General features: G+C 41.2%; 13 protein-coding genes across 21 annotated transcripts; 12 read left to right on the top strand and 1 right to left on the bottom strand.

The window, feature by feature from the left end:
* Nucleotides 1-9,792: 9,792 nt before the first annotated feature.
* Nucleotides 9,793-19,932, bottom strand: LOC311042242 (apoptosis regulator BAX). The gene is made up of 6 exons (XM_084052865.1): nucleotides 19,665-19,932; nucleotides 15,928-15,976; nucleotides 14,440-14,601; nucleotides 13,307-13,442; nucleotides 11,502-11,606; nucleotides 9,793-10,669 (listed from the first exon to the last, which is right to left on the bottom strand). Exons 1-6 carry the CDS (start codon nucleotides 19,741-19,743, stop codon nucleotides 10,571-10,573), a joined length of 630 nt encoding a protein of 209 aa, XP_083908991.1. The 5' UTR covers nucleotides 19,744-19,932; the 3' UTR covers nucleotides 9,793-10,570.
* A 13,449-nt stretch (nucleotides 19,933-33,381) lies between these two features.
* Nucleotides 33,382-150,377, top strand: ano1a (anoctamin 1, calcium activated chloride channel a). Of its 5 annotated transcripts, none has more exons than XM_084056164.1 (27): nucleotides 33,489-33,511; nucleotides 33,643-33,659; nucleotides 41,887-42,068; nucleotides 61,701-62,030; nucleotides 72,471-72,569; nucleotides 73,885-74,042; nucleotides 86,711-86,765; nucleotides 89,245-89,296; nucleotides 90,773-90,828; nucleotides 91,652-91,693; nucleotides 95,350-95,414; nucleotides 97,905-98,039; nucleotides 101,787-101,947; nucleotides 107,054-107,136; nucleotides 109,951-109,962; nucleotides 116,232-116,306; nucleotides 122,088-122,162; nucleotides 125,147-125,348; nucleotides 126,687-126,798; nucleotides 130,450-130,507; nucleotides 133,001-133,101; nucleotides 133,680-133,822; nucleotides 140,168-140,320; nucleotides 141,770-141,822; nucleotides 143,248-143,432; nucleotides 143,727-143,832; nucleotides 146,596-150,377. In XM_084056164.1, exons 3-27 carry the CDS (start codon nucleotides 41,940-41,942, stop codon nucleotides 146,848-146,850), a joined length of 2,895 nt encoding a protein of 964 aa, XP_083912290.1. In that variant the 5' UTR covers nucleotides 33,489-33,511; nucleotides 33,643-33,659; nucleotides 41,887-41,939; the 3' UTR covers nucleotides 146,851-150,377. The 5 variants fall into 5 exon arrangements, 4 of the variants coding, with proteins under 4 accessions (XP_083912289.1, XP_083912290.1, XP_083912287.1 ...); XR_014600704.1 differs by lacking the exons at nucleotides 33,489-33,511; nucleotides 33,643-33,659 and adding an exon at nucleotides 36,460-36,668 and having other exon boundaries at nucleotides 146,596-149,199; nucleotides 149,301-150,377; XM_084056163.1 differs by lacking the exon at nucleotides 33,643-33,659 and having other exon boundaries at nucleotides 33,382-33,511.
* LOC311047380 (alpha-aminoadipic semialdehyde synthase, mitochondrial-like) lies at nucleotides 118,006-120,798 on the top strand (the record flags this gene model as incomplete). Its single annotated transcript, XM_084060078.1, has 1 exon — nucleotides 118,006-120,798. The coding sequence occupies one exon, from the start codon at nucleotides 118,006-118,008 to the stop codon at nucleotides 120,796-120,798; it is 2,793 nt and encodes a 930-aa protein (XP_083916204.1).
* Nucleotides 150,378-152,973: 2,596 nt separating the features above from the next.
* LOC311044353 (kelch domain-containing protein 3-like) lies at nucleotides 152,974-154,176 on the top strand (the record flags this gene model as incomplete). The annotated part of the gene is made up of 1 exon (XM_084055853.1): nucleotides 152,974-154,176. One exon carries the CDS (start codon nucleotides 152,974-152,976, stop codon nucleotides 154,174-154,176), a length of 1,203 nt encoding a protein of 400 aa, XP_083911979.1.
* Nucleotides 154,177-156,744: 2,568 nt separating this feature from the next.
* LOC311063700 (E3 ubiquitin-protein ligase TRIM35-like) lies at nucleotides 156,745-160,711 on the top strand. Its single transcript, XM_084083246.1, has 2 exons — nucleotides 156,745-156,826; nucleotides 158,989-160,711. The coding sequence occupies exon 2, from the start codon at nucleotides 159,134-159,136 to the stop codon at nucleotides 160,526-160,528; it is 1,395 nt and encodes a 464-aa protein (XP_083939372.1). The 5' UTR covers nucleotides 156,745-156,826; nucleotides 158,989-159,133; the 3' UTR covers nucleotides 160,529-160,711.
* Nucleotides 160,712-167,871: 7,160 nt separating this feature from the next.
* LOC311044361 (E3 ubiquitin-protein ligase TRIM35-like) lies at nucleotides 167,872-174,824 on the top strand (the record flags this gene model as incomplete). Its single annotated transcript, XM_084055864.1, has 2 exons — nucleotides 167,872-169,031; nucleotides 174,771-174,824. Exons 1-2 carry the CDS (start codon nucleotides 167,958-167,960, stop codon nucleotides 174,822-174,824), a joined length of 1,128 nt encoding a protein of 375 aa, XP_083911990.1. The 5' UTR covers nucleotides 167,872-167,957.
* A 13,768-nt stretch (nucleotides 174,825-188,592) lies between these two features.
* Nucleotides 188,593-196,095, top strand: LOC311044366 (E3 ubiquitin-protein ligase TRIM35-like; the record flags this gene model as incomplete). Its single annotated transcript, XM_084055878.1, has 2 exons — nucleotides 188,593-189,665; nucleotides 196,069-196,095. The coding sequence occupies exons 1-2, from the start codon at nucleotides 188,598-188,600 to the stop codon at nucleotides 196,093-196,095; spliced, it is 1,095 nt and encodes a 364-aa protein (XP_083912004.1). The 5' UTR covers nucleotides 188,593-188,597.
* On the top strand, nucleotides 194,407-200,673 carry LOC311044374 (E3 ubiquitin-protein ligase TRIM35-like; the record flags this gene model as incomplete). Its single annotated transcript, XM_084055895.1, has 3 exons — nucleotides 194,407-194,521; nucleotides 196,069-197,329; nucleotides 200,641-200,673. The coding sequence occupies exons 2-3, from the start codon at nucleotides 196,208-196,210 to the stop codon at nucleotides 200,671-200,673; spliced, it is 1,155 nt and encodes a 384-aa protein (XP_083912021.1). The 5' UTR covers nucleotides 194,407-194,521; nucleotides 196,069-196,207.
* LOC311045181 (E3 ubiquitin-protein ligase TRIM35-like) lies at nucleotides 199,081-225,794 on the top strand. Of its 3 annotated transcripts, XR_014600750.1 has the most exons (3): nucleotides 199,109-199,193; nucleotides 200,641-202,465; nucleotides 225,767-225,794. XR_014600750.1 is itself a non-coding variant. In XM_084056992.1 (2 exons), the coding sequence occupies exon 2, from the start codon at nucleotides 212,838-212,840 to the stop codon at nucleotides 214,209-214,211; it is 1,374 nt and encodes a 457-aa protein (XP_083913118.1). In that variant the 5' UTR covers nucleotides 199,081-199,193; nucleotides 212,703-212,837; the 3' UTR covers nucleotides 214,212-214,388. The 3 variants fall into 3 exon arrangements, 2 of the variants coding, with proteins under 2 accessions (XP_083913118.1, XP_083913119.1); XM_084056992.1 differs by lacking the exons at nucleotides 200,641-202,465; nucleotides 225,767-225,794 and adding an exon at nucleotides 212,703-214,388 and having other exon boundaries at nucleotides 199,081-199,193; XM_084056993.1 differs by lacking the exon at nucleotides 225,767-225,794 and having other exon boundaries at nucleotides 200,641-202,626.
* On the top strand, nucleotides 209,917-220,465 carry LOC311045164 (E3 ubiquitin-protein ligase TRIM39-like). 2 transcript variants are annotated; one of them, XM_084056975.1, is made up of 2 exons: nucleotides 209,917-210,023; nucleotides 218,653-220,465. In XM_084056975.1, the coding sequence occupies exon 2, from the start codon at nucleotides 218,791-218,793 to the stop codon at nucleotides 220,183-220,185; it is 1,395 nt and encodes a 464-aa protein (XP_083913101.1). In that variant the 5' UTR covers nucleotides 209,917-210,023; nucleotides 218,653-218,790; the 3' UTR covers nucleotides 220,186-220,465. The 2 variants fall into 2 exon arrangements, with proteins under 2 accessions (XP_083913101.1, XP_083913100.1); XM_084056974.1 differs by lacking the exon at nucleotides 209,917-210,023 and adding an exon at nucleotides 216,545-216,652.
* LOC311045203 (E3 ubiquitin-protein ligase TRIM35-like) lies at nucleotides 222,455-226,006 on the top strand. The gene is made up of 2 exons (XM_084057003.1): nucleotides 222,455-222,550; nucleotides 223,971-226,006. The coding sequence occupies exon 2, from the start codon at nucleotides 224,110-224,112 to the stop codon at nucleotides 225,478-225,480; it is 1,371 nt and encodes a 456-aa protein (XP_083913129.1). The 5' UTR covers nucleotides 222,455-222,550; nucleotides 223,971-224,109; the 3' UTR covers nucleotides 225,481-226,006.
* Nucleotides 226,007-239,565: 13,559 nt separating this feature from the next.
* cgref1 (cell growth regulator with EF-hand domain 1) lies at nucleotides 239,566-251,054 on the top strand. Of its 2 annotated transcripts, none has more exons than XM_084056641.1 (7): nucleotides 239,566-239,680; nucleotides 241,611-241,731; nucleotides 241,897-241,971; nucleotides 243,832-243,905; nucleotides 244,937-245,061; nucleotides 247,061-247,162; nucleotides 249,429-251,054. In XM_084056641.1, the coding sequence occupies exons 1-7, from the start codon at nucleotides 239,602-239,604 to the stop codon at nucleotides 249,618-249,620; spliced, it is 768 nt and encodes a 255-aa protein (XP_083912767.1). In that variant the 5' UTR covers nucleotides 239,566-239,601; the 3' UTR covers nucleotides 249,621-251,054. The 2 variants fall into 2 exon arrangements, with proteins under 2 accessions (XP_083912767.1, XP_083912768.1); XM_084056642.1 differs by having other exon boundaries at nucleotides 247,091-247,162.
* A 1,510-nt stretch (nucleotides 251,055-252,564) lies between these two features.
* On the top strand, nucleotides 252,565-283,589 carry cog4 (component of oligomeric golgi complex 4). The gene is made up of 19 exons (XM_084056899.1): nucleotides 252,565-252,783; nucleotides 254,536-254,618; nucleotides 255,069-255,183; nucleotides 255,874-256,048; nucleotides 257,496-257,689; nucleotides 260,474-260,579; nucleotides 263,286-263,443; nucleotides 264,295-264,353; nucleotides 266,932-267,056; nucleotides 267,931-268,049; nucleotides 268,742-268,908; nucleotides 271,377-271,542; nucleotides 272,226-272,288; nucleotides 272,983-273,096; nucleotides 274,046-274,138; nucleotides 275,670-275,753; nucleotides 277,361-277,462; nucleotides 281,405-281,533; nucleotides 283,085-283,589. The coding sequence occupies exons 1-19, from the start codon at nucleotides 252,634-252,636 to the stop codon at nucleotides 283,217-283,219; spliced, it is 2,337 nt and encodes a 778-aa protein (XP_083913025.1). The 5' UTR covers nucleotides 252,565-252,633; the 3' UTR covers nucleotides 283,220-283,589.
* The last annotated feature ends 4,769 nt before the right edge of the window (nucleotides 283,590-288,358 follow it).

Genomic DNA, 288,358 nt, shown 5'->3' on the forward strand with positions numbered 1-288,358 from the left:
TTAAGGTGCCGTGTAGACGAGCCCTTTTAGGGACCAGCGTGGGGTGACAGAGTTTGGCAGAGTGGGAGGTTGGGGTCACAGGAGGGTGGATGGAGGTGAGGATTAGAGGGCACACAATGAACCCCCACCCCACCCGTGGCGATAATTTGCGCATGCACGCACGCACACACACTCGCAGACAGTGTGTGTGTGTGTGTGTGTGTGTGTGTGTGTGTGTGTGTGTGTGTGTGTGTGTGTGTGTGTGTGTGTGTGTGTGTGTGGTGCATGTAGCTTGCTGTAGGTCCAGAGTGAAGGAGCTCTCCAGAGCAAGTTGGAGGACCCTCGCTGTCAGCCAGGAATCTGAGGGGACCTCCATCCCTCCCTCCCTCCTCTACACAAACCCTGTAGAGTAGACCCTCACCCGGTCAGAGCCCTCACCCACTCAGCCAGGGGGGGGGGGGGGGGGGGGGGGGCCTCCCTCACCCCACTCAGACAGGGTAGGTATAGAGGATTAAATCAGTGATTCTCAAACTTTTACATTTCACAGACCCCCAGTTTGATATTATGCACTATTAGGCCACAGACCACCTTCTGATAGGATTTTTTGTATAGGCCTACATATTTTTTTTTATCCCTGGGACCACAATCAACACTGTGAATCTCAGTGTTATTTTAACTCCGAAAAGTGTTATTATGCCTCTTATATGAAAGTAATATCAAGCATTTCAGCTGCTACAGTGCATAATGCCAACTATATGGTAAAATGTAGCTATTTATTTCCACTATATGTCACGTGTAATTTCACTTCTGAAAGCGCTGACAAGTAGCAGTGTTGACTGAAGCAGTGATTTGACTGAATAATGTCAGAGTTTTGCTCCATGAATGCTCATGGTCATGATGTTGACTGCTTAGCTCTGACTGGCGCTACAGAGAAGTCACAAATGACAGTACACTGCCATCTAGTGGACCGGAAGGACGTGGAGCGCATGGAGACCAGAGGAGTAGGCCTATCCTGATATCCATTCTGTGTGGGATCCACTGATCACTTTTGAGGAGAGATACATCCATTCATCCATTGATGTAGAACTATAATTGGTGCTGTTTTTGATTAAAATAAAATCAACTTTAAAAATGTGCAATCAAATGACTTTTTGCATGCCTGAAATGAAATGCTTGTGTGTCAAGCTTGCCACACAAGCTTGGGTGGGTACACACACCCACCCACACACACACACACACAGACACACACGTGCGAGTGCACGCACGCACACACATGAAATATTTGTAATACCTGCCTCTGTGTGTGTGTGTGTGTGTGTGTGTGTGTGTGTGTGTGTGTGTGTGTGTGTGTGTGTGTGTGTGTGTGTGTGTGTGTGTGTGTGTGTGTGTGTGTGTGTGTGTGTGTGTGTGTGTGTGTGGAGGCGTGGCAGCAGTAGGCAGGCCCTACAGGTCCATCAGCAGCACAGTGAGTAAACAGAGTTATCACGAGAACTCAGTAACCTATGGTTCTCCTCAGAACATACAGCAGACATGGTAAACATGAGTATAGAACCTTCACCCTGGCTCACCACAAGCATCTGTTTATTGGAAAGATTTAACCCTGAGTGTTACTAATGGATTCATTACAGCGGTGTTTCTCCCCAGGGGGGTCCCCAAATGATTTTGGGGGGGTCCCCAAAAGATTACCTTAATGTGCGACATAGTTTTCTCACTCAACAAACCAACATACAGTATAAGTGTATACAGGGTATCTGCACATTTCTAAAGTGACAATTTAAGGACTTTTAAGACCTTTTTAATACCAAATTGTCAAATATTACTTAAGAAAGAGGCAAACATTGTGAACATTTCAGATTCTCCGTTTGGCTATTTTCACAACATTTATCTGTGGAACCGAGTCAAACTAAATGTAATGCCTCAACTCCTACAATTCGAAGTGCTTGTCAGGGTGGGTTCAAATATGATTATTTTGGGGGTCGCAGCCTGAAAGGTTTGGGAACCACTGAATTACAGGACCACTTCTCCAACCTATCTTCAAGTCACTCTGCATTGGTAGGCAGGACCCCATCTGAAACAAGCCGTTAGTTTTTCATGGGCTTTTTAATCTTATTTAGTTGACCTTTAAACTGTACTTTCATGGACTTTTTCTATGCAAACTTCTAAATAAAGTATTCAATCAATCAATCAATCAATCAAAGGTTTCTGAACTGTTCACAGCCCTCCAATGAGACGCACAGTGAATAGACGGAAACAGTGACATCTTACAGTGAGCATCAGTGGTGATCACCAATTCTATGAAGACATGGTTGAAGAAATGGGTGAAGTGCTCCTTTAACACGGCGGATTGCCATGACACACACACACGCACACGCACACGCACACGCACACACACACACACACACACACACACACACACACACACACACTGTCTGTAGTTGATGACGAGACCTGCTCCTTTTGAAGTGGTGCGTTTGCTTTGTGCTATCACGTCTTCGATAACCTCTGACCCTCTATGACATAGGCAGCAGGTTAAGGTGGTTCAACGTGGACATGGGCATGTAAGGATATCATATCCAGCCCTGTTTGCACGTATGACCTACATCAGGGGTCTTCAACAGGGGGTCCGGGACCCCTAGGGGGTCCTCAGAGTTACTACAGGGGGTCCGCCAAATCTTTGTGTGATATGATTTTTTTTTTTTTTACATTAACCACTTGAACCCTAGCATCCCTTTTCTGAGGAGAACTTTAGCCAAAAATATCAGATCTACAAGCTCACAACGCCAAGCTTGTAGATCGGCTACATACATGACCTACACTACATACAACGCCCACGTTGTATGTTTGTATAATGCAGGAGGTTACGTGTAAGAACATAAAAATATGATGTAGTAAAGGTCTTTAATGCTTTGTTTGTGGATTAATCGTACCATTATGCCAAAATTATGCCATTTGATTGTGACTTTGGAGAGAAAATACATGCATACATACATGAAGTATGCAGCATAAATGTATTTTAAAAGTTCTGCAATGCCTATGTTTCTTTACAAATTACCTTCTGAATTGGGAATTTTCACATTGTGCTTTGATCCAGAATGAATGCATCAAATTGAACAGGGACAGGATATTATGAGAAGTAGAACTAATAGAGACAGAACAGACAGACAGACAGACAGACAGACAGACAGACAGACAGACAGACAGACAGACAGAACAGACAGACAGACAGACGGTTGTTTCATCACAGCCTGCAGTAACCATTTAACACAGTAAGAATGTTGAGATGCAGCTAAGCTTAATAACAAAAGAAGCAGAACATTTAATAAAGATTGAAAAAAATAAGACTAAATATAGCTTCAAGCCGCAATACCGGTGGCCAAGCAATATGCCATAGCGAAAGCATGCTGTCAGTCGGCTTTATATTCCTACAGTGGTCGTTGGGGTTGACCTTCTACCACTTTCTTTGAGAAAACATTGGCATGGCCGTGAGACCTAAAATATGGAATTAGCTATAGCATTGCCGTTTTGTTTTCACAGGTCAGTAATGGCCGGGGCCAAGCCTCTGCTTATGTCTGCTGATGATAAGCATACAACGTGTTGTGGTGTTACATGAAAGCATTCGTGTTAGTCACCCTTTTGTGAAAAGCCAACAACATTCATTAGCTAACCACTATATAAATAAAACGTAATGTTTCATGGCTGTAGGTCAAATGGGGCGTGAGTTCAAAGCCTGTTCAAATGTGCATTTTCAATTTGGCTAATTGGAGTACAATTTACAATTTAGGCATTTATCAGACGCTCTTAATAAGCAAGGTAAACATGAGGTAATACATCAAATGCATAGAGATGTAAATCTAGGATCATAGGTAAACCAAGAACCTATCATCAGTCTAAAAAGTATAATATCAAAAAATAAATAATATGTACATTGAAACTATACACACTATAGGATGCCAGGTCTACGAATGAATCTGGCATCTGTCTACATAACATGGTATCTAAATTACATTTTAGCCTTTGCATAAGCCTGCAAGGTCGTCAAGGCTACGGAAAGTGCTAAGGGCTACTACGGTGGAGTCTGAAGAGGTGAGTCTTCAGTTCTAACTGCAATGGGGAGTTCGTTCCACAGTTTGGGAGCCAGAAGGGAGAAGAGTCTCTAGGACGTGTGGTGGAGCGTTGTCCTGGATGTTTTAGGGAAGGTTCTGACAGCTTCCCTGTGTTGCCCATTTCGCATGACACTACCATTCTGTAAAGTTACTTAAAAAGAAATTGGACGGTTATGTCAGACCTTCAAAAAGTGGCAGAATAATAATAATAAAACCAACAGATACAATAGGATGTCACGCACTTACATATACTCATACTCATATAGGCGTAATGTACGATCTAGCCCCAGTAATATGAACCGAGATGACGGTTGTTATTGCAGCTCCTTTGACAGTAGACATCTGTTACAGTAGAAGTCATCTGGGTCAAACTCTATCTATAGAGAAGTGTGCTATCTATCTACACGGGCTGAAGAACATGTTCCTAGAAGTCTTGTTTACGTTAGCACATGTAGATGGTGGGCTGCACCTGCCACTACCGACAGAGGGCACTAGAGTGGGTATTGATCACAGATTTTTTAAATATAATAATAATCTTATGGATTTTGAGGAAGACAGGTAGTTAACCACTATTACAGCTCTATTTTATACTTTGTCGTATGATGGTGTTGCAGGGGGGAAAAAGACGTTTTTCAGGCCTTGGCCTTGGTGTGAATTGGAGCAAAGGTGCGCCATGTGGCCTGACACAGTAAGCTGTGTTGTATAACACAGTGCTTCTCAAACTTTTTCATGTCAAAGACCCCCACATTGATATGTATTTGGCTGCGGACCCCCATCTGAAAAGAATTTGTGGCAGGGACTGATGCGCTGTGAGCTTGTAAATCTGTTGTTTTTGAATAGCCAACACATAAAAGCATACAGTGGTTAAAAATGATTGTGATGCTATATTAACTACATTCGCTGGGGACCCCCAAGAACAGAAAAGGTTTGGGAACCCCTGGAGTATCACACACACACACACACACACACACACACACACACACACACACACACACACACACACACACACACACACACACACACACACACACACACACACACACACACACACACACACACACAGGCAGTGCCACAACATGTCCACACACTCCTGTACACGTAAGCAGTGCAGTGCAGGTGTCATTTGCACAGCTGTGTTGTGTGACTTCAGAGCGCGGTGTGTGTGCTTGTTGGTGAGTACACAGCTGTGTTGATGTTGGTGCTGGGTCCTCACATGCTCATACACACACACACACACACAAACACACACACACACACACACACACACACACACACACACACACACACACACACACACACACAGACAACAGAACACACCCACACACAGCACCGTGACAGCCAGTGACACCTGATTCAAGGTTATTATAGTTTTGCCTTTAGGTTTTTGTTTTCAATTTCAGTTTGTTTTTTGGTTTTTAAAGCGGGTTTAGCTTAGATATTTTAGTTTTTTACAAAAGGCTTAGTTTTAGTTTAGTTTTTATTCGTTTTAGTGTTACATTCATTATTTGTAACAGTCAGAGGCAAAAATAGCCGATCTACGAGCTCATCTACGAGCGTTGTACTCACCTGCTGGGACGGAAGAGAGCTCCCTGTGGTGATTGAAAGAGCTGAGCCCACCTCAGCTCTTTCAATATAGTCTCTGTCGGGTGTCCAAAGCTCTAACTTTTCAGGATTCAAATTCAAAAACAGCAAGAGTAGTAGATCTACAAGCTCAAAACGCGTCGCTTCGCGTCGAGTTTCGAGCTTGCAGATCTGCTACTTAAAAAAAAAAAAATTTACCCCCTTTTTTTCTCCCCAATTTAGTCGTTATGCCAATAATAATAATAATAAAGTGGTTAATGTATGTTTTGTAATAATACTCAAAATCTACAAAGTAATTTTAACTAAAGTTTTCAAATAATTGTTGTGGAGTAAAAGTACAATATTTGCCTTTGAGATGTAGTGGAGTAGAAGCAAAAGTATTGGAAATTGGAAATACTCAAGTAAAGTACAAATACCTCAAAATTGTACTTAAATACACTACTTAAGTAAGTGTACTTAGTTACTTTACACCACTGGAGAGCTAATAGGCCCACGCACCGTAGGAATGCTTTATAGTTTAAGCCTACTTGTTGAAGGCCATCACAGGGGGCCACATAATTCAGGTTTTTGTGTGTTCAGGTCAGGCGGGGCGGCAGTCCTCCTGCGATGCACCACCACTTCCAACCCATCAACCATTCTCAAACATAGCAAGAATAGCAGATCTGCAACCTCGCATAGCTTCGCATCGTAATGCGTTGTAGATCTGCGTGTGACACCATCATATGACGGCGTACAGGGCTTACAGTAGTAAGATGTGAGATTAACTATACATTATGGATATTCAACAGTGGGTCCAGGACCCCTAGGGGGTCCTCAGAGTTACTACAGGGGAGGCTGCCAAATCTGTGTATGATTGGATTTATTTTATTTTATTATTATTATTATTATTATTATTATTATTATTATTATTATTACATTACATTACAGTCATTTAGCAGACGCTTTTATCCAAAGCGACTTACAATAAGTGCATTCAACATAGGTAGGTATAGGTATTATCACTTAGCATCCCTATTCTGGTGTGAACATTTGCCAAAAATAGCAGATCTACAAGCTCACAATGCGCCACAGCGCTAACATTGTGAGCTTGTAGATCTGCTATTGGCAAAGAGGTTTGGAGGGAAAAAAGAGTAGATCAAGTACAGAGGCAAAGGTCAAGTTTTGAAGGTTTAAGTGGTTAAATGTCTGTAAATACACATTAACATGAATAACATATAAATAGAAAATATAATGTGGAAACAAACAAACAAACAAACAAACAGCTGTCAGACCGGTCTATGAAGCTATCTATGAAATCTATGAAAAACTTTGAAGACCCCTGCTCTAGATTATGAACTCTGACAGACAACACCAGCACCCAATGAGAACACTGCTGTCGCTCATAACACAATGACCTAAAGAAACATGGCTTCAGGGATAATATGCAGCGAAAATAGCAGATCTACAAGCTCACGACATGTCCCGTTACGAAGCATTGCGAACTTTTAGATCTGCTATTCTCGAAAAATGTTGCCCAAAGAAATAGGACATTCTGTTATTTAGTATAGGCCTACTTTAAGGATATTTTGATGCCAATACTTTTGTGCGTATACTCACTTTTAATCCAGTGTCTTACTACTGTTTTTCTACATTAGTGGTATGCTATTTTACTTAAGTAAGTAAAGTAAGTAAGAAAGTTCTTCTTCCACTGCATGTGAGCCTGTGGGCAGATGCCATTGGCCACCCGTTTGTCACGTTTTGGCATACAGGTCTGGTCTGAGACCCTTTGTCACCCTGGCCTGCCAGGCAGGCAGCACTGTGCCTGGTGGCCCATGCAGGAGAAAACACTTTACTCGACAGCCAGGGAGTTCAATGACACCACACACACACCCCCCACCCCCTTACCCTGCCACCACACTTTCCTGGTAACATCAATATTTACAGTAACACAAGCAAGGACGTTATAGAATATCTGTCTAGGCCAGTGCTTCTCAAACGTTTTCATTGCAACGACCCCCCAAATTAACATGAATTTGGCCGCAGACCCCTATCTGAAAATATTTTGTTCCAGCCCCCCCAATACAAGATTTGTGTTGTTAAAATGTTTCAAACATATTCCAAAATGTTCAAAAATGTTCAGTATTTTTGGAAAATAGCAGATCTACAAGCTCACAATGCTTCGCTTTGTGACGTGTTGTGAGCTTGGAGATCGGGGTATTTTCCAATAGCCAATGAGTATAGGGGTTAAAGTGGTTGAGCTGATTTGAATGTGTTATTGACACATTTTGCTGAGGACCCTCCGGACCAGCCATCCTATCATGTACCACCAACCATTTAAAAACCTGTTGTTTTTCCTGGCTTCTTTGCAGTCATTTTACGATGCAGAGATTCCTTTTCTGCTGATAGGATTGGTGCTCTAACTAGATTGACAAGAAGTTGAATCCCTGCCATGGTTCCATATATACAGTACCTTATGTGTGCTGACTGAGCTGTGAGCTGTATTTAGTCATAACTAAATATATACTCACCACCCTGTCCTCATGGGGACCTAAATGTCTGAAATGTTTGGACCTCTGACTGTATACAAACAGTTTGGACACTATCGTCGAAGTACAAACACATACAAATTGATTATTTCAAAACAAAAAAACATGTACACTTCAAACATATATCCAATGCATTTGATAAAGTACTAATAATGCTAAAATGTTAAATCATACTGCAACGGTATCACAAAATGAGTTGTATCATCGCGGCCACATGCATTTATCTTGTGAGGTCATTCTGACATCTTGTGGCTGAAGTGTAGAACTGCACCTTGCCAATGACCACGCAGAAAAGGGAATATCTAGGCTTACTGTAACATAGCTGTGACTCTGTACTAATGTAATGAGTCTGACTCTGATGTAGAACCAATTATCAATAGGACGCAGTATGCATGTTAGGTTATTCACTATATTTCTCAAAACAATATTAGGTCGGTAGACATTTTCCTAACTGTGAACCATGGAACCCATGGTGTCACAGTTAGGAAAGTGTCTACCGACCTGCTATTGTTTTCCATTTCAGTCTGAGCTTGTATTGCAAAGCAAGTCTTCTTCCAACACTCTCTCTGCCATCATAGCTAATGTGCAATAAATACACAAAGGTTTTAGAAACTAGAGCAGTGGTTCTCACAACCTTTTTGAGGACCACAAGCATATTTCAAACAATCCTTGAGGACCACCTCACCCCACAACAATATGTAGGCCTAAATATGTATTAAGAAGGTATATCATCATGTCATTTCTATTATTTAAATTTGTATTCATATTTCACATGTACTATCTTAAAGCTGGATTTCTACATAGCTGCGGTGTGGTGTTGTGCATCGAAAATAGCCGATCCACAAGTTCAAAACGTGCCACGCTTCGAGCTTGTAGATATGCTACTTTTGATGCTTTTGTGATATTGTAGTGTGATCAAGAAGGGCGTTATTTTACAAAAAAATATATATATATAGAATATGGAGATAAGGTTTCTGCCCAACAGCAACGATTTATACACACACACACACACACACACACACACACACACACACACACACACACACACACACACACACACACACAGTATATATATAGTACCTTTGTGAAATGTATCAAAAATGCACCACTGGTTGTGAAACAGTGATCTAGAATCTAGATCAATGGACAGAGGTTTGCATCATTGAGCTGCATGGATCATCATTTGGGGCGTCTGGTAGTGTTTAAATGTCTGAAGGTCAAAACACAAATGATCCTACGTAGCGATATGAAATGTAATGCAGGTCAAGTGAAATGGCCCATTAAGACCTGGAATGCATCTGTGTCACTTTAGATTTCTTTGGCTATTCAAAAATAGCAGATATACAAGCTCATAGCGCGGCACCGAGTGCCGAGCTATGAGCTTGTAGATCTGCTATTTTTGAAAAATCTTGATTTTTTTTTTTTTTCAAAAAGCTGTTAGAATTTAGAAAACATTTTTAAGAATCGGACTCATGCCTTAATGGGTTAAGATTTCATGGCCTTGTGTTGTGATTTGATGACTGGTCTTTGCAGACAGAGTGACGTACTGTACAGTTCTACAGATTTCTCTAAACCACAAAGGGAAAAAGAATGCCTGCTTTGATTGGAACAACATCTTTATTGTTGAGAGACACGTCCTCCAATAAAAATATTAAATACATAAAAGGCATTTTGGTCAAATCTGCATGATCATACAGTACAAGTTGACGACAATTAAAGACGGTGTCGTCGCTCTTATAATTTACTCAATATAAACACGGTCCAATCAAATTCCTTTACAACATTAAAATAAAAAATAAACCGTGGGAAAAACAGAAGATCTAAATTGGTGCTAATAAATACTTGAGCAATTATCTGAAATGTCACTTGAGTGGTTAAAAAAAACCTGCATAGTATTTTATTTCACAGCCAACACCGTCTTCCCAAAGAGATAGAAAAAGTTTTTTTTTCCCCTGCAATTCCAAAAGTCTACCCTCCCCCTCAAGTGTACAGTCTCTTACACTCCATGTTAAACTACTTTCCCCACAAATAAAGACTATTACAGTTTGATCACAAATCAGTGTTATTCCGCGGAAGGCACTGATTGACGCGTAGCTGTCTAAGTGGAAGACCGGAGTGTGACGATGGCCTTTTTGTCCTTCCGATACCTGAGAAGTTTGGCAGCCAACTGGCCCACTCAGAACCACCCGTCCCCCCGCCCACCCATAAGCAGGTTCTGAACAAGATGGATGGTTGAGGACTGGAAGACATTAAATCAATGAACCATCTCTTTTTTTCAGCCCAGGTTTTATTCTCCCACCCGGGAGAGAGAGGTGACGTCCCGTCCCCACCGGCCCCAGCCTTTTTAGAGGTGAGGTCGGTGGACACCGTGAACGTGTGACGTCAGCGCGTCTTCCTGTAGAGCGCGAAGGCGGCCACCAGCGCCACCAATGACACTACGGCCACCGTCTGCCACTGAGAGATGCCTCTGATCACGCCCGCCTGAAGGGGACACAGACGGACAAGGGACACAGTCAGCTTTAAACTTTAGTATATTACTAGTCTATTTAATGCCAGGTGGAAAGGGGGCTATTATTATTATTATTATTATTATCATCTCTTCTCCACCTGTTGGTTCATGACAGCATAAAGTCTTCCATCAACACTCCAGCAGCTTGTGTAGAATCTAACCTCTGTAGAGTATGTTAATACTGTTCATTACGCGGCTTGGTTGAATGCTGGATTCTGATTGGTCAACCACTGAATTCATTGGTGTGTTATTTATGAATAATGAGCGCTGAAGTCAATAACAGACCGCTCGCTGTCTGATCTGTCTGTTGTTACCAGCGACGACATTCTTAACTTTCTGTGTGCGGTGCATGCACTCACACTTTATTGTTGATCTTGCGTGACATGATGAAAGTCTTTGTTTTCACATTGGCAGGGTGATTTAGACCCCTCTGCTATCGCAGGGTTTATTTCTCAATAATGACCCGCTCCCCGTTGATTATCCCTAGGGCTGTCGCGATTACAGATTCAAGCTGACGATTAATTGTCACAAAATAATTGCGATTAATGATTTAATTGTGTTTTTGGTCTTATTTCGGTTTGCCTTTAAGGCTTCGTAATAAAAAAAAGTGCACAGGGCAGATATGACAAATTGGTTTAGTTGCTCTACCTGCTCCTTCTATTGAGAACCACTATATCTATCCTCCGCCCAAAACAGGCTTTCTGTCTTAGGTCAGCAATAGAAATGTCAGCACTCATGGGTTAGGGACATGAAAGTTACGGATTGCATCTTTAAGCACTGAAAGGTCATGAGGACTCAACTCACCCATCCTCCCTGCTGGATGAGCCAGGAGTACAGCTTCTCCCTGATGAACTGCAGCACCCAGCTGATGACGATCCTGATGTTCTCCACATGGTTGGAGGTCAGCGCCTTGTGGAAGCAGAGCACCACGTGGGTCACTAACAGTGTTGGGTAACGGTGCTTTTAAAAAGTAACTCGTTACGTTACAGGATTACTGCCGTTAACCCATTAAGACCGGGAACACATCTGTGTAATTCTTTAGATTTCTTTGGCTATTAAAAAATAGCAGATATACAAGCTCGTAGTGTGGAGAAATCGTGAAAATGACTGCAAATCTTTGAATATATATTTGTTTCAAGCAAACATTTCTAACTCAACTTCTTCTGGTGGTCCCTGGAACAACATATTTTGAGATGGGGATCCGCGGCCAAATACATATCATTTTGGGAGGTCCTTGACATGAAAAAGTTTGAGAACCACTGATATAGAAACATAGGTTTTTCAGAAAACTGTCAGGATTTAGAAGACATGTGTAGAATCGGCCTCAGGTCTTGGGTTAAAAAGTATTCCGTTATGTAACAGGATTACCTTCTGAGAGGAGTAACTTGTTAGATTATTTTTGCATTACAGACGATTAAAACTACGATCAACCAGGCAGCAAGGAAGATTGGTATAAACATAAAATCAAGAGTGCAGCCTACCGGAGTGACCCACAGAGTTGTGGAGCTGAGCTGGGCTTCACCAAGGCTAATTTGCATTGACGTTCTCCTCTCACCATTTAATCCAAAAATAGTATGAATACTTCCACGACTGTGCTAAAGGGCAACCTTCTCTCGATCTCTGCCATGTCGTACAGGTTCGACAAATTAATGTAAGACAAACAAGACCAGTAATACCGCCAGCCGTGTGTCACACCAAAAGTGGCGACCCGTTGAATAGAACGATTATGCATTCACCACAGACTGCAAGGCATCGGTCACCGATTTTCGTGTGACATCCGTGCAAGTCTCCGTTGACAGAGACAAGCGCGTCCATTTATCAGGAAACAGTGCAAATGTGTCTGATGGATTTTCCTTTTCCTTTGTGGCAACATGGAAAAAACAGGGAAATATAGGTCTTAAATGTAAGAAAGTAACGCCATTATTTCAGAAAATGTAACTAAGTAACCTAGAACGCTAATTGCAAAACTAACGCGTTGGGTTACTCCATTACCCAAAAACGTTTGCCGTTACCCCCAACACTGGTCACTAACAACTTTAGCAATCAAGTAAATCCTTAAAAACAGGGTCTACAGCCATTCATGTCGGGTTCTATTGTATCACATTGCTGTTAAATATCGTCTCTGTCGGGTGAAAACTGTGTATGTTGTGGACTAAATCACATTATGTTATCATGACTGGTTTTATGTAACCTTATTGTCAGTACATTATGTTGTTCATCTTCTGTTATTCATCTTTGTGCCCTATGATACATTATCGCCAAGATGTCTCTCCTAGGCCTGATAGCTATTGTTTATGGTACAGCTTGTCCTTGTAACATGACAGTATAACCATGGTCTGATTCCTTGTGCTCCTGGCAGAACGATTGTACCACAGGCCTGTGCGTACTCAATGTGCATCTCCCTTGTCCGCTTATGTATTAAAGCACCAACACCACCACCTGACTGACTCTGACCCCTTTATTTCCTAGTACCATTTGCCCGTGAATTCCACCACAATGTCCAAAACTGTTACTTTTCAGGATTCATTCGTTACTTACTTTCCAGGAAATGGAAAAAAAAGAAGTTTAATGGTGAGCGCTGCTTCACAGCATAGCATTATTACACATACCTTGTAGATGAGCCTGTAGGCCAGGTGGAACAGAGCGACCACGCGACCCCAGCTAATGCCATCAGTGAAGAAGTCTCTTGCCACAGACATGAAGACGTCCTGGGCACAGTTGCCCTGTAGTGCCTGGCTGATCAGCCTGCAGGGACATGGTAAGACACACGTCATCTTTATCAGCAACAACCAACATTATCATCCTCATCAGAGTGCTAAGCATCATGACAGATTTAAGGTATTGAGAAGCAATGAGTAAGGTAATAGATGACATTAGATTAGGGCTGATTTAAAAAGAAAATTTAAGCAACAAGTGTGATGCAAGCCTGAACAGGAAACCCCACATTTCACACTATGGATTGGTTAGAACACTGCAGGCTAGGCCCCTCACACTCACACACCTACATCAATATTAAAACACTGGCACGCACCCTGGCATGACACTTTGCATATCGTTGCTGTCGGGCAGAAACCTCTTATCTCCAGATTTTAACTTTTCAGGTTTTTTTGTCAATTAACTATCTACTTTTAAAAATAGAAGATCTAAAAGCTCATAGCGCGGCGCTTGTAAATCTGCTATTTATGAAAAATCGTGAACATGTGTGCAAATCTTTGAATATATATTATTTTAAAGCAAACATTTTTAACTCAAATCTTTGCTTCTGGGGGTCCCTGGAACAAAATATTTTGAGATGGGGGTCCGCGGTCAAATATATAACATTTTGGGGGTCCTTGACATGAAAAAGTTTGAGCACCACTGATATAGAAACATACGTTTTTTCAGAATACTGTTGGGATTCAGAAGACATTTGTAGAATCAGGTCTTAAAGGGTTAATATACTCAAATTGATTAGAACATTTTTATCTATTTTTGACAAAACACGGGTCGAAGCGTGCGTGGTCTAGGACTCTCCAAAATGGGAATCAGACCCAGTCTGACACGGGTCAGGCTCTAGTCTAGTAGACCCAGTCTGACACGGGTCAGGCTCTAGTCTAGTAGACCCAGTCTGACACGGATCAGGCTCTAGTCTAGTAGACCCAGTCTGACACTGGTCAGGCTCTAGTCTAGTAAGTCCAAACACACTGGGTCAATAGGAGTCACTCTCCCTCTGATCAGGACATGAGAAGCAGCACATCTTTACCGTTCCAGCTGAGTGTTCCTGTTCATCTCGTCAGCGATCTTCAGCAGCTGTTCCACCACCTCTTTGATGTGGGGGTCCTGCTGCTCGTCAGGTCTTCCCCCCAGGTCCTCAGAGGAAACCTGTCTGCCCGGGTCGTCGGCAGCTAGACGTTCTATCACGTATCTACAGCACAGTGAGAGGGAAGGGAAGGGAAGGGCCAAACAGTTAGGGCTGTCACCATTACAACATTTAACTTGACGATTAATTGTCACAAATTATAGCGATTTAATTGTGTTTCTGTTATTGAACATTGGAACATTATGAATACAAATTTAATTTCCGTTTGCCTTTTAGGCTTCAAAATCAGAATCGACACAGGGCGGAAATGACAAACACCGTTTTTTTTTTTGCGGAAATAGCTGATCTACAAGCTTACAACAAGTCGTAAGCTTGTAGATCTGGTATTTCTGCTATTTTTGGAAAATGTATGAATATGTATGAAGATTTTTCAACATGGAAACGTATATGACGATTATGCTAAATAATATCGATTATCACAAATAATTGGGATTAGGGGACTATGTAATAATTGTGGCTGGTCTACAAATAGTGACCGAGGTAAGAAACTGTTGGACCCGAAGCCTAAAAAAGTCACCTAAAGAAGTATTAAGGACGATTCGTACTTGACGGTCCAGAGCTCAAAAACAAAAGGTTGAGAACTACTGGTCTAGGTTGTATTGGCTGTAGCGTACTCCAACCGATGCCAAACTTTGTTCGGCTTTGTCCTTGGACGCTGGCTCGTGAGACTACTGTAGTACCGCCTAACTATCAGCTAATGTCTCTTCAAAACTATCGCTGCTTTCATCAAGCTGTGTTTGTGTTCGGCTAGATGGAAAATCTTGGAGTTGCAAGAACTACCAAACAAAGCTCTGGAAGGCACAGACGAAGTTCTTATGACGTAATTTTGTTCTTATTGACCTGCTCTAGAACCAGTGGCACCCCCACCCCCATCGTTGGGGGTGGGGGCCCACCCCCAACGATGGGGGCTTCGGTGGGGGCTTCGGTGGCTATAGCCACCAATGTTTTATCCAAAGCCACCAATAAAAAAATTGGGGAAAAAAAAGTTTTTTTTATTTTATTTTTTAATTTGTTTAATTATATATCTATCACCCTAACCTAACCCTACCCCTAACCCTAAAACTGAAATAAAGTAACAAAAAACGGGGGGGAAAGTACCCTGCGCGCGTGCATGTGCCCGTTGCCTGCGGGGCTAAGTCCCCAACCTAGTAGAGACCTAGCGACGCGTCTGTCTAGAACGATGTGTTCAGTTGGAGTATGCTGTAGTCTTTAGACGGCTGTGAGGAGCACTGCCTGAGTTTCATGAAGCTTAATGCTCAAAGAACCGATGACATTTCTATCATGCATGATGGCAACAACTAGGAAAATGTTGAAAAGGAAAAAACAGACCCTTTCAGTGGTGATGATGAGAAAATGTCTAAACGGACTTACCCTCTGAGTATAACGGCTCCTTGCTCCATGATCGGGTCATCAACAACATCTGGAACATGGAGAGGAGATACCGTTAGTGGTGGGTGATCTAACTTAAGTCATTTTCATTATATTGAGACACCAAACATCAACGCAATTCGACACAGACAAACTCCTTGGTATATCTTTACTTACTGAAAACAAGACATGAAGCTTTGGTGAAAGTTCAATGAGGAGGATCTTTTCTCTCATGCTTTTATTTCAGGTTTATTTTCCATTTATAGGGAAATCCACCGTGTCTCTTTACTTCCCCCTGCTGTCAAAACCTTTCAATCACAATTCTAAGCAGGAACACTCCTAGCCAATCAGACCAGTGGTTCATAAACATTATCATGGCAAGAACCCCCAAATTAATGTGTATTTGTCCACAGATCTGTCCCCCATCTGAAAATATGTTGTGCCAGGGACCCCCATACAAGATTTGTGTTGTTAAAATGTTTGCATCGCGACACGTTTGTAGATTGTAGATCTGCTATTTTCAAATAGCCGTCGCCTAGTCGCTTCTTTTGGGCTTGTAGGCCTGGTTGCTCATTTCTCTTGCAAAATCTGACAAGTGGCAACACTGCTCTGTCTAATAGTCTTTCAGACCGAGCGCTGTGCAACCCACCTCCTACCCCATCATCACCACCATGTGGTGGAGGTCTGCATTGTACAGAAGTTATACAAGGAGGAGGTTTTGTCTTCACCACCACCAGTGTCTAGCTCTGGGGGGTCCTCTCCCCGTCATCATCGGCTCATCATCCTATGCATTAGTTTTTATGGATTCTAATTTCTAAATGCCCAAACTTGTAACTCAATAAATCTTTTAAACATTTATCCTCACAAAAGATAGATCACTTAGACCACCTTTAATGTTACATTACTTTTGGGGGTATAGGCTACTAGACTCTACTGCTCTTTAGTTTGAAAGCATTTTAATGTATTTGTGAAGTAACAAGTAGATTGACCACCTAAACTCTATAACACTTCGTAGACCGGGGTGCCTCAGGGCACTTGGTCTGCTCCTTTTTTCCCTCCACACACTAAAGCTTGCAGATTTGCTAGTATTTTCGCTGAATGTTCACCCCAGAATAGGGATGCTAGGGTTTACGTGGCTGCAGGCTGATGGCCAACACATGTACCACTGTGGTAATATTAACACTTTAATACATTACAAAGACAAGAACCTATATTTCTCAGTCCTCACTGTATTGATATTTCTTCTCTTGCTTTAATATATTATTTGAATAATTCATGTTTAGCACAATCGATGGCGGAATAAGTCCCAACAACATTTCGCTGCTTGTACTTAAGTTAGGGACGAATAAAACCTTCTTTTTGTTGATTGTTGATTAACACAGTACAATGCATTAGACCAGTGGTTCTCAAAGTGGGGTCCGGGGACCCCCAGGGGGGGGTTTCCAGGGGGTCCCCAGTGAAGTTTGTTAATACAGCATCGCAATCATTTAAACCACTTTATCCATGTATACGTTGGCTGTTCAAAAATAGCAGATATACAAGCTCACAGCGCATCACTTTGTGCCGCTCTGCAAGCTTGTACATCTCTTATTTTTTCTTACTTGAAAATGTTTGGAAACTTTCCTTTTTTTAAACATAAATCTTCTCTTCTGGCGGTCCCGGGCACAAAACATTTTCATATCGGGGTCCATGGCACAAAAAAGTTTGAGAACCACTGACCTAGTTGATCTTATTGCTCAGATAGTTTAGAGACAGAGCACTAAAATTACTTCCCAACAGTAATTACAGGCTGTCTGAAATTAGAATGAGCCAGTAAGAACTTAGGGGAATAAGCATGTTTGGAAAAAACAAACACATGTAACTGTAAATCTGTCAAAGAGGTAAACCTGTGAAATCGTTGAGACAAGGAATTAAAATGTGTAGATCACTTTGCAAAAAATAGATACAACTAAACTGATAATTGAGTATGAAAGAAACTTTTGTTTTTTGCTTCTGTTAGTGGTGAAAGGGTTGCCCATTAGAATGTATATGTAAATGCATATTCCCTGTTGCTACTATCCTGTTTTCTTATTTCTCGTTTTTAATTTATTTCATACAGTACTGTATTATTATTGTGCGTGTGCGTGTGCGTGTGTGCGTGTGTGTGTACCAATATTTCACTGCCTGTACCTGTATGAGTGACAAATTAACTACTCTTGATTATTGAGCTTTTATGACAATTGAATTGAAAGTGTTTTCCTTTTAATTGAATTGCTTATTGGTATTTATTTAATTCTATGTGCATTCGACAATGAAAATTGTTAATAGGGACTGAAATAAATTACTACAGTTACTACCACTACTTGATTACTATAATAAACTGATTGTAAACATTAAACAAAAGAGAAACTAGTCCCATGCAAAGTACCAGACTGGGAACACTGCCAGACTGACGGGATTCCTGTAAACAACTCATGACATCATCGTCACCTCACCTGGGAGGCTTTCCAGTTTAAACCTTTCTGCTAGTTGACATCCCATAGCCGGTAAGGAAGGGCAGTACAGACTGTTTCATCTCGGTTAATGTAGCTCATGGGTCCTCAGAGATACTACAGGGCTAAACATTAACCACTGAACCCTAAGTTAACCCTGACATTAACCTTAAAATGAGTAGTTCACGCAATAAATGGAGACTCAAATGCTACAAAACAAAAAAAAACATCTCCAAGAATTCAAGGCTTCATGTGTGTGTAATTGATAGAAAGTATTTTTGGGGTAAACTACACCTTTAAACCCTAAGTAAATATATATAGTAAATATGAATAGAAAAGATAATGCGTCAACAAACAAACAAAAAACTTTCATTTACACAACACTGATGATAGTGCTGTCAAACAAGTATGAAGCCATCTATGAAAGCTATGAAAAAGTTTAATCTGCAACACTGTATTCCATTTTTAAATCCAAACTGAAGACCCACCCTTTTTACTCTTGCTTTTAACATAGTTTGAAGTCATTGTCTGTTGATTGTTTTTTACTGCTTTGTTGTTCTGTTATTGTTGCTACTGCTTTTTTTATATGCATTTACTTTGCCTTGTAAATAGACTAAGGTCTATTTGTTCTGGCTATTCGTTTGGAAAGCACTTTGGGTCAACTGCTGTTGTTTTTAAAAGTGCTACATAAATACATTTGACTTGACTTGACTGTATACAATACGTAGTGGGGGTCCCTGCTTCATCTCTCTCTCTCAGCTAAGGGGTCCTTGGCCTGGAAGTTGAAGACCCCTGAGGTATAACTGGATGTGTAATGACATCCCAAACTGGTTTCCTTGGTATCTATTCTATTCTATTCCACATTCCACACAGTTAGGATCCCAAAGTACCAGAAACCCCCCGCTGTGAATGTGAAAGGTAGGGGGATGACGTCATTGGGCATTCCTACGGTGTTCTGTCTTTCAGTTTCAATGAGTTATGATCAGATCTAATATTAATATTTAAATCTAAAGTAACATATCTCACCGTCTACATCCCCAGCATTGTCTGCATGCTACAGTGCGTCTCAGTGTAGTTCGTCAATAAACTATAAAGCTCATATTAGCCAGGCTTCACCACTAGGCCTTCAGTTTTAACTTTAAAACACAAGTCTATCAGTGTTTTAAAGCAGAGATCAGGTGTTGTTAACACATCCTGCACAGCCTCCAGCATACATACAACTCTCACATTTACTTATTTAGTAGATTATAACAAACTAGGTCACTTTACCCTGAGCTCCTCCACAGGCTCCGAGACATTCTTCACCTCCTCCTCCTGTTTTCTCCTCTCCTCCTCCGGCGTCTGCCATGGCTCCGATCAACCTCCTCTAGCCAGCAGCGCAAGGACCTCCTCAACTAATCTACAAACTTATAAGTTATTAAGTAAGACAGATCAATGATGTTTTAGTCTTCTGGATCTACAGTGAGATCGTCCATGGAAGAAGAAGAAGGCCGCACAGACAGACAAACAGACAGACAGACAGGATCGGCTAAAAGTTGTGTCTGAACTGAAGAACGAGGAAGTGGAACATGGAGGAGACACCGCCTCCAGGCAGGCAGGGTTGCCAGATCTGCTTTTTATAATATATTTCCCCGCAAGATTTTATTTGAAAATAGCCGCTCTACAAGCTCACAACGTGTCGCATCGCGACGCGTTGTGAGCTTGTAGATCTGCTATTTCCAAATAGCGGATGTATTATGTTAAAGTGCTCATGTGGGTGGCCCATAGTCGCTTCTTTTGGGATGGTTTTCCTAGACCTAGTTGCTTGTTTCTCTCACGGAATCTGGCAACACTACAGGCAGGGTGCTGCACTGATTTAAAACGACCACGAGATGTCGCTGCCGTTCTAGCCAGAGGTATTAGAAGAGTTACGACACTAGCGTTGACGCCCATCGTAAGAATGGAATGCGGAAGTGCTCTGTCTCAATGAGATAGTTCTAATGTTTGGAACTGTTCCATGCTCCCATGCCCGCAACAAGTAGTGGGAAAAGTATTCACATTTACTTTACTTTACTTAAAGTATTAAGACACACATTAGATATACACCAGTCCACGTAATCTGCTAATTTCTAGGACTGAAGTGGGGAATGTATGTTTGATAATAATCACGATCTACAAAGTAACTAGTAACTAAAGTCTGAGATGTAGTGGAGTAGAAATCAAAGTAGGCTACTGAAAATTGGAAATACTGTGTCCAGTAAAGTAAAAAAAATCTCAAAATTGTACTTAAGTACAGTACTTAAGTAAATGTAGCCTACTAGTTAGTTACTTTTCACCTCGCCTCCAGGCTTTTATTGTTTAGTTTTGCTAAAAAATAAAACTATACTATATATAGTATAGTTATATATATAACTATATAATATATAACTATATAATATTATATGTTATATATATAACTATATAATGAATATATATACTATATATAGTATAGTATAAAACTATACTATATATATATATATATATACTTTTCACCACTGCCCGCAACAAGGGTGCTGCTGCAGTTGGCCCAAATAACCACGAGATGTCACCGTTGTACTCTTTGCGTTTAAGCTACATAGTAGTAAATGATCTCATAGCATAATCTTACTTTTATTTAAATCTTACTTAGGCTATGTTGTGATGTTATGATGAACCCCCCAAACATACATGTTGCGGTTGTTCCTATAATAATTCCTTTTCCAATTATTTTACAATATCATGACCAACCCAGCCTGTTTTACAGCAGTGTGTCATAATTGATGACTCCTATATCACCCCAGAGCAATCATACAATCTATGATCATTGTACATTACAATACAGCAGAAATTGAGTTTTACACACTTTACTTTATGTGAGTCCAGTCCCTTCCTTTATTTTGAGCTCTAATTCTTTTGAAAATTCTTTTGAAAATAGCTGATCTACAAGATCATAACTCGTCACGACACATTGTGAGCTTGTAGATCTGCTATTTTCAAAAGAAATGTATACATTTTGAAAACTCGAAATAGGATATTCTGAAATACATCTGCAATTGTTAAAGATAACATGAAATACTTAATTGAGTGTTTTTTACATACCTCATTGTGAAAATAGCTGATCTACAATCTCACAACTTTTCAGATAGCAATGAGAGTATGTTTTTTCAATGTATAACATACTTCATTGTGAAAATAGCCGATGTACAATCTGACAACTTTTAATGGTTTGTGAGCTTGTAGATCGGCTACTTTCACTAGTTTTGCTTCTGAGGAGATGTACAATTTCTTCATTGGTAAATGGTTTGTGAACGAGTGATCTTAGTGTTAGTGAAACAGGGGCTTGGGTCATGACAGAAGGCAAGAGTTTGTGATCCTCAACAGACGATATCAGCCTGGACAAAGCTATAGCACTATAGGTAGTGTTGCAGCTACCTAAGAGTGCCTCACGACCGCAAGGTTGCCGGTTCAAGCCTCACTTGATGCAGACTCATTTAAGTTGAATTGCAAAAAAACATGACTCAATCTATTCCGTTTCCATGGCTCTCTCTCTCTCTCTTCAATCTATTCCGTTTCCATGTCTTTCTCTTCAATCTATTCCGTTTCCATGTCTCTCTCTCTCTGTCTCTTCAATCTATTCCGTTTCTATTCCGTTTCCATCTCTCTCTCTCTCTCTCTCTCTCTCTCTCTCTCTCTCTCTCTCTCTCTCTCTCTCTCTCTCTCTCTCTCTCTCTCTCTCTCTCTCTCTCTCTCTCTCTCTCTCTCTCTCTCTCTCTCTCTGAGGGGCGGCCATAGCTGAGTGGTTAGTGAGCCCGCCTAGGGAGCCAGAGGCTCTGGTTGCCCCAGGTACGATTCCAGGCCAGGTCAGCAAATGTGTCGATGAAATGAAATTTGTCCCTGAGCAAGACTCTTAACCCCTAATTGCTCACAGGCCATCATTGGAAACAAGACCGCAAGGACTTTCATGAACTGACCTGTTAAAGGAATTATCCTTTCTCTCTCCTGGCCCTGTTTTATCGCTGCTTGCAGCTATATTTTTACTTGTATTTCTACATTGTGGTACTGATACTTTTACTCAAAAATGTGAGTACTTCTTCCACCACTGATTGGGCCATTAACTCTCTGTTTCCCTGGTGGAGTCTCTCAAACACCCAGGGGAGACAAAGAGCTACAGGCTGTTATTTGCAGCACAGTGGAAACTGGAAGACAGAGTCATATCTATTGTATTTTGAAAGACCACTCCCAAGCGTGCGCCCACACACACACACACACACACACACACACACACACACACACACACACACACACACACACACACACACACACACACACACACACACACACACACACACACACCTCACTCCAACTTGCTCATCAGGTTATTCTACATTGGGGGACAGTGAATGGACTGGACAGCAAAGGCCCTGGGGTCCTGTGTGTGTGTGTGTGTGTGTGTGTGTGTGTGTGTGTGTGTGTGTGTGTGCCAAATTACAAGTTGTCATTTAGATTTTTACCAATGACCTGACATTGTCTCCCCACCCTGAGCAAGCCTCCTCCTAGACTCCGATAACTGGAAGAAAAGTCAGGTATAGAACCAGGCTCTGGGGTGGGCGTCCATCTGCCTTGACCGTATCAGGAGAGAGGCAGAGAGACAAAAGCTGCTAATTATCCCAAAAGTGACTGGAAAATCTTGAAAGATTTCTGCTATTTATTTCATAAAATGACCTGCGAAACCGTCTATACTTGCACAATAAGGACAACTTTAACTTTCATATGTATACAATGTACATACTCTCCCCATTTTTTTTGACACTTGCTTTGGCAATGTATAGCCAGCCAAATGGGTGATATGCACTATATCTGTTCACAAGGTAATTGTTTATCCCCCAATATCATGAAGACTGATTTGACCTTTGAAAGACAAATAAATAAGTCAGTGTGTTGCTACATTTTATTTGTAGGACAGTATAGTAGAGTATAGTAGAGTAGAGTAGATTAGAGTAGATTAGAGTAGATTAGATTAGAGTAGAGTAGAGTAGAGTAGAGTAGAGTAGAGTAGAGTAGAGTAGAGTAGAGTAGAGTAGAGTAGTGTAGAGTAGAGTAGAGTAGAGTAGAGTAGCGTAGCGTAGAGTAGAGTAGTGTAGAGTAGAGTAGAGTAGAGTAGAGTAGAGTAGCGTAGCGTAGAGTAGAGTAGAGTAGAGTAGAGTAGAGTAGAGTAGAGTAGAGTTGAGTAAAGTAGAGTAGAGTGGTGTAGAGTAGAGTAGAGTAAAGTAGATTAGAGTAGAGTAGAGTAGAGTAGAGTAGAGTAGAGTAGAGTATAGTAGTGTAGAGTAGAGTAGAGTAGAGTAGAGTAGAGTAGAGTAGTGTAGAGTAGAGTAGAGTAGAGTAGAGTAGAGTAGAGTAGAGTAGAGTAGAGTAGAGTAGAGTAGAGTAGAGTAAAGTAGATTAGAGTAGAGTAGAGTAGAGTAGAGTAGAGTAGTGTAGAGTAGAGTAGTGTAGAGTAGAGTAGAGTAGAGTAGAGTAGAGTAGAGTAGAGTAGAGTAGAGTAGTGTAGTGTAGAGTAGAGTAGAATAGCGTAGCGTAGCGTAGCGTAGCGTAGCGTAGCGTAGCGTAGAGCAGTCCAAAGTCATGTTAAATGGAAACCCCTGATCTGTAGCCGTTGGTCCACAAGTATAGTCTGGGAGGCATTGCCTCGGAGTTTGGACGGCGGGGGCGCGGCCACTGCGTTGTGATTCAAATCAACAGCCAATGAAGAAAAGGGGGCGGGATCCACATGCAGTGGTGTTGGTGTCTAAATAGGATCGACGGGAAGCAATTTCCCCTTGAGAAATTTCGGCCGCCATTGTTGTGTACTGCTGTTTGCCTCTCGTCGGACTTTTTAGACGAGTTGCACAGCTCTCAGACCGGTAAGAGGCGTGTCCGCTCAGATTCAGAGCGTAAATAACATCCGGCCCACAAATCCCAGGGCTCTGGCCCAGAAGTTCCTCGCCGAGCCGGCGAAAACTTCTGGGAACTCAGATTACCACAAGTATGATCCAGCTTTGATCAAATCTCCGACACACACAAGCAACGGGACACAAATTTTGTCCCCAATTTGACATGCAGACCCCAATCAACTGGTTTCATGTCCAACATTCGTCCCCAAACGTGGCCCTTTTCAGGAACACGCACATCAAACTGAAACCACCTATCATAGCGGTTTATAATAATCCCTTATGATCTCCAGGGGATGATTTATTTGAGCTGTCACAGACAAACAATTTGTCCTTTAGTAGCTAAGATCTATTCTTAATCTATTCTTAATCCACATGGACGCTAGCGTCCATGTTGACGCTAGCGTCCATGTGGGTGAAAGAATATTGTGTTCCTGTGAAATCCCTCTCACTTACACAAACAGGCCCACACAAACACACACGCACGCACGCACACACACGCACACACACATGCACACACAGGCGCACGCACGCACACACACGCACACACGCGCGCGCGCGTGCACACTTTGTCAAGCTGGGCTGTATCATTTGTGACGGCCTCTGTCTTCATGGCTGTGACTGTGAGAACATGTCCCTTGCTCCCAGAGACCGTCAAGGGGCCCAAACTGACAGCCTGGTTTAATTTCAGCCTTGTCATGACAGGAAGTGTCTGTCTACTGAGTGTGTAGGCACATGCAAATGTGTGTTTGTGTGTGTGTGTGTGTGTGTGTGTGTGTGTGTGTGTGTGTGTGTGTGTGTGTGTGTGTGTGTAAGCATGCGGGCTAGGGGGTGGACGACAGGAAGAGGAGAACGCAGTGCATGGGAAACAGTTAAGGGAGTTATTTTGGCGAAGGACTCTGGTGTGAGGACTGTTTGACCCACGGCCCTGTTCACACTGGAGCTACATATGGCTCCTGAGTCTAATATTAGAGTTGCATATATATATTATACTGTATACTGTAGCATATTGTGAAAACAATTTAGAAAATAAATAATCTACAAGCTCACAATGTGTTGAATCTGTTATTCTCAAAGAATTTATGCAAATGTGTTAAATTGTTTCAAAATAGGATTTCAGTAAATAATCTGAATTTCTATATGGAAAGGAAATATAAAATAACAATAGCGTGCCTCTGTGTGTGGAGGGGGGTCATCAAGACACTAACATTCACCTCCACAACATGAACCCTTTCCCTTCACATACAAAAATCATTCAGTGTTTAACTTGCTGCAACTGCTACGCAAAGTTAGAGTTAAATTAACAATGATATTTTTGCCATGCTCCTTTGTCCTAATAGGTCGCTGACTTGTGGATTGTAACATGCCTTGGGCAACAGCAAGATATAAGCCTGAAACCAGCATCATCTTTGTTAACATTTCCTGCTCAAGAGCACAAAGAGAATGTGTGTGTGTGTGTGTGTGTGTGTGTGTGTGTGTGTGTGTGTGTGTGTGTGTGTGTGTGTGTGTGTGTGTGTGTGTGTGTGTGTGTGTGTGTGTGCGTGTGCGCGCGCGTGCGCGCGCGTGCGTGGCTGCGTGCGTGCGGTTTTGGTGTTTTGGTGTTTTGGTGTGGTGTTTGTGTCCACTTGTATTATTTTGTGAACCCAACAAGTGTAGTATAATTTGAATAATAGACATTGTGAAGACAATTCTCGTGATCCTCACAAGAGAAATAGTTGTTTTCTGGAATAAAACAATATTTTTAGTGTTACTGTATAAGCTTACAATTAGGAAAAGATTCAGGTTGGGGTTAGGTTTAGGAATAGTAATTTAGAGGTTAGATATAGGCGTTAAGTGTGGAGTTATGCCTGAGTTATGCAGCTTTGTTTAGCTGCGTGGCGGTGTCACACACTAAACATAGCAACACTGGTGTGCAGCTAACTCAAGGTTTACGGTTAGGCTTAAAAATGACCACAAAAAAAAAAGAATACAATTTAGAAAATTGGCGTCCTAAAGTTTGGATGTCCTCACAAGTATAGTAATACGAACGTGTGTGTGTGTGTGTGTGTGTGTGTGTGTGTGTGTGCTTGCGTGCGTGCGTGCGTGCGTGCGTGCGTGTGTGTGTGTGTGTGTGTTTTTGTGGTTTTTGCAGAGTCACAGTTGATGTGTTTGGTATCAGCTGTCAGAAATACAGAACAGTGGAAGCCCACAGCTGTCAGATTATGTTCAACTCTTCTCCTTTAACAAACTAGAATACATAGAAGTATCAGTGTATGGGCATGTGTGTATGAGCGTGCTTACTGTACGTGTGCGTGCACGTGTGCGTGCGCTTGTGCGTGTCTGTGTGTGTGTGTGTGTGTGTGTGTGTGTGTGTGTGTGTGTGTGTGTGTGTGTGTGTGTGTGTGTGTGTGTGTGTGTGTGTGTGTGTGTGTGTGTGTGTGTGTGTGTGTGTGTGTGTGTGTGTGTGTGTGTTTGCAGATGAAGAGGTCAGGCTACGCATACGGATGTTGAGTTTGTCCATTGGTGTGTTCAGTATTCTCATGAGAATTGGGGGGGGGGGGTCTTAAGTCAAAACAGCTTCTCTCAATATTGTCTTCCTCCTGTTCCTCATCCTCTCTCCCTCACTCCTTCAGACAAACACAAACTCCAACATGCTGAGCTGGGGCTTAATTTGCATTGTTTATATTTGGTGGAAAAAGTAGCAGCAAGTGAAAACTTTAAATTGGAATAAACCTGGAATAGACAGTAGTCTACTGTCTACAGGTGACACTTGACAGTTCCTCATAAATCTGCTGGAATGTCTACAGTATTATTGACTGTATAATACCCATGTAGAGTTGACATATTTACCCCGAGTCAGTGTATCATTGAAGTATCTGCAGCCATCAAGATGTCAAGACATTCACATGTTTACCATTATGCATTTTCCTATCCATAGCCAACTGTATTTCAGCTCGAAGCAGTAAAATACAATAACGGGTGAAATCTCTCGTATCAAAATAAAAGCAAGCACAGGATATAGCCAACAACATGCACCCAATATCCTCAGTAATGGACACTGTATAGCCTGTCTAATTACATGATGAAGTCTAAAACGGCTGTTTGAAATCACTGATCCTAAATCCAACAAATGTGGATTTGCCCCTAACGTCTAACTGTCACTCCTTTTATCTCCTTTATTATATTATTAGACCAGGGGTCTTCAATGTTTTTCAGGCCAAGTACCCCTTAGCTGAGAGAGAGAGAGAGAGAGAGAGCGAGAGACGAAGCAGGGACCTCAACAATGTTGTATAACATTTGTGTTGCATATTAAACTTTATTTTTTTCCATGCAACTTGATAAGAGGCTTTCAAAGCTAGCTCACCATATTTAGCTGATTGTCTCATCCATTTCTGTTGGCTGTTGACAGAGATTATAGCTTGGAAATATTCCACAGGTTTTAATGTAAGTGTCTATGGGTTGTCTCTAAGTGTTGCTGCAGCTTTAATGGCTTCATAGATTCATTCGTCAGCACTATAATCAGTGTTGTGCAAATTAAATATTTGTTTGTGTTTCTTTGTTTACACATTACCTTTGCTAATAATATGTTGGATTATGTTGTTTATTGTCAGACATCTAATTTAATTAAACAAATGTAAAGAAAAAAAGACAGAAGGAAATACATTTATAATACCACTTCTTGGCTCTGTATGGGTCTCTCATCTCTCTCTCTGCTGCGGTTCTGTCTTGTGAATGATCAATTTTCAATTAACCTTGGCACTGCTCTTGTGAGTCACTCCCCCTGTCTGCACCCAAGGCGGTCTGAATTGAGGTAGAGTTCACAAAAATGCTAATACATTTCTGAAAGATGGAAAATGAGGTTCCTCACTGCCTACATAGCGTAAGTAAGCCAATGTCCATGTACAAGTTCAGATCAGACCGATTGACCTGCCCACTGAGGAGAAAAATGGATGAGAACAGACTGATAGACCGTTTTCTATTCCGTTTAAGTGTTGTGAAGATGTGCATTTTGTGCAAGAGAAAACCTTCTTCCCGCAGGGTTCACAACAGGAAATGATAGCTAGATCATCAGGAGGGGAGGGTTAAGTTACGGGGGGGTCTCTCTCTCTCTCTCTATCTATCTATCTATCTATCTATCTATCTATCTATCTATCTATCTATCTATCTATCTATCTATCTATCTATCTATCTATCTATCTGTTTATCATGTTATCATGCTCTTAGATGAAAGCTGCTGTTTCCCAAGCACTCTGGATGCGTTGGCTGATGTTGTTGTTTTCAGTCACGCTTTGTGAGAGGCCAACAAGCGTCCAGACGCTCCTGTATTTGTAGTTACAGTGTTAGAACAATCCTATAGCTTCATTAATTTAGCTTTGTCTGCCCCGCAACACGCAACATGCTTCGAGCGCTCATTGATATGCATTTTCATATGGGCCAACGTCTTCAGGGAATGAACACATTCCAAGAGATGCAGACTGTTTTCAGGGGCCCCCCAGCTAAATGACTTATAGTTAGGGAACAAATGGACCCTTAGGTCAGGTCATATCAAATGAGGGTCCCTGGCCTATATGCAAATAAAACTTGGGGTCCTTGAAATTATGTAAGATTCAGAGTCTAGAGAATCTACTGATTAGTCATATGGTATTTTTTGTGTGTGTGTGTGTGTGTGTGTGTGTGTGTGTGTGTGTGTGTGTGTGTGTGTGTGTGTGTGTGTGTGTGCGCGTGCGTGCGTGCGTGCGTGCGTGCGTGCGTGCGTGCGTGCGTGCGTGCGTGCGTGCGTGCGTGCGTGCGTGTGTGTGTGAGAGACAGTGAGAAGGAGAGAGGGCTAGAGAGAGAGATTTAGCAGTTGGATCAGCCTGACATCACCGGCTAGCTTCCTACCTGACTGGCCTGAGGCAGCTGGACCACTACCCTTCCGTCCTGATCCGCACATTCCCTGAACCTGCCTGTCTTGACGCTGTACCCCCTGAACACTTTGAGCTTCCACTGGACCAAATGTGTGTGGACCCAGATGTCCAGCAGTCGCCCTTTGACCTGGCCATTGTCAGGGGGAGCCAGTTGGGTTTGACAATAAAGGATGTAACACTGGTTTATTTCAAAATTGGCCTGAAAAAAGAAAACCACAAGGGAGGTAAATGTAAATTTCCCATCTCTTTTGTACATATAGTGTTTGTATTTGTTGACATGCATGTCATTAGTCATAAATGCCCACTGGCATACCTGAATAATATTAGCATTAAATAACATAGTATTATGTACAGGGCAAGGTTGGAGCCAGAAACATTCATGAGTGAGCAACACATGCCGGGGGTGGCCATAGATAGCTGAGTGGTTAGTGAACCTGCCTGGGGAGCTAGAGGCCCTAGTTGTCCCAGGTGCGATTCCAGGCAAGACCAGCAATGTGTCGATGTGTGTCCCTGAGCAAGACTCTTAACCCCTAATTGCTCCCCACGCGCCGCACAATGGTTGCTCACTGTCCCTAGTTGTTATAGGATGGGTAAAATGCAGAGGACAAATTTCACGTATGTGCACTGTGACAAATAAATCCCCAAGGCGTGGGGCCTATATTGTATGGCCACATTTCCTAATAATGACACTTTCCCTTCTTGAGATTCCAACTCTTTTCTGTGGAATTTCTTGACCTCAGACTTCCCAGTAACAGATTGCATTGACTTGTTCCTGTTGATCAGATTTCATTGACTTGTTCCTGTTGATAGATGCTGTTTCTTCCTTCATCTGAGAAATCCACTGGTAATTACAGTGTGATTAATATTTATGCGCTTAAACCCTTTATGCTTAGTTGCCCGGAGCACTCCAGGGCTCTATACTAGGCCCCCTCCTTTTTTCACTCTACACTAAATATGTTCGCCAAAAATCGTCGATATTGTGACGTGCTGTGAGCTTGTAAATCAACTATTTCCGCCAGATGTTAGTCTCAGTATAAAGGGACGCTGATGTTCATGTTGATGTATGGAAAACATATCAGCAGGAAGGAGGGGTCATCACTCAAAACGTTGTAGTAGTCCAGCTACACAGCCCAGAATAAAACTATATAAATCTTCACTTAAAGCTATTTGGGGCCTGTCATGTTGTGTCATGCCTTCGGCCCTCTATGAGGCTACGGGAAACTTTTCAAAAACAATGACATGATCCACACTCAGCAAAAATGTTCAGCTCTCGCGTTTTTATTATTTATACATCTTTTAGAACATAATTTTTGTGTGCAGCGAAACGTTCCGGCTAATGCCTTCCTCCTCGGCAGCTGCAAACGCAACTACGGCATAAGTCATCAACATTTGGCTGCACAATGGACATCATAAAAGATGTATAAATAATAAGAGATAAGTGGTTCATAAAACTTTGCAACTTACAATAACAAAACATATTTCTACTGTAAGTGTGACACCAAATGAACAGTCCAAAACATTAATTCTGTCAACTTTTAGTTAACATTAGTTTCTATTACAGACACATTAATTAACAATAAAGTTTCCCAAAAGCATGTTATTGTTTATTTGTTTTGGGTAAGACATTAAAATGTAAATAAATAGAAAAATGAAAGGGGGAGGGGTGGCTTCCTACTACTCCTCATAATGTAGACCACTTTCCTTGTAGGTGAAAGTGTTTCTCCACTGCATGGTGACCATTGTTTGAAACATTCCACCAGGTTCTACGCAGCACGTTTAGGCGTGGCGTGTAAAACGACACCCAGGGCTACGTTGGCAGGGAAGCAGTGGACCAAACAAAGGTGATATCACGCACAAACAATGACAGAGAGAGCTGGTTCATCCAACAATCCCCATCATGCATCGCTGTGAGACTGCCACGCCCTAGCCCACACCTGACCTGCATGTGTGTGGGAAGTGTGTTTGGATTTAAGGCGACATCGTTCCTACCACACACTGGGCTGACTAACCCGACGTGAACAAGATGTTTCGCAAACACATGTCTGCCACAGTGGGTGAAGAAGCAAGTCAGCCAAACCAATTACAAAATAGGACTTAAGCTCTGGGCTCAGAACTCACTTTACTGTCAGGAAAAAAACAACAACAGGGACATAAAGAGAAAAATATATTTTTAGACTGAATTGATTAATCTGATTACACCCTTAAAGGACCACTTCTGCTATTTTCAACCTATGTCAAATCGGTCCTTACTAATACTCTTTTATAAGTTGGGACAATTTCTGTCTGCTCACTCTGTCTCAGAGGAGGGCATTTCAGAAACCCGCCTACTAGTGACATATATGCAGCTTTGATCATTTCAAACTAGATTTTGTGAGTTTTCGGCTATGGAGGGGGCCTAGAATAGAGCCCTGGGGGACACCAGTTCAACTATTCAAACTGGTTAAGCATATGGGTTTAAGTGGTTAAACCTAAGTAACCAAAACCATAAGCCTAACCCCTAACCTCTGCAAAGCTCTGCAAGGACTCTGAAATACCCTGAGCCAAATTAGGACATATGGATCCAAAGAAATGATAGATTCTTTAATACAGGTGGTGTGTTCATGGATGGATTATGGCACTGGCACAATGGGGCCAGTGCCTAGGGGCCCTTGACTGCCAGGGGCCCTTGGGTTGGGCCCTGGACTGCGAGACTAATTTAGATCTAAATCTAAAATGTAATCAATACTGAATTCACTCAAATACTGTCAGCCTACATATATACAGTATCCCCTATATCAATCTGGAGGGAACCCATCAGCAAAACAATGAGCTCTGAATCTGTTTTGAGAGATTAGATTACCTATAACCATCTGATAGGCTAATGTAATTCCTTATGATAAAATGGCTACAGGTTCTTTCTTGACCCACATCATGCCTTAACTACATCCTGAGTAGGCCTAGCGTCAGTGTGTTTGCCTTTCCAGGGTGTGTTCATTGTTATAAATGTGTGTGTATGATGAGTATTACTGAAGCTCTATAGGTTACATCTGCAGTTTGTTCTGTTCACTGCATGAGGACAGAGCAACCAGGTTTTGAATAATATGTAAATGTACTCATATTGTGAAAACATTTGGCATGGAAAAAACAGGAGCCATTTGAATGTTTGCGCAAAAGCCCTGCAGCCAATCAATTATTATTGGTATCATCATTTATTTACGATGTCATCATTGTCACATTAAACATTAGATTGTAGATTGTTGCATTTGCCTTTCTTCTACCCTGTTTTGAGACTGAATAGACACCAGCTTCTTTGGAGACAAGTCTTCTCTACAGGACGAGTCCATACACGTCTGGATCTGATCGGAATGTCTCTCCTCCATGTAGCCCGGACGGCTGTGCTCCAGTGATGTTGTTGTCCCAGCCCAATCCTTACAGCCTGCAGTGGTGGAAAAAGTACTCACATGTTTTACTCAAGTAAAAGTATGAATACTGCAATGTAGTACAAGTAATTCAAGTACTTTTACTCAAGTTCCTTGAGTAAAAGTAACAAAATATCGGTATGAAAATGTACTTAAAGTACCAAAAGTAGAAAGCACTCATTAAGCAGAATGTCCCATTTCACAAGTTTTCAAATGTATAAAATGTATTAAAAAATCGTTTGAAAATAGCAGACCTACAAGCTCACAAATTGTGAGCTTGTAGATCGGCTATTTTCAAATGGCCGAAATGTATCGGGCTGAAGTATGTTTTGTAATAATAATCAAAATCTACAAAGTAACTAAAGTGGCCAAATGATTATAGTGGAGTAAAATAACAATATTTGCCTCTGAGATGTAGTGGAGTAGAAGTAAAAGTACTGAAAATTAGAGATACTCAAGTAAAGTAAAAGTACCTAAAAAATGTACTGTCCTTTAATAAATGTACTAGTTACTTTCTACCACTGCAGCCCAGACTGCTGTGATCATGATGTTGTTGTCCCAGCCCATTCCTTATAAACCTATAGTGTCTCGGATCCTGGCCAATCCACAGTGTCCACAGTGTCCTCACTGTGGGTGCGTGTGTTTTGCAACAGCACGGCGCTCCTCCACTAGTGCGCTCCTCACTGAGAGCCATAAACAAGTCACTCCTCCGTGGGCGATCGAGGAGGCTTTTCCTACACGAGTGGAGGAGGAGGAGGAGGAGGAGGAGGAGGAGGAGGAAGAAGAAGAAGAGAGGCGAGAGAGCGCGATCCACCTGAGTGGGTGACGAAAGTATTTCCTCATTTATTCGCCTCCTTCTTGAGAAGGGAGTCGCTAGATCCCAGGGAAGGCATCTTGGCAGACAGGTGAGTCTGGTAGTAGTGGTGTGTGTGTGTGTGTGTGTGTGTGTGTGTGTGTGTGTGTGTATGTGTGTATGTATGTGTGAGTGTGTGCTCTAAAACTGCGGAATTAATACCTGGATGCAAACCGGTCTCAGAGGAGTTTAAAAAACAGGTAATTATATAATCTAAACCGCATTATTCATTCATACATTCGTGATTTTTGTCGTTTCATTCATTCATTCATTCAAATTAGGTCAACACCCAGTTGTGTTGCAGTTGATCATTCAGTGTGTGTGTGTCTATCTATGTTTCATGTTCTATGTGACTAATTCACCGGCCGGTCCGGCCGTCTGTATTCTCTGCCAAATTGTAGTAGGCCTATCTATAGATTCTATAGCCTGATCTACAGGCTACTTTTGTAAAGTAAAGGATCTGTATTTTGAAAGCATTGGGTCAGGTTGCGAATACCAAAATCCATTGTTGTATTCATTTTCAACCTGACGTCGAAATGTTTGGGAGTTTCTTTTTAGATGTTTAGCCCCCGAGGACTCATTTATACCCATCTCACAGAGTCCCATGGCAAAAGAACAGATTGTAGATCATCAGATCTGTTCCTTTTGGCTAGTATCGACACCGTCGTACACTACGGGGTATAAATGAGGCTGTCTACAGGCTGTCACCTGTCTGTGGGACGCGTCGGCGTCGCGTCTTTGGGCACGACAGCGTTCCCAAGGCGCTCCTAGCGGCGGAGCAGCGCCCTCACAGGAGGAGGCATGTCTCTGGTGCGCTTTGGATTCCTCTTGCAGCTACAGCAGTGGTTTTCAACCCTTTTTTATGCCAAAAGGACCCCTAATACATTTGGCTGCGGACCCCCGTCTGAAAATGTTTTGTGCCAGGGACCCCCAGAAGCAAAGATTTTAGTTAAAAATGTTCGCTTTAAAATTATATAGATATTCAAAGTCATGCACACATTTTCAAGATTGAGAAAAATAAATAAATAGCAGATCTACAAGCTCACCTATGAGCTTGTATATCTGCTATTTCTGAATAGCCAAAGCTAAGTGGTTAAAATGATTATGACGCTATGTTAACTCATTTAGCTGGGGACTCCCTGGTAACCCCCCAAGGACCACTGGGTGAGAACCACTGAGCTACAACCGTTTTAAATGTCAATTTAAAGCACGTCCTTCAACACAATTGCTCTCTGTGCTGATTAAAAAAGCATGTCCATTTTTTCGCTATATTAATATTCGCAAGATTTTGTGCATCATGGGGCGCCAGGCCAAAGAAGGTGTCCAAAATGTCCACAATACTGTATAGCACTGGTTCCCAAAGAGTGGGTCGGGACCCACATGTGGGTCGTGGACCAATTTCTATGGGTCGCGAGTAAATATCCCTTTCCACAATTTGTGTTTTGTTTTTTATTTTCAAAATATTTTCAAGTAATTCCCCCCAAAACACAAATTTTCATCAGTTAAAAACTAATTCAAACGTTTTTTTCAAAAGAATGCATACAAACAATCCATTAATTTGAGGGGGGAAAATAATTGTATTAAGTAGGCTAGTGAAAATAGCAGATCTACAAGCTCACAACGTGGCAAAGCGACACACCTTGTGAGCTTGTAGATCTGCTATTTTCACTACTTTGGGTCCTGGGCTAAACGTCTAATTTCTCTTTTCGGACTTGTCTTGAGCTAAGAAGTTTGGGAACCACTACTGTGGTTGGATTGAGCTGTCCAGCTTTTATCCCCATCCGTCTGTGGAAATATGTTCTGTCTGTCACCTGCATTCCAAAGACACTGTAATGTACATCAGACTCGTACATTACAGACACCTCGGCTGAACCCGCATCTCTCTTAAAGAGACTGAAGTGGTTTCATGTGGCTGTGGATGCTGATGCTCCTATAGCCTATATAGTGTCTGTAGCAACACTTGTTCTCACTCGGGGTGTAAAAGCGCACATCAGAGTGGGTAGGTAGGCGTAAACTACAGAACACTGCTCAGTGGTGGAACAAGTATTCACATTTGTTTTACTTAAGTAAAAGTATCAATACTGCAATGTAGAAATACTCTGTTACAAGTCAAAATGTACTTTATTTAGCACCAAAATTATGCTGATGGGACTTTATGCAGAAAGTCCCATCACAAGGTATTATGTATAAAATGTATTAGGCCTACAATCTTTTTAAAATAGCAGATCTACAAGCTCACAATGCAACATTATGAGCTCATGTAGATCGGCTATTTTCAAATGGCCAAAATGTATAGGGCTGAAGTGGTTAATGTATGTTTTATAATAATAATCTAAATCTACAAAGTAACTAATAACTTAAGTTGTCAAATTATTGTAGTGGAGTAAAAGTAGCCTATAAAAAGTAGCCTATATAACATTTGTATCTGAGATGTAGTGGAGTAAGTAGGCTATAAGTAAATGTACACACAATTGGAAATAGCCATACTCAAGTAAATACACCAAAATTGTAGGCTACTTTAGTACAGTACCCGAGTAAATGTACTTAGTTACTGTACACCACTATATAACCACGGTCTGCATGCAGCAACACTTGTTCTCATTCGGAGCGTAAAAGTGCACATCAGAGAGTAGGTAGGCGTATATAAACAACAACAGAACAAACTCTCATACCATGTCAATCACATTGAACAAATCACGTTTTGGAGTGACCAGTGCTAAGATGATCAGCCTGCTGGAACACGCAGCCCCAGCCACGATCCACCCAACAAACACGCGCGTGGGAGGCGACAAGGCGCTCCTCCACGCACCGCGTCACGGCACGGCCAGTGATTGAGCCGTGAAATAAGGACGGATTTAGGCATGAGACTGTGATCTGTGGGAGGGTTTTGGGGACATGCCCATGAATGCATGTTGTATCACGTCTCTCTTTCTCTGTGTGTCGTGGATTAGTGTGTGATAGCCAGACTCAGAGACACATCATCCACGGAGGTTTCCGCCGCGGGGCGCTCAGCTCAGCTGAAGAGGCTCCATCCATTCGTTTCCACGCAGCAGCAGTGCATTTAAATGGTTTAAGGACAGGCTCTCCAGTGTGATTGGTCTAGGGCAGCCAGCGCCTTCTTAATAAACGCGTTTCAATGGAGGGAAAACATGAGGATAGAGAAGGATCAACTGGAAATGCAGATTATAGCGAGAATAATAGAGAGTCTGGTAAGATTTGATTCTCTTTTTTTCTACCACTAATTGCATTTGAAAGCGTTATAGCTATGTCGAGACCTTTGTCACCTACAGGCTATAGGCTGCATGCGCAATTGTTGAGCTTCAGGTGGAGTGTGATGCTGTTGTTTGGCCAAGAAGGCTGTGTATTAAATCAACTGTGCAGGGGAATATAACACATGATCACGAATGTCCTCATAAACACCAGAGGCAGTTATCATTAATATGTTTTTTTGATGCATGCCTTATCCTCATTCCTCCTGATTAGTTAAATTATAAGGTGATTACCTTAATGATGACTGCAGGTATAGTATGAAATATAGATGGAAATGCAGGTGTCATAACACAGAGGTATAAGGGTCATGAACCAAACCAAGATACATAAGAATAAAAACAAAAGTAAAGATAAAATAAAATACTGAGCTGCTGCTGGCAGATAGATTTCTGCTCTGGATCTCTGAATGAGTGAACATAATAATAAATGATCATGACAATTAAGCAATCAACCAATCTGCTCTTATTATAGTATTATGAGAACATTATGAGAAAGGTCACTGATGGTTGAAAAGGCATTATTCCAAACAACTCCCTTTGCTCTATTGAATGCAGCAAGAGTGAATACACACATATCTCCACCAATGACTACTATATCCCTTTTCTGTGTAACCCTGCATGGCTGCATGCCCCTGCTCATCCTTTCACCTCATACAGGTCAAGTCTGTTTCTGAGGAGAGGGAGATGGGTCTACCAGGGTTTAATAACCAGTCACTTGAAGGTCACTGTTGTCTCTCAATATACTGTACACCAGGGGTCTTCAACGTCTTCAGACCAAGGACCCCCTAGCTGAGAGAGAGATGAAGCAGGGACCCCTGCTTCATCTCTGAGCTTGTAGATCGGTTATTTTTGGCTAAAGTTCTCCTCAGGAAAAGGGATGCTAGGGTTCAAGTGGTTAAGGTAAAACATAAAAATCATATCACACAAAGATTTGGCGGACCCCCTGTAGTAACTCTGAGATCTAATTTAACTCCAAGAGTGTACAAATAGAACCAAACGGACCCGTAAGGTATTGTGAAAGACACAACCTCAAGTGTAATGATTCAGGTTGACTTGCAATGCTTTATGCTAAATAAGATTCTAGTTTTTTATTGTTACATTATACTGTATTTGGTTCTTCTTTGGCTCTTTAGTTTTGGTTCCTCAACATGTAGCAGGAATAACAAAGAGACTATACATAATAGTAACAACAGAACAAAATTGAATAAATGAAAAGATAGAAAAGTGCGCTCCTCTGAGCACAGATCTCCACCAGGCCGGGTTGCCTACCCAGGGCTGTGTCAGTCATGGGGTGCCGCCATCAGGACATGAGGAAGCTGTGGGGGGGAATAGAGTTTGTACGACAGAGTGTTCACCTTTGTGGTGCCCCCTACGGGAAGAAGAGAAAGCGTTTTTTGGACGTGCGCGCTATACAGTTCCCTCAACATGCGATTGCAATTTGGGTATGATTGGATGTTGTGTGCAAGACATATGGTGTTGTTTGTAAGAAATGGGCCCTGCTCACAAATTTGTGAATCTAATTACCGGTCTAATTTACGCGTTGTTGCATATTTAGCTAAAAGGACCCCGCCCACAAACTTTGGAAGCCTATCTTAGCCAATCGGAAAGGGATATGAAGAATCTGACGCATGCATCTTAATCACATAACTCCAGATATAATGTGTACTGATTTGAGTTTGAGTCTGAGTTTTTCACAATACAGACTCTGGTAATACATTGAAGAAATCTTGTCAGGCGGAAATGGGCTTGGCCTGTATGGGGAGTCGCGCAATGCGCCATGATCTAAGGAATCCAGGGGCGAAAGATTTTTATTGTACGACCAGCTGTTCAGGAGTTATATGCCAAAACGTGAAACGGTCTATTATAGCACCATCATGAGGCCGAAAAAATGTTGTGGTTCTCCTATGGCTTACTGAAAGTTTGCGTGCAAAGTTTCATGCCGATCGGTCCAGCGGTGCCTGCAGATGAGCTGCTCACAGACAGACAGACTCACAGAATTATCCCCGCCTCCGGCCGTTCCGGAGGCGGAGCCAAACAACAAGTCATGCATGTACATTAGTCATAGTACACGTTGAGGTGTTGGAAGGTGTACTACACTGTAGCAGCAATAACAACAATGACACTACTACTTTGAAACCACATACCATACATACAGTGTATAATGCGCGCTGCCTTAGTCATCACTACATTACCTGTCAACACCAGATCGGGGCTGAATACACATCAGGTATTTGAATCCATTGAAAACAAGAACATTCGTATTGTCGCGGTATGTCATGGTGCAGAAGAGGGGTGAAAGGTTAAAGGTGTTGTAAGTCATATCTCTATGTAAAAAAATGCCTTTTTTAAATCAAAGCTCTATAATTCAGTAATTATTGCTATACACTGTTTGTTCTGTAACAGGGGTCTCCCCATCTCTCCAGCTCCTAAAGAGAAGAGTTTAATAACAATCAGTTTGAATTTCATATTGTTCCAGTTCCAATTATGTCTGCTCGTTTGTTTTGTTTCATCACTTCCATTTTCACTTGTTTTTTACTGTGTCCTGTTCTCTCTTGATTGGATACATTTGATATTTCTGTTCACTAAAGAGCTGGAGGGACAGGCGACCCCTTTTACTGAACAAACACTCTAGTCTATAGCAATGATTACTATCACAATATTAACGCTTATTAACAACAACAACAACAGAAAAGTGTTATCAGACATAGCCCGTGTACAAGCTCAACATTTCTTTACATTTCTTTGAAAATCTTTGAAATTCTTTGAAAATCTTTGAATCGGCCTATAATGACATGCTTAAGTAGGCACCCCAGGTTGAAACTAGTTAAGTAAATTCCAACGGCACTGGGCTGATAAGGAGCCTCCATGTCGTTTAGGGATGTTTCAGAATAGTTGACTGGTTGGTTAATGAGGGTTTTTGTTTCTTAGAGATATCCTGTACATATTTTCGTTTTAGCTTCCAGTAATGTCTTGGATGAGTCTAATAACGTATAGTCTTAGTTTAAGGTAACTACATACAGTAGATCAGCCAGATGTGTTCATACTGTATATTGCCAAATACTTTATGTACACATTCCTGAACTGTGTTTGGCAGACATTGCCCTAAGCCTAGATCAGCGCAGCTATATTATACAGAGTTTCCTTGAGACTGAATGGTTGACTAATTGTTCACACAAATAAATCCACCAACTAGCCGACTTTAAAGAAATGCTCTTTTCTTCAAAAGAGCATCCCAGAAAAGGGATGCGAGGGTCTTTTTGCACATTTGTGTGTTATGTTGGTTATTGGTTAATAGTGAGAGATGTTATCATAGAGCCCACATTTCAGGGAGTTCCTATGATTCTCATACTGTTCACTGCTCAGCAGTAAAATATGGAATGTTAATTTAATTCTGAGAGCATAAAAATGGACCTATACGGGTCCCTCCAATCTAACGCTGAACCAGTACTTCCAGTAAAGGTCCCTCCAGTAATGTTACAAACATTGTTACAAACTCTCTTTATGGAGCCACATTTTCTCAACATTTCCCTTTTTCATGAACAGATTTGGTTGTCTCTAGTCTGTTTAAACATCGTGTAGTTGGTAGACTTACTGTAATTGTTAACACAGGTGCGTCTCCCTTTATTAAGGCGTGTGATTTTGTAAGTTGGCTACATCAGTTAGTTGTTGTGCTAACCTGTTGGTCACACTCTCTTGAGAAAGACCATGTTGTAAGTCTGTTCCCACAAAATAGTACTTTATAGGCTTTTAACCAATGAACTATATTTGAGCACAATGTTGTGTATTAAATTAACATTCCAGATTTTATTGCTGAGCAGTGAACAGTATTAGAATCATAGGAACTGCCTGGAAATGTGGGCTCTATGATAACATCTCTCGATAACCAACATAACACACATATGTCTTTGATATGACATACGTTTCTATGTTTATGTATTTATATTATGAACATACTGCATCAGGCTGTTGTTTTTTTGGTGTGTGGATTCAAATATTGTTATCTTGTCTTCACAATGAAGGAAAGATACCATTGCAATCTGAGTGGTTTTGGAATCTAATACTGTGTCATACAGGAGCACATGACACCACCATGACAGTAGAAAATGATTTGCAGTTGTGCTGTATATTTTAGGGATGCACAATGCACAATATTGACATTTTGGCCAATGGTAACCGGTTAATTGCATGGTCAAATGAATCAATACCGATATTGCAATAAAAGTTTCCAGTAAGGTTTACACCTGTTATAGTAACTATGATTCTGGGCGCAGATACAGACTAAAGAACTGTGCATTCTTATCAGCTGATTTATTAGGTCTACTGAGGCACAAATTAGTTGTAACAACTAGTATGACGTAAAGATATAACATTATATTTTCCAAACTCTTTCCAATTTGTTTGCTTTTATTTATTCCACAGTTAGGACTACCCTTTTGAAAGCTGATTGAATCTGCAGCCTTCAATCATCATATAAGGCCTTACCGATACCGATACGATGAACAATCATGCATGAATGAATCAATCGTGCATCTCTCTAGTATATTCACCACATGACATGAATATGTACAGAAGGCATGCAGAGAACCTATCTGTTGTTGGCAGGAGCGCTTGTTCTCCACTTACAGTTACATAACAGCAACAGGTCAATGTAAATAGTCTCCCACCACTACCTCATATTCTCTGTGCTGTGTCTCTACACCTCCAGACAGGATACGTGTGGCTCCTAAGCCATATATACAAACAAATAACTGACTGTAGGTTAATCGAATACTCGAGAAGCACCTTTTCTTTCTAAATGATATATTTAAAAATGTCTTATACAGTATATCAATGAATCAACACAAAGATTATTTTATAGACTAATTTGATTAGTCGGATTAACCCCTCAACCCTGTCTTATACTTGATTGTACAATGGTGGCATACAAAAATAGCAGCCACGTTGCGAACTTGTAGATCTGCTATTTTCACTATTAAAAAAGTGAACTTTGAGTACAGAGAAAAACGCTATATAAATTAGATGTATCGTATTAAAAAGAAACGGAATCCTTCACTAATCATAATCGAGGCGAAAGTTTGAAATAATCATGATGGTGATTTGAAGTCATATCGCCCATGCAGCCCTGGTCTCATCCCCTGTTCTCTCTGTCCACCTCCAGACAGGACCCGTGAGGTCGCTGAGCGTCCAGGCAGCCTGCAGGAGGAGCAGGCGATGCAGTCAGCCGTCATGTGGATGAACGACAACTACCTGCCCGTTCCCGGAGAGGAGAAGAACCCTGACGTGGACTTCAGCTCCCCCAAGGCTGCAGCCAGGTCGCCGCCCAAACAATATGAGGCCATAGTAAGTCTAATACAAAAAACACTTTGCTGTTGTAGTCAATGCTGGTCACCATGGTTACCAGCGTGACACCTTCCACACGGCTTGACCTCCAACCCCATCTGTGATCTATATACCCTTCCACTGTATAGCTCTGGGACTTGGTCACAAATGGTTAAGATCTGGCTGAGGGGGGGGCGGCGAGTGCAAATGGTCAATTTCTTTACCTTTTTCTGAACATCATATAAAAAATGTAAAGGTGGCTCCGGTATCCTACAGATGTCTGTAGTTCCGACGGTCTGGGAGAATGTATCAATGGGTTGAAACAACCTTTTAAACCATTAAGACTCTACAAATGCCTTCTACAGTAAATCAGTTTCTCACACTTTCAAGATTTGTCTTTATTTTTTCCAAAAATAGCAGATGTACAAGGCAAGCTCGACGCTGTGTGAGCTTGTACATCTGCCATTTTTGAACAGCCAACGCTGAAATCTAAAATGACAGAGATGCTTTCCCCGTTTTAATGGTTCAAAAACCAGGTTGTTTTTGCCAGCCTGTGCCAGATTTAACACGATCAATATCCGTGCCTCCACATTAAGAGTGTGTGCACGTTCCCAATCAGGAATGTGCATGATACGCTGTTCAGAAAAAGGTAAGAATGTGACTGTTTCGCCGGTCACCCCCCTCTGTCGGATCTTAACCAAGCGTGAATGAGTGCTGGAGCTACAGCAGAAGGGGAAGGTCACAGTCGGACGGTGTCTATGTGGCCTTATCCATTCTGACAGCTCACGGCGCTCGCGATTAACCACTGAAACACAGTAATATCGTTGCTGTCGGGCAGAAACCTCTTATCTCCATATTCTAACTTTTGGATTTTTTTCGTAAATGAACGCCCTACTTGATCATACTACATCGGCACACAAAAGCATCAAAAGTAGCAGATCTACAAGCTCAAAAAGCGACACATTTTGAGCTTGTAGATCTGCTACTTTCTTTTGCTGTTTTTTTTATTTGAATCCTGAAAAGTAACAGTTTTTCCACCCGACAGAGACGATATACTTCATTGTAAATCAAATAGCAAAAATAGCAGCTCTACAAGCTCACAACGTGTCGCGTTGCGATCTGAATATTCATTTGGGAACCGTTAGCTTATACCATGGATGCCAGACTGTTGCAAAATGTCAAAAAAACACTTGCTACAAATAGTTGCACAACCACAGATCTGTCTTTCTAGAAACAGGTCACACCCTGCCTGAGCTATTTAGACAAACTCTGAGATAACTACTTCCATAAGTAGACAGTTAAGAGTCCTTATCACATGACAGACACACGCTGATAGAACACACCATCACCACAGACTTGTGGTGTTCCAGTGGATCCATCCACTGCATTTATTATTATTCAGTCACAAGCCCTTGTTAATACTTTTCATTGGTTCAGTATTTTTTTAAACCCAACAACAGACTTTAAAACTGGCCTCCCTATTTTGTCTTGTCATTATTTAAAAAAAATAGCCGATCTACAAGTAGAGTGGCTATTTTTGCTGAGCTTTTGCCTATTTTTGCAGAATGGGAATGTCGTGACAATGCTGAGAATGTCGTGACTGTTGTAGATGTTTTGCTTGCCTGCAGGTCTCATAATGATGTGTACCGAATCAGTCGGTCCAGGGGTGTGCTGTGGATTTTTTAGCTAGTGGAGCTCTTTAATATGTAGGCCTATTTATTAACCCACAATATGCTGTATATCAAATGTTATTCTATTTACTTGCATAATGGGGAAACTTTAGTGTTGTCATAATCATGCGTTTACCTTGCAGACGTCACCTCTGTAATTTAATGAGTTCATGAATCCATCAGCCACTGTCATCCAACTCTTTTGACTGCTTCAGACAGAACATCTGACAGTATGCCTACACCTACAGTAGGCTACTTAGCAGGTCACACAATGGACAATTGGTATGCAAATGCATCCAACCAGGTCGGTCATTCTTGTTCATTCAAGCCGTGACACTCAGCGTCGATCGGAAGGTTTTGTTAGCGAGGTGCGGAAACTGCGAATGGTGCATGTGATGTGCGGGCGTGCGTGCAGCTTCAAAGCTAGTGGAGCTGCGCGCCACTAGGCTCCACCGGCAGCCCACCCCTGTTTCGGTCCACATATAATCAAACTGGTTTAAGCCTGTCCATCGGACCGGGCCGGGCAAACCGCAACTCGGTCCAAGCCAAGCAAGTTGTTTTGGTTAAGGTTAGGGTAAGTTGTTTTGGTTAAGGTTAGGGTAAGTTCTTTTGGTTAAGGTTAGGGTAAGTTGTTTTGGTTAAGGTTAGGGTAAGTTGTTTTGGTTAAGGTTAGGGCAGGTTGTTTTGGTTAAGGTTAGGGTGAGCTTGTGGTCTTGGTTAAGGTTAAGGTTAGGGTTTTCATCATAATATACTACCTGCTTGAGCTCACATGGTCCACATTTAATTTGTACAATGTCGTACTAATTACGGTGGGTTACCTTTAAAGGTACTTAAAACTAAACATTTACAGCGAGAACAAAGTCACATGCTGAGCATAGTGGTCTGAGCCACAAGGGCGCCAACCTGGAGAGATTCCACTGTTCCAGTGTATGCGTCCATTGTCTTTGCTTTATCAGCTGATCAATGAGGTATAGCTGGTACGGTGTGTGTGTGTAAGAGAACTGTCGAACGGCTAGGGGAAATGTTGGTTTGGAGTTCTTCATTTATGTAACAAGGTCTAATTGTTCTGCAGGGAAGATATTCTTTATTAAAAAGGTTTCACATACACACACTTTGCACGCATGCACATCATGCAAACACACAGTGCTTTGTATGTAATTATGGCCAATGAGCTGACACCACATTCAGCGAGCTGTTCTCTCGTGCGTTCCCTGCGCTCTCCTGAGACAGCCTTTGAAGTCAGCAATAGAAATATATAGATTTTCTAAAGAAAAGTCTCCATTGATGACTCGCTCTTCCAATGTTCCACGGGCTAATTTGTCCCAACATTCTGTGCGCTGTGTCTCGCTGCAGCCTTTCTATTGTCTTCCATCGACTGATGCTAGGTCAGGCCTGCACAGGGTCAGGAATCAAATGATGACCATGTTGTGCTAATGACTACCGTGGGTCCGATTCCATACAAGCAGGGTTACATTAGCTGGCGGAGATGGGAGGGGGAAAAGGGGGGGGGTCCATGCCTCCACTTTTGATATCCCCCCAGGTCATGCATTTGCATGTCCGGTCTTGATATGTTTTATTCCTGCATCTGGTCAGACGGAATAAAATCCACACATTTCACATTCTGATTTGATTTATGTTTTACTGCATGTTTGATATCAAATCACAATGTAACAATAAAAAAAGCACATGAGACAAACTAGAATTGTCAAAATGTGCCAAAAATGTAAACCTTTTCAAATAAGCTCAACGTGTCGTGATGCGACACGTTGTGAGCTTGTAGATTGACATTTTCTTTATTTGTCGTATGCAAAGTACACAGGGCTTACGTTGTTAAGAAAATGCCCCACCCCCTGTTAATTACAAATCCCAACCTGCACACAAGCACGGCACTGGAGGAAGTGAGGGATTCCAAGCCCTCTCGCCATGACAGCTCTATTGGCCAGAACTCTCCACTGCATCAATGAGATATTGGTCCAATATTAGATATGAGATTGCTTATTAGAGGCAGAGGCACAGCTCATCCATCCAGCCAACAAAAAACCAATCGGCTAATGGCACACAATGGTTTTGTAATTACGTGCCACGAGGCAAGGTACACAACACTGCAGTTTGCATTCATTACCCAATACACAGTAGAATCCTTAATATTAATTTAACACAGAGTCATTTGTTTACACTTTCAGATTTAAATGAACACAAATGAACACACTGTTGTGCTGTGTGGTTGTTTCCTCATCGCAGGGGCGCCATTCACTGTGCGTACGACGCGACACCCTCACTCTCACATAATTAAATAACCTAGCCCTAACCCTAACCCTAACCCTAAAACCGAAATAAAGTAACCAAAACACAAAAAAAAAAAAAATCCACCCAAAAAAGCGTTTTTTTTTTTTAAATAAAAAATTGGTTTACATTTGGCAGTTACAAATGTTCGCTTGAAAAAAATGATATGCAAAGATTTGCAAAAAATAGCAGATCTATCTTTTCAAAATTAGCAGATCTACAAGCTCATAGCGCGGCACTCGGTGCCGCGCTATGAGCTTGTATATCTGCTATTTTCATAGCCAAAGTATAAAATAAGGGGTATAGTCCACCGAAAGTCCATCCCCCCCACCTTCTGAGAGCCTGTGACGTCCCTGCCTCATTGTATTCATGACATGAGATAATTGTTCAGTTGCTAAGTAAAGACAGGTGTTGATTTGTTTTAGTTGTTCAGTGTATAAATACATATGTACACAGGCACGGAACCACAGTGATTTACATTGATTGAGATCGAACCTTTGTTATTATCATTTGTCGTATGTGACAGTTAACAGGAGTATATATCGTTATTCACATCTAGGCTGTCACAATGCCCACTTGTTGGTTGTCTGTATGAATGAGCTCAGATGATATCTGGTCTAGTTGTTCTAAACCAATACACTAGTTATTTTTACAGAGGCGTCTATGACCAGAACGGCATGTGGTTTGATTGTAAATTAAGCCAAATGTGTAGTTTAGCTCCTAAAAGAACATTAATATTTCTTAATACCAAATCTCTAAACATTCATTTGCCATATGGATGGGAATTGATAAGGTTTTCTTGATGCTAACTAGCAATTCTGCATATCGGTCCAATTCTTTATCAGCTCCCAAATATAAATCACCATGCGCTCCTGTGTAGACAAATAACGTCATTGTTTTGCAACGAGTTAACTATCAGAAAAACATGGCAACATTGATAAAAGGAATTGATAAGCTCCCAGGCAAACAATGTTGATTCTGTGAGTTAATAACGATTACTGTTCTGTAACGATTGCGGTTCTCGACTCCCATCACTAGTTGGGGACGTGTTCATTTATTTTACCATATGTGGCAAAACACACCAGCAGAGCAGCTCTGGCAGAGAGAGTGCTGTAGTACAGCCGGCAGGAGAGAAGAACCACAACCATGCCTGCTACCATGTAATGCTGTTGCTGCAGCTTCATATGGCATAGATTGTGTTTACGTTTTTGATGTGTGTGTGTGTGTGTGTGTGTGTGTGTGTGTGTGTGTGTGTGTGTGTGTGTGTGTGTGTGTGTGTGTGTGTGTGTGTGTGTGTGTGTGTGTGTGTGTGTGCGTCACAGCGCGTGTATGTGTGAGGTGGTGGGGGGTGTGCAGGATTCAATCTGTTAACAAACACAGGCAGGGGACATTTTCTTAACCACTTAAGCCCTATACACATCATTGTACGATAATAAATAGCGAAAATAGCCAATCCACAAGCTCTGCCAAGTTGTGATATAATCAAACATAAATATCAAACAGAATATCAGTTTACATTTCCCAAAAGGATAATGCATAGTGTATTTAATTCAGTCGGACCAGAGGCAGGGATAAAACACATATATCCCCACCGGACATGAACAATTAATGACCTGAGGGGGGATATCAGAAGCAGAGGCATGGATTTACCCAACATCCCCCAGAGCAAATCCAACCCTGCATGTATAGTGTATGTGCTTGTTCATGTGGTTGTGTGTGTAGAGGGGGAGGGTGGTGTTCCTAGGGGGGATTGGTGAGAACTGTGTTCCTATATTGGTGGGATGATGATGATGATGATGATGATGATGTCACAGCCGTACATCCTCATTTGCCCTCAGAGGGGTGAACCCGCGCGGACCTCCTGGCTCTGCTACCGCTGCTACTTCCTGCTCTGACACTACTGACCATGGAGATCCCACAGGGACCACACACACACATGCACACACGGTACATACATTTACACACACACACACACACACACACACACGCACGCACGCACGCACGCACACACACACACACACACACACACACACACACACACACACACACACACACACACACACACACACACACACACACACACACACACATATAGTCAGTGGTGGAAAAAGTACTCACATTTTTTACTTAAGTAAAAGTATCAATACTGCAATGTAGAAGTATACTCTGTTACAAGTAAAAGTCGGAATTCAAAATGTACTTGAGTAAAAGTACAAAAGTATTGGCATCAAAATGTACTTAATGTACCAAAAGTAAAAGTACTAAATATTTGAAAATAGCAGAACTACAAGCTCACAACGCGTCGCGATGCGACGCGTTGTGAGCTTGTAGATCTGCTATTTTCAAATAGCCTAGGTATAAAATAGGGCTAAAGTGGTTAATGAATGTTTCATTGTATCATAATTTATATCTGAAAAGTAACTAGTAACTAAAGTTTTAAAATAATTGTAGTGGAGTAAAAGTACAATATTTGCCTCTGAGGTGTAGTGGAGTAGAAGTAAAAGTATAGACAATTGGAAATACTCCAGTAAAGTAAAAGTACCTCAAAATTGTACTTAAGTACAGTACTTGTAGTAAGTAGTTACTTTACACCACTGCATATAGCACACTCACACACATGCACTCACACAGTAGTGTTTGTTGGCTTTCAGAAGGCTGTGCTGCAGGACTCTTGAGACGAGTTGCTTTTTTTTCGGCCAGCCACTCGACTGCTGAGCAAATATTTGCTCTGGGCTGCTGAGTGTTGCTTTGTTTGATACGTCCAGAGGCAAGCAGAGGACATTTATCCCTCGTTTATAATTGAACGTGGACTTTCAAATGGTGAAAGATAACACTGTTGTTTCTTTTTCTTCAACAATTGGCTACGGAGATGATCCCATCATTGTCAAAGCAACTCCCCCCCAACTCCCACTTTCAACCAAACCGAACAATTACCACACTTTTAGGCCCGAAAAACCCAAGAAGGTGCTTACTGTCCTCAAAGTCACGCATCCAACAAGCTTTAAACTGAGCAGATTGGACCTTCCGTTCTAGAGAAAATGGCCAAAACATCTTGGAAACGGCCACATTCGCCGATTTTCAATTGAGTTTTTGGCCATTGTCCGTTTTTCTTTAATAACACGGGTTAGGAAGGTCGGACGTCGACAAACGAGATACCTGAGTAAAGTTCACTTGAGCTGCATCCAACACATCCACTGAAAACCCTGTGCTATATATTCTTACTTAGTAGTCCCCCAGGGCTCTATTCTAGGGCTGCTCCTTTTTTCCACTCTACACAAAATATCCAATCAGGAGAAAGAACCCATTTATCAGCCCCAGTTTTATAGTGTTCCAATTCCAGTCTGCTCTTTTTTTGTTTTGTTTATTTCATCACTTCCAATTTCACTTGTTTATGCTGTCTGGGTTCTCTCTCCTTATGGGATCAAATTGGTACCCCAACTTTAAAATGTAGGCTATTTTCTGTTTACTAAAGAGCTGGAGAGACGAGGAGACCCATTTTACTGAACACTCTATAACAACGATGACTGTCAGAATATAGAGTTAATATCGCATTTTAACAAAAGAAAATCTCTTACAGCGCCTTTAAAAAACATGCTTTCTGTGTTATCATAGTAGAATGACATTTGTGCTACTCTGCTCATGTGTTGTCGTGAAACCATCGCTTCACTCCTCATTCTTTACAATAAGGCAATAATGCAAATGTGAAGAATAAAAAAAGACATCAGTGTTATCGCCCTTCTGCAAATGACTGTCTCTATCAAAGGGGCATTTGATATAAAAAGAAAAAAAGGAAAAACAGAGCTTATTCTAGAAAGAGCTGTATGGATGGTGATAAGAGCCAGCCTTTGATTAGGGTTAGGACATGCATACAAATTAAAGTTCCCTCACGGACATGGTGATAAGAATACGTGTGTGTGTGTGTGTGTGTGTGTGTGTGTGAGTGTGTGTGTGTGTGTGTGTGTGTGTGTGTGTGTGTGTGTGTGTGTGTGTGTGTGTGTGTGTGTGTGTGTGTGTGTGTGTGTGTGCGCGTGCGTGCGTGTGCGTGTCTATGTGTAAGTCTGTGAATCATTTATTGACAGTAGGTTGTCAAATCTTGAACATCAGTCTCATCCATATTATATAAAGAATGTTATCAGCTGAAACATATTCTACTGTCCTCACCCCTTAAACAAGCAGAAACACACGTGTGTGTGTGTGTGTGTGTGTGTGCGTGTGCGTGTGCGTGTGCGTGTGCGTGTGCGTGTGCGTGTGCGTGTGCGTGTCTATGTGTACATTTGGGAATCATTTATTGACAGTAGGTTGTCAAATCTTGAACATCAGTCTCATCCTTATTGTATAAAGACACATATTCTACTGTCCTCACCCCTAAAACAAGCAGAAACACGCACGCACGCACGCACGCACGCACGCACACACACACACACACACACACACACACACACACACACACACACACACACACACACACACACACGTAGAGTTACATGACCACAGCAAGTTTGTTTGCAAGCTATGGCTAGTATTTACAGTAAACATGGTCTCATGTTATAGCTCATTGCTTTTTTCACCCACAACAATGCAGTATATCGAGGGTTTCCTCATTATAGAATAACGTAACAGCATTATATTTTCATTAAACTATAATATCAATGATTAATAGTGCATTCAAAAGCACTTTACAATGTGCATTACATTCACACACAGATGTCGGAGGAAACCATGCAAGGCACCAACTCTGCTCTTCAGGAGCTCTATGCACAGCAGCCATATTATCACTTCCGTCACAGGTGTTACCAATGATACTAATGAAGGCTCTTTTCCATTTAGTGCTAAGGTTCTCAAATTTTTCAATTTCCACGACCCCCATAACTCTGAGAGTGTACAAATGGAACCAAATGGACCCCTTAAGGAACCACGAGGGTCCCTGGAGCCACATTTTAGACCCACTGGTGTAGCAGAGTGTTTCCAGTGAGCCAACATGCACAATAACAGCACCCTGACTCTGTTTGACCAGAATGGAACAGAGCCTTCATTAGTATCATTGGTAACACCTGTGAATGTCTTCACAATATGGCTGCTGTGAATAGAGCTTCTTAGGGGTCAGTGTCTTGCTCAAGGATGTGACTAACCCAGGGGGAAGGGATCGAACCGTGAACCTTCCGGTTAGCTCCTGAGCCACTGCTGCTCCATTGTAATGGGGTGGCGGTGTAAATAATTTAATTCCAACCATTTGTTGCTATAACAATAACACTACTTTTTAGGAGAGACATGCATTTCTCCCACCATAAAAGTAAAGGAAGATCTTAAGTATGAATACTACTCGGTTTTATTATTTATGATTGACTGCGGGACTGGATATATGGTCCTTGTAAGTGACGATAGTGAGAAACAGCATGATGATGTATCTTTTTACGGAAGACTATTGAAGTGAGAGAAGTTATTATCTGCCGGTGTTCGTCTCAGCAGTGCTGTTCAGGTGTCAGTGCTGAAGTGTTGTGATGAAGGGTGATTTTTCAGTTTCGTTTGTTTTGTTTTGTGGTGAAAATGAAAAATGAATGACTACAAAAGGATGACTACACTAACCTCCTTGAAAAGTGATAACTAGGCGCTCGAGTGGCGCAGTGGTAAAGTAGCTACCCACCATCATGGAGTCTGGAGGTTCAAATCCTCCGTGGTGCTTTGTCGACCGTCTATACGAACACAATTAACCCGTTTTGCGGGGGAGGGTGATTTTAGTCACTGCACTTACTCCTACGGGCTGGGGGCTGCACTTGTCAGCGGGGAATGTTGGGCGGGAGGAGTAGGACGAAGGCTCTACGTTCTCCCGGTGGGGGCTCCTTACTGGCAGGTGAATCAGTAGGATACAACATGCGTCTGGGGAGGAATTAATTGGCGTAACGACTACATTTGGGAAAAAAGGAGTAAAAAGTAAAAAATAATTTTATACCAGATTTATACTTATACTTAATTGTACACTGTACGATGGTGTCGTGCGGATGAGAGGCATTCTGAGCTTGTAGATCTGCTATGTTTGGTGCGTGACACCATCCTGCGATGGAGCAGAAATTAATTGTTGCAGGGAAAAATGACAGTTTTTCTATCTGTCGGAACTTTACGTAAGGCTGCGTCCCAAACACTAGAACTAATCACTAATGTCTAATAAGTGTCATTTTCCCAACTATCTCCAATACTGTATAACATCCGTGCTAATGAGACTTGTTGATAGTCGTTATTCATGAGCACTTGAGAAGGAATTTCTAAGTTTTGAGGATTGTTCATGAATGTTTCAGAGATGCATGACCTGCATTTTTAATACCCTGCCTGCAAAAATGCACAGCAGGGTATTTTAATCACTTCTGTTTGTTTGTTTGTTTGTTTGTTTGTTTGTTTGTTTGTTACCTCTGCCATGGAGGAGGGTTCGGTTTTCCTCCCATTCCGTTTCTTTGTCTGTACGTTAACAAAATATCTCATGAAACTTTTCATGAAACGTGGGAATGATCAAGGAAAACCACACGCACACACCAAACTGCTTTACTCTCTTCTGTGGTGCAGGGAATCCAAAAACCCCCAAAAAGTACATCCACATAGAAAGATAAATCTCTCACACACTGATCACCTGTGCATTGATTTGATAAAAGCAGACGTTTCGGCTACACAGGACCTTCCTCAAGACTTATCTTGAGGAAGGTCCTGTGTGATCGAAATGTCTATTTCAATCAATTCAATGCAGCAGGTGATCCAGTGTGTGCGGGATTTAATTTTCCATTTGAATGATCAAGGGGTTTACCCATTAACCTTTGGGTTAAGAGCTGCCAAGTGTCAACCATGCAGGACCTCCACACCCAGAGAAGTGGAGTGAAGACCCAGAAGAACTGTCTGGCAAACGGTTACGGGGGACATTGATTTCTCGACCCGGCAGGCTGAGGGACACTTTCTGTCCCCGAGCCATATACAGTAAGACTATTGGACTCAAAACAGTGCACACACAACTCATTCTCAGTCCAGCCACTACAAACTCTCCCATTCCACTCTGCCTCCATTGGCACCTGTTGTTTAGAGTAGACAGATGCACTGAGATTCACTGTTTTTCTCAGGGGTGATGCAACTTTGATGATTGAGGGGGCCACTATATTTCCACACTCACTCCAGGGGGCCACATTGCATATTGGTTTGTTGCAGAAACCTCTTATCTCCATATTTTAAAGGTAGGGTAAGTGATTTTCTTTGGTTAAAATAAGTGTTAAATAGCTCTATATTCTGATAGTACTCATTGCTATAGAGTGTTTGCTCAGTAAAAGGAGTCTCCATGTCTCTCCAGCTCTTTATAACACAGAAAATGCATTTTCGTTTCAGTTTCAGTTTCATTTCCAATTTTATCCAATTAGGATAGAGAACTCAATCAGGATATAGATTAAACAAGTGAAATTGGAAGTGATGACACTAAGAAATGAGCAGGCAAAATTGGAACTGGAACACTATAAAAATGAAGCTTAAAATGGGTACTTTCTCCTGATTGGTTGAGATTTTGACACCTACCGGAAAATGTATTTTCTGTTTATTAAAGAGCTGGAGAGACGGGGAGACTCCCGTTACTGAACAAACACTCTATAGCAATGATTACTATAAGAATATAGTATTTTAACCTTTTAACAAAATACTTTTTGTTTCAACTTATTTTGTAAATTAATTCCGTTCTTCGTCATTCTAGTATGTCACACAAGAGTAGCAAAAATAGCTGATCTACAAGCTCGTCGCACCGCAACACGTTTTGAGCTTGTAGATCAGCTATTTTTGCTATTTCGGAATTGGAATCCCGAATTCTTTTTTGCTATTTTTGAATTGGAATCCTGAAAAGCAAAATGTTTATTTCATTTCAAATGCATTTAGTTATACTCATGAACTTGTTAACTTTATGAATTCGGCATGTGGCCCCCGGGGAATGTGGCATGTGGGGCTGTGGGCCGCATTAACTGAAGGTGGGGGCTGCTATGTGGTCCCCGGGCCGCCTGTTGCCCATGTATGGTTTACCTGGTATCCTAGTTTCTTTGAGGCACTGTACGTCGTTCTTGCTGCGCTCTACTTATGTGTTTATTTACTGGATGTTTATTGACTAGAGCTCAGGCTTACTGCGCTCACTCTGGTGTCACACATGTAAGTCACTCTGATAAGAGCATCTGGTAAATGCTTCAATTGTAAGACCGCATTGATGTCGACTTAACACACATAACACACTATCCCTAAACACAACTACACACTTAACACACAACACTGTCCCTAAACACACACACACACACACACACACACACACACACACACACACACACACACACACACACACACACACACACACACACACACACACACACACACACACACACACACAATGCATCAACACAAAATCAGCATCAAATAGCAATAAAATAATAGAACACAATAAAACTTTTCTTTTTATTGATTGTTAGCATATTGATTGACATCAAAAAAATATACATAAAATAGCCATGACCACGTGTTGTGTTTTATTCAGACTGTGGCAAAGGCCTTTTGCACAAATATACATACAGTACAGTGCAATACGTTCTACAGGATATTATTTTTGGCATAGATATAGTTTCATGCATGGACAGAGCCTGTAGCTGGTCTGGACATGTTTCTCTTCCTCAAACCTGTTCCTCTGACGAGGAAATGCAATATGCAAATCAGTGAGAATAATATTGGTAGAGTCTGGATTGAGCTGACATTGTTGTTCTTCGGCTCAATATGTATGAACATCGTCCTATCTCCCCGTCGCTTCGACTTATCATCCATCCAGGAACGTCTGTAAGTGATATTTTTCTAGTTGAAAAACTAACGTTTTTTTTATTAAAAAGTTAAAAATCTATATTCTGATAGTAATCATTGGTATAGAGTGTTTGTTCAGTAACAGGGGTCTCCCCGTCTCTCCAGCTCTTTAACTAAACAGAACATACATGGTGACCAATTTCATCCAATCAGGAGAGAGAACCCATGTATCAATTGTTGATCAATTGTTCCAGTTCAAATTTCGTCAGATTTTTATTTTTATTTAATTTCTTCTCTTCCAGTTTCACTTGTTTATCCTGTATGGATAAGATTTTAACCTATAAACTGTGTATTAAAGAGCTGCAGAGACAGAGAGACCCCTGAACAAACAATCTGTAGCAATGATAGCTATCAGAATATACAGCTACAGTATGCAACTATTATAGTAAGAAAATATTTCACTTACACCCCCTTTAATTGTACAAAAATGGATTAAAGTCCTCAGTCGCCATGACTTGATTTCAGTCATTTGGATACCATAGGCATAGGGTCCAACATGTCTTTCTCCTTGGCTTGTAACTTAAACATTGGTGAATGTTTTATCGGCCTGATAAAACTCTCAGTCGTGAGATTTGTTTTTCCCCTTTAACCCATTAAGACCTGAGACCGATTGTTTTTCCCTTTAACCTGTTAAGACCTGAGACCGATTGTTTTTCCCCTTTAACCTGTTAAGACCTGAGACCGATTGTTTTGCCCCTTTAACCCATTAAGACCTGAGGCCGATTGTTTTTCCCCTTTAATCCCTGTAAACCCTTCAATCAAATGATTGCCATGACCTGATTAATCCCAGTCATCATCGGGGTATTATAGAGCATGTTTACAGCGGTGCAACTGGGCCTTGTTCAATGGAAAGGGGCAGAGCCAGACTTGTAATACCATACACTACAGCATTGGTTCTCAAAGTGGGGTCCGGGGACCCCCAGGGGTCCTTGGGGGGATACCAGGGGGTCCCCAGCAAAATGTGTTGATAAAGCGTCAATCATTTTATCCATATTTTTTTTTACCTTGGCTATTCAAAAATAGCAGATCTACAAGCTCACAACGCTACGAGCTTATAGATCTGCTATTTTTGAAAAATCTTGAAAATGTGTGAAAATATTTAAATGTTTTTATTTTAAAGGCGCAATTATTTCACTTTGCTTCTCGGGGTCCCTGGCACAACATATTTTCAGGTGGGGGTCCGCGGCCAAATACATGTCAATTTGGGGGTCCTTGACACGAAAAAGTTTGAGAACCACTGCCATACAGTGCCTTTCACTAAACATACTGTATTATTCAATATCTACCTCTATGTATGTTCAATATTTTATGTGTGGACATACAGTATGATTGCAGCCCTGAGGGACATGTCTGTGAGTGCATGATAGAATGGACATACAGTATCTGTGCACAGTGCTGCTACGCATTGTATGCACCGGCCTGGAAATCTGAATCTCCCTGGAGGTCATGATTAGTGTCATATGGTGATATGCAGAAGTCTTGCAGAGCACACAGGAGTGCATTTGTTTTACCCGGCGACTCACAATAAAATCCTCATATTCATTTGTAGCTCTGAGGGTATACAAATGTAACCAAATGGACACTTATTATGGATCCATTTGGTTACATTTGTACACTAACACTAAGGAATTTAGTGAGTAGGCATAAACGTAGCACACACTTTGACAAGCACATTAAACATTCAGCGACTGGATATCTGTGAAAATGTAGAAGCTGAGAGTTTTCTTATTTCATTGCTTCCTTCATTCATTTTCATAGATTTGTTCTTCAATGTATTTATTATTCATTCAGCAAAGGTGTTTCCACTATTCATTCAGTCTAATATACTGTGTATTATAGGCAAGGCAAGGCAAATGTATTTATACAGCACCTTTCATACTTTGGGGCAACGTGCAAACGGCAAAGTGCTTTTACAGTATATATATTTTTTGTTTATTGTCATTTTGTCATGTCACTTTCATGGTTTCAGCTGACAATATAAAGTCAACCAGGCCAGTATGGGGGAAGTGAAGGTAAAATGGACCGTACAGTTGGCAAATCTACCAGAGGACACATACTGTATCCGCTGGGGAGAGTGGAAGAGAAATATATTAAGTAATGTACAGAAGTATTCTGAAAAATTATTAAGTATTGTTGTAATTATTATTATTAGTGTGATGCCCGTTGGGAACGCGTGTCCCTTTGCTTATGCAATACCCGTTGTACCTGTTAGAGCAGCTATTCCCAGCCTGTGGGGAAAAAAACTATTTGAATGATTTAACATTAAGATATACTAGACCATACCCGCCGTCGGGGGATATGAGCACCCACGCTTGTTTCACGCACATGATTTGGCAACCCGGGAGCCAGCGAACACAAAAACGCTAATAAACAGCTGACATTTGGGGGAAGCGAAAAACGGGCTTCGCCGTTCCGTGCACATGGTAATGGTCAATGGCTGTGTGCAAAAGCAGAGCAATTGCTCCAGCCACTGAGGAGAACCGGGCAGAAGAGATTTTGGGCTCGCCGCTCACCGCACATAGCTTTGTAGAATTATAGGAGGATTATATAAATCATTCATAATGTAAAAGTCATGGTATTTTTTCTTTAAAACAAAAAGGATTTTCAGTGTGATACACATAAATAGGAACTTAAAGTACACTACATTAGTTTCATTGATCCAAAACGATTAATTATTCAAATGAACATGCTCTGAAAATGCACGCCGCCCCACCCGTCAGACCACTTAACAAGACAGCAGCAATAGGTTGGGAAACACTGCGATAGGGTGCTTGTGCAGAAACCATTATCATAGTGAGGCCGCATCTGTGTCTGCGTCACTTTAGATTTCTTTGGCTATTCAAAAATAGCAGATATACAAGCTCAGAGTGCCGCGCTATGAGCTTGTAGATCTGCTATCTTTTAAGAAAAAAAAAATAGTGAAAATATGTGCAAATCTTTGTAAATATATATAAACAAATATTTTGAGATGGGGGGGGGGGAAGTCCGTGGACAAATACATATCATTTTGGGTGGTCTTTGACATGAAAAAAGTTTGAGAACCACTGATATTACAGAAACATAAGTTTTTTTTTAGTTTAAAAAAAAAACTGTTTTAGAAGACATTTGTAGAATCCCCAGAAGCAAAAATTTGAGTTACATACGTTCGCTTTAAAAGATATTCAAAGTTTTGCACATATTTTTCAAAGAAAATAGCAGATCTACAGGTGCCGCGCTATGAGCTTGTATATCTACTATTTTTGAATAGCCCAAAGTACAAAATATTGGTTATAGCAAAAATAATCTAAAATGACACAGTATGCGTTCCTGGATGACTTCCCCGGGCATACAAGTTTGAAGATACGCGAAGGACACACATATTCCAAGGATTTATAGACCAACATTATAAGCATTATCAAGTATTATATATTTATTTGCTTAAGCACTAAGCTACCACATACTTTTCTTTTTTTTTTTAAATAGATTTTTTGGGGCTTTTCTGACTTTATTTTGGATAGCACAATGAAGATAGGACAGAAAACAGGGAGAGAGAGAGAGAGAGAGAGGGAGTGACATGTAGCAAGGGCCGTCAGGGTCGAGAGTCGAACCCACGACTCACTGACAGGCTGCATTAGAGACTGCATGCAGTATGCTCCTTAACCACTAGGCCATTGGCACCCACCCTATTCACCTGTTTCCTAAGCTGTTTGTTTTCCACTTCCTGTCGATTTCATTGGATATCATCGGTCATCTGACCAGTTTCATTGGATTTCATTGGATCAAATCGACAGGAAGTGGAAAATACACAGCCTAGGAAACAGGTGAATACTTTGTTGATCTGGTTCCCCCAGGGCTCTCTATTAGGCCCACTCCTTTTTTCACTCTGTGCTAAATATCTTTCCCCAAAATATCCGATCTGCAAGCTCACGTGAGTCGCAATGCCCAATGTCCCCCCAGATTAGGGACGCTAGGGTTCATGTGGTTAATGATCCAGGGTCTCATACTCTGGGTACTGTAGGTGGCGGTATGCACCTGAAAGCAATGGTTGCAACCCACCATAAAACTAAAAGAAGAAGAAGAGAGTCCAACACCAGTGTGGCAATGTTCAGCAGGAGGTGAGCAGGACGCCAGATGGAAGGTTACCTGGCACCTCTTCTTGGTCCGGAATATGACATGAACCAGTCTGGTCACCTGGAGACATGTTGGTCTGTTGAAGGATCATCCAGTGGGGTGAGAGTTCCTGAGCCAGAAAGGCCCCAAAAATGCATCCATTGAAGGAGGCCTTGGAAACTGCAATGGACCCTGGGAACTGTTTTAACATATTACTGATCAGAATGGAGTTGCTGATTTATGTTTGCTAAGAGTGTGTGTGTGTGTGTGTGTGTGTGTGTGTGTGTGTGTGTGTGTGTGTGTGTGTGTGTGTGTGTGTGTGTGTGTGTGTGTGTGTGTGTGTGTGTGTGTGTGTGTGTGTGTGGGGGGGGGGGGGGGTATTTTTCCAAGTAATTTCTGTTTGAAAGCCAACACTTTTCACTTCTTTTTATTGGTTCATTGGTTACAGGTTTAAACGTGAATCGTTTGTGGTTCTTTTGTTGATGTTTGCCATGCAGGACACATGTTGGGAGGGTGGGGGTGACACCCAGCAGCATTTCTGGTGGTGTCATTGTTGACATCATTGGGCCAAACCAAGTGGAGGGGTGTCTGTCCTCTGGAGATATATTTATTTTCTGTGTTCAATGCATTCTGAAGTAATGTTTGAGGATTACTTATCATTTAGACAGCCATTTAGATTTACCATGGCACCAAGGTTACCATGTCACCCTTCTGTTATATAGTAGGCTGAAGCAGTCTAGGGGTGAATTGTACACCCCATATAAGTGGTTCTCAAAGTGGGGTCCGGAGACCCCCAGGGGTCCTTGAGGGGGTTCCAGGGGGTCCTCAGCAAAATAAGGAACAGTTTAAACATTGAAGCCCTTTTTATTTTTTCAGCTATTTTTGAAAAATGTTGACCAATCTTGCACATTTTCTCTTATGGGGTACCTGGCACAAAAAAAAAATCAAATACATGTACATTTGGGGGTCCTTGAGTTGGGGTTTGATCTTAAGGGGAATAGGTGAGACCATGCTGTAAATATGGGCCGTTAATAGGTCTTCATTTGTGTTGTTTGTGTGTCACTGTGTAGTTTTGTGTTTGTACTTTTAAGTTAACGCGTTGAGGGCAGCACTTAAAATGAATATTCCTTGTTTCTTGTGCATCCTCAAGCCCGATATAATTTGTGGCACAATGGCGTCTAGCCCCTTTCGGGACCCTGTTTACCTTTTTTGTATTTGGGAAGGCGGTATCCAGGGTCCCTTGTCGCTCAAAGCACTCTCTCTCGTAGTCGCGGGTACCACTGACTCGTCTCGGGCTAATAGCTCGTCGCTTAGAAGTTGCAGAGATTTCCCAAAGGTACCAAAAAGAGCAATACTAACGCGCGGTTAATCTGCATTAATGCGCTCGGATCGGCGCTGCCGTTTAACATTTTTAATAATTTAGTAAAGCTTAATTTCCTCTCTCACACTCTGCTCCACTTCCCATGTCCCGCCTCCCCGCGGTGACTGACAAGCTGCGCGTCCTACGCATACCTCTATGGTCCTACGGTACTGCCTCTGATTGGCGAGCTCCTACATGCTTGCATGACAATCACAACGTGGGGAGGCGGGACATGGGAAGTGGAGCAGAGTGTGAGAGAGGAAATCAAGCTTTACTAAATTATTAAAAATGTTAAACGGCAGCGCCGATCCGAGCGCATTAATGCAGATTAACCGCGCGTTAGTATTGCTCTTTTTGGTACCTTTGGGAAATCTCTGCAACTTCTAAGCGACGAGCTATTAGCCCGAGACGAGACAGTGGTACCCACGACTACGAGAGAGAGTGCTTTGAGCGACAAGGGACCCTGGATACCGCCTTCCCAAATACAAAAAAGGTAAACAGGGTCCCGAAAGGGGTTAGCGTCGTGCCTACAAGCTCCCATCTGTGACACGTCGTGAGTGTAAATGAATCACTTCCTACTGCCTTCCTAGACTACTCTAGTGAAGCATTTCCTTCTGCTATCTGTTGAGGGAAGCTTATTGAAAATGTCCACCTTTAACCCATTTAGACTGGGAAAGCATCTTGTGTCATTTTAAGATTTCTTTGGCTATTCAAAAATAGCAGATATACAAGCTCATAGCGCGGCACTCTTGTAGGTCTGCTTTTTTTTTTTTTTAGGAAAATTTGTGCAAATCTTATATTTTAAAGCGAACATTTTTTATTCCGATCTGTGCTTCTGGGGGTCCCCGGAGCAACTTATTTTGAGATGGGGGTCCGCGGCCAAATGCATATCATTTTGGGGGTCCTTGACATGGAAAAGTTGGAGCGCCACTGATATAGCAACATACTGTTAGGATTTCGATCTTTTTTTTTAGATACAGTATGTATTTGGACCGGACCGCGTACCTCCATCTCAAAATGTTTTGTTCCAGGGACCCCCCAGAAGCAAAGATTTAAGTAACAAATGTTCGCTTTAAAAATATATATATTCATTTTCAACATTTTCAAGATTTTTCAAAAATAGCTGATTTAAAAAAAAAATAGCAGATCTACAAGCTCATAGCGCTGTGAGCTTGTAGATCTGCTATTTTTGAATAGCTCAAAGAAATCTTAAAATGACACAGACGCGTTCCCGGATTGAATGGGCTAACACAGCCATCAGAAAATGGCCACTTCCATTAACACAGCCATCTGTAATGAAACGCATTGTAATTCATGAACAAAACACTTTTCTGTTACAAGCCTTGACCTGTGGCCTCATACTGACATCCAACCTTACACTCTCTCTCTCTCTCTCCCTCCCTCCCCCAGCGTCTGAACCCCCTCCACCCAGATGACAGCGCCTCGCTGCCCGGTCCGTACTTCTCCGACGGCAAGAGGAGGGTGGACTATGTGCTCACGTACCAGATCAAGAAGCCCGCCAGCGTGAGGCGCCAGTCCGGGGACAACGCCTTCATCAGGCGGCTGCGCCGCAGCCTCTCCATGCGCAGCAGCCGCGCGCCGCTGCAGCCCAAGGAGGACCCCGAGATCGCCGCCCAGGAGCAACGCGGCGACTACCACGAGGACGACAAGCGCTTCAGACGGGAGGAGTTTGAGGAGAACCTGCTGGAGATGGGACTGGAGCTGGAGAAAGATGAGGGGGTGAGGGAGAGAGGGAGAGAGAGAGATTGTGTGTGTGTGCGTGTGCGTGTGCGTGCGCGTGTGTGTGCGTGTGTGTGTGCGCGCGTGCGTGATTTTTAGTCAGGCTTACAAATGTGAAAAGATTCAGGTCAGGGTTAGACATTTAGAAGTCAGGTTTTGGGGTTGTAGTTATGTGTGATTTATACTTAGTTGCACACCGGTGTCACGCACCAAAAATAGCCTTAGCCTATCTGCAATCGCACAACGTGTCGTTTCAAATAGATGTGGCGTTCCCCAGTGGTGGAAAAAGTACAACATTTTAAGTAAAAGTATCAATACTGCAATATAGAAATACTCTGTTACAAGTAAAAGTCCGGAATAAAAAATGTACTTGAGTAAAAGTACAAAAGTATTGGTATCAAAATGTACTTAATGAACCAAAAGTAGAAAGCACTCATTATGCAGACTGTCCCATTTCACAAGTTTTCAAATGTATAACATCTTTTGAAAATAGCAGATCTACAAGCTCACAATGCGTCGCGATGCGACGCATTGTGAGCTTGTTGATCGGCTATTTTCAAATGGTCTAAGGTATTTTAAATGGTCTAATGGGCTATTTTCTAATGATCTAGGGCTATATCTAGCCCTATATACATAGGGCTGAAGTGGTCAATGTATGTTTTGTAATAATATTCTAAATCTACAAAGTAACTAATAACTAAAGTTTTCAAATAATTGCAGTGGAGTAAAAGTACAATATTTGCCTCTGAGATGTAGTGGAGTAGAAGTAAAAAGTACAGAAAATTGGAAATACTCCAGTAAAGAAAAAATACCTCACAATCGTTCTTAAGTACAGCACTTGAGTAAATGTACTAAGGTACTGTAAACCACTGGCGTTCCCACAAATCGACGGGGCACGTGCGTGTAAATGTGCCATTTATATGAAGTAAAGTTTGATTCACTTGATTGACCTGCAAAATTACACACCTGACCTACTTGTACCTACATGTCATTTCATGCATATTGCACACATGCACACATGCTTATGGTTATGGTCTGTATGGGTAGTGTAGTGCATGTTACATTTGGTTCACTTCAGAAAATCTAGAGAACAATCGGTGGAAGCAGTACATCGATAGATAGATAGATAGATAGATAGCATTTTTAGACAGCATTTTCTGAGCCAAAAGTTCCATATTCTTACTAGCTATTTTTATTTGCCGATGTTAGAATAACTCCAAGAATAGCCACCCCTTACGCCCAGTTGCACAGGCTGCTTTAAATGCGTTCTCTCTGGTCAATCACATATTGGCCTCCCACACTAACATTCTGTTCTACCTTCTTAAATCTACACGGTATCCCGCTGTGTCTTCATGTAGGTCTGAACTCCTGAAAACATGCTTTTCACGCCAACACTTTTCCATCCTGTTCTCAACTCGGTCTCAAATGTTTCCATGACAGACACCTCCGCTATTACAGTTTACAGTTTAGGCATTTAGCAGACGCTCTTAATCCAGAGCGATTTACAGTAAACAAGGACACAAGATAATACATCATAATTCACATAATACATCAAATGCATGAAAATAGTAATCTAATAATAAAGTAATACATAAGTAAACCAATAATCTAATAATAACTAATACACACGTGAACCAAGAACCTATCATCAGCCTACATTGAAACATTATACACACTGTAGGATGCCAGGCCAACAATGACCTGGCATCTGTCTATACATCACATGCTATCTAAGTTACATTTTAGCCTTCGCATAATCCTGCAAGGTGGTCAAGGCTAGGGCAAGTGCTACGGGCCACTATGTGGTCAACAATGAGGAATGTAATGAACCTACTGTTTACATAATATACTATTGCCTTTCCAAAGGGAAGAATTATCCCTCCATATTTCACTCTGTGCAAAATGTCCGATGTACAAGCTCGCGAAATTGAATGAATGCAATTGATATATCAACAATAAGATATAGTCACTGATATCGAGGTAAATATTGGGATATTTGATTTTATCATATATTTCATGAAATCTATGCTGTCTCCAACTTTTAGAGACAGCTGTCCTCCTCGTTCTACGGTCATCATTCTATTGTTAGGGAATACATGTGCTGATCTCTGATGTTCTGTGTTGCTATTGCCTGGATAATTTGGTCATCAGGTCTAAGCATTTTGAGCCTTATAGCGTTCCTATTCTGGGGGCGAGCATTTGGTGAAAAGGGGGCCATCAGGAAAGAGCCCTGGGGGACCCCAGTCAACTATGTATTGAGGATAAATTGGCTAAAGCATATCACACGACTGAGCTTACAGCAAACAGAATACGGTTGTACTTAAGTCATAATTATGCGACACGTTTCCCATCCTTGCTTTCAGGTCTCTTGGAAAACGGGGACCCCCGTCCCATTGTACATTGACCTTTATATGAGTAAATTATAACTGTCGTACGCGGTTCATCCCACCTCATGAATATAGAATGTGGAAGGTAATTCCTCTGAGATCTCTAGGTTTGTTAAATGCATGCGCTCACGCGCTTTTAAACACAAACCCTATACTGCGTTGACCCCAGTCCCCTAGCGGTGTACACTAGGCCCCCTCCTCCCCTTCCTGCTGCTATCTAGACGTCAAAATGTGAGGAACAGGATGGGACATGATGTGAATGTTGAATTGGTGTGTGTGTGTGTGTGTGTGTGTGTGTGCGTGTGCGTGCGGCATGGGTAGGTGTTTGTGTGTATGTGTCGGATTGGGTGCATATGATTGATAAGGACATATATGAGAATGATGGGCCCAGATCCCGAGACTGATTATGGGGTGAAATAGTGGTGTGTGTGTGTGTGTGTGTGTGTGTGTGTGTGTGTGTGTGTGTGTGTGTGTGTGTGTGTGTGTGTGTGTGTGTGTGTGTGTGTGTGTGTGTGTGTGTGTGTGTGTGTGTGTGTGTGTGTGTGTGTGTGTGTGTGTGTGTGTGTGTGTGTGTGAGCATATACTGTAGAGCTGTTTGTGAATCAGGCTTCATTCTGTTAGTTTGGAGTTCTTTGACCCCCCCTGTTAGATCTGCTGCAGCTGATAGAAGACACATCATCCATGTTCATTTATCTCACCCTCTTGTAGAAGACGAGTGCTAACGTGGGTAGAAATCTATCACTGAAAACCAATGGTCATTGTCTACTGTTTCATGGACATGTTGGATCAGATAGATTTGTGTGTTGTGTTGATTATTATATTGATTCCATATGTTTATAAAGCAGACATGCCCTGTAGAGCTGAGACGGCGTGAATCATCGAGACACTGTGCAGGAAAAACAAGTCCATACAGTTGAAATTATATTTAATGGACCAACAATTATAACTTCAGTGATAAGTTCAGCTCATCCCTGTGACAAACAACATGATTGGAACAGAGAAGAGAGAGTGTGTAATTTTTGTGATGCTAGTGCATGGATTCCCAATCATTCTAACATGAACTAGGCCTACATGAACCCTATGGTTTCCTTATTCTGGGGGCCGAACATTTTGTGAAGCCTGTTGCATGTTGTGGGCTTGTAGATTGGTTATTTATAACCGATTTATGTAGTTTAGAGAGCCCTGGTGGATCCTGGTCAACTAATTATATTTAGGTTTAAGTGATAAAAATATTTATCACTTATTCAAGGAGTAGTTCACCCAAAAAAATACTTATTTTCTATCAATTACACACCCCACTCAATTGAGTCTCCTATACCGGAGACTCAGCTGGTCATCAAATTATTGGCTTAGGAATGCAACAAAAAACAAAAAGTCTCCACGAATTCAAGGCTTCATGAGGCGTGTAATTGAAGTAATTCTTTGGGTGAACCACTCCTTTTAATAATACTGTGGAGTGTGGATGCATAGTTGATGGTTCCAGGGAATTTCTATACTTACAGTAGATATGAATTCTATAATACAGGAAGAAAAAAAAATCAATCTGTGCACCACCACAAATCCCATTTAGGACCTCTGGTGGTCCATGGACCGCACTTTGAGAACTATTTCGGGAGCAATTCCTCCGTGTAATATATGTGTATTATGTTTACGTTTGCACTGAGCTCTTTTCTCAGCTCTTATTGGACTTCTCCTTTTGAATCGCCCTTCTAGCCAAATAATGGACACGTCCTGTTTATTGTTCCACCCTCCTCACAGAAGGAATGTTTGTTGGTGGGATTTTATCCCTGTTAACCCTCGTGTCACCGGAGGAAGGCTGCTACGTGACCGTGAGCATTAGCCCGTTAAAACCGGGAATGCATCTGTGTAACCACTTAAAACATTATTTTACACTTTGGCTATTCAAAAATAGCAGATCTACAAGCTCATAGCGCGGCACCGAGTGCCGCGCTATATGAATATATTTTTAAAGTGAACATTGGTAACTCAAATCTTTGCTTCTGAGGGTCACTGGAACAAAACATTTTTATATGGGGGTCGCGGCCAAATGCATGTCATTTTGGGTGGTGCTTGACATGAAAAAGTTTGAGAACCACTGATATAGTTTTTAGAAAAACTGTTAGGATTTAGTAGACATTTGTAGAATCGGAACCTCAGGCCTTACTGGGTTAAGAGGCAATTTGTTGCGCAAGACACCAAACATAAGAGATAGTTGAGTTTATGTTAACTGCTTGGGAGGAAGAGCATCATATCTGTAGGCTTAGTTATTTCAAAGACTTTGGTCAAAGATATTTTTTAATTTCCAAATGACACAAGTTAGGACCACAATGGAAACAAGCCCTCAGGGCTTTTTGAATGATCCTTTTTTCATTTATTTTTTAAGATTCGTTTTTTGGCTTTTCTGCCTTTGTTGATAGATTTCAAAGTAAAGAGGGAGAGAAAGACGGGGAGAGACACACGCAGCAAAGGTTGTCGGAAACGGGACTCGAACCCGCGACATTGAGCCTAGGTGCCCAGACCGCTATGCCAGTGGTAGTGGGCCTTGTGTTATCCTTTTAGCATTATTCTGTAACTGCACATCTGTACCTTTTGTAAACCGTTAATAAAGTATTCAATCAATCAAACACAACACGAAGTAGTCGCACACAACCGCACATCCAAATTACATTTAACCACTTAGTGCTCTATGCTAGATCCCATAATATTTCCCTCTACACCAAAGCACGTTGTGTTGACGCATTGTGAGCATGTAGATCGGCTATTTTTGCCAAATGTTTGCCCCAGAATAGGGACGCGAGGGTTCATGAGGTGAAAGCAGAGCTGCTGGCCAAAAGAAGGCCGTAATAAAAACACGAAAGAAAGTTTGCACAATGTAGCTCCCTTAAGTGCAGTTTATTGACACGTCCACAACTTGTGGATGTGTCAATAAGCTGCACTTAAGGGAGCTTCTGTGTGTGGACCTTCTTTCATGTTTTATTAGGTTTCAAATGATCGATCAGGACGACGTACGGACTGCACGGACCAGCCCTGTGAATGCAACATGATTGCTTCAGACAGCAGGGATTGATTTGTCACTCACTGAAGCAGCGAAAAAACACACCAATACAATATTAAAATAAAGTAATAATACTAGATGTAATAATATGTTTTTATTAAAAGGAAAGAAAGTATTCTATTCCACACAATATATATATATATATATTTTTTCCACATATAAATATACGCACACACACATGCACATAAGTGTGTGTGTGTGTGTGTGTGTGTGTGTGTGTGTGTGTGTGTGTGTGTGTGTGTGTTGAAGAGAATAGTCTTTATTTTCTCAGAGGATTCACAGCCTGTTTAACATAGCATCTGGGTGGCCGTAGACGTGTGGGTGGGTAGTGAGGCCTTCTGGGAAACGGAGGGTCCCTGGTTATCGCCTCGAGATAGAGGTCCCGGTCTATGGGTCGAAGTGTCCCTGAGCAAGACGCCCCCCGACTCCTAAATTCTCCCCCGAGCACTGTACCAATAATGCTCACTGCTCCTTATAGTTGGGATGGGGAAATGAAGCTGACAAATTTCACGTATTGGCAGATATACGTTGGAAGAAATACCTCCAAAGAAGTGGGGAACAAATGGCAGCAGTGTCAAATGTGCAAGAAGCAGAAGGCATTGATATATAGAGTCTGAGAAAATCTCACATTGGGCTGATTACAGTATCAGTGATAATACACAGTATCGATATTTCATCTGTGTTCTAACGTCAATGCAACGACAATCTACATTATGGCATCAACCAGTGTTTATAGTTTGCAATTGCAACTGTTTTTCTTTCATGCCAAAATGTAAGTAATGAATCTTGGTTCAAGATGTCTGTTGTCATTTCAGTTCACTGGCCACTAGCCAGGTATTTGAGCTGTTAGAGATCCATCAAACCTCACCGTCCAACGGATCCTCTTCATAATGACATGCCTCGTCTTGCTTCCCTTTTAACATGTCATTCAAGAACCACAGCTTGTATTTCTGCTCACGGCGATTCCCTAGCCTAGCCTATACACCAGTCAGCAAATGATGAGCACATCAAATTAAAGTTTTTACAGGCCATTACGTCTTTATAGGCGTACACGTCAAAATCCTCAGTGTGAGTTTAACCCTGAAACAAAGTGTAAACATGAGTATTTTTTTTGTCCTCTGGGGTAAGTCAACGCTCCAGATTGAACTGTGTAGATCTGAGCAGGTTGCGGGTTTGTCATTCTGTATTTAGAGCATACATGGGCAACTGGCAGCCCGGGGGCCACATACGGCCCCGCCCTCACTTAATGCGGCCCGCAGGTTGATATCGGAATACTGATATATTATTGATTTCAGCTGTTACAATTGCAAACATGACCCGTTTTAATTACTTCAGTATATATTAGTAGCTTAATGATTATTATAAAAATTCTATTGTCTTTTTTATGTCCAATGTATTTGTATTTAAGTTCATAAAGTTAACATAAGTATAACTAAATGCATTTGAAATTAAATAAAAATGTTATTTTTGAGGATTCCAGTAAAGAAATAACAAAAATCTGAATTCCAATTCAAAAGTAGCAAAAATAGCAGATCTACAAGCTCAAAACGCGTCCCAGCGCGACACGTTTTGAGCATGTAGATCTGCTATTTTTGCTACTTTTGTGTGACATAGAATGTATATGCAGTGACAGTATATGCAATGTGGCCCTCTGGAGTGAGTGTGGAAATATAGTGGCCCTCTCCATCATCAAAGTTGCATCACCCCTGATTTTAATTAATCGAAATTAATTCGATTAATTAATTGATTCTAGGATGCATCACAATGTGGACGATTCTGCATCAATGCAGACGACGATATTACATAACCAATCATAGCCTATTAATGTTTTATTGTGTCTCATTAATGTCTCATTAAGCTGTGATGGTATGTTAAATCAAATGCTAGGCTATAACCACTATAAAGTTCTTGGAGATAGGAGGCTGAGTCATAAAAACTCACCCAGTATTTTGAAAGCAGACGGTCAAGTCAAATCCTCTGTGAATTCAATGCCGATGCACAGTGCCAATCTACACGTTCACGACTGAAAATAGGCGATCTACAAACACTCAACATATTCCGCGTCGCGACGTGAGCTTGCAATCTGACTTCTTGTGTTAACTGAAGTACAAGCCCTCAGCAGTAGTATAGAAAAATATGGAAAGTGGAGTCGCATGGACATGCATCGTAGAATTTAATCAAAATTGTAATGGGTGAATCGTTATCGGGAACGCGAGGCCAGTGAAGATTCACACACTCTAGCTGTACTGTGGATGTGTTTGTAGCCTGCATTACAGTTGTGATTTTATGCGAGACAGATGGTGAGACAGACTCGTAGAACACGGCAGAACAGAGCGGATCGGAACAGAACAGAACGGAACAGAACAGATGGGTTGGACCTCTGAGGTCCCGGCAGGGGATAGAAGTGATTTGTATGAGTCGGTCTTATGTAAGAGCTGCAGGCTGCAGACACACATTTACATCCACAGTAGATTGAACAAAACCGGTTGTTATGTGAGTGAGTGCAGAGGTCCAGTGAACCGAGTCACTACCTGTCCAATTAACCCATTAAGACCTGAGGCCGATTCTAAAAATGTTTTCTAAATCAAAAAAAGTTTTTTGAAAAAAATGATAAAAAGAAAAAAAAACACGATTTTTCTAAAATAGCCAAAGAAATCTAAAGTGACACAGATGCGTTCCAGGTCTTAATGGGTATAGCTACACAAAATAATTCCAATATTTTATTTTATTGTATAACTGTAGCAGATCTACAAGCTTTTGCTGAATTGTTGCCTGTTTTAACCATGCACGTCATGTAGTTTAAATCTGTTCGCTCTCAAAGTGGGGGTCCGGGACCCCCGCAGTGATCCTTCAAGATTCCTTTTATTTGCCATGTAAGAAAACAAAATTGCGTTTCTTCTAGGAGACGGTGAATAGCTCAGAGCATATCATGATGAAAGAAGCATAGCAATGATGAAACGTATTACAATGGTAAAAAAGAATAAAGCTTTCAGCTGCCGTATCATCAAGTGCATTTCAGAGTCCGTAAAGTGGGTGGTGGGTTGGGGGGGGGGGGTTAATGAGAGAGGGCAGGCTGTGTACTCTGGGAGTTCATGGGTATAATGAAACTATTTAGCAGCCTCTCTTGCCGTTCCGGTACGGATTTCTCCTGTACAGTATCATTTCCCTGGCCGCAGGACGGAAAACGGGCCGTGAGAGAGAGGGGTGGGAGGGAGGTGTCGACGCCGATGATGTTCGACGCTCTCCTTGTGCATCGTAGTAGTCGGTATATTTCTGTCAGGGATGCATATGGCAGCGAGGCACCGATGAATCTCTTCAGCCGCTCTCTCATCGTCCTGTTCAGTTGTTTTTCCCCTCCTCTGCTCTGCTGTTGCCATACAAGGGGGATGATACAGTATAGGTGAGTAGGCTCTCAATTGTCCCTCTGTTGGAATATGGTCAGGGCTGGAGTGGGAAGGTCGGCTATCTTCAGCTGACGGGGGACGGGGGGGGGGGGGGGGGGGTTAGACGCTGTTGGTGTTGGGCCCTCTTTGAGATGGCGACTCCACAGCTGAGCCGTCGATAGTCATTCCTGAAGTCGACAATCATTTATTGTGTTTCTGTGTTGAGGGCGAAAGTTGTGTATTTGGCACCTCCCTTCTGTAAGCATCTTCATCCTCATAATGGCCGACCTACCTAGTCGGTATGGCCAGAGAACTTTATGATGTGGTTGCTTTAGAACCTGGCCGAGCAGTCGTGCGTACTAAGTAGAGTGAACAGAAGGAGACTTGAGGAGATCCAGGTTTTGATGTGTTGGTGTCGACTCTGACTGTTTTACTCCTCTGTGCCAAGTCCATGATACAATTACAAGTGCCAGTGTCCACATTCAGCATCTTTAACTTCTCCACCAGTTGCTGTGGTATAGTTGTGTTAAAAGTGGAGCTGAAGTCCAACTAAAGGGTCCACAGCTAAATTATTGATAGTTAGGAACCAAATGGACACTTACAGGACTGTAACTCTGTGTGAGTGTATAAATGAAACCAAATGAAACCTTATGGGTCCATTTGGACTAATGCCTAATGGATACAAAAAGGTTTTGAGAACCACTGGTTTAAATGACTGGTACTGTAGCTGTGCACGGTATGCTGAGCTGTACTCTTTATCTTCATAATTGTGTAGCCTACATTTACTATTTGTTTTGTTATGTCTACATTTGTGTCGGCTAATGTTTGATTTCAAATGGGAATAGTGAATAAAAAATAGCCAAATGGCATTGTATTTTATTCTCTGACCACATTTCTATTGTAGCCTACTAGAGATGCGGGCCGCTGCGCGGCCCTTCCGTCTACCCGCTGCACGGGGCTCTCGTCTAGTAGGCTGTAGACGTTCATTGCAACAGCGGTGCGTGGAGGCGAAAGCGAAACGTAATGTTGTCTTGACGGAGAGAGCATGGTCAAGTGACCATCAGTTTGTATTGAGAGAGAGAGCATGAGGACATAATTGTGTAGCCTACATTTACTATACCCGTATGAACCACGCAGACACACAAACAAACAGCCACGCATGTGCGCCACTCTCTATTGTATATTAGGATGACTGTAAGATAATGCTAATCATCCAAATTAATGCTGGCTAGGAAGTCTTCATAAGAATCAAAATGTGTAAAAGTGAAAGATTTTGCAGTTATAGCTCAGACTATAAGAGAAAATAACTAAGGCAACGTGCACATGCGCGAAGGCAGCGTATAAACGCACGTGCGTGCACAACTGGTTCAGCCCACATACTGTAAAGGTTGAATTTTGCCCAATCAGGCCTATGAACCATTACGACACCCTTGGCTTCAGTGGATAAGCAGAGAGCAGTTCCATTAGTATACAGGAGAACATTTGTGTAAAAATGTTACCCAAAACAAAGCTGTGTGTGTGTGTGTGTGTGTGCGTGCGTGCGTGTGCGTGCGCGCGCGCGCTATCCAGTTGTGTGAAAAGGACTGCCTGATTTTAATGTGTCATTGTCCTCCAGGGTAAGATACCTGGGCTAGGCTTCCTGAAGATCCACGCACCCTGGAAGGTTCTGTGTCGAGAGGCAGAGTTCATGAAGCTCAAGATGCCCACCAAAAAGGTACAGCGTGCATTCAACATTCACATGCATTCATTTGGGTTGATTTCTATCAGTCATCAGATGTCATGAGAGTCCGGTTGTCGTGGTGACATGTCAGAAGCTCTATAGTCTCTCTCTCTCTCTCTCTCGAAGGCGGAAGTATTTGAAAATAGTGTGAGCCAACAGACTTAACAGTCTGTGCAATGGAAGTGCTGAAAATGCAAAGACAATGAAGTGGATGGATTGTGACTAAATAACTATATTGGAACAAAGAACTGAAAGGTTTCAGTTTTGGACATAGAAGATTTCCGCCCGACAGTGACGATATTATCTAATATATACTGAGTCAACAAGTAGTATTTTTAACCTATTTTCTAAGCTTCATTCAAGTACAAGGCATTCGTTTTTGTTTGGTTTGATGTACGGTGTAATGTCTCCTGGCTCTATTTAGAGTAAATGTAAAAAACATAGACGCCATAAACAATTGTTTTGATATGCAGTGCAACATCTCCTTGTATTGTTTGGTTTCATTTTAATGGTCTCCATAAATGACTCTGGCTCTATTTTCCCCTCCTTAATGCATCCATTTATAACTCAGAGAGTGTGTGTTCAGTAACAGTGGTCTCCCCCTCTGTCCAGCTCTTTAGTAAACAGAAAATACATTTTCAGGTCAGATACCAATCAGGAGAAAGAACTCAATAGGATACAATATAATCAAGTGAAATTGAAAGTGGTGGGGAGGGGAAAAGACCAGACAAAATTGGAACTGGAACACTATAAAATGGAAGCTGATGATCTTTGTGGAGTTCACTCTCGGGATTGCATAAAATTGCTATCTTTCCCTGAAAACTCATCACGAGATTGTAGATCGACGATTTTCACCAAATGTTTGCCTATATTATTAATTATAATCGAATTAATATAATATAATCGAATGCTGGCCTATTATGACATGGTCAGAGTCGGGTTGGCTAGTGTTCATGTGTTTAACTCATTCAGTGCCACATGACGTCTAAGACGTCCGTTTTTATCGCCATTGTTAAGCCCTGAGCGCCATGTGACGTCTAAGACGTCATAAAAAAAATAAAAACTTTTTTTTTTTTACTTTTGTTTTTTTGGGGGGGGGGGAAATGTTCTGAACCCAAGATATCATGATTTGAAAATTTGCTGCTCCATTCACTTCTTGTTTAACTTCTTACTGAAAAAGGCTGTATCTCGGCTCCTGAGCACTTTTTTTTTTACAATGAATTTCGGCTCTGGCACTGGGACAACACAGCCAGAAATAAGTCTGCCACTGAATGAGTTAATCGACTGCGTCTGTCCTCTTTCAACACAGGTGTATGAAGTGAACCAAGGCAGCAACGTGGTGGAGAAGATCCGGCTGTTCATTCACAAAGTCACCGCTCCACTGCACCCCAAGGTGGACATGGAGTCCACCCGAGCGCAGAACATCAAGTGTCTCTCTCACGCTTTCTCCAGAGAGAAGGAGCACCTGTAAGTCAAAGCCCTTCTGCTCTGATCAACCACACACTGTCTGAGAATGATAACTCGAATGTTTTACTTAAGTAAAAGAAGAATCAATACTGCAAAGTAGAAATACTCTGTTAAGTCCAGAATTCAAAATTTACTTGAGTAAAAGTACAAAAGTATTGGTATCAAAATGTACTTAACTCATTGAGTGCCACAATCCGTCAAATCCGTCACGTGGCCTGACGCCCAGAGCGCCACGATCCGTCAAATCCGTCATAAAAAAAATTTCAAAATAAAAAAAAAATTTCAAAATAAAAGTTTTTTTTTTTTTTTTTTTTTTTTTTGGGAAAAACATGTTCAGAACCCAAGATATGATGATTTGAAGATTTGCTGCTCCATCCACTCCTTGTTTAACCTATAACTTAAAAAGGCTGTATCTCGCTTCCTAAGCACTTTTTTTTTACAATGAATTTTGGCTGTGGCACTCAGAACCAAAATTCCATTAACATGAATAAATAAGTTTGGCACTGAATGAGTTAAAGTACCAAAAGTAAAAGTACTAAAATGTTTGAAAATAGCAGATTGAGCTTGTAGATTGGCTATTTTCAAATAGCCTATGTATAAAATAGGGCTAAAGTGGTTAATGTATGTTTTGTAATATAATAATTTATACCTGCAAAGTAACTAGTAACTAAAGTTTTCAAATAATTGTGGTGGAGTAAAAGTACAATATTTGCCTCTGAGATAGAAGTAGGAAGTAAAAGTATTGGAGATTGGAAATACTCAAGTAAAGTACAAATACCTCAAAATTGTACTTAAAGTACAGTACTTAAGTAAAAGTTACTTTCCACCACGATGAAGATGACACTAACCATAACGAGTGTGAGCATCCACGCTGCGATGCGACGGTGCCGACCAGCCGACACAAACTCGGGACTCTGCACTGTTCTGTAAACATGTCTGCTGTGAATGCAGGTGGATTTTGATTGGATATAGTGTTGCGATCATTCATCAGATCACACTGAAACTGAAACCAGACGAATCTATGAAAATGATCCCAGCATTGTCATTGTCATTATAGTTGCGGTGTGAACTTTGTCATCTGCTTGAGTCAGAACATTTTTTTACCCATTCAAACCGGGAAAGCCTCTGTCATTTTAGATTTTAGCGTTGGCTAAAAATGGCAGATATACAAGCTCACAGCGCGTCACTTCGTGCCGCGCTGCGAGCTTGTACATCTGCTATATATATTTTTTTTTTTGAAGGGACTACACCATGAATTCTAACTTTTTCTTATTTTTTTGTGTTTTTGGTCTCCCCTACCTCTCTTCTATCTTCAAAAAATACCCCAGTTTCACAGCATATCTGGGGTTTTCTGTAAATTGGTCTCAAAACAGAACAAACTGATTTTCACCCGAACGTGACGTCACGTTCGGTACAATCCCTCCCGTTTTTTTAGTTCCAACTAAAAAAATAAAATAAAAAAATATATATCTTTTTTTTTTACTTTTTCGTCACAGAACCAGGAGATAACATGCATACAAACTGGCTCAATAGCGCCCCGTGCCAAACAGGACAATGTGGTATTGCAGGGGAAAGTGCTTTATAAGCCAGAGAGAAGCTAGTTGGAATGAATATATTTGAGGCTTGATTTAGGCTCAAACCTTTTGAAAAACGTTTGAGGAACATAAACAATATGATATTAAATATTAAATATATTTTTTAAATTCATGGTGTAGATCCTTTAAAGATATTTTTGGGGGCTTTTTCTGCCTTTATTGATAGGATAGTGTGGCTGACAGGAAATGGGGAGAGAGATGGGGGGGTGACACACAGCAAAGGTCGTCGGGATCGGGAGTCGAACCCGTGACACGCTGGATTACCAGCATATATGGTATGCGCCTGGACCGCTAGGCCAGCGGGCGCTCCTACATCTTCTATTTTTGAACATTTTAGAAATATCTTGAATGTGTGAGAACTACATTCTACAAGGCATTTGTAGAATTGGCCGCGGGTCTTAATGGGGTATATCTATAGCTCTGGTTATAGTTATCGGTCTTGGTGTACTCTTGGTTGCTTGTTTTTGCAGGAAATGTACTTAAAACTTCTGGTGATTAGTAGTTTTCGTTCCCTACCTATGTTGAATACACTTATTGTAAGTCGCTTTGGATAAAAGCGTCTGCTAAATGACTGTAATGTAATGTAATGTAATGTTGGTGTGAACAGCCCTACACTAACAGATAAGGGTGGACCGGGGCGGAGCACCGCACCGCCCTTCCTGGTTTCAGGGCATGTGGTCACCCTGGTGAATCAATGTGTTATTCATGTATTGTACTGTAGCTGGGTGAGGAGGAACAGTCAATACAATGGTGAGAGCACAATGAATTCTTCCCGTTTCAGATTACACCTGTACATATTTGTCACATCACAGCTTTGAAACCAAATGTCTCTAAACAGACCACTTCCTGATATGAGACAGAGAGAGAGAGAGAGAGAGAGAGCGATAGAGACACACAGACAGACAGACATGTCTTTCTCTTGCCTAACTCTTGGCTTTCTCTAAAGGATGATTTGGACTTCTAAATATTAAAATCTCTACAAGCTCTTAACTTGTTGCAGTGTAAATCAGGCATAACCTCAACCCATTAGGCTAGTAAAGGCAAGCCCTGCGGCCATAATAGATATTAAATAATTTTATTTCAGGATGAAAGAGTATTTTAATTGGTCAAACTTGCAATAGAAAAGTAATGTTCAGACGCATCTCTCATAAATCCTAATGGTGTCGAATATATCATAAAAGCAAAGCTCAATCTGTGATTTCTTATATTTTTGTAGAACAGCAGGAACATAATTCCGTAACGTTGTAACTTCACATATTGTTCTGTTTCTTTTAGGAAACGGTATGCGTGTGTGTGTTTGTGTGTGTGTTGGGGGGAGGGGGGGTTGTTGGGACTTGGCCTTACAACACGTTTAAGTCATGAGATTTTATTTTGCTTTAATACCTGAGAGAGGCTAGCCATACAGAGACAATGTGTACATGCACACAGTTCTCTAGTTACTGTAAATAATGATGTAGATGTGATCGTTTAGTCGATGCCTTTAAAATGGCTCATAATAGCTCTACTTCCTCCAGGAGCATTACTGTGCATCACAGTAACAGACAACAAGCTGGTCATTAGTTTTGACCTGTGACCAGCTGTAGGTTGAATGTGTGAGTTCAGATGTACATACAACATTCAGTTTGAACAGACAAAGTGGTTCATAATGGCTCCTTTATCGCAGCTAACAGTCATTAGATTTGCAAACTGGAAGATCACGTTGCTCTTTGTTTGGAAAGAATTCTACAGTCACGTTCTGTTGTGTAAAAACTAAAGATGAGGAAAAAAAGTTTGAGCTCCAAATAAACAGGTATTCCGGTCAGGTACATAGGCCAAACTAAATACAAAGAGAGCAAAAGGAATGCTCGCACACCAACATATCAAGTGGAATGTCCTCAGTTGGATGGTTTAAACAATAAACAAAAGGTGCTACCAAAACCATCCTCAGTCTGCCATCAGTCTGACTGATGTCTGACTCATGGCAGAGTGAGGATTGTCTTTTAAACCAAACGTTTCTGTTCCCACTGCACTTTTTGGTAGAACATTACTTTTGGTCTGGCAACATTCCCTTTATTGATATGTTGGTGTCCGATCATTCCTTTTGCCCTGGCTACTTTGGTGTTCAACCTTTTTTGCATCAAGGACCCCCAGATTGACACATATTAGCCCACGGACCCCCATTTGAAAAGATATGCCAGGGACTCAACCATTTTGATTTCTTGGGGGTCCCAATCTACACTGTATCAGTGTTCATTTAACTCTGAGAGTGTACAAATGGATAACGGGTCCATTTGGTTCCATTTGTACACTCTCAGAGTTACAGACACATAAGGGTCAATTTGGTTCTCAACTATTCATTTGGCTGGGGACCCCCTGGAGCCCCCTCAAGGACCACTGGTGGTCCCCGGACCACTGGTTGAGAACCACTGGTCTACAACTTTCAAACACATGCTTTTGGGAGTTGGGACTCAGAAGACATTGTATATCTAGATGTGCTAACTGGGTTATGATTTCCTTGATAATGACCGTACCCCAATTAAGCCCTTTTTAATTTACAGGTTCACAACACGTTGCATCGCTGTGCGTTGTGAGCTTGTAGATTTGCTGATCATATTGGATTTTCTTTATTTCGCCCATGATTTCATGACCAAAATAGGGAGCCAGGTTGAGTAGTAGTAGTTCAGATAACCAGGCTAAGACCTATAGATAATAATCACTGAAGTGCATTGCTGTAATCGGGTCAAGTTGAAGTTAATCGGGTTATTAGTATGCATGTACAACTTGTTTTCAAAGGTACATTTCCATAATGGCCTTGTATCTTATGTGGAGGAAAATAATGTATTGAATATGTACCATTTTGTTAACTGCCCCAACAAGGGCCAGATTACTGTGCAGAGGGCTAGGAACAGGTTCTGTGCAATTTCCTGCTATGCTTAATATCTTCAGTCTACTTCTGATGCCAATCCGTCAACAATTGCAGTGAACACAACACTTTAACCCATTAAGACCAGGAACGCATCAGTGTCTCTTTTTGATTTGAGCTAAAAAGCATTATTTTATACTTTGGCTATTAGAAAATAGCAGATATACAAGCTCATAGCACGGCACCGAGTGCCGCGCTATGAGCTTGTAGATCTGCTATTTTAGAAAAATCGAGAAAGTGTGTGCAAATTAATATATTTACATTCTTTTAAAGCGAACATTTTAACTCAAATCTTTGCTTCTGGGGGTCCCTGGCCTGGAACAAAATATTTTGAGATGGGGGTCCGCGGCCGAATACATATCATTTAGGGGGTCCTTGACATGAAAAAGTTTGAGCACCACTGATATAGAAACATACGTTTTTTTCAGAATACTGTTGGGATTTAGAAGACATTTGTAAAATCGGCTTCAGGTCCATTAACAGATGAACTCTCTGTTACAATTACACTTACAATTTAGGCATTTAGCAGACGCTCTTATCCAGAGTGACTTACAATAAACAAGGTCATTATTCTCATAAATAGAATGTTTACCTGCTATCCTACTGTAACTACACTCACTGTTCTCTCTGCAATGAACCTAGCGTCTGTCTAAACAACATGCTATCTAAATAACATTCTGTGCAGTGAAACGATAAGATATGATATCAGGTAAACCATTTCGGAGACACTAGGGTGACATGGCTCTGATTTTGAACAATATTTCCTATTGATCACGGAGGCCAGCGACATAGTCGCTGAGCGATGCCACTAAGCTGGTTTATTTGTATCGCACAATCGCACATTTCAACAACAAGGCAATTCAATGTGCTTTACATAAAACATTAAGCAAAGGAAACGCATCTGCAGCTGACAGATACAGTCCATGGTCAAGATCAACTTCTTGCAGATGCGCGCTTACATTTTTAAACTGCTGTAGTGTACAGCTCCGAAATGTGCACAAGAATGGCGTCAACAAACGTGTCATTATGTCAGAGAGCGCTGAAGCCTCATTCCGCATTCACACACGCTGCCCTGGGGGATGTGTTCCCCCGCAGCCCCGCGCCCCGGGGCTGCAGCCCTGCGCCCCGGGCCCCGGGGCTGCAGCCCTGCAGAGCCCACGCGTTAGTCCGGGCTCCAACAATCAGTTTATATATGGTACACACATAAATAATTCAAACAAAAGGTACTAATTTACTTTCAACTGAGCCACGTGGATGACAATTTGAGACATGAGCGCTTCTGCTGTTTGCCACCAGAATTGGTCATTTTTGTCACACTCGCTGGGCTTTAACCCTTTAAGACCGGGAAAACATCTGTCATTTTTAGATTTCTTTGGCTATTCAAAAATAGCAGATCTGCAAGCTCATAGCGCGGCACCGAGTGCCGCGCTATGAGCTTGTAGATCTGCTATTTTTGAAAAATCGTGACCATTTTGTGCAAATCTTTGAATATATAGATGTATTGTTTAAAGCAAACATTTTGAACTCAAATCTTTGCCTCCGGGGGTCCTTGGAACAAAATATTTTGAGACGGGGGTCTGCAGCCAAATGCATATAATTTTTGGGGGTCCTTGACATGAAAAAAGCAACATAAGCAACCTAATTTTTTTTTAAACTGTTAGGGTTTAGAAGAGATTTGTAGAATCCCCAGAAGCAATATCATTTGAGTTACAAATGTTCGCTTTAAAAAAATATATGTATATATTCAAAGATTTGCGCAAATTTTCACGATTTTTCCAAAATAGCAGATCTACAAGCTCATACATAGCACGGCACTTGGTGAATAGCCCAAAGAAATCTTAAAATGACACAGACGCGTTTTTCCGGTCTTAATGGGTTAATCAACCTCAGATGTTGTCCGGGAATATTTCACGTCCAAGCTGAGGTAGAATTAATGGCTTCAGGGTGGTGGGCTTGCCTCGTCGCTGCCCCCAGGGCCCTTCATCATCATGTCAGCCATCTACCAACCATGATGCTCTGGTGCAGCCTCCATCAGGGGTCTATCAAACCGTACCGCAGAACAGAGGGGGTTGCTATGCAGGAAACTCGAGTACATTGCCCACAAGGAACCATCTGTAATCTGTACAAGAAGTCACGGTACCCATCCGTCCTGCCTGACACATTGAGGACCAGAGGAGAAGCACATTGAAACAGAGGTCGCGTTTACAGTACGGCTGGGTTGGAAGGATTTATGTACTGTACCAATAGCAAAAAGGGGTTTATTTAACCCATTAAGAACGCATCTTTTTGATTTGAGCTAAAAAGAATTCTTCTACAATTTGGCTATTCACAAATAGCAGATATACAAGCTCATAGCGCGGCGCTACGAGCTTGTAGATCTGATGATTTTTGAAAATTCGTGAAAACTTGTGCAAACCTTTGAATATATAGATTTTTAAAGCGAACATTTTTAACTCAAATCTTTGCTTCCGGGGGTCCCTGGAACAACATATTTTGATATGGGGGTCCGCGGCCAAATACATATCATTTTGGGGGTCCTTGACATGAAAATGTTTGAGCGCCACAGATATAGAAACATACGTTTTTCAGAATACTGTTGTGATTTAGAAGACATTTGTAGAATCGGCTTCAGGTCTTAATGGGTTAATGTGCATCATTACGCGTGAAACCTATCCACCTGTTTCTTGGCTGTGTGTTTTCCACTTCCTGTCGGATTTCATTGGATATCATTTGTCATCTGACCGGTTTCATTGGATTTCATTGGATCAAAAGACAGGAAGTGGAACACAGTGAAAAGCCTAGGAAACAGGTGGATAGGCTGAGTTCATAGTTGGTTTCCCAGTTCAGGTTAAAAGCTACAGCAGGGTAAAAACATGGCAGGCATGCAGAAACTTCACAGGTTAAATCAAATCCACATGGCAGGTCCACAGAGGAACATCCTGCATCCACATGAGGTGAGGGCGGTGGGGGGGAGAGTTGTTTCAAGAGGACAGGGGCGGGGGGAATGGTCTGTTACAAGTGAAGTGTTCCAGTTGACAGGTCAGCCATGGTGACAGGTGGTGATCAGGCCTTGTTCAGCAGTCTGATGGTAGCCGGGTGCACAGCTGTTCAGAACGGTGTCCTCCATCCTCCAGCAGGAAACAGTTTATACTAGGCTTACTAGCCTGCCATTTTAATAATTTAAGCCTAAGTTTGTACTTATTGTACAAAAATAGGCTGTCTACAAGCCCACAACACATTGTGAGCTTGTATATAGGTAAAACAAAATACATTTTTGAAAAAAGAAAATGTATTCTATCGTCGCAATATCGATATGGTGGTATTTGGTAACAAGACCAGGAGACCTGGTTCTGCCAGACCCAGAAGGAACAAATTCCTAGTAGGCAACACACCTACAAACCACTTTATAAGCATAAATCATTTTAGGCTGTGTGTGTGTGTGTGTGTGTGTGTGTGTGTGTGTGTGTGTGTGTGTGTGTGTGTGTGTGTGTGTGTGTGTGTGTGTGTGTGTGTGTGTGTGTGTGTGTGTGTGTGTGTGTGTGTGTGTGTGTGTGTGTGTGTGTGTGTGTGTGTGTGTGTGTGTGTGTGTGTGTGTGTGTGTGTAGCATTTTGTGTATAGGGGTATTTGGTTGTAGATTTGTGTATAGGCTAGACCAGCAAACCTTCCAGTCGGATTACATTCACCTGTCCCTTGTCAATCAGTGCACAGAATATGGGCAGAAGGGCTTTGAATCCAGCATTTCATAAGTTTAGGTCATTTACTATGCTGTTTGTGTAGTAATAAACCTCTGAAATAAGTTGTGTAGAACAACAAAATTGCCTAAAAGTAATCCAGCGGACAACAGTAATAGATTTTAAATGAATTTAATGCAATCAACTACAAAAAAAGCCACCACCTTATAAGTTAAAAGTATAAATCATTTTAGGCCGTTTTAACATTTTGTTGGAATTAAGTGGGAATACAGCATGGTGGGGGTGTATAGGGGTATTTGGTTGTAGATTTGTGTATATGCTAGACCAGGGCTACTCAACTTAAGATTGCTCAGGGGCCACTCAGAAAAATACCAAGTCCAAGGGCCGCAAGCTAAAAATGTCTATCCTATTTTGGATTTTTCGATTTTGTAACACACTACACATTGTTATTGTTATAAGAAAATGTACATTTTGACATGTGAAATAATGAAATTTCACCATATGAAATAAGGGACACCTATCCTGGGCACGCGGCTTTGCCGTGTGGCCGAAAAAAATTGGGGGTCAAACCCCCCAAAAACCCTGAAATGCATAGAAAACTATGCATTACACCTGTAACAATTGACGCACCTGTATATGTCTGTTTGTTTGTTTTTGAAAAAAAATGAAGCAACCCATATATTTGAATGGAAATGCATATTTTTATCCTGTGCTTAAAAATTATTATTATTATTATTATTTTTATTTATTTTTTGACCATGAGGGGCCGCAGAGACGCTGCGTTGGGGCCGCATGCGGCCCGCGGGTTGAGTAGCGCTGGGCTAGACAAACCTTCCAGTCTGATTACATTCACCTGTCCCTCGTTGCCTCTGGTGTTTGAATGGCTGGGGAGGAAAAGAGGGACAGACCGACAGACAGACCGACCGACAGACAAAGCCTCCTGTAGGCCGACCCCCTGGGTCTGGCAAAAAATAGTTTTCTATTAGATTTTGCCCATAATGGCCGAGCCCTGTGAGGGGATATAACATATATATTGGCGAGGGAGGCTCAGTGATGTGTTGTTGCAGCATCTTGTAATGCACGCTGGATGGATGGAGTGGGCTGTGGACTCTGCAGGGCTAACAGGCTATATTTACAGCTCTGACTAACAAGCTGCAGCCTGCAGGACATCTCTCTGCTCTCATCTTCACTTCTTATTCATCTCGTTGCGGTCGGGCAGAAACCGTGTATCTCCACATTTCAACTTTGTATGTAAAAAATTATACTAATTCCCTACTTCTGGGGTCTTCAACGTTTTCAGCCCAAGGACACCCTAGCTGAGAGAGAGAGAGAGAGATGAAGCAGGGACCCCCCTCTATATTGTATACAATTGTGTTATAGATTCAACTTTTTTTTTGTTTACGTTTACTGTTCTTTTTTCCCCCTCTACACCTATACCTCTTTGCCAAAAATAGCCGATCTACAAGCTCACAACGCCTCGCAGCGCGAGGCGTTGTGAGCTTGTAGATCGGCTATTTTTGGCGAAAGTTCGCCTCAGAAAAGGGATGCTAGGGTTCAAGTGGTTAAGGAAACAAAACATCACACAAAGATTTGGCGGACCCCCTGTAGTAACTATGAGGACCCCCTGTTGAAGACCCCTGCCCTACTTAGTTGCACGAGAGCGTCGCACGGAAGTAGCGTAAATGGCACATCTAACAAGCGTACGACATTTTTCAAAAAATAGCCGATCTCTCCTCTATCGGGGAGGGAGGCCGGGCGGGGAGGATTGATATTTGTCTCTGCAAGTACTCCTATGGGCTGGGGGGGGGGCACCTGTCAGCGAGGAATGAGCGGGAGTAGTAGGACAAAGGCTCTACGACGTCCTCCCGTTGGGGGCTCCTCACTGCCAAGTGAGTCATTGGGAACGACAGCAGTGGCAAGCAGTGGGAGGAATTAATTGGCATAACGACTACATTGGGGAGAAAAAGGGCTAAAAATAATTGGCTACTCCAATTACAAAAAAAAAGAAGTGACACGTTTTAAGATATTTTTGAGACATTTTTTTTATTGAAAATGGTTAAGTGTGTCTGTGGATTTTATGAAGATTGAAGCTTGTTTCTAAATAGTAACTACATTGTATCCATTGGAACACGGGTTATTTTTCCGTGAAAAGTAACGGTTTTAGACATACAAGGTTTACGCCTGACATGGATGATCTGCTCAGGAAGACCGCAACTCAATAAGCACCTTTATTAATCCCGCTAGGGGTAATTAGTTAGCACGGCACTGTACACAGTACAGTACAACAACACACAAACAAACAAATACACCATGAGTTAACCCATTAAGACCGAGCACGCATCTGTGTCATTTTAAGATTTATTTTGGCTATTCAAAAATAGCAGACACACAAGCTCATAGCGCGGCAAAGAGTGCCGCGATATGAGCTTGTAGATCTGCTATTTTTGGGAAAAATCGTGAAAAATGTGTACAATTCTTTGAAACATGTATTTTAAAGCGAACATTTGTCACTCAAATCTTTGCTTCTGGGGATTCTATAAATGTATTCTAAATACTAACAGTTTTCTTTGGAAAAATCGTGTTTGCTATAATATCAGTGGTTCTCAAAAATGATATGTAAAAAAAATGATATGTATTTGACCGTGGACCCCCATCTCAAAATATTTTGTTCAGAGTTAAAAATGTTCGCTTTAAAAAAAGATACAATATTAAAAGATTTGCACACATTTTCACGATTTTTCAAAAATAGCAGATCTACAGTAGATCTGCTATTTTTGAATAGCCAAAGAAATCTTCAAATGACACAGATGCGTTCCCGGTCTTAAAGGGTTAAAAGGCGACATGCAATTAACCGCCTAAAAAGTGGAAATCTCACTATTGATCAGTGCCGTTGTTCCCAAATCATCAGAGACTGTGCTGGTTTCGGCATCTTAAATGAGGTTCTCTGTGGTGCTGTTTACTACGGCACGACAATAAATCAATTCTGTTTGGAGGAAGAAATGGGTAGATTGGGTAACCCCCCCCCCCCCCACCCACTCCCCGGCTTTTCTTTCTTTTTGAGAAATGGCTAAAGACCGCTTGTAAATGAAGGAATGCAATCGCCACATTAAGAAAATGTCATAGTCTTTGTCTTTGTCCTGCTGGCCTATTATGAAGTACTCTGTACTAGTCCCGCTCCTTTTTCCCCTCTACACTAATTATCTTTGTCATAAATAGCTGCTCTATAAGCTAACAACGCTTGTAGATCTGCTATTCTTGCCAAATGTCTGCCCCAGAATAGGGGTATGAGGGATCATGTGGTTAATGCTAGCTGTTTCTGATGAGGAATTATTTTGCAAAAATGTACAATTGTATTATACTTTATTGTAGTCTACGTATGTCATTTGTATTGTCCTTTAGTGTACGGTGTTCAGGAAAAGTTAATGACATTTATTGACAAATGCTGAAAAAGGCAGGTACTTATTGACTTGGAATTGAATTGATACCAATCAGGTAATGGTACTTCTGGATGGGTTGCAGTCCATTTCTTCTGTCAGCATTATATTGAAAAATATTCTTAGAAGTTTAAATGACTCTCTGGCAAATACTTCTGCTGATTAAATAGTTTCACAAGAAGACTGCTGACAGTGTGACCACAGTGAATGCAACAGTTCTTTGTACTGTAGGTTTGCTGCAGTAAATGCTAAAGCTGTAGAATTAAAGCTGCACTAACTGTAACTTTCCTCTTCTACCCGGGATTTGAACCCGGTTTACTGTGCAAGCGCTGACATTTGTTTTACCATTGAGCTAATAGAGCCGGCCTGCTGGCCCAAGAGATGAATTGAATCTTGACCATCAGATCAAAACTTCTGCAGGACATATCTCTGCTCTCATCTTCACTTCTTATTCATCTCGTTGCGGTCGGACAGAAACCTTGTATCTCCACATTTCAACTTTTTATGTAAAACATTATACTAATTCCCTACTTCAGGGGTCTTCAACGTTTTCAGCCCAAGGACCCCCCTAGCTGAGAGAGAGAGATGAAGCAGGGACCCCCCTCTATATTGTATACAATTGTGTTATAGATTCAACTTTTTTTTTTACGTTGACTGTTCTTTTTCCCCCCCTCTACACCTACAGTATACCTCTTTGCCAAAAATAGCCGATCTACAAGCTCACAACGCCTGTGAGGCGTTGTGAGCTTGTAGATCTGCTGTTTTTGGCTAAAGTTATCCTCAGAAAAGGGATGCTAGGGTTCAAGTGGTTAAGGCAACAAAAAAAAAATCATATCACACAAAGATTTGGCGGACCCCCTGTAGTAACTCTGAGGATCCCCTAGGGGTCCCGGACCCCCTGTTGAAGACCCCTGCCCTACTTTGTTGCACGAGAGCGTCGCACGGAAGTGTGTCAGATGTCTAGGTGAGACATGACCTTTTGAAATATTGTTATCTATTCTTATCTAATCTAAACCACAACTCTGTGTTGTTCTTTGTTCCCAGGTTCGATCTTTCTGACAGAGACAAATTCTTCGACAGTAAAACCAGAAGCTCCATCGTAAGTACTGGATCAGAACTCTTGTGTCTACTCACCTGTGACACGGATACATTATGTAAACACACACACAGTTAAATATCCCTTTTGTACATGTACAGTTTAACTGTATCTAATCCATGACTTAGAATAGTTCCACTTAACCGTATATACTTCGGGGTCCCCCAGGGCTCTATATTAGGCCCCCAAATTGTTTCCCTCCACACCAAATATCTTTACTGATCTACAAGCTCACAAGCTCAGAATTATTTGGTGAGTGTTTTCACTGAATGCTAGGGTTCAAGTGGTTAAGAGAAGCTATACAATTTGCACAGGAAACACACACACACACACACACACACACCTTTTATAATGTGCTTATAAGGCATTATATCACTCATTATAAATGTTTATAATCATGTGTAACAACTTATAACAACATTTATGAAGTATTATAAGTGCTCAGTGGAACAGCACATGATAGCCTACGTATCACGTAGGCTACGTAACTAACTTAGTCAGTTATAAAGTGTCTTTGTTATAAGTTGTTATGCTTAATTCTAAACATTTACAACGAGTGTTATGAAGCCTTATGATGTACGTTATAATGCATTATAAACACAATCATAATGCATTTTAGAAGCAACCTTTAAGTAAAGTGTTACCGAAAATGGTCCACACCATCTATTGGTGAGATTCTACTATACTTGTGGGGATATTTGGTCCTCACAAGTATAGTAACACACACACACACACACACACACGCACACACGCGCACACACACACACACACACACACACACCCCGCTTCCAAATGAGACAGTTAATTAAGGATTATATAATGGCATTGACTGGGTGTTATTGGAATGACCGTGTCAATGTGGGCCGTAATATGAATCCCAGGCTGTTCGCTCACAAGCACAAACATCAATAAACTCCCATTACTGTAGAGATTGGAGCAGCGCTCACCCAGCTGCTTCCCAAGGCCCTTCATTCTGCTCATACCGCGTCTCACAAGGTGCCTGGAGGGAGGTTCACAGCCAGGGCCGGACTTACCGTTGGGCTAGGGGGGGCTGCAGCCCCCAGGCCTCCAACTGGGGGGGCCTCCGATTTTTTTGGTAAAAAAAAAATAATAATTTGTAATTTGTAATTTTTTTATGATCAAATATTTTTTTTTACGATGAAATTGTAAAGTATTGCAATCCAATTCAAGTGAGATTTATGTTTAGTTATTGTATATTTACTTGTTTTATGGTTAAAACATCGAATATAATATAATATAATAATAATATATAATAATAATATAATATAATAATAAATGTGAAGCTCTTTCTTCTTTAAATATGCATCCATATACTACTCCACTTTGGACCGAAATAACCGAATTAAACCCGAAATTAAAAGAAAAATAACCCGAATAACCCGATTTTTTTTCGGAAACGGGGCAAATTTTCGCGTGCATGCGCGCCAGTGGGGCCTCGAAAATTACTCTAGCCCACGGGCCTCAACTCCTATAAATCCGGCACTGTTCACAGCACTCACAGTGAATATTAAATGTGATATTATATAATAGTGATAGTATTATTATGAGTGGGGATGTAACCGGTGGTGGAAAAAGTACTCAAATTCTTTACTTAAGTAAAAGTACCAATACTGCAATATATACTCTGTTACAAGTAGAAGTCCAGGATTCAAAATGTACTTGAGTAAAAGTACAAAAGTATTGGTATCAAAATGTACTTAAAGTACCAAAAGTAAAAGTACTAAAATGTAGCTTGTAGATCGGCTATTTTCAAATAGCCTAGGTATAGAATAGGGCTAAAGTGGTTAATGCATGTTGTATAATGAAATAATTTATACCTGCAAAGTAACTAGTAACTAAAGTTTTCAAATAATTGTAGTGGAGTAAAAGTACAATATTTGCCTCTGAGATGTAGTGGAGTAGAAGTAAAAGTTCAGAAAATTGGAAATACTCAAGTAAAGTACAAATACCTCAAAATGTTACTTAAGTACAGTACTTGAGTACGTAGTATGTAGTTAGTTACTTTCCACCACTGGATGTAACAGGTCTCAGAATTCACGGTTTGGTTCAATACGCACAGTGGTGTCACGGTTTGGAACATTTTCAATACAGAAATAAAATAGAATAGTAGAAAATAGTAGAATAATAGAATTTGAGCACAGAGAGGGTCCGGTTGAGTGCCGAGAGCATGGTTAGAAGCTAATTTAAAAGGTACTACACTGCGTGAGTACACAGAAATTGTGCCACTGTATAATGGGCATTATGAGGACCAGCTATATGAAGCTATATAAGGTCTAAAATGTTTGAAGTGTCCGTTTAAGCCCTATTTGTAACCCCACCTACATTATAATGATATGCCAAATTAGGGACGCCAGCCTGGTTGAAAGTTGTTAAGCTGTGTTGTGTGTGTCGTGTTGTAATTGTGTCATGTCATGTGTCGTATATTGTGGTAACATCGTGTGTTTCTGTCATGTGGCGTCAGGTGTATGAAGTGTTGAAAAGGACTCGCTGCACCAGAGCTAAATTCTCCATGGGTGAGCAGACGTTTTTATATCTTTAACATAAGACACACATCCTTATAGAAATGAACTACTATTCCTCTGTTTACAATAGGCTCTATGCACAGCATCCATATTGGAAAGAAATTGGGCCTCTTCTTACTCCCTTCACAGGTGTTGCCAATGATACTAATGAAGGCTCTGTTCCATTCTGGTCAAACAGAGTGTGGACCAGGGACCCTCATGGTTCCTTGAGGGGGTTTCCAAATGGCACCTTGCGGGTGTGCAACTCTAAGAGTGTACAAATGGACCCAAATGGACCCGTTTGTACGCTCTCAGAGCTACGGTGGTCCCTGAAATTAAAAGGTTTGAGAACCACTGTGCTACACTAAATGGAACAGAGCCTTCATTAGAATCATTGGTAACACCTGTGAAGGAAATAAGGAAGAGGCCCAACTTCTTTCCAATATGGCTGCTGTGCATGGAGCCTATTCACAATATAATACAGTTCATTTCTAAAGGATTTCATTCACCCTCTATCTTTGAATACTGTTCCCACATGTAACATGTTCTTTATACATAAACCGGACCTGACAGCATTGATTGATGGGTTGAAACGCAGCATGCGTTTCAACCCATCAATCATGCGCATGTCTAATGAAAAGGGAAAGCCCACCACAAGAACACCTGTTTTTATTGCATCTTATATCACCATCCTATGTACCGTCTTTACTTGTTTTGATGGTTAGATGCTGGATGTCGTTAGTCTTGCACAATGTCAGTGGAATAATAGAGCTCACTTAGAGCTCAGAGAAAACGCTATAGCCTACTGGGTAGTTATCAGCCAAAATGTGCCAGTATACCACTATCATATACCACTACACTACAGTATACCACTATCATAGTACTGTAGGGGTTGGTTTGCCCAGTTAGGCTTAAATCCAGTGGCTCCCTCATAAAGATATCAGTGGATAATATCAACATTTTAATTTGACAGTCATGTATGTTAGGAAACTCCCCCTAGCAGGGCAATGTGTCTTCACAGAATTATAACATCAACAAGCATCTAGTATTTGAATGTCATGTGTTGACCTACTGTACTGTTTCTCAACCAGTTGTTTTATTTTGTAATTTTTATCTTGAATAAATAGTTTTTCAGAAAACCTAGGTCAGGATTTAGAAGGCGTTTTTAGAATCGGCCTCAGGTCTAAGTGGGTTAAGATCAGTAATGTTAAATATGAATACAAAAAACTTAAAGGAAATAGAAATGTGTTATTCCTTCTTATATGTTCGTAGTGTGTATAGTATAGTACGTAGTTGTGTAGTATAGTATCTAGTTGTGGTGGAGGTGGAGTGGGGTGGTCCTTGAGGATTGTGTGAACTATGCTGGTGGTCCAGAGGTCCAAAAAGGTTGAGATCCACTGACCTGCTGGGATGTAAACCCAGTCCAGTCTGTGCGAGCTGCTGTGTCCTCACTTTAATATGAATCCACTGATAAATGTCCTCTTACAGGCATAACCAGTCTCCTAGGCAACGGTGTTTACACTTCTGCGTACCCGCTGCATGATGTGAGTACCACACACACACACACACACACACACACACACACACACACACACACACACACACACACACACACACACACACACACACACACACACACACACACACACACACACACACACACACACACACACACACAGCAAGGTTTGTAGAATTGTTTGACTAACTTCATTGACTCCATCGTGCGAGAGTGTCGCTCACCAAAAAATGTATAGATTGACAAGCTAAAAACCCATGGTGATGCGATGCATTGTTGGCTTGTAGATCTGTTGTTTTGGGTAAGAGACACTGTTGTGAAAATGGGGCTTTCCTGTTTAATCACGGTGAGAGATGAATTGTTTGCCATTAGTGTATTAGATTTGTGTATGAAATGTTTTAAATGCTGATATAACGCCCGGGATTCAAACCCACGTGGAAAGCCAACATCTTAACCACTAGCCTAAAGGGGAATTCTCCCATGGGAGATATTCACTGACATCACATTAACTATGCACCTCTGAAGGAGCATTTGAAGAGACTCATCCCCGGTTCATGCTCCATCGTATGACGTGTCACGCTCCGAAAATAGCCGATCAATAAGCTCACAACGTGTGGCATCCGCGACATGTTCTGAGCTTGCAGATCGGCAATTTGGGGCGCACAACACCGCTGTATGATGAAGTATATATTACGCTTCAGGTGTCTGACAGCCACTAACAAACTCATTTGGCATAAAAACGAAAGAATGGTTTGCCCCTGAATAGGGATGCTATGGTTCATTAGGCGGTTAAATGTGGTTGCTACTGCTTGAACACTGTGTGTGTGTGTGTGTGTGTGTGTGTTTTACAGGGAGACATCGAGGGGATGAGCGCAGAAGCCAATGACAGGAAGGTAAGGAGAACAAAGCCATTGATCAATAAATGGATGCGATCGATCACAGCCACTTCCAATACTTCCAATCAATAAACAAACGCATCACACCAACAAGTATTGATCTGCTGCTGCATCTCACATAATAACTGCAAAACTGGAAACGACTTTCAATTTCCTCTGCTTTGAGAGATAATATCATTTGATCAAGTTATAAACCAGTGATTATGGCTGTAGTTGATGATTAATTGTCATACAAAAAATTAATTGCGGAATTCATCTATGAAAGAAACATAAAAAGATGAAATATGGACATACTACAAGGTTTCTGCCCAACAGCAACGATATGATTTATACAAATGATCAAACTATAACTAAATGGTCAAACTATAATGATGTAAACTAAAGACCACAGCAAAAACTGATGAGCAACTCATTCATGTGGAATGGTCCCCTATATGCTCTCAAACCACTGTTGGTTGTAAGGATGATTAACACTCGTTGTTCTACCTTGATGTGTATTAAAGGGAACACCACAAATAATACTTTTAACGTTTATTCAGGCCTGTTGAGCTTTTACAAATCTTGCATGTTTGTTCCTTTCATTGTCATACAGTACATAACTTTACATCAGGGATGCTTAGCAGAACGAATTTACGTTGCTTGGTTCAGTATTGGTAAAAAAACAAAAACCTTTTTGTACGTTTGTAGCTGCTATCCATACACTTAGCGTTGTGTGTAACATCTGGTTCTCTCATTGACCATTCTACACACACACAGACAGGCTATATGCAGGCTAATGTCTAGACTAATGTCTAGACTCTAGAGGGCCTTAAAGGAATAGTTTACCAAAAAAAATGCTAATTTTGTATCAATTACACACCTTTTTTTTTTAATATACATTTTTATCCCACGATTTTGTAAACCCATTTTTTACACCCAGTGTCAATTGTCTATGTAATCCTGGGCACTACCTTCCCTCTTCCAACCTAGGGAAGCCAGGCCCGAGCTCATGCCTCCTTCAATGCATGAGAGCCAACTGACCTTCTTGTCACCCGACAGGCGATAGTTTCCCTGGTTGGACGTAGCGTGTGGAAGGAACACGTTATTCCAACCAGTTCCTTTCCCCTCCATCAGGCGCCCCGGCTGGCCAGGGGGAGGCAATCAATTACACACCTCATGAAGCCTTGAATTCATGCAGATATTTTTGTTTTTGTCACATTCCTAAGCCAATAATTTGATGACCGTGTGTATTTCCGGAAGGAGACATAAAGAGTCTCCTTTGTGTCTCCTACCGGATACATTAGCCGGTATGAGACGGTAATCAAATTATTGGCTTAGGAATGCGACAAAAACAATTCCATGAATTCAATGCTTCATGGGGTGTGTAATTGATATAAAAGAAGCATTTTTTTAACATTATAAACATACAGTAAACATGTTGTGTAATGAAAAACATATCACTGGCTCAATGCAGATTTTTACTGCAATTTGATTAATTGATTGAAAAAAATACATTAATCCCTGTTTAAAAAAAGACATGGTGAGAATAGGTTATCTGCAAGGTCAAGCGTGAGCTTGTAGATCTGAACTGTTGAAAACGTTTTAAAAAAAAGAAGAAAAAAAAAGATTGTAGGAAAGGTTAAAACATCTTTCCCAAATTGGGTCGCAACCCTACTGTATGTTTGAGAAACAGTGTAGAATCTGTAGATGAATTATGAATGAAATAACCCCTTGAAACACCTAGCAGCCATGCAGGACAAATTAATCTCAATGCAACCACAAATGAAATCAGCCCTCGTATGCCTCATGAATAATTTATATGCAATCACCATTTACCAAAATAATCACACTCAAGTATTATTCATATTCTCATTGGGAACAGCTCCTGCAGTAGTAGTAGTTCTATTGTTATCCAGTATAGATGAACTATTAAAGAAATACAACTTTAAATACCCTGAAATGGCAATAATTTGCCTGATCGCAAATATTTGAGAAAATGTATTTTCCATAAGCGTTAGAATTGTTTCCATTCATCTTTATAAAAACAGCTGGATGAACTTGTGAGCTTGCAGATCAGCTATTTTTGAGAGAAGTTTGAGAAATCTGTCTTGGAATATTTACATACACATCTCTTATGACACAAAACATTTTCAGATGGGGGTCCGTAGCTAAATACATACCAATTTGGGGGTCCTTGATATGGAAGATGTTAAAGAACCACGGTTCTACAGAAGCCACTATGAAAGATATCTGCAGTACTGCCCCCCCCCCCCCTCTCTCTCTCTCTCTCTCTCTCTCTCTCTCTCTCTCTCTCTCTCTGTCTTTCTCTTTCTCTCCATTCCTCTTGTCTTAATGCACCCCATAATTACACTGGAAGCTGTGTGTTGAAAGAGTTACCACGGCAACAAGCTTACAGTATAATTCTCCTTCTGCTGTTCTCAAGCATCAGAAAGGCTCAAAACCACTCCTTCTGAAATACACACACACGCACGCACGCACGCACGCACGCACGCACGCACGCACGCACGCACGCACGCACGCACGCACAGTATATCCACTACACACTCACACCTCACTTACCCAATGATCCCTGTGTGTGTGTGTGTGTGTGTGTGTGTGTGTGTGAGAGAGAGAGGGTTTGCCTGTATATTGTATGTGCATGCTCACCCGTGTCTGTCTTTGTGTGCTTGAGAAATGTCTGGTCTCATAAGGCGTTGGCTGAGCTTACAGACAGAACATAGTCATCACCTCAGATCTAATGATTTAAACATGTTTCAAATGGTCAAAAAGTCTCCTTCCAAATCTGCAATCATTTGGAATAATGGAAGTTGAGTGAAGACGCAGCGGCATTTCATTTAGGTGATCGTTGCTGTCAGGCAGAAACCTTGAATCTCCATATTTCATGTTTAGGTTTTTGTTTATTTTTTTAAAATAATGCCTCGTTTTATACTATCGCACGAAAATAGGCGTCATCTAAGCTAACAATGTGTCGCAGTGCAATGGCTGGTCAGCTTGTAGAGATAGGCTGTTTTTGCAGTTCTCAAAAATACATTTTGAGACTTGGGGATATTGACAGGGACGTCACAGGCTCTCAGAAGGTGCGGGGGATGGACTTTCGGGGGACTATACCCCTTATTTGACACTTTGGCTATTCAAAAATAGCAGATATACAAGCTCATAGACTATACCCCTTATTTTACACTTTGGCTATTCAAAAATAGCAGATATACAAGCTCATAGCGCGGCACCGAGTGCCGCGCTATGAGCTTGTAGATCTGCTATTTTTGAAAAATCGATAAAAACATTTGTAACTGTCAAATGTAAACAAACTTTGTATTTTCAAAAATTTTCGTTTTTTGGGTGGATTTTGTTAGTTTTTTTTTCGTGTTTTGGTTACTTAATTTCGGTTTTAGGGTTAGGTTATTTCATTCTTATTTTTGCCTGATTTTACCAATTTATTATCAAAAAAAATAATGAATTCTTTTTTTTTCCAAAAAGTGGGGGGTATGAAATCACGGATCTACTGTATGTGAGTGAGGGTGTCTACTACACATACTACATTTTCACGTTTAATGCTATGCGCAAAACAGGGACACCGAGTTGAAAGTGGGATGTAAGTGTATAAATATTGAACCAATGAAAAGTAACTAACTAGAGCCTTTCTTTCTCCATAGCTGCTGTTTGAGGAATGGGCCAGCTACAGTGTCTTCTACAAGTACCAGCCTATTGGCCTCGTCAGGTTAGACCCACAGCGTTACTGTTTGTCATATAGTCACCTTCCTAATCTAATGGCCTTAAGTAATTTTTTTAAGGTTTTCAGAAAAAATAAAAAAATGATCCAAAACAAAACTAGCCTACATGATATTTCACCCAAAACGTTTATAACAAATTATGACTATTAACATAAAAACAACACTGTCTGTCACATAAGAGATTTAAATAGGTTTAACTAGGATTAAACCTGACTTGATGATTTACTGATTTACTTTAGACTTAGGCCATTTTTTTGGCCTAAGTCACAAAACCATGTGACTTAGGCTGGCCTGAGGTGGCCTGTGTCATGAGGAGCTGACTTAGGCAAAAATATAATTTTCCTCAAAAGATTATGTAGGCCATTAGTTTAGGAAGGTGACGATATGTGTCACGTTCTCTTACTTGTCAATAACATGCTAGAAGGGTAGATAAGGTGTGAGGTATGAGTTATGAGACACTACAGTATACAATATTATTATACAATATACAAAAGTCAAAAAGCATACAGTAATCGAATACATAATAGAGGGTGTCTAATTAGATTCAAGATTCAAGACTTTATTTGTTACATTCCAAATACAGGCACATGTATACAAAGTCAAATGGCTTAGTTTAAAAAGAAACAGTGACCCGTTCTGTCTGACTGTGTCTCAGGTGTAAACAGACGTGGTGAGACAAGGAGATTAGTTTCTCTTTTCTGTCTGTGTGTGTCTGGTTGATTTAGGGCAGTAGAGCATTCCGTGGCTACCTTCCAACGCATTCACATGGTGAATACATTCTATTGGGAGCAGGAGGCTAGCCGCTAAGTTGTGAATTCTATACCATCAGACCCTGATGAAGACCTATTAAGTCGACACGCGTTGGCAGTGGTGTAAAGTAACTAAGTGCATTTACTCAAGTACTGTACTTCAGTACAAAATTGAGGTAATTTTACTTTACCGGAGTATTTCCAATTGTTTATACTTTTACTTCTACTCCACTACATCTCAGAGGCAAATATTGTACTTTTACTCCACTACAATTATTTGAAGATATACATAATTAAGCATACATTAAAGGTAGGGTAAGTGATTTGCGTTGGTTAAAATAATTGTTAAATAGCTCTATTCTGATAGTACTCATTGCTATAGAGTGTTTGTTCAGTATTTGGAGTCTCCTTGTCTCTCCACCTCTTTATTAAACAGAAAATGCATTTTCGTTTCAGTTTCAGTTTCATTTCCAATTTTATCCAACCAGGACAGAGAACTCAATCAGGATACAGATTAAACAAGTGAAATTGGAAGTGATGATACAAAGAAATGAGCAGACAAAATTGGAACTGGAACACTATACAAATTAAGCTTAAAAATAGGTACTTTCACCTGATTGGCTGAGATTTTGACTGCTACCGAAAAATATATTTTCTGTTTATTAAAGAGCTGGAGAGACAGGGAGACATCTGTTACTGAAAAAACACTCTATAGCAATGATTACTATCAGAATATAGTATTTTAACCTTTTAACAAAATACTTTTTGTTTTAACCAAAAAATATCACTTACCCTACCTTTAACCACTTTAGCCCTATTTTATACATAGGCTATTTGAAAATAGAGCTTGTGAGCTTGTAGATCTGCTATTTTCAAACATTTTAGTACTTTTACTTTTTGTACTTTTTAAGTACATTTTGATGCCAATACTTTTGTACTTTAACTCAAGTAAATTTTGAATTCCGGACTTTCACTTGTAACAGAGTACTTCTGAATTGCAGTATTGATACTTTTACTTAAGTAAAACATTTGAGTACTTTTTCCACCACTGCGCGTTGGTCATATTGTTGCCTTGCTCAAAATAAATCTCTAAATATTTTTTCACCAAAGATAGAGTGCCTTGGATGTCTTTTCTTTGCAAGTCTGCAGTCCACACCACTACGGTTCCTCTACGTTCTGGCAACAAGACAAAATAGCGACCAAAAATAGCAATAAACAGCGATATTTAGTTAATAAAAATACCTAAATGATACATTCATGTCAAGTTTATGGTTATGGCCGGTAAGAATGTGGCGGCAATATTTGGCACATTCACTTCATTAAACATTAAGTTCCAGTTCAGTTCAAAGTCAGTGTGTCATTGATGATATCATAAAACCTCTACATACATTTTTAATGAAGGGCAATTTATTATAATTCCTTTTAATCTTGACCTGGTCCATGTACTGTACTAGGAACGGCTTTTTCATTACAACAGGCTTTCATGCTGAATCTGGAGAATGAGATCATATTCTGATTTGTAGGAGTTCCTGTATAATTACATTTTTATCGCCATGTTCAGTTCTGTACTGTTCTTGTTCAGCATGCTGTATTCTAGTGGTTCTCAAACTCCTACTTTATTTGTGGATTCATGAATCCAAGTACCAGACTGACTACAATATTTTGCTTAGAAAACTACAAGAAAAAGAAGAAGAAGGAAAAAAACATGTGCTGTCTGTAATCCCACAGGAAGTACTTTGGGGAGAAGGTGGGTCTTTACTTTGCCTGGCTGGGCGTCTACACACAGATGCTGATACCGGCTGCCATCGTTGGTGTCATCGTGTTCCTGTACGGCTGTGCTACTGTTGACGATGACATACCCAGGTACACACGCTCGCACACAAACACACAGGGAAATATACTCCATTTACAGACAGTAAACACATTTATTTTTATTTAAATACACACAGAACAATCATCAGTGTTAATTCATCCATTTGTAACTCTGAAAAGTGTAGACATGAATTGTCATTTGTACACTAAACACTAAAAAAGGCACCTATCCTCTATCCTCTTTGGACACGCCGACTTATTTGTGTATCCCAAAGGTCAAATTAGCCTTTGTGATTTTGGGGGATAAACAATTACCTCAACAACAGATGCAAAATGACTGTAATATCACTTATATGCCGATATCTCATTTGGCTGACCAGTTGAATCACTTTAAACCCCATTTTTCAGTGATTTTTTTTTTCCGTAGTTACTGCTCTTTACCTTGGCAGGGCAGTATAGGTAACGGGTAACACTAAGTTAACTCAGTAGTAGCAGGGCTGGTGATTGTCCTTGATGATCTGCTCAGCCTTAATTGGCTGCTAGGCACCACTTATATCTTATATATCCAGTAGGGAGGGAGGCTCATCTCGGACGATCCGCTCATGTAATGCTTTGTTGTCGAGGGCGGTGCAGTTCCAATACCAGGTGGTGACGTAGCTTGTCAGGAGGATTATCATTCTACTGTTGAAAAATATCCTGGGGATGCGGGGACTGAATTTCTTCGGCCGTCTGAGGTAGCTGAGAGACATTGTCGAGCCCTTTTCATCGCGTGCATGGTGTGTATTCGAGGTCTTTAGCGATGTGTACGTCGAGTCACTTGAAGTCGCTGACCTTCTCCACCACAACGCCATTGATTCCTCGGCCTCCTGTAGTCCACGATCAGCTCCTTGGCCTTGTTGACGCAGAGAGCAAGGTTGTTCTCCTGACAACGTTGATGACAACGTCGGACCTGTGCGTATAGCCACACCGTCGTGTGTTTACAGGGAGTAGAGGATAGGGCTTAGCCCTCAGCCCTGAGGGGCTCCTGTGTTCGATGGTCAGTGAGTCTGATTGAATGCTGCCCAATCTCCCATGCTGGCGACAGCCCAACAGGAAGTCCAGTATCCAGCTGCACATGGCTGAACTGCGTTCCGGGAAATCTAGAAGGTGTTCTGTCACCCCAAATGCACGTACAATACTATACGTTTTTATTTTAGGCTATTTATTATTAGGGATGTCCGATATTATCGGCCTCCCGATATTATCGGCCGATATTAGCATAAAAATTGATATCGGGAAAATATCGGTATCGGTTTTTGAAATAATAAGTTTATAAATAAGTTTATAAATAAGTTACAGGAGTTCTTACTGTATATGGTGTGTGTGATATGAAATTTGAGCTTACCCTAATCACAATAATCCCCGCATATATCGGTATCGGTTGATATCGGTATCGGTAATTAAGAGTTGGACAATATCGGTATATCGGTTATCGGTAAAAAAGCCAATATCGGACAACCCTATTTATTATTAATTCAACTTTCACATTTTCCCCTCAATTTCCCTTCCTGCAATGGAAAAGGACTGTGGGTGAAATGAAACCGAGTTACGTTGGTAAAATCGCCAAAATTTGAACACTTTATTACTCGCTGTTCGAAAAATGGTTGCGCCCGTGAGCCGGGTGATCTGACTCCTACGCTCACTACGTTAGTTGCAGAGGACTCCGCGAATAACGCAAAGGCCCTGCCTTCCCCTCATGTCAATGTAGTTGTCAATGTTTACAACTTGATGAGAGGACATGTGGAAATAGAGAGAGAGAGAGGAAAAAACACCATGGCGAGTGAGCAGGTAAACGTGCGTTCACACTCTCTCCTTTCCAAGTTTGACTTTTAGTTGGATTAGCTCCGGCGCCTAATCCTTTACTGGCTGTAGTCTATGAACAGCATTCATACCCAGCTGTTCCTCACCTCCTCCAGGTGACAGAGGGCGGTGTGAAGAGCCATGCATGGCAAGTGCATCGTTGATGGATCTGTTTTGATGATATGCAAATTGCCATGGGTCCAGCATGGCAGGCAGCATGGAACAAATGTAAAAAAAAGAAAAAGAAAAGAAAAATACTGACAGTTGAGGTGAGTCGTTCAGACATGTAACCTTGGAGTGCTTGGAGACGGGCACAATGCATCTTGAAGCCTGCAGGGACCACAGTCTGTGACCCGTTCAGTCTGACTGTCTCAGGTATAAACAGACATGGCTAGGCATGGAGATTAGTTTCTCCTTTCTGTCTGTGTGTGTGTGTGTATGGTTGATTTAGGGCAGTAGAGCATCTTCCAACGCGTCCATATGGTGTAACATTCTTCTGGCCAAAACAATACGTTCTATTGGGGGCAGCAGGCGAAGTTGTATGAATTCTATACCAGGAAGTTCTCTGCGAGGGAAATCATATGCTTTTGCTTTGATTCATTGAGCAGAGCAATGTGGAGAACCATCTGTTCTCCACAAGTAATCAAATCTATCGTATATTAGGGCTGTCAATGGTAATGCGCGTATACTGTAGGCTCGTTCAACAACCGACTGTTGATGTACTTTAATGTGGCGTTGCATTGAAGCAATAAGCATGTCATCGTGGATTTAGTATTTTATTCTGCCACTGTGTTGGAAATAACTACACTTTTAATGGGTCAATTTGAGATGACGACAGCAACAACTTGGTTACAAAGTTTAGTTTAGTTGTCCACCCGTCCAAAGTTAAACTCTGCAGCAGTTTGTCCACCAAAATCCCTCATCATGCTGCTCCGTTTGTACGGCGTCAAGTCCTTTTTAAGGTGTATCAAATAATCACGTTGCTTGAATCGCGGGAATGTGTCTCTTTTTTCAGTCATGTTAGGAACATGTAATGTGTTTTGGCTCGTTTAGATGGCCGATAGGCTGACGTGTCCACACTGGCACGCTGCTTTGGTTGAATTGACATGATAGGGAAAGGGAATGGAAAGGGAGACTCTTCTTAGTCCCACCCACACAGGGTAAATTCTGTTTCAGCTTCACCCAGCTGATGGCTGCTCAGATGGTTATGATGAGCGCTCAAGGGGGGAGCTAGGGGAAGTTAGGGGTCAATAGGCTCTATGCACAGCAGCCATTTTGGAGAAAAATTTGGTCTCTTCTGACTTCCTTCACAGGTGTTACCAATGATACTAATGAAGGCTCTGTTCCATTCTGGTCAAACAGAGTCAGGGTGCTGATATTGTGCATGTTGGCTCACTAGAAATACTAGTGTGTCTCAAAGTGTGGTCCAGGGACCCTCATGGTTCCCTGAGAGGGTGTAACTCTGAGAGTGTACAAATGGAACCAAATGGACCCTCCCGGGTCCATTTGGTTCCATTTGTACACTCTCAGAGTTATGGGGGTCCTTGAAATTAAAACGTTTGAGAACCACTGTGCTACACTAAATGGAACAGAGCCTTCATTAGTGTCATTGGTAACACCTGTGAAGGAAGCAAGGAAGGGGCCCAATTTCTGTCCAATATGGCTGGTGTGTGTGTGTGTGTGTGTGTGTGTGTGTGTGTGTGTGTGTGTGTGTGTGTGTGTGTGTGTGTGTGTGTGTGTGTGTGTGTGTGTGTGTGTGTGTGTGTGTGTGTGTGTGTGTGTGTGTGTGTGTGTGTGTGTGTGTGTGTGTGCGTGCGTGCGTGCGTGCGTGCGTGCGTGTGTGCGCCAAAGTGAGCCTGAACTCTTTTTAATCACCAGTACTCTTCCTCTTCCGTCTCTCTCCGTCTTACCTTCCTTCCTTCTCTCCTTGTGTCATTCCCTCTGTCCTCCCTCTCTCAGCATGGAGATCTGTGACCCCAGGAACAACATCACCATGTGTCCGCTGTGTGACCGCGCGTGCAGCTACTGGAAGCTGGTGACGGCGTGTGGCACGGCGCGGGCCAGCCACCTCTTCGATAACCCCGCCACCGTGTTCTTCTCCATCTTCATGGCTCTCTGGGGTGAGGAGGAACGCAGCAGTTACACTACATGATGTCCCTGACATCAGAACCATCCATTCACACAACACGGAACAATGTTCATACACTCTCTCTGGGTTCACATGGACTTCTGCAAGTCAGCTATTAGTTGTAGCGTTATGGGAATTAATTACATGGGAACCTATGTAGCCTAATTCCCAGTGGTGTAAAGTAAATAAGTACATTTACTCAAGTACTGTACTTAAGTAAAAATGGTACTTTACTTGAGTATTTCCAATTTTCAATACTTTTACTTCTACTCCACTACATCTCAGAGGCAAATATTATACTTTTACTCCACTACAATTATATGAAAACTTTAGTTACTTTGTAGATTTTGATTATTATTACAAAATTAACCACTTCAACCCTATATACATTTCGGCCATTTGAAAATAGCCGATCTATAAGCTCACAATGCGTTGCGATGCGACGCATTGTGAGCTTGTAGATCGGCTATTTTCAAAATATTTTTATACATTTATAGATTTGAAAACTTGTGAGATGGGACATTCTGCATAACGAGTACTATACCTTCTTGGTTACTATACCCAATGGAGCGCACTTTCCTCTGCGCACATTGAGACAGATGCTGGCTTCAGACAGCAGGCATAAATGTAACTTTGAACTGCTGGCATTTAACGACTAGGGTTGCCACTGGCCAGGTCTGTGAATATTTTCCTCCCGGACACACATATTACATTACATTACATTACATTACAGTCATTTAGCAGACGCTTTTATCCAAAGCGACTTACAATAAGTGTATTCAACATAGGTAGGGAACGAAACTACTAATCACCAGAGGTCTTAAGTGTATTTCCTGTAAAAACAAGCAACCAAGAGTATACCTAGCGCTAAGGTAAAAGTGCAATATATCAGCTATCTACTTTCAAGCACATGAGATAAAAATAGCCAAATCAAATGAGCACGAGCTAATCAATCCAATACAACAATAGTTCCTAAACTAGTTAACAACAAGTAGGCCAGGCAAAGAGGAAGGGTAGTGTTTCCTGAAGAGGTGGGTTTTCAGCCTGCGGCGAAAGATGGGCAGTGACTCTGCTGTCCTGACATCAGTGGGAAGTTCATTCCACCACTGTGGGGCCAGAACAGAAAAAAGTCGTGACCGTGTCGATCGACCAGAAGGACCGTTGAGTGGCGGGGGAGTCAGTCGCCCCTTGGTGGCCGACCGGAGTGGTCGGGAAGGGTTGTGGGCATTGACCAATACCCGGAGGTAAGAGGGAGCTGTTCCTTTCACTGCCCTATAGGCTAGCACCAGGGTTTTAAACTGAATGCGAGCCGCTACGGGGAGCCAGTGCAGGGAACGGAGAAGGATAGTTGTGTGAGAGAACTTGGGGCGGTTGAACACCAGACGAGCCGCAGCTTTCTGAACAAGCTCCAGGGGTCTGATGGCAGATGCCGGAGCGCCAGCCAGGAGGGAGTTGCAGTAGTCCAGGCGGGAGATGACAAGAGCCTGGATGAGCACCTGGGCTGCCTTCTCCGTGAGGAAGGGCCGAATTCTCCTGATGTTGTAGAGGAGGAATCTGCAGGACCGTGTCACTGATGCGATGTTAGCCGAGAACGACAGTTGATCGTCCAGGGTCACACCCAGATTCTTCGCAGTCCGAGTTGACGTCACCACAGCGTTCTCAATGGTGATGGCCATGTCTCGGTGAGGACAGCCCTTCCCCGGGATGAACATCAGCTCGGTCTTGTCCAGGTTGAGCTTCAGGTGGTTCGTCGACATCCACTCCGAGATGTCAGCCAGGCAAGCAGCAATGCGTGCCTCCACTTGTGTGTCAGAGGGGGGGAATGAGAGGATCAGCTGGGTGTCATCGGCATAGCAGTGGTAGGAAAAGCCATGGGAGCGGATGACAGCACCAAGAGATGTAGTGTAGAGAGAGAAGAGAAGAGGACCCAGAACCGAGCCTTGGGGAACCCCAGTAGTGAGCCTGTGTGGTTCAGACACAGACCCTCCCAGCATCACCTGGTAGGAGCGACCCGTCAGGTAGGATGCAAACAGGGAGAGTGCAGAGCCTGAGACACCCATCCCCTCGAGGGTGGAGAGGAGGATCTGATGGTTCACTGTGTCGAACGCTGCAGACAGGTCCAGGAGTATCAGGACAGAGGAGAGAGAGTTCGCTCTAGCGGCATGGAGTGACTCCGCCACTGCCAGGAGGGCAGTCTCTGTCGAGTGACCCACTTTGAACCCAGACTGGTTGGAGTCCAGGAGGTTGTTCTGGTGGAGATACGAGGACAGTTGTTTGAACATATTAGAACATATTAGATTTCGTTTTCTGCCTCTAAGCCAAATGAAGCGTACCTGTGAGGTGTGAGTGGAATTGAAATGTTGTGTAAGCAAAGCCAATCGATATCTAAAACACAATGGTGTCCCCGCTGCGTGGGGGAGAAGGTGTTCGAACGTTTGGAGCCCCCGAGGGAAGACGGTGGCCAATGAAATTGCTGGGAAAAAAAAGGTACATTTGATCTCAAGGCCGCTTGCGTCGTAGGATCGACTTAATGCGGTCACGCGGCATTAAACACTCTAAACCTCATTGACCGGGGTCCCCCGAGGGGTCTATACGCATGGGCACCTTTCTTTTTTCCCCCTCTCTCGCCAATATTACACAACCCAAACCTCTAGCAAAGTGTCACTGTGCTTTAACCACATTCATCCTGGTGTCCCTATTTTGAGCAAGTCATTATAGGCAACAATATTCAACAATTTTCAAATAAATCAAATCAACAGATGACATGGCTCCACAGTAAACTGAATCATGATGCATTGTGAGCTTGTAGATCAGCTATGTCCACTATAAGTACTACAGGGCTTAACCCATTGATACCTGGAACGGCATCTGTGTCACTTTAGATTTCATTGGCTATTCAAAAATAGCAGATATACAAGCTCATAGCGCGGCACCGAGTGCCGCGCTACGAGCTTGTAGATCTGCTATTTTTGAAAAATTTAAAAAAAAATATTTTAGATTTTTTTCAAAAAACTGTTAGGATTTAGATTTTTTTTAAGAATCGCCTCAGGTCTTAAAGGGTTAAGTGGTTAAAGGACAACTCCTTAGAACAGTATCTGTCATGCGAGGATTCACAACGGAGCGGTGCCAGATCCAAATCGCCGACGGCATTTTTATTGTTGCACTGGCAGATTCGTCTGGTCCCAGGCTAGTGCACCGTGTCTCTTGGAGCACGGACGGGGGGAAAAAATGTCACCCACTTCTTCACACCTGTACAGATGTTTTCAATAAATAAAAGTATATATTTTTGCATCTAAGCTGCTCGGTCTCTCTGCCTAGGGCTAGCACCTCTCCAACCTGCACAGTAAAATCCTCACTACACTTTCAGAGTTTGTTTGCCTTTTCCTCTAAAATTTAGAGTAGCCAATTATTTTTCCCTCTCCGGCTTCCCTCCCCCGAACACGGGCCAATTGTGTCCGTGTAGACGCTCGACAAAGCCGGATGCACCGCGGTGCATTCGAACCCACAACCTCCGTGGGTGGTGGGTTCACTTTACCACTGCGCCACCTTTACACTTTCAGAGTTAAAAGGTGCGGGTGCCTCGTTAGTGCCCCTTGGCCGTCCTTGAATTTGGCTTTTTAAATGCCACACGCTCGTTAAAACACACACATGCACGCATGCACACACACACACCCCAGCACAATCTGTCGCGCTACCAGGGCCAATGGCTTTTGGGTTAAAAGTACCAAAGAGGGTGAATACACCCTGTTCCGAACACATGCGCGCGCGCACATGCACATAATGTGCATGCACAAACACTTCCCTCCTCCTCCTCTGATGTCCTGCCAGCGCCATCTGTTGTCAGCAGACGGACCAGAGAGAAGAGAGAGATCACAGTCTACAGCTAGCGTCTGTCTGTGTCACCTTTATACCACTGTGTCACAATGACCTCTATGAAGGTTTTTAAATTATTATTAGGCTATTATATGAAGCAACGCGACATTACAATATGTAGATTTCTAAATATATAAGTATAAATGATGCTTTACGGCATTGGTTCTCAAAGTGGGGTACGGGGACCCCCAGGGGTACTTTGGGGGGGGGGTTCCAGGGGGTCCCCAGCAAAATGTGTTAATATAGCGTCACAATCATTTTAACCTTTTTATACTTTGGCTATTCAAAAATAGCAGATCTACAAGCTCATAGCGCGGCACCGAGTGCCGCGCTATGAGCTTGTAGATCTGCTATTTTTGAAAAATCGTGAACATTTGTGCAAACCTTGGGATATATATATTTCTTAAGACAACATTTTTAACTCAATTTTTGCCTCTGGGGGTCCCTGGAACACAGAATTTGAGATGGGGGTCCGCGACCAAATTCATATCATTTTGGGGGTCCTTGACATGAAAAGGTTTGAGAACCACTGCTTTAGGGAACAGCCGCAGTGCATCTATTATAAACTGGTGCAAAGCGCTATAGTAATGTAGAGTGTGTGTAGTGTGTAGTGTGTGTGTAGTGTGTAGTGATCAGTTGGGTGTTGCCAGTGGTGGAAGAAGTACTCGCATGTTTTACTTAAGTAAAAGTATCAATACTGCAATGTAGATATACTCTGTTACAAGTAGAAGTCCCGTGTTCAAAATGTACTTGAGTAAAAGTACAAAAGCATCGGCATTAAAATATACTTAAGGTACCAAAAGTAAAAGTACTCATTGTGGGGCCCGGACCGCTGACCTAGCGGTCCGGACACTTAGGCTCTGTAGTAGCCTGACAGTGCATCGCATCTATCTCCACATAATCTATCAATAAAGGCAGGAAAGCCCCCATAAAAATATCTTAAAAAAGAAAAGTACTCGTTGTGCAGAATTTCACAAGTTCAAAAGTACAATATTTTCCTCTGAGATGTAGTGGGGTAGAAGTAAAAGTATTAAATTGTAAATAATGAAGAAAGTCAAAATACCTAAACATTTTACTTAAGTACAGTACATGTACTTCGTTACTTTTATACCACTGGGTGCTGCACATACTGTATCTGCAAACACGCACGTGATGTGTATTGTATTACAGCCGGTCATTGTAACGCGCGGGTGTGTGTGTGTGTGTGTGTGTGTGTGTGGTGCAGCTGTGATCTTCATGGAACACTGGAAGAGAAGGCAGATGAGACTGAACTACATCTGGGACCTGACGGGCTTCGAGGAGGAGGAGGTGAGTGAGACCACGCCCACTCGACTCCCTGAACACACGTTGAGCTGAAACGAGACACGACCCGCCCACATAATGATCCATTTTGTATCACTTATACTCACCCATTGAATACCTGATGAAACACGGTCGCACTCGCATGCTTTCACACAGAGCAGAGTTAAAAAGACAAGAAATGTGTTAGATGAGTTTAGGACGTGTCGAGTGCAGTGTTGCCATATTATGTGAGAGAAACAAGCAACCAGGTCTAGGAAAACCAGCCCAAAAGAAGCGACTATGGGCCACATGTGCACTTTAACATAATACATCAGCTATTTGAAAATGGCAGATCTACAAGCTCACAACGCGTCGCGATGCGACGCGTTGTGAGCTTGTAGATCGGCTATTTTCGAATACAATCTTGCGGGGAAATTATAATAAGCAGATCTGGCAACCCTGGTTGAGTGTACAACTGGATACATGTGTTTGTCAAAATGTTGCTATATATATCCTATATTAGAATTGGATAATGGGAGGGAGGGCTGGCCGGCGGGCAGACCAGGCCACGTCACTCACACATAACCGTAAACAAACCTGATATGCCCATATATAGGCATGTCACTATGACTCAGACATAAACATAAACAAACCTGATATTCCCATATATAGGCAATGTCATTATGACTCAGACATAAACATAAACAAACCTGATGTTCCCATATATAGGCATGTCACTATGACTCAGACATAACCGTAAACAAACCTGATATGCCCATATATAGGCATATTTGGAGATCCGGTGGTTAAACCGATTCAGTCAGTACGCAGACACATTATTCTTACATTATGAGTGAAGAACGATGAATGAATGCTTTTTCTTTATAATAATTTGTTATCGAAATTATTAATGCAAATTTATTAGCCATTCAAATTTGTATCAAGGCATTTCTGATTCATTAACCCATTAAGACCGGGATCTCAAAAATAGCAGATCTACAAGCTCATAGCGCTGCACCGAGTGCCGCGCTATGAGCTTGTATATCTGCTATTTTTTGAAAAATCTTGGGAAATGTGTGCAAATCTTTGAATATGTATTTTTTAAAGCAAACATTTTTAACTCTGTTACAGCTTCTGGGGGGTCCCTGGAACAAAATATTGTGAGATGGGGGTCCACGGCCAGATACGTTTATAAAAAAAACTGTAGGATTTAGAAGACATTTTGTAGAAAAAAAGAAGAAAAAAAAATAAATATATATATATATATATATATTCAAAGATTTGCACAATCACGATTTTTCAAAAATAGCAGATCTACAAGCTCATAGCACGGCACTCGGTGCCGCGCTATGAGCGTAGATCTGCTATTTTTGAATAGCCCAAAGAAATCTAAAAAATGACAGATGCATTCCCGGTCTGAATGGATTAAACATGGATTTAGTCAAAACAGGTTGGAGACACCTGTCATCATCCAAAAAAATCATAATATCTCCCCCTTTGCAACTGCAGTTTAGGTGTATAATTACTCTCATCTGCAGCAGAATGCCTCAGTGACACCTGCACTCATATCAAGATGTGGGCGTAGTATATTAGGAGCTTCTATAAATAGTTTTTTTTAATTGATTTAATTCTTTCTTAGTCAGAAATGTAAACGGCATGTGGTACAGTCAGTCAGTCAGAGATTAAGGCTAAAAGGGATAACACAAAAAAAGTCTCTCGGAACTTGTTTCCATTGTGGTCCTACAGTATATGTAATTCAATTCATCAACATAGCATGAAGAAATGAACACAGTAATACATTATGTCCTCAACGAATACAAAACATTGTGTCGTGTTGGAGAAAAAGGAACAAGCGGCGGCAGTGAATGACGCCTCCTTTCGATGGGAATGTACTTTTACCTCCCATTGTGGTCTTCCTGATAGACGTTTTTGTCAGGTCCATTTTGAAAGAAACCACTCTCAACGCCACCGCAAACATCTCTGACTCAAAGGAATCACCCCCCCCAACATCTCTGTTGTGTGTCACTGACATTCTCTCTATTTCGTATGTCGCATCAACAACGTGGATTGTGAGCTTGTAGATCACTGTACACACAACACACATTAGTGTAGCTTTCTATGAAATGCTACATTATAGGGCTGGGTCCATATCATATAGATATCGTGATTTGATTCTTAGTTAGTTTGGACCATTTTTGAAAACGTGAAAAGAAAAGTAGTATTATCGTCAGATACTATTGTCACAATATGATATTATCGTCACAACATCGATATTATAGGTATTTTGTTAGTGTGATGTTTATTTGTGTCCATATCACCCCAGTCCTATTCATTGTCTTACTGGGTACAACGCTGCCACGTTCAGAGCTCACACAAATGCAAGCAAATCACTGAATAGGCCTAGATAGCAATGTCTTGACATTTTCTGATTAATAAACTGAATGCTATTGTTCCATTATTGAGCAGGATGTGAAAATCTGGATAAAACGTCCCAGTTTCTTTTTGCGTCTTGAGAATCAAGAGCATTATTTGTAGGCTGGCACACAATAGTTGTTCCAGAGCATTTCTGGAGTTGTGGAATCACAGAACGCAATGGGAGTGGCTACCTTATGACAGATGCTCAGATGTCCTCCATACAATAGAACAATTGGTTTCAGATTAAAAATCTGCAAAGTGGCCCTTTACGTTTGACCAAAAAAAGGCTGTCAAAGTGACAACGTATAAAATGACCCCGATGTTTGTTTTGTTTGAAACCCTTGATCATGACCTAAAATGAAGAGTTGAATGTGACTGATGTCTTTCCCTTTGTTCTGTTTTTTATGTGTGTGATGTGTCCTGCAGGAGGAACATAAGGTTTGGATCCAGTTTCCTCTTTTTTTTATTGTTAACCTGTTTGGGTTCTTTGAACATAACCTTTTCTAGCACCTTCTGCTGCAGACACTGCTCAGCGCTCACTAACACTCACCCTTTGTCCTCAAAGGTCTCACACCATCAGCCTCAGGTCCGCTGCTCTTGCGTCACGTTCATGGTCTTCATGAACCTCACAACCTCTCTGCTTCACAGTCAGTTTCTCTCTCTCTCTCTCTCTCTCTCTCTCACTGCACCATTGTTTCACGTCCCCCACCTGCTCCCTTGATCCTGTCCCAACTCCTTCTTATTGAATGTTTTCTCGCACATTCTATACAGTAGCTACTTCAAGTCTGAAACCTCGTGAGCCCCAAGCAGCCTCTGGTACTGATTTCCTGTCCAGAAGGTGGCATGCCCTCGGCAGCAGATTGGTACTGTGCGCTCATACTGTTTTGATTTAGCTTCCGATTCAAATCTGCTGCCAATCAAGTGACGCTATGGGAAACTGAACCGGAACAGGAAACGGGTATGCCACCGCCTGGAAATCCAAGACTAGTTATGCACAGAGCCTATTGCAAATCCTCCATTCCTCGAGAAATTAGATCTAATCCAGCTGAGAAACTTATCTTGACAAGGCCGACCTCATTGAGGAGTAATGTTTTCGTCCATGGCACTGAAACAGTCCTTATGAATGATTTGAGGTTGAATATGGATATTAAGAAGGCCTCCGTTCTGCTGTTGGAGCCCAGTGCTTTATTTGACACGGTTGATGTCAGTAATGACCTTGACGGGCCACTAATGCCTTGGTCTCTCTGTCTCTACCTCGTCTGCTATACCTCGCTGGCAGTGAGTGCTCAGTGCCCATTGTTGAGCTTTCATCTGCGGAAATTAATTTTTTTTCCTGGCGTTTTTCTGGCCTAATCCTGTTCAAGAGAGATAGTAAGCTTTATTGTCCCTGACTGATGGGAAACAGTGCTACAGTCTGTTTTTATCTCAAAAAGAGAAGTGTTGACATCTTAAAACACAAGAGACATTTGATTATACATTTAACATTGACAACACCACAGCGGCAAAAGTAAATTGTAAGTGTTGAAGTCATACTTTGTAACTTTTTGAATTGAACAAAAGTCATTTTTAGCGGCGCTAGCCGCTCTATACCTTTAGGTATAGAGCGGATATTAGCCCTCTATACCTGGCTTTTGCGTCAACGTTCTGATTGGTCAGGCTCGCCAACGTTCTGATTGGTCAGGCTCGCCAAGGTTCTGATTGGTCAGGTCCGTCAACGTTCTGATTGGTCAGGCTCGCCAAGGTTCTGATTGGTCAGGTCCGTCAACGTTTTGATTGGTCAGGTCCGTCAACGTTCTGATTGGTCACTATTCATGACATCACTATGTTACTATTCATGATGTCATGAATAGTCGCCTTGCCTGACCAATCAGAACCTTGACGGGCCTGACCAATCAGAACGTTGACGGACCTGACCAATCAGAACCTCGACGGGCCTGACCAATCAGAACGTTGACGGACCTGACCAATCAGAACGTTGACGGAAAAGCCAGGTATAGAGCAGGAATCACCAAATGCATTTGGTGATTCGCTTCCAATGGCACTATTTAGTGCCACTGGAAGCCTTGAAATAAATTTACAGAGATTTAATATCGTTTCTCTAGTAGAAACACATATCTATGACAAAATATATCAAAGGCGCCGCTACCTTCACACAGGTGTGATTTTTTATGTAATCTTTCACTTCATCTTTCGTTTTTGGCGTGGTACTTCTAGGGTTTTGTTTTCAACTGAATTCTAGGAATTGCAGTTCTAACAGACACTGTAATGACAGAGCTATCAGAGGTCTTGCCAAAAAAAGAACACAGTATGACTTTAATATTGACAACACGTCAGCTGAAAAAAAGGAAACGGTAAGAATTGCCAAAGTGCTAAAGTTCTTGCACTAAGATTTATCATTGCTCGACAGAGTCTGGAACAACCGATAGCTTCGAACGGTTTGATTTGCACTTTGACACACAGCGTCGTCTTCCTGATGACAGAGGTTCGTATTCAGAGAAGACGGGATGTTGAGAGTCCGCATTCACAGTGATTTGTCTGGTGTTTGCTTGTTTCATGACTCCCTGCTCATACAGACTCTGTATGGGCGCTTGGTCTTTTTTAACCTATTAAGACCTGAGGCGATTCTTAAAAATGTTTTCTAAATCCTAACAGTTTTTTGAAAAGTTTTTTGAAAAATGAGCTTGTATATCTGCTATTTTTCAATAGCCAAAGAAATCTAAAGTGACACAGATGCGTTCCAGGTCTTCTATTACCTTCATAGCTGTTTTGTGCATGCGGGCAAGTTGCTTTTCAGCATGCAGGTTGTCAAACCATGCTGTAATTCCATAACTAACGATGCTCCCTATGGCTTGCCCAAGAGAACATCAGCATGATCTGGCTGCTCACTCCATGCAGCCCCTATCACCTTTAATAAGTACTAGGGTTGTCCGATATTGGCTTTTTTACCGATAACCGATATACCGATATTGTCCAACTCTTAATTACCGATACCGATATCAACCGATACCGATATATGCGGGGATTATTGTGATTAGGGTAAGCTCAAATTTCATATCACACACACCATATACAGTAAGAAATCCTGTAACTTATTTATAAAGGAAAAAAAAACAAAAAACGATACCGATATTTTCCCGATATCAATTGTTACGCTAATATCGGCCGATAATATCGGGAGGCCGATAATATCGGACATCCCTAGTAAAGACTCTGCTGCAGTTAAATGCACATGTTCTCAATGTGTGTTTTCCAGCAAAGAAGGTTGTCTAAGTGGGACACCTAAGTATTATACAACTGAATGATCGTCTGGTTTTGGTCATGACTAAAATAACATGGTTGTGGATAGAAATGAGTTTTCTCTGGACGGTGGCTGGCATCTCCCTTAGGAATAGGGTGAGAAGCTTAGCAACCCGGGAGGGATTCGGAGTAGAGCAGTTACTCCTTTTAGGTGGAAAGGAGCCAGTTGAGGTGGTTCGGGCATCGACGACGGATTACTCCTGGGCGTCTCCCTAGGGGGAGGTCTTCGGGGAATGTCCCATTGGGATGAGCCCACGGGGCAGCCAAAGGACCAGATGGGGGGATTATATCCCCACGCTGGCCTTGGAACGCCTCAGGATTTCCCAGTTAGAAGTAGCTAATGTGGTAAAGGGGTAAAGGAGGAACTGTTACCGCTGTGAACCGATAAGAAGATATAAAGTTGGATGGATGGGGAGGTTTCAGTGTCACCCTGATGATACTGTGTAAGCCCCATTGACAAATGAACCTATTGTTTTGATGACATGGATGAATTATAATTCCCTACAAATAAACATTAGCACATGGATGAAGTATAACTTCCTACTTAATAAACACTAACACATAGATGAATTATAACTTCCTACAAATGAACATTAGCACATGGATGAAGTATATAACTTCCTACTTAATAAACACTAACACATAGATGAATTATAACTTCCTACAAATGAACATTAGCACATGGATGAATTATTACTCCCTCCAAATAAACAGAAGTACTGGTTGTTGGCAACCACATCCCAGAGAGAGCTGCATGCTTAGCAGTCTTCACATCCAGCAATAAAAGCCCACATCAATTGTGTCACCCACGCATCTTTGTGTCATAAAAGAATTGCCAAGTTTCAGCCATTTCACTGCCAAAGTGATGCAGAACGCTTAATGTGTGCTTTTACTACCAGCAGACGTGATTACTGTAATGCTTTCTTGTCTGCTCTGTTCAAGAAAGCCCTGATTAAATGTACAATTTAGGCATTTAGCAGAGCGACTTGCAAGATCAGAGTAAATGACTTGAACCCTAGTCAACAAACGTCAGCAAGCAGGTGTTTGTTCATAATGCAACATCTGCTACCAAAGACCAAAACACTGGTTTTAATGTCCCCGCGCTGATTAACATGTCCCACGGTGTGGTTTAAATCCAAAGAAAAAATCAACTCTGTTCAAAAGGTTTACATGTAGCAAAAATGTCCCTAAAGGAGATTTACAGTGCATTTTTATTTGCTCTGTCTTTGAATTATGTATACATTTGATCGTCCAGAATTTGGGTAATCCACACAGACAACAAAAACAAGCCAGTCCACTGCCTTGTTGACATGGTGGTGTCGGATAATGGGAGCACTCGTTTTGTATCACTAAATGTCCCTGCAGACTTCCTCATTGACTAATGCTGCATTCAGTGAGGCTCTGATCAGCGTAGGGCGTGACTTCACTGAGTTGCGTGTCCTGCGTCAAACCTGTTGTCAGTGAGTGCTAGTCTGAAAACCTGAGTTTAGTACCAAAGCTCTATATGCTTAGGAGCTGTGCAAAGCACAATAAACTGCCAGGATTGTAATGGTTATGCTTCAAAAATAAATTATCCAAACAAAAAAACATGATGTTGTAAGGTATATTCCTAACAGGCTCCTCAGATCGTCTGGTACAGCCTTCTAAAACCCGCTTCATACGTTGTTGCATGGCAGTGTCAACTAATGCCTAAATTAGGCATTAGTTGTCCCAAGAGTAAGATCTATCAGCAATGGGGTCTATGGTCACTTTGAAATCCAATCTTAGAACATACCCTTTTAAGCTAGCATATTCTTAAAGGAGCATTTTGCCCATTTTCAAACCTTATCTCCATTATAATTGGTCCCCATTAATACTCATAAGATAGTACCATTTCTGTCTAGTCACGCTGTGTCTCAGAGGAGGGCTGTGGACAGTTCAGAAACCTGCCTACCAGGAGGGGGGTCCCAAAAATGGTGCATTTATATAGCGCTTTTATCCAAAGCGATATATAAGCGCTTTACATAGATTGTGCATTACATTCACACACCGGCGGAGGAAACCATGCAAGGCACCAACCTGCTCATTGGGAGCAATTAGGGGTTCAGCGTCTTGCTCAAGGACACTTCGACACTAACTCAGGGGGAGCTCCCCAGACCGGGATCGAACTGGGAACCTTACGGTTTCCAGTTCACTCTACCCGGCCACTCTACCCCTGAGCCATTGCCGCCCCATAAGCTAATAGAAACTACAGCCTCTCTCCTCCTGGAAAAGGAAGCCCTCCACAGCCCTCTGAGACACCTCTGAGTGACTAGACAGAAATGATGCCATCTCATAATGAGCATTAGTGACGACCAATTACACGGAGATAAGGTTGAAAATGTTGCCCCTTAACAGCTATCCTTGCACTTTTATAATGCCATTATTGTCTTTTACTTCCTTATTCCCTTTGAACTGCAGTATTGCGCGAAGGGTGCTGTTATGTAATGCTTGGTTTCATTTTCATTTCTTTTTTTTTACTTGCCTCCCGTCATGTCTTTGTCTCAGTCTGTCGTCACACAGACTAATATAATGCTGCTGTCCTTCTAAACCCCGTCATTAGCGTGGGCTCTGAACACTTAAACTGTAGCTGCTGTTTATGGCCGCCGATGACTGCTTGAGTTGACATGAAGGCTGCTTGACTCACAGCCTGCAACTCACGCCTCCTCTCCTCTCCTCTCCTCTCCTCTCCTCTCCTCTCCTCTCCTCATGACCAGAAACTCACACACAGCTGCAATTGCAGTTTACACTTTTCTGTTTGTCTGTCTGTCTGTCTGTTTGTCTGTCTTGTCTGCCATACCATACCATGGATTGCCACCTATTATTTGACCTGGGCAGATGTCTGTCTGCATCCAGGCATGTCTGTCTGTCTGTCTGTCTGTCTGTCTGTCTGTCTGTCTGTCTTGACACAGGGATTTCATGTGGAGAAGTGCCCCCCCCCCCAAATATCTCTCTCTTTTCGTCTGTCTGTCTCCATCTCTCTCTCTCTCTGTCTGTCTGTGTGTCTCTGTCTCTCTCTCTCTCTCCATCTCTCTCTCTCTCTCTCGCCAACAGACCAGTGATTTACTCTCACTGACTCAACTTTTAGACTGAAATCCTCTACCACGAGAGAGCCGTCATATCCAATTTATCACCCATGCTCAGTGAATACGATGGAACTTTTTGTTTATGTTTTTAAACTCTCTCAATTCCCCCTGGTCCTGACAGACACACACACACACACACACACACACACATGTGCACATGCACATGCACACATACTGTATTGGAAATGGTTGCGTGCTCCATTCCACTTCCAACTGCAACCCACTGCGATAGGTCAGCAGTGTGTCACACATCATGTTTTTGGTTCGTAGCATAGTGGCTAACGTGTGCGTCGCTGTCCCTTCCAGGACCACTACAGAGCCGACTACGAGTTCCGAGTCATGCAGAAGACCCAGAGGCAAGAAGAGCACACCACCGACACGGTAAGAATCAAATCCCACAGTGTGCATAGCACATGATATATAGGCTCTAATACGGGTTTAAATCCCGAAGACCTTTGCTGCGTGTCACTTCCCGTCACTCTCCTCATTGCCTGTCATTTTCTACTATATATACTATCAATAAAGGCAGAAAGGCCAACAAATACATATATATATGTTTTAAGAATCACCCAATCCCACCCAATTCCATTTCTGCTTTAGGGTTACAATAGTTAATTGAAGTAATTGATTGAATTGTGAGATATTAATAAAAGATGTATATATTTAAAAATCATTATGTGACAAAATAGCACAAAAAAACAACTACAAGCTCCTTGTCACATTGCGATGTGTTGTGAGCTTGTAGATGGGCTGTTTTTGCATTTATGCTATATGTGCAACCCTGTTGTACGCCATATTATAAAACAGAACTTAAGTTCTTAAGCAATAATTCTGGGTCGTTTTGTTTATATATAAACTTGATTTTCGATTAGAAAAAGTAATCAACAGATTTATCGCTAAGAAAATAATAAAACCTTGCAGCCCTATACTCTGCTTTATGAGGCAGTGAGACGAGAGAGACTGATACATCTACTTCATTATGTAGCCTCTCAAGATGACAAACGGTAGGATTTGCCTCAAGGCTGAATATGTCATGTCAATAGTAATTGATGTTCAGTTAGCCGCGTGTGACGTTCAATCAATACGTTACCGGACAATAAATGGACAACGATGCACTCAGAAGCTGAAACAATGTGATGATGTCAATTTAACTTCATCAGTCTGTGTAGTGCTGATTGATTTTGTGCACGCTGCTAACAGGCAAGATGGTCTGGGCGGCACATACACCAGGCTCTTTCTGTGTGCTAAGAATATCTGGAAAGATCATCCACCAGAAGAACAGATCTGGTAACACTTTACTTGGTGAGCTGTCGCTGATAACAACAGTAGCACGTCAAAGAGCAATCGTTGCTGGTCACCGCTGCCATGCAAAGGATCGAGTAATGTATCAATCAGATATCCTCCTATGGCGGCCCTCCCAGTCGACTAGACTAGAGCAGTGGTTCCCAAACTTGTTAGCTCAAGATCCAAAAGAGAAATTGGACGTAATTAGTTTTTACCAAAATAGTTTTTAGTTTCGCTACTTCTTAAAGGTTTCTTTTTGAATTATTCATGGGAATGATTTGATTTTATTATTTTATTTATGAAATACTTTTGAACATTTTTGCAATTTTGTGTTTAATTGAAAAGTTGAGGTCAGACAACACACTCCATATTTGGGCGTAGCTGCACTGGTTATGGCTGAGTCATGGTGACATGAGCGTGATGACGTAGTGACATGAGTGTGACCTCAGAGGTCTGTCCTGGCCGGCCCGTCCTCCCTTAAGCCAAAGGCACGTGTGACCCAGAACTCCATATTTGGGCATGATTGACTAATGGTGACCTCATTACTGCCAGACATTGTGCAACCACAGTGTATAAGAAACCACAGTCTTGTCGAGAGGCATATTCCCACACCAAACGACCACTTCCAGGTTTCTACCTTCAAAGAACCTCTAACGTCTCAACACCATTACGGGACTCTGATCCATATTCTGCTGTTAGTCACTCAAAGGTCACACGGGCAGACATCACTTAGTTCTGATTGGTCATCCCGTCCTAATAATATTGTACAGGAACACAGTGGATTATTTAAAGTCATATGCTCAGACTCTTACGTCACCAGAGCAGAACAGCGAGGGCCTGCCTCGGTAGCCAACGGCGCTATGAGCATCGTGAGAGTGTCATGGCCATCCGCCGTGAGGACAACAACTCGTGGGAGAGGAGGGCCCCTCTGGCCCCACGGCATGTCAAGGAGCTGACCCACGCCGGGCATAAGGTCTTGGTCCAGCCGTCTAACAGAAGGGCTATTCACCAGAGGTATTATGAGAAAGCAGGTGCCATCATTCAAGAGGACATTTCAGAAGCCACATTGATCATTGGTGTGAAAAGACCCCCAGAAGAAAAGGTCTACCCCAAGAAAACCTACGTTTTCTTCTCCCACACCATCAAAGCTCAGGAGGAGAACATGGGACTCCTGGACGACCTTCTGAAAAAAGAAGTGCGCCTGATCGACTACGAGAAGATGGTTGATGCTAATGGGTTCCGTGTCGTAGCGTTTGGCCAGTGGGCTGGTGTTGCAGGAATGATTAATATTCTGCACGGTTTAGGATTGCGCTTCCTCGCACTCGGGCACCACACCCCTTTTATGCATATTGGCATGGCTCACAACTACAGGAATGTCTGCCAGGCCATCCTAGCAGTGAGGGATTGTGGGTACGAGATCTCCATGGGACACATGCCGAAATCTATTGGCCCGGTCACGTTTTGTTTTACTGGTACCGGCAACGTCTCGAAAGGCGCTCAAGACATCATCAACGAGCTCCCTGTTGAATATGTTGAACCTCACGAGTTGAAAGATGTCTCTCAAGCTGGAGATGGGACTAAAGTGTACGCCACAGTCCTGAGTCGTCACCATCACCTCATGAGGAAGAGTGACGGCATCTATGACCCGATAGAATATGAACACCACCCGGAGCGGTACACCTCCAACTTCAGGACCAGCGTGGCGCCGTACACCACATGCCTGATCAACGGGATTTTTTGGGATCCTCCTCACACGCCACGACTCCTCCGCCGTCTGGACGCACAGAAACTGATAAGGAGAAAGCCCTCTGCGGCATCGGCCGGCGGCTGTCCGGAGCTACCACACAAACTGCTAGCCATTTGTGACATATCCGCAGACACCGGGGGCTCTATTGAGTTCATGACTGAGTGCACCACCATAGACAGACCTTTCTGTATGTACGACGCCGACCAGCACATTGATCACGACAGCGTGGAGGGAAATGGGATCCTCATGTGTTCAATTGATAACTTACCTGCACAGCTTCCTGTTGATGCCACAGAGTATTTTGGAGATCGCCTGTTCCCTTACATATGGGAGATGCTGCCATCTGATGCTACCAGGCCCTTGGAAGAAGAGGATTTCAGCCCCCAAGTCAGAGACGCTGTCATCGCTTCCAACGGAAAGCTTACGCCGAAGTTTGAATACATTGAGAATCTTCGGGAAAGTAGGGAACGAGCTCAAATCATGAAGAAAAGTGGAATGAAGCGCGTTCTCCTCCTGGGCTCGGGATACGTATCTGGGCCTGTCATCGAGTACCTGACTCGAGATAAAGGGACTCAGGTTACTGTCGCATCGGTGTTGTTGCACCAGGCGGAGGAGCTTGCGGCCAAGTACCCCAACACAATACCTGTCATGCTGGACGTCACCAGTCAAGAGGGACATCTGGACTCTCTGGTCAAAGACCATGACTTGGTCATCAGCCTGCTGCCGTACGCCTTCCATCCACAAATAGCCAAGCACTGCATCAAGAGGAAGGTCGACATGGTGACAGCCAGCTATCTGGCTCCTGGCTTGAAGGAGCTGCAGCACAGTGCTGAGGAGGCGGGCATCACCATAGTGACCGAGATGGGTTTGGACCCTGGCATCGACCACATGCTGGCCATGGAATGCATCGACCAAGGCAAGGTCGACGGGTGCACCGTGGAGTCCTACAGCTCATTCTGTGGTGGTCTTCCTGCCCCCGAGTGCTCAGATAATCCCCTTCGCTACAAGTTTAGCTGGAGTCCATACGGAGTGCTTCTAAACACCATCAGCCCTGCCGTCTTCCTCAAGGACAACGAGGTGCTGAGCATCCCAGCAGGAGGCGCCCTAATGGACTCCTCAGTAGCGATGGACTTCCTGCCTGGTTTGAACCTGGAGGGTTTCCCCAACCGCGACAGCACCAAGTATGCAGAGCCGTACGGCATCCAATCTGCACATACATTGGTCAGAGGAACGCTCCGCTTTAAGGGCTTCACCAGCGCCATGAGTGGTTTTGTACAATTGGGCCTAATCAACACGGATCCCAGCCCCATGCTGGAACACACGTCCACTCCTGTCACCTGGAAAGACCTGCTCTGTAAGCAGATCGGCTTGTCCACTTCCACCTCCACTGATGCTTTTGAGGAAGCCGTTTATGATCACATCGGAAGGGACGACTTCAAGATGGATACCCTGAGATGGTTTGGGATGTTGAGTAATGAAATGGTACCACATGCTGAGACCATCCTCGCTGCTCTGGCAAAACACCTGGAAGCCAGGCTCTCCTTTGGCGAAGGTGAGAGAGACATGATCATAATGCGAAGCGACGTGGGCCTTCGTCACCCGACCGGAGAGCTGGAGACCAAACACATCAGCTTGGTGGTTTATGGAGACCCCAACGGCTACTCTGCCATGGCCAAGACAGTTGGCTACCCAGCAGCCATTGCTGCACGCATGGTGCTTGATGGGGAAATCTCTACCAAGGGTCTGGTGGTTCCAATGACTAAGGACATTTATGGACCTGCTCTGAAGAGGCTGAAGGAGGAGGGCCTCCACATCATCTCCAAGAGCACCTTGCAGGAGTAAACCAAAAGGAGTGCATGAAACCATCTACGTGTCATCCTTTGAACATTGATATCCTTTGTGTCACATGTTTTGCTTATGGCTGCCAATCTGGAGGCCAATGAAGGCTAGTATTATACAAAGAATATAGCCGATCTACAAGCTCACAGCAAGTCGCAACGTGACATGTGAGCTTGTAGATCAGCTATTTTTGGCAAATGTTTCCCCCAGGATAGGTGCTGGGGTTCAATGGTTAAATGTCAAGTATTAAGTTATTTTCAATATCACCCAATCTCCTCATGACATATTGTATCTTAGGGGGAAATATTTACGTACCGTGATATGACAGAAACGTAAGGTGCTATAAAGTAACAGTGTAATTCAGGGGTGCCGTGGATGAAAAAGTTATTTACAGGAGTGCCCTGAACCAAAAATGTTTCAGAACCACTGCACTAAAAGATATATTTTAAAATATACAATATTTATAATATTTCCATTTCTGTTAAGCAGGAAGCTATTTATGCTTCAACTAATTAGATTTACAGAAGGGCGGACATCCACTTTACAGCATTGAACCGCTTCAACGCTTCCATTGTACCTGTATGGCATTTGAAAACTGTGTGAGGCAACAGTCTGTAACGAGAGACTAGACTGACGGTCGACAGGAGCTGATGCTGTCGTGCGGTGGAGTTAAATGAGGTCTAAAGCACCTTCAGTGCCATCTCTCACTCTGTCTCACACTATTTCATCCTAACACCTCTCATGTTCATTTACAGTTTTCATGCTGGCTAACAACCACGCATGCACACGTGCGCGCACACACACACACACACACACACACACACACACACACACACACACACACACACACACACACACACACACACACACACACACACACACACGCGCACACGCACACGCACACGCACACAGACCAGTAAACATGTTTGACTGTGTGGGTTTTGCTGACCCAGTTCCCTGTAGGTACGAATGCAATGTGACTGTTAGCTGCTAGGAGGCGTGTGCGTTCATGCTTGTGTACCACAGTGCATGTGTGTGTGCACTGGAGGAGAGACGTCCATGTTTGTCAGCAAAAGCACTAATGCAGACACAGTACAAATGTATATCCTTCTCAATGGTTTAATAATCGTGTGTGTGTGTGTGTGTGTGTGTGTGTGTGTGTGTGTGTGTGTGTGTGTGTGTGTGTGTGTGTGTGTGTGTGTGTGTGTGTGTGTGTGTGTGTGTGTGTGTGTGTGTGTGTGTGTGTGTGTGTGTGTGTGTGTGTGTGTGTGTGTGTGTGTGTGTGTTTTCAGGGAGAGAAGGTGAAGCTGACATGCACAGACAGATTGCCGGCCTACTTGACCACTGTGGTTATGATGTTGATGATGGTGAGTCACAGACGTTCTTATACTGTTAGCTTATGGTTATATACTGTATATATTGTGTATAGAGAACGTTGACACCATTCAAAGTAATAGGGTGACAGAACAAAACATGGCCGCGTCCATTGAGTTCAATTGGAGAAGTGGAGCCATGTTATGTTCCGTTCCACTTTGTATTATATTTTGTGATTCTAAAATAGTTTTCGGTGTTATCTATTAATATATAGGACCCTTTCCTCGTCTATACACCCCCACCCCTTCACGTGCTTTATGTAAGCTACCTCTGACCAGGACCGTTTGCGTGGAAACACTGAACACATTAACCTCTTGAACCCTAGCGTATGAAATCGATCTGAGAGCACTGTGCTTCTGTGGACAGGAGAACCTGCCTGTAAAGCAGTGGTTCTTGGAGACCCTGTATGACCCTATGACATATGCAGTAAATTCACTATAAGTGAAAAATAGATAGACATAAATATTCTGATATTGACTTCCTTGGCTTATTGATATTGACGTGCACATGACACTTGGTGTTGATCTGTCCAGTGGTCCACGACGAGTGTGTGTGTGGTCTACACACACACACACACACACACACACACACACACACACACATCAGAGCTGCCAAGTCTCACCCTTTTGAGAGTGAGAGTCACGCAATTTAACCTCTTCTCACGCCACACTTGCCATTTCACATGCTTTTTTCCCCCTCACAGCAAAAAAAACAAAAAAAAACAGCAACCGGGTGGAAAACAGAACGCTTGTCCTAAAACAAACTGCCACATTTTTTTCGCGGACCGTGGCCGCCGGATTAGACCCGGGGCGAGGGTGTTTTAGGACGATGGTTCCATTTGGGGAGGTGCACTGCGCGATGGGATAGACTGTAGCCATGGTTCACATGACACTCGTCTGTCACAAGCATCATGGAACCCGTATCTCCCGTATTGTTCAATAAAAAGCATTTTAATCCCATTGCCGGCCATTTTATTTGAATTTTCTCCGATGCTTTCAAATATGCGACACTAATGGGTTAGAGGTGTATTGCACTCTGATACATTACAAAAGAATTATAGAAAATGGCCGGCGATCGCATTAAATTATGCTTTTTATTGAACAATGCGGGGAAATACAGGTACTTATCACGGGTCGGATAAACTTGTAACATCCGTGGCTCATGGGAAAGCACTTTATATTTGAAATCTGAATGTTTATGTACATGTGAGAGTTGTAAATTCAAAAAAAAAGTTTAACAAATCTAAAACCAGGAACTGAAACTTGGCAGCCCTGTTAAAATGTTGGACTACCAAAGGTTGGTAAACACTGATTTAAATAACTTTGACCTTCACTTGGACTAGAATTTATAAGTTTCGTGACTAAAGTGTCCTTTCCCCAAGAAATGGTTGGTGGGGGAATGTTTCATGTTGCTCTTGTGTAATGGTGTGATAACGTGTCCTCAGAGAGCTGTCACGCACAGTGTTTCATATATATATCTACCGGTAACTTAGGGCAAAGACACTGACATTTCAAACAACGTGACATTTACTGCAGTCACATCAAACGCACAAAGGACACGGCGTGTTCCCTGTAGAGGAAGGTAAACATCATCAACAGCTCTGTAGTGATCGAGCGCCTACACCACTTTGAGTACCGCACGATATCATGCAAATATATCAGCGCTGTCGGGCGGAAACTGGAAACCTTGTATGTCCAAAACCGTATGTCCAAAAACTATTTTGAAAAACATTTTCACTACTTTCACACTCTTGTATGATAAAGTAGCATTCAGTATTTATTTATGATAAAACAAAACAAAACTGTCATTGCCACAGGAAAATAGCAAGTCATTTATGGAAAAGGAATAAACATAAAAAGTTGAAATCTAGAGATACAAGAGATACGAGGTTTCCGCCCGACAGCGACGATATGCTGCAGGCTAACGGGGTGGCCGTGGCCGTAGCCGTGGCTGAGTGGATAGAGTAGGCTGTCTGGAATTGGAAAGTCCCCGTACGGGTCCATTTGGTTCCACTTGTACACTCTCAAGAGTTAGATTAGCAACGTTTTTCTTGGGGCCTGCTTTTTGCTGTATTATTGATTTGTATTTTTCTCTCTGTCTCTGAGTGCCACCCCCTCAGTGTACTGTACGTGTGGCACTCTGTTTACACCATAGACTGTAAAGAATATGAACACAGCCAGCAGCCCCATTGGTTTCTACAAGACCGTTTTAAAGCCACTTTTTTGGCGAATTGAAATACCCAATATTTGAACTTCCGGTCCCGAAATGCTACCGGAATCGACTGCTATCGATTCCGGTAGCTGGCAGGTCTTCACTCGGTAGAACCGGTAGAAACCCTAGAAACATACTCTACATTATCATTCATTTTAAAATGAATGGGACCATAATTTACTAAACGCATATCTTGATGATAAAAGACTTTAAACTAGCGATTGAAAACATAGTGTTTATGAAAATGTTTACTAAGGTCATAACTTCAAGTGTAAAGTCTGCCCAAAACCTTGTTCAGTTCTATTGAGAGTATATTGTGTTGCAACCGAAGGTGAAATGGCTAAATCTGCTGGGTTATTAATAGGAACTGCTTGCTGTAAGTGAACCCGGAAGAGAGCTTCATTTCCAGCACAAGGGGGTTTGCCCCTTGGTTTACACACACATTAACACATTAACGCTACAAAAAGCTTCAACTTGTGGAGCAAGTGTTGTTTAACCATTACCTCTCACCTCTCACCTCTCTCGGCACAATTCCTACTTGTAATGGGGAAAATGTATTATTTCCATCAGCCTGTTATTTTTTATATCCCAAGCCTTTAATGTAGGCCTACTTGTAGATCTGCTGCTTGTGATGCTTTTGTGTGACGCTGTAGTATGATCAAGTAGGGCGTTAATTTACGAAAGAACACAGCATCGATATGCTCATGTACTGTAATCATGATCTTTTTTTCTTTTGTCACTAAAAACGTCAATATGGATATTTCAGATCAGCGTGACCTTTGCCATCGTGTTCGGGGTGATCCTGTACCGGATCAGCATCAAGGCGGCGCTGCACATCAGCTCGTACCCGGCGGCGCGCTCCAACGTGCGCGCCACCGTCAAGGGCACCGCCGCCGTCATCAACCTCATCGTCATCATCATCCTGGACGAGATCTACGCCGTCATCGCCCGGTGGCTCACCACGCTGGGTCAGCACACACCTCACACTAGGGCTTTCACGACTAGAGATTTTTACAGGTCGACTAATTTGACCCAGTGGTAGTCGACTAGTCGACTAGTCGAAATTTACACTGTTTTAATACCATCCTACTACTATATTACTATTATTATTATCCTCCTGCCCTTATTTTTATGGCGTTTTAAGGGAAGCGCTTCTGGCACAGCAGCACAGCACCACAGCAGCATCTCCATTGCCCAATAATAGGCTTTTATTGGGCATGCTTTTGACCCCCTTTTGATAAAAAATAAAGTCAGGAGGATAATAATAATAGTAAGATGGGCCATTACTATAGCATTAAAAATTAAATAAAAAAATAAAAAAATAAAAATAAAAATGTTTTTTTTTTTTTTTTTCAACTATTCGACTAGTACCAACAAGGTCGACTAGTGGTTATACAAGTCGACTAGTCGACTTGTTGGTGAAAGCCCTACCTCACACCTGCCGTCATTGTTTTTTTTCTGTCATTTCATAGGCAAAACAATTCATTGTCAGAGAGAGAGAGAGAGTCTAGTCTAGTCTTGTCTCACAAATTACAGCTTACAATGATTAATCACTGAATGCCTGGTTTAGCTGGAATATTTCAGTTGACACAATTATCGTTAAATTAAGTATTATTCATACTTAATAAACATGTATAGTCACTGGCTGGGTGCTGGATCTTCATAGGATTGAATAAATACAAGTCCAGGACATTTTGAAATACATATTCTTTTCCCATATGCTATTTCAGATGAGCGCCCATGTGCAAACCTAGAGAGCAGATGTCCAGACCGTCGCTGAGCTAATTGTCTCTGCTACATTACCCCCAACACTCACTACGCTTATTCCGCATCTCCGTATGAAGGCGTCACAGAGTGAAAATAGCGGATCTATGAGCTCACAACGCATCGCATCTGCAAATTAATAAGACAAATTCCAAGCACAGACTGCAAGCACGGACTGTATACATTTCCGATCTACAAGCTCAAAACGCGTTGTGGGCAGATCTGCTATTTTCGAAAAGACAACGTACAGTATAAAATAGGGCTCAATAAGTTAATGTATGTTTCGTAATAATGTAAATTTACAAAGTAACTTGATATAAATGTAGTGGAGGAAAAAGTACAGTATTTTATCCTCTGAGATGTAGTGGAGTAGAGGTATAAAGAATGGCAAAATGGGCCTACTCAAGTAAAATTACCTCAAAACTACTTAAGTAAGTACAGTACTTGAGTAAATCACTATACTAGTTTATGGCCATTATAGTGACCGTCAATAAAGCTAAATCCCCTCTTTAATGTGTGTTCTCTCTAAACCTTGTTTTCAGAGGTTCCAAAGACTGACAAGAGCTTTGAGGAGCGTCTGATCTTCAAGACTTTTGTGCTGAAGTTTGTCAACGCCTTCACTCCCATCGTCTACCTGGCCTTCTTCAGGGGCAGGTATGTGTGTCCAAAAGCCTCATTTATGCTCCATCGCGCGATGGTGTCGCTCACAGAGAATGGCTGAAAATAGCAGACCTACAAGCTCACAACGCGACGCATCCGCGACTCATTGTGACCCATCGGAGCATGTCATCATAGGCAAACATTTTAATAAATGTTAAGATTTTAAACTTGATGGAATAGTGAAAATAGCAGATGCAAAAGCTCACAATGTGTCACAACGCTGTCATAGTATCAAGTATAGTGTCAAAGTGTAAAATACAGCATTCATTTTTGAAAAAAGATTAAAAGAAGGAATATGGAAATACAAGGTAGGTAGATACTATGTAGATAGATAGACAGACAGTTTTTTTTATTGTCATTCAACAATACATAAAATGCACAATTTAGATAATGAAGTTTAAAATACTACAAAAATAGTATTTAAAACTTCATTAGGTTTCTGCCTGACAGCGACTATATACAGTCGATAAGAATATTGATATAATAATAAATCTAAATAATTGTTCTGAGCCTAACGGATGTGAGAAATGCCCCAGAGCTGCATGGACTCCATGAGCCGTCAAACAAGTCATTAAGAAGCCATCAAGCAAATGATCACTTTTCAAGTCTAATAAAAAGAAACCACCCTTTAAATTCAACACGCTGAACAGTGGAAACATTACCCCGCTGTCGGGTGGAAACCTTGTACAGCCAAAACCTTGACTTTTCAGGAAATGGAAAAAAGAACCGGTATTCCAATGGCTCCAATGTAGTTATTTATTCACAAGCTCTAGTCACAAGCTCTCGTTAATATGTTTATTGGTTAAATATTTATAACCCACAGAAAGACTTGGCGTCTTTCACTTTTTGAGTGAAAATATCCGATCTACAAGCTCACAGCCTCTAAGCTCACAGCTACAAGATCTACACGTTGTGAGCTTGTAGGTGTGCTATTTTTGCTACTTTTGCGCGACACTCTTGTGCAACAGTTGTAGGAAAGTAGGGCATTAATTTACGAAAGAACATAAAAAGTTTCTGCCCGACAGTGTTGATTAGCTGTGTAACTAGAGAGCTTTGGCTTTGGACTGGGATGATTCCGCTCGCTCTCCATCAGGATTGCAACAGTTAATTGACACAATTGATTTAGGGTCATTCTCAATTAATTGGATTGCAAATGGACCGTGAAGTCCAATAGTGCTGCAACAGTTAACCACTTTCAACCTGGCGTCCCTATTTTGGGCATGTCATTTATAGGCAAAAAAGTGCAATTTGTTTTGAAATAGTGAAAATAGTAGATCTGCAAGCTCACAGTAGCCTGGTAAACCCTCCCTCCGGAAATCTCATTTCCATTTGATTTCAGGAAGGAGTCTGGTCTGAAACGCCTTTCTCCAATAATCGCTCTGCTCGCCGAGCCGACGAGCCTATCAGCGTCGTCGCTCATTGTTCTGTGATTGACAGCGACAGTTGGCCAATCAGGTGGCGAGTTCAAGTGAGCCCGAATGAACCCGAGTGCAGCCTGAGAGCCGCCGACAAAAGACGAACGGCAGCCATTGTTGTTGTCCGAGTGCCGTCACTTCTTAGTTTCGTTCTTAAAACGGTCTCAAACCTCTTTTTTGAGGCACGGAATTTACTATTAACATATCGTTTGGATAGAATTTAGTTGTTTAACTTCATATATGTGGTCAATTAATCATGACAGAGCCTATTTAAAAATATAAATTTAGAGAACCGGCAGGGGCGGGGAGTGACACGCATGTATCCCAATAAGGCAACCTATTTTCCGTCCCAAAAGTCCCGTTGCGTCACATAGTCTGTAGCTCGTCAAAATGAACTGCTCATTGGCTGAAGGGGAAAAACGATCATTGGTTGAAGGGGTTGTCAGTCAACGGTATTACTCCCGCCCAACTCCAGCCCACAGCGATTATTGCAGAAAGGCGTTTCAGACCAGACTCCTTCCTGAAATCAAATGGAAATGAGATTTCCGGAGGGAGGGTTTACCAGGCTAAGCTCACAGTGCACCGTTGTGAGCTTGTAGGTCGGCTGTAGGTCACATGACAGCGTTGTAGGATGAAGTATAAAATAGGGCTTACGTAGCTCATCAGAAGAATCGATTATAAAAGATCTATTTGAATGTCTTTGTGTTGATATGGTATAACAAAATAATAGTAATATGTTGATATGGTATAACAAAATAATAGTAATAATGAAATGTGCTTCTGGATTATTTGAAGGTGGTGTAAGTGATATTATGTGGTTAAAATGTGTTATTTAGCTCTATATTATGATAGTAATCATTGTTCAGTAATAACGGGTCTATCCAGCTCTTTAATAAAGTGAAAATACATTTTCAGGTTGGGATACATTATTTCATCCAATCAGGAGAGAAACCATACAGGATACAGGATAAACAAGTGCAATTGGGAATGATTAAACAAATAAATGAGCAGACTAATTTTAAACTGGAACACTAATGCGTGTCCCACCTTTATTTTCTGAGAGACGAGGAGACATAGAGCTGGAGAGACGGGGAGACCCCTGTTACTTAGCCCCTTTCGGGACCCTGTTTACCTTTTTTGTATTTGGGAAGGCGGTATCCAGGGTCCCTTGTCGCTCAAAGCACTCTCTCTCGTAGTCGCGGGACCACTGTCTCGTCTCGGGCTAATAGCTCGTCGCTTAGAAGTTGCAGAGATTTCCCAAAGGTACCAAAAAGAGCAATACTAACGCGCGGTTAATCTGCATTAATGCGCTCGGATCGGCGCTGCCGTTTAACATTTTTAATAATTTAGTAAAGCTTAATTTCCTCTCTCACACTCTGCTCCACTTCCCATGTCCCGCCTCCCCGCGTTGTGATTGTCATGCAAGCATGTAGGAGCTCGCCAATCAGAGGCAGTACCGTAGGACCAGTGGTGTGTTCTACCGTCAGATGCTGTGTACGGCGTATACCTTGAGATTTTTTTTCGTTGCTACCGTATACCTTCAAAAACTGTTTCATCCATTGAAAACGCGAGAGCGTATACCCACGACCACGCGCATCGTATCGTAGCGTATACCTTCCGAAAAAAACTAGAACACAACACTGCGTAGGACCATAGAGGTATGCGTAGGACGCGCAGCTTGTCAGTCACCGCGGGGAGGCGGGCCATGGGAAGTGGAGCAGAGTGTGAGAGAGGAAATTAAGCTTTACTAAATTATTAAAAATGTTAAACGGCAGCGCCGATCCGAGCGCATTAATGCAGATTAACCGCGCGTTAGTATTGCTCTTTTTGGTACCTTTGGGAAATCTCTGCAACTTCTAAGCGACGAGCTATTAGCCCGAGACGAGACAGTGGTACCCGCGACTACGAGAGAGAGTGCTTTGAGCGACAAGGGACCCTGGATACCGCCTTCCCAAATACAAAAAAGGTAAACAGGGTCCCGAAAGGGGCTACCTGTTACTGAACAAACAAACACTCTATACTGATCAGAATATAAAGCTTTAACCTCGTAAACAAAAAGTTTTTAAAAAAGCATTTAGTTTTATTCAAACAAATCACTTACAGCACCATTAATAGTAAGAGCACTTGACAGAATAATCGCTTATAAAATAATAATAAAATAATGGACTGACAGTGGTGGTTGTGTTTCGTGTACATCTGATGGACTGTGGTGGTTGTGTTTGTTCTCCAGACTGGTGGGCCGTCCAGGAAGCTACCTGTACGTTGTTGGATCATACAGGATGGAAGAGGTAAGTACTTTGCACCGCAATTCTATGGTTCGACACTAAAGATCCTTACACACCCAGATAATGTGATTAATTCACATTAATTTAAACTGCTGCATGACTACATCCACACAGAACACAAATATTACGTGGTTATGAAGCGATGTTGTTTATTTTCAAAAACAAGGTTTTCAACCTACAGTACTGTATATGATGAATGAGGTATCACCGAATTAATAGTTTGATGGGAAACGTTTGCCGACGCATTTTATGTATCGCTTATTCATCACATTCCCGCTGTGTTCGGACCTTTACACAATGTGTTCTGTGTCCTGCTGCGTAGAACGACATGGTAGGCTAGCCCTGGAGAGTAAGCTGTCGACTCATGCTTTGAAAGGTGTTGAGTCACATTTTCACAGTGATGGACAAAGGTACTCAACCCCAGTACTCAAATTATGGATACTCCTCCTGGTGAAATATTACTCACTTGCAAGTGAAAGTTCCTCTGTCAAATTTGTACTTGAGTTAAAGTACAGGAGCACTTGCTTTAAAAAAAAGTAAAGGTAAATTTTGTTTTTGATATAAATGCATTGTTGTATTGAATTGTAAACATTTTCCAAAACGATTAAAATAAATTCCAGAAATCTTAAGCAAATTCAAATTCAACAAGATTAAAATAAAACAATGGCAAATATATCAGATCTACAAGCTCAAAACGCATCGCTTTGCGCCATGTTTCGAGCTTGCAGATCTGCTACTTTCGATGCGTTTGTTGTGATGCTGCAGTATGATCAAGTAGGGCGTTAAAAAAGTTAGAATATGGAAAGGTTTCTGCCCTTTCAGCAAGTAAATGTACTTTGTAATCGTTGGCACATGAGTCCCTATTCTGGGGCGAACACCCTGTCAATCACAATATAGTGACAGGTGTCCTAGTGGTACTTCCATCCATCCATCCATCCATACAAATAGAACGCACCTGTTTGCCAAGTTTAGAACACTGAGGACGGCCGTCGGCCGTCTTGCAAGAAATGTTAAGTGCGGCAATAAACTAAAGTGTTCTTAACGCATTCCAGTTGTAGCTGAGGCTTCCTTTGCCTTGCTATGCTATGTTTCTCATCCTGAGGCTAGGTACCCAAGACAAGTTCTTTTAATTAAGAATAGTGCTATTTAATATACTTCGTATTGACTTCATGGACATTTTAGGTCCCATTGAGTAAGCTGCTTAGATCCTCCTAACATATTATTATTATATTATATAACAACAGGTTATATTTGTCGAGTGACACAAATGCAAAGAAACACAAGTACTTTCACTGCAGGGCTACATTACAGTATTGGTTGATTGAATACTTAGTAGTCAGAAATGTAAAGAGCTCGGAGGTGCAGTAAAACACTTAGGCTAAAAGGATAGCACAATTATAGACCATTATCTAATGGTGTTAAACAAACATTGGCACATACTACAGCAAGTCCTTTGAAACACTTCCAAGATGCTACTGGTTCACGAGGGTCCCCAGTTTAAAACATCACTTTGTGAGGTCACATTTGGCCAACAGAGTTGAACAGGCCAAATCACCTTTTGGCCAAATTTCAAATGGCAATTTCCGTCCATTAATTTTTCTCTTTCTAGGATGGGAGGTGATGTTTAAGACCGGAGGGAGAACCCTATTTGAAACAAATATACAATCATTGAAAAACAGATAATATTCTGGGATTCACTTTCTTGGCTTATTGGTTGCATGCACAAGACATTTGGTGTTCGGTCCAGTGGTTCAGAGATTAGCTGCGGACAGACACGCAAACGCACGCACACACACACACACACACACACACACACACACACACACACACACACACACACACACACACACACACACACACACACACACACACACACACGCACACACGCTCTTCTGGACGGCTAGTGTAAAATTAAGTTATATGCTCTCAGACTGTGAGTAAATGCTGTGACAGTCTGTGCTAAACTGGTTTTACTGTATGTTTTATGTACAGCACGGAGGAAGTGTGTACAAAGCATTTGTGCAGCAATAAACAAACGTATTCTTAACACATACCAGTTGTCACTGAATCATTCCCTTGCTATTGCAGGACGCATGAGAGTTATTTAAGATAGTGTCTGTCAGCCAGAGGGCCAGACGTTCTGAAAGGCTCATGGATAAACATTAACACACTGTGTCTTCTTGTCTTCAAAACTGTTCAGAACCAAAGGGTATGTTTATTAAGTTGGCTCGAGTGTGTTTTATTTCCTAAGTATGAATAATACTCAATTTGTTTAATTGTGTCAACTGAAATATTCCAGCCAAACCAGGCATTCAGTGATTAATCATTGTAAGCTGTAATTTGTGAGACTAGACTCTCTTTCCTTCCTGTCATCACTAACCCTCCATCAACTTATATCCTTTCTGTTCCCGCTTTACTCCTCTTCCTTTCAACTCTCTCTCTCTCTCTCTCTCTCTCTCTCTCTCTCTCTCCCCCCCCCCCCCCCCCCCCCCGCAGTGTGCCCATGCAGGCTGTCTTATGGAGTTATGCATCCAGCTTTGTATCACCATGCTGGGCAAGCAGCTCATCCAAAACAACCTATTTGAGATCGGAATACCGTGAGTGCACACACACCACACACACACACCTCCCCCCACACACACACACACACACACACACACACACACACACACACACACACACACACACACACACACACACACACACACACACACACACACACACACAATGCCTATTTCCAAGTTTACATATTCCTTCTCTGTGTCTCACACTCTTTAGACTCTCCAGAAACACGCGGGCTAAAACTCTTGATTATGCAGGCTAAAATAATTGATTTTGCGATGAAATATGCAGTTTTTTTGCAATTTTATGTGGTGAAATTGCGGAAAGTTGTGAAATATGCGTCAATATGCGAAATATTGAAAAATGCTCTTGTCATGTGCACGCTCATGTCAAGTGCACGCTCTGGGAAAGAGTGCAGCTTCAATCCATCCTCTTTCATCACTTCATCTCTCTGTGTGTGTGTGTGTGTGTGTGTGTGTGTGTGTGTGTGTGTGTGTGTGTGTGTGTGTGTGTGTGTGCGCGTGTGCGCGTGCGTACTGTACGTACGTGCATGCGTGTGTCAAACGCCTCAACACCCATGTTGCATGATGTGACTGTCCTTGTTTTCCTGCAGGAAGTTGAAGAAACTGCTGAGGAAGAGGAAGTCAGCGAAGGACGCGGAGCAGGATGAGGAACAGTTCAAGAGCCTGCAGCGTCATGAGAAGGATCACTTCCTGAACCCCTTCATCGGCCTCAGCCCGGAGTACATGGAGATGAGTGAGTCCCACCCCCTAACAAACACACAAACACTGCACTCTACTGTGCGTACAGTACGTATGCACATGATGGGCATGTGAGCTGTGTACCACATATATAATAACATTAATAATATAACTTTATTTCTATAGGAACTTTCATACATAAAATACCCTCTGCATTTGCCCATCCTAACTATTAAGAGCAGTGGGTGCTGACTGTTAATACAGTGCCCGCCCGGGTAATAGTTAAGTGTCTTGCTCAGGGACACTTCGACACACACAGACTGGGTGGGAGGCGAACAGGCGACCTTCCCATTCCCTGACAGCCTCTCTACCAAGCCCCCAGAACCGAGAGGGAAAAGTGAAGCTTGAGTCTCCTGGTGGCTGACTCTGGAAGTGCAGCTGGGGCCCTATGCATGAACGAGCAAAAATGGTTTCGAGCAATGGGCTCAACTCACGAACTTGCGCACGAGGTTGCGCACGGAGGTGACACTACTGTGCATGCGAGACATAACTCTATGACGCAAAAAGTTGCGGAAGGGCTCCGCGGCATAATCGTCCCCAAACACTGAAATGGGGGGGGGGGGTATGCGCTGGGCGAGCAATTCCAGAGAAGTGAATGGGCGGGGATTTCCGGTTACCACTCTAGTTCTTTTATAACTCTATCTCTCTATCCATTCAGCTACAGCAGTGGTTCTCAAACATTTTAATGTCTAGGACCCCAAAACGTATATGAATTTGGCCCCCATTTAAAAAGATTTTGTGCTAGGGAACCCCATAACAGAAGATTTGTAAACATTTTTTGAAAAGTGTTTTAAATTGTGAGAGACACCTATGGGCACAACACCAGAGGGAGCTCCTCTGACTTTGTTCCCCCTAAGTAAGTAAGTAAGTAGGTCGAAATCGGAATACTAGCTTGCCCCAGAGAAGCAAATAAGGCATTCCCTCAGCGAGCTCCACGGAAGGAGCCCTGTGTGAGTGCCCTCCTTTGTGTTATCCTTTTAAGCATAGTGTTGTTACTGTACCGCTGTACTGTTTTCAAACAGGTGGACCCCTACTTTGAGAACCACTGGGCTCCACCCCCCCCCCCCCCCCATGACCCAGAGGGAATGTCTTTGAAGTGATCGAAGCGTTCCACATTTGATTCTATTATCGTCTCATTACTCTCCCAGTAAAGAGTCACTAATTCACTTAGAGGTCGAATTCTCCACGCTCAGATTTAATAGTGCAGAGGAGAGCACAGGGTAATTTATGCCCCGTACTGTTGCACACGCAACACACGTCATGATGCAATGAACACAATTAAACTAAAAATGTTCATATTCATGGAATTTGGAATGTGGAGTTTGTTCTAAAAAGTTACATTTCTTGTGAGTTGGCGCTAAGCCTCGAGGGTTCCTCCAGTTATGTCACTAACGAACGTGAAAACGTTAAAATTTCATGTCTCCTCATTAGGAACAAGTGCAACTGTCCCTTTACCCCAACCACCTTCTATCATTTACATCATTGGTTCTCAAAGTGGGGTCCGGGGACCCCCAGGGGTCCTTGGGGATGTTCCAGGGGGTCCCCAGCGAAAGTAGTTAATTTAGCATCACAATATAATTTTCACCACTTTATCCATGTATACGCTGGCTATTCAAAAAAAGCAGCCGCACTGTGAGCTTGTATAGCTGCTATTTTTAAAAATAGTGAAAATGTTTTCAGATGGGGGTCCGCCGATAAATAGATATCAATTTGGGGGTCCTTGACATGAAAAAAATGTAGAACCACTGATTTACATACAGCAGGTTCAACCTTTTTTGAGCTCTGGACCACCAGCATATTTCAAACAATCCTCAATGACCACCCCACCCTACCGACCAACAAGAATTCATATTTAGTATAATAAGAGGGCATAGCTAAAACATTTAGTTTTTGGTTTGTTTTTAATTTTAAATTTAACATTAATGATCTTGACTTATACTTACTATGTGTTGTGAACTTGTAGATAAGGTATTTTCGGTGGCCGACACCGTGGACATTTCACTTAAAAAGAAAATGTCACACACTTTTTGAGTTTGTTTGTTTTTACCTCATTAAGCTATACAATAATGCTAAAAGGAGAACACAAAAAATATTTATTTCCATTGTGGTCCTGCGGCTCTTAAATTTGATTGACTTAAATGCTATATATATATCAATATATCTATATCTATATCTCTAAAATGGAACACGGTAAGACCTGCACTCATTAAAACTTTTCATTAGATTAGTGTGAATGTTTCGATCCTTGTGGACTGGATGCTCATTAGAGTGAATCTGAGTCCTTGTAATTAATCTCGCTCCTATTTAAATTAACCCTATAGCATTCTTATTCTGGGGGCGAACCTACGGCAAAAAAATGCCTTTTTGTTGTGAGCTTGTAGATCTGCTATTTTTGACGAAGAGATTAGGTGTAGAGGGAAATACTAGTGGACCTAGTATAGAGCCCTGGGGGACCCCGATCAACTAGGGTTTAAGTGGTTAACCTGCTAATCCTTTGCAGTGGCGAGGAGGAATTCTGAGGTTTCCCCTATTGAGCGGAACACAGTAACATTGTTGCAAAATATGATCTCATGAATGTTATTCTATGTTCGGGTAAATCCATGTCATTTCTCATCATACAGTACAGTACAGTACAGTAAATGTTGCCTGTATAAAGTACTGCAGATATCAGCGTCCTACACTTACCAATATAACATGCATCGCCGCTACTGGAAGTAGACTAATCCCCTCTTGTACTTCCATCATGCTGTCCTTTGATGTCTTAATCCACTCCAAGAATTAGCCAGATCCCAGTTAACCGCCGTCGGGGAATCCTTGATGTGGAGACCTTAGTCGCTTTATTAGTTTTATTTGAATTTGCGATGTCTGTTCATGCATGTTAGTGTGACCTATTAAGATAATTGGATTGCTGGAACACATGCAGTTGGATAATAATTGGACTGGAACAGTGTTTTTCATGTCAATGCTCGGAGGATCTTGTCCATGGCGACAGTGCGGATAATGAATTCCAAACAATCCGTGTAGTACGTCCCCTGAGGGCTTTTACACAAGAGAGCTTCTCAAGACCTCAATGACATAACCAGGACCTTGAGTGTGACTCCTTTTATACAAGCACTTATTTTTATACCTCCATTTTATTTAACATATTGGGTCCTGACCTCATGTTGTGAACCGTGGTTCTTAACAGCATACAGTACATACTGTAATATGTTAGTACAAATGTGTATCATGAAACCTGCATTTCATTATGGTTGATGCTCAGTAAAGGAGAGGATTAACCTTCATAGTTGTATAATCCCATGTCCTGCCTGTTTTAAATTCTGTCCCACCACAGACTGATGTAATAGAGCAGTGGTTCCTAAACGTTCTCAGCGTGAGGCCCAAAAGAGAAAGTTGGTGTCTCCTTGGGACCCTAACTTACAAAACTACATTATGAATTAATCACTGAAGCTTCATTTGTCACTTACCATGTTGGTGGGACTGTGCTAACACAAACATACAAAATAAAAACAAGTTAATAATAATAATAACTAGAAAATGTGCTCCTCGGAGCACAGGTCTCCGCCAGTACTGTTCCTGATTAATCCTGTCTTACCTCACTTCAAAAGATATAAATGATCTTTTGAAGTGACACACCTATTTATAGGTCTCTATTTCATCATGCGTCTCGCTAGCCAATCAAAGCACACCCTTTCAACATATTGTCACGTGTCACGTGAAGCTTGACCAATGTTAGCTTGGTGGACACACGGAAGGACGAGAACGAAAACATAGTCTCCTGGCGGAGACAATAATGATGATAAACAATAATAATACTGGAAAAGACTAATAAATAAATTGTAATAAATGTAGAATGGTTATTAGCAGGGGGGGTTGACATTTTCTTTTTAAATAAATTCTTATATTCTATGTTTTTGATTAGATTTCAGTAAGAAAGGTAAAAAAAACAGGATTCTTACTCGCCCATTTTAGGTCACATGATTCTTTTTAGACTTATGGGTGGCGACTCAATGTTTGAGAAACAATGGTAGGCCTAATACACGTAGACTATTTGGATCCTGCTGTGTGGTCTCTATTTAGATCCTACCAACATCCCAGAGGCATCAAGTAGAACATACGTGCATGCCGTATGTTAATCCATGCGCCATATCGCCATGCGACCCCCCTGCAATTCAGTACAGCGGCGTAGCTTCAGTCGCTTCACTGTATTCATAGTTTGTTCTGTTCACAGTACCGTGGCTGTAGCGCAGCGTTCATCCTTAACAAGTTCAATATATGGACACTGTAGACATAAAACATTCATGGCGATACAAATAGCTGCTCTCCTTTCATCTCCATGTGACGCCGGCAGCAGGCAAGAGTTGGGACACCAGAACCGCTGAGGGAGCAGAGATTGTAAGATTGACCTCCGCAGGTTGTGCAGAAAGGCTTTTTTTGGTGCCAAACGGAGGCAGCCCACTAGTAGCTCCGGGCAGCAAAAACCTATTTAACCGACACGTCACGCAGTCATGCCCTCAAGGCAGACCCAAGCGGGTCGAAAGCGCTCGGCCTCGTTAGCAGTGGTGGAAAGTAACTAAGTACGTTTACTCAAGTACTGTACTTAAGTACAATTTTGATGTACTTTTACTTTACTGGAGTATTTCCAATTGTCTCTACTTTTACTTCTACTCCACTACATCTCAGAGGCAAATATTGTACTTTTACAATTTTACAATTATTTGAAAACGTTAGTTACTAGTTACTTTGTAGATATACATTATTACATTATAAAACATGCATTAACCACTTTAGCCTTATTTTATACCTAGGCTATTTGAAAATAGCAGATCTACAAGCTCACAACACGTTGCGGTGCGACGCGTTGTGAGCTTGTAGATCTGCTATTTTCAAACATTTTTGTACTTTTACTTTTGGTACTTTAAGTACATTTTGATACCAATACTTTTGTACTTTTACTCAAGTACATTTTGAATTCCGGACTTTTACTTGTAACAGAGTACTTCTCCATTGCAGTATTGATACTTTTACTTAAGTAAAACATTTGAGTGCTTTTTCCTCGTTAGACCTGGCTTGTATATGCCCGGTCATATCCTTGCTCATTCCGGAGTGCGCTTGGAGTTAGCCTGAGGGCTTCCTTTTTCATCTATAACCATGTTCAACCCCTTGACATCCCTGTTTTAGAAAGGTTCATCCAGGTTCACCACCAGTTTAGTTCCCTCCAGCTGGCTCTCACGAGCTCTGTCCTGATTCCCCGACACCGATCTTCAAATAAAAAACAGAGACTAATTATTAGACTTCCAAAAAGTGCAAAAAACAAAAAAGGCTCCAAACAGAATAATCTGTCTTCTGAAGCCAATTAATCTCAGTATGAATAAATAAAGCAAAATCCAGTCACTCAAGAGGAGAAAATCGTATAGATCAAGTAAGCCTTTATTCAAACATGGCTATGGAAGCCAGATCTTCCTTCCTTTTTCTATTTAGTACTTTCCCATTGATCCAGGAGCACCATTAACACTTTTTGTCTACAGTAGGCTACTTTTGATTTCCGCTGAGCACCTGTTTTTCTTTCTTCCTCTGTATATGCCATTATTTAGTGCACACTCTACTCACTGAGAACATGACAGACACTTCCCGTGTTTACACACCCGAAGTCTGGCTGTTATATTGAAAAAAAGTGTTGTAAACATAGGCCTTTTCCATAGTGCCATCATTTTGCTTCAGAAGATTCTGATGGAATTACTTGTATGGGATTCTTTTTATTGTGGCCTTTTTGGAACTCTAAAGAACGGGTTTCTTCAACTCCAGTTGTTCTTTGTGTGTGTGTGTGTGTGTGTGTGTGTGTGTGTGTGTGTGTGTGTGTGTGTGTGTGTGTGTGTGTGTGTGTGTGTGTGTGTGTGTGTGTGTGTGTGTGTGTGTGTGTGTGTGTGTTATGTACACTGTATTTCATCTGGTTCCAGGGTGAGTAGATATTGACAGAATTCCTTTACAGTGGAGTTTTAAATCATGCTACACTATACAGCTCCTGTCCCCCATCAATTTCATATTGTTCACATTACTTCCTAGACAAATAACAGCTATTACAGGCTGTGTGCAGCACTACAGCCTGACAAATATTTGAAACCTTTGACATTTTCCCCCTACCGTAGCCTATAATGACGGGTTGAAAGTGGCAAAAAAATCGGGACACATATTTTGCATAAACGTTGATACTGATGTCATCAAAAAAAGTCAAATAATGGCAGATATATCTGCTCTCATATGTGTGCAATTGCTTTGGCTTTTTGTCCAGTTTCACACAACAGGAGACATGCACTAACTGTCCTATGTTTTGCTCGTGCAGTCATCCAGTTTGGGATGGTGACTCTCTTCGTGGCGTCCTTCCCTCTGGCTCCGCTCTTCGCCCTGCTCAACAACATCATCGAGATCCGCCTGGACGCCAAGAAATTTGTCACGGAGCTACGCAGACCCATCGCTGCCCGGGCCAAGGACATCGGTAGGAGTCACGCACCTACATATCGTTGCCGTCGGGCAGGAACCTTGTATCTCACATGTTTACATAAAATGATGCCGTACTTCGTCGCCAGCGGTGTAAAGTAACTAAGTACATTTAAGTGCTGTACTTAAGTACCATTTTGAGATATTTTTACTTTACTTGAGTATTTCCAATTTTCTGTACTTTTACTTCTACTCCACTACATCTCAAAGGCATTTGAGAACTTGAGTTACTAGTTACTTTGTATATTTGTGGGTTTTAGAAATATTGAACCACTTAAAAGTATTAACAAGAGCTTGGGGCTAAATAATAACTACATTGGATCCATTGGACCACAGGTTCTATTTTCCATTTCCTGAAAAGTAACGGTTTTGGACACAAGTTTCCACCCGACAGCAACGATATAGAAGACCATGTAGAACTGATGAGTTTTGAACATGCTGTAGCCAGCGACACATGTACTGTATGTGCAGATTGTACTTCTGCAATATTATTTATTGGTGGTTCTATTCAAAGGAAAGTTATTTAAAGGATTTACCCTCAATAAAGATAATTGACTTACTTTTATCAGCTCTAATATATTTCAACTATATATATATATATTAGACATGGACTGAAATGGAGCCAACAGCCACGCCGTTTTTTGATATGTTTAACTCGTTTATCCTGTTATTTTCTGTCGTGCAAAAGGTTATATAGATATCATGGGTTTCTCATTTAAGCTCACTCTGTCTCTCAGTATATCATCTTTTGTTCAACTGATGGTAATTACATTTCACATGATTAAGGCCAAAAGCGGCTCAAACAGCAGTATGCAAACGTTGTGGTTAAATATTATGAGAGATTGTAAACTAAACAATTGTCTGGCCAGTAGTTGCACATTGCAAATTGTAACACATACGTGTTATGGCATGACACACAGACCTACCCTCTTATAGACAATAAGACTATCTGTGTGTCTGTCTGTTTTGTTAATTATCAAACTAAATCCTTAACCACTTAAGGCCTATTTTGTACTTTGTTGTACAGTGGTGTCATGCCAAAAAAAAAAGCCAATGTCAAGACAAGCCAAGATCACAACCTGTCGCTGCACTACTCTTTATGAGCTTGTAGATAGTAAAGTGATTATTTTTATTTTAAATATATATATTTTTTATAGTTTCATAAACTGTTGCACTCCTACACTTACTACCATACATTATGGATAGATCAACCAAATCTCTCATCCAGACTCTTTAGATCTTAGTTCACCAACAATAAGCAGCACCATGCCATAGTGTAGTGTTCACACTGTGCGTGAGTTCAAAACACAGCACATCTCTTGCCCATGCTGTTGTTGCCATCTGGTGGTGGCACGTGTGTACTTACAACTGTAACGCTGGACTTCCATCTCAGATAAATCATCACACATTGACAGATTGCCATTGTTTTGTTCTTATCTGTTTGCAGGTATCTGGTACAACCTGTTGAGAGGCCTCAGCAAAGTAGCAGTCATTGTTAACGTGAGTTTTGTTTCTGCCTGATTGCCAAGGCACCCATGTTGCCAGACCATGTGACAGAATGCTCTATGAAAAGATAGTAGATGACGGCATTTGCTAATGCAGTGCCGAGTGAGTGGACCATCGCCATCCAGTTAATGCACAATTAAGTTGTATTGCTATATGTATCTCCAAATATTATTGCGATATCTTCACTAGTTGCTCTGTAAGAAATAACAATCCAATAAAGTCTCCTCGTTGACTTGCATTACACAGTGAAACAGGTCTCAAAGTGAGACTTTTGGCACAACAAATGCAAACAAAGTGGATTCTGGCAATGGATTAACCTTATAGGGGAGTGAAACCCAGGCCACAATGTGTTAGCCTGGTAAACCATCCCGGTTGCGGAATTCACATTTCATGCTCTGCAGAAGACACATGAAATGTGAATTCCGCGACTACGAACATGGCCTAGGACAGTGGTTCTCAAAGTGGGGTCCTCGGCCTCTCAGGGTTCCTAGAGGCGAACGGCCTTATTCCATGCAGTTGAAGCACAAGGGGGCGAGGGGGCGAGGCTGGCGGGCTATGTTAGTGCAGTGAGTGGCTGTTGGGGCAAACGCAGTCCCCACAACATCATTTACGATTCTGTGCCTATCGGTACATAACTCGGACGGCGCTTAGTCGACTAGCAGCCCATCGGCCGGTCGGCGCGGGCACTCGAGCCTGGAGGCGCTCGGGCGCGCCTCCTCGGCCTCAAGGTCTGCTGAGTCGGCGCGCCTCCGTCATGGTGCAAAACTATACTTTATCGGCGAAAAAAAGTAGCCCGCGGTTGTTTGAAAAAGTATTGTCCTAAGCGGGAGTCGAACCCAGAGGTAGTGGACCGGTAGTCCAATGATTATGGAGGTGCGTCACTGAGGCCGGTGCTGGATTTGGGTATTCGGGCTGTATTAGAATGTGACGTCCTAACTCTTCTAATGTAGAGGAAAGAAGTCCCCGCCCGCGCGCCCGCCCAATAGGGGAAGCTTCCCAACTGCATGGAATAAGGCTGTTCGCAGACTCGCTTCCTAGAGAGGGTTCTAAATAGATCCTTACAAGTGTGTAACTCTGACAGTATACAAATGGAACCAAATGGACCCGTTAGGGTCCATTTGGTTCCATTTGTATACTGTCAGAGTTAAGGTCCTTACATACCGGCGAATATACGCAAAATGCGGACTCGTTCCGAATAATTAAAAGACGCTTTTTCGCTTTTTCGCTCCATGTACGGAGCCATTGACTTTATAAGGTTTTAAAAAAAAACGCATTATTTGCACGAAAAAAATGCCCCGGTGTGTAAGGACCTTTAAGGTGGGGTCTTTGAAATGTAAACGTTTTTGATAACCACCGTCCATCTCTTCTCGATGACTCCATGTGTTCATGCGGTGTGTTCCCCCGTCCCCGTCCCCCCAGGCGTTTGTCATCTCCTTCACGTCGGACTTCATTCCTCGGCTGGTCTACCAGTACACCTACAGCCCCGATGGCTCCATGCACGGCTTCATCAACCACACCCTCTCCTACTTCAACGTCAGCAACTTCCAAGCCAACACGGAGCCGCTGCAGCCCATGCATCTGGGCTACAGGGTGGAAACGTGCAGGTGAGTCCATGCGTCCGGGACATCAGGTGGACGGACATTATGCAAAGGTGTCCACATGTGGCGACTGGTGGGCGATGTGTGCTTGCGTTGACGTCAAAGACGAGCCATGTTGTATCGATAACCAATCCTCTGTGCATTTGATTATTTAAACAATTATTTAAATGAAATCAGTGAAATGATTATTAACGGATACAATACTGAGTAAATACCATCTCTTTCTCTCTCTTTCTCTCTTGCACCCCCCACCCCCCTCTCTTGCACTCTCCATTTCCATCTCCTCTCTCTCTGTCTCAGATATAAAGACTACAGAGAACCACCATGGTCCAACTCGCCGTATGAACTCTCCAAGGAATTCTGGGCCATCCTGGCTGCTCGTCTGGCCTTCGTCATTGTCTTTCAGGTTTGAATGAACACACACATCGCGTTGAGATGAATGCACACATACTGCATGTTGCTTACATCGCTGGCATCCACATGCTGACGAGCAGACATGACGCACAATGTTTGCGTTCATATTTGATGTACTGTATGTGAAAGCACTTCCATGCTACCTCCCTTTATAAAACAAGCAAACAACCACGTTCTTCATATTTAATTGATGTATGGCCATAGAGTGGTCATACATCAATTCATCATGCATTTTTCAGAAAAAAACAAGACATGCCCACTGGCTCAAACACGACACAGTTCAAAGTGTCTGAAGGCACAGTGTGGTGTAGGGATATATGTATAGGAGCTGAGATCTGATTAGTAGTAACTACATCACATTTATCTGCAGACATAATTCAGTGATAAGGGTTATTGTCGAAACACAATTCTGTGTTTGTGTATTTTTTTTCTTTTTCCCGTGACATTTTCAAAATGTCACAGACACTGTGTAATGAATGTCATTAGTGCTGCATGCCATTGTATAAAATGTATTATGTGTCAAATGTAACTGTGTTTACATGCACACAATTACTGAGAATAATCAGGTTTTAAAAGGTGGCCTCAGTATCAGCCTGATAAAAACATGACGGGTGAAACTAATTGAAAATAATGATAACCAGTGGTGTAAAGAAACTAAGTACATGTACTCAAGTACTGTACTTAAGTACAATTTTGAGGCACTAGTTACATTTTACAGGTATAAATTATTACATTATAAAACATAAATTAACCAATTTAACTCTGTTTTATACCTAGGCTATTTGAAAATACCCGATCTACAAGCTCACAACGCGTTGTGAGCTTGTAGATCTACTATCTTCAAACATTTTAGTACTTTTACTTTTGGTACTTTAAGTACATGTTGATACCAATACTTTTGTGCTTTTACTCAAGTACATTTAGAATTTCTGACTTTTACTTGTAGCGGAGTACTTCTTTCTACATTGCATTATTGATACTTTTACTTAAGTAAAACATTTGAGTACCTTTTCCACCACTGATGATATCACAAAATAAGATGATATTACATTACAGACATTTGTATACATCATGAATGAGAGATACAGTACTGTCGGTACCCCTGCCATAGGCTGTAGAAAAAAAACAAGGACGCCTCTGTAGAGAAAAGAGAAAAACATTACAGAAAATATAAAGTCTGTATCCTCATTGAAACCAGGATAGTTGTTGATGGATCTAATCGAAACACCTTCCATTTTGGTACATTTTATGTATTCTGTCTCCCCCCTGAGCAGATGTTTAATGAGTTCAGTGCTCTCCATGTGCAATAAAGAATCATTAGCGTTGTGAAATTCACTAAAGGGTCTAGCCATGAAATAATGATGAACTCCTAATTCTAATGGCATATTTATGCTTGGCAATGCGACCCCCTGGGCATCTTTTACCGTATGTAAAAGATGTTGACTTGTTGGTTCTATGAGGTTTTATAGCCTTTATTTTTCTTATATTTGGAGCGTCTGGATTGCCTTTCTGTTTATCCCCCTTTCCCAACAGCACCCCATCCATTTTTTTGGTTGAGTTATATATCAATGAATTAGTTAACACAACTAACAGAAATAGCTGATCTACAAGCTCACAATGCATCATGATGATGCAACGTAATTTGAGCTTGCAGATAAGATAGTCATTTAAATATATTTTGGTAAATGTGTACATTTCAAAGTGGTTAAGAGTGTCTGTGGGTTTCATAAATATGTAATGTAACCAATGAAAATGATTAAAAATAGCTTGTTACTAAATAATAAGTACATTGGATCCATTGGACGACAGGAAAAGTAACAGTTTTGGATATACAAGGTTTCTGCCTGATAACCACGATAAGATAATCAAATATCACAATATTTTTCACCAAATTCTTCTTTTGATTATTGTGACGATAATATTAATTCTTATCGTCGTAAGTGCGACAGATTGTGACCTTGTAGGCCGGCTATTTTAGCTATTTCTGAACATTTATGAAAGCATAAAATGGGCTGATTAAAACCTGGAAAAGACAACACTTATGTCATATCACGATAATATGATATCTAAAATCCTAGTTGATATCTAGTCTCATATCACAATATTGATATATCATTGATATCATCTCTGTCGGGTGGAAACCTCATATGTGCAAAACTGTTACTTTTCAGGATTAAAATTCAAAAATGGCAAAAGTAGCAGATCTACAAGTTCGAAACGCGTCGTTTCGCGCCACGTTTCGATTTTGCAGAGCTGTTACTTTTGATGCTTTTGTGAGACGCTGTAGTATATGATCAATTAGGGCATTCATTTATGAAAAAAACACAAAAAGTTAGAATATGGAGATAAGAGGTTTCTCCCCAACAGCGACGATATATTGCCCAGCCCTATGGTCGATAAACTCTTGGTCTCTTGGACATGTGACCCTCAGTCTGCTCTGACTCTGTTCCATGTCTGCTGCAGAACATGGTGGTGGTACTTAGACCCTATTTTAAACCCATCTGTTATGGCAATAACCAATCTACAAGCTCAAGATCTACAAGATCTGTGTTGCCGATCTACAAACTTGCGATGCGTTGTGAGCTTGTAGATCGGCTTGCTCAAAATAGGGATGCCAGTTTGAAAGTGTTTAACTGTCGCAGCGCTATTGGTCCATGTATGCTACTCCAATTTATCGATTACTTTTCATAATCGGTTAAATTGATTAAATCAATTAACGGCTGCACCCCTAATGTGTTCCGCATGTGTCCTGCAGAACGTGGTGATGCTGATGAGTGACTTTGTGGACTGGCTCATCCCGGACATCCCCAAGGACATCAGCCTGCAGATCCACAAGGAGAAGATCATGATGGTGGAGCTCTTCATGAAGGAGGAGCAAGGGAAGAGGCAGCAGGCGGGCCGAGACAACCACAACCAAGACAACTACACCTCCTCTCCATCGACCAACCGGAGCCCTGCGCCGCAACCTCGGTCGCGACCCGCCTCTCACGCCAACACCGCTAACTGCTAAACACCTGGCGCGTTGCAAACGGGAGCTGTTGAACATTTTGGCTAACAGCTCAGGGCCGGTGGCTTAGACGGCTAGGTGTTGGCAGTGTTAATTGCTCACGTGCTTAGCCGTTGTAGCTGATGGCTCGCCGCCAACCATTCTCAAAATCGAGCGTTGTATCAGAGACAGAGCTCTATCCGTCCATCCACTTGGGTCCTGCCTTCCAGAACCTCCTCTTTCTGGGGTCAGGATATGTCTACTAGCGAATCAAAACATGCCCTTCCTAATTTATTCTCCTGTCAGCAAAGAGTCAGAGCAAGTGAGTTACTGAGAGAGTCATACAGTGAGTCATTCAGAGTCATTCAGAGAGTCATTCCGATAATTACTCAGTCACTTAGCGAGTCACTCAGTCACTCAGTGAGTCATCCAGAGAGTCATTCAGAGAGTCATTCAGAGAGTCATTCAAAGTTGCTCAGTGAGTTGTTCAGAGAGTCATTCAGAGAGTCATTCAGAGAGTTATTCAAAGTTGCTCAGTGAGTTGTTCAGAGAGTCATTCCGATAAGTACTCAGTCACTCAGAGAGTCACTCAGTGAGTCATTCACAGAGTCATATAGAGAGTCATTCAGAGAGCTACTCACAGAGTCATACAGTATAGAGAGTCATTCAGAGACTTACTCAGTGAGTCACTCCTGGGATAAATCATCAGTTCTCTGCCACACCCACCACCATCTAATTTAGACTCGGATGAAGGAGAATGAATACAATATTTATAGCTGTACATCGTTTCAGTGCTGGCAGACTAATTATACCATGTATCTATCCTTTCATACTGTTGATGTCCGTAGGTGACGAGACAACTTGGGGAGCACATGTGGTTCTCCTGAACGTTGTATAATGTTATGTACACATGACTAACCCACAATGGAACAAACACATGTTGAGTTCTCAAGAACCTTTGTACAAACACACACTGACTAACCTTGTCTGACTTATACTAAGTCTCTTCTTTTCTTTTGTTAATGGTCCCTGATATGAGAAACGGTTTATGATGGTAGATGATTAGGTGCACCATCTAGGACCAGCCGGGACTCCCTTCACCTCCAGAACATCCAGAACTTTCTGAGATCTTCAGGGCTTCATGGCACAAACATTCCACAGATAGAAGCTCATGCTGACTAAATGTCATTGGCCTGGTTGTGTACCATTTGTCCTCGTCGTTTATTGCCCACAGGATGATGGTAAATGGATGGATGTTGTTTTTGTTGCACTCTTAATAAAAAAATCACTGTTAAATTGAAAAACCCTGAAACGGCAGCTACAACTGGGACACATTTACATACATATTTACATACGCCAGGGACTCCCATAAGAGAACATTTAAAATATTTCAAAATTATTATTAGATTTTTCAAAATCTTTGAAAAGAAATAGCCGATCTACAAGCATGTTGTGAGCCTTTAGATTGGCTACTTATTAAAGTTGTTCAACTGATTTTGATGCTATATCAACTCATTTTGGTGGGGACCCCCTGCAACCTCCTCAAGGACCCTGGGGGAGTCCCCAGACTCTACTTTGAGAACCACTGCGATACGCAACACAGTCAATTTCCTGTCATCCCAACGATGACCTCGCCATTGATCTCAACAAGAGCCTAATACTTGATTTGCCCTCCGTCGTACGATGGCTTCACTCGCCGAAAATAGATCTACAAACTCGAGCTTGTGGGCCTGTAGATCCGCTATTTTTGGGGAGCGACACCGTGGTACGAGTACAAATCAGTCTCGTGGAGACCGAATGGGATGGTGTACCTAATGGACTGGATGAGTGTCACATTCAGATGGGCCTTTTTCATTTCTTATTTGCACAATTAAATGCAAAGCAGGAGTTTATCTACAGTACGTACAATTGTTTTGAATATGCAATGTTGTCGAGCTAATAATGCTTTTTCATTGTTTATCTTTAATCTACTTTGTTATGAGAGACTGAACAGCGATGGAACAGTGTTGTTCTGTTCGTACCACGTCAAGCTGCCTGTTGCTATATGTCCTGTCATGTTCTGTATATAGAAGTATAGACAGATTCCAACTAAACCCACTGTCTTGTTACAAATGACAAATGTCTTTAGATTTGAAGTTAAGAGGGCTTCCGTTCTGTCCAAGCAGCACATGTCACACTATTGTGACTACTGGTGTCATGAACTGGAATGGTTAACTCTGTGTTTTATAAAAGCATGTCATCCATGTGGGATGCAGAGAAGGTCTTGTTTTCAGCACTGCTCTGTGTCACGTCCAGTTCAGGACACAACCACAGCACTGGACAACAAACCACCACTATTTTAGACCAGTGATTCTCAAAATGTTTAATTTCAAGGTTTAAACTAACCTGGTAAAGCCCCTCCCTCCGGAAAATCTCATTTACATTTAATCAAATGGAAATGAGATTTTCCGGAGGGAGGGGCTTTACCAGGCGAGGTTTAAACCCCCAGTTTGGTATGCATTAGGGCATGGACCCCCATGACATAAAGAGTTACAGACCTGTAATTGGTTCTAAGTATCAGTAAATTAGCTGGGGACCCTCCTCAAGGACGCCAGGGGGCGCTCCGGACTGCATTTTGAGAACCACTGCTTTAGCCAACTCCTCCAACCTAACCTGCCTTATTCACTTAACGCTGTAATCCATAAGTTTTATGTCCTACCCGGGTACTGAACCCGGGTGTACCCCGCGCAAAGTGCCAACATTTCTACTTCTGAGCTAGTACAGAAACCTATTCATGCAATACCCCTTTCATCCAGTAGGTGTCCTACCTGACCACAGGGTCTAATGAAGAGTTGGTAGACCAACTACCAACTGTTAGTTATATTGTATTAACGTACTCCACCTTACAGAATGTTTTATTCACTAAAAACTAAACTTATGGATTGCAGTTTTAAGTTTGTTGTTACAAAGTTGTGCATTTTGAAATATTCAAGCACCAAGTCTCAGACATATTCCACAGCTCAGTAGCAGTAGCAGTAGATGAGTATGTGATGTAATACTGTAAACTAGTGCAGCAGTTTATTAAACTAATTGATTTAAAGCCAATCTTCAAGCTCACAAAGTTGCAACAAATATAAAAAACACACTTCTAGATTATTCAATTAATCAAAACATGTATTGATAGAATAATCCCTAAGAAGATAATAGATAGCTGTAGTCCTAAACTACAGCCATTGTTCAAAGAATGAAAGTTAACATCTTGAGCTACAAAGACTCATCCTAACTGTAAATATGGAATGACATATGAGAGACTTTGAATGTATTATTAAATATGACCACATTGTTTTCAAACCTATGTAAACTATATCTTACTGTTCTGCATTTTAATTCATACATCTATTGTACTGGAAACATACCATAAGGACCTGAAGCACGTCTGGGAAAAGATCTTATATTTTACTGCCTACCAAGATATTTTGTTATTTAGTCGAGATTTACAGAATATTTTACGTCTTACAGGGATATTATGACTTGCTCTTGTCTTTTAGAATAATAAAAAAAAATGCACATTTTGTCTTTTTCAGCCATGATTTCTAACACTGTTAATACTGTAAGTATTTGATGTTAATATTTCATGTACCACATGTTTTAATGAGGACATTTCTCTTAAAGGGTCAAAATCTGCAGCCATTTCATTTAAGGTGGTGTAAGTGATTTTTATTTTGTCAAACTAAAGGTTTTTGTTATAAAGACAAAGCTCTATATTTTGAGTGTATAGAGTGTTTGTTCGGTAACAGGGGTTTCGTCATCTCTCCAGCTCTTTAGGAAACAGAAAATACATTTTCAGGTGGGACACCAATTTAGTTTAGTTTATTTTATTTCAGTAATTTTTTTTGTGGTAACATTACGGTAATGGGTAATATATATATATTAAAAAAAAGTTTATCCAGAAAAGATCACCACTTTTCTGACCAAAAAGGTATATGCTGAAGCCATTGCTTATTACGCCTAAACTTTTAGAGACGGTTCTAAATGTGTCTACTCATGCTGTTGAAAATGTTTTTGTTTACTAAAGAGCTGGAGAGACGGGGAGAAGACTCTATAGCATTTATTACTATCAGAATATAGAGCTATTTAACACTTATTTTAACAAAAGAATATCACTTGCGCCATAATGACCCATATGATATGTCGTTATCCATTATTAGGTTATTTTAACCACATGAGCCCTTAGCATCCCTGTTCTGGACATGTCATAATAGGACAGCTTAGGGTGAAAATAGCTACTCTACAAGCTTGTAGATGCATGCAATATTTAGAGCTAAGAGATTTGGTGTAGAGGGAGGGAAGAAGGAGGAGACTTAGTATAGACCCCTGGGGGACCTCGGTCAACAGGGTTTAAATGGTTAATTACAATAAAAGAGTCTTTTATCTTCTGGGGTATAAAAATGGTGACATGTACAAGACCCCACACACATGCACCGCAATGTATTCTTTTCTTATTTTCTCCTCAAAACAATGTTTTTATTTTTATGTAATTACAAGTGAATGGATATAGATAAATAAATATAGACCTACATTTGGTGTAGGCACAGATATTGCTTTTAGAGATTCATCTAAATAAAATGAAATACTTCAAACACCTGGTGAAGATACATGATTTCTGTCAATTCAAAGTACAGTAAGTAGACATTAACCAAATGAACATTTGGCAAAAATAGCAGTTCTACAAGCTCACAACAGGTCGCAACGTGTTGTGAACTTGTAATCACTGTGACGGGGCCTCACATCCCTGTCACAGAGGCCTGTTACATCGGACCCCATCTCACAGCCAGTGTTGCCAGATTCTGTGAGAGAAACAAGCAAGGAAAACTATGGGCCACATGCGCACTTTAACATATACATCAGCTATTTGAAAATAGCCGATCTACAAGCTCACAACGCGTCGCATCGCGACGCGTTGTGAGCTTAGATCGGCTATTTTCAAATAAAATCTTGCGGGGAAATTGTAATAAGCAGATCTGGCAACCCCTCTCACAGCACTGTGTGACAGGGCTGTCAACCCCTTCAAAGACCCCTGGAGGTCCTCACTTTGAGAACCACTAACTTACAGCACATGCAGCCATGTGCTTCATACGCGTCTTTGGTGAACTTTGACCAGGTGTTAACCAATTTTTCGTCTTATTTCAGGCATGTATTTTTTTATATTTTAAACTGCACTTTGTAACTTTCCTCTTGCAACACGGATGTGAACCCGGTTTCCTGCGCAAGTGCTGAAATCTTTACCATTGAGCTAATAGAGCCTACCTGCTTGCTCAGGGGATAAATTGAATCTTGACCATCAGGTCAAAATTCATGCCAGATCCTGTCTAGGTGAGACATGACCTTTGACTCGATCTAAATGTCTCAATAGAAGAGCAAGGAGACAAAATACAACCACCCCAATTGTATAAGTTATATTGTAATAACATACTCTACCATACAGATTAGACAAAATAACATTTTATTCATTAAAAAAGGTTACATACTGTAGTGCTGCTTTAAGTATTTTTAAAAGCAACTCAAGTACAACTTTGCCTGAGCAACTTTCACTTATAGTGGAGTAATATTTGACCAGGACTATCTAAGTTTACTCAAGTCAATAAAACATCGACTGATGCACATACACATCATGAGTGTTGTTTCCTGGAGTCACTGAGTGTTTTGGGTCTTGCAACAGACACCCTCCTCCAGGCGACCCGACCGAGGCTGATTAGACCTCGGCCTGTGTCCAAGTGGCATGCTACTGCCCCCACTGTGGGGAAGTTAGAGACAGTGCTAATTGCATGCTGCATTTACAACCTTGCATGGATCCACGCCATCAGTCCGACCAATGCCAGGCCAGGAAAGTAGAGATGTTGCAGCTGTTGGCGGGTATTGAGGTTGCAGAGTACTTTGTCCACCATTGCTCACAGCTCACTGTCACACGTGTTCAGCCTGTTGTGGATAATAATACTAAAATAATACTAATCAGTATGAATATCAAAGGCGTTCTTACACAGTGACCAACCGGCTTCACGGATTGGCGAAGCTTCACATGGGATTTGTGCCGTTGTACCAACATAAAAAGTAGCGCTCACAACAGAGCTCCATATTCTGCTGTTAAACACGGCGGGGCTACCTGCTGAGATGTTGTGCTGGACGGTACACCTGGAAGGAGGTCCACAGAGAGACTATTATGCTGCAGTGGCCATCAACAGCCAGGTGTACTCCTTTGGAGGGTACTGTTACAGGGAGAACTACACGAGCAGCATGGGTCAGGTTGAGGTGCACATCTTCAACACCGTGTCGCTGCGCTGGATGAAGCTGCCACCGGTGACAACTGAAAGGGGAGAACGTCCCCTCGAGGTTCCCTATATGCGCTGGGGCCACACAGCTGTGCTGATTGAAAATGTAATCTACATCTGGGGAGGCTTTAAGTACACGGGGGAGTTATGCAACGTGCTGTATGCATTTGATGTCGACACCCACAGATGGTTCAAGTCCAAGGTCTCCGGAACTGTTCCAGGGGAGAGGTGCGGCCACTCAGCCTGCGCCTTGGGGAAGGTCATGTATGTGTTTGGAGGATTCAGTGTGCTGAGTGGATGCACTAACGACATCTACAAGTTGGACACCACCACAATGGACTGGGCTTTGATTAACACCAGAGGCACCTTGGCACCTGCTTCATCGTGTCACTCCGCCACTATCCTCGGGACAAAGATGTTTGTATTTGGGGGCCATCGGGACCAGAACAACAACGTCAGAGTGTTTGACACAGAGACCAACTGCTGGCTGAGCACACCTACACAGTGTCTCCCAGAAGGACGTGAGGGTCATTCAGCCTTTGTCCATAATGAAGAGCTGTACATATTTGGTGGCCACAGCTTCCGTGTGGACCGGACCTTCAATGACATGTGGAAATTGAACCCAAAGACCTTCTCCTGGAGGAGGGTCGAACCCAAGGGGATAGGCCCATGTTCATGGATGTCTAGGATGTGCTGTTGCATGGTGGGAGATCGCGTCATCCTATTTGGAGGATACAGATACACATCAGTTCCAGGGGATGTTAAAGATCCTGGAAACGGAAATGACACTGAAGTGTCTGAACTGTACATCTTAGACTCAAGTCCTAGTCTGAAGACATTATGCAAGCTAGCGGTTATTCAATACGGTCTGGAGCAGGCAGACCTCCCACACGACATCAGGTGGGAGCTGACAGCCATGAATGCCAACAACACAAGAAGCAACACGAGTGTTCCCACCGCGAGACAGCTGTGTCCGAGCAAATGCTCACAATTCACAAGCTCCCGCACTCTGACACCCCGTCCTGTCATCACAGTTTGTACATGACACAGGAAATAAGTGACTGCTGCCCAAAACAACATATTTCACATGTTGCTGCCGCTCACCAGACCCCCCTGCAGGAAAGGTCCCCCAGCCCAGAAGTATCTTTCTCCAACACACAGCGCGCAGAGACAGATCGTCGTGACCATGCTTTTACATTACATAAAGCATGAGATCAAGGCCTGTTGAAGCAAGGAACTCTACCATCCCAGTCAAGTAGCAGTCAGCAATAGAGCAGTGGTTCTCATACACTTTAATTTCGAGGACCCTCATAACTCAGAGTTACAGACCCGTAAGGGTCCATTTGGAACCTGGGAGAGGGTCTGTCTGTGTGTGTTTGTGTGTCTGTGTGCCTGGGCCTAATCTCGCAAACCACTTGACCAATCAATGCCAGATGTTTTGGTGCACGCTGCCAGTAGGTCATATTGTGAATATTATTGTAAATATATTGTGAATATTTTGTCACTACCTTCTCACTGGAAGTCAATGTTTTGACTGTTTTTACTTCTGGACACATTTTATTCCTTTTGCTTTATAAAGTTAGTTCTCTTTCTTTTTTATCTCTTCCTTTTCCCAATGTAAAGAGACCTTGAGTACTTAGAAAATCAGTATGCGCATACATCTGAGGTATTATTATTACTAGTCTTGCTCGGTGAGACCCACCAGGACCTAAGCATCATCATACAGAACAGAGAACTCTACTACCAACTGAACTGCACCAGGACACACATGATGGTAGAACATCTCTAAAAACTGAAACTTCCACCCAGTTGATCTCCATCAGGAATGAATGTAGAACCAAAGAGATACTTTGGAAAACACAGGAGCACACAAGTTATGGAAGAGGATTTGGTTAAACTGATGTTTGTAATCTGCTAATCTCACAAACCGATGGTATGATCTGTGCCACATTTCTTGTGCATGCTGCCAGTAGGCCAATTTTACACCTCCACACATTTTTCCCCCCACATATGTTTTATATTTTTTGATATAATTAACTTTGATCTCATGGGGTTCAGATCGGGCTGAAACCTTGCCCACACTAGGAGTCATATGTCATCGATATAAGTGTCATAGATGACAGACATCATAGATGACTGATATCACAGGCTGGTCACGTGAAGTCCAACATCCACATTGGAGCCACACTGTTCCCATGTAGATCCCTAGATCCACATAGGCTAATCTTTTTTTAACCTTGTTTTTATCATTATAATTATACTTAATAATCTTTTTGTTTTACTCTTGAAGCTTAGCTGTATCTCTCTTACCTGTAGGCCTATCTGACCTTTTTCACCCAGTTTAGCTGATGGGTGGGTAGAAAAGCTGTCTGGGAATCAACGAGTTTGATCCTTGGTTCGCTCAGTGCATGATGTAGCCTACAGTATCAAAGTCTCCATGAGCAAGACCCCTAAATGCTCCTCGGGCGCTGTACAATGTGGCATATTTGGAGTATGTTTTCACTTCGCTTTACTTCGTCCGTCCGTGTGTGTGTGTGTGTCCGTGTGTTTGGATTGGTCAAGCTTCACGTGACATCACAATATGTAACATAAATAGGTAAGACAGAATTAGGATCAGTACTTTCTAGTGTGATACTATCAACTTCCTGACCTGGCGGAGACCTGTGCTCCGAGGAGCACATTTTCTAGTTCTAAACATCATTTTGTTTCTGTATCTGTATGAGTAACTAATAAACCTTTTTGATTCTTGACCATTCTGCTGTCTGTCTCTCTGCTCTGTTGTCAATGTGTGGATAAACGGTGTGTGTGTGTGTGTGTGTGTGTGTGTCTGTGTGTGTGCGTGCGTGCGTGCGTGCGTGCGTGCATGTGTGTGTGTGACTTAATAAAGTCACTAGTGACCAGTATGTAGAACAATCTTTGTCTTATATTGCCATCTCCTGGGCTACTGGTGGTATTGCTACATAACATGAGGTGACTAAAAAACAACAAAAACCTAAACAAATTGTACAATGCAATGTGAGCTATAGCTGACTTAGTTTAAGTTACACACCTTAGTCATCTTCACAAGGGATTGTATATGTATTTTATTTTAACAGTATTATTTCCAACAAGTCAAGTCAAACGGTTTCAGGAGCATTTTACAGACAAGGAAAAATACTCATGAAATTACAGAAGAAGCTGGTTCAGGCCAGGAGTGTTTGGAGAAATAATGAAAAAAAAAAAAAAAACTAATTTTAAACAAGCTAAGTGCTTTATGAGAAAATCCCACCAGAAGCACATCCAGCCAGAACACAGCGCTATTGTTATCAGTAAAGAAGCCACGTTTTATTTAATTCACTTTTATTTGAGTATATGTTTGTACGGTCATGTATTATTAATGCCTCAACTGTCCCTATGCAACTGTCTATCACTTTTACATATTTGTTTTGCATACATTCTATTCTAGTTAGTCGTATTAGTGCTTCTGTTATAGTATTTTATTTTGAAGTGCCAAGTCGTATTAGTGCTTCTGTTATAGTATTTTATTTTGAAGCGTTAAGAAACAGGAAGGGTGATTTTCGCAGTTTTTTTCATTCGCGGGTCTTTAGCGCGCGTCTTTATGAACTGGTCTATGCACAGCTGTCAGCTGAATGAATGAGAGAGAGAGCGGGTCTATTCACGGACGTACGTTAAATCGCCTGGCTAAGAAACACAAGGTACGTTTTCATTCTACAGTACGTTGTGTTCAATTCATTGCATGTTGTCACCAACAACTTAATAGGTCTGGCTACTTTGATCGTCTTTCTACCGATCTAGTAGCCCTATTTGTAACCTCTCCCGCTCCGAGATGAGGTTCTACATTACTAGGTGCCTGTAGGGCGGGAGGCCGGCGAATATTTTCCTCTATGCATGATTCTTACCCTTTCCCGCTCATCGTATCCAAAAAGTAAAGGTCGACCCCCTGCTCTTAGATGTTTTAACTTTTAGCGCTCAAGAAAAACTAACCGACGGGTTGAAACAAGCGTTTAAATCGCTTATTTAGTCAGGCTGTGGCCAGTCAACCCCCGTTCGTATGCGCAGTACTTGCTCCCGTAAGATCGCATCGGGAAAACATGCCACAGGCTGACTAAAAAAGCAATTTAAACGCTTGTTTCAACGCGTCGGTTAGATTTTCCTGAGCGCTAAACGTTAAAACATCTGAGGGCAGGAGGGACGACCTTTACTTTTTGGATACGATGTGCGAAAAAGGGTAAGAATGTGATTCGCCGGTGCCCCCCCCCCCCTACAGGCACCTAGTAATGTGAGACCTCATCTCGGAGCTATACAGCGGAGGGAGAGGTTCCAAATGTGGGTACCGATCAAGGAACCTCGGCAATTTGAGTAGATAACGTGGGACTAGGACTAGTACTACTACTAGCTCTCTGGTCCATAGCGTTAAAAGGACTTCTTAACGCTGTGTTACTTTTCAGCCGTTGCTAGAACACCCTCGGTAGAGAACTCCTTCTAAGCTATGGACCAGAGCTACCTCGGTAGCACAGGGAGCCTCTCAACCGTAGTAAACAATTAAAAATAGACTTTTCGCTACTCCCCAAAACAAAGCCTACTTCCTTAATGGGAACACTCTGAACCCCCCACCTCACGTCTAAAATACACTTTTTGACCAAAATGTTAAATAATCCACCGGATGGAAAACATGTTTTAGTTACTCCACTGCGCCCTCTACAGAACCGGTCAATGGAATGTTTCTATTGACAAGATCTGTAGGGGGCGCAGTGGAGTAAAATATTTTTTATTTTACATTTTGGTCAAAAGGTGTATTTTACATGTGAGGTGGGGGGTTTGAGTGTTCCCATAAAGGAAAGTAGGCTTTCAGCATCAAGTGGTACATTATGGTGCATTGATTAAAACGTAGTCGAGATTTCACGTTTATCGATAAGGTACATTTCATTAGTGTTTGTTCTTTGAGAATATTGTAAAAAAGTAGTTCAAGGTTCAACTTTATTGTCAACAATACCATTTACAAGTAAAAGGCACGTGAAATTCATTGTGAATAAACTACCTAAGTGCAAAAAGCTCATGTCCAAACTGCATTGTCATAGATCTAATACATTAGCCACAGACATAAGTCTAGCCTTGGATTAAAACTCCAAGGCTAAGAAAACGGTTGATCATTTAACCATTTAACATGAGATTGTCATTTGTTCAAACAATTCATGTCAAGTAATTATTGTACCTCACAGGCCTACTGTATTGATGTATTGGTCATTTTATTTCTTATAGAGCTTTATTATAGTATTGTTTTTGTCAGATAATAACGTGTTTAGCCTTTTAAGGTGTGTTTTGGAATAAACATTTCATAACCATCAGTTTAAGAGACCAGCTTGATCGGGATGCTTACAGTTATGGGGATCTTTGTGTGTGTCTTCGGATGCTGTCAATGTACTGAATGGGACATTCACGTTTAATCAGACTATTGATGAGTCTTAAGTTAGTGAGATACTGACCTACCTCCGGGCTCAGTAGGTGTTTTGTCAGGAAGTGAATTTGAATATTGGTCTTAACAATTGGCAGATATTCAAATATTATTATTATACTTTTTTAATGTTTATTTGACAGGGACAATACAATATATCAATATATCGTTTTTATATTCGCATATAATGTTTTTCTCCATATTAATTTACCAGCCCTAACTTAGACCAATCAATAGTCTGATTAAACGTGATAATGTCCCATTCAGTGCATTGACATCATTCGGAATGGGTGCACACAGCAGGAGCAAGTGTGATTTTGATGCATGGGATGTAGACAAAATGTTCATGTTTGGTCGTAATTCGCAGTAGACTTAACTCTCTGTTGTATTCTGGTCTTTCTACAGCTACAGGAGGGAATACTGACCCAGACTACTTGAATCTGCTGCTGAATGGACTTGAACAAGAACTAGGATTCACAGTGAAAGTAAACTTCAGTGAACATTCTACTAGAAGGACTGTTCTCTTCACAGAGCTTCATTCAGAGACTAAATGGCTTCCACATCGTCTTTTTCAGAAGAGGATTTTTCCTGCGCTGTGTGTCATGACATCTTTAAAGATCCAGTTGTCCTGGCATGTAGCCACAGCTTCTGCAAAGCCTGTCTGCAGGAATGGTGGACACATAAGGGAACAAATGAATGTCCAGTTTGTAAGAAAATAAACAAAAGAAAAGCTCCACCCTGTAACCTGGTTCTGAAGAACTTGTGTGAGACCTTCATACAGGAGAGACATCAGAGACCTTCAAAACGTCGGAGGACTTCATCTGGCCCTGAGGATCTCTGCGGTCTGCACGCTGAGAAACACAAGCTCTTCTGTCTGGAATGTCAACAGCCAGCGTGTGTTGTGTGTCGAGATTCTAAAAAACACATCAACCACAGTTTCAGACCCATCGATGAAGTTGCACTGGACCGCAAGGAGGAAGTCCAGCAATCGCTGAGGCCTTTACAGGAGAAACTGAAGGTATTCAATAAAGATAAAACTTCATTAGAGCTAAGAGCCAAACACATCAAGGTCCAGCTCCAGTCAACAGAGATTAAGATCAAGGAACAGTTTAAAAGGCTCCATCAGTTTCTACACAAGGAAAAGAAGGCCAGGATCGCTGCACTGAGAGAGGAAGAGCAGCAGAAGAGTCAGGTGATGAAGGAGAAGATTGATGCTCTGAACAGAGAGATGTCAACCCTTTCACACACAATCAGAGCCATAGAGGAGGATCTGAAAGCTGAAGACGTCTCATTCCTGCAGAACTACAAGACCACAGTGGAAAGAGCCCAGCTCACACTGCAGGACCCACACGTCCCACAGTTGGTCTCAGGAACACTGATCGATGTGACCAAACATATAGGAAACCTGACCTTCAGAGTCTGGGACAAAATGAAGGACATTGTCTCTTACACTCCTGTCATTCTCGACCCCAACCATGGCTCCAAATGCATCCTGTCTGATAATCTGACCAGTGTAAGACGTAGAGAAGAACTGCAGCTTACTGACAACCAATTCTCCGTTGCCTTTATCCGGGGTTCTGAGGGCTTTAACTCAGGGACTCACAGCTGGGATGTTGAGGTTGGAGACAATACATACTGGCTCATGGGAGTGATGGAAATGTCTGCCCCCAAAACAAATTGGGGTTTAAGTTTACACAAAGGTAAATACAATATAATATACAGAGCACAAAGTCCAGCCACTGAGCTTGTATTGAAGCAGAAACCCCAGAGGATCAGAGTGCTGCTGGACTGGAATGAAGGAAAGGTGTCCTTCTCTGATCCTGACACTAACACACACATACACACCTTCATAGACACTTTCACTGACACACTCGCTCCATTCTTTGCCACTGAAACTCTCCCTCTGAAGATCTTACCAAGGAAGTTCAGTGTAACCCTGGAGTAACATCATGATTGATGATGATGATGATGTTGATTGATGATTATGACAATACTGTACTGATACTGATACTGTATTCTTTTTACATATAGTCTATGTGTGGAGGGCCAGGCAGGTGTTTTCTGTTCTGTAGTAATATGATTTGCATTTTTTATTACTACAGTATTGTTGTTGCTACCCATAACTGTGTTTCCCTTTTCTGTATCAGCCTTGTAATAAATGTCTAAATATCTATTATGTTATTGACATTGAGTTTTTAATATTACTCAGTTTTATAGAGTGGAGATGATTTGAGTTGTGGTCTAGGTAGGATATTCAACAATACACCATGTTTCCACCCTCTGATAATGATTACAAAGGATGAACTGGATGTATTTAATCACAATAGAGAATAGACATAATAATGATATGTTTCATTCAAAGCAACAACAAAATAAAGAAACCCCCTTTATTCAAGATCTTAACAATGAATAAACTTCTAAATTGACGGTTATGTAAACGACAAACTTTGTTTTCTGCATAAATTAAAACCCTATAAACTCACTTCTGGGTCTTAAAGGCCTTTACACAGTGAAACATACTATGGACATGACATACTACTTTGTACATGAGTTCCATAATGTGAATCCCTCTACAATACACTTGTTTGCAACTCAGCTGCAAACATTTCAACTATTGTGAAACTATACCTGCCAATTAAAATGCTGATAATGTATGATATAATTTGAAGTGATTGATTTCGACCTGATCATTTAAACCAAATGGATAGAAATACAACATAGCAAGAGGATTTGATATAGTATCAAAATCAGTTTAACCCTATTTGGACAAGCTCGCAACACGCTACAACATGAGCTTGTAGATCTGCTATTTTGGAAAGATTTATAAAAAATCGTGGACATAAAAATCAAATAACAGTTTTAAATGTAAAGACAGAAGTATTGAATATCCAACAATATAGTCAAGAAATACAGGCTAGAATTGACCAGGTAAACAATTCAATTGATCTCCCTCATCATATTTTGTTGACTAGCTCAGGTTAAATATGAGGTCCAACAAGGACCTTAACTGCAGGGTTTTTCAATAGTTCATATGTACTCCACTACATCTCAAAGCCAAACATAGTACTTTTTACTCCACTAAAAATATTTTAAAACGTAAGTTACTTTGCAGATTTTTGTGTGTGTGATTGAATTTCTCTCAATGGTTCAAATATGCCATGGTTTATTGCCTTCAAAACACAATAACATAATAGAAATAGAACATTATGATGATGATCATCATCATAGTTGAATCATGAATAGTTGTATTTATTGCATATTATCAGCCAACATGTACCAATGCTCTTTATTCTGGATTCTAAAATAAAACATGATACAACTGAATCATATAATCATCATAATTGAGAGTCAATTAAGTTTTCATTCATGTTAAACAGTTTACCTTTACATCCAAATATGTCTTTGAAGGTGAACTGGTAAATGTGAGTAACTGGCCACATATACAGTATTGTAGGCCTACATACAATATGTAGCCTAAGCTAATTGGTCTATTGGTCTTATATTGCCATCTAGTGGGCTACTGGTGATGAGACGGTTGTGAGGTTTGAATTTTCAATGCAAGGTGAACTAGCTGACTTAGTCAGGAGAGTTTCTCTGGAATAATGAAAGAGACAATATGTAGGCTATCAGAGCCTTTCCACACTCAAACAGTAGCACAGTCTTCAACATAAAGCCATGATGAATGGCAAAGAAAATCTACAGTATGTATGCATACATTAGGAACTATAAGAGAAGTCAGCAGAACACAGTTAAACTGTAGGAAATGTAATAATTCTGTGTGAATCCAGCAACAGGGACTTCAGTTCCACTGCAGTCTAAACAGCATGGTGTTCACCTCCTGATGGTACAGGGACAAACACAATAGTCAACACAACAAAACAGTGACATGAGCTTTTCTTAAAAGTATTCTAATAAATGTCTTTAAGATATTTAAATGGCTGTAAAATCAAATTGAGGGGTTTAATCAAAATATATTATTTTTACACAATTTTTCAACAAAATAGAGACAATTTCAACTCACTACAGGTAGCAACCAGTGGTGGAAGAAGTCAGATTTTGTACTTAAGTAAAAGTAGCTCTATCGCACGCACGCACGCACGCACGCACACACACACACACACACACACACACACACACACACACACACACACACACACACACACACACACACACACACACACACACACACACACACACACACACACACACACACACACACACACACACACACACAGCCAGAGGACAGCTCTACTATTGTCACCAGTAAAGAAGCCAAGTTTTATTTAACTCTATTGGAGTATATGATATACGGTCATGTTAATGCATTATTGATGCCTCACTGTTCCTTTGCAACTGTCACTCTTACATTGTTTTGCATACATTCTATTCTAGTTAGTTGTGGGATCGCTTTAGCGATCATTGTGGGATCGCTTTAGCGATCACACTATCTTCACTATTTATTATTGTCTCCGCCAGGAGACATTGTTTTCACTTTCCACATGTCAAGCTAACATTGGTCAAGCCTCACGTGACACGTGACAATACGGTGAAATAGTGTGATCTGATTGGCTAGTGACGTATAGCGGCCTATAAATACATGTGTCACTTTGAAAGAGTCTTAACCTCTTTCAAAGTGAGGTAAGACAGGAATAATCACGAAATGGCGGATACTGTAACAATTGGATAGGACACTTACACAGACAGGACAGATAGGACACTTATACAGACAGGACGGATAGGACACTTATACAGACAGGACACTTACACAGACAGGACGGATAGGACACTTACATAGACAGGACGGATAGGACACTTATACAGACAGGACGGATAGGACACTTATAAAGACAGGACACTTATACAGACAGGACGGATAGGACAGTTATACAGACGGATAGGACACTTGTGTCATGTTACTTTGACACAGTAACATGTTCTATTTTTTGTAAGAATTAGAACATAAGAATTAGAACATTCCCAACATTCCCAACACAAGTCTGCTGGCGGAGACTTGTGCTCCGAGGAGCACTTTTTCTAGTTATTCTCTCCGCCAGGAGAGTTTTGTTTTCACTTTCTAAATATGACACACCGATTGGTCAAGCCTCACGTGACACGTGACAATACGGTGAAATACTGTGATCTGATTGGCAAGTGACGCATAGCGGCCTATAAATACATGGCGTCACTTTGACAGTGTCTGCGCCACTGTCAAAGTGAGGTAAGACAGGAACCATCACGAAATGGCTGAGAAATGGTGGATACTGTAACAATTAAATAGGATACATAATTGGACAGATAGGACAGATAGGACACTTATATAGACAGGAGGGATATGACACTTACACAGACAGGACGGATAGGACACTTATACAGACAGGAGGGATATGACACTTACACAGACAGGACGGATAGGACACTTATACAGACAGGAGGGATAGGACACTTATACAGACAGGACGGATAGGACACTTATACAGACAGGACGGATAGAACACTTACACAGACAGGACGGATAGGACACTTACATAGACAGGACGGATAGGACACTTATACAGACAGGAGGGATAGGACACTTACACAGACAGGACGGAAGAGGACACTTACACAGACAGGACGGATAGGACACTTACATAGACAGGACGGATAGCGGCTAGGTAAGACAGGAACCATCACGAAATGGCTGAGAAATGGTGGATACTGTAACAATTAGATAGGATACATAATTGGACAGATAGGACAGATAGGACACTTATATAGACAGGAGGGATATGACACTTACACAGACAGGACGGATAGGACACTTATACAAACAGGACGGATAGGACACTTATACAGACAGGACGGATAGGACACTTATACAGACAGGACGGATAGAACACTTACACAGACAGAAGGGATAGGACACTTACATAGACAGGACGGATAGGACACTTATACAGACAGGAGGAAGAGGACACTTACACAGACAGGCCGGATAGGACACTTACAAATACATGGCATCACTTTGAAAGAGTCTGTGCCTCTTTCAAAGTGAGGTAAGACAGGAACCATCACGAAATGGCTGAGAAATGGTGGATACTGTAACAATTAGATAGGATACATAATTGGACAGATAGGACAGATAGGACACTTACATAGACAGGAGGGATATGACACTTACACAGACAGGACGGATAGGACACTTATACAGACAGGACGGATAGGACACTTATACAGACAGGACGGATAGGACACTTATACAGACAGGACGGATAGGACACTTATACAGACAGGACGGATAGAACACTTACACAGACAGGACGGATAGGACACTTACATAGACAGGACGGATAGGACACTTATACAGACAGGAGGGATAGGACACTTACACAGACAGGACGGATAGGACACTTACATAGACAGGACGGATAGGACACTTACATAGACAGGATGGATAGGACACTTACATAGACAGGACGGATAGGACACTTACACAGACAGGACGGATAGGACACTTACATAGACAGGACGGATAGGACACTTACATAGACAGGATGGATAGGACACTTATACAGACATTGTGTCATGTTAAATGACACAGACAGGACGGATAGGACACTTATACAGACAGGACGGATAGGACAGTTATACAGACGGATAGCACACTTGTGTCATGTTACTATGACACAGTAACATGTTCTATTTGTTGTTACAATTAGAACATAAGAAGTAGAACATTCCCAGAAGTAGAACATTCCCAACATTCCCAACACAAGTCTGCTGGCGGAGAGTTGTGCTCCGAGGAGCACTTTTTCTAGTTATTATTATTATTCCCCCTGTTTTTTGGGGTCATTTCAATGCAGAAATGCCATTTAGTGACGTCATAATGCATAATGCAACTCTAGTCATAATGCATAATGCCATTCTAGTGACGTCATAATACTGATGCCATTGTATTATGACCCTACTATAACACTACTAACACTATCAATACTCAATACCAGCAACATTCTTAGCGATCCCACACTGTTTCTTCAGGAACAGTACTTTCTAGTTGTATTAGTTCTTCTGTTATAGTATTTTATTTTGAAGTGCCAAGAAACAGGAAGGGTGTTTTTTCATGCGCGGGTCTTAAGCGCGCGTCTTTATAAACTCTAGTCTTTGAACAGCTGACAGTCAGCTGAATGAATGAACGTAAACAACGTTAGGAGAGCATTCACGGACCTACATGTTAGATCGCCTGGCTAAGAAACACAAGGTACGTTTTCATTCTACAGTACGTTGTGTTCAATCCATTGTATGTTGTCATAAACGTAATAGGCTCGTCTTCATACCGATCAAGGAGCCTCGGCAGTGTGAGTAGATAACGTCGGACTAGCCCTGAAACTAGCCCTGGTCCAGAGCGATAGTGAGTTCCCTCTAACGCCCTGGAAGACCCCTCCGCTCTGCGCTTGTACAAGGAATTCAACTGCCCTGCGAGGGCTCCAAGAGTACAGTGAAAATAAACAAAACCATTTCGCTACTCACCGAAACAAAGCTCCGCAAGCCTCTCAGCACCCCACCTACTCTGTAAAATACACTTTTTGGGCATATGTCAGCGAGACGGAAATACATTTTATTTACTCCACAGTGCCCTCTACAGATCTCGAGGATTTGAACTTATCATTAACCAAAATCTGTAGAGGGCACTGTGGAGTAATACAAATCATTTCCGTCTCGCTGACATTTTATTTTCTGCCCAAAAAGTGTATTTTACAGAGTAGCTGGGGTGCTGAGAGGCTTGCGGGTTTTCCTTGTACAAGCGCAGAGCGAGGGGTCTTCCAGGGCGTTAGAGAGAACTCACTAACGCTCTGAACCAGGGCTACCCTGAAACATGACTGTCATATGACAGTCATGGTGGAACTTCAAACTGATTTCGACAGTTTTCCCATTTACAACCCGTACATCTTCATACACGTTCAGATTTATAATATAAAGTGCTTACCCCATGGCCACGGATGTTATAATCTGAATTGGATGGGGTAAAGTACCCGTATCTAACAAATTGTTCAATAAAAAGCATTTTAATCCGATCGGTGGCCATTTGCTTCATATGCTTTCAACTACGCGACCCTATCGGTTGGGAGGTGTATTGCACTCTTATACATTAACAACTCTGAGAAAATGGCTGCCGATCGGATTCAAATGCTTTTTATTGAACAATACGGAAGATAAGGGTACTTAGACCCACCCAAATCAAATGATAACATCCGTGGCCATGGGTTAAGCACTTTATATTTGCAATCTGAACGTTCATGTAGATGTACACATAATACGAACTAAAGTGCCAAAACTAGGTTGAAGTTCCGCCATGACGCTCGTGACAGACGAGCGTCATGTGAATCATGGCTAACGTGGGACTAGTTCTGGTCCACAGCGCTAGAAGGAGTTCTCCTTAACGCTATGTTACTTTCGATCCGTTGCCCGAACCCGAACACCCCGGTAGCACAGCCTCTCAACTGTAGTAAAAAAAATGATAAATTAACTTTCGCTACTCGCCAAAACAAAGACCTACTGTCCCTATTGGGAACACTCTGAATCCCCCACCTCACGTCTAAAATACACTTTTTGGCCAAAATGTTAAATAATCCACCGGATAGAAAAAATGTTTTAGTTACTCCACTGCGCCCTCTACAGATCCGGTCAATGGAATTCTTCTATTGACAAGTGTTTTTTTTTTTTTACATTCATTAAAACGTAGTCTAAAAAGGTACATTTCATTCGTGTTTGTTTGTTGAGAAGATTGTGAAAAAGAAAAAAGTAATTGTCATTCAGATTCACTGTGATTTTAAGTCTAACCTTGGATCAAGACTCCAAGGCTAAGTAAATGGTTGATCATTTTTCCATTTAGCATGACATTGTCATTTGTTTAAACAATTCATGTTGAGTAATTATTGTACCTCACAGGCCTACTGTATTGATGTATTAGATTTAATTTCTTATAGAGCTTTATTATAGTATGTTTTTTTGTCAGATAATAACGTGTTTAGCCTTTTAAGGTGTGTTTTGGAATACACTTTTCATAACCATCAGTTTAAGAGACTTCAATCAGCTGGAGATGCTTACAGTTATGGGGATATTTGTGTGTGTCACTGTGTGAGGACCAAAACAGGACCAAATGTGATTTTGACACATGGGACGTAGACTAAATGTTCATGTTTGGTTGGAGTTTGCAGACTTAACTCTCCATTGTATTCTGGTCTTTCTACATCTACAGGAGGGAATACTGACCCAGACCACTTGAATCTGTTGCTGAATGGACTTGAACAAGAACCAGGTTTCACAGTGAAAGTAAACTTCAGTGAACATTCTACTAGATTAGAAGGAGTGTTCTCAGAGCTTCATTCAGAGACCAAATGGCTTCCTCGTTGTCTCTTTCAGAAGAGGATTTTTCCTGCGCTGTGTGTCATGACATCTTTAAAGATCCTGTTGTCCTGGCATGTAGCCACAGCTTCTGCAAAGCCTGTCTGCAGGAATGGTGGACACATAAGGGAACAAATGAATGTCCAGTTTGTAAGAAAATAAACAAAAGAAAATCTCCACCCTGTAACCTGGCTCTGAAGAACTTGTGTGAGGCCTTCATACACGAGAGACATCAGAGACCTTCAAAACGTCAGAGAACTTCATCTGGGCCTGAGGATCTCTGCAGTCTGCACGCTGAGAAACACAAGCTCTTCTGTCTGGAATGTCAACAGCCAGCGTGTGTTGTGTGTCGAGATTCTAAAAAACACACCAACCACAGTTTCAGACCCATCAATGAAGCTGCACTGGACCACAAGGAGGAAGTCCAGAAATCACTGAAGCCTTTACAGGAGAAACTGAAGGTATTTAATAAAGATAAAACTTCATTAGAGCGAATAGCAAAACACATCAAGGCCCAGCTCCAGTCAACAGAGATTAAGATCAAGGAACAGTTTAAAAAGCTCCATCAGTTTCTACAAGAGGAAGAGGAGGCCGGGATCACTGCACTGAGAGAGGAAGAGCAGCAGAAGAGTCAGGTGATGAAGGAGAAGATTGATGGTCTGAACAGAGAGATATCAACCCTTTCACACACAATCAGAGCCATAGAGGAGGATCTGAAAGCTGAAGACGTCTCATTCCTGCAGAACTACAAGACCACAGTGGAAAGAGCCCAGCTCACACTGCAGGACCCACACATCCCACAGTTGACCCCAGAAACACTGATAGATGTGGTCAAACACCTGGGAAACCTGACCTTCAGAGTCTGGGACAAAATGAAGGACATTGTCTCTTACACTCCTGTCATTCTGGACCCCTTCACTGGTCCAAAATTCATCCTGTCTGATAATCTGACCAGTGTGAGACGACGACGTAGAGAAGAACCGCAGCGTACTGACAACCAAGGCTCTGTTGCCTCTATCTGGGGTTCTGAGGACTTTAACTCAGGGACTCACAGCTGGGATGTTGAGGTTGGAGACAATACACACTGGCACATGGGAGTGATGGAAATGTCTGCCAAAACCTATTGGGTTATAAAGTTACAGAATGGTCAATACAGTGTACAAAACAGGGCTTTACGCTTCATTATTGTATTGAAACAGAAACCCCAGAGGATCAGAGTGCAGCTGGACTGGAATAAAGGAAAGGTGTCATTCTCTGATCCTGATACTAACACACACATACACACCTTCACACACACTTTCACTGAGGCACTCTTTCCATACTTTGCCACTGAAACTCTCCCTCTGAGGATCTTACCAAGGAAGTTCAGTGTAACCCTTGAGTAACCTCATAGCAGGGCGGAATTTTGATACCATAGTGCACTTGGTGATACAAGCGCGAAATTTGGCACAGATGACCTTCATATGACCCTAATTGACAATCAACCTCTGGCCACGCAGAATTCGTAAGATTTCAAGATGGCCACCACCAGTTTTCAAAATGTCTGCAACTGGGCCAATGTGTTGGACTATATCGCTTTGCTGGGGCAAAGCGATAAGAGAATATGTTCTGGAGGTATTCCTACCAAGTAAGATAAAAAATAACATTAGGTTCCAATATGGCGGCATGTATTCCAATATGGCTGCCGATAAATTGCAGAAATGTGCACCTGCTTATGGTTTATCCACATGAGCTTGTTGTACATGTATTTGTATTAATTACCATACACAGAATCCATTTATGGAACATTTGAAAGTGATTTATTAGCTTGGTAAAGCTTAGTGCTTACTTTTTGTTTTGTTATCAAGTCATTATAAACACATTTTCATTTACAATGGTGGCTGGGTAAGTGACAGGCCAGTGTACTAGCAACTGCAACCACAGAGGGGTGTGCAGATAAGTCCAAACTTAAAGCATTTGCAGTGTCCAGAACATGCTATTTTACATCCACATCGTGTCAGCTTCTCGCATAATTTGGCAAACAGGACTGCACAAGAGTCACTGGCCCCATATATGTCCTGCTTGGAATGCACTTCACTTGCATTCACTTCCTTGTAGGAACTACTTCTATGAAGTTCTATCGTACATGAGTACTATGAACTCCTCAATGACTTGCATATGTTTATCATTTATTGCAACAGGTGTTGAACCTAATTTGGAGAAGTTGTCTGCCATGCTGACCTTTTTCCCTTTCCATGGAAGGACGAAACTGTGTGGCATCCCCTGAATGCATGAAAGAAGCAAAGACCTGATGACTTTGATTCAATAGCTGATGCAATTTCATGAACGGGATCCATCTGAGATCCTTCCCTCCTTCCAAAGGCAATCCACAGCTAATTCAAACCAAGTCTTTGAACAAGTGAAACTGTTATGTCAACAATGTCAGTATCTGAGGCAGAGCTGCAGAGGATAGCATCTGACACATCATGATTCGCAGCTCAGATACTGACGTTGTTGTCATAGCAGTTGCACTTGTTCAAATTAAATAAGTCTGAGACTTATTGTCAGTATCAGCTGAGAACTCAGGGGTCTTATAGACCCCCTGGTATTGCTGAGGTGGAGCGCCACACTCACCGTACCTACTCAACAATAATACACTGATCCTGATCGAACCCATGACCATGTGATCCGAAGGTGAAAGCTCTACCGACTGAGCAACCCAGACACAAAGACTTGGCTTGAAAAAGCTGTCGAAGGACCTCAGATGGATCCCCCTTCATGAAAATGCATCAGCTATTGGATCAAAGTCATCAGGTCTTTGCTTCTTTCATGCGTTCAGCAGATGCCATACAGTTTTGTCCTTCCACGGAAAGAGAAAAAGGCCAGCACCTGTTTGAGAAAATATCCCTATATATATCTAGGTTTTTGTATTTAGTTGCCCTAGGTCGTTGAAAAGCTACCAAATCACTTTAAAATGTGCTATAAATCGATTCTGTGTATGGTAATTAATACAAATACATGTGCTTCAAGCTCATGTGAATGTACATTTATGCAATTTATCGGCAGCCATATTGGAAAATATGCCGCCATATTGGAACCTAATATTATTTTTTTATCTTACTTGGTAGAAATACCTTCAGAACATATTCTCCTATATTAAAATAAGAGGGAAATCAAAGATTTACAGCCCCAGCAAAGTGATATAGTCCAAAATGTTGGCCCAGTTGCAGCCATTTTGAAAACTGGTGGTGGCCATCTTGAAATCTTAGGATTTTTGCGTGGCCAGAAGTTGATTATCAATTAGAGTCATATGAAGGACATCTGTGCCAAATTTCACGCTTGTATCACCAAGTGCACTATCGTGTATTGAAAACGGCAAAATTCCGCCCTGCTATCATGATTGATGATGATAATGATGTTGATTGATGATTATGACAATACTGTACTGATTCTGATACTACATCCTTTTTTCTGACTGTATATTGTGTGGATACTGTATTGATACTGTCTTTGTCCTTGATCTAATTGGCGGTTGTCTGAATTAGTTGCCGTCCTAACGTCCATTTTCATGACAATACTGTGCTGATGCTGTATTCTTTTTTGTTTTGTTGTGATACTGTATATTTTACTGCATTGACACTTCTACTGTACATACATATAGTCCATGTGTGAAAGGCCAGGCAGGTTGTTTTTTTTGTTCTGTAGTAACATGGTGTCTGGTACTCTAGTCCCAGTATGTTGCTACCTGCTGACCTTCTCTTTTTCTCTTTTTTTTTTGTACCTTTCCATTTTTATTACTACTAGTATTGTTGTTGCTACCCATAGCTTTATCTCCCTTTTCTGTATCAGCCTTGTATCTCTTACTGCTGTACAGCCACTGGCAAGTGAAATAAATGTCTAAATATCTATTATGTTATTGACATTGAGTTTTTAATAGAATGGAGATGATTTGAGTTGTGGTCTAGGTAGGATATTCAACATTATGAAGTGTCTCCTAAAGCAGCACTCAAAATGAAGTGACCCACACACAGGCTATTAGCACATAGCTCTACATAGGCATATGGTAATATACTAAACTTGACCACAACTGAAATACCTCTGTAATGTGTTTAACCCTGAGGGGGAACCAGGGGGGTCCCCAGCTAAATGACTGATAATTGGAACCAAATGAACACTTACGAGTCTGTAACTCCAGCATGGGTCTTATGGGGGTCCGTCGTCTAATGCACACCAAACAGGGGTCCTCGATATTGATAACTCAGTGCTCTCAGAGGAGACACTATGCAGTACAGGGGTGCCCCAAGGAACAGTTAGTTCCTCCCTTCTGTTTACATTGTACACTGATGACTGTGTCAGCTCAAATCCGAATCAGTTTGTTTTAAAGTTCTCAGACGACACTGTGATTCTTAGTCTGCTCAAGAGCAACAGTGACATCGTCAGTCACACATCAGGTGTTGACAAATTCACAGAGTGGTGCGATCAACACCATCTGAAAATAAATGTAAGCAAAACACAGGAGATCATAGTGGACCCCAGGTCCATAGGGGACCACAGCATGATCGCCATTCACAACCATAACATAGAACAAGTCTCCTCATACAAGTACCTAGGAGTACAGATTGACAAGGATCTGAGCTGGCATACACATGTTACAACTGTGTGTTCAAAGATACACCAGCGTCTACACTTCCTTCGAAGGCTTAGGCTCTTCGGAGTCAGTCGTAATATTATGTTGACTTTTTATAGGGCCAGTATTGAGTCCATCTTAAGATACGGAATATCCAGTTGGTTCGGAAACCTGACGGTTGTGTACAAATCACAAATTACAAGACAAGTGAATATGGCGGGGAAGATTATGGGGATGTCTACCCCCCCGATCAGGCCCCAGGTCATATTTGAGCAAGCAGTAATAAGGCAGGCCCAGAATACTATGTCTGATCCCTTGCATGTACTGAACCCTTGTATGATCTACTACCATCGGGTAGAAGGTATAGGACGCCAAGGTGGGAATATAATCGTTATAAGTATTCTTTCATTCCTATGTCAATCCAAATACTCAATCTAAGACTACAAAGAAGACTTTGTCTAGACGCACCCCGTTAAGGGAGTATGTGCAATATATCTTGTCTATGTGTTTACTGTTGTATTGTTGTTGTTGTTTTTTTGTGTTTTTTTTGTATCTTTTCTTTGATCTGTTGAATGTTATATGTATGCAGTGGGGCTAAGACAAATTTCTCTCGAGAGAGAGACAAAATAAAATGAACCTTGAACCTTGATATTTAAAAGCCTGAGAATTTATATGACAATTGCAGTTTTCCCAGACATTACACTGCCAACAATACACCATGTTTCCACCCTCTGATAATGATTACAAAGGATGAACTGGATTTATTTAATCACAATAGAGAATAGACATAATAATGATATGTTTCATTCAAAGCAACAACAAAATAAAGAAACACCCTTTATTCAAGATCTTAACAATGAATAAACTTCTAAATTGACGGTTATGTAAACGACAAACTTTGTTTTCTGCATAAATTAAAACCCTATAAACTCACTTCTGGGTCTTAAAGACCTTTACACAGTGAAACATACTATGGACAATACACTTGTTTGCAACTCAGCTGCAAACATTTCAACTATTGTGAAACTATACCTGCCAATTAAAATGCTGATAATGTATGATAGAATTTGAAGTGATTGATTTCGACCTGATCATTTAAACCAAATGGATAGAAACACAACATAGCAAGAGGATTTGATATAGTATCAAAATCAGTTTAACCCTATTTTGGACAAGCTCGCAACACGTTACAACATGAGCTTGTAGATCTGCTATTTTGGAAAGATTTATAAAAATCGTGGACATTAAAATCAAATAACAATTTTTAAATGTAAAGACAGAAGTATTGAATATCCAACAATATAGTCAAGAAATACAGGCTAGAATTGACCAGGTAAACAATTCAATTGATCTCCCTCATCATATTTTGTTGACTAGCTCAGGTTAAATATGAGGTCCAACAAGGACCTTAACTGCAGGGGTTTTCAATAGTTCATATGTACTCCACTACATCTCAAAGCCAAACATAGTACTTTTTACTCCACTAAAATTATTTTAAAACGTTAGTTACAAGTTACTTTGCAGATTTTTGTGTGTGTGATTTAATTTCTCTCAATGGTTCAAATATGCCATGGCTTATTGCCTTCAAAACACAATAACATAATAGAAATATAACATTATGATGATGATGATCATCATAGTTGAATCATGAATAGTTGTATTTATTGCATATTATCAGCCAACATGTACCAATGCTCTTTATTCAGGATTCTAAAATAAAAAATGATACAACTGAATCATATAATCATCATAATTGAGAGTCAATTAAGTTTTCATTCATGTTAAACAGTTTACCTTTACATCCAAATATGTCTTTGAAGGTGAACTGGTAAATGTGAGTAACTGGCCACATATACAGTATTGTAGGCCTACATACAATATGTAGCCTAAGCTAATTGGTCTATTGGTCTTATATTGCCATCTAGTGGGCTACTGGTGATGAGACGGTTGTGAGGTTTGAATTTTCAATGCAAGGTGAACTAGCTGACTTAGTCAGGAGAGTTTCTCTGGAATAATGAAAGAGACAATATGTAGGCTATCAGAGCCTTTCCACACTCAAACAGTAGCACAGTCTTCAACATAAAGCCATGATGAATGGCAAAGAAAATCTACAGTATGTATGCATACATTAGGAACTATAAGAGAAGTCAGCAGAACACAGTTAAACTGTAGGAAATGTAATAATTCTGTGTGAATCCAGCAACAGGGACTTCAGTTCCACTGCAGTCTAAACAGCATGGTGTTCACCTCCTGATGGTACAGGGACAAACACAATAGTCAACACAACAAAACAGTGACATGAGCTTTTCTTAAAAGTATTCTAATAAATGTCTTTAAGATATTTAAATGGCTGTAAAATCAAATTGAGGGGTTTAATCAAAATATATTATTTTTACACAATTTTTCAACAAAATAGAGACAATTTCAACTCACTACAGGTAGCAACCAGTGGTGGAAGAAGTCAGATTTTGTACTTAAGTAAAAGTAGCTCTATCGCACGCGCACACACACACACACACACACACACACACACACACACACACACACACACACACACACACACACACACACACACACACAGCCAGAGGACAGCTCTACTATTGTCACCAGTAAAGAAGCCAAGTTTTATTTAACTCTATTGGAGTATATGATATACGGTCATGTTAATGCATTATTGATGCCTCACTGTTCCTATGCAACTGTCACTCTTACATTGTTTTGCATACATTCTATTCTAGTTAGTTGTGGGATCGCTTTAGCGATCATTGTGGGATCGCTTTAGCGATCACACTATCTTCACTATTTATTATTGTCTCCGCCAGGAGACATTGTTTTCACTTTCCACATGTCAAGCTAACATTGGTCAAGCCTCACGTGACACGTGACAATACGGTGAAATAGTGTGATCTGATTGGCTAGTGACGTATAGCGGCCTATAAATACATGTGTCACTTTGAAAGAGTCTTAACCTCTTTCAAAGTGAGGTAAGACAGGAATAATCACGAAATGGCGGATACTGTAACAATTGGATAGGACACTTACACAGACAGGACAGATAGGACACTTATACAGACAGGACGGATAGGACACTTATACAGACAGGACACTTACACAGACAGGACGGATAGGACACTTACATAGACAGGACGGATAGGACACTTATACAGACAGGACGGATAGGACACTTATACAGACAGGACACTTATACAGACAGGACGGATAGGACAGTTATACAGACGGATAGGACACTTGTGTCATGTTACTTTGACACAGTAACATGTTCTATTTTTTGTAAGAATTAGAACATAAGAATTAGAACATTCCCAACATTCCCAACACAAGTCTGCTGGCGGAGACTTGTGCTCTGAGGAGCACTTTTTCTAGTTATTCTCTCCGCCAGGAGAGTTTTGTTTTCACTTTCTAAATATGACACACCGATTGGTCAAGCCTCACGTGACACGTGACAATACGGTGAAATACTGTGATCTGATTGGCTAGTGACGCATAGCGGCCTATAAATACATGGCGTCACTTTGACAGTGTCTGCGCCACTGTCAAAGTGAGGTAAGACAGGAACCATCACGAAATGGCTGAGAAATGGTGGATACTGTAACAATTAGATAGGAGATACATAATTGGACAGATAGGACAGATAGGACACTTATATAGACAGGAGGGATATGACACTTACACAGACAGGACGGATAGGACACTTATACAGACAGGAGGGATATGACACTTACACAGACAGGACGGATAGGACACTTATACAGACAGGAGGGATAGGACACTTATACAGACAGGACGGATAGGACACTTATACAGACAGGACGGATAGAACACTTACACAGACAGGACGGATAGGACACTTACATAGACAGGACGGATAGGACACTTATACAGACAGGAGGGATAGGACACTTACACAGACAGGACGGAAGAGGACACTTACACAGACAGGACAGATAGGACACTTACATAGACAGGACGGATAGCGGCTAGGTAAGACAGGAACCATCACGAAATGGCTGAGAAATGGTGGATACTGTAACAATTAGATAGGATACATAATTGGACAGATAGGACAGATAGGACACTTATATAGACAGGAGGGATATGACACTTACACAGACAGGACGGATAGGACACTTATACAAACAGGACGGATAGGACACTTATACAGACAGGACGGATAGGACACTTATACAGACAGGACGGATAGAACACTTACACAGACAGAAGGGATAGGAACCATCACGAAATGGCTGAGAAATGGTGGATACTGTAACAATTAGACAGGAGGGATAGGACACTTACACAGACAGGACGGATAGGACACTTACATAGTCAGGACGGATAGGACACTTACATAGACAGGACGGATAGGACACTTACATAGACAGGATGGATAGGACACTTACATAGACAGGACGGATAGGACACTTACACAGACACACAGTTTTCCCAGATATTACACTGCCAACAATACACCATGTTTCCACCCTCTGATAATGATTACAAAGGATGAACTGGATTTATTTAATCAAAATAGAGAATAGACATAATGATATGTTTCATTCAAAAAACAACAAAATAAAGAAACCCCCTTTATTCAAGATCTTAACAATGATTTAACTTCTAAATTGACGGTTATGTAAACAACAAACTTTGTTTACTGCATAAATTAAAACCCTATAAACTCACTTCTGGGTCTTAAAGACCTTTACACAGTGAAACATACTATGGACAATACACTTGTTTGCAACTCAGCTGCAAACATTTCAACTATTGTGAAACTATACCTGCCAATTAAAATGCTGATAATGTATGATAGAATTTGAAGTGATTGATTTCGACCTGATCATTTAAACCAAATGGATAGAAATACAACAATAGCAAGAGGATTTGATATAGTATCAAAATCAGTTTAACCCTATTTTGGACAAGCTCGCAACACGTTACAACATGAGCTTGTAGATCTGCTATTTTGGAAAGATTTATAAAAATCGTGGACATAAAAATCGTTAACAAAAATAACAGTTTTTAAATGTAAAGACAGAAGTATTGAATATCCAACAATATAGTCAAGAAATACAGGCTAGAATTGACCAGGTAAACATAATCTATGAATTCAATTGATCTCCCTCATCATATTTTGTTGACTAGCTCAGGTTAAATATGAGGTCCAACAAGGACCTTAACTGCAGGGTTTTTCAATAGTACTCCACTACATCTCAAAGCCAAACATAGTACTTTTTACTCCACTAAAATTATTTTAAAACGTTAGTTACAAGTTACTTTGCAGATTTTTGTGTGTGTGATTTAATTTCTCTCAATGGTTCAAATATGCCATGGCTTATTGCCTTCAAAACACAATAACATAATAGAAATATAACATTATGATGATGATGATCATCATAGTTGAATCATGTAAGTTGTATTTATTGCATATTATCAGCCAACATGTACCAATGCTCTTTATTCAGGATTCTAAAATAAAAAATGATACAACTGAATCATATAATCATCATAATTGAGAGTCAATTAAGTTTTCATTCATGTTAAACAGTTTACCTTTACATCCAAATATGTCTTTGAAGGTGAACTGGTAAATGTGAGTAACTGGCCACATATACAGTATTGTAGGCCTACATACAATATGTAGCCTAAGCTAATTGGTCTATTGGTCTTATATTGCCATCTAGTGGGCTACTGGTGATGAGACGGTTGTGAGGTTTGAATTTTCAATGCAAGGTGAACTAGCTGACTTAGTCAGGAGAGTTTCTCTGGAATAATGAAAGAGACAATATGTAGGCTATCAGAGCCTTTCCACACTCAAACAGTAGCACAGTCTTCAACATAAAGCCATGATGAATGGCAAAGAAAATCTACAGTATGTATGCATACATTAGGAACTATAAGAGAAGTCAGCAGAACACAGTTAAACTGTAGGAAATGTAATAATTCTGTGTGAATCCAGCAACAGGGACTTCAGTTCCACTGCAGTCTAAACAGCATGGTGTTCACCTCCTGATGGTACAGGGACAAACACAATAGTCAACACAACAAAACAGTGACATGAGCTTTTCTTAAAAGTATTCTAATAAATGTCTTTAAGATATTTAAATGGCTGTAAAATCAAATTGAGGGGTTTAATCAAAATATATTATTTTTACACAATTTTTCAACAAAATAGAGACAATTTCAACTCACTACAGGTAGCAACCAGTGGTGGAAGAAGTCAGATTTTGTACTTAAGTAAAAGTAGCTCTATCGCACGCGCACACACACACACACACACACACACACACACACACACACACACACACACACACACACACACACACACACACACACAGCCAGAGGACAGCTCTACTATTGTCACCAGTAAAGAAGCCAAGTTTTATTTAACTCTATTGGAGTATATGATATACGGTCATGTTAATGCATTATTGATGCCTCACTGTTCCTATGCAACTGTCACTCTTACATTGTTTTGCATACATTCTATTCTAGTTAGTTGTGGGATCGCTTTAGCGATCATTGTGGGATCGCTTTAGCGATCACACTATCTTCACTATTTATTATTGTCTCCGCCAGGAGACATTGTTTTCACTTTCCACATGTCAAGCTAACATTGGTCAAGCCTCACGTGACACGTGACAATACGGTGAAATAGTGTGATCTGATTGGCTAGTGACGTATAGCGGCCTATAAATACATGTGTCACTTTGAAAGAGTTTTAACCTCTTTCAAAGTGAGGTAAGACAGGAATAATCACGAAATGGCGGATACTGTAACAATTGGATAGGACACTTACACAGACAGGACAGATAGGACACTTATACAGACAGGACGGATAGGACACTTATACAGACAGGACACTTACACAGACAGGACGGATAGGACACTTACATAGACAGGACGGATAGGACACTTATACAGACAGGACGGATAGGACACTTATACAGACAGGACACTTATACAGACAGGACGGATAGGACAGTTATACAGACGGATAGGACACTTGTGTCATGTTACTTTGACACAGTAACATGTTCTATTTTTTGTAAGAATTAGAACATAAGAATTAGAACATTCCCAACATTCCCAACACAAGTCTGCTGGCGGAGACTTGTGCTCCGAGGAGCACTTTTTCTAGTTATTCTCTCCGCCAGGAGAGTTTTGTTTTCACTTTCTAAATATGACACACCGATTGGTCAAGCCTCACGTGACACGTGACAATACGGTGAAATACTGTGATCTGATTGGCTAGTGACGCATAGCGGCCTATAAATACATGGTCACTTTGACAGTGTCTGCGCCACTGTCAAAGTGAGGTAAGACAGGAACCATCACGAAATGGCTGAGAAATGGTGGATACTGTAACAATTAGATAGGAGATACATAATTGGACAGATAGGACAGATAGGACACTTATATAGACAGGAGGGATATGACACTTACACAGACAGGACGGATAGGACACTTATACAGACAGGAGGGATATGACACTTACACAGACAGGACGGATAGGACACTTATACAGACAAGAGGGATAGGACACTTATACAGACAGGACGGATAGGACACTTATACAGACAGGACGGATAGAACACTTACACAGACAGGACGGATAGGACACTTACATAGACAGGACGGATAGGACACTTATACAGACAGGAGGGATAGGACACTTACACAGACAGGACGGAAGAGGACACTTACACAGACAGGACAGATAGGACACTTACATAGACAGGACGGATAGCGGCTAGGTAAGACAGGAACCATCACGAAATGGCTGAGAAATGGTGGATACTGTAACAATTAGATAGGATACATAATTGGACAGATAGGACAGATAGGACACTTATATAGACAGGAGGGATATGACACTTACACAGACAGGACGGATAGGACACTTATACAAACAGGACGGATAGGACACTTATACAGACAGGACGGATAGGACACTTATACAGACAGGACGGATAGAACACTTACACAGACAGAAGGGATAGGAACCATCACGAAATGGCTGAGAAATGGTGGATACTGTAACAATTAGACAGGAGGGATAGGACACTTACACAGACAGGACGGATAGGACACTTACATAGTCAGGACGGATAGGACACTTACATAGACAGGACGGATAGGACACTTACATAGACAGGATGGATAGGACACTTACATAGACAGGACGGATAGGACACTTACACAGACAGGACGGATAGGACACTTACATAGACAGGACGGATAGGACACTTACATAGACAGGACGGATAGGACACTTATACAGACATTGTGTCATGTTAAATGACACAGACAGGACGGATAGGACACTTATACAGACAGGAGGTATAGGACAATTATACAGACGGATAGGACACTTGTGTCATGTTACTATGACACAGTAACATGTATTTGTTGTTAGAATTAGAACATAAGAAGTAGAACATTCCCAGAAGTAGAACATTCCCAACATTCCCAACACAAGTCTGCTGGCGGAGAGTTGTGCTCCGAGGAGCACTTTTTCTAGTTATTATTATTATTCCCCCTGTTTTTTGGGGTCATTTCAATGCAGAAATGCCATTTTGTGACGTCATAATGCATAATGCCACTCTAGTCATAATGCATAATGCCATTCTAGTGACGTCATAATACTGATGCCATTGTATTATGACCCTACTATAACACTACTAACACTATCAATACTCAATACCAGCAACATTCTTAGCGATCCCACACTGTTTCTTCAGGAACAGTACTTTCTAGTTTTATTAGTTCTTCTGTTATAGTATTTTATTTTGAAGTGCCAAGAAACAGGAAGGGTGTTTTTTCATGCGCGGGTCTTAAGCGCGCGTCTTTATAAACTCTGGTCTTTGAACAGCTGAATGAATGAACGTAAACAACGTTAGGAGAGCATTCACGGACCTACATGTTTAATCGCCTGGCTAAGAAACACAAGGTACGTTTTCATTCTACAGTACGTTGTGTTCAATCCATTGTATACAGTATGTTGTCATAAACGTAATAGGCTCGTCTTCATACCGATCAAGGAGCCTCGGCAGTGTGAGTAGATAACGTCGGACTAGCCCTGAAACTAGCCCTGGTCCAGAGCGATAGTGAGTTCCCTCTAACGCCCTGGAAGACCCCTCCGCTCTGCGCTTGTACAAGGAATTCCACTGCCCTGCGAGGGCTCCAAGAGTACAGTGAAAATAAACAAAACCATTTCGCTACTCACCGAAACAAAGCTCCGCAAGCCTCTCAGCACCCCACCTACTCTGTAAAATACACTTTTTGGGCATATGTCAGCGAGACGGAAATACATTTTATTTACTCCACAGTGCCCTCTACAGATCTCGAGGCTTTGAACTTACCATTAACCAAAATCTGTAGAGGGCACTGTAGTGGAGGTGCTAAGCAACATCTGACTTCAAGTCATGATACAAAGGTCCCCTTTGGTATGGAAGTACCTTAGGGCCATAGAAAAAGAATTATCCAAAGAGACGAGTTAGATCACCCTTCTTTTTTTTTTTTATAGGCGTTTTTAAAAATGGCCGCCGACAATTAACCACTATTACACCAGACCCCATATCTTTGCTTCTGTTAGAGCTATAATAATAATATTGGTGTCAAAGTGTACATTTTTGGGGTCAAGGAATTCAATTAAATAGGTTTCAATGCAAAAAAACGAATACTTCATTAATTGCCATGACAGCGGGGGGTAAAATATGCAAACTTCATTAAAAAAATACGTTTTAACAGGGTAACTTAACCCCACCCCCTCTAAAACTTGTATTTACTTTTCCCTTTGTCATGGAAGTACCATAGGGCCATAGGAAAAAAAATATCCAAAGAGACAAGTTTGATCACCCTTCATTTTCTTTAGATAGGCGTTTTTAAAAAAAGGCTGACGACAATTAACCACTATTATATCAGACCCCATATCTTTGCTTCTGTTAGAGCTATAGTAATAATATTGGTGTCAAATTGTACATTTTTGGGGTTGAGGAATTCAATTAAATAGGTTTCAATGTAAAATACCCAATGCTTTACTAATTGCCATGACAGCGGGGGGTAAAATATGTAAATTTCATTTGAAGAATACGTTTTAACAGGGTAACTTAACCCCACCCCCTCTAAAACTTGTATTTACTTTTCCCTTTGTCATGGAAGTACCATAGGGCCATAGGAAAAAAAATATCCAAAGAGACAAGTTTGATCACCCTTCATTTTCTTTAGATAGGCGTTTTTAAAAAAAGGCTGACGACAATTAACCACTATTATATCAGACCCCATATCTTTGCTTCTGTTAGAGCTATAGTAATAATATTGGTGTCAAATTGTACATTTTTGGGGTTGAGGAATTCAATTAAATAGGTTTCAATGTAAAATACCCAATGCTTTACTAATTGCCATGACAGCGGGGGGTAAAATATGTAAATTTCATTTGAAGAATACGTTTTAACAGGGTAACTTACCCCCCCTCCTCTAAAACTTTGATTTACTTTTCCCTTTGGTATAGAAGTACCTTAGAGCACAAAGAAAGAAATGATCCAAAGAGACAAATAAGATCACTCTTCATTTCTGAAATATATGCGTTTTTAAAAATGGCCACCACCATTTGAAGTGATACAGCAGAACCCATATTTACTTCTGTTAAAGCTATAATGGTAAACATTTTTAGGGTCAAGGAATCCAATTAATTAGGTTTCAAGGCAAAACAAATCCCCAATAATTTTCTTACTACCATGACAATGGGGTTGTTGTGGTAATTTGAGTCTTGCACTTGCAAATAACCAGTTCTGGCAAGTCCCTTGAAATAATTTAAATTGAAGCCATTCATCAAAGGGCAAAAGGAAGAGGGGGCTCGACTCATCATTTACAGCCTTTTCCAAATATCGCTCATAAGCCTTCATCACAAGTACAGAGCAGCTACAGACACCTGATGCATGTACCAGGTTCTGCAGATGTGGTCAACACCAATGAAAGACTGAGCTTTGCCACTAGTTGAATTACCACTATTGGTGAGAGCTGTAGTCCATCCACTGCCATTCATCCAGCCAGTCTCCAGACACACTCCAGAGCATCTTTTTTGGCAAGTGTGAATAGGGGTTGATCAGCTAACATGACTGGTGTCTGACCTGGATTTAGGTAGTTGATTGCTTGAAGGAGGACATTCATTGCATGCCAAGCCAAGCCATAGTGGGACTGGTAGGAGACTCTGTGAACAGTATGTATGATCTGGATGGGGGGGCTGAACAAGGCTCTGCAATGCTTGCATAATATGCACCCCATGAGATCCATTCTTCATCCTCGAGGTTGTCTTTCCCCACAAGGTGTCGGTGACTCTCTCCAACCACTGGCAGCCTTCTTCAAGTATGTTGCTGAGAGGACAAGAGGCTGGCTGAGGATGACTGTTTGTATTAAGGGCAGGAACATGAGTTTGGAGTGAAACATCCAGATCCATTGTTGTGTAGAAAGCTGGAAAGGATTGTACATGCTTCTTCCCCATCTTAGCTGGAACTAGGATGTTAGTGAGATTGGCTGTTTGTTGGTCATTTGACGGGAAGTGCTGCTGAATGCTTATGCATGTCCCGTGGAGGGCTGATTTTGCTGTTGTTGACGATGGGTTGAGGTCAATGTTGTCAAAACCACCATTAGTGAAGACACCCTTAACTGCCTGAGGTGGGACCACCACACCAATCTGCTCCCACTGATTGATCACTGTACTCAATGTTTTCAAGCGATCACATGATACACCATACCTCGCTTATGCATGGTATCCACCTGGTGTTTACTGCCAGTATGCAGGTGCAGATTCATTGCCAGATACAGTGAAGCTGTGGTTCCCTTTCTCTTATGTGACAACTAACACTACGGACATTTCTTGGATCTGCATTTCACAGAGTTGTAAATGATTTGCTGCCCAATTGATGTAGCAACCTGGCACTTCTCTGGTTCAGGGGCTGGCTGGTCAATACCTTATCCATCCAGAAGCATCTTTAGGAACAATTGCAGCAGGGGAGGGATTGAATCAGGAGGCTGTGAAGGAACCTGTAAATTATTGTTTCATCGGAAGATATTCTTCCCGGAGGATTTTAGCTGCTCTGAAGATGATGATGTGTCAGTAAATGTGTTGCTTTTCATGCCAACAACAGCTTTCAGGTCATCATCAAACAACATAACAGGGACCAGCCACGATCTAGTCGCACAGATCTGATGTCAATATCCTCTCGAAGGCGCGTGGTGTTACATTTAATAATAATTGATTGACTCAAACAATTCATTGAGGACATGTGCTCTGATGACCTGTGTTGCCTTATTTTCTGTCGTGTCACAACGGCGGTTTCTGCTTTTCTATAGAGCCTAGTCAGGCATGCACGATGATGCACTGCCTCCATAGCTACCATGTCACCAGCAGCTTGTTTAGCTAACAGACACTTGTCACCCAGCACCTGAGCACATTATTTCCCTTTTCGATCCAATCCCAGGGTGGAAGCCGTCCTTAGTTCCTTTCTGTTGCCAACTTCACCACAGAAGAAACACGGTGTGGTTTATTCACATGAGGATGATGATGAGCATGAGAGTATAGCCTGTGCAGTGAACTTGCCACCACCATTCATGCACTGTGTTTTTACTGGGCTCACAGACTCTTCATGTCTTCTTCTTGCTCTGTCGACTCTGTCCAATAATGGCACAGTTAACATAAAAAACATTCTGTATTAAATGAGAAAGTAATACAAACCTCAAATTGAACCTCAAAGTGTCTCAGATTTTCTGTCACCTCTGATTTAATCAAATTGTCGCAGTCCCTTGTGCAGAATTTATGTTTTGTGGCAGCAACAGGTGTAACTCTCAGGTGATAGCAGTCAGACATATACACTTACAGTCAGACAGACACTAATCTCTCAAGACAGATTCAGAGCTCTGCAGCTGAATCTGTCGGGAGCTCCTGATACAACGTGTATAGTTAGGAATGTTAGGAATGTAAACAAAGACACATAGACCGGAAGTGGAGGGCTGAGGGCGGACCTAATGGCCACCATCCTGTTTTCCACATTCTATTGGGAGGTCCCCCCCAGAGTCAAATCTTAAGGAAAGAAATAGCAGAGGGTGCTCTTTTTTCCTTTTTTTGACTGGGTTCCTAGATTGGACAGACACACATAAAGCATATATGGCATGTGCATAAGAGGTTGTACTTCTTAAAGTTTTTTTAATAGGGGGAACATTTTAATGTCACTTATTTTGTTGATGAAATGTGCATATTTTACCCCCATTGTGAGGGTAATGAGAAAACTATTGGGTTTTTTAGTCTTGGAACCTATGTAATTGTATTCCTTGGCTCCAGAAATGTACACTTTGACACCAATATTATCATCATAGCCCTAACAGAAGCAAAGATATGGGCTATGCTGTATTGCTGTAAATGGTGGCGGCCATTTTTTAAAACACAAATACTTTAGAAATGACGTCTTATCTAGTTTGTGTCTTTGGATAATTTATTTCCTATTCCCCTAAGGTACTTCCATGCCAAAGGGAAAACTAAATTAAAGTTTTAGAGGGGAAATAAATGGAAAGTTACCCGTTATTTACGTATTTTTCTAATAAAATGTGCATATTTTACCCCTGTTTTCAATGGCAATAAGAAAATGATTGGGTTTTTTGCCTGGAAACCTATTGAATTGGATTATTTGACCCCAAAAATGTACACTTTGACACCAATAATATTATTATAGCTTTAACAGAAGCAAAGATATTGGTTCTGCTGTATTGCTGTAAATGGTGGCGGCCATTTTTTAAAACGTGTATATTTCAGAAATGAAGGGTGATCTAACTCGTCTCTTTGGATAAATGTTTTCCTATGGTCCTAAGGTACTTCCATGCCAAAGGGGAAACTAAATTAAGGTTTTAGAGTGGGGAAAAATGGAAAGTTACCCTGTTAAAACAACATTTTCCAATTAAATTAGCATATTTTAGCCCTGTTTTCATGGCATTGAGAAAAAGATTTTTTTTTTTTTGCCTTGAAACCTATTGAATTGGATTACTTGACCCCAAAAATGTACACTTTGACACCAATATTATTGTTATAGCTTTAACAGAAGCAAAGATATTGTTTTTGCTGTATTGCTGTAAATGGTGGCGGCCATTTTTTAAAACATGTATATTTCAGAAATGAAGGGTGATCTAACTCGTCTCTTTGGATACATGTTTTCCTATGGCCCTAAGGTACTTCCATACCAAAGGGGACCTTTGTATCATGACTTGAAGTCAACGGCATATTTTTGGGTCCTAACACCTCCACTACTGTGGAGTAATACAAATAATTTCCGTCTCGCTGACATATTTTATTTTCTGCCCAAAAAGTGTATTTTACAGAGTAGCTGGGGTGCTGAGAGGCTTGCGGGTTTTCCTTGTACAAGCGCAGAGCGAGGGGTCTTCCAGGGCGTTAGAGAACTCACTAACGCTCTGAACCAGGGCTACCCTGAAACATGACTGTCATATGACAATCATGGTGGAACTTCAAACTGAATCGACAGTTTTCCCATTTACAACCCGTACATCTTCATACACGTTCAGATTTATAATATAAAGTGCTTACCCCATGGCCACGGATGTTATAATCTGAATTGGATGGGGTAAAGTACCCGTATCTTCCGAATTGTTCAATAAAAAGCATTTTAATCCGATCTGTGGCCATTTTCTTCATATGCTTTCTTCAACTACGCGACCCTATCGGTTGGAAGGTGTATTGCACTCTTATACATTAACAACTCTGAGAAAATGGCTGCCGATCGGATTCAAATGCTTTTTATTGAACAATACGGAAGATAAGGGTACTTAGACCCACCCGAATCAAATGATAACATCCGTGGCCATGGGGTAAGCACTTTATATTTGCAATCTGAACGTTCATGTAGATGTACACATAATACGAACTAAAGTGCCAAAACTAGGTTGAAGTTCCGCCATGACGCTCGTGACAGACGAGCGTCATGTGAATCATGGCTAACGTGGGACTAGTTCTGGTCCACAGCGCTAGAAGGAGTTCTCCTTAACGCTATGTTACTTTCGATCCGTTGCCCGAACCCGAACACCCCCGGCGGTAGCACAGCCTCTCAACTGTAGTAAAAAAAATGATAAATTAACTTTCGCTACTCGCCAAAACAAAGACCTACTTTCCCTATTGGGAACACTCTGAATCCCCCACCTCACGTCTAAAATACACTTTTTGGCCAAAATGTTAAATAATCCACCGGATGGAAAAAATGTTTTAGTTACTCCACTGCGCCCTCTACAGATCCGGTCAATGGAATTCTTCTATTGACAAGTGTTTTTCTTTTTACATTCATTAAAACGTAGTCTAAAAAGGTACATTTCATTCATGTTTGTTTGTTGAGAAGATTGTGAAAAAGAAAAAAGTAATTGTCATTCAGATTCACTGTGATTTTAAGTCTAACCTTGGATCAAGACTCCAAGGCTAAGTAAATGGTTGATCATTTTTCCATTTAGCATGACATTGTCATTTGTTTAAACAATTCATGTTGAGTAATTATTGTACCTCACAGGCCTACTGTATTGATGTATTAGATTTAATTTCTTATAGAGCTTTATTATAGTATGTTTTTTTGTCAGATAATAACGTGTTTAGCCTTTTAAGGTGTGTTTTGGAATAAACTTTTCATAACCATCAGTTTAAGAGACTTCAATCAGCTGGAGATGCTTACAGTTATGGGGATATTTGTGTGTGTCACTGTGTGAGGACCAAAACAGGACCAAATGTGATTTTGACACATGGGACGTAGACTAAATGTTCATGTTTGGTTGGAGTTTGCAGACTTAACTCTCCATTGTATTCTGGTCTTTCTACATCTACAGGAGGGAATACTGACCCAGACCACTTGAATCTGTTGCTGAATGGACTTGAACAAGAACCAGGTTTCACAGTGAAAGTAAACTTCAGTGAACATTCTACTAGATTAGAAGGAGTGTTCTCAGAGCTTCATTCAGAGACCAAATGGCTTCCTCGTTGTCTCTTTCAGAAGAGGATTTTTCCTGCGCTGTGTGTCATGACATCTTTAAAGATCCTGTTGTCCTGGCATGTAGCCACAGCTTCTGCAAAGCCTGTCTGCAGGAATGGTGGACACATAAGGGAACAAATGAATGTCCAGTTTGTAAGAAAATAAACAAAAGAAAATCTCCACCCTGTAACCTGGCTCTGAAGAACTTGTGTGAGGCCTTCATACACGAGAGACATCAGAGACCTTCAAAACGTCAGAGAACTTCATCTGGGCCTGAGGATCTCTGCAGTCTGCACGCTGAGAAACACAAGCTCTTCTGTCTGGAATGTCAACAGCCAGCGTGTGTTGTGTGTCGAGATTCTAAAAAACACACCAACCACAGTTTCAGACCCATCGATGAAGCTGCACTGGACCACAAGGAGGAAGTCCAGAAATCACTGAAGCCTTTACAGGAGAAACTGAAGGTATTTAATAAAGATAAAACTTCATTAGAGCGAATAGCAAAACACATCAAGGGCCAGCTCCAGTCAACAGAGATTAAGATCAAGGAACAGTTTAAAAAGCTCCATCAGTTTCTACAAGAGGAAGAGGAGGCCGGGATCACTGCACTGAGAGAGGAAGAGCAGCAGAAGAGTCAGGTGATGAAGGAGAAGATTGATGCTCTGAACAGAGAGATATCAACCCTTTCACACACAATCAGAGCCATAGAGGAGGATCTGAAAGCTGAAGACGTCTCATTCCTGCAGAACTACAAGACCACAGTGGAAAGAGCCCAGCTCACACTGCAGGACCCACACATCCCACAGTTGTCCCCAGAAACACTGATAGATGTGGTCAAACACCTGGGAAACCTGACCTTCAGAGTCTGGGACAAAATGAAGGACATTGTCTCTTACACTCCTGTCATTCTGGACCCCTTCACTGGTCCAAAATTCATCCTGTCTGATAATCTGACCAGTGTGAGACGTAGAGAAGAACCGCAGCGTACTGACAACCAAGGCTCTGTTGCCTCTATCTGGGGTTCTGAGGACTTTAACTCAGGGACTCACAGCTGGGATGTTGAGGTTGGAGACAATACACACTGGCTCATGGGAGTGATGGAAATGTCTGCCAAAACCTATTGGGTGATAAAGTTACAGAATGGTCAATACAGTGTACAAAACAGGGCTTTACGCTTCATTATTGTATTGAAACAGAAACCCCAGAGGATCAGAGTGCAGCTGGACTGGAATAAAGGAAAGGTGTCATTCTCTGATCCTGATACTAACACACACATACACACCTTCACACACACTTTCACTGAGGCACTCTTTCCATACTTTGCAACTGAAACTCTCCCTCTGAGGATCTTACCAAGGAAGGTCAGTGTAACCCTTGAGTAACCTCATGATTGATGATGATAATGATTGATGATTATGACAATACTGTACTGATTCTGATACTACATCCTTTTTTCTGACTGTATATTGTGTGGATACTGTATTGATACTGTCTTTGTCCTTGATCTAATTGGCGGTTGTCTGAATTAGTTGCCGTCCTAACGTCCATTTTCATGGCAATACTGTGCTGATGCTGTATTCTTTTTTGTTTTGTTGTGACACTGTATATTTTACTGCATTGACACTTATACTGTACATACATATAGTCCATGTGTGAAAGGCCAGGCAGGTTGTTTTTTTTGTTCTGTAGTAACATGGTGTCTGGTACTCTAGTCCCAGTATGTTGCTACCTGCTGACCTTCTCTTTTTCTCTTTTTTTTTTGTACCTTTCCATTTTTATTACTACTAGTATTGTTGTTGCTACCCATAGCTTTATTTCCCTTTTCTGTATCAGCCTTGTATCTCTTACTGCTGTACAGCCACTGGCAAGTGAAATAAATGTCTAAATATCTATTATGTTATTGACATTGAGTTTTTAATATTACTCAGTTTTATAGAATGGAGATGATTTGAGTTGTGGTCTAGGTAGGATATTCAACATTATGAAGTGTCTCCTAAAGCAGCACTCAAAATGAAGTGACCCACACACAGGCTATTAGCACATAGCTCTACATAGGCATATGGTAATATACTAAACTTGACCACAACTGAAATACCTCTGTAATGTGTTTAACCCTGAGGGGGAACCAGGGGGGTCCCCAGCGAAATGACTGATAATTGGAACCAAATGAACACTTACGAGTCTGTAACTCCAGCATGGGTCTTATGGGGGTCCGTCGTCTAATGCACACCAAACAGGGGTCCTCGATATTGATAACTCAGTGCTCTCAGAGGAGACACTATGCAGTACAGGGGTGCCCCAAGGAACAGTTAGTTCCTCCCTTCTGTTTACATTGTACACTGATGACTGTGTCAGCTCAAATCCGAATCAGTTTGTTTTAAAGTTCTCAGACGACACTGTGATTCTTAGTCTGCTCAAGAGCAACAGTGACATCGTCAGTCACACATCAGGTGTTGACAAATTCACAGAGTGGTGCGATCAACACCATCTGAAAATAAATGTAAGCAAAACAGGAGATCATAGTGGACCCCAGGTCCATAGGGGACCACAGCATGATCGCCATTCACAACCATAACATAGAACAAGTCTCCTCATACAAGTACCTAGGAGTACAGATTGACAAGGATCTGAGCTGGCATACACATGTTACAACTGTGTGTTCAAAGATACACCAGCGTCTACACTTCCTTCGAAGGCTTAGGCTCTTCGGAGTCAGTCGTAATATTATGTTGACTTTTTATAGGGCCAGTATTGAGTCCATCTTAAGATACGGAATATCCAGTTGGTTCGGAAACCTGACGGTTGTGTACAAATCACAAATTACAAGACTAGTGAATATGGCGGGGAAGATTATGGGGATGTCTACCCCCCCGATCAGGCCCCAGGTCATATTTGAGCAAGCAGTAATAAGGCAGGCCCAGAATACTATGTCTGATCCCTTGCATGTACTGAACCCTTGTATGATCTACTACCATCGGGTAGAAGGTATAGGACGCCAAGGTGGGAATATAATCGTTATAAGTATTCTTTCATTCCTATGTCAATCCAAATACTCAATCTAAGACTACAAAGAAGACTTTGTCTAGACGCACCCCGTTAAGGGAGTATGTGCAATATATCTTGTCTATGTGTTTACTGTTGTATTGTTGTTGTTGTTTTTTTGTGTTTTTTTTGTATCTTTTCTTTGATCTGTTGAATGTTATATGTATGCAGTGGGGCTAAGACAAATTTCTCTCTCGAGAGACAAAATAAAATGAACCTTGAACCTTGATATTTAAAAGCCTGAGAATTTATATGACAATTGCAGTTTTCCCAGACATTACACTGCCAACAATACACCATGTTTCCACCCTCTGATAATGATTACAAAGGATGAACTGGATTTATTTAATCACAATAGAGAATAGACATAATAATGATATGTTTCATTCAAAGCAACAACAAAATAAAGAAACACCCTTTATTCAAGATCTTAACAATGAATAAACTTCTAAATTGACGGTTATGTAAACGACAAACTTTGTTTTCTGCATAAATTAAAACCCTATAAACTCACTTCTGGGTCTTAAAGACCTTTACACAGTGAAACATACTATGGACAATACACTTGTTTGCAACTCAGCTGCAAACATTTCAACTATTGTGAAACTATACCTGCCAATTAAAATGCTGATAATGTATGATAGAATTTGAAGTGATTGATTTCGACCTGATCATTTAAACCAAATGGATAGAAATACAACATAGCAAGAGGATTTGATATAGTATCAAAATCAGTTTAACCCTATTTTGGACAAGCTCGCAACACGTTACAACATGAGCTTGTAGATCTGCTATTTTGGAAAGATTTATAAAAATCGTGGACATTAAAATCAAATAACAATTTTTAAATGTAAAGACAGAAGTATTGAATATCCAACAATATAGTCAAGAAATACAGGCTAGAATTGACCAGGTAAACAATTCAATTGATCTCCCTCATCATATTTTGTTGACTAGCTCAGGTTAAATATGAGGTCCAACAAGGACCTTAACTGCAGGGGTTTTCAATAGTTCATATGTACTCCACTACATCTCAAAGCCAAACATAGTACTTTTTACTCCACTAAAATTAGTTTAAAACGTTAGTTACAAGCTACTTTGCAGATTTTTGTGTGTGTGTGATTGAATTTCTCTCAATGGTTCAAATATTCCATGGTTTATTGCCTTCAAAACACAATAACATAATAGAAATAGAACATTAGGATGATGATGATCATCATAGTTGAATCATGAATAGTTGTATTTATTGCATATTATCAGCCAACATGTACCAATGCTCTTTATTCTGGATTCTAAAATAAAACATGATACAACTGAATCATATAATCATCATAATTGAGAGTCAATTAAGTTTTCATTCATGTTAAACAGTTTACCTTTACATCCAAATATGTCTTGAAGGTGAACTGGTAAATGTGAGTAACTGGCCACATATACAGTATTGTAGGCCTACATACAGTACAATGTAGCCTAAGCTAAGGACATATTGGTCTTATATTGCCATCTAGTGGGCTACTGGTGATGAGACGGTTGTGAGGTTTGAATTTTCAATGCAAGGTGAACTGGATCCCAGGCTAGTGAACTAGCTGACTTAGTCAGGAGAGTTTCTCTGGAATAATGAAAGAGACAATATGTAGGCTATCAGAGCCTCTCCACACTCAAACAGTAGCACAGTCTTCAACATAAAGCCATGATGAATGGCAAAGAAAATGTACAGTATGTATGCATACATTAGGAACTATAAGAGAAGTCAGCATAACACAGTTAAACTGTTGGAAATGTAATAATTCTGTGTGAATCCAGCAACAGGGACTTCGGTTCCATTGCAGTCTAAACAGCATGGTGTTCACCTCCTGATGGTACAGAGACAAAGACAATAGTCAACACAACAAAACAATGACATGAGCTTTTCTTAAAAGTATTCTAATAAATGTCTTTAAGATATTTAAATGGCTGTAAAATCAAATTGAGGGGTTTAATCAAAATATGTTATTTTTACACCATTTTTCAACAAAATAGAGACAATTTCAACTCACTACAGCGTTGTGGTAGCAACCAGTGGTGGAAGAAGTCAGATTTTGTACTTAAGTAAAAGTAGCTCTCTCACACACACACACACACACACACACACACACACACACACACACACACACACACACACACACACACACACACACACACACACACACACACACACACACACAGCCAGAAGACAGCTCTGAGCTCTACTATTGTCACCAGTAAAGAAGCCAAGTTTTATTTAACTCTATTGGAGTATATGATATACGGTCATGTTAATGCATTATTGATGCCTCAACTGTCCCTATGCAACTGTCATTTTTACATTGTTTTGCATACATTCTATTCTAGTTAGTTGTGGGATCGCTTTAGCGATCATTGTGGGATCGCTTTAGCGATCACACTAATGTTATTTTCACTATTTATTATTATTTTTATTATTATTACCCCTGTTTTTTGGGTAATTTCAATGGAGAAATGCCATTTAGTGACGTCATAATGCATAATGCCATACTAGTCAGAATGCATAATGCGATCTAGTGACGTCATAATACTGATGTCATTGTATTATGACCCTACTACAACACCACTAACACTATCAATACTCAATACCAGCAACATTCTTAGCGATCCCACACTGTTTCTTCAGGAACTGTACTTTCTAGTTTTATTAGTTCTGCTGTTATAGTATTTTATTTTGAAGTGCCAAGAAACAGGAAGGGTGTTTTTTTCGTGCGCAGTTCTTAAACGCGCGTCTTTATAAACTCTGGTCTTTGAACAGCTGAATGAATGAACGTAAACTACGTTGCGAGCGCATTCACGGACCTACATGTTAAATCGCCTGGCTAAGAAACACACGGTACGTTTTCATTCGACAGTACGTTGTGTTCAATTCATTGTTGTCATACAACTTAATAGGCTCGTCTTTATACCGATCAAGGAGCCTCGGCAATGTGAGTAGATCACGTGGGACTAGCCCTGGCCCCTGAAACATGACAGTCATATCATGACAGTCATGGTGGAACTTCAAACTGATTTCGGCACTTTTCCCATTTACAACCGTACATCTTCATACACGTTCAGATTTATAATATAAAGTGCTTACCCCATGGCCACGGATGTTATAATCTGAATTGGATGGGGTTAGGTACCCATATCTTCCGAATTGTTCAATAAAAAGCATTTTAATCCGATCGGTGGCCATTTTCTCCATACGCTTTCAACTACGCGACCCTATCGGTTGGGAGGTGTATTGCACTCTTATACATCAACAACTATGAGAAAATGACCGCCGATCGGATTCAAATGCTTTTTATTGAACAATACGGAAGATAAGGGTACTTAAACCCACCCGAATCAAATGATAACATCCGTGGCCATGGGGTAAGCACTTTATATTTGCAATCTGAACGTTCATGTACATGTACACATAATACGAACTAAAGTGCCAAAACCAGGTTGAAGTTCCGCCATGACGCTCGTGACAGACGAGCGTCATGTGAACCAAGGTTGACGTGGGACTAGTTCTGGTCCACAGCGCAAGAAGGAGTTTCTTAACGCTATGTTACTTTAGATCCGTTGCCCGAATCCGAACACCCCCGGTACCGCAGCCTCTCAACTGTAGTAAAAAATGATAAATTCACTTTCGCTACTCACCAAAACAAAGACGGTTTTAAGATGTTGAAAGCCTACTTTCCCTATTGGGAACACTCTGAACCCCGCACCTCACGTCTAAAATACATCTTTTGGCCAAAATGTTAAATAATCCACCAGATGGAAAACATGTTTTAGTTACTCCACTGCGCCCTCTACAGATCCGGTCAATGGAATTCTTCTATTGACAAGTGTAGCAACTGATTTTTTTTTATTTTTACATTCATTAAAACGTAGTCTAATAAGGTACATTTCATTCGTGTTTGTTTTTTGAGAAGATTGTGAAAAAGAAAAAAGTAATTTTCATTCAGATTCACTGTGATTTAAGTTGTCTAACCTTGGATCAAGACTCCAAGGCTAAGTAAATGGTTGATCATTTTTCCATTTAACATGAGATTGGCATTTGTTTAAACAATTCATGTTGAGTAAATATTGTACCTCACAGGCCTACTGTATTGATTTATTAGATTTAATTTATTATAGAGCTTTATTATAGTATGTTTTTGTCAGATAATAACGTGTTTAGCCTTTTAAGGTGTGTTTTGGAATAAACTTTTCATAACCATCAGTTTAAGAGACTTCAATCAGCTGGAGATGCTTACAGTTATGGGGATATTTGTGTGTGTCACTGTGTGAGGACCAAAACAGGACCAAATGTGATTTTGACACATGGGATGTAGACTAAATGTTCATGTTTGGTTGGAGTTTGCAGACTTAACTCTCCATTGTATTCTGGTCTTTCTACATCTACAGGAGGGAATACTGACCCAGACCACTTGAATCTGTTGCTGAATGGACTTGGACAAGAACCAGGTTTCACAGTGAAAGTAAACTTCAGTGAACATTCTACTAGATTAGAAGGAGTCTTCTCAGAGCTTCATTCAGAGACCAAATGGCTTCCTCGTTGTCTCTTTCAGAAGAGGATTTTTCCTGCGCTGTGTGTCGTGACATCTTTAAAGATCCTGTTGTCCTGGCATGTAGCCACAGCTTCTGCAAAGCCTGTCTGCAGGAATGGTGGACACATAAGGGAACAAATGAATGTCCAGTTTGTAAGAAAATAAACAAAAGAAAATCTCCACCCTGTAACCTGGCTCTGAAGAACTTGTGTGAGGCCTTCATACAGGAGAGACATCAGAGACCTTCAAAACGTCAGAGAACTTCATCTGGGCCTGAGGATCTCTGCAGTCTGCACGCTGAGAAACACAAGCTCTTCTGTCTGGAATGTCAACAGCCAGCGTGTGTTGTGTGTCGAGATTCTAAAAAACACACCAACCACAGTTTCAGACCCATCGATGAAGCTGCACTGGACCACAAGGAGGAAGTCCAGAAATCACTGAAGCCTTTACAGGAGAAACTGAAGGTATTTAATAAAGATAAAACGTACTTAGAGCGACTAGCAAAACACATCAAGGGCCAGCTCCAGTCAACAGAGATTAAGATCAAGGAACAGTTTAAAAAGCTCCATCAGTTTCTACAAGAGGAAGAGGAGGCCGGGATCACTGCACTGAGAGAGGAAGAGCAGCAGAAGAGTCAGGTGATGAAGGAGAAGATTGATGCTCTGAACAGAGAGATATCAACCCTTTCACACACAATCAGAGCCATAGAGGAGGATCTGAAAGCTGAAGACGTCTCATTCCTGCAGAACTACAAGACCACAGTGGAAAGAGCCCAGCTCACACTGCAGGACCCACACATCCCACCGTTGGTCTCAGAAACACTGCTAGATGTGGCCAAACACCTGGGAAACCTGACCTTCAGAGTCTGGGACAAAATGAAGGACATTGTCTCTTACACTCCTGTCATTCTGGACCCCAACCAGGGCTCAAAAATCATCCTGTCTGATAATCTGACCAGTGTGAGACGTAGAGAAGAACTGCAGCTTACTGACAACCAATTCTCTCTTGCCTCTATCCAGGGTTCTGAGGGCTTTAACTCAGGGACTCACAGCTGGGATGTTGAAGTTGGAGACAATACACACTGGCTCATGGGAGTGGTTGCCAATAAAACAAATTGGGTTATGAAGTTACAGAATGGTCAATACAGTGTACAAAACAGGGGTTTCTGCTTCATTCTTGTATTGAAGCAGAAACCCCAGAAGATCAGAGTGCAGCTGGACTGGAATAAAGGAAAGCTGTCCTTCTTTGATCCTGACACTAACACACACATACACACCTTCACACACACTTTCACTGACACACTCGTTCCATTCTTTGCCACTGAAACTCTCCCTCTGAAGATTTTACCAAGGAAGTTCAGTGTAACCCTGGAGTAACCTCATGATTGATGATGATAATGGTGTTGCTTGATGATTATGACAATACTGTATTGATTCTGATACCGTATTCTTTTTACATATAGTCTATGTGTGGAGGGCCAGGCAGGTGTTTTCTGTTAGTAACATGGTTTGCATTTTTATTACTACTTGTATTGTTGTTGCTACCCATAGCTTTATCTCCCTTTTCTGTATCGGCCTTGTATCTCTCACTGCTGTACAGCCGTTGGCAAGTGAAATAAATGTCTAAATATCTATTATGTTATTGACATTGAGTTTTTTTTATATTACTCAGTTTTATAGAATAGAGATGATTTGAGTTGTGGTCTAGGTAGGATAATCAACATTATTAAGTGTCTCCTAAAGCGGCACTCAAAATGAGGAGTGGCCCATTAGCAGAAGGACCCTTAATATGCATATATTAATATAATATGCTAAACTTAACCACACCAGAACTGAGGGAGTTCCAGGGGTCACCCAGCTAAACGATTGATCCTCGGAAAACAAATGGACCCTGGGTGGACCCTGGGTGGGTCTGAAACTCCAGCAGTGCACAAATGCAACCAAATGGACCAATTGTACTCTGATGGAGGTCCATCGTCTAATGCATACCAAACTGGGGGTCCTTGAAATGAATCAAATCAATAGACTAATTACAAATCATGCACAACATAATATAATGAGTTAAAAAATTGACTGTTAAGATGTTAATTTTAGTTTGTCTTAGGACAAATTGTGAAACTGTCTTATGTTAACCACAGACTTTATTTTCCGTATAAATAAAAATCATATGGGGAGAAAGCAGTAGAAATCTGGGGACCTTATGTGTGAACTCACTTTGGGTTTTACACAGTGAAACATATTATGGACATGTTACTATGTACTTCCATAGTTATCTCAGTTGAACTCAGCCAGAACAGCTGCAAACATGTCAACGTTGTGAAATTCTACATGCCAACGATTTCAACAATAACAGTTTTTCTTCTGCATATTTTTGTGCAGTAACATTTGTCTGAAGGGCAGTTCAGTGAAGTATAAATTAAGCTTAAATATGTCCTGATGTGAGTCAGTATATACACTTACTGTGTATGATAGTCTTTATTATAAAAGTCAATTTAAGCACTGTTTTATATAAGAAAGTGTCACCATATGTAAGCATTATTTTCCATTAGAAAAATCCACCAGATGCACCTCCAGCCAGAAGACAACTAACTGTCATCAGTAAAGAAGCAGTTGGACTTAACATAAAATACTAATACTGTGGACTTTTTTTGACAAGTTTTATTTCATTCACTTTCATTTCAGTTATTTGTTATTTGTTTATATGGTCATGTTATGCATGATTGATGCCTCAACTGTCACGTTTACATTGTTTTGCTTTAAAGATAATTATAGCCTATTCATTCTAGTTTGTTTGAATAGTGTATCGCTTATTATGACTCTTATTTTGAACTGCCAAGAAACAGGAAGAGTGTGTTGTAGATCCGGTCTGTAAACTATTACACTATTCGTACACGCTGTAAACAACGTAACGAGACGCATCCATGATCCATGTACCTACAAACACGTTTTTATTTCTGTTTAAACACCTGGCTAAGAGCACAAGGTACGTGTTCATTCTACAGTATGTTGTGTTCTATGTTGTCACCAAGTTAATAGGCTACTTTGATTATAGCCATGGTTCACATGACGCTCGTCTCCAGTTTTGGGGAGCATTAAGCTACATGTAGCTGAGCTACGTAGCTTAGCTACATTTTGCTGTAACTGGCGGTATTTTAGCTACATTCATATTTGTGTACCTCGTCAAGTAGCTCAGCTACTTTTTGGGTCATTTTTTGTAGCTTAGCTACTCAAGTTACAAGCTACCATTTTGGGCAATAATATGACATTCATTTATTTATTTTATTTTACCATTGCTGTGTTCTTGTACTAGACTGTCCCCTTTTATGGAAGCGAATACATGCCATAATTCAAAATAAATAAAAAGATTTGCATTTATAGTTTTAATTTCGTCATAGATTGAGCACACCTGTAGATTAAATGTTAACGCTATAGCATTTTACATTTATTTTTGTCTCAAAACATGCGATAACTTTCTGAATATTAAAAAGCATTTCTCTTATTTCAAATTTGCCATTTCATTTGAATTATGGCATCTTATTCGCTTCCATACTTGACAAGCCAACAGCTGCCTTTGCTTGCTCTGATTGGCCCTGGTATCATTTGAATGCTTCGCAGGGTGCATAAGGCAGTATGGAACACATAAGAACTAACTGCGTCAGTGGCATACAATTAATGTTTTTTCCTGTATTATAAATACTGAGACATGATGATTATTAGATAAGAAAGACAGGATAAAAAAATCAAAAGAACAAAAAATAGAAACAACTAAGAATCCTAAGCAGCTGCTCAAAATGTTACTTGCATAGTCAAGTGTTTTGATGTGTGTATGTATATGTGCTTCTTGGGACGTGTTTGCCACTGCTGCTAAATATATACAGTGTAATGCCTTTTTCTCTTGCACACATACATTTGACACTGCTGCTAAAAAAAATATATTGTACATGTCGAAAGAGGTTTATCATACTGTTGTCAGTGTATCATTAATTTTATGTTTATCTTGTGATAGCACAGTCTCTGCGGAATGTGTCACTCAACATGTCACTGCATGGATAGGACAAACAAAACCTTATTGATTCTGCTTGACTATACATTAATGTGCTTATTTAGGTTAGGAATTTTGACCACATCATATATTGTCATCGACCGTCACTCTCTTGTGTAAAACACGTCTTTATGTACTCTCTAACCCAAAACATGGCTGTGGCTATTACGCCAAGCCTTAAGGTGTGTTTTGGAATAAACTTTTCATAGCCATCAGTTTGAGAGACCATCCTCGATCAGCTTGGGATGTTTACAGTTATGGGGATGTTTGTGTGTGAGGACTAAAACAGGACCAAGTGGGATTTTGACACATGGGATGTAGACAACATGTTCATGTTTGGTTGGAGTTTGGAGACTTAACTCTCTATTGTATTCTGGTCTTTCCACAGCTACAGGAGGGAATACTGACCCAGACCTCTTGAATCTGCTGCTGAATGGACTTGAACAAGAACCAGGTTTCACAGTGAAAGTAAACTTTAGTGAACATTCTACTAGAAGGAGTGTTCTCAGAGCTTCATTCAGACTAAATGGCTTCCACATCGTCTTTTTCAGAACAGGATTTTTCCTGCGCTGTGTGTCGTGACATCTTTAAAGATCCTGTTGTCCTGGCATGTAGCCACAGCTTCTGCAAAGCCTGTCTGCAGGAATGGTGGACACATAAGGGAACAAATGAATGTCCAGTTTGTAAGAAAATAAGCAAAAGAAAAGCTCCACCCTGTAACCTGGCTCTGAAGAACTTGTGTGAGACCTTCATACAGGAGAGACATCAGAGACCTTCAAAACGTCAGAGAACTTCATCTGGGCCTGAGGATCTCTGCAGTCTGCACACTGAGAAACACAAGCTCTTCTGTCTGGAATGTCAACAGCCAGCGTGTGTTGTGTGTCGAGATTCTAAAAAACACACCAACCACAGTTTCAGACCCATCGATGAAGCTGCGCTGGAGCACAAGGAGGAAGTTCAGAAATCACTGAAGCCTTTACAGGAGAAACTGAAGGTATTTAATAAAAATAAAACTTCATTAGAGCGAACAGCAAAACGCATCAAGAGCCAGCTCCTGTTTACAGAGTTTAGGATCAAGGAACAGTTTAAAAAGCTCCATCAGTTTCTACAAAAGGAAGAGGAGGCAGAGATCACTGCACTGAGAGAGGAAGAGCAGCAGAAGAGTCAGGTGATTAAGGAGAAGATTGATGCTCTGAACAGAGACCTATCAACCCTTTCACACACAATCAGAGCCATAGAGGAGGATCTGAAAGCTGAAGACGTCTCATTCCTGCAGAACTACAAGACCACAGTGGAAAGAGCCCAGCTCACACTGCAGGACCCACACATCCCACCGTTGGTCTCAGAAACACTGATAGATGTGGCCAAACACCTGGGAAACCTGACCTTCAGAGTCTGGGACAAAATGAAGGACATTGTCTCTTACACTCCTGTCATTCTGGACCCCAATCGTAATTTAAGATTAGTCCTGTCTGATAATCTGACCAGGATAGTCAGAAAGAAAGAAGAACTGCAGCTTACTGACAACCAAGGCTCTGTTGCCTCCATCCAGGGTTCTGAGGGCTTTAACTCAGGGACTCACAGCTGGGATGTTGAGGTTGGAGACAATACATACTGGCACATGGGAGTGATAGAAATGTCTGCCAAAATGTATTGGGTTATAAAGTTACAGAATGGTATATACAGTGAACAACACAGGGGTGTCAGCTTCATTCTGGAATTGAAGCAGAAACCCCAGAGGATCAGAGTGCAGTTGGAATGGAATAAAGGAAAGCTTTCCTTCTCTGATCCTGATACTAACACACACACATACACACCTTCACACACACACTTTCACTGAGGCACTCGTTCCATACTTTGGCACTGAAACTCTCCCTCTGAAGATCTTACCAAGGAAGTTCAGTGTAACCTTGGAGTAACATCATGATTGATGATGATAATAATGACGTTGATTGATTGATGATTATGACAATTCTGTACTGATTCTGATACTGTATTTTTTCTTACTGAAGCTGTATATTGTGTGGATACTGTATTGATACTGTCTTTGTCCTTGATCAAATTGGCGGTTATCTGCATTAGTTGCCGTCCTAACGTCCATTTTCATGACAATACTGTGCTGATGCTGTATTTGTTTTGTTGTGATACTGTATATTTGACCCATTGACTCTTCTACTGTACATACATATAGTCCATGTCCAAGGGCCAGGCAGGTTGTTTTTTTGTTCTGTAGTAACATGGTGTCTGTTACTCTATAGTCCCAGTATGTTGTTACCTGCTGACCTTCTTTTATTTATTTTATTTTTTTTTACCTTTTTGCATTTTATTACCACTAGTATTGTTGTTGCTACCCATAGCTTTATCTCCCTTTTCTGTATCAGCCTTTTCTCTCTTACTGCTGTACAGCCGCTGGCAAGTGAAATAAATGTCTACATATCTATTATGTTATTGACATTGAGTTTTTAATATTACTCAGTTTTATAGAATGGAGATGATTTGAGTTGTGGTCTAGGTAGGATAATCAACATTATTAAGTGTCTCCTAAAGCAGCACTCAAAATTAGGAGTGACCCCACATATGCATATGGTAATATGCTGAACTTGACCACAACTGAAATGCTTTTGTAATGTGTTTAACCCTGAGGGGTTACCCGCAGGGGGTTCATTCCCCAGCTAAATGACTGATAATTAGGAACCAAATGAACCGTCCATCGCCTAATGCACACCAAACAGGGGTCCTCAATATTGATATTTAATATTTAAACCCTTGAGAATGTATTGACAATTGCAGTTTTCCCAGACATTACACTGTCAACAATACACCATGTTTCCACCCTCTGATAATGATTTTCAAAGGCTAAACTGGATGCATTTAATCACAATAGAGAATAGACATAATAATGATATGAATCTCAGCCACAACAGCTGCAAACATTTTAACTATTGTGAAACTATACCTGCCATTAAAATGCTGATAATGTATGATATCATTTGAAGTTATTGATTTCGACCTGATCATTTAAACCAAATGAACACAAAATGTTAGCAATAGCAAAATTATTTAAATCAGTTTAACCCTATTTTGGACTTTTGGTATTCAAAAACAGCTGATCTACAAGCTCACAACACGCAGCAATGTGAGCTTGTAGATCTGCTATTTTGGGAGGATTTATAAAAATCGTGGACATAATCGTTAACACAAGTCTTCTCTAAGGGGGGTCCCTGGCCCACGGTCCTTTTGGAAGTCTGCGGCCAAAATACATATCATTCTGGGGGTCCTTGAACCACTGCTCCAAATGACCAAAGATCATATCTGTGCTAATGTCTGTCTGTGTGTCACATCAACGGTGTAGACCAGTGGGCCGTAAACGTGTCCATGTCAAGGACCCCCAAATGAATATGTAAGTGGCCGCGGACCCTTATCTGAAAATATTTTGTCCCAGGGACCCCCATAAAAATATTCACAGACTTATTCATGCTTGTAAATCGTCTATTTTCAAATATAGTCGATGTATATAGGGTTAAAGTGGTTACAGATATTTTTATGCTATATTAACTAATTTTGTTGGGGAACCCCTTCAAGGACCCCGGGGGTCCCCGGACCCTACTTTGAGAACCACTGATGCAGACCACCATAATGATAGCTCTCATCCTATTTTCTATGATGAAACAAGTAGCCAGTGTCAAAACTAAATGATATACTAGGCTACTGACACATATGAAATTAATCATGATGTCTTCCATTGATAAAACAATACATAGAAAAAACTGCAACATGTGTAGCTACAATGACACGTTTCAGATTATGGGGAGAACTAATTTGGGGAGAACTGGGCACTATTTTGGGAAGAATTTGGCATTTTGAACCCATAGGTTTAAACCTCCATTGGTTGATAACTTTGACAACACAGTGACATCTAGCGGCCAAACACGTGCACACATTTGAGAATGTGTGTTTGTTTTACGTTCTATGTTCAGTGGTGGAAAAAGTACTCACCTTTTTTATTTAAGTAAAAGTAGAAAGTACTGATGCAGAATGTCCCATTTCACAAGTTTTCAAATGTATTGTATAAAATGTATAACAATCTTTTGAAAATAAGCGATCTACAAGCTCACAATGAAACACATTGTGAGCTTGTAGATCGGCTATTTTCAAATAGCCCATGTATGATGTAAACGATGTAGTGGAGTAGAAGTAAAAGTATTGAAAATTGGAAATACTCCAGTAAAGTAAAAAATACCTCAAAATTGTACTTAAGTGAAGTACTTGAGTAAATGTACTTAGTTACTTTACACCACTGGTTAAATATGCGAGTGTCAGTGATTGAGTATGCAACGTAGCTCCAATAGGTGTGGTTTCCATTAAGGTGAACAGGTACAATAGGCCTAATCCATGTTGATGAGAAAGCATGCCGATGGGAGTCATGGGACAAAGGAAAAAGACTTGAGTGTCAAAACAGATAATTATGTACATGATGAGTAATTAATGGGCATGGCATAATCTAAAGGAATGCAATGTCACAATAGTTTGTTGCAAAGGTGCCTAACTTTGATCAGAGGTGAGGAGGAGGTCTCATGGTGAGGCTGTGGATCAAGGGTTTCCATGGATTATGCTTGTTCAGTGTTATTATAATTTAGTTGTTATTGTTATTATTGGACACTTTGAAACACTTTCTCTCAACTGACGAAAATTAACTTTACTTGTCCAGTTCTGCCCTCCTTTGCCTTGGTGCTCCTTCTCAACAGATGACATGACATCTGTTTTTGCTCTTTTTCCACTGTGGTCATACCGTTGACTTGACTCACATACCCTACGTGGTATGTGGTAGTACAGGTGTCACGTACAATACCACAAATCTCCTGCAACGTATTAATGAGCATGACACTCTTGACTAACCACAGACCCAGACAGGCCACTAAGAAATGGTTAAGAAGAACAAGTAACCATAGATATGTTTTTAATTGTTTTTAACTGGTTTGACCTACGGGCATACAAATAAAGTAAAATTAAATAAATGTATATATATATCTGTGCAAAGGTAGGCCCGGTGCCAGCTCACTCAGGGGAGATTTGTCACACCTGCGGTGTCACAAGTGGGGGTGGCTGACACTGGCCATTTCCTGATAAAAGCACAGACTGTTTGTGTATGATCATGACCTGATGAAGATCTATAAGATCGAAACGTTGTCCAAATAAAGAAAGTCTCCTTGTACCAAATCCGGTGTGCGGGCTCCATCCATTTTCATGACACTTTATGAGTCACCAAAAGTTAGTCACACACATTTTTTAATTAGATTGTGAATATTCAACAAAAAAAAGAGGAAATTATAGAAAAAAAAGAAAAAAGTGCCAAGGACATAGACTTGCCACGGACATGTTTGTACATGTTGATGACCCCTGATGACAACAGTATGGCTCTTGTGTTAAAAAGAATGCCTATAAACAATCAAACAAAAACAGAGCAGATAGACGTCACATACAAACACATACACAATAACATTATAAAAACAACAAAATAAGCATTTGTTTATCATTCAATTTGTTCAAGAATCATCTCCAACATGTCAGGTTAGTTTACACACACATGCACGCACGCATGCACGCACGCACGCACGCACGCACGCACGCACGCACACACACACACACACACACACACACACACACACACACACACGATAGCTCGTACAGAGTGAGGTTCCAAACGGGGCTAAGAGCATACTATAAAGCAAAGCCTGGCACTCTTTTCCTCATGTGTACAGTACAATATGTCCTTTTGAACCATTATCTTAGACTACATTGGAGCAAATAGCAAAACACATCAAGTTCCAGCTCCAGTCAACAGAGATTAAGATCAAGGAACAGTTTAAAAAGCTCCATCAGTTTCTACACGAGGAAAAGAAGGCCAGGATTGCTGCACTGAGAGAGGAAGAGCAGCAGAAGAGTCAGGTGATGAAGGAGAAGATTGATGCTCTGAACAGAGAGATGTCAACCCTTTCACACACAATCAGAGCCATAGAGGAGGATCTGAAAGCTGAAGACGTCTCATTCCTGCAGAACTACAAGACCACAGTGGAAAGAGCCCAGCTTACACTGCAGGACCCACACGTCCCACAGTTGGTCTCAGGAACACTGATCGATGTGACCAAACACATGGGAAACCTGACCTTCAGAGTCTGGAACAAAATGAAGGACATTGTCTCTTACACTCCTGTCATTCTCAACCCCAACCATGGCTCCAAATGCATCCTGTCTGATAATCTGACCAGTGTGAGACGTAGAGAAGAACTGCAGCTTACTGACAACCAATTCTCCGTTGCCTTTATCCGGGGTTCTGAGGGCTTTAACTCAGGGACTCACAGCTGGGATGTTGAGGTTGGAGACAATACATACTGGCTCATGGGAGTGATGGAAATGTCTGCCCCCAAAACAAATTGGGGTTTAAGTTTACACAAAGGTAAATACAATATAATATACAGAGCACAAAGTCCAGCCACTGAGCTCGTATTGAAGCAGAAACCCCAGAAGATCAGAGTGCAGCTGGACTGGAATAAAGGAAAGGTGTCCTTCTCTGATCCTGATACTAACACACACATACACACCTTCATAGACACTTTCACTGACACACTCGCTCCATTCTTTGCCACTGAAACTCTCCCTCTGAAGATCTTACCAAGGAAGTTCAGTGTAACCCTGGAGTAACATCACGATTGATGATGATAATGATGTTGATTGATGATTATGACAATACTGTACTGATTCTGATACGGTATATTTTTTCTTACTGTATATTGTGTGGATACTGTATTGACACTGTCTTTGTCCTTGATCTAATTGGCGGTTGTTCATTTTCATGACAATACTTTTTATTTGATTTTTTTATTACTACTAGTATTGTTGCTGTATCTCCATTTTCTGTATCAGCCTTGTATCTCTCACTGCTGTACAGCTGTTGGCAAGTGAAATAAATGTCTAAATATCTATTATGTTATTGACATTGAGTTTTTAATATTACTCAGTTTTATAGAATAGAGATAATTTGAGTGGTCTAGGTAGGATAATCAATATTATTAAGTGTCTCCTAAAGCAGCACTCAAAATGAAGTGACCCACACAGAGGCCTATTAGCACATAGCTCTACTTCGGCATATGGTAATATACTAAACTTGACCACTACTTAAATACTTTTGTAATGTATTTAACCCTGAGAGGGTACCAGGGGGGTCCCCAGCTAAATTACTGATAATTGGAACCAAATGAACCCTTACGGGTCTGTAACTCCAGCAGGGGTCTTATGGGGGTCCATCGTCTAATGCACACCAAACGGGTGTCCTCAATTTTGATATTTAAAGGCTTGAGAATATATATGACAGTTGCAGTTTTCCCAGACATTACACTGCCAACAATACACCATGTTTCCACCCTCTGATAATGATTACACAGGATAAACTGGATTTATTTAATCAAAATAGAGAATAGACATAATAATGATATTTTTCATTCAAAGCAACAACAAAATAAAGAAACCCCTTTATTCAAGATAATCTTAACAATGAATAAACTTCTAAATTGACGGTTATGTAAACGACAAACTTTGTTTTCTGCATACATTAAAACCCTATGGGGAGAAAGCACAAGAAATCTGGGAACCGTGATCTCACTTTTGGGTCTTAAAGGCCTTTACACAGTGAAACATACTATGGACATGACATACTACTTTGTACTTGAGTTGCATAATGTGAATCCCTCTACAATGCACTTGTTTGCAACTCCGCTGCAAACATTTCAACTATTGTGAAACTATACCTGCCAATTAAAATGCTGATAATGTATGATATAATTTGAAGTGATTGATTTCGACCTGATCATTTAACGATAGCAAGATGATTTAATATAGTATCAAAAGCAGTTGAACCCTATTTTGGACAAGCTCACAACACATTACAACATGAGCTTGTAGATCTGCTATTTTGGAAAGATTTATAAAAATCGTGGACATAAAAATTGTTAACACAAATAACAGTTTTTTAAAATGTAAAGACAGAAGTATTGAATATCCAACAAAATTGTCAAGAAATACAGTCTAGAATTGACCAGGTAAACAATTCAATTGATCTCCCTCGTCATATTTTGTTGACTAGCTCAGGTTAAATATGAGGTCCATGGTCCAACAAGGACCTTAACCGCAGGGTTTTTCAATAGTTCATATGTGCTCCACTACATCTCAAAGCCAAATCTAGTACATTTTTACTCCAATAAAATTACTCCAAGTTGCTTTGCAGATTTTTATTTTATTTGTCTCAATGGTTCAATTATTCCATGGTTTATTGCCTTCAAAACACAATAAAATAATACAAATAGTACATTATGATGATGATGATGATGATCATCATCATAGTTGAATCATGAATAGTTTTATTTATTGCATATTATCAGCATAATATGTACCAATACTCTTTATTCTGGATTCTAAAATAAAACATGATACAACTGAATCATATTATAATCATATAATCATCATAATAGAGAGTAAATTACGTTTTCATTCATGTTAAACAGTTTGCCTTTACATCCAAAGATGTCTTTGAAGGTGAACTGATAAATGTGAGTAGCCTAACTGTCCACATATAGCTACAGTAGGCTACTGTACATACAATATGTAGCCTAAGCTAAGGACATATTGGTCTTATATTGCCATCTAGTGGGCTACTGGTGGTGATGAGGCGGTTGTGAGGTTTGAATTTTCAATGCAAGGTGAACTAGCTGACTTAGTCAGGAGAGTTTCTCTGGAATAATGAACAATATGTAGGCTGTCAGAGCCTTTCCACACTCAAACAGTATCACAGTTTTCTTCAACATAAAGCCATGGTGAATGGCAAAGCAAATCTACAGTATGTATGCATTGTACATTAGGAACTATGAGAGAACTAAGCATAACAACGTTAAAATCAAACGGTAGGAAATGTAATAATTCTGTGTGAATCCAGTAACAGGGACGTTCGGTTCTAAACAGCATGGTGTACTGTTCACCTCGTGATGGTACAGGGACAAACACAACAAAACAGTGACATGAGCTTTCCTTCAGAATCAGAATCAGAACCAGGTTTATTGTCACATCACAGGTTTACAAGGTAAAAAAAGTGGGTGAAATTCGTTTTTGTACATCATTCCCATTCCTTAAAAGTATCCTAATAAATGCCTTTAAGACATTTAAATGGCTGTAAAATCAAATAAAGGGGTTTAATTAAAAATGTCATTTTCAAACAATCTTTCAACAAAATAGAGACCATTTCAACTCACGCTGCACACACACACACACACACACACACACACACACACACACACACACACACACACACACACACACACACACACACACACACACACACACACACACACACACACACACAGCCAGAAGGCAGCGCTACTATTGTCATCGTAAGAAGCCAAGTTTTATTTAATTAACTTTAATTGGATATGATATACGGTGACTCATGTTAATGCATTATTGATGCCTCACTGTTCCTATAATGCAACTGTCACTTTTACATTGTTTTGCATATTCTTTCTAGTTAGTTTTATTAGTTCTTCTGTTATAGCATTTTATTTTGAAGTGCCAAGAAACAGGAAGGGTGTTTTTCATTTGCGGGTCTTATGCGCGCGTCTTTATGAACTCTGGTCTTTGAACAGCTGACAGCTGAATGATTGAACGTAAACTACGTTAAGAGAGCATTCACGGACCTACATGTTAAATCGTCTGGCTAAGAAACACAAGGTACGTTTTCATTCTACAATACTTTGTGTTCAATTCATTGTATGTTGTCATCAATTTAATAGGCTCGTCTTTATACCGATCAAGGAGCCTCGGCAATGTGAGTAGATAACGTGGGACTAGCCCTGAAACATGACTGTCATATGACAGTCATGGTGGAACTTCAAAGTGTTTTTTTTGGGGCATTTTCCATTTACAACCCGTACATCTTCAGATTTCTAATATAAAGTGCTTACCCCATGGATGTTATAATTTGAATCGGATGGGTCTAAGTACGCGTATCTTCCGAATTGTTCAATAAAACGCATTTTAATCCGATCGGTGGCCATTTTCTCCATAGGCTTTCAACTACGCGACCCTATCGGTTGGAAGGTGTATTGCACTCTTATACATCAACAACTCTATGAGAAAATGACTGCCGATCGGATTCAAATGCTTTTTATTGAACAATACGGAAGATAAGGGTACTTAGATCCACCTGAATCAAATTATAACATCCGTGGCCATGGGGTAAGTGCCAAAACTAGGTTGAAGTTCCGCCATGACGCTTGTGACAGACGAGCGTCACGTGAACCATGGCTAATGTGGGACTAGCTAGACGGAGTTCTACCGTTGCCTGAACACCCCCGCCCCCGTAGCGCAGCCTTAGATGTAGAATACAACTCTTGCAGACGTATTTATGATTCTGACGTTTTCAATCTACGAGAGTTGTAGGGTTCACCCCCCATGGACACAGGCACTTTCAGCACTATGCCCCGTAGACACTCCAAACATGTACAAATTGAAAAAATGGTGCTTACCCCCACGCCCCAAATGTTAACTCTCGCTGCGGGGTAGTAGTTTAATGTAATAATCCATATCTTTCAATAAAGAAGTGTTTTAATGCCGTCTGTGGCCGAACGCCATTTGTTCACCCTCGTTTACTTCCTGATTACATTGAGTGTAATTCCGGGTTTCACCAGATGGGCGCGTATCTACTGCCCATTGGGAACTTCCGAAAGAATCGGCCATAGACGGCATTAAAACACTTCTTTATTGAAATATATGGATTATTACATTAAACTACTACCCCGTAGCGAGAGTTAACATTTGGGGCGTGGGGGTAAGCACCGTTTTTTTTTTCAATTTGTACATGTTTGGAGTGTCTACGGAGTATAGTGCTGCTGTGTCCATGGGGGGTGAAACCTACCCTCTGAAAACGTCAGAATCATAAATACGTCTACGAGAGTTGTATTCTACAGCTAGCGCAGCCTCTAGTCTCGACTGTAGTAAAAATAAAAAATACACTTTTGCTACTCACCAAAACAAAGACGGTTTTAAGATAGACTTTTTGACCAAAATGTGAAATAATCCACCTGATGGAAAACATGTTTTAGTTACTCGACTGCGCCCTCTACAGATCCGGTCAATGGAATTATTCTATAGACCATATTCACACGGCGGCCATGTTGCTATTAAGTCAATGAAGTGCCACCCCGGTTGCCATGGCAACGGGGTGGCACTTTCAATGTTAAATTCCAAAATGGCCGTGTGAATATGGTCTATAGAGCGTGCCAACGCGGTGTCACCACAGGGGGCGTTGGCATTGGGCGTGGCATTGGGCAATGTTAAGTCAACCTGGTTTTTACCCCTCAAAGATGTCCGCCACTACCAAAAGACACTTGTTGACGCCCCTTTCAGGAATTTTGGCACGCTCTATTGAGACAAGTGGAGTAACTTTTTTACATTGGTTAAAACGTAGTCTACATTTCACGTTTTTTAAAAAGAGACACACAATACGAATAATAAGGTACATTTCATTAGTGTTTGTTTGTTGAGAAGATTGTGAAAAAGAAAAAAGTAATTGTCATTCACTGTGATTTAAGTCTAGCCTTGGATCAAGAAGACTCCAAGGCTAAGTAAATGGTTGATCATTTTGCCATTTAACATGAGATTGTCATTTGTTTAAACAATTCATGTTGAGTAATTATTGTACCTCACAGGCCTACTGTATTGATGTATTAGACATTTTATTTCTTATAGAGCTTTATTTTAGAATGTTTTTTTTTGTCAGTTAATAACGTATTTAGCCTTTTAAGGTGTGTTTTGAAATAAACTTTTCATAACCATCAGTTTAAGAGACCATCCTCGATCAGCTGGGGACGCTTACAGTTATGGGGATCTTTGTGTGTGTCACTGTGTGAGGACCAAAACAGGACCATGTGATTTTGACACATGGGATGTAGACAAAATGTTCATGTTTGGTTGTAATTCGCTGTGGACAGTTTACAGTTTAGGCATTTAGCAGACGCTCTTAATCCATTTGAATTGTGATCGATTTATAGTAAGTAAGGACACAAGATAATGCATCATAATACACATAATACATCAAATGCATGAAAATAGTAATCTAATAATAAAGTAATACATAAGTAAACCAATAATCTAATAACTAATACATAAGTAAACCAGGAACCTATCATTAGCCTGCATTGACACTATACATACTACATTTTAGCCTTTGCATATCCTGCAAGGTCGTCAAGGCTAGGGCAAGTGCTACGGGCTGAGGTGGAGTCTGAAGAGGTGAGTCTTCAGATTACGGCAGAAGATTGGTGGTGAGTCTGCAGTTCTAATTGCAATGGGGAGTTCATTCCATAGTTTGGAGACTTAACTCTCTATTGTATTCTGGTCTTTCTACAGCTACAGGAGAGAATACTGACCCAGACCACTTGAATCTGCTGCTGAATGGACTTGAACAAGAACCAGCTTTCACAGTGAAAGGAAACTTCAGGGAACATTACTAGGAGTGTTCTCAGAGCTTCATTCAGAGACTAAATGGCTTCCTCGTCGTCTCTTTCAGAAGAGGATTTTTCCTGCGCTGTGTGTCGTGACATCTTTAAAGATCCTGTTGTCCTGGCATGTAGCCACAGCTTCTGCAAAGCCTGTCTGCAGGAATGGTGGACACATAAGGGAACAAATGAATGTCCAGTTTGTAAGAAAATAAGCAAAAGAAAATCTCCACCCTGTAACCTGGTTCTGAAGAACTTGTGTGAGGCCTTCATCCAGGAGAGACAGCAGAGACCTTCAAAACGTCAGAGAACTTCATCTGGGCCTGAGGATCTCTGCAGTCTGCACACTGAGAAACACAAGCTCTTCTGTCTGGAATGTCAACAGCCAGCGTGTGTTGTGTGTCGAGATTCTAAAAAACACACCAACCACAGTTTCAGACCCATCGATGAAGCTGCACTGGACCACAAGGAGGAAGTCCAGAAATCGCTGAAGCCTTTACAGGAGAAACTGAAGGTATTTAATACAAATAAAACTTCATTCGAGCTAAGAGCAAAATGCATCAAGGCCCAGCTCCAGTCAACAGAGATTAAGATCAAGGAACAGTTTAAAAAGCTCCATCAGTTTCTACAAGAGGAAGAGGAGGCTGGGATCACTGCACTGAGAGAGGAAGAGCAGCGGAAGAGTCAGGTGATGAAGGAGAAGATTGATGCTCTGAACAGAGAGATATCAACCCTTTCACACACAATCAGAGCCATAGAGGAGGATCTGAAAGCTGAAGACGTCTCATTCCTGCAGAACTACAAGACCACAGTGGAAAGAGCCCAGCTCACACTGCAGGACCCACAGTCGGCCTCAGGAACACTGCTAGATGTGGCCAAACACCTTGGAAACCTGACCTTCAGAGTCTGGGACAAAATGAAGGACATTGTCTCTTACACTCCTGTCATTCTGGACCCCAACCATGGCTCCAAATGCATCCTGTCTGATAATCTGACCAGTTTAAGACGTAGAGAAGAACTGCAGCGTACTGACAACCAAGGCTCTGTTGCCTATATCTGGGGTTCTGAGGGCTTTAACTCAGGGACTCACAGCTGGGATGTTGAGGTTGGAGACAATACACACTGGCACATGGGAGTGATGGAAATGTCTGCCAAAACCTATTGGGTTATAAAGTTACAGAATGGTCAATACAGTGTACAAAACAGAGGTGTCTTCATTCTTGTATTGAAGCAGAAACCCCAGAGGATCAGAGTGCAGCTGGACTGGAATAAAGGAAAGCTGTCCTTCTTTGATCCTGATACTAACACACACATACACACCTTCACACACACTTTCACTGAGGCACTCTTACCATACTTTCGCACTGAAACTCTCCCTCTGAAGATCTTACCAAGGAAGGTCAGTGTAACCCTGGAGTAACATCATGATTGATGATGATAATGATGTTGATTGATGACTATGACAATACTGTATTGATTCTGATACCGTATTCTTTTTACATATAGTCTATGTGTGGAGGGCCAGGCAGGTGGTTTCTGTTCTGTTGTAATATGATTTGCATTTTTATTACTATTAGTATTGTTGTTGCTACCCATAACTTTATCTCCCTTTTCTGTATCAGCCTTATCTCTTACTGCTGTACAGCCGTTGGCAAGTTAAATAAATGTCTAAATATCTATTATATTATTGACATTGAGTTTTTAATATTACTCAGTTTTATAGAATGGAGATGATTTGAGTTGTGGTCTAGGTAGGATATTCAACATTATGAAGTGCCTAAAGCAGCACTCAAAATGAAGTGACTCACACAGAGGCCTATTAGCACATAGCTCTACATATGCATATGGTATTATACTAAACTTGACCACAACTGAAATACTTTTGTAATGTGTTTAACCCTGAGGGGGAACCAGGGGGGTCCCCAGCTAAATGACTGATAATTGGAACCAAATGAACACTTACGAGTCTGTAACTCCAGCAGGGGTCTTATGGGGGTCCATCGTCTATAATGCACACCAAACAGGGGTCCTCGATATTGATATTTAAAAGCTTGATAATGTATATGACAATTGCAGTTTTCACAGACATTACACTGCCAACAATACACCATGTTTCCACCCTCTGAGTCTTATAGACCCACAGAGTGGTCCCTTAATATACATATGCATAATGAATATGCATTAATAATATGTTGAACTTAACCATACCAGAACTGAGGGAGTTCCAGGGGACCCCCAGCTAAACGATTGATACTTGGAAACCAAATGGACCCTGGGTGGATCCTGGGTGGGTCTGAAACTCCAGCAGTGCACAATTGCAACCAAATGGACCAATTGTACACTGTTGGAGGTCCATCGTCTAATGCATTGCATACCAAACTGGGGGTCCTTGAAATGAATCAAATCAATAGACTAATTAAAAATCATGCACAACATTGGAAACAAGTCCGCAAGGACTTTCATGAACAGACCTGTTAGACAAAGTATTTTAAATGTAATTGTGCTGTTTTACATGTTTTGCCTAATAAAATATTCAATCAATCAACATAATATGAGTAAAACAAGAACATTCTAAATTGATGGTTAAGAAGTTAATTTTGGTTTGTCTTAGGACAAATTGTGAAACTGTCTTATGTTATGTTAACTACAGACTTTATTTTCCGTATAAATAAAAATCCTATGGGGAGAAAGCAGTAGAAATCTGGGGACCTTATGTGTGAACTCACTTTGGGTTTTACATGTACTTGCATAGTGTAAATCCCTCTACAATGAACCTGTTTGAAACTCAGCCACAACAGCTGCAAACATGTCAACGTTGTGAAATTCTACATGCTTATGATTTCAACAATAACATTTTTTTCTTCTGCATATTTTTGTGCAGTAACATTTGTCTGAAGGGCAGTTTAGTGAAGTATAAATTAAGCTTAAACATGTCCTGATGTGAGTCAGTATATACACTTACTGTGTATGATAGTGTGTTTATTATAAATGTCAATTTAAGCACTTTTATGTAAGAAAGTGTCACCAGATGTAAGCATTATTTTCCGTTAGAAAAATCCACCAGATGCACCTCCAGCCAGAAGACAACTAACTGTCATCAGTAAAGAAGCAGTTGGACGTACAACATAAAATACCAATACTGTGGACTTTTTTTGCCAAGTTTTATTTCAATCACTTTAATTTGAGTTATTTGTTATTTGTTTATATGGTCATGTTATGCATTATTGATGCCTCAGCTGTCACGTTTACATTGTTTTGCTTTAAAGATAATTATAGCCTATTCATTCTAGTTCAGGGGTCTTCAACGTGGTCTTCAACCAAGGACACCCTAGCTGAGAGAGAGATGAAGCAGGGACCCCTCTACTCTATATTGTATAAAATTGTGTTTCAGATTAAAGTTTTTTTTTTTTACTTAGTCTGCTCTTTTTTCCCTCTACACCTATAGCCTCTTTGCCAAAAATAGCAGATGTACAAGCTCTCTGCGAGACGTTGAGAGCTTGTAGATCTGCTGTTTTTGGCTAAAAGTTCTCCTCAGAAAAGGGATGCTAGGGTTCAAGTGGTTAAGGTAAAAAAAAAAAATCATATCACACAAAGATTTGGCGGACCCCCTGTAGTAACTCTGAGGACCCCCTAGGGGTCCCGGACCCCCTGTTGAAGACCCCTGTTCTAGTTCGTTGTATTAGTGTATCGCTTGACTTTTATTTTGAACTGCCAAGAAACAGGAAGAGTGTTGTGGATCCCGGTCTGTAAACTATTGCACTATTCGTACACGCTGTAAACAACGTAACGAGACGCATCCATGATCCATGTACCTACAAACACGTTTTTATTTGTGTTTAAACACCTGGCTAAGAGCACAAGGTACGTGTTCATTCTACAGTATGTTGTGTTCTATGTTGTCACCAAGTTAATAAGTTAATAGGCTACTTTGATTATAGCTGTGGTTCACATGACGCTCGTCTCTCCCAAGCGTCATGGCGGACCTTCAACCTGCTTTTGTCACTTTCTCCATACAACCCGTACAGATACATAAACGTTCAGATTTCAATTATAAAGTACTTACCCCACGGCCACAAATGTAACAAGTTGAAACGGGTGGGTCTAAGTACCCGTATCTTCCGTATTGTTCAATAAAAAGTATTGTAATCCGATCGGTGGTAATTTTCTCATTTTTTTCGCCATATGCTCATCTACGCGACCCTATCATTTGGGAGGTGTAATTGCACTCTTGACACATTAACGCTGTGAGAAAATGTCCAAAAAATGTTTTTTTTATTGAACAATACAGAAGATACGGGTACTTAGACCCACCCGTTTCAACTTGTTACATCTGTGGCCATGGGTTAAGCACTTTATATTTGAAAGTTTATGTAGATATACGGGTTGTAAATGGAGAAAGTTTCAAAACTAGGTTGAAGTTCCGCCATGACTCATGATATGACAGTCATGTTTCAGGGCTACTTTGATCAGAGTCCAGACTCCAGGGCATAGCAAAACATCCTAAAGGGGGCTTCAACATGTCACTTGGTAGCGGTGGCCCCCGCACATGTTAGGATTTTTGGTTGATGGCCAGAGAGTACATAACGAAACTTCTACACATTGAAAATACTATGTTACAAGTAAAAGTCCTGTGTAAGAGTACAAAAGTAAAAGTACAAAATGATTGGTATCAAAATGTACTTCAAGTACCAAAAGTAAAATGTTTGAAAATAGCAGATCAAGTTCACACGTTGTGAGCTTGTAGATTGGCTATTATAATAAATAGCCTATGTATAAGATGTAGTGGAGTAGAAGTAAAAGTATTACAAATTGGAAATATTCCAGTAAAGTAAAAAAAATATCTCAAAATTGTACTTAAGTGAAGTACTTGAGTAAATGTACTTTACACATTTACCAGTAGTTACTTTACACTACTGGTAAAATATGCGAGTGAGTGAAACTCAAAGATACTAGGCCCAATAAGGGAATTACTCTTTCAATTCCTATGCAAAATACTGTAAACTTGACAGTAAAATTCATACACTAACTTAAATGGTATAGATAGACAATTCTTTCTTTTTCTTTTAAATTTGAATTTCACTGTCAAGCTAAATATAACTGTTGAAAGGAATTTATGCCTATGATTTACAATTAATAATGTTTTTTCCTGTATTATAAAGTACTGAGACATGATAATTATTATATTATGAAGGACAGGGTCAAAACAAAACAAAAGAACAAAAAATCCTAAGCAGCTGCTCAAAATGTTACTTGCATAGTCAAGTGTTTTTATGTATGTATGTATGTATGTATGTATGTATGTATGTGCTTCTTGGGACGTGTTTGCCACTGCTGCTAAATATATACAGTATAATGCCTTTTTCTCTTGCACACATTTGACACTGCTGCTAAAATATATTGTACATGAGGTTTATCATACTGTTGTCTGTGTATCATTAATTTTATGTTTATCTTGTGATAGCACAGTCTCTGCGGAATATGTCACTCAACATGTCACTGCTTGCATGGATAGGACAAATAAAACCTTATTGATTCTGCTTGAGGAATTTTGACCACATCATATATTGTCATCGACCGTCGCTCTCTAGTGTAAAACGTGTCTTTATGTACTCTCTGACCCAAAACATGGCTGCGGCTATTACGCCAAGCCTTAAGGTGTGTTTTGGAATAAACTTTTCATAGCCATCAGTTTGAGAGACCATCCGCGATCAGCTTGAGATGCTTACAGTTATGGGGATGTTTGTGTGTGAGGACTAAAACAGGACCAAGTGGGATTTTGACACATGGGATGTAGACAACATGTTCATGTTTGGTTGGAGTTTGCAGACTTAACTCTCTATTGTATTCTGGTCTTTCCACAGCTACAGGAGGGAATACTGACCCAGACCACTTGAATCTGCTGCTGAATGGACTTGAACAAGAACCAGGTTTCACAGTGAAAGTCAACTTTAGTGAACATTCTACTAGAAGGAGTGTTCTCAGAGCTTCATTCAGACTAAATGGCTTCCACATCGTCTTTTTCAGAACAGGATTTTTCCTGCTCTGTGTGTAGTGACATCTTTAAAGATCCTGTTGTCCTGGCATGTAGCCACAGCTTCTGCAAAGCCTGTCTGCAGGAATGGTGGACACATAAGGGAACAAATGAATGTCCAGTTTGTAAGAAAATAAGCAAAAGAAAATCTCCACCCTGTAACCTGGTTCTGAAGAACTTGTGTGAGACCTTCATACAGGAGAGACATCAGAGACCTTCAAAACGTCAGAGAACTTCATCTGGGCCTGAGGATCTCTGCAGTCCACACACTGAGAAACACAAGCTCTTCTGTCTGGAATGTCAACAGCCAGCGTGTGTTGTGTGTCGAGATTCTAAAAAACACACCAACCACAGTTTCAGACCCATCGATGAAGCTGCACTGGACCACAAGGAGGAAGTCCAGAAATCACTGAAGCCTTTACAGGAGAAACTGAAGGTATTTAATACAAATAAAACTACATTAGAGCTAAGAGCAAAATGCATCAAGGCCCAGCTCCAGTCAACAGAGTTTAAGATCAAGGAACAGTTTAAAAAGCTCCATCAGTTTCTACAAGAGGAAGAGGAGGCCGGGATCACAGCACTGAGAGAGGAAGAGCAGCGGAAGAGTCAGGTGATGAAGGAGAAGATTGATGCTCTGAACAGAGAGATATCAACCCTTTCACACACAATCAGAGCCATAGAGGAGGACCTGAAAGCTGAAGACGTCTCATTCCTGCAGAACTACAAGACCACAGTGGAAAGAGCCCAGCTCACACTGCAGGACCCACACATCCCACAGTTGTCCTCAGAAACACTGATACATGTGGCCAAACACCTGGGAAACCTGACCTTCAGAGTCTGGGACAAAATGAAGGACATTGTCTCTTACACTCCTGTCATTCTGGACCCCATCACTGGTCCAAAATTCATCCTGTCTGATAATCTGACCAGTGTAATACGTAGAGAAGAACTGCAGTTTACTGACAACCAATTCTCCGTTGCCTTTATCCGGGGTTCTGAGGGCTTTAACTCAGGGACTCACAGCTGGGATGTTGAGGTTGGAGACAATACATACTGGCTCATGGGAGTGATGGAAATGTCTGCCCCCAAAACAAATTGGGGTTTAAGTTTACACAAAGGTAAATACAATATAATATACAGAGCACAAAGTCCAGCCACAAAGCTCGTATTGAAGCAGAAACCCCAGAGGATCAGAGTGCAGCTGGACTGGAATAAAGGAAAGGTGTCCTTCTTAGATCTTGACACTAACACACACATACACACCTTCATAGACACTTTCACTGACACACTTGTTCCATTCTTTGCCACTGAAACTCTCCCTCTGAAGATCTTACCAAGGAAGTTCAGTGTATCCCTGGAGTAACATCATGATTGATGATGATAATGACGTTGATTGATGATTATGACAATACTGTACTGATCTGATACTATCTTTTTTTCTTACCGTATATTGTGTGGATACTGTGTTGATAGTCTTTGTCCTTTATCTAATTGGCGGCATGACAATACTTTTTTTTTTTTGCATTTTATTACTACTAATATTGTTGTTGCTACCCATAGCTTTATCTCCCTTTTCTGTATCAGCCTTGTATCTCTCACTGCTGTACAGCCGCTGGCAAGTGAAATAAATGTCTAAATATCTATTATGTTATTGTCATTGAGTTTTTAATATTACTCAGTTTTATAGAATGGAGATGATTTGAGTTGTGGTCTAGGTAGGATAATCAACATTATTAAGTGTCTCCTAAAGCAATACTCAAAATGAGGAGTGACCCACACAGTGGCCTATTAGCACATAGCTGTACATATGCTAATATGCTGAACTTGACCACAACTGAAATACTTTTGTACCTTGAGGGGGTACCAGGGGGGTCCCCAGCTAAATTACTGATAATTGGAACCAAATGAACACTTATGAGTCTGTAACTCCAGCAGGGGTCTTATGGGGGTCCATCGCCTAATGCACACCAAACAGGGTTCCTCGATATTGATATTTAAAAGCTTGAGAATGTATATGACAATTGCAGTTTTCCCAGACATTACTTTACACTGCCAACAATACACCATGTTTCCACCCTCTGAGTCTTATAGACCCACAGAGTGGTCCATTAGCAGAAGGACCCTTAATATACATATGCATAATGAATATGCATTAATAATATGTTGAACTTAACCATACCAGAACTGAGGGAGTTTTGCCTAATACAATATTCAATCAATCAACATAATATGAGTAAAACAAGAACATTCTAAATTGATGGTTAAGAAGTTAATTTTAGTTTGTCTTAGGACAAATTGTGAAACTGTCTTATGTTATGTTAACCACAGACTTTATTTTCCGTATAAATAAAAATCCTATGGGGAGAAAGCAGTAGAAATCTGGGGACCTTATGTGTGAACTCACTTTGGGTTTTACACAGTGAAACATATTATGGACATGTTACTATGTAAATGAACCTGTTTGAAACTCAGCCACAACAGCTGCAAACATGTCAACGTTGTGAAATTCTACATGCCAACGATTTCAACAATAACAGTTTTTTCTTCTGCATATTTTTGTGCAGTAACATTTGTCTGAAGGGCAGTTTAGTGAAGTATAAATTAATCTTAAATGTGTCCTGATGTGAGTCAGTATATACACTTACTGTGTATTATAGTCTTTATTATAGATGTCAAAGCACTGTGAAAGTGTCACCAGATGTAAGCATTATTTTCCATTAGAAAAATCCACCAGATGCACCTCCAGCCAGAAGATGAAACTGTCATCAGTAAAGAAGCAGTTGGACTTACAACATAAAATACCAATACTGTGGACTTTTTTTTTGCCAAGTTTTAGCAATTGATTATATGCTCGGACTCGGTGGTGGCACTGATGGCCTTGCAGGGTGGGAGGTCACCGGTTAGGCCGGATCTCATTTGTGAACTGCAAACTGCACTCTATAGGGTAGAACGGGCTGGAGTGGGGTTCATGTGGGTACCAGCACATGTGGGGGTGGAGGGAAACGAGGCGGCTGATGTGGCAGCCAAAGAGGCCCTGAGGAGGGAGGAGGTGGATGTGGGCATAGCCTTGGGGATCTCAGAATACCGCAGTAAAATAAAGGAGGAGATAACCAGGAGGTGGCAGAAGGAATGGGAGGAGGGAAAAAGGGGAAGGTTTTATTACAACATACAAAATAGTGTTAGGGGAGGGAACGGCACTCTGGGGAACAATAGAAGGGAGCAGGTCATAATGACAAGGTTGAGGCTTGGACACTGTGGGCTAGCAGGGGGACTGGTTCAAATTTGGAAACATGGAGATGGACTGTGTGAATGTGGAACTGAAGAAACTGTACAGCATGTGTTAATGGAATGTGCCAAATATACAATGGAGAGGAGTGTGCTGTTCACTGCAGTACAGTACTTGATGCAGGGCTGTCTTGCATGATCTCACTGAGGAATATACTGAAACCGGAGGAAAAGCAAAGTGCAGTGGTGACAGCTGTTATGGAGTTCCTTGTGGACACAGGCATGCATTAAGGTATAAGGTCACAGTATGAAAAATGAGCAGTACCTAAAACAAACAGTGTGAGGCAGCAATACGCGACAGGCGTCTAGACTGCCGGAAAGCCAAAAGAAGAAGAAGAAGAAGATCTGTAGCGTAGACATTGAAGTCAACGTATCGAGAGCGCGTCCACCATCCATGTACCTACACGTTTTTACTTTTGTTTAAACACCTGGAAGAGTACAAGGTATGTTTTCATTCTACAGTATGTTGCGTTGTGTTCGTCGATATGTTGTCACCAAGTTATAAGGCTACTTTGATCATATCATAGTAGTTATGACGCTCGTCTATTTCAATTATAAAGTGCTGCCCCCACGGCCACAGATGTAACAAGTTGAAAGAAACGAATGGGTCCGCACATATTAGGATTTTTGGTTGATGGTCAGAGAGTCTGAGTACATAACGAAACTTCTACACATTGAAAATACTCTGTTACAAGTAAAAGGTCTGTGTAAGAGTACAAAAGTAAAAGTACAAAATTATTGGTATCAAAATGTACTTCAAGTACCAAAAGTAAAAGTAGCCTACTAAAATGCTTGTAGATTGGCTATTATAATAAATAGCCTATGTATAAGATGTAGTGGAGTAGAAGTAAAAGTATATGGAAATATTCCAGTAAAGTAAAAAAATACCTCAAAGATTGTACTTAAGTGAAGTACTTGGGTAAATGTACTTAGTTAAATATGCGAGTGAGTGAAACTCACAGATACTAGGCCTAATAAGGGAATTACTCTTTCAATTCCTGTGCAAAATACTGTAAACTTGACAGTAAAATTCATACACTAACTTAAATGGTATAGATAGACAATTTTCTTTTTCATTTTAATTTCACTGTCAAGCTAAATATAACTGTTGAAAGGAAATTATGCCTATGATTTTTTACTGAGATATGATACTTATTATATTATGAAGGACAGGGTAAAAAAAAAAGAACCAAAAATAGAAACAACTGAGAATCCTAAGCGTCTATTCAAAATGTTACTTGCATAGTCAAGTGTTTCGATGTATGTATGTATGTGCTTCTTGGGACGTGTTTGCCACTGCTGCTAAATATCTACAGTATAATGTCTTTTTCTCTTGCACACATACATTTGACACTGCTGCTAAAAGATATTGTACATGTCTAAAGAGGTTTATCATACTGTTGTCTGTGTATCATTAATTTTATGTTTATCTTGTGATAGCACAGTCTCTGCGGAATATGTCACTCAACATGTCACTACTTGCATGGATAGGTCAAATAAAACCTTATTGATTCTGCTTGACTATTCATTAATGTGCTTATTTAGGGTTAGGAATTTTGACCACATCATATATTGTCATCGACCGTCACACTCTAGTGTAAAACGTGTCTTTATGTACTCTCTGACCCAAAACATGGCTGTGGCTATTACGCCAAGCCTTAAGGTGTGTTTTGGAATACACTTTTCATAGCCATCAGTTTGAGAGACCATCCTCGATGAGCTTGGGATGCTTACAGTTATGGGGATGTTTGTGTGTGAGGACTAAAACAGGACCATGTGGGATTTTGACACATGGGATGTAGACAACATGTTTGGTTGGAGTTTGGAGACTTAACTATCTATTGTATTCTGGTCTTTCCACAGCTACAGGAGGGAATACTGACCCAGACCACTTGAATCTGCTGCTGAATGGACTTGAACAAGAACCAGGTTTCACAGTGAAAGTAAACTTTAGTGAACATTCTACTAGAAGGAGGTTCTCAGAGCTTCATTCAGAGACTAAATGGCTTCCTCGTCGTCTTTTTCAGAACAGGATTTTTCCTGCGCTGTGTGTCGTGACATCTTTAAAGATCCTGTTGTCCTGGCATGTAGCCACAGCTTCTGCAAAGCCTGTCTGCAGGAATGGTGGACACATAAGGGAACAAATGAATGTCCAGTTTGTAAGAAAATAAGCAAAAGAAAATCTCCACCCTGTAACCTGGTTCTGAAGAACTTGTGTGAGGCCTTCATCCAGGAGAGACGTCAGAGAACTTCATCTGGGCCTGAGGATCTCTGCAGTCTGCACACTGAGAAACACAAGTTCTTCTGTCTGGAATGTCAACAGCCAGCGTGTGTTGTGTGTCGAGATTCTAAAAAACACACCAACCACAGTTTCAGACCCATCGATGAAGCTGCACTGGACCACAAGGAGGAAGTCCAGAAATCACTGAAGCCTTTACAGGAGAAACTGAAGGTATTTGATAAAGATAAAACTTCATTAGAGCGAATAGCAAAACACATCAAGGCCCAGCTCCAGTCAACAGAGATTAAGCTCAAGGAACAGTTTAAAAAGCTCCATCAGTTTCTACAAGAGAAAGAGGAGGCCGGGATCACTGCACTGAGAGAGGAAGAGCAGCAGAAGAGTCAGGTGATGAAGGAGAATATTGATGCTCTGAACAGAGAGATATCAACCCTTTCACACACAATCAGAGCCATAGAGGAGGATCTGAAAGCTGAAGACGTCTCATTCCTGCAGAACTACAAGACCACAGTGGAAAGAGCCCAGCTCACACTGCAGGACCCACACATCCCACAGTTGGTCTCAGAAACAGTGATAGATGTGGCCAAACACCTGGGGAACCTGCCCTTCAGAGTCTGGGACAAAATGAAGGACATTGTCTCTTACACTCCTGTCATTCTGGACCCCAACTATGGCTACAAATGCATCCTGTCTGATAATCTGACCAGTGTGAGACCGAGAGAAGAACTGCAGCGTACTGACAACCAGGGCTCTTTTGCCTCCACCCGGGGTTTTGAGGGCTTTAACTCAGGGACTCACAGCTGGGATGTTGAGGTTGGAGACAATACACACTGGCACATGGGAGTGATGGAAATGTCTGCCAAAACCTTTTGGGTTATAACGTTACAGAATGGTCAATACAGTAGTCTACAAAACAGGGGGTCCTGCTTCATTCTTGTATATAAGCAGAAACCCCAGAGGATCAGAGTGCAGCTGGACTGGAATAAAGGAGAGCTGTCCTTCTCTGATCCTGATACTAACACACACATACACACCTTCACACACACTTTCACTGAGGCACTCTTACCATACTTTGCCACTGAAACTCTCCCTCTGAAGATCTTACCGAGGAAGGTCAGTGTAACCCTGGAGTAATAACATGATTGATAATGATGTTGATTGATGATTATGACAATACTGTATTGTTTCTGATACTGTATTGTTTCTTACTGATACTGTATATTGTGTGGATACTGTATTGATACGGTCTTTGTCCTTGATCTAATTGACGGTTGTCTGCATTAGTTGCTGTCAATGTCCATTTTCATGACAATACTGTGCTGATGCGGTATTTGTTTTTTTTGTGATACTGTATATTTGACCCATTGACACTTCTACTGTACATTATACATATGTAGTCCTTGTGTGTAGGGCCAGGCAGGTGTTTTTTTGTTCTGTAGTAACATGGTGTCTGGTACTCTATAGTCCATTTTCACACGGCGGCCATTTTGGAATTTAACATTGCGTTGCTGTGGCAACTGGGGTGCCATTTCATTGACTTAATGGCAACATGGCCGCCGTGTGAATATGGTCTATTGTCCCAGTATATTGCTACCTGCTGAGCTTTTTTTTTTTACTTCTTTTTTTTTTAACCTTTTTGCATTTTATTACTGCTAGTATTGTTGTTGCTACCCATAACTGTATTTCCCTTTTCTGTATCAATCTTGTATATCACACATTCTCACTCCCAACTAGTCACTTAATGAAGAACCGTCAGTAGCCCCTAAACGTCCGATTATGAAGGTCCTGGTTCCCCTAAAAGTCCGATTTTGCAGTCCTGGTTATTTCTCCCTAACGCCCTAAAAAGTCCAAACGGGACTATGTCGTTTGCGCATGCGCAAATGAACGTTCAACATAGTGTGGTGGGTGTGGTGGATTGCTCCATTTACAACGCTAACGTCCAGGTCATAAACGATCAGATTTCAAATATGAAGTGCTTAACTAAAGGCCACGGATGTTATAATTGTGTACGTTCCAGCTTGAGTACCCATATCTTCCGTATTGTTCAATAAAAAGCCTTTTAATCCGATCGACGGCCATTTTCTCCGTCTTTTCATCAGCTTTCAACTATGCGATCCTATCGGTCGGGAGGTGTATTGCACATTATAACTCTATGCGAAAATGGCCGACGATCGGATTAAAATGCTTTTTATCCAACAATACGGAAGATATGGGTACTCATGCTGAAACGTCGGCATGTATAACATCCTGGGCATTTAGGTAAGCACTTCATATTTGAAATTTGAACGTTTGTGTAGACGTTACAGTTGTAAATTGAGCAATTCATCACACCAGGTTGAAGAATGTCCATGACCGTCATCTTTCAGGCCTACCGCTGATAACCATTAGCACATTGGTTCTCAAAGTGGGGTCCGGGGACCCCCAGGGGTACTTGAGGGGGTTCCAGGGGGTCCCCAGCTACAGTAAATGATGGACAGGGACCAAATGGACCCTTATGGGTCTGTAACTCTGAGAGTGTACAAATGTAACCAAATGGACCCTAACAGGTCCATTTGGTTCCATTTGTACACTCTCAGAGTTAAATTAACATTGATTTTACAATATGAATGTGGGTCCCAGAGACCTACATGCCATTAAATGGGGGTCCGTAGCCTAATGCATGTCAAACTGGGGGTCCTTGAAATTAAAATGGTTGAAATCACTGCTAGAGAGCCGTAAAAATCTTCTCTTATGGGGGTCCCTGGCTTATCTTTTGAAATGGGGGTCCGCGGTCTAATAAGTGTCTATTTGGGGGTCCTTGGCACGAAAAAGTTTGAGAACCATTGCATTAGCACATGAAGTCAATTCATTGTTTAATTTCAAATAAGTTTAATTTCACTTATACCACTTCATTCTGTTGTTTCTATTTTACTGCTACAGCAATTCATCACAAGGCTTTTTCTTTACTATTTAGCATAAATATAGTCCTGGTTATTTCTCCCTGGTTATTTGCCCCCCCCCCTCCCCCTTTTTGTACATACTTTTTATTTTATTTTGATCATATTTTGTTTTGTATATATTTCATTATTTTCTCTTGACCTTTTTTGTACATAATGGTATATATTTTTTTCCCCCTCTGTATTCTTATGTTGATTTTTGAACTGTTTGGTTGCTACTATATATGTCTATGAAATTAATTCAAGGACCCCAATGGAAACAAGCCCGCAAGGACTTTTTTGGCCGGACCTTTTAGACAAAAGCATTATAAATGTAACTGTGTTGTTTTACATTCTTTTGCCTAATAAAAATTTCAATCAATCAATTCAATCAATCAATCCCTAACGCCCTAAAAAGTCCAAACGGGACTATGTGGTTTGCGCATGTGCAAAGGAACGTTCAACATGGTGTGGTGGGTGTGGTGGGGATTGCTCCATTTACAACGCTAACGTCCAGGTCATAAACGATCAGATTTCAAATATGAAGTGCTTAACTAAAGGCCATGGATGTTAAAATGGTGTACGTTCCAGCTTGAGTACCCATATCTTCAGTATTGTTCAATAAAAAGCCTTTTAATCCGATCGACGGCCATTTTCTCCGTCTTTTCATCAGCTTTCAACTATGCGATCCTATCGGTTGGGAGGTGTATTGCACATTATAACTCTATACAAAAATGGCAGCCAATCGGATTAAAATGCTTTTTATTGAACAACACGGAATATACGGGTATTTTTGAGGGATCGTACATAATTTTAACGTCCGTGGCCATGGGGTAAGCACTTTATAGTTGAAATCTAGACGTTTATGTAGATGTACGGGCCGTAAATGGAAAAAGTGCAAACATCAGGTTGAAGTGTCATGATATGAAATCTATCTATCTACATTGGACTGACACAACGTGAGCTAAGAGACGTGGTTTAAATGCAACATAACACACATCACCACCCAAACAAACCTGGAAATATTCTGTGCATTTTCATATTTTGTTGATCATTTTTCGATAAGTGTTTGTTGAGAACGAGAGATTTGTTTAACTTTTCCAACCCCGTGACGTCACGTCAGATTACTTCCGCATTCCGCGTGTTCGTACTCATGTCTCTGTCAGTGTCAATAAAGATCTGACAAAACAAATGTTTTATGATCTATCTAAACGTTCAAATGTTTTAAAAAGGTGCTGACCCTATGGCCACGGATGTTACAATTATGTGCGGGCCCTTAAAAGTACCCGTATCTTCCGTATTGTTTAATAAAAAGCATTTTAATCTGATTGGTGGCCATTTTATCAGAGAGTTGTAATGTTGCGTGAGTGCAGTACACCTTTCAACCCATAGGGTCAGGTGAAAACATATGGAGAAAATGGCCAGCAATTGGATTAAAAGGCTTTTTATTGAACATTACAAAAGATAAAGGTACTTTTGAGAAGCCATACATGATTTTAACATCTGTGGCCATAAGGTAATAATTTTATATTTAAAGTGTGAAGAGTTATGTTGATGTACAGGCTGTAAATGCAGAAGTGCAAACACCAGGTTAAAGTTTCGCCATGACTGCCTTAATGTATTATGGTTTCCAAGTGCTATACTGCCACCGGACATAAACATTAAAACAGATCAAATAATTAAAATCTTTTTTTATTGTTTTTTAACACCCTCCCTCACTAATTGGATGATGCTGAGTCGAATCGTGGGTTACATCAATAGTCTACAATTTTTCAATTAGAAGTTATAGATTTTTGAAATATAAAGTTAAGCTTTTCTCACATTTTTCAAAAATATTTTTTTTTAATTAAAAAACACATTTTCAGACTCAGAAAAGGACGTTGAATTGAATGGGATAGGTCTCGATTTTTTTTTAACTTTTGGGAAAGTGGTTTAAACAAGCGTTAAATTGTCATAAACGTGAGTTTTTTTTCACAAAAATATTTTTTTTATTTTTTTATTTTTTCGACCCTTCCAACCGCTTACTGAGATGATTTCGAGTCGAATGGTAGGTTACATCAATGGTCTAGAATTCTTTAATAAGAAGTTATCGATTTTTGAAATAGTTCAAGGTTTAGCTTTTCTCACATTTTTTTTAAAATATTTTTTTTTATATTAAAAAACACCTTTTCAGACTCAAAAAAGGACGCTGAATCGAATGGGATAGGTCTCGATTTTTGTAAACTTTGGGAAAGTGGTTTTGTCAAACATTGATTTGTACGTGCGGTATCGAGCACCTAATCTGTGATAAATCAATGGAGATATTTTTTAAAAATCTGAAACTTCTCTCCATCCATGTTGAGAGTAAGCCGGATTTATTGGAACCAATCCTGATTTTTTCTGACACTGATAAGTTCAAAAGTTCACCGAAAAGACTGCAAAGGTCGACGCGGCCGAAACAATTGCATTTGTTTTAATATCTCAAATACGATAAGGACTTATAGTCCAATGTTTGGATATGTTGTTCAACTTGCCAAGACGCACGCATGGATATCTTGTTTGTCCCTAACCGACATTTTTACCAATTTCTGAATTTGGCTCTCAGTATGGGTGAACGTTCTACGACTCCATGTACCTTATGTCATTGTCAGAAGCAAACGTTAGAAGTGTCGTAGCGGGACAAACAAGACATCCATACGTGCGTCTCGGCGAGCTGTACAACATATCCGAACGACGGATTCTAAAAACGTATCGTTAAGGAGATATGTCGTGTTATTTTGCGAAATAAGTTGAGATTAGTCCCCAGCCATTTAAGGAGAACGGTAAGGCCGTGTGCGAGAAGAGTTATACGAGCACGTTCGGGGTGGCGCGCTGATGCATATACTGGTGTCCGATTTTGTTTTTACTATTTTTGAACAGTTTTTCGCTATTATCTCAGCCACTAGGGGGCGAAAACACAATCGGACAACGGATTCCGTATCTGTTAATCAGCCCAAACGCGCCAATATAAGTTTCCTCACACGAGGACATGTGGTTGCGAAAGCTAGGGTTACGCGCTTTCTCGATTAACTTGGCCACTAGGGGGCGAAAACACGATCGGACAATGGATTATTTATCAGCTCTTCAGCGCGAACGCGCCAATATAAGTTTCCTCTCACACGGACATGTGGTTGCGAAAGCTAGGGTTACGTGCTTTGTTGATTAACTTGGCCACTATGGGGCGAGAACACGATCGGACAATGGATTATTTATCAGCTCTTCAGCACGAACGCGCCAATATAAATTTCCTCTCACACAGACATGTGGTTCTGAAAATTAGGGTTACGGTCCTTCTAGAATAACTTGGCCACTAGGGGGCGCCGAATCGGACAATGGATTATTTATCAGCTCTTCAGCTCAAACGCGCCAATATAACTTTCCTCACACATGTTATTATTATTATTATTATTATTATTACCCTTATTATTATTATTACCCTTATTATTATTATTATTATTACTAGACCATACCCGGTCGGCGCAGCGCATCCGTGGGGGGATATGCGCACATGATCTGGCAACCCGGGAGGCAGTTTGTCCCATAGCTGGGCAGCCGCAGCTATGGGACGACATTCTTTGACACAAAAACGCTAATAAGAAGATGGGATTTGATTAAATTGAAAAACGGGCTTCACAGTTGCGTTCAGATTGTAATGGTCAATGGCTGTGTGCAAAATCAGAGCAATTGGTCCAGCCAGTGAGGAGAACCGGGTATCTTCACTCACGTACCACTACACTCACGTACCACTACAGAGGTTACTAGAATTATAGTAGGATTATTCCAGTGTGTTACTGCTCTATACATTACATTATTATTCCAGTGTGTTACTGCTCTACATTCAATTATTACCCTTATTATTATTATTATTACCCTTATTATTTCAGTGTGTTACTGCTCTATAATTACATTATTATTATTATTATTATGATTATTATTACCCTTATTATTATTATTATTATTATTATTATTGGAATACAATACACACGGGGTGCCTTAAATATTATAAAATGAATTACAAAAGCGATATCAGCGTTGCATCATTTCGTTTAAAGTACTGAGAATTGGGAAATACTCCAGTAAAGTAAAAATACCTCAAAATTGTACTTAAGTACAGTACTTGAGTAAATGTACTTAGTTACTTTACACCAACGCCCTATAGAACAACAAACAGCAATTATTTGATCTGTTTTAATGTTGTAATGTTTATGTCCGGTGGCAGTATAGCACTTGGAAACCATAATACATTATGGCAGTCATGGCGAAACTTTAACCTGGTGTTTGCACTTCTGCATTTACAGCCTGTACATCAACATAACTCTTCACACTTTAAATATAAAATTATTAACTCATGGCCACAGATGTTAAAATCATGTATGGGTTCTCAAAAGTACCTTTATCTTTTGTAATGTTCAATAAAAAGCCTTTTAATCCAATTGCGGGCCATTTTCTCCATATGTTTTCACCTGACCCTATGGGTTGAAAGGTGTACTGCACTCACGCAACATTACAACTCTCTGATAAAATGGCCACCAATCAGATTAAAATGCTTTTATTAAACAATACGGAAGATACGGGTACTTTTAAGGGCCCGCACATAATTGTAACATCCGTGGCCATAGGGTCAGCACCTTTTTAAAACATTTGAACGTTTAGATAGATCATAAAACATTTGTTTTGTCAGATCTTTATTGACACTGACAGAGACATGAGTACGAACACGCGGAATGCGGAAGTAATCTGACGTGACGTCACGGGGTTGGAAAAGTTAAACAAATCTCTCGTTCTCAACAAACACTTATCGAAAAATTATCAACAAAATATGAAAATGCACAGAATATTTCCAGGTTTGTTTGGGTGGTGATGTGTGTTATGTTGCATTTAAACCACGTCTCTTAGCTCACGTTGTGTCAGTCCAATGTAGATAGATAGATTTCATATCATGACACTTCAACCTGATGTTTGCACTTTTTCCATTTACGGCCCGTACATCTACATAAACGTCTAGATTTCAACTATAAAGTGCTTACCCCATGGCCACGGACGTTAAAATTATGTACGATCCCTCAAAAATACCCGTATATTCCGTGTTGTTCAATAAAAAGCATTTTAATCCGATTGGCTGCCATTTTCGTATAGAGTTATAATGTGCAATACACCTCCCAACCGATAGGATCGCATAGTTGAAAGCTGATGAAAAGACGGAGAAAATGGCCGTCGATCGGATTAAAAGGCTTTTTATTGAACAATACTGAAGATATGGGTACTCAAGCTGGAACGCACACCATTTTAACATCCATGGCCTTTAGTTAAGCACTTCATATTTGAAATCTGATCGTTTATGACCTGGACGTTAGCGTTGTAAATGGAGCAATCCCCACCACACCCACCACACCATGTTGAACGTTCCTTTGCACATGCGCAAACCACATAGTCCCGTTTGGACTTTTTAGGGCGTTAGGGAGAAATAACCAGGACTATATTTATGCTAAATAGTAAAGAAAAAGCCTTGTGATGAATTGCTGTAGCAGTAAAATAGAAACAACAGAATGAAGTGGTATAAGTGAAATTAAACTTATTTGAAATTAAACAATGAATTGACTTCATGTGCTAATGCAATGGTTCTCAAACTTTTTCGTGCCAAGGACCCCCAAATAGACACTTATTAGACCGCGGACCCCCATTTCAAAAGATAAGCCAGGGACCCCCATAAGAGAAGATTTTTACGGCTCTCTAGCAGTGATTTCAACCATTTTAATTTCAAGGACCCCCAGTTTGACATGCATTAGGCTACGGACCCCCATTTAATGGCATGTAGGTCTCTGGGACCCACATTCATATTGTAAAATCAATGTTAATTTAACTCTGAGAGTGTACAAATGGAACCAAATGGACCTGTTAGGGTCCATTTGGTTACATTTGTACACTCTCAGAGTTACAGACCCATAAGGGTCCATTTGGTCCCTGTCCATCATTTAGCTGGGGACCCCCTGGAACCCCCTCAAGTACCCCTGGGGGTCCCCGGACCCCACTTTGAGAACCAATGTGCTAATGGTTATCAGCGGTAGGCCTGAAAGATGACGGTCATGGACATTCTTCAACCTGGTGTGATGAATTGCTCAATTTACAACTGTAACGTCTACACAAACGTTCAGATTTCAAATATGAAGTGCTTACCTAAATGCCCAGGATGTTATACATGCCGACGTTTCAGTATGAGTACCCATATCTTCCGTATTGTTGGATAAAAAGCATTTTAATCCGATTGTCGGCCATTTTCGCATAGAGTTATAATGTGCAATACACCTCCCGACCGATAGGATCGCATAGTTGAAAGCTGATGAAAAGACGGAGAAAATGGCCGTCGATCGGATTAAAAGGCTTTTTATTGAACAATACGGAAGATATGGGTACTCAAGCTGGAACGTACACAATTATAACATCCGTGGCCTTTAGTTAAGCACTTCATATTTGAAATCTGATCGTTTATGACCTGGACGTTAGCGTTGTAAATGGAGCAATCCACCACACCCACCACACTATGTTGAACGTTCATTTGCGCATGCGCAAACGACATAGTCTCGTTTGGACTTTTTGGGGCGTTAGGGAGAAATAACCAGGACTGCAAAATCGGACTTTTAGGGGAACCAGGACCTTCATAATCGGACGTTTAGGGGCTACTGACGGTTCTTCATTAAGTGACTAGTTGGGAGTGAGAATGTGTTGTGTATATCTTACTGCTGTACAGCCACTGGCAAGTGAAATAAATGTCTAAATATCTATTATGTCATTGACATTGAGTTTTTTAATATTACTCAGTTTTATAGAATGGAGATGATTTGAGTTGTGGTCTAGGTAGGATCATCAACATTATTAAGTGTCTCCTAAAGCAGCACTCAAAATGAGGAGAGACCCCACATATGCATATGGTAATATGCTGAACTTGACCACAACTGAAATGCTTTTGTAATGTGTTTAACTGACCTGAGGGGGTACCCGCAGGGGGTTCACTCCCCAGCTAAATGACTGATAATTAGGAACCAAATGAACCCTCAGGAGTCTGTAACTCCAGCAGGGGTCTTATGGGGGTCCATCGTCTAATGCACACCAAACAGGGGTCCTCAATATTGATATTTAAAAGCTTGAGAATGTATATGACAATTGCAGTTTTCCCAGACATTACACTGCCAACAATACACCATATTTCCACCCTCTGATAATGATTACAAAGGCAAAACTGGTTGCATTTAATCAAAATAGAGAATAGACATAATAATGATATGTTTCATTCAAAGCAACAACAAAATAAAGAAACCCCTTTTATTCAAGATAATCTTAACAGTGAATAAACTTCTAAATTGACGGTTATGTATACGACAAACCTTTTTTTCTGCACAAATTTAAACCCTATGGGGAGAAAGCACAAGAAATCTGGGAACCGTGAACTCACTTCTGTGTCTTAAGGCTGTCTCTACACAGTGAAACATACATGACATATACTTTGTATTTGAGTTCCATAATGTGAATCCCTCTACAATGCACTTGTTTGAAACTCAGCCACAACAGCTGCAAACATTTCAACTACTGTGAAAACATAACTGCCAATTAAAATGCTGATAATGTATGATATAATTTGAAGTGATTGATTTCGACTTGATCATTTAAACCAAACGGACAAGAATGTTACTTACTTACTTACTTAGGCCTTTAAATTCCCTGAGGAACATAGGCCATTGATGAAACTCCTCCATCCCCTTCGGTCTTGTGCCCTCCGCTCCAGTTGTTGCCATGACAGCCCTTGCGCCTTCATCTCCTGCTCTGTGGTTCTTCTCCAGGTGGCTCTAGGCCTTCCTCTTGCCTTGCGGGTTCCATGTTAGCGCCTGTTTTGTAATTGATTTATTTTGTCTTCGCAGTGTGTGCCCTATCCAATTCCATTTCCTCCTCCCGATTTGTGTTCCTATTGTGTCCTGTCTAGTGAGGTCCCACAGGTTGACATTGGAGATGGTGCTGGGCCAGTATATTCCTAGGAGGCGTCGGAGGCAGCGGTTGAGGAATGTCTGTATTTTGTTGAGTATGGTGGTTGTTATCTTCCAGGTTTCTGAACTGTAGAGTAGGGTGGATTTGACGTTTGAGTTGAAGATTTGCAGTTTGGTCTTGCGTGAAATGTCTTTTGCTTTCCAGATTTTATTTAATATGTTGAATGTGGTCCTGGCTTTGCCTATTCTAGCACTGACATCCTCATCCGTTCCTCCATCCACCGCGATTATGCTTCCTAAGTATGTAAAACTGGTTACCTCCTCTAGCTGCTTTTGGTCCATGATTATTGGGGTGTTGTTCTTATTGTTGATCCGTATTACCTTAGTTTTTGATGAATGAAAGAATGTTAGCAATAGCTAAATGATTTAAATCAGTTTAACCCTATTTTGGACTTTATTCAAAAACAGCTGATCTACAAGCTCACAACACACAGTAACGTGAGCTTGTAGATCTGCTATTTTGGAAAGATTTATAAAAATCGTGGACATAATCGTTAACACAAATCTTCTCTAAGGGGGGTCCCTGGCCCATGGTCCTTTTGGAGGTCTGTGGCCAAAATACATATCATTCTGGGGGTCCTCGACATGAACCACTGCTCCAAATGACCAAAGATCATATCTGTGCTAATGTCTGTCTGTGTGTCACATCAACGGTGTAGACCAGTGGATCGTAAGTGTGTCCATGTCAAGGACCCCCAAATGAATATGTAAGTGGACCCTTATCTGAAAATATTTTGTGCCAGGGACCCACATATAAATATTCACAAACGTAAACATGCTTGTAAATCATCTCTTTTCAATTATAGTCGATGTATATAGGGTTAAAGTGGTTACAGATATTTTATGCTGTATTAACTCATTTTGCTGGGGAACCCCTTCAAGGACCCCGGGGGTCCCCGGACCCTACTTTGAGAACCACTGACGCAGACAACCATAATGATGGCTCTCATCCTATTTCCTATGATGAAACAAGTAGCCAGTGTCAAAACTAAATGATATACTAGGCTACTGACACATATGAAATGAATCATGATGTCTTCCATTGATAAAACAATACATAGAAAAAACTGCAACATGTGTAGCTACAATGACACGTTTCAGATTATGGGGAGAAATGGGCACTATTTTGGGAAGAACTTAGCATTTTGAACCCATGGTTCAAAATGCTCACAGGTTCTCATTGGAAACAAGACCGCAAGGACTTTCATGAACGACCTGTTAAAAGGAATTATCCTTTTATGGGTTTAAACCTAAACCTCCATTGGTTGATAACTTTGACAACACAGTGACATCTAGCGGCCAAACACGTGCACACATTTGAGAACGTGTGTTTGTTTTACGTGGTGGAAAAAGTACTCATCTTTTTTATTTAAGTAAAAGTATCAATACTGCAATGTAAGACTACTCTGTTACAAGTAAAAGTCCGGCATTCAATTCACTTGAGTCAAAAGTATAACAGTATTGGAATAAAAATGTACTTAACTAGAAAGTACTAATGCAGAATGTCCCATTTCACTAGTTTTCAAATGTATTGTATAAAAAAATGCTATTTTCAAATGGCCAAATTGTATATAGGGCTGAAGTGTTTTAATAATCCAAATCTACAAAGTAACTACTAGTAACAAAAGTTTTCAAATAATTGTAGTGGAGTAAAAGTATAACATTTGCCTCTGGCTCTGAGATGTAGTGGAGTAGAAGTAAAAGTACTGAAAATTGGAAATACTCCAGTAAAGTCAAAAATACGACGTGGCATGGTAATAATAATAGCCTATCTGAAGAATGGACAGGCAGGCAGGCAGGCAGGCAGACAGACAGACAGACAGACAGACAGACAGACAGACAGACAGACAGAAAGGGGGAGGGGGGGGGGGGGGGGTTCCACGTGGAATCTGTCTCCCACCAAAACAGTGGGTGTTCGCGTGGCACCAGTGCGCGCGCGTGCCGTTGCGCAGTGCAGCACACCGGATATGTTGCACCGAAACTTGTGACCTGCCGAATTCTGTCATTCCAGACAGAGTTGTTATAGCTGCTGCCCGATGTCGCTCCTCCGGCAGGGCCGGCTAATAATAATCAGTGGTGGAAAGTATGTACATGTACTCAAGTACTGTACTTATTTTGAGGTATTTTTTACTTTACTGGAGTATTTCCAATTGTTTGTACTTTTACTTCTACTCCACAACTTTTCCTCCGAGGTGGAAAGACTGGTGATGCAGAGGTTACTCCACAACACCTAGAGGCAAATATTATACTTTTACTGCACTACAATTATTTGAAAACTTTAGTTACTATTTTATTATTACAAAACAAACTGACGAGAATGACCTTTTTTCCTAGGCTAACCCTTTTTAAATTAAATATAGATACAGAGATACTTTTCCTCAGCATTGTGTTCAGTTCTGCTATAAAGTGGTACAGGATAGGTGGGCACTAGAGACATCTGGGCACCTCGATGTAAAATTGTCTATTTAAGTTAAGTAAAGTTTACATGATTAGAACATGATTAAACATTCGACAATTGAGGTCTTATATTTCTCCAATTGCTACAAATTGCAACAACACCTGTATATCCAGTCATTTTGGGGCATAAACAAGAAGGTTGAAGGATAAAATTAAGTCTGATAATGATGTACCTTACATGTTCACATCATGCATACTTTACTTTACTTAGGACCATTTTTCTAATATATATATATATATATATATATATATATATATATATATATATATATATATATATATATATATATATATATATATATATTTTTTTTTTTATTATTATTATTATTATTATTATTATTATTTTTGGTGCATTTTGGGCAGCCATTTTGGAGAGAAATTGGGCCTCTTCTTACTTCCTTCACAGGTGTTAGCAATGATACTATAATGAAGGCTCTGTTCCATTCTGGTCAAACAGAGTCAGGGCAGGGGGCTGATATTGTGCATGTTGGCTCACTAGAAACACTAGTGGGTCTCAAGTGGTTCCTTGAGGGGGTGTAACTCTGAGAGTTATGGGGGTCCTTGAAATTAAAACGTTTGAGAACCACTGGGCTACACTAAATGGAACAGATCCTTCATTAGTATCATTGGTAACACCTGTGAAGGAAGCAAGGAAGGGGCCCAATTTCTGTCCAATATGGCTGCTGTGCATAGAGACATCTAGGTGCCCAGATGTCCATAGTGCCAACAGCCCAGCTATCCTGTACCCATTGAAGTCAGTTACTTTGCAGTAGATGTATTCTTCATAGACTGTCTGTCTGGAAGAAGAAAACTATTCTCTTATCACGTCTTTGCCCTGAACAGCCTATGACGCAATCAAATCTAAGGAGAACCAGTTCATATTTGATTACAATCAAACACCACCTGTTGCCTTGTTTGACCCGCTGTACTGTCGAGATAAGAAGCAGTGGTGGAAAGTAACTAAGTACATTTACTCTAGTACTGTACTTAAGTACAATTTTGAGGTCTTTTTTACTTTACTGGAATATTTCCATTTGTCAGTACTTTTACTTCTACTCCATTACATCTCAGAGGCAAATATTATACTTTTTATACTGCACTACAATTATTTGAAAACTTTAGTTACTTTGTAGATTTTGTTTGTTATTACAAAACATACATTAACCACTTCAACCCTATTATACATTTCGGCCATTTGAAATTAGCAGATCTACAAGCTCACAATGTTGCATCGTGACGCATTGTGGCCCTGATTGTTTCATTTATTTTTTACAAATATATACATTTTATAATGTTTATTTTATTTGAAAGTGAAATATCCAAGGCTTTAATTACACTTTGATGCCAATACTTTTGTACTTTTAATCAACTACATTTTGAATTGTGGACTTTTACTTGTAACAGAGTATTTCTACATTGCAGTATTGATACTTTTACTTAAGTAAAAAAAATGAAAAATAAAAAAAGTGAGTAGCTATGCTACTTTTCCCACCAGATAAGAAGAAGCAAACACACAGGATCAGAGAGAGAGAGAGAGAGAGAGAGAGAGAGAGAGAGAGAGAGAGAGAGAGAGAGAGAGAGAGAGAGAGAGAGAGAGAGAGAGAGAGAGAGAGAGAGAGAGAGAGAGAGAGAGAGAGAGAGAGAGAGAGAGAGAGAGAGAGAGAGAGAGAGAGAGAGAGAGAGAGAGAGAGAGAGAGAGAGAGAGAGAGAGAGAGAGAGAGAGAGAGAGAGAGAGAGAGAGAGAGAGAGAGAGAGGCACTGAATTCAATAGGTCACCGATGTGGTTGTAACAGCAGACAGAGCGTGCAGGGCAGGCGGGGAGAAGTCCTGCTATGCCTCCAAATGTTCAAAGCTCACAGATCGGTGCTACAATGCGTCTGGCTCTGATCACATCAGTGATGCTGTCGACAGGTAGGAAATTCACCCTTAAAGGTGTTCATTTAACTGCGATCACTGCGATCAGCACACACACGCAACCGTTTTGTTGCATTTGTGCACTGATCTGAGTTCTTAATGGTTTATAACGCTATCATTCACACACTATTGTAAATATAGCCTACGAAGCCTCTCCCTACTACGCTGTAAATAACGCTGCTACATTGACTGATCTGTTGTTGTATAGCAGGGGTCTTCAACGTTTTCAGGCCAAGGACCCCCCTAGCTGAGAGAGAGATGAAGCAGGGACCCCCTACTCTATATTGTATAAAATTGTGTTTCAGATTTAAGTTTTTTTTTTTTACTTAGTCTGCTCTTTTTTCCCCTCTACACCTATAGCCTCTTTGCCAAAAAATAGCAGATCTACAAGCTCTCAGTGTAGATCTGCTATTTTTGGCTAAAGTTCTCCTCAGAAAAGGGATGATTCAAGTGGTTAATGTAAAAGAAAAATCATTTCACACAAAGATTTGGTGGACCCCCTGTAGTAATTCTGAGGACCCCCTAGGCGTCCTGGACCCCCTGTTGAAGACCCCTGTTATAACGCTATCATTCACACACTATTGTAAATATAGCCTAGAAAGCCTCTCCCTACTACGCTGTAACGCTGCTACATTGACTGATCTGTTGTTGTATAGGAACAGCATATTTGACATGATCGCATGTATGTTCAAAATGTATATTATCTCCTATTATCTCCTATTTAACCGACATTATAACAACAACTTTTAACAGGTTCACCATTTCCAAATGGAGAGGTTTACACAGTTGTATCTGAACAGTGTTATCTAGGCTAGCCTACTGGGAATAGAATTGAATAGAGTTGAATAACATTAGCATGCATTAATATATGATAGTTATAAAGCCCTTGCATTAATTATGGGAGCCATCATCATTAGCATCATCATTAGTGTTTGTGGTGAGGAAGCATTCTGTCAGCCGTATCGTATCTATTGAGTTCTGTCTTCAACATTCAATCCAAAATTACAAATCACACACACACACACACACACACACACACACACGCACACACTCACGCACACGCACACACACACACACACACACACACACACACACACACACACACACACACACACACACATAATTGATGCGGAAAACACACATTATAACTCCAATGTCCTTTTGCATGATTATTATAACATCATATTTGACTTTTTGGATTGATTCGTACTGTAAAACCAATATTCTTGTACAACCTTATGCAACATTAGTGTAATAGCCTTGGGAACCAATGGTTCCCGAGCCATGAGGCCCATAGGGTCAGGAGCCTACTGTATCTCCTGTTTCTGTAGTGTGTAGTGTGAGGCAGCTTGATGTGAACGCACACCCCCTGGACATGATGCTACTGTATGTCACATGCTGAACAAGTACACCCCCTGGACATGATGCTAGTATGTCACATGATGTACAAATACACCCCCTGGGACATGACATGTCTCAAGTACTTACCCCCAGTCCAACCCTGATCCTGAGTGCCAAGAAGGGAGGCTTTGAGTGCCATTTTTATAGTCTTTGGTCTGACTCGGGCAGGGATTGAACTCCGACTTACCAGTCTCAGGGCAGACTCTCTACCCACATGGCCAGACACACAGGTGCATAGTAATTAATAGGTACCTATAAATTAATAATACTGTAAACACACAGTACACAGCACCCGATTCAAGCACGTGAAAATGTGCTATGAATGAAAGTATGTACACGACACGTTGCTATTTTTCTTTAACTTCTACTTACTATTGTTGTTGCTATTCTTAATGATCTCTTTGTTATTGTTGTTATTGCTGGTACAATGTTGAGCAACCAAAACCAAAGCATTTGACTCTTGTGTACTCATATACTGTATGAGATCTGTAACAATACAAATGTTGAATTGAATGTCTTCTTGTAGGTGTGACATCAGCATCCAGCAGGTTGTTCCTTGGTGTCCTGTGTGTCTCTACGCTCATCCAGTTCTGTGTGCCGGCCAGAGTACCAGATGTCACCGCTCCAGGTGAAGCAGAGATACAAAGGTACCCCCTCCATCCATAAACAATAGCAAAAATAGCAGAGCTGGATCTTTTGGCTATTTATGCATGATTTTTTTTAAGATTACATTACACTTATATTACATGATCCATCATCAATAATTAAATAATTACATTTTATCAACTAAAATGTCTTCTATTGTCATGCAGGGATGAGTCAGCTAATGCCCCGCCCTCTTCCACAGTGCTAGCCAATCCCTTTGGCTCTACGGAGGAGGACCGCAAGTGAGTGGCTGAGTTATAATTGAATAAATTGATTAGTTCTATTAACCGATGTTTGTCATTGTGATTAAGCTAACCTTTGTTTTAGATTAACATCACGGCTCATGTCTGGGTAAATGGACCTTTTTCAGGCAGCCAACCATATTGACATAAATAGTATAAATAGTGTAGTTGTGTAATCTATAATGCTGTACAGGTGTTAGCTCTGATCCTTGGAAAGACTCTGCTACGCTAAATGGAACATAAGTATTAGTATCATTGGTAACACCTGTGTACAGGATGTAACATTATTATGCAGTGGCCATTTTCCACTCCAGGTCTAATTTACTGGGTATATATGAGAAACGCGCTAACGGTGGACTTTGACCGACGTAGTGTTTGTTAGTGGAAGTGTTAGCGGCTGTGGCTGCCGGCCTGATAAGATTATGAGCACTTGAACACTAACTTATGGGAAAAGGAAGATGTTTTCCCTGTTGTGTTGAATTACAGTGGTTAGAAAGGACTGAAAATGCCTTCAAATCACAAAACATATGGAATGGCTAGAATTAACAGGAGTACAAGGGCAGACCTACTGTACCATGTAGTGCACAGTAATAATACCCTCCTTCACATCACTGTCAAGAGGATGAATGGAATAGTGACATTATGTTTAATGCCATGACTATGACTTCCCATATATTATTTGCCTTTATTACACGGCTTGGTTGAATGCTCGATTCTGATTGGTCAGTCATCGGTCATTATTTCTGGATAATGACCGATGAGCTCTATAACGGACCGCTGTGTAATCAGAGACTCAGAACACCTGCTCATGTCAACCTGTGCTGCTTGGTTATATGCTTTATCCAACATGACAGCCATGTAAACAAACAAACAATGTCATTTACAACTAAACGTTGCTCTCAAGAATGTTTTTGAAAACATTTGAAGTGAGACATAGACGATGCAATAACCGAGAAGTCATTCTATTTGATCCGCTGCGCTTCCTTGTTTATCGTGGCACAACAACGGGGGAATACCAAAACGCTCGCCCCAAAACACAGTCGCCCCGGGGCAAATCCGGCGGTATTACAGGCAAATCGGCAGTAAATAGAATGGGGGGCGAGTGTGTTTTGGGGCGAGTTTTTTTCCATTTCGTCATTTGTTTTTGCGAGGCGAACTTGTCCGCCCAGCCCAATACTTATGGAATACTTTCATTGCCGTAAGCAAGGAAATACTTCGTTTTGTTGTTACTTTTGGGTAAATGTATTTATGTATTTATTAAGTAGCCGTGTAATAAGCGGGATAATGCATGGGGAGGTAGTCATTATTGAAATTTAAAGCCCGACAGGGCGATTAACCACCGAGGCGCAGCCGAGGTGGTTAATCGCCCTGAAGGGCTTTAAATTTCTACCTCCCCATGCATTATCCCTTGCATCATATAGGCAGAACTTCTTTACCATAGTACTGCATAGTACTCTTGCATAGCCAGATGATATTTCCACCTACTGATATCACCTATCCATTTCCACTTATCTTGATCAGTATTTAAATAGAAATTGAGATAACCAATGTAATATTGTAGAACAAAACATGAAACTCTAGGTTTATGTTAATCACAGACCGTGTGAATTGAAAAAAAAAAAAAAAAACGTTGGAAACCTACTGCCAAATCCATCAAAGAAATCCTTTGTAGCTTGGAAACAGTCAAGATGTAATGGTGTTCACATTGTCTTTAGAATACCTTGTCATGGTCTATTGATGAAGCAGATGAATGTTAGTATATTGAAGTGCATTGTGTGTGTGTGTGTGTGTGTGTGTGTGTGTGTGTGTGTGTGTGTGCGCGCGCGCGCGCGCGTGCGTGCGTGCGTGCGTGTGTGGCAGGCTGCTACAGAGTTACATCCAAGCCAAGCTGAAGGACACTGCAGGAGGTCCAGATATCAGCACCTGGGAGCAAGGTAAACATTGAACTTCAAGCTGTGCAGCTCCGTTGATTGAAACAAGCTAACAGTTCCCCCTACTGGAGCAAAGCAAACAGTTCAATTCAATTCAATTCAATTCAATTCAATTCAATTCAATTCAATTCAATTCAATTCAATTCAATTCAATTCAATTCAATTCAATTCAATTCAATTCAATTCAATTCAATTTAGTTTTTTTTGTAGTTTCTACCGAGACAATAATCCATAGCAGCTCTCTCAGTGACAGTTTTATGGGCTTTGACCCACCAGTTGAGAGAAACACTGTTTTAATATACTGTCAGCCAGCCGGCATGGCTGGAGACTCCAACAAATAAAGCTTTATAAAAAAAAAAAGCTTTATTATAATCTGTATTCTGTATAAATGTCACCAATATGAACAACTGTACTTCAAAAGAACAGTGTTGGTGTAACTAAGAGATTTATGAAAAATGTATGTTTTACATGCATAGATTGTTAACCAGGATGCAGGTTTGGGGATGTGGTACTCCACAGTTTGGAGCCTATAGATGGACAGCTTGCACCCAGGCTTATTTCTGCCATGCTACATAGGGTCTGATGCCTGATGAGTCCTCGGCTCTACTCCCATGTGGACCGTTTGCTGCATATCACACTCTCTCTCCCTGTTTCATGTCTCTCTCTCACTGACTAAAAAGACCCAAGAATATCTTTAAATTAAATTTAAAAAATAACATAGACCGATTTGAAACAGGCCCTTAGCCTGCTGACAGCGTGCTCAAGAAATATGACGCTGATCGGCCTAGTAGTTTGTGAGAGTAGTTGCGGGTGCTGGACAGACACACAGACTGCACACATACACACACAGACACAACTGAAAATAGAATCTCCACCAGTAGGATGGAGATAAAAAAGAAGAAAAAAAAGAAACAATGCAGTATACATGTACAATAATACAGCTTAGTATCTACTGGTTATTTATTTGAATAACATTGTTATACATGCTATTAATATTATGAATAATACATCAATCTCTTCCTGTGTGCTCTCAGAGGTGTTCTTCCTGTTTGGCCTGTATGATTTCGACCGCAGTGGTCACATGGACGGACTGGAGATGATGCAACTGCTTTCGGACTTCAACTCCCGCGATGCACCTGGAGCGCGAGCCAATGACCCGGTGAGGAAAACAGTGTGTGTGTGTGTGTGTGTGTGTGTGTGTGTGTGTGTGTGTGTGTGTGTGTGTGTGTGTGTGTTTGTGTGTGTGTGTGTCAGCAGCGCCTAACTTTGTTTTTGAGTGGGGGGGGGGGGCAGACTTTGAGGGTACACATAAGCAATGTTTTTTGTTTACCCCCGCGCTCATTCAGTCTGTCCCTAATCAGCGCACCACCTCACATCAAAGTCATTGTGCATTCCAAATTAACGTTAAATCCAATCAATAACTGCCGAGTGGGACAGTCACTTTTTTTCATACATAACATATCCGTGGTGTGTTCTAGATTTTTTTGGAGGGTATACTATAACTATTCCCTCCCTAGTTACTCCCACACGCACGGCACGCGCGTGCGTATATAATTAATTAATGTAAAAAAAAATTGCCCGCGCTACGCGCGCGTTTCGGTCCTGGACTAACTCGGCCAGGCCCACTCAGGCCCAGTTTCACAGTAACACTGAGTACAATTACAATATGCTTTGTACTGATTGTCTACTGTTTCTAATGTTAATGACCCTGTAACTCAACCACTTCGGAGCTGCTTCTAGCCTAGATGCATTTTCAATGCAAAGCATGGATTATTACCATGGAAGAGTGCAAGGATTGTTATAGATAAATGCTGGTTAGGCTTATCAGATATAATAGCAGTGTTAACAGCGAGCATTCCTGTATCTATTACAAAATAGTATTAACTTGGCATTGAAGACACAAACTGTATTGGAGATTGAAGATTTTGCTGTGCTATATCGCGCAATTTGAATACTAATGAAGTACTCAATTCAGTGACCTACGTTCAATGAAGTGAATGGCAGGTCGTTGAGTTAATGTGTGAATTCCGTCGCCAGCAGCCATTAATTATCACCTCAAGAACAAAAGCCACACACATGATAAGCCATCAACTCAGAGTTAGACTAGTCAGACCACATTCTTGCTGTTTGTATTGCTGCACCCCCCAGCCCAGCCACTCCTGGGTGCAGCGTATCAGATGCGCATCAACGTATCAGATACACCGTTTCGAACTGTTTTTGGATGTATACGGTGGCGACTAAAAGAATCTGCAGGCCATACAGCGTACCACGGTAGAACACAACACTGCCATACCTACAACATAACAACACTCAGATAACAGGCCTACTTTATTTAAACCTTACCTACAACAAGTATATAAAGCAAAACAAATCCTCCACTCGTGCATTAGATGCCAGTCTGGAGGAATCAAGCAGGCTGGACTGTCCGACTGACAGCCAGTTCCTCACATTCCTGCCTGTTCCTCCAGCAGTCATGTTGTATAGATGCTGCTGTATTTCTCTGCTGTATGAGCTGTTTGACATGCATTCTAGCCCACTAGAATGCACAACAAACAGCACGATTGTATAAGTAAAGATCAACCCATTATTTAATGTGTTGCTTCAGTAGCATTGATCACTGTATGATATACAGTATATATATCATACAGTGATCAAACTATGATATAAATATATATCATACAGAATATACATTCAGAATGATGTATATAAATGCAGTTCAGAATCTCTGCAGTTTAATCAAGAGGGACACTTTCACTCTCAACCCGTTCAACGCATGCAGGCACTTTATGTTCACTTTTTAGGATATGACATATGAGTATGCAGATCAAAGTTTCATCGGCTCTAGAATATCCCATTGAAGTCCAGGACGACATGGCTTTTTTTTGCAACAGCTATTAACCACTTACACCTTAGTAAACTAATACTTGTACTTGGCCGATGTTCAAGCTTGTAGATCAGCCAAATTCTGCTTATGTTTCCTCCCAGAAAAGGGATGCTAGGGTTCAAGTTGTTAATGAATGAATGAATGTGTGTGTGTGTGTGTGTGTGTGTGTGTGTGTGTGTGTGTGTGTGTGTGTGTGTGTGTGTGTGTGTGTGTGTGTGTGTGTGTGTGTGTGTGTGTGTGTGGGTGTGTGTGTGTGTGTGTGTGTGTGTCTCAGGTGGTCATCATGGTGGATTTCTTTCTTCAGACTCAAGACTTAAACCAGGATGGTCTGCTAGCACCTTCTGAGCTGTTATCACCTCCTCTACCTCTCACACAGGTACACACGACACACACACACACACACACACACACACACACACACACACACACACACACACACACACACACACACACACACACACACACACACACACACAACACACGACACAAGTGGGGAGATTTCAGACTGCGGTGGAAAATGGGGAGTGAGTCTGCGGTCCTGACTGAGGGGGGAGGTCATTCCACAGCTTGGGAGCCAGGAGGGAAAAGAGTCTAGGAGGCTCGGAGCGATGGCCAGGGTGTCAGAATGGAGGGACAGACCTCCTGTGTTTAAAGGTAGCTGTGTGTTCGAAAGCGTCTGTTGCCGAAAATCTGCTGTTAAATGGGCGGTGGGTACACTGTCGGGTTTGGTCGCAAGTTGTAGGGAAGCGTCGAAAGCCCGCCACCGTCAGATAGCAGCGGGCTTGTTGCTGAAAAAGACATCAAGCCATGGGCTATTTTTAGCACCATAGTAGCATTCTGTCGGTGTCGGCTCTCAGGGGCATTCAGCTACTTTTTTGGAGAGCTACATTTTGCTGATCTAAGTGTGAGGTGAGAGGATGCCATGTCTTATAGGTCATCACCAGTGTTTTAAATTGGATGCGGGCAGCAACCGGAAGCCAGTGAAGGGAACACAGAAGAGGGGAGATGTGGAAAGATATGGAGGCTAAAGACCAGGCTTGCTGTGGCATTCTGGATCAGTTGTAAGGGTTCGAGTGAGCATGGCGGCAGACCAGCAAGGAGGGAGATGAGATGAGATGAGATCAGGCCTGGATAAAGGAGCTGGACAGACTTCTTGGTGAGGAAGGGTCTGAGCCAAATGTTGTACAGTGTAAAACTGCAGCATGGAGTGATCAGTCCGATGTGTGTCTTGAAGGACAGCTGACCGTCCAGGACCACTCCCAGCAGGTTCTTGGTATTTTGGAACAGAAGTCACCAGGGTGTTGTCGGTGCAAATAGACAAGTTAAACTAGAAAGGTGTGCTCACATGGGCTTGAACTGGCATCTCTCTCACTGTGTCTCTGGCTCTCTCTGGCTCTCTCTCCCTCTCTGTCCGATATACTCCCTCTCTCCCTCTCTCGCTATCTGTCGTTGGGTGTTGTTGGTATAAATAGGAAGACCTTCCTGGGAAGAAGGGAAGCTCACTCTCTTTTGAACTTGAGGTGGTGGGAAGACATTGACACTGTTAGATGTCAGCCAGGCATGCAGAGGTGCGGAGGATAAGCATAATATTATAGGTTCATAGTTTCAGGATTTGTAGTGCCCCCCCCCCCCCCCCCCCATCCACTTATTACGCTTATTACGCTAGTCCAAAGAAAGAGACAAGATGAAAAAAGAAATAGGACAAGACAAAGAAGACTAGACTAGGACAACAAGAACTCTGTCACACTGTCAGTCAGTCACAACAGGAGGGAGTAGAAACTAAACAGCAATGTTTAGTTTAGTACACACACACACACACACACACACACACACACACACACACACACACACACACACACACACACACACACACACACACACACACACACACACACACACACACACACACACACAAAAGAACACGTGAACCTAGGAGTCTTTCACTCTACAGTGAAAAGGTAGGTGCGTTTTTCAAAGTTCCTAGGATGGGGGCTGCTTTGATCCTCAAAGGGAGTTTGTTCCACAACTTCGGTATCAACACAGCAAAGGCACGGTCGCCCGTCCTTACTGTGCTAGACCGTGGAGTCTTCATATACAACTGACTGTCAGATCCGAGTGACCTGATGCTGGGATGATTGGTCTAAGAGTTCAACAATATAGGGAGGTACAAGACCGTTACAGGCTTTGAACACAAACAAAATGATCTTAAAAGTCACTGTGCTTCACTGGGAGCCAAGGAGACAAGGACCGGTGAGATGTGCTCTCTTAGCTTGATAGCAGATTTTGTGGGCAAAGATGACAGAGCCGAGGCATTTGGTGTCGAGAGGAACAAGTGAAGACAGGCAGACAGAAGCAGTCCTATAGGCAAATCAAACACACAAGAATTATCTAAGGCTGGCAACACTAAGGAAATGATGACTGGTCCAGAAACACACTTTGTCTATTTCTCTCTCCTTCTAAGATATTTTCTCTCCCTTTATTCCTCATCAATGTATTTACAGATCATATACAGTTAAAGCCCTAATACCTTGCGACAAATAGTAAAAAATTGCAGATCTGCTATTTCCGCTATACATAGATAGACACAGCCTATTTCAGCATCAGCTTCAGTTAACAGGAAACGTTTCTTTGCTTCAACACAGGAGACGGCGCAGGACAAGACAGGAGAGAAGGAACCCCAAGAAGAAGAGGTGAAGAAAGCGGAGGGAATAGATCTGCTTCAACAGGAAGAGGGAAAGCCAGCCCTACAGGAAGTACATATACAGGAAGAGGAGCAGAATGGACTACAAGACCCAGAAGCACCTGTAGTAGAACAGAGACATGATGACATATGAGCGCGTGCACACACACACACACACACACACACACACACACACACACACACACACACACACACACACACACACACACACACACACACACACACACACACACACACACACACACACACACACACACTGACTGACTGACTGAGTCATGGCTGTGGAAGTGGTGTGGTTGGTCTAGTTCAAGGGTCTTCAACAGGGGGTCCGCCGGGACCCCTATAGTTACTGCATGGGGGCCACCAAATCTAAATTAATTACAACCACTTGAACCCTAGCATCCCTATTCTGAGGCGAACATTAGCCGGCAAAGAGGTTTGGTGTAGTAGGGGAGGAAAAAAGAGCAGACCACAACGCTAGTCTATGAAGCTGTATGAAAAAGTTGAATCTGCAACACAATTTTATACACTGTGTAGTGGGGGGTCCCTGCTTCATCTCTCTCTCAGTTAAGGGGTCCTTGGCCTTAAAAACCCTGAAGACCCCTAGTCTAGTTGGTCAACGTCATCGACCTCCTGAAGTGACATCATCATTAGAGTCTGACCGATGCCAAATGTTTCGGTCCGATGGCAATACCGATTTTGTAGAATCTTAGACCACTGAATACTGACTATTTGACCAATATTTTGTCAGAAAGTGAAGACAAAAAAAAAGACGCTCTAGTCAATTAAAAAAAAGAAAAAGTTTTCACCCACAATGACATGGCCAAAGTAGAGATGCCGGTTCCCAAAATGGGGAAACATCAGCTGCACAGTTTCCGCTACCGATGTTCTAATCATCACGTACCTCATCAGTATGGTTGACAGGTGCACTAGGTCAGTGGCTCAAACTTTTTCACGTCAAGGACTCCCATCTGAAAAGGTTTTGTGCCAGGGACCCCCAGAGGAGAAGATTTATGTTGAAAAAAATGTAAGTTATTCAAAAATGTCCAAACATTTTCGATAATCTTCAAAAATAGCAGATGTACAAGCCTGTAGATCTGCTATTTTTGAATAGCCAACGTATAAATGGATGAAGTGCTTACAATTATTGTGATTCTATGTTAACTACTTTTGCTGGGGACCCCCCTGAACCCCCCCCCCCGGACCAGACCCCGCTTTGAGAACCAATGCACTAGGTGGATGATAGGTAAATTAAAAAGACACCATGACGTTTAATATATTTATGTTTAAGCTCGGTTTTCTTCTACAGTCATTTGTCACCAACTGTTATTTGCACTTTGATGAGATGAAAAATGAATTCTTCCTCACCACTAGATGGCACTTTAAGCTTGTACGTTATCTTATGACAGCCATCTGTTTTCAGAATCATGGGTCTCTTATAAAAACTGTATGCTTGCATTGACTTTGGAATCTACAGGGGTTTATCTCACACACACACACACACACACACACACACACACACACACACACACACACACACACACACACACACACACACACACACACACACACACACACAGAATAGGGTTGGGCGATATGGACAATTTTAAATATGATATTTTTTTACCAAATTCCACGATATTGATACAGTGACAGTATCGTATTGTGATTATAATATTGTTATTTTTTATTAAAAACATTAAAAGGGAAAGTAGATTATTTACAAGCTCACAATGTTGTAAGCATGTTAATTGGGTATTTTAGCAATGTTTTGACATTTTTGGGGGATTAAAACCAGGAAAAGACAACACTTATTTCTAGTACCATATCATATCGATACAATATCAATATGTTGCCCAGCCATCACACACACACACACACACACACACACACACACACACACACACACACACACACACACACACACACACACACACACACATTTCTGTTGCAGCCATAAGGTTCACTCCAGTTCACTTGCACATTCTCGAGGGTCTTTACAGATGGTCCATTCTAACCATGCATTTGATATCATTTTATGTGTGGTGGGGTGTGGGTTCACGTGACCGGGTACCGTTATGACCCCTCTCGAACTCTACACTACCTTAATCTCTGTGTCACTCTGTGTGTAGCCCTCTGAACATGACGTGGTATTGTATCCATACCATACCATACTGTACCAGACCAAGCTTTCATGAAAACAATTTGCTATGTGATATGTTTTGGTTGACACAAAAAGTTTTTTATTAAAATGTTAAAGCTCTATATTCTGATAGTAATGATTGCTATACAGAGTGTTTGTTCAGTAATGGGTCTCCCTGTCTCTCCAGCTCTTTAGTAAACAGAAAATACATTTTTAAGGCAGGTTACACAATGCATCCAAACGCCACAAAGATCAAATGACCAGCTTGTGTTCCACTTCCAACTGTGTCTGCTCATTTCTTTATGTCATCACTTCCAATTGCACTTGTTGCTATGGGAATATAGAGCTATTTAACACTTATTTTAACAAGAAAATATCACTTATAGCACCTTTAATGTAAAAACATAATGGCTATTGTCATTACTACGTTATGTCAATACACTGTACTACCCCACATAGGCCACGTTATGATACAAATGACCACATACTTGGTGTTCTATATCAAACAAACATTTCAGTTTTCTTGATTTTGATATTTCATGAACATTTTTATAGACTGTCTGGCTGTATTCAAACATTACACACTTAATCTCACTTGAATCTCTCTCTCTCTCTCTCTCTCTCTCTCTCTCTCTCTCTCTCTCTCTCTCTCTCACACACACACACACACACACACACACACACACACACACACACACACACACACACACACACACACACACACACACACACACACACATATATATATACACGATATCTTAAATAATAATTATGGTGTATTACATGGTGTATTACATTGACTAATTATAATGTGGCGGGGGCATAGAGTTAAAAATAAGGGCCGGGGGGGGGGGGGGGGGGGGGGTGAGCGGATTAGGAGTGTATTGCCGCAAGACGCATGCGCAATCCCACACGGACAGTGTCGCAAACGCCTCAGTGTGTGTCGTAAAGCCAGTGTTGACGTGGTTGGAGGGTTGGATGTTGTTGTGAAGATCAGGTGAAGATGTGTGACAGCGGAGGTGGTGGTGGTCCCCATGGTGGTCCTCTAGCAGTGAGGAGGTCCGTGTCCTCCTCAGTGAGCATGGACACCATCTCTGCTCTGACAGAGCTGGACGACCTGGAGAGAGTCTACCAGCAGCTCTGTGATCAGGAGGTAAATACATACTGGGTCATGACGTGTAACACAGCACACAGCACAATTTAGATAAAACACCTTATAGTTGTACATTCATGATTCATAGCTATGATTGTCATGGGTGCCAACAATGCGGAAGAAAACCAGGCGACATATCGGGCAGAAGATAAACACAATAAAGCCACATACTCTTCTTTAGTATGACGGTGTGTGTCGCCTTAGATTTGTTCTTTTTGGCAACTTAAGCGACAACCGGGGTGCGATGTAAACGCAATCAACTTTTATTAGATCCTATTGTTTATATCTGGAATCTAGAGTTGCAATACCAACCCTTCACAGCCCATACATCCAAACAGAAAAGTCATTTCTGATTGTATTAAACGACGTTAAACTCACCAACATGGCAGCTGTACGGAAAGCTTGGATTTTATCCTCTTTCTATCTGCAAAGTTTTTGTTTCATTCAAATCCACCATAGAGACATGTTATGATGAGATACTTTCTGTCAATACATTCTGTGCAGGTGATTATTTGCATTCAGTGTTCAAATTTGGAAGCGTCCTTTATTTTAATAGGTATAGGCGTTGATAACGAGATGTGTTTTCATGTTAAACATAAAATGGAATTCAGTAGGCAAGTGCATGTAAAAAAAAACATGTAGAGAATAGCCAGAACAGTGGAACAGGGCATTTAAACCGGTTTGGCCAGTTGTTGACCTGTGGTACATTTAAAACTGTTTGTAAAAATGTTTAAAACCAACCAAGGAGCACAGATAATAAGGACAGTTTAAAAAAGCAGAAAACAAACACATTTGATGGTGTTTTGAGGGTCCTGATGCACCCGATGGTCACGATCACCTTTACTATGACATCACAACGTGGCTCCAGTTTTTACCAAGGGGTTGTCCCAGAAAAACATACAATCACTCCTCCACCTCGGTCCTGATGCTCCAGGGGAAGTCATGTGGCCCATAGGGCAGGAGCCTATCTCCTGTTTCTGTAGCGTGAGGCAGCTTGATGTACAAGTACACCCCCTGGTCATGACACTGGTATGTCACAGGGTCTTACCCCCCAGTCCAACCTTTGATGCTGAGTGCCAAGCAGGGAGGCATTAGGTCCCATTTTTATAGTCTTTGGTAAGACCCAGGATCGAACTTCGACTTCCCAGTCTCAGGGCGGACACTCTAGCCACAAGGGCACTCGATAGCTATAAACGTCTAAATGAAGAGCATTAGTGATTGTCCATAACATGGGTAAGGGTCAGTGTTTCCACGTCCGCTTATTGTAGCGACTTTGGGCTTGTTTTTCAGAAAAGTCACTTGTAAATATTGATAGCTGCGGGTTGCGTTTTTTTTGTGCTTGTTTCTAAAGTGTAGTTGCTTATTTGGGCTTTCTTCCTAAATGTTGTTTAAACCAGTGGTTCTCAAGCATTTTCATGTCAAGGACCCCCAAATGTAATTGTCTGCGTATCCCATCTGAAAACATTCTGTGTGAAGGAACAGGAAAGATTCACAGTTTGGTGCCTGTCTCCAAATGGGTTAATGTCTTAAGTGTCCTTGAGCAAGACAGTGATCCCCTAACAACCTGCTCTTGATGAGCAGGTTGGTGCCTTGCATGGTTGCCTCCACCGTTGGTGTGTGAATGGGTGATGAATGTAACAGACTTTAAAGAGATTTGGATAAAAGGTGCTATACAAATGCATTATTTACCCAAAAGCTATTGTCATTTATTGTGTTTGCACTGTACTGTACATATGGTGTTTGTTCTGACAGAAAGAGGCAGAGACTGAGCTGGACAAACTGGTGGGGCAGCAGGGATCCATTCACACCAAGATGTTGGCACTGCAGAGGATGGGGTGAGTTGTACAGTGTTTGTATTAGAGCCAGACAGACCGATATACCGGTTTGGCTGATATATCGGCCATTATTTGACATCGGTATCAGCAATTATGCAGACGATTTGGCCCGATTTTTAATCAATTTAAACTTGGTGTAACTATTTTGGGCGTGTCAATACAAGTGAACATTTTAATTTGTTTTTGAAGAATTTGGAATACTTTTGAAAGAGCACAATTCTTCCCTCACGTGGAAGGGAAATATGTGTCCCTGTCTGGCATAAATTATTTTGATATGGGGGTCCGTGACCAAATTCATATCAAGTGTGGAGGTCCTTCGCATGGAAAGTATTGAGAAAGTATTGAGAGACACTGATGTTAGGTATAATGATTAATTCTCACTATACATTTGAACGTAGTCGTGAGTGATTTGGGACACAGCAGCCACTGATTAACACTTTGCTCCTTCAGGCCCAACTTACAGTTGATTGAAGGAGATGCTAGTCAGCTCGCAGGCATGATCACGTTCACCTGCAGCCTGGCGGAGAACGTGAGCCGAAAAGTACGGCAGCTCGACCTGGCAAAGGTATAACACATCAACGCACTTTACACATCACACACACACACACACACACACACACACCACACACACACACACACACACACACACACACACACACACACACACACACACACACACACACACACACACACACACACACTGTGGTGTAAAGTAACTAAGTACATTCACTCAAGTACTGTATTTTTAGGTACTTTTACTTTACTGGAGTTCCCATTTAATACTTTTACTTCTACCCCACTACATCTCAGAGGCAAATATTGTACTTTTACTCCTCTACAATTATTTGAAAACTTTAGTTACTAGTTACTTTGTATTATTATTACAATTTTTATTATATTATAAAACATTCATTAGTCACTTTAGCCCTGTTTTTTATGTATAGGCTATTTGAAAATAGCCGATCTACAAGCTCACAACGCGTCGCATCGTGACGCGTTGTGAGCTTGTACATCGGCTATTTTCAAACATTTTAGTACTTTTACTTTTGGTACCACAAGTATAGTTTGATACCAATACTTTTGTACTTTTACTCAAGTACATTTTTAATTCCGGACTTTTACTTGTAACAGAGTATTTCAGAGTATTGCTACTTTTAGTTAAGTATAACATTTGTGTACTTTTGCCACCACTGTATATACTTACATATTTGCACAATGACGTTCTGTGTGTTTCTCCTTCACCGTTGATGTGCAGACGCGGCTTTATAAGGTCATCCAGCGGGCCGACGACATCCTAGACCTGAAGTTCTGTACGGACGGCGTGCAGACGGCGTTGCGCAACGAAGATTACGAACAGGCCGCCGCCCACATCCATCGCTACCTCTCTCTGGACCAATCGGTCATTGAGCTGAGCCGTCAGGGAGAAGAGAGTAAGAACCCCCCCCCCCACAGTCAATGTTAACCACGCAAACCCCCATATGGTTGAGTGGAGCCCCTCAGGTCTCTATTCTAGTGTCTGTTCTGTTTTCTGTTATTGTGGGGAAAGCTTTCGCTGAAAATTGCAGATCGACAAGCTCACAACGAAAAGTGCCGAAAGCTTTTCCCACAATACGCACGCTGGGGTTTAAGTGGTTAATGTACGGCTGCGTGATATGGATAAAATATTAAATATCATGATATTTTTGACCAAATACCTTGTATATTGATATCGAGACGATTATATGGTATTGTGACGATATTCAGCATTTTCTTTTACATTTTTGCATAAATGATCTACAAGCTCACAACGTTGTTTTTTTTACAAGCATTGAAAGCATACAGTAAAATAAGGCTTTAGGGTTTAAAACTAGGAAAGACAACATTTACAACACGTTTGCCATATAACGATATCCTAAATCCCAGACGATATCTAGTCTTATAGTAAGATATTTACACCAGTGGTTCTCAAACCTTTTCATGTCAAGGACCCCCAAATTGATATGTATTTGGCCGCGGAACCCCACCTGAAAATATGTTGTGCCAGGGACCCCCAGAAGCAAAGATTTGTGTTAAAAACAGATGTAAAGATTTGCACACATTTTCAAGATAAAAAAAAAAAATGCAGATCTACAAGCTCATAGCGGCACTATGAACTTGTAGATCTGCTATTTTTGAATAGCCAAAGTATAAAATATGGATAAACCAGTGGTTGGAAGGGGTTAAAGTGATTGTGACGCTATATTAACACATTTTGCAGGGGACCTCCTGGTACCCCCCCCCCCCCCCCAGGACCCCTGGAGGTCCCCGGACCCCACTTTGAGAACCAATGATTTACACTATACAGTATGAATGTATTGCCCAGCCCTATGCTAAAGGCTTTAAAGGACAACTTTGGTTTTTTACAACCAAGGTTTATATTTTAGCTTGTAATTAAAGTAAATTAAAGATGAGTGTCATTTTTTTTTCATTTACTGCTTTCTATAGTTTTGGCAATTTTCGTGATATTTTTTACAGTGGGCGGGGGCATTCTGTCCAGTGGCTAAATATGCCTTTTTTACACAATAAAAAAGGTCCTGTGGTCTGATGGCCAGATGTGAGTTATTGGGGGCTAGAAGAGCTACTGTAAATAATAATAAAGAAAACACCGGGTTATTGTGTAAAAAAATACATATTTAGCCACCGGACAGAATGCCCCCGCCCACTGTAAAAAAGATCGCAAAAATTGCAAAAACTATAGAAAGCAGTACATTTAAAAAAATGTACACTCATATTTTATTTACTTGAATTACAATCTAAAATATAAGCCTTGGTTGTAAAAAACTAAAGTTGTCCTTTAAGCCTATGTTTACATCACTAAACACAGGCACCACAGTACTCAAAACTCTTTCCTCTGTACAGGCAGTGCTGTGGATGCAAGTCTGACGCTGCTGCAAGAGGCGGAGCAGAAACTGAAGATCATTGTGTCTGAGCGCCTGGATGAGGCCGTGGCAGCTGTGGACCTGGCACAAGTGGAGAGATTCTTCAAGATCTTCCCTCTGTTGGGCCTCCATCAAGAGGGCCTGGCCCGCTTTGGCAAATACCTCTGCAGCCAGGTCAGTGTACTGAATACGTTAATAAGTCTTGAGGTTTAGAGCGGCAATCCGTAACGTTTATGTCCTACCCGGGATTCGAACGAGGGGTAAGCACGCACATCCTAAAAACAATTAATTCGGGTGCTGGACAACAATACGTGCATCAGGAAAAGAGGGGGCAAAATATGCGGAAAGCTGCGGAATATGCGAAAAGTTGCAATCAAGGCAGCTGTGGTAGTAATTAACCTACAAAACGACCCACCAAATCTACAGGCTCAGGCTGAGTACAGTGATATAGAGAGCTTGTAGGTCTAGGAAAGAGCAAAAGGGGGCGGTGACGCCATCACAAATGTATTGTAATGTAAATGTGATGCCTCATGTATTTAAACACGCCTTGCCATGTAATGTATCAAGACCTGATGAAGACCGGTTACGGTCGAAACGTTGCCTAACAATAAATAAAACTCTTCCACTGGAAGCTTAAACGGTGTGCAGACTTCCCTTCTACCCGGGATTCGAACCTGTGTCCCCTTGTGCAAATGCGAAAACTTCTACTGTTGAGCTATAACCTATCTGGGTAGAGGAAAATCTTCATGCAATACCTCTTGTCAACCAGTAGGTGTCGTACCTGACCATAGGATATACTGTACATTTCTCAATAGAAGTCCAGTATAGGTAGACCAACTACAATACCACTGTAGTTATATATCGTCGCTATCGGGTAGAATCCAGAATCTCTATTTTCTACTTTTTTATTTTTGTTAATAAATCAGTGCTATTGAACACCCTTTACGTCTGAGTGTGGGTTTTACAAATATTTAACCAATGAAAAGTATTAACAAGCACTTAAAAGACTAAACCTCCTAAGTCCATTGGATCCTCAAACTGTCGGTCAAACCATCTAACTCCAACTTTGGAGATGGAAGTTTTTTCCATCATTGATTAGAATGACGCAGTCAGATGGGAAAAAATCTCCACATTAATGGTCAAAAACCTCCTAACTCCACTTGAGCTGTATTTGGGTAAAGTGATGATAATATAAGGACACATTCAAGTGTCTGACAATGTATAAAGTCACTATGCCAACTTTGAAGAGGCAGTATTGTGTTGTTCTAAAAACATGTTTTACATTTTTTTTTATTTTGGACATAGCTGGTTTCTGCCCGACAGCAGAGATATTATAGTTTTATATCATATTAACATTCTCTGCCACACAGGTTGGTCAGAAATAAAGCATTGCAGCTTTAACTTGTGGTGAGACTTGCCAATTTGAATAGCTGGACATGAGAATTACCTTTTCTTTGGGAAGGGCATTTTTGGAACTGGAATGTGGAAAATCCACTCCAGCTTGTAGATCTGTTATTGTTCTTCGGCATACGACAAAGGAGTTACTGTAGGGCTCGAGTGGTTAAGTCATAGAAGAGAAGACCCGTTCAGTTAGCATATCATAGTTGTAAAGGTTGACCAAGCGCCAAGGCACCAAAAATGTTCAGAGTTTGCAGATTGTTGAGTTTTATTTTTCTCACACCTCTGGGAAACAGTCCACAATGCTGCAGGTGCAGTGAAGGCCTTTTAAATAGAAATAACTAAGGCTTGGAAAAATAATAGACTTACAAAAAATGGAAAGTCTTAAAGCACAACTAAAAGACAACAAACCATACAGTGACTGCACAAAAAGGCCATCCCTTAACTAAGGGCCCTGGCAGCTCTGTCTCAAGGCTGTTAGCGCTTTGCCTGGCCAAGTATTCTGGCTGTCTGTCCCTTGCAGCCTCCCTTAAATAGGGAGTGGATCCTACCACAAGTAAAGACTCCAATTAGCTATCAATTAACTTTTACAGACATTCCCCTGGAATAATCTAAACTTTAAATAAATGTTGTACAACACCAATGAATCCCATTTTTAGGCGGCCATATAATCACAAATACTACAACAACAAGCACACTGCTAAACACATATACACACACCCCTTCTCTACCGTACTTGGCACGTCCCCCCCCCCCTTAACCAAATGGACTGGCCCTGCTCCGTTTCGGCAGTTCCAGGTCTCATTCAGAGGGGTGCCAGTACTGCAGAGGAAAGACAGGTGACAAACAAACAAACATTTCAGCTCGGTTCCAATAAACAGTGTTTAAATAAACATAAAGTTTGAACCCCTGAAGTCTGTTTTATTTCTACATTAGTAATGTCAATAGTAGTAAAACAATTAGTAATGTCCTTTATATGTATTATGTTTTATTGTATACAGTAGTCTAGTCCTACTGTAAAACACATTTTCAATTAAACCATTTTTTTTCGCAATAACCATCTAAGCATTATTAGTTAATTCATACCGTTTCTGACAACGGTATGTCGTGTTTCAAAATAACCTGGGCAAGGACCCCCCAGCATTCGTTTTGGAGCGGTACTTCTGGGAATCGCGGTTCTAATAGACAATGGCGCTACCGGAAGTGTCGCCACTTGTGACACACAATGATTAAACAGACTTTATTAATGTCTGTTTAATCATTCTGATCTTATTATATAAAACAAATATATATATATTTACAAAATACGTTTCTAAAATTATTCTTTATTGTTGGGGTTTTTCCGTTTTTCCGTTCGTCACAAAGAACTAGGAGATAACATTTTCCAAAAAGTTGCTGCTCCATTCACTTCAATGTTAAAAAATAAACACACAAAAAAATAACATTTTTTCTAAGTACTAGCTTAGAAAAGTCTGGCAGTCAATGGGGGTAAAACAAAAAAAACTCTGTCAGTTTAAGAGTTAACGTTCATGTCTCTTTTGTACACACATGCTCCTATAGCTGGCCTCCAAAGCTGAGGAGAACCTGCTCCTTGCTGCGGGGGGAGACCTGGGGGAGAAGAGAGCAGCGCTGGTCTTTGCTGACACTCTGACGCTGTTACTGGAAGGTGAGGAAAGCACACCAACCCTAACCATCTTGGCTAGGGTTGGGTTCCTTTAGGATTTTAACGATTCCCTCTAAACGGTCCCGTTCCTAAACGGTTCCCTTTAACCATTCTATCTATATATAAAAAATCACACCCAGTGTGAAGTGGGCGGTGTGTGGTCATCACAACATGACTCACTTTAAAAAAAGGATAAATGACTTTTTTTAAAGTCCATACTGCTATTCATAGGGCTGCACATGTGTCATGTGTTTCGCTAGCCAATCGCAGTCCTGAATTTGCAAAGTCAGCCAATCACATTACAGTTAGTGGTGATGACACTAGCTGTAATGTGATTGGCTGATATGAAAAAAGTATCGATTTGCATTAACAATGGAAGGGTTAGGGGGTACACAAATGTTTTGATCGGTGTCCAAAACTCACTTATAGGGGGCGGCTACACCGCCCCAAAAATCACACCCAGTGTGAAGTGGGCGGTGTGTGGTCATCACAACATGACTCATGACTCACACAGACATACATACATACATACGGACACACAGACAAAGCCACGTATAGGAGTGGTTGCCTTCGGCACCACTCAAAAATCACACCCTGTGTGAAGAGAGTGGTGCCTTTGATGAGCCCCGTATTGATGTTGTCATTAATGTTTGTTTATTGGACATACATACACCCGGACACACAGACATAGTCAGATATAGGAGTGGTTGGCACCACTCAAAAATCACACCCAGTGTGAAGAGAGTGGTGCCTTCCTTACATGTCTGTAACTCTGGGAGTGTGCTTCCATTTGTACACTCCCAGAGTTATGGTGGTCCTTGAAATGTAAAAGTTTAAGAACCGCTAGAAGGTCCTGGGTTAGATTCCCACAGGGGACGCTGTGGGCGCTGGGGGCGTGTCTTCTCCTCTGCGTCATCAGTGCCCATACCCTAGGTGGGGTTTCTGTGTGGAGTGTGCATGTTCTCCCCGTGTCCCCTAGGGTAGGTACCCTCACAAAAACATGCAGTAATCCTGGTCACTATACTGCCTCCCCCTGGTCAGCCGGGGCGCCTGATGGAGGGGAAAGGAACTGGTTGGAATAACGTGTTCCTTCCACGCGCTATGTCCAACCAGAGAAACTCTCCCCTGTCAGGTGACAAGAAGGTCAGTTGGCTCTCATGCACTGAAGGAGGCATGAGCTCGGCTCTAGGCTCTCCCTAGGATGGCAGAGGGAAGGTAGTGCCCAGGTTTACATAGACAATTGGACCTGGGTGTAAAAAATGGGGTTACAAAATCGTGGGATAAAAATTTAAATGTAAAAGTTTGAGAACCACCGACAGTGTGATGAAACCAGTTCCAGAAACGGTTCCAAATGTGATGGAACCGATTCCGGGTTCCTCAATGTTGCATCCGGTTCCAGATCCTAACCGTAATCATGACAGATTACTGCAACTCCATATACTCTGGCTTTACAAGGAAAAACCTCATTCTCATCTCTAGTTAGTTCAAAACGCAGCAACCAGACTGTTAACTAAAACCCAAAGAGCAGAGCACATTGCAACCAATTTTAGCCTCACTTCATTGTTTACTTATTCGTTTTAGAATGATTTTATTGATTACTCGTCTTTTTTTTTTTAATATATAGATAGAATGGTTAAAGGGAACCGTTTAGGAACGGGACCGTTTAGAGGGAATCGTCTAGACCTTTTTCTTAAGCAAGCTCGGTCGGCTTTCAACCGTCTGATAGCACCGGGCTTGTTGTTGAAAAAGACGTCAAGCCATAGGCTATTTTTAGCACAATAGTAGTAGTCTGTCGGTGTCGGCTCTCAGGTGCATTCTGCAACCCTTTTTCACACCTGCCACCTGTAGTAATCTGTAGTAGTCCTTGAACCTTTAACCCCACGTGAGCTGTAGCGCAGCCGCAGCCTGAGATCTTTCTGGTTGTTACAAAGGATATAAACTCAAGGCGATGGGGTCTTGTTACCACCCTGGACTTTGGAGTGACCTGCCTGAAGAGAACAATAAAACACACTTTTATAGACTTGCTTTTACTCCTTTTAGTGTCCCGGTAGCTCAGTCGGTAGAGCGTTCGCATCTTGACCACAAGGTCATGGGTTTCGCCAACTCCGCGAATGAGTAGTACGGCATGGGTGTGGCAAGTGGTAAGTACTGGGAGCTGATGGTTGGTGTTGCGCCCCACCTCAGCAATCCATCTCCCAGGGGTCTAGCGCACTGCGAAACGGGGATAGACTCCGGCGCTCTGGCTGATACCGATAATAAGCCTCTCTGACCTACTTACTACTGACTTTACTCCCTGGTTAGTCTGGGTTTGTGTCTTATTGTTTTTTGCAATTTTATTGTTTCTCGCACTCTTTTTGTGTTGTTGTTTTTATCTTTAATGCTACGTGAAGCGCTTTGTAACCCTGTTTTAACAAGAGTTTATTGTTATTATTATTACTCATTAAAACCGGTAAAGCATCTGTGTCATTTAAGATCTTAGTGTTGGCTATTCAAAAACAGCAGATATACAAGCTCACAGCGCGTCACTTAGTGCCGCGCTGCGAGCTTGTACATCTGCTATTTTTGAACATTTTCAAAACATTTTTAAAGTGTTTGAAAAATGTTGAATAATTTTGAATTACCAAAAAGTTTGAGAACCACTGATTTTGAAGGCATTTGTGTAATGGGCCTCAGGTCTTAATGGGTTAATTGTGTCACATGGGTGTCCAGGCATTGCCCGTGTGGTGGAGACCCATCAGCCCATCGTAGAGACGTACTACGGTCCAGGTCACCTGTACACCCTCATCACACACCTGCAGCAGGAGTGTGACCGACAGGCACAGAAGATAGTGGACAAATTCATCCAACAGAGGGACTACCACAACAAGGTGTGCTGCTGTAGTAACACACTTATTATAGTGTTAGAGGGACTACCACAACAAGGTGTGCTACTGTAGTAACACTCTTATTATAGTGTTTGAAACATTCATCATGTTTTTTATTTGGTTTTCCAGTTTAGTGTTTGATTTCAGTTTAGTTTGTTAGTTTTATGTGCATGAGTAGTTTTAGGAATTTACTAGTTTTTAGTCTTTTTTTCAGGTATTATGATTTATAGAACCTGAAAAGGGTAGGATGAAAGACATGCATGACATATGATGGTGGAAACACCAAAAACAAACGATTTTATATGCAATTCCATTTAGTTTTATTAATTTTGCATTGTTAAAAAAAAAAACAACTTTTTTTTATTTATTTTTTTACTTTTTTTTTTTTATTTGACCCAAAGACCAAGGAGATATGATTTTTCGAAGATCTAGACTCCCATCCACTTCCTTGTTGACTTTAAACTTAAAAATTCTGTATCTCGGCTCCTGAGTACTTTTTTTTCTCAATGAAAAATGTTGGCAGTGGGCAAACGCGGCCAGAAATAATTCAGGCAGTGAATGAGTTAATACATAATACTTAAAGCGGCACTATGTAACTTTTTATTTGTGAATAAAACGTAATTTTGTCCAATCTGTACGTAGAGTATGTTGATACAATATAACTTTATAACCAATTGGGGTGGTTATATTTTGTCTCCCTTGTCAGCAATTGCGCAGGAAACGGGGTTCAAATCCGGGGCAGAAGGGGAAAGTTACAGTACATAGTGCAGCTTTAATTACTTTAAATGTTACTATTTATTTTATTATCACACATCTCTAGCTAGTACTAATGTGAGCTTCAATGCATGGTGTAGTTTCAGATCGTCCAGAACAGCATGATGAGGAGTGCACCGCCAGAGAGAATCGAGCCCAGGTAGTGCTGCTGTTCTCAACAACACCTTTTACCGCTGGCTTTCCTTTACTATACTACATGGGGTCCTTGAAGGGCTTCTGGGGGGGTCCACCCAAGCCCCCAGAACCCACGGTAGAACAGTGAAGCGGCCAAGCCTGGTGGTCAAATCTGGTATTGCAGCACTTCCGCATTTTGCGCGTGCATTTTACCGTTTGTGCGCATGAACCAATGGAATGGACCCATGGAACCAATATGGAACCAATATTTCTTGCTTCCGGGTGCTTCAAAACGCCACTGAGCAATATCATTGAAATTAATAGCTGGGGGCGGGGCAATAGATATATTATAACTCTATGGGTCCACCAGCTAAATCAGGGGTTTTCAACCGGTGGTCCGCGGACCACTGGTGGAGGTATTGCAGGTGGTCCCTGGCCATGCATTCAGAATAAAAAAAAAACAACTAAAATATAAAAACCTTTTTTCTTTTTTTGCTTTTAAAGGAGAAATCCGGTCATTTTAAGTGTTATGTTTGATGTGTGTCAAATCACTTACCAACGTATAAATGAAAATCGCGTAAATCCACAGAGCCCCCTATCGACCCCCACCGTTGTCATTGTAGGAGGATATAGAATAGCCCAAATTCGCCTATTTTAACCAATGCAAAGTCAGTTTTTTTGCTTCTAGTACTCATTGTTGAGTCCCATGATAATGTAACAGGCGCTAAAACTCCCGACAAGCTAACGGCTAATAACAGAACGAGCTAATGCTGGTTGCTGGTTTCTCTCCCGACCTGGCAACCTGGGGCTGCCATTCAGAGAGATAAGCAGCCCCAGCGTTAGCTCGTTTGTTATTAGCCGTTAGCTTGTCGGGAGTTTTAGCGCCTGTTACATTATCATGGGACTCAACAATGAGTACTAGAAGCAAAAAAACAGACTTTGCATTGGTTAAAATAGGCGAATTTGGGCTATTCTATATCCTCCTACAATGACAACGGTGGGGGTCGATAGGGGGCTCTGTGGATTTACGCGATTTTCATTTATACGTTGGTAAGTGATTTGACACACATCAAACATAACACTTAAAATGACCGGATTTCTCCTTTAACAAGTTTCAGGAGTTCTCACTGTATGGTGTATGTGATATGATATGTGAGCTTTCCATAATCACAGTAATCCTTAATCTATTCCATATTCCATCATATTCAAGGGCTTTTGCTGAGAAAAGAGACAGACCCCAGTCACTTTCAAATTAGAGCATTGCAGAGGGCAGGTGTGTGTGTGTCTGTGTCCAGCTGACACTCGTTGACGCTCGTTAATGTTATAGGCATAACAGCAATTATGCTTCTGCACTGTCAAATAGGCCAACATCTAATCTAAGATTAGTGGGACTCACCATTGAGTCACAGGACTCATTGAAAACAAACAAAATCACTGTATTTTTTTAGATACTATGTTGATTTTATAGCTATTTTAATTGATTAGATATGTGACGTTCCTGACAATTAGTTGACTTTTGGTGAAAAAGCCTGCATATATCGGTATCTGTTGATATCGGTATCGGAAATTAGGAGTTGGACAATATCGGAATATCGGATATCGGGAAAAAAGTGGGGTGGGTCTATGATGGACCCACCACACATAATAGTGGTGGTCCCCAAGGTTGCTCTTAGTCAGGATGGTGGTCCCTGGGTCAAAATCAGTTGAAAACCCCTGAGCTAAATGATTGATAGTTAGGAGGAGCCAAATGGACCCATACGGATTTGTAACTCTGAGAGCGTACAAATGGAACCAAATGGACCCGTTTGGGACTTTACAGTGTATATTGGGGGTCCCGTAGAATCGGTGCATTCTGGTATATATCTCTGCTGTCCGGCAGAAACCAGCCAACTCCAAAATGTTCATTTTTCAGGAAATTACAAAAACAAAACAAAAATCACACCCAGTGTGAAGTGAGCGGTGTGGTCATCACAGTGATGGAAGCTCACTTAAAAAAAAAAGTTTTTTTAAAAAAAGTGCATAGTCCTATTTATAGGTTATTAATTTCATCATGTGCCTCGCTAGCCAATCACAGTGCTGAATAGAGTCAGCCAATAGAGTCAGCCAATCACAGTACAGCTAGGGGTGTACTAACGTAGAGGGGTGTGCTATTATGAGCCAATCACAGTACAGCGAAGGGTGTACTAATGAGGTGTCCCAACCCCACTTATAATAGGAGCGGCTACACCGCTCAAAAAGTGGAGTGAGGAGGTTTAGTTCATCGTTGATAAGAACAGCTGAACGGACCTCCAAGCTCACAATGAGGTTGGAGGTCAAAAGGGGGTGGAGCCGGGAGTCAGCAAAGCCAGCTAACTCCACCCCCGTTTGGTGGAGTTAGCTGGTTTAACAGACAGTTTGAGGATCCAATGGAGTTAGCTGGTTTTGTCGGAAGCGCTTAATACTTTTCATTGGCTCAATGTTGTTTTAACCAACACCACACAGACGTAAGGGGTGTCTAATTGCACTGATTTATGGGGGGAAAAAAGCAAAAGCGGAAAAATGGAGTTGGTTGGTTTCTGCCGGACAGCAACGACTATTATTATGTGTATCTTCTATGTGAACAGGGAACTGGACCCCGTCCTGATGGAGGTGACCCTGATGAACGCCAGGTCTGAGCTCTACCTGCGTTTCCTGCGTCGTCGCATGATGGCCGACTTTGAGGTCGGCGACGCACAGAGCATCACACAGGGTATGCACAAGTACTGTAGATTCATGGGGGAAAAAGGACCGAAACCCACAGTGGTGGAAAGTAACTAAGTACAGTTACTTAAGTACACTTTTGAGGTATTTGTACTTAACTTGAGTTTTTCCAATTTCCAATACATTTACTTCTACTCCACTGCATCTCGGATCCAAATATTGTACTTTAACTCCCCTGCATTTATTTGAAAAGCTTAGTTACTGGTTGCTTTGTAGATTTTTATTATTATTACAAAACATACATTAACCACTTCAGCCCTATATACATTTCGGCCATTTGAAAATAGCAGATCTACAAGCTCACAATGCGTCGCATCGCGACGCATTGTGAGCTTGTGAGCTTGCTAAAAGATGTTTATACATTTGAAAACTTGAAATGGGACATTCTGCATAATGCTTACTTTTACTTTTGGTACTTTAAAGGTAGGGTGAGTGATATTTTTGGGTTAAAACAAAAAGTATTTTGTTAAAAGGTTAAAGCACTATATTCTGATAGTAATCATTGCTATAGAGTGTTTGTTCAGTAACAGGAGTCTCCCTGTCTCTCCAGCTCTTTAATAAACTAAAAATACATTTTCCGGTAGGTGTCAAAATCTCAGCCAATCAGGAGAAAGTACCCATTTTTAAGCTTCATTTAATAGTGTTCCAGTTCCAATTTTGCCTGCTCATTTCTTAGTTTCATCACTTCCAATTTCACTTGTTTAATCTGTATCCTGATTGAGTTACATTTTGAATTCCACACTTTTACTTGTAACAGAATATTTCAATATATTGCAGTATTGATACTTTTACTTAAGTAAAACATTTGAGTACTTTTTCCACCTCTGCCGAACCCCAAACTGAACCCCCACACACACACACAGATCACCAGCAGAACGTGGAGAAGCTGCTCAGACACTGTGCGCTGAGCACCACCATGCAGGAGATCATCGGTTACTACATTCCAATGGAGGAGTACTACATGAGAGAGACTGTCAGCAAGGTACATGTCTGCAAGGGCTGCAGCAGTTAATCAACCTATTGTTCTAATTATTGAAACAACATTGATTTAATGAATTAATTTAGACCTAATTGATCCCGCGGCGGGGGGACAGTTAGGGGTTAAGTGTCCCGATCATCGAACGGCATCATCAAACCTCTGACTTTAAGTAGTTTTTTTTTACAGAAAATATCTAATCTACAAGATGTGAGCTTGAAGGTGATTTTGCTCATTTTGCATGACAGGCATTGATTTACAAAAAAAAGCATGAAAGGTTTAAATAATATGGAGATGCAAGGTTTCTGCCCGAATATTGATCAATAGAGATTGCTGGTCTCCCTCTTCAGAGTAATATTTGACCAGGAGTATCTATACCAGTAGTTCTCAAACATGGACAGGACCCCCAAATTGATATTTATTTGGCCGCCGACCCCCATCTCAAAATATGTTGTTCCAGGGACCCCCAGAAGCACAGATCGGAGTTAAAAATGCTTTAAAACATATACAGTATATAAGATTTGCACACATTTTCACGTTTTTTTTTTTGCGTGTATATCTGCTATTTTTTAATAGCCAAAGAAATGTAAAATTGACACGGATGCGTTCCCGGTCTTAATGGGTTAACTACTTTGGGACCCCACTTTGAGAACCAATGATACCAATGATAGACGCTTGTCCCACCCCTCCTTCCTCAGGCTGTAGCCATGGACAGCTGGGAGAAGGGTCAGCTGACGTCCAGCATGGTGGACGACTGTTTCTACATCGTGAAGAAGTGCATCAGCAGAGCCTTGTCCAGCTCCAGCATCGACTGCCTGTGTGCCATGATCAACCACTCCACCTCTGAGCTGGAGTCTGACTTCAGGTACGCCTGCATCTACTGCCATGGTTCTCAAAGTGGGGTCCGGGGACCCCCAGGGGTCCTTGAGGGAGTTCCAGGGGGTCCCCAGCTAAATGATAGATTAGGCACCAAATGGACCCGTATGGGTCTGTAACTCTGAGAGTGTACAAATGGAACCAAATGGACCCTAACGGGTCCATTTGGTTCCATTTGTACACTCTCAGAGTTAAATTGACATAGATTTTACAATAAAAATTGTGGTTCAAGTGATAGAAATGCCATTAAATGGGGGTCCGTAGCCTAATGCATGTCAAACTGGGGGGTCCTTGAAATTAAAACGGTTGAAATCACTGCTAGAGAGCCATAAAAATCTTCTATTATGGGGGTCCCTGGCTTATCTTTTCAAATGGGGGTCCGCGGTCTAACAAGTGTCTATTTGGGGGTCCTTGGCACGAAAAAGTTTGAGAACCACTGATCTACTGTATACGTATGTCCCAACCACAATGCAGTACCGTCACTTCACCACCAGAGCCAGACCCATGCATGCAGTGTATCGGCCTGGCCCACATATATCGGCCGTTGAAAAAAAATCACACCCTGTGTGAAGGAAGCGGTGCCTTTGATGAGGCCATTTAATTGGTGTGTGTGTGTGTGTGTGGTTGTTTGTGCGTGTGCACATGCACGTGTGCAGTGCTGGCGGGCCCCCTGGGTGCCACACGTGGTCCCTGGTGTGACTATTGTGGTGGCAGACCCCTGGCAATTTTGGTGCTGATCGGAGCTGCGGTGCGCCTCGCCGGTCCGCATGTTACGTGCGTGTGCGTGTGCGCACGCACGTGTGCAGTCCTGGCTTGCACGTGTGCAGTGCTGGGCTTGTCCCTCGCACCTGTCCCTGCGAGGGACAGGTGCGAGGACCGAGTCCCTCGCACCTGTGGAATGAAGCACATCCTCCCTACAGATAACAGTCTGAGCATTACTGTCTCAATACAACGGCCGGGAACTGAGAGATAAGACACAGAGTTTTGCTATGCGAGCAGAAAATGCAGTTTTCTCTAGTTAATGTCAGACAGTGGACAAGTACATGCATATAAACATATTTAGCACAGTAAATCTACTTCTAAGAATATCATACTAACAGAGCTATAATGATTTCATAGGGTAATAATGTATTTTCTTTGGGTGTATATATGACCAACAATGAAAAAATAGTAATTAGGACACACATATGCATTTAGTCTGATTCCTACTGCTAATAACTAAAGCTTAAAAGGATATAAGTTGCCAACAGTGTGTGCTTGTCTTTAAGTGGCACATGTGTTGCAACGGTGCGCCTCGCAGGTCTGCATGTTACGTGTGTGTGTGTGTGTGTGTGTGTGTGTGTGTGTGTGTGTGTGTGTGTGTGTGTGTGTGTGTGTGTGTGTGTGTGTGTGTGTGTGTGTGTGTGTGTGTGTGTGTGTGTGTGTGTGTGTGTGTGTGTGTGTGTGTGTGCGCGTGTGTGCGTGTCTTTAAGTGGCGCATGTGTTGCAACGGTGCGCCTCGCAGAACAGCATGTTCTGTGTGTGTGTGTGTGTGTATGTGCGTGTGTGTGTGCGCGTGTGCAGTGCTGGCTTGTGTGTGTGTGTTTGTGTTTGTGTGCATTTCTTGAAGTGCCGCATGTGTTGTATCTTTGCCGTCCGCAAAAATACGGACGGACGGACGGACACACAGACACGGTCAAATGTAGAGCGGCTGGCACCGCTAAAAACACAGAGGCCAACCAGGTGCTCAAAGAAGATAAAAATGTCTTAAAAGTGTAGCCTATTGATGGTGCTTCTAGGATCAGCAGGAATATAAAAAGGAAGAAGAGATTAAAGGAGACACACCATGAATTTCACTTTTTTTTATTTTTATTTTATTTTTTGGGCTCCCCAGTGTCTCTTGTACCCCCAAAAATTTTTTTTTTAACATTCAGTCATTCATTCTCATTTCAGAGATTTTCAGAATGGGCGTGTCTGAACAGGCCATCTCAGAATGGCAAGTTTGCTTACATCACCAAACTTTCTGCCCATGTATTTTGACAGACAGAATTGCTCAGTACCGCAGTACAGCACCCCTCTGCCCAACAGGACGTTTTGGTATTGCAGCTGAAAGTGCTTTATAAGCCTGAGAGAATTGACTTGGGATGAGTATATCTGAGTGTTGATTTAGGCTCAAACCTTTTGAAAATGGTTTGAGGGACATACACCATATGATATTAAATATCATTTTTTTTTTTTAATTCATGGTGTGTCTCCTTTAAAAAAAAATTAGAGGAGAGAATGTAGTGCGAGTGCAAGGCGTTGTGAGCTTGTAGATCGGCTATTTTCACAATATTTATCTGTGAAACCGAGTCAAACTAAATGTACTGCCTACAATTGCTTGTCAGGGTGGGGGTGTGGGGGGGGGGTCGCAGCCTGAAAAGTTGGGGAACCCTTGCAATAAGTTGAGACAGGGTTTCTGTTGTGTCTCTCATACAGGGAGGTGTTGTACAATAAGTTGAGGCAGGGTTTCCCAGCCACCAACTGGCAGGACCTCCAGCGAGGCGTCAGCAGCGCGGTCAGCCTCATGCAGAGCAGCTTGCAGCACGGCAAGTTCAACACCATGGGGATCGAGAGCGCCGAGAATGCCAAAGCAGCATTTCTGGTAAGGAATTAAAATGGAAGATAAAGGCGGCCCGTGTGTAGATCTGTTGCAGACATGATATGTCGGAAACTGACTGCACTGTAAAATCCTCAGTCTTTCATTTAACCCATTAAGACCTGAGGACGATTCTTAAAAAAATGTTTTCTAAATCCTAACAGTTTTTTGAAAAAAAATCAAAAAAATATATTTTCAAGATTTTTCAAAAATAGCAGATCTACAAGCTCATAGCATGTAGATCTGCTATTTTTGAATAGCCAAAGAAATCTAAAGTGACACAGATGCGTTCCAGATCTTAATGGGTTAAAGGTATAGTTCACCCCAAAAATGTATCGATTAGTCACCCCATGGATTTATGGATATTCTTTTTTTTTTTGTCACATTCCTAAGCCAATAATTTGATGACCAACGGACCGGTAGGCAGCGGTTCCGGTAGGAGACACAAAGGACACTCTTTGTGTCTCCTACCGGAACCGCTGCCGGTCATCAGATGATTGGCTTAGGAATGAGACAAAACCTAAAAAATATCCATGAATTCAAGTCTCCATGGGGTGACTAATTGATGGGAAAAAAAGTCCTTTTGGAGGTGAACTATCCCTTTAATTCTGAGCGTACAAATGGAACCAAATGGACCCTTACAAACAGGTCCATTATCAAACATTTGCTCTGTTCCTTTTTGATGTCAGGTGACGTTGAACAACGTGGAGGTGTGCAGTGAGAACATCACTACTCTGAAGAGGAACCTGGAGGTAAGCCCACACTGTGTGCTTCTCATCTTGGTGTCGGGTATATATGAAAATAGCCGATCTACTTGCTCACACCGCGTCACATTTTGAGCTTGTAGATCAGCTATTTTATAGCGGTGGGGAAAAAAGGTTCATTTCAGTGAACGAAAGATTTCGTTCACGTTCGCGGCAATGATTCGTTCAAATGATTCGTTCACGTTCTCGCTCAGTAACGCTATTTTCTAGTGTTCAAAATGTACTTGAGTAAAAGTACAAAAGTATTGGCATCAAAATATACACTTAAAGTACCAAAAGTAAAAGTGCTAACATATTTGAAAATAGCCGATCTACAAGCTCACAACGCGTCGCGATGCGACGCGTTGTGAGCTTGTAGATCTGCTATTTTCAAATAGCCTAGGTATAAAATAGGGCTAAAGTGGTTAATGCATGTTTTATAATGTGTGTAAAACACCATCGCGGGAGCGTTTTTTTTTCACGTCGCGTGCGAACGTAACAGTTTCAGAAAGTGAACGAGCTCGTTCGCGGCAAATGAACTAGTTCTTTTGAACGAGTCGATCATGAACGACACATCACTACTATTTTAGGCGTGCCACACGATGTGCAAACCAAGTATAATTCAGGCATTACTTCACCTCGTAGCGTGTGTCTCATTCCTTCAGAACAGCTGACTAATGTCTCTCTTCCTCTCTCTCCACAGAATGATTGTTCCAAGCTGTTCTCGCAGGGGCCGGGCTCAGTCGAACAAGCCAAGATTGACAGCTGTCTGTCGGACCTCGTCAACACGTCCAGCAAGTTCAAAGATCTGCTGCAGGTTAGTTTAGTTTTAGTTTTAGTCCCATTAAGACCTGAGGCCATTCTTAAAAATGTTTTCTAAATCCTAACAGTTTTTTTTTTTTTAAACGAAAAAAAAAAAGTTAATGATTTTTCAAAAATAGCAGATCTACATGCTCATAGCGAGTGCCGCGCTATGAGCATGATTTAAAAACAAATCAAAACACGATGTGGCGGAAAGGCAAAAAATAAATAAAAATGGGCTTGTCGGGTGGTCTTCCTAAAACTCAAGAACTAAATATCTCAATGAGACAGTAGATGCTGCATAAGAATTTTGCAGTAGATTCACAGATGAAAATGCTATATAATATAAGACGATACTTATAGATCTCTCAATATATGGGGAATATTATATAACAATAACAAGAAATGAATAATGATGATTAGTATTATGATCATAATAATAATAGTAGTATTAGCAGATAGTGCTATAATAATATAAAATCTGACTTATGATATAATTATACAAATGTATCAATATATGAGGAATAACAATTATATAAATAATAGCAAAATAGTATCCATAACGATGAGAAATAGTATATACATACACATACATATATATTGCACACAAAGGGCATAAACACTGCCAGTGCAGTCAGATAATGGGAAAACGGTTACAAAGTGCATACAAGGCAGAACATTGTTACATACTATAATGTTGGCATACTTGTCAAACACAGCAGACAACAATCATGGGTAAAGGAAACAACGCCTCCTCCAAATTGAGCGGCTTCCTATAAATAATGTACATTTTTCAAGATATTTCAAAAAGTAAAATGTATCTTTTTTTTTTTGCAAAAAATGGCCGATCTACAAACACACAACGCGTCATCTGTTGTTTTTTTTTGCCGATATCTGGTCCAAACCACTAAACGAGGCTCTAGTGAAGAAGACCGTGTGCTTTGTGTGTCTGTCTGTGTTCACAGGAGGGCCTGACCGAGCTGAACACCACCGCCATCAAACCCATGGTCAAACCCTGGATCAGCTCCTTCCTGTCCATCTCCCACAACATCGAGGAGGTAGAGTGGAGTGGCCCTTTTTTTCTCTCTCTCTCTAGTCGCATAATGAACTCGTCAATTGTCTCCGTCGGGGCAGAAAGCTCGTATCTCCATATGTCATCTTTTCATGTTTTTTTTTCACACATGAGCGCCCTTAACTCAGGGGTCGGCAAGTAAGTAGGCCAGGGCCAGTTCTTTTGTGAAGCCATTATGACGGGCCAGAGCACAATCAATGGCTAATTTAACCCATTCAGACCGGGAACGCGTCGGTGTCATTTTTTTTTATTTCTTTGGGGCTATTCAAACAATAGCAGATCTACAAGCTCATAGCGTCCTTGGCGCGTCCTTGGCGCTTGGCGCGAAAAAAGTTTAATCGTGAAAATTTGTGCAAATCTTTTGAATATATATTTTTCAAAGTGAACATTTGTAAAATATGTTGTTCCAGGGACCCCCCCAGAGGCAAAGATTTTAGTTACAATTGTTCACTTTAAAAAGATATGTATATTCAAAGATTTGCACACATTTTCAGGATTTTTCTAAAAAAATAGTAGATCTACAAGCTCATAGGGCGGCACTCGGTGCCGCGCTATGAGCTTGTAGATCTGCTATTTTTGAATAGCCGTAGAAATCTAAAAATGACACGCGTGCTGCGTTCCCGGCCTCGATGGGTTAAGAACTGGAACATGCGACAAAAAAGCTTGTATGCAATAATGTAGACGGGCTATTTTGGGGGGAATTGTAAAGCAATTTGAAGGGCTTTTTTTTTGCCTATAATGGCATGTCCGAAATAGGGCCGCCAGGTTTGAAGTGTGCGTCGGTGGGTTCTTTATAAATATTGAACCAAAGAAAAGTATTAACGAGAGCTTGTGACTAAATAATAACTACATTCATCTCTATCGGAACACGCACGTCTTTTTCTTTCATTTCCTGAAAAGTAACTGTTTTGGCAGTGGTGGAAAGTGACGAAGTACATTTACTCAAGTACTGTGCCATGGTACTTACTTACAATTTTGAGGTATTTTTGCTTTACTGTAGTATGTCCAATTTTCAGTACTTTTACTTCCACTCCACTACATCTCAGAGGCAAATGTTTGTAGATTTTGATTATTATCTATACACATTTTGGTGATTTGAAAATAGCAGATTTACAAGCTCACAATGTGTCGCGACGCATTGTGAGCTTGTAAATCTGCTATTTTCAATTTTTTCTTTTTACATTTTATACATTTGAAAACTTGTGAAAAGGGACATTCTGCATAATGAGTACTTTCTACTTTTAGTACTTTAGGTACATCTTGATACCAATACTTAAGTACTTTTACTCAAGTAAATATTCAATTCCGGACTTTTACTCGTACCAGAGTATTTCTACATTGCAGTATTGATACTTTTACTTAAGTAAAAAAAAAAAGTGAGTACTTTTTCCACCACTGTGTTTTGGAAGGTTGCCACCTGAACCTCCAACAGACAGCACAAACACACAGAAGGTTTACTGATTCATGTTGGACTTATTGGTGTGTGTGTGTGTGTGTGTGCGCGTGCGTGCGTGTAGGACGAGTTTAACGACTACGAGGCCAACGACCCCTGGGTGCAGCAACTCATTGTTAATCTGGAGCAACTCATGGCTGAGTTCAAGGTACGTCGTGTACGTTTTGTAGTTTGTGCAGAAACCCACTAGGCCTGACCCCGATGCCACGTTTCTGGGTCCGATCCCCGTTTTTTTGGAAAGTCCCACACCACCACCGATTACCCATGTTTTGACCAAACGTTTCTATTTGAGAATTATTTCACTTATATAAGTAATCTTCGATTTATGAAAAGAAGATTTAACTTCAACCCTGTAAGACCGGGAAAGCATCATTTAGATCAGTGGTTTTCAACCGGTGGTCCGGGGACCACCAGTGGTCCTTGAGGGAGTACCAGGGGGTCCCCAGCAAAATGAGTTAATAGCGTTACAACCATTTTTAACCACATTTCTTTGGCTTTTCAAAAATAGCAGATATACAAGCTCATAGCGCGGCACCGAGTGCCGCGCTATGAGCTTGTAGATCTGCTATTTTTGAAAAACCTTGAAAAGGTGTGCATATCTTTGAATATTCATATTTTTTTAAAGCGAAAATTAACTGATATCTTTGCTTCTGGGGGTCCCTGGCACAAAACATTTTCAAATGGGGGTCCGCGGCCAAATGTATATCAATTTTAGGGGTCCTTGGCATGAAAAAGGTTGAAAACCACTGCCCTACAACAAAACACCAAGTCCAGTCATTCAGTCCGACTTCGCTGTAGCCTATAGGAGCCTTTTCATAAATGATATTTGTACTTAGGCTGTCGTAAAAAGTTTATAATATTTAGAGAAATGTAAAGTTTCAAATACAAAAGTAGTAATAGTAGTAGTTGTGAATTAGCAAACTGGACATTTATCCTCATCTTGCGCTAATGCACGCAACTGTTTCACCAGTTTTTTTTGTTGTTGTTTCTAAGCGTGCATCCGTTGTCTGTCAACAACACAGCCTTCTGTGCCTTGACTTCTGTGCGCTCTCCCCACCTGGCCCGCCCCCCCCCCCCCCCCCCCCCCTCGCCTGCAAGTCGCTAGAAAAACGCAGTTATCGGTTTAGACGAGGTGCTAGGTTCATTGTTTACCTGGTGTCCTAGTTTCTTGTACCTTGTTTATTGACAAGGTAAAAGGTTATTGACTATTGAGTTCATGTTTACTCTGCTTATTCCAATTTCGTACTTGTAAGTCGCTCTGGACGAGAGTATCTGCTAAATTCCAAAAATGGTAATGTTCAGCAGCATCTTCCATGAACCATAGGTTAAAGCCTCAGTCTGCGATTTGTTGAATTGGTTTGGCTGTGTGGTTTGGCTCGTAGCGCGGCACCGAGTGCCGCTCTACGAGCTTGTAGATCTGCTATTTTTGAAAAGTCTACAAAATGTGTGCAAATCTTTTTTTTTAAATCAAATATTTAAAGACATTTTTACCACAAATCTTTGCTATTGGGGGTCCCTGGCACAACACATTTTCAGGTGAGGGTCCGCGGCCACATATGTATATCAATATGGGGGTCCTTGGCGCGAAAAAAGTTTGAGAGCCACTGCAGTACAGTACAGTACAGTACACGACAATACCAAAACATCATCGTTTCTAATTGTTTAGCAAAAAGAGGTGTGTGTGTGTGTGTGTGTGTGTGTGTGTGTGTGGTGGTGGTGTCTCCTCATTGGTTGTACTCCTCCTCCTCTCCCCAGGTGGGCCTTTCTCCGGTCATCTACGACAAGCTGACCAGCCTAATGACCAGTCTGGTGTCCATCGAGATGGAGAAGACCGTCCTCAAATGCTCCTTCAGCAGGGTGAGCGTGGTCCCGGCTCCGGCCACCAGATGGCACTGCGAGGCACATCGTTGCATCACTTAACACACACGCACACACACACACACACACACACGCACACACACTCACACAGTGCATGTGATGGAAACGCTGCCCCATATACTGTTTTATTTATGAGCACAGAAAAGGGCGTAGATAAGAAGCCTATTATGGAGCAGTGCATTTGTGAACATTCACAGCTGCCGCTCCATTCTTTTTAACCCATTAAGAATCGGGGAACGTGACCACTTTAGCCATTATTTTATGCTTTTGGGCTATTCAAAAATAGCAGATATACAAGCTCATAGCGTGGCACCGTATGAGCTTGTAGATCTGCTATTTATTTTTTTTAAATGTGTGCACATTTTTGAATATATATTTTTATATAACATTTTTAACAAAGACCTTGGGGAGTCTACAAATGTCTTCGAAATCAGTTTTTATTTTATTTTATATATATATTTTTTTTACCTATGTTGCTATAATATCAGTGGTTCTGAAACATTTTTCATATCAAGGACTCCCAAAATGATATGTATTTGTGCGCGGACCCCCGTCTCAAAATATTTTGTTCCAGGGACCCCCCAGAAGCAAAGATATGAGTTTAAAAAAATCGCTTAAAAATAAATATATATTCAAAGATTTGCACAAATGTGCACGATTTTTCAAAAATAGCAGATCTACAAGCTCAGAGCTTGTAGATCTGCTATTTTTGAATAGCCAAAGTATAACATAATGGTTTAAGTGGTTACATGGATGCGTTCCCGGTCTTAATGGGTTAAATTATACAATATAAACAGCTGGCACACTAAACAAAGACGGTGCTTAATAGCACCGAAAGTGTTTTTTTGGCTTAATAATCATAGGGGGAACTTCTTTTTGGTTCTAAATAGCACCTATCTTAAATGGGAATGAAACCCTAGGGCTGAGTTTGTTTTCCGGTTCAGGTTTAAAAAACTACGGCAGGGTAAAAAAATAAAACATGGCAGGCTGCTGGAGGCTGACCTTATCGTACGTGGTGATGAAAGCAACACAGCTGCAGCTAATTAAATAAATAATGGCCTTGTTAGATTTAGGTGTGTCAATGTGCACTGACAATACTGTTGACTACTGTCTGTGCTGCACACACACACGCACACACACACGCACACACACACACACACACACACACACACACACACACACACACACACACACACACACACACACACATTATTAATTTTTAGAAATCGTGAAAATGTGTGAAAATCTTTGAGTGTAGATATATTTTTTTTTTAACCCATTAAGACCTGAGGCAGAGTCTAAAAAAAATCAAAATCCTAAAAAAAAATCGGAAAAAAATAATTTTCACGATTTTTCAAAAATAGCAGATCTACAAGCTCGTAGCGCGGCACTCGGTGCCGCGCTACGAGCTTGTATATCTGCTATTTTTGAATAGCCAAAGACATCTAAAGTGACACAGATGCGTTCCAGGTATCAATGGGTTAAAGCAAACATTTGTAACTCAAATATTTGCTTCTGGGGGTCCCTGGAACAAAATAATTTACAATGTTCGCTTTTAAAAAATATATATATATTCAAAGATTTGCACACATTTTCAGGATATTTCAAAAAAAAAAAAAGCAGATCTACAAGCTCGTAGCGCGCCACTCGGCTTGTAGATCTGCTATTTTTGAATAGCCAGAGAAACAGCAGGCATTTGAGTACTTTTCTAAAACGGTCCAGTAGGAACCAGCACAAGGGTATTCAGTTTTAGGTCATGTTGCGAGAGGTTTCCGAGAGCCTTTCTGCCGCACAAAGCACTAAAAGCAGTCTGTCCTAGGTCAGACCCCCGAAGAACAACACAGCCAGTCACTGGAGTGAGTTAACCCCTTAAAGACCGGGAACGCATTTGTGTCACTTTAGATTACTTTGGCTATTTTTGAAAGAAAAAAAAAAGTTTTGAAAATGTGTGCAAAATTTTGAATAATATGTACATTTTTAACCCAAATCTTTGCTTCTGGGGGGGTCCCTGGAACAAAATATTTTCGAATGGGGGTCCGCGGCCAAATATGTATATAATTTTGGAGGTCTTTGACGTGAAAAAGTTTGTGATATATACTGCTATATATCTGCTATATACTGTATAGCAACATACCTTTTTCCCCAAAAAATAACTGTTGTAGAATCCCCAGAAGCAAAGATTTCAGTTAAAAAAAATTGCTTTAAAAAACATATATATATATTCAAAGATTTGCATGGATTTTCACAATATACAAAAAAAAATAGCAGATCTAGAAGCTCATAGCGCGGCACTCGGTGCCGCGCTATGAGCTTGTATATCTGCTATTTTTGAATAGCCCAAAGAAATCAAAGAAATTACACAGTTCCCGGTCTTAATGGGTTAAAATGTGACTGTGGTTCCAAATGTAACATAGATGTAAATAATGTACATATAATGGTCATTTCCTGACCAGGCCTTTGTAAATACACAGACACCGAAATGATTGTTGCGTCTCTCAGTCAGAGAAGACCAAACAAGCACCTTATCATCATACACAGGATGCAGTGACGAGTGTTGTAGCCCATTACCAGTAATGAACCTCAGAGCTGAGTGGTGAACACAGTCTAAAGGGTCTTTGAGTGGACTGCAGGCAGCAGCATGTCTATAAATGATGTCCCCGTAGTCCAGAACCGATAGGAGTGGAGCTTCAACAATCCTTTTTTATTTCCGTCTAGGAAGCCAATCTTTTGCCATGGTTTCCCCCAACAGAGTTATTGACATGGCGTTTGAAGTTGTGTTTGTCATCGAGCCAGATACCAAGATATTTGGCTTATTTGCTTTGCCCTTGTTTTTTATCTGCTTTTTTTGTTTTTTTTACCTGAACTGGAAAACAAAACGACTATATCAGCCAAGGGTTTCATGCGCCTTTTTAAAGGTGCTTAAAGGAGTAGTTCACCCAAAAAATGACTTATTTTCTATCAATTGCACACCCCATGAAGCCTTGAATCCATGGATCTATTTTTGTTGTTGTGGCATTCGTAAGCCAAGCATTTGATTCCCGTCTCCTACCGGCTAATGTATCCGGTAGGAGACACAAAGTATATTGTTTGTGTCTCCTACCGGATACACACGCGGCCATCAAATTATTGGCTTAGGAATGCCACAAAAACAAATCCATGAATTCAAGGCTTCATGGGGTGTGCAATTGATAGAAAATAAGTCCTTTTTTGGGTGAACTCCTCCTTTAATAGCATGTTTGTCAAATGGTGCTACATAGAGCCATTAGAGGTGTCTTAAGTAAGCTGAGGAACCAGTAGACACGCTTTAAAGAACCATATAGTAGGTGAACAGGTTCTTTTTACAGCAGTGGTGCTATATAGCACCTCAACCACGCCAAAGAACCACTGAAGAACCAGTATTTTTTTTCAGTGGTGGAAAGTATTAAGCACATTTACTCAAGTACTGTACTGTACTTTTCCATTTTTCATTACAAAATGTAATACAATTATTTTGTAACTTGTTTCTTTGTAGATTTATTTAGACTATTATTACAAAACATTTTGTACTTAGTCTATGGTAAAATAGCTGATTGTGAGCTTATAGATGTGCTATTTTAGAAGGATTTTGACATTGTTAAAACATTTGAGGGGGGAAAAAAGTATGACATGGGACATTGTGCATAAGGAGTAGTACTTTTACTTTTGGTAAAGCACATTTTTTATGCAAATGTTCTTGTACGTTTACTCAAGTCAAATTTGGAATTCAGGACTTTTACTTTGACCTTATTTACAGTATATTAGTATTTCAACACTGTACAGTAAGACTACTTCTTGCCACCACTGTATGGTGTGTGTGTGTGTGTACGCCTCAAGACAAAGTGCCTAGCAACATCCGGTGTTCCCTTGTCTGACGGTGTTGTTTTCTCACACACACACACACAGCTGGGAGGGCTGCAGTTTGACAAGGAGCTGCGTTCTCTGGTGGCCTACCTCACCACAGTCACCACCTGGACCATCAGGGACAAGTTCGCTAGACTCACACAAATGGCCACCATCCTCAATTTGGAGCGGGTGAGTTAACATGCATTACATTTTACATCACAACAATTGTTGTTTGTTTGTTTGTTTTTCTTCTCCCCAATGTGCTCCTTATTTATTCCTTCCCCACAACAGCACATTTCTGTGCCACTGCCGTTGTATCCCGTTGGTTCTCAACCTGTGGGTCGAGATCCCCAGGGGGGTCCCCACAATATATGACCTTTTTAATAGCTTAAAAAAATGTTTTAAATGAAAAAGACCATTACTGCATCAAAGGTTATCAACAAACTATAGGCCTACTGTAAGAACTGGTCAAACTTTGGCCAAATTGTCAAATAGTATAAGAAAGAGGCAACAATTATGAAAATAGCCGATCTACAAGCTCACATGTGAGCTTTTCAGTCAAGCTAAATGTAATGCCTCAACTCCTACAATTCCAAGTGCTTTTCAGGGTGGGGGGTCCCCAGTTCAAACATCTGCCAGTGAGGAGCCCCCACCGAAAGGATATCGTATCCTTTAAACACTAGTCCCTGACGGGCGCCGTCCCAGCCTGTAAGAGTACGTGCAGGGGACATGTATCACCCTCCTCCCGCCTGGCCCCCCCCCCCCCCCCCCCCCGAACAACCCAATGGACCCGTAACCCTTAACGGGTCCATTTGGTTGAGTGCCTTCCTCTCAAGTGCTCAGAGTTGAGTGCGGTTCACACCTGAGCACGATAACGATAACTATTAATATGTCGTTCTAAAGAATCGTTCCAACTGAAGTAGATGGCGGTCCACGCCACAGCTATAACGACAGCGACAGTCGTAAACGATATCGTTTGGATCACTTTCAGAACTATTCTTTTAAATGTATTTTCAAAAATATTCTTCTTTTTTTTTCCAATAACAACATTCATATATCGTATATCGTATAACAATATTCATATATCGTATATCTCATATCACGGTCAAGTTGGTTCACAAAACATTTCCAGACTTCAGCATTAATAATGAGAAGGTTACATATATACAGCAATAGGGAATATACATTTATAGCGTTTGTTAATTTCTCATTAAAAAAAACCTCTATTACAGGAGTCCAAATTTGAGTGAACATGTTGAGTCCTGTTATTGCTTGAAAACCTCAGCTTTTCCAAATGCAACACATTCATCAACTCTCTCATCCAGATCTCATACGTTGGTACATAGTCTAACTTTCAGAACAATTTTATGAGCAATAGAAATGTTGACAGCCACTCACAAATCCTTCAGAAGGACATCTGGGAAGTTTTGTTATTAACGGAGATGAGGAGACGAGTATGAATAGCTATGACTTTAGCTGGTAGGCTAGCTGGCATTATTACCTCATGGTCAAATCTAACCTTTTCAAATAGATAGAGATAGAGAAAACGTTGCACTTTTTGACAAAATGTGGGTCAAATCATAATCGGCGGTCTAGGTTCTAGGACTCTCAAAAAAATCAGGGTCGGCATCAGAGCCAAAGAATCTGGCATGGGTCGGGCTCTAGTTTTTTTGTTTCGTTTTTTTTCCATAACGATCTCATACATAGAATGACCGTGTCTTGTGTTTTTGTACCGAATAGGTAACTGAGATCCTGGATTACTGGGGACCAAACTCGGGGCCCCTGACGTGGAGGCTGACGCCGGCCGAGGTGCGCCAGGTGCTGGCGCTCCGCATCGACTTCCGCAGCGAGGACATCAAGAGACTGCGACTGTAATAACGACTCTCTGAAATAACCGGCTCACCTGAGCCTGTGGTTGGTGTCGAGGGAGGCCACTGATTATCATCAGTGATTAGACGGCAGCGTGTGCCCGCCCCCCCCCCCCCTCCCCTGTGGTGCATTTGACTAAAAGAGGGAGAGCTGTGAGCACAATCCAGCTTTAATCCACCGTCTCTCTAAATGGATAATGTGGAACGGGATAAAAGATTCCTAGCTGCACATGAACACTGGTGACGTTTATGCTGAGGTTTTGTTTTGTTGCTGTCGCTCTGCAGCCGAGCTTCAACCACTTAACCCATTTAGACCCGGCAACGCATCTGTGTGTCATTTTTAGATCTCTTTGGGCTATTCAAAAATAGCAGATCTACAAGCTCGTAGCGCGGCACCGAGTGCCGCGCTACGAGCTTGTATATATATATTTATTTTTTGGAAGAGAATCGTGAAAATGTGTGCAAATCTTTGAATATATATATATACATTTTTAACTCAAATCTTTGAATCTGGGGGGTCCCTGGAACTAAATATTTTGAGATGGGGGTCCGCAGCCAAATACATGGCATTTTGGTGTTCCTTGACATGAAAAACGTTTGAGAACCACTGATATAATAGCAACATAGGTTTTTTCAAAAAACTGTCCCGAGAAGCAAGGATTTGAGTTAAAAAACAGTCACTTTTAAAAATATAAATGATTTGCACAAATTTTCACGATTTTTCAAAAACAGCAGATCTACAAGCTCGTAGCGCGGCACTCGGTGCCGCGCTACGAGCTTGTAGATCTGCTATTTTTGAATAGCCCAAAGAAATCTTAAAATGACACAGTATGCGTTCCCGGTCTTTAATGGGTTAAGCCCCATGTACTTTGACGTACGAATGGGCGGAAATAGCAGATCTAGAAGCTCAAAACGTGCCACGATGCAGTGCATTTTGAGCTTGTAGATCAGCTATTTACGCCATTTCTCACGGGTGCGCCGAGTGGGAAATTCTGGGCCAAAAATAATAACCGATGTTTAAAGTAAAGATTTGGCGGATAGCCGATGTGTATGTGTGCGTTTTTTTCTTTTACATATGTTTTTGCCTTTGCTATTCATTCCCCTTTTGTCCCAGGGAGACGAATAAATCTTCATTATAAGACATAACTGTTTTAAAAGTCTTTCAGCCCTTTCAGCACAAATTCAATCACATGGAATAGATTTATGACACAACAGATAAAACGTCGGACACGGGCATGACGGGTGAACGTCATCTTATTTGCCCAAAAGACTGACGGCAGGCAACAAGGCAAATATCGGCCTGTATACGGACGTTCTGCCAGTTTAATCGGTGCATCCCTAATTTTTTAAGTTTAGAAATGTGTCACATATAATATGAGGACATCCAAAACAGGATTGAAAGTGGTTAAAGGGATAGTTCACCCCCAAAATGACTTGTTTTCTATCGATTAGTCACCCCATGGAGACTTGAATTCATGGATTTTTGTTTATTTTTGTCGCATTCCTAAGCCAATAATTTGATGACCAGCTGCGGTTCCGGTAGGAGACACAAAGAGTCTTCTTTCTGTCTCCATGGGGTGACTAATCAATTGAAAAGTTGTCATAGATTAAAGTTCTCAGTCGTCACTTGGATTCCACACAGGCCAGCATAGTCTTTCTCTTGGCTTGTAAACTTTAAAACTGTAGCTCTGCACCATGTTAATACTATTTATTTAATATTAAAGAGTATTTGAATTGGTCATACTAGCAATAGAATTCATTTTGTTAAGTGGTTAATGTATTTTTTTGTAATAATAATCAAAATTTACAAAGTAACTTGTAACTAAAGTCTTCAAATAAGTGTAGTGGAGTAAAAGTATTGAAAATTGGAAATACACTAAAGTAAAAATGATACAGATATTTCATAAAAGCAAAGGTTAACCACATGAACCCTAGCCTCGTTCCCAGCCTCACTCATCTGTGAAGAGAAGAGCCTGGGGCCTATTACACGAAGGGAGAATTAAATAAGCCTGGATTTAAGTCAAATCCAGGTTTGACAAAGTCTGGTCCGTACAGCCTGGTTTATTCTGTTCCATGAACGCCAAGCCAGGCTGAAACGGAGCGACTTTGTCGAGCTGGACCTTGTCAAGCCAGGCTGTGTCGAGCCAGGATGGCTTCACGTATTCCTGTAAAAGACCATGAAAGTCGATAGCAGAATCCTTGAACTTGACCAATCATGGAGCCCAAAACCAGAGCGGCGTTCTTCTCTGTGGCTGAACGGCAGCACTGCAGCAGCTCATGGAACAGTGGCTTTCCTAGGAATTACTTTTAGGGCAGGCGAGATTCCCCCCCCTCCCTTACGGAGGGGGGGGGGGGGGGGGGCAATATGCAAGTATAATCAATCAATCAATTCTTCAGCGTTGGTCTCTTCATGTTGTAGTTTAGTAATGAATGGCTCAAGCTATACTCTCAGAGACCCTTTTATGCCAGGTGAGTACAGGTGATGGCCCAGACCCCCACCCCTGGCACTCCTGGTACCCCATGAAGACAAAGGCATACATGCTTTGGCTATTCAAAAATAGCAGATCTACAAGCTCATAGCGCGGCACCGAGTGCCACGCTATGAGCTTGTAGATCTGCTATTTTTTTTTAATCTTGAAAATGTGTGCATATCTTTGAAATATATATAAATTTTTAAAGCGAACATTTTTAACTAAAATCTTTGCTTCTGGGGGTCCCTGGCACAAAACATTTTCAGATGGGGGTCCGCGGCTAAATGTATATCAATTTAGGGGTCCTTGGCATGAAAAAGGTTGAAAACCACTGTTCTAAATGGCAGTGGTTCACAAACTTTTTAGCTCAAGAGTCTTGAGGCTTGGGTCCCGGCTCCCGGGGAGACATCAAATTTCTCTTTTGGGTCTTGAGTCCCAAGAAAGACTCAAGACCCAAAAGAGTCTTGAGTCAAGACCCAGGCTCCCGGGGAGGCATCAAATTTCTCTTTTGGGTCTTGAGTCCCAAGACTCAAGAAAGACCCAAAAGAGAAATTTGATGTCTCCCCGGAATCATACGAGGAAGTAAAATGTATAATAAGCAACAAAGGAAACACGGCCGCAATAAATGGATCCAGGGAGAAAGCGTGGCAAAGTATTGCTGACGAATTAAAGTCGTCAAAAAATATATACAATTTATATAGATTCAGCTACTGTATGGCCACATAATCAGCAGTGATTCTAAGGCAGGTCTACTCTGTAACAGTAAAGGGGTTTCAGGAGAAACTAGCAAAATGAGGAATAATATAATAAAAGACTGTCTTGCTAATAAAACGTCATGTCTCTAATGTTTTACAATGTATTTGATATTACCTTTATATTATTTAATAAATTATGCATTTCATCCTCTATATATTGTCCATCAACCTTTATATAAAGGCGAAAAGAGATAGTAGACCCGTGGGAGCCAGATTGCTCAGATGCCAAGGTTCCTGTGCTGGGATTCGCCCATCAATCCCATGATCATGTGGTCTGAAGTTAAAGGAGAATTTTGGACTAAGTTTTTTTTACCTTTTCTATGATGTTATGAATGATATCTTAGGATGAATGGTACTGTAGAAAAAAATCATAACTCCATCCCGGGTCCGCCACAGCTTAAAACGTGCGCGGATAGGCCTTGCGTTAGATCACATATTTTAATAGCTTTCTTTTTTTTGAGAGAGAGATCTGACGTTCATAGTGACAGAACACTATGCAAACAAAAAAAACAAAAAAAGTCTAAGTCTCGCTAGAAGAGATTGAAATTCGAGATTTCAATCTCGTCTAGCGAGACTTCTGTTTTTTTTGTGTTTTTTTTGGGACTGTTCTGTCACTATGAACGTCAGATCTCACCAAAAAAATAAAAATAAAAAGCTATTAAAATATGTGATCTAACGCAAGGCCTATCCGCACGCGTTTTAAGCTGTGGCGGACCCGGGATGGAGTTGTACCACCATTAATCCTAAGATATCATAACATCATAGAAAAGGTAAGAAAAACTTAGTACAAAATTCTCCTTTAAGAGCTCTACCGACTGAGCTATGGATAGAGCAGCCGCATCATAAGCAGACGTCACACTTTCAACTCTCACGCTCGCCAGGGTCAAAAACGTTATATTTGAAATCCGAACATTTATGTAGATGGATGAACAGGTCAAAAATGGAGAAAGTGCAAACACCAGGTTGAAGTTCATCCATGACGGTCATGACAGATCCAGACGCGTAATAGTGAAATGCAACTGCCTTCTGCCAAACGCCCTGCTATTGGCTGAATACAAAAATGAGAAAACAAGGACTCCGCCCCCAAAGGAGACGGTGGGGCCATTTACAGTCTAATACAGACCAAAACCCTAAAATTATGTCTTGTCTCGTGGCGTGCCTCACTAGGCGTTAGCCTGCCGATTTAGAAGCTCGAGATCGAGTCTCGCTAGGGGCACTCTTTTTCCGACAACCGCAGACAACTTTTTTTTGGCTAATAAAGTATAGTTTTGGACCATGACGGCTGGTCGGCTGGTCGTCGCGGGCACTCGCGCCTGGAGGCGCTCGGGCGCGACTTCCTCAGCCTCAAGGTCTGCTGATTCGACTCAGCGCCGTTCGAGTTATGTACCGATAGGGACAGAATAGTAAATTATGTTGTGGGGACTGCGTTTGCCCCAACGGTCACTCAAAGTGACCACTGGCCAATCACAGCGCGACTTTTCCGGGTCTGGGGCGGGTCTTGGCAGAAAGCAGTTGCATATCACTATCACGCGATCCGGACTGCACTAGCGGTTTGTTTATATTCGACCGCATGGCTCATTTGCATAAGAGGTTACCATATTGATTTTATCCCACTGTTGAGGGTTAGGGTTATGTTTTATATATTTTGTTTAAGACTTACAGTAGGCTGCCGGCCCCACTGGAATACAGTGACTGATTGATAATACACTGGACCATACGTAAAATACTAGTAGCCTGCCAAAGTTTGTACTTTTTTCCCTTTAAATTTCCATTGCCATTGACAATAGCCTGGTTCCAGACTGGGCTTCTCTCCCTCCGAAATTTCACTTAAGTACAGTACTTGAGTACATAGTTACTTTACGCCACGGCCAGGGCCGCATTAACCGCGGAACTTAGTGGAACTGGTGTTCCACGGCCCGC

This window comes from Gymnoscopelus microlampas (assembly GCF_963454915.1).
Source record: "Gymnoscopelus microlampas genome assembly, chromosome: 1".
NCBI lineage: Eukaryota > Metazoa > Chordata > Actinopteri > Myctophiformes > Myctophidae > Gymnoscopelus > Gymnoscopelus microlampas.

What these genes read in the sequence shown, in the direction of transcription:
- LOC311042242 (XM_084052865.1), bottom strand. Translation starts at nt 19,743, where the DNA reads ATGGCAGACGCCGGAGGAGGAGAGGAGAAAACAGGAGGAGGAGGTGAA. An exon ending in GGAGCCGTTATACTCAGAGG is followed by an intron (nt 14,602 to 15,927) that starts GTAAGTCCGTTT and finishes ACTGTGCTGTAG; the next exon opens with ATACGTGATAGAACGTCTAG. An exon ending in CCTACAGGCTCATCTACAAG is followed by an intron (nt 11,607 to 13,306) that starts GTATGTGTAATA and finishes TGCTTCCACAAG; the next exon opens with GCGCTGACCTCCAACCATGT.
- ano1a (XM_084056161.1), top strand. Translation starts at nt 36,596, where the DNA reads ATGGAGGGAAAACATGAGGATAGAGAAGGATCAACTGGAAATGCAGAT. An exon ending in CTGCGTACCCGCTGCATGAT is followed by an intron (nt 90,829 to 91,651) that starts GTGAGTACCACA and finishes TGTGTTTTACAG; the next exon opens with GGAGACATCGAGGGGATGAG. An exon ending in CCCGGAGTACATGGAGATGA is followed by an intron (nt 133,823 to 140,167) that starts GTGAGTCCCACC and finishes TTGCTCGTGCAG; the next exon opens with TCATCCAGTTTGGGATGGTG.
- LOC311063700 (XM_084083246.1), top strand. Translation starts at nt 159,134, where the DNA reads ATGGCTTCCACATCGTCTTTTTCAGAAGAGGATTTTTCCTGCGCTGTG.
- LOC311045181 (XM_084056992.1), top strand. Translation starts at nt 212,838, where the DNA reads ATGGCTTCCTCGTCGTCTCTTTCAGAAGAGGATTTTTCCTGCGCTGTG.
- LOC311045164 (XM_084056975.1), top strand. Translation starts at nt 218,791, where the DNA reads ATGGCTTCCACATCGTCTTTTTCAGAACAGGATTTTTCCTGCTCTGTG.
- LOC311045203 (XM_084057003.1), top strand. Translation starts at nt 224,110, where the DNA reads ATGGCTTCCTCGTCGTCTTTTTCAGAACAGGATTTTTCCTGCGCTGTG.
- cgref1 (XM_084056641.1), top strand. Translation starts at nt 239,602, where the DNA reads ATGCCTCCAAATGTTCAAAGCTCACAGATCGGTGCTACAATGCGTCTG. An exon ending in GGTGAAGCAGAGATACAAAG is followed by an intron (nt 241,732 to 241,896) that starts GTACCCCCTCCA and finishes ATTGTCATGCAG; the next exon opens with GGATGAGTCAGCTAATGCCC. An exon ending in CTCCTCTACCTCTCACACAG is followed by an intron (nt 247,163 to 249,428) that starts GTACACACGACA and finishes GCTTCAACACAG; the next exon opens with GAGACGGCGCAGGACAAGAC.
- cog4 (XM_084056899.1), top strand. Translation starts at nt 252,634, where the DNA reads ATGTGTGACAGCGGAGGTGGTGGTGGTCCCCATGGTGGTCCTCTAGCA. An exon ending in GGCAGCTCGACCTGGCAAAG is followed by an intron (nt 255,184 to 255,873) that starts GTATAACACATC and finishes GTTGATGTGCAG; the next exon opens with ACGCGGCTTTATAAGGTCAT. An exon ending in TCAAATGCTCCTTCAGCAGG is followed by an intron (nt 277,463 to 281,404) that starts GTGAGCGTGGTC and finishes ACACACACACAG; the next exon opens with CTGGGAGGGCTGCAGTTTGA.